This window comes from Manis javanica, chromosome 5 (assembly GCF_040802235.1).
Source record: "Manis javanica isolate MJ-LG chromosome 5, MJ_LKY, whole genome shotgun sequence".
Taxonomy (NCBI): domain Eukaryota; kingdom Metazoa; phylum Chordata; class Mammalia; order Pholidota; family Manidae; genus Manis; species Manis javanica.
In genome coordinates, this window is record NC_133160.1 from 90,391,682 (window position 1) to 90,680,039 (window position 288,358).

At 38.0% G+C, this 288,358-nt stretch overlaps 1 protein-coding gene, 2 long non-coding RNA genes, 1 other non-coding gene and 1 pseudogene across 8 annotated transcripts; 2 read left to right on the top strand and 3 right to left on the bottom strand.

The window, feature by feature from the left end:
- Positions 1-18,611: 18,611 nt before the first annotated feature.
- EMCN (endomucin) lies at positions 18,612-137,070 on the top strand. 5 transcript variants are annotated; one of them, XR_012131643.1, is made up of 13 exons: positions 18,615-18,840; positions 56,721-56,831; positions 68,183-68,257; positions 71,494-71,604; positions 80,216-80,254; positions 89,836-89,928; positions 90,483-90,536; positions 92,087-92,182; positions 98,352-98,376; positions 99,482-99,543; positions 104,422-104,495; positions 124,671-124,795; positions 134,354-137,070. XR_012131643.1 is itself a non-coding variant. In XM_073237248.1 (13 exons), the coding sequence occupies exons 3-12, from the start codon at positions 56,801-56,803 to the stop codon at positions 104,454-104,456; spliced, it is 621 nt and encodes a 206-aa protein (XP_073093349.1). In that variant the 5' UTR covers positions 18,616-18,840; positions 21,079-21,145; positions 56,721-56,800; the 3' UTR covers positions 104,457-104,495; positions 109,206-115,149. The 5 variants fall into 5 exon arrangements, 4 of the variants coding, with proteins under 4 accessions (XP_073093350.1, XP_073093348.1, XP_073093349.1 ...); XM_073237248.1 differs by lacking the exons at positions 124,671-124,795; positions 134,354-137,070 and adding exons at positions 21,079-21,145; positions 109,206-115,149 and having other exon boundaries at positions 18,616-18,840; XM_073237247.1 differs by having other exon boundaries at positions 124,671-137,070.
- On the top strand, positions 113,794-115,149 carry LOC140849585 (NADH dehydrogenase [ubiquinone] 1 beta subcomplex subunit 11, mitochondrial pseudogene; annotated as a pseudogene).
- On the bottom strand, positions 121,334-121,440 carry LOC140849814 (U6 spliceosomal RNA). Its single transcript, XR_012132003.1, has one exon. It is a non-coding gene; the product is annotated as a U6 spliceosomal RNA (small nuclear RNA).
- A 62,584-nt stretch (positions 137,071-199,654) lies between the features above and the next one.
- Positions 199,655-204,065, bottom strand: LOC118972711 (uncharacterized). Its single transcript, XR_005061785.2, has 3 exons — positions 203,946-204,065; positions 199,945-200,012; positions 199,655-199,817 (listed from the first exon to the last, which is right to left on the bottom strand). It is a non-coding gene; the product is annotated as an uncharacterized lncRNA (long non-coding RNA).
- Positions 204,066-258,086: 54,021 nt separating this feature from the next.
- LOC140849379 (uncharacterized) lies at positions 258,087-258,999 on the bottom strand. The gene is made up of 2 exons (XR_012131112.1): positions 258,807-258,999; positions 258,087-258,314 (listed from the first exon to the last, which is right to left on the bottom strand). It is a non-coding gene; the product is annotated as an uncharacterized lncRNA (long non-coding RNA).
- Positions 259,000-288,358: the final 29,359 nt, after the last annotated feature.

Genomic DNA, 288,358 nt, shown 5'->3' on the forward strand with positions numbered 1-288,358 from the left:
CAAAGGGAACCACATGCTCAGCATAAGACTTGATACATCTAATGAAAAAAATTATCCACAAACAAGTATCAGACTCCTTACATTTCAAACATCGTTTTGCTTCCACAATCCACAAAACTCCAGTACCAGGAGCCATAAACACCTGCAAATCATAATCAGATAATGGGCCTTGTCCATTCTTATACAATACAAGGACAATCAGTTCAGTGACCAGTAAAGACATTCCTGTTTAGTACCCTAAACAGTCATAATTTAGCAATATTTAAAAATAACTATAAATCACAAAATATATATACTACCACACTTAACAAATTTCCAACTCAATTTTCCCTTGAGCCGTATTCCCATAACATCCATTCCAGTGTTATCCAGCAGGAGAGGAAGGGAGGCATGGAAAAAGAAACAATAATCTCAACTGATTTCAGTTAATCTTCCTTTTGCAAATTTTATAGCAAAAAACATAACAATATGAAAACATTGCTAGTTCCCAACCAGGTGACCTTGAAATTAGCATATGCAGGTGAAGAACTGAATTGTAAATTTCATTAGCTTTGTGGTAAATCTGTCTCTGCCCCCAGATCTACAAATCTGACAGAATTCTCATCCACCAAACTATGGTTTTTCTTGCAGAATAAAGCCTGGGGGAGTAAGACTGTGGGTGGAGAGGAAGTCTCCCCCCTTGCACAGTAGAGGCTCTGCATGACTTCTTCAAGAGCCATTAGTCCTCAGCCTCATACTTTGTCTTCTAGATCTTTTGTCTCCTGGAACATCAAAATGAAAATGAATTTATATTGGTAAAGCAAGTGTTTCTATTTTTAATCATGTTCATCATGAAAAAAATAAACAGAACAACCTCTGCTATTCCCTTTTGGAGATTTAGTTTGTTTTCTGTGCACAAAGTGATAGCTACCATAGTAAGGCCATGACTGAAAAAATAGAATACAGGAAATTTCAGTATTCTGTGAGTTCTTCTCACATCTCCAATAATATCATCCTAATGCTAATGTTTCTGCTCTGTGTGAAGTCCATGTCTTCCAAAAGTGTCAGATTATTGTAATCATCAAGCAAATAACAAATTTTCCAAAACATGTGCTTTACTGTACTACAGGTATGCCTTAACAAAATGTCTGAGTATGTAGTTAATAAGGCTTTGTTTTCTCTATCAAATAAAATCATTAAATATCATTTAAGTAAACAGAGTGATGTAGGACAGGGACATGGGACAAACATCATGATTAACTTTTCATGCTTATGATGAAAAATACTGAGACATAAACAGTATAGTAAGAACAGGAGGGACCCCATCTTAAGGCTAAGATACCATTTTAAAAGCAGAGTTGAGAAGTTAGATTCCTAGCATATTCTTTGGTAATCTGCTAACAACCTATTTTAAAGCAGGGCAAGCAGTCTTAACTGATATGTTCCTAGTGCTTGAGAGAGCCAACTATCTTGGAGAGGACCTGACTCAAAAATTCTTTGTGTTAAGTTTATCTTATAGAGTATCTAGAGGACTGACTGTGGATAGTAATGTAATGTCTCTCACCAGAGAGAGACATCATGAGACCACATGTCAAGCCTATGCCCAACAACCCCCACTACCCTCCTTAGCCCCATTCTTGAAAGCCTTAAAAGACAGAATCCTAAGCCCTTATGTATGCCTCCTCTCTGAGGCTGCCTGCACTCCTGTTTCTTTGATTGTGTACTTTTGCCTTAAATAAAAATTTCTCAATGCTCAGCTTACTGTGTTTTGTCTCTATGCTCTTCCAGAGGTAAGCATCTTTGTTAACTTTGTTATTTCATTCTGTTTTTCTAGACGTTAGCACAAGTTCTCACTCTCCTACTTCAGCTTTCTTGCTCTCTGCTGCCTGCAAGGCAGCTGCCATTCCCTGCTATTCCTGTTTTAATGAGTTCCTTCCTTACTCACACTCTTCTGACCTGCTTGAGAATTCTTTCTTATTCAGAGTCAAGAACCCTCCCCGTCCTGGTTGAGGTTTCATATCAATGAATTCCTGATGCACAGGGAGAGACCTCCCCAGACACAGCTGCCTGGCAACAGAAGCATTCCCTTTCCTTCACTCTTCACTATCATTTCTACACTTACTAATGAGCTAGAATGGATGTGTGTGGGTAGGGAGTCCCAGGTATTGAAGGACCCTAATTTTGGACCTGATACAGAATGTCCAATATGGAAATATTTAGTAAACCCTATGGAAAACAAACAAAAATGAACATATACAAGAAAACTATAGTCATGCTCCCAAAACTTATGCTTGCATAAGAATTACCTAGGTAAGCCTTTCAATTATACATTTTTTTTTTAGTCCTGTCCTTAAAGACTTTGTGTATGTAGTCCAGACAAATGTATGCTTTTTATTTTTTAACAAGCACCTGGTGATTTTTCGCTTGCCACCATCACCTTAGAGAAGTATTGTGCTATGGTTTTTCCGACCTCAGGTTGACAAACCAGACCTCTTGATGGCTATTACTTGGGTCAAAATCACAATGGATTGGACCCAATAGATAATCCTAATGTATAACCATTAAGTATTTTCTCTTTTTTGTCTTTCTACATCTAAACATACTTTCTAGTTTTGGGAGGTTTTTTTTAAAATTTTTTGTTCTTATACTCCATTTAGGTATTTAAACATACCAAATTAAGATATTATTTTAGAAGTTGACATTGGGCATTGCAATAAGGAATTGTTGTGGAAAACTTATTATTTTTAATGACTGTCAGATATCCTTCAAATATCACTCACTTATGATTTTCCCATTTTCTTGGCTTCTTCTCAATATGCAACAACTGTTTTCCAAAAAATTACACTCAAAAGAAAGCAGTATGGATATCCAGTGAGACAAAGTAGCCACTAAGATCAATTGTGTCTTGCCTACTGTAGAAATTTGGCATAAGTTATAAAAAAGAAACATCAGATCAGTTTTGGAAATTCAAGTCTGCTCTGTTCAAGACCTGTAGTAGCTGTGGAGTTTCGAGGACCTTCTTGTTCTTAAAGTGCAGAAGGAAGAGGCTACAAAGAGAAACATCTGAATAAAGCACCAGATTGTAATGCAGGAAGTGCTCATCCACTGCAGAGGGCTGCTGGTCATGAGAATGGCATCCTTGCTATTTAGCTTTCTTCACAAAATGCAACAAGGTTCCACCAAATGTATTTGTAGATGTTAACAACAGCATAAAACAAAAACCATCTTTCTTTAGTGATGAATGATTTAACAAATCAGTTTTAATGAAATGGTTCTTAAGTAAACCAAATAAACTACCATCATAGTAGTACAAACAGGAAAGCAATTTCAAAGTAAACTGTGAACTTTTCATTAAATTCCAGAATTCCAGCTTACAGAGCTATCCTTGAAATTTAAAATAGTTACTTGGGAAAAATGAAGACAATAAAGCAATATGTTTATATAGTACAGTGGATTATGAAATTCAGGAATTCATTGATGTGACAGGAGCAACAACAATAATAAAAATACAGATGTCATATAGTAACCCTCAGGCGGGGCTTGCATAGAGTTGTGACATGGATGGATTGTAAATGAAACAGCACTTAGCTTGCAGTTCCGTAGACCTAAAAACTCTAATCTGTAGAAAACCAAACACAAATGCTAATTTACCAATTTAAACAGAAACAATTACTGCTAAGTCACTGAGATACTTGCCTAATGGGTCAGTGTTTTTTTCCAAGAGGAGAACTCTGCTTAAAATTACTCAGTTATTTTAACTTATAATTTTAACAATTTTGTTAAATTGGAAGCATTTCTACATCTAAACATTGGAAGATTATTGGAATCTTATTGGATTCCAATAATTAGAAGATTATTGGAATAGCAAGAAGATTGTTGGGGCAGAATGCCACTCTCATGGACTCACACCTTGGTCACCATCTCTCAAATCTGAATATTCACCAAAACACCTCAGCCAAATAGAAAGGGAAAAAAATATCCAAAGCCACCTAAAATATGATCATTACTTCAAGAGTTGGAGATATTTCTTTATTGTTCTATAAACCAAGATGCAAAAATAATGAGATTCAAAAGGAGATTCATAAATGATTATTCAAAGCAGTTTGGATTGTTTGGTATTAAGGACCCCAAATCATAAAACCAATTATGTTTGTCCATAAACTTGAGTTACTGCCACTTGAAAAGAGCAGGCCAGGTTCATTTAGCTGTAAGTCTGATAATATAAATTGAATTTATACTTTAATTTAAAGCAGTAAAAATTCTGTAATAGTGGTTTCTGAAATTTTGTCGCTCCTTTTAAGATTTCATTGTACTGATGTTGAAAAGGCTAGATAGGAGTCAATTAAAAACACTTATAGAATCCTAAAGTGAAGACTTTTGAAATGGATTCAGACTAAGGACCAAGAAATGCAGCTACTTCCTTTTAAATAGTAGCAAGCACACATTTTTTTAAAAAGTCTTTTTTATAATGATCTAAATCAGTAATTTTAACTGAGGGTGACCATCAGTATATATATTTTTTCTCAGGTATATGCCTGGTGCCCCATCCTGGCCTTCCTAAATAGAAATTTTATGGGAGAGGTCTAAACATGTTCCTGAAATACTCCATAGAGTGATTCTGATATTAAGATTTGTGGATAAAAATGGGCAAAACTGTGTCAGGCCAGCCCAGGTTACCAGAAACCCATACCTCCTGACACAGGAATTCTATGGTTGGAAATGTGCTCAGACGCAGCACTTTTCTGCTTGTGAAAACCATTACTATGTCATTTCTCTGACCGAACTCTGGATTTGGTAGGATGGATTGAATTTGGTCCCAGCTTTGTTGTTCATCCAAGATATTTTTATGTTTAGTATGCAGGATAGGAAAATACTGAGGCAGTGCTAGTTTAATGAAGTTGAAAACATTTATAGACAATTCTATTTGGTGATGAAATGGAAATGATTTATTTGGAGAAGATTGGTGCAAAAACCATTAGCATTTTGCTAAAACTGTTTACTTTGTGGGAAGGCAAGGCATTTAATAATGGCCATGTTCTTAATTATTAATACCCTATTCTTAAAATATTTGTATTATTTTATGAAACCTTTTCTTAATCTTCAGAAAACTTAAAAATCTTTTTTTATATAGAAACTAATTTAGAATGCTTTCATTAAATCATATTTAAGTTTTGAAACAGTATTATCAGCTAGATAGTTTCAGAACTCAGAGCTGTCATTGCCATTTTATAGGTGAATAAACTAAGACTCAAAGAAAAAGCTATTTCTATCCTAATGTCTTATAACTGGACTAGAATGTGAAGAGTACCAACTGCTGTAGGTAATTATGTACATGATTCTCATGCATTATTTCAACAGCCCCATGAGAAAGTTATTTTTTTCTCCATTTTGCAGATGAGAATTGAGGATTAGTAGACTTTATTAATTTGCCCATAGTCATATAGCAAAAATGACAGAGCTAAGACTTCTCCCAAAGTCCATACTCTCATGAGATACTAATAAACTAAGGAAACCTACATGATCTTGAGGAACCTATTTGGACATCCTCCCTCCCCCACCCATCCACCTCCTTGGGCCAGTCAATGAGCCTTCAATTGTATCAATAAGGCTTCCATTCCATTTTTATTGCTGAAGGAAAAATGGAGCAGGTTAATGTGGCGAGGAAATAGGACTCAGTATAAAACCTTCATAAGAGGTTAGGATCAGACTAGAGAGATCAATCTACCTGATATATAAATGTAATTATTTTGTGTCAGGCACTGAACAAAGCTGTACCATGGAGATAGATAGGGCCAAGAAAAACGCTTTGCCACTGAGGAGTTAACATATGCAGTGTGAAAGGCTGATGATGTATGAAAAGTGTGACCAATTTGGTCTTAATTCTAACAAATTAAGACATTCAAGAGAAGGTAATAAATAGGATCTTCTTCTAGTCAGGCTTCAGTAACAAAATAAACTTGAAATCTCAGTAGCTTAATACAATAAATGTTTATGTGTTGCTCATGCAGATTCAGAATAGATCTGTAGTGTTGAAGGTGGAAGATTCTGTTCCACAAAGTCACTCAGGAACCTAGGCTGCACCATCAGGAATATATGGTCTCAAGTTTGCCGTGGAAAGGAAATAGAACACATAGAGAACTCATACCTGCATCTATGTGTTGTCCTGAAAGTGACACATGGTACTTGCTTAAAGCCTCTGGCCAGAACCAGCCACATAAACCTACCTAATACATGGAGTTGAACTTTCAGTAAGCAGTAAAAGTTTTGGCTACAGATCTCATCTGGCTTCAACAAGATGCAGGGTGGAGGGTAGAGAACATCATCATCTAGGAAATCTCCACAGATTAGTAGAATGTTCATTTGACTTACAGCATCCAAGGGAAAGCCAAACTAATACATCAGTAGGTAGAGGCCATTCTGAGGGGATAGACTAGGCTGCAAGTCAGAATCCTGGGAGGGAATGGCCAGAGAAGATTGGGGGTGAAGTACAAAGAGCAAGCAGCAGTTTCTGGAATCCCTGGGGAATAGCCCAGGAGCCACTAACAAGGTAACTCTTGCACGGAGTTACATGTAGAGAGTGCCTTTTTAAGAGGAGCAATGCACCAGTACAGACACTCCATTTCAAACTTTAACTTTGTATGTTTCTATGAAGACTAGAAATCTGTGCCTGAAGTTCACTTTCTTTATTTCGAAAAAAAGGAGAAAAACAACACAGTTCTTAGAGAATTAAAGTCAACCTCAATTTGTCTGGGAATTTGGAAGGGAGAAGTAAATAAATCACTTCATCGTGCTTTTAAATTGGTTCAGGTCTGGTCCTATGAAAGATTCCTTTGAGTATTATGAAATGGCTACAGAGATGGACAATGCAAAAAGGGATTTGGGAAAGAAGAAGAAGTGAAATGGGTGAAAAGAAGGGAGTAAAATCTGAATAGGCAAATTAGTAAAGCTGAATGGAGACTATATAGAGTGCAAAGTGAAGGGGCTTAGTTACCATTCACTTTTTTTTTATTTTTAGAGATTTAATTTGTTTTTAAGCAGTTTTAGGTTTACAAGAGAATTGAGAAGAAGGTACAGAGATTTCCCATACAGCCCCTGCCCCACACATGCACAGCCTCCCCCAGTGTGAACATCTCACCAGACTTCTATGTTTTTACTGAAGATGAACCTACACTGACATCATAATCATCCAAAATCCATATTTTACTGTGCGGTTTGCTCTCAGTTTGCATTAGTCCATCTGATGAGTACTTTTTTAGTGTTTACTTTTTATTTATTTTTATATTTTTTTAATTTTGGTATCATTAATCTATAATTACATGAAGAACATTATGTTTGCTAGGCTTCCCCCTTCACCAAGTCCCCCCAACATACCCCTTCACAGTCACTGTCCATCTGCATAGTAAGATGCTGTAGAACCACTACATGTCTTCTCTGTGTTGCACAGCCCTCCCTGTGCCCCCCACACACTATACATGCTAATCGTAATGCCCTCTTTCTTTTTCCCCGCCCTCATCCCTCCCTTCCCACCCGTCCTCCCTAGTCCCTTTCCCTTTGGTAACTGTTAGTCCATTCTTGGCTTCTGTGATTCTGCTGCTGTTTTGTTCCTTCAGTTTTCCTTTGTTCTTATACACCACATATGAGTGAAATCATTTGGTACTTGTCTTTCTCCACCTGGCTTATTTCACTGAGCATAATACCCTCTAGCTCCATCCATGTTGTTGCAAATGGTAGGATCTGTTTTTTTCTTATGGCTGAGTAATATTCCATTGTGTTTATGTACCACATCTTCTTTATCCATTCATCTACTGATAGACATTTAGGTTGCTTCCATATCTTGACTATTGTAAATAGTGCAGCGATAAACATAGGGGTGCATCTGTCTTTTTCAAACTGGAGTGCTGCATTCTTAGGGTAAATTCCTAGAAATGGAATTCCTGGGTCAAATGGTATTTCTATTTTGAGCATTCTGAGGAACCTCCATACTGCTTTCCACAATGGTTAAACTAATTTACATTCCCACCAGCAGTGTAGGAGGGTTCCCCTTTGTCCACACTCTTGCCAACATTTGTTGTTGTTTGTCTTTTGGATGATGGCCATCCTTACTGGTGTGATGTGATATCTCATTGTGGTTTTAATTTGCATTCCTCTGATGATTAGTGATGGGGAGCATCTTTTCATGTGCCTGTTGGCCATCTGGATTTCTTCTTTAGAGAACTGTCTATTCAGCTGCTCTGCCCATTTTTTAATTGGATTATTTGCTTTTTGTTTGTTGAGGTGCGTGAGCTCTTTATATATTTTGGATGTCAATCCTTTATTGGATCTGTCATTTATGAATATGTTCTCCCATACTGTAGGATACCTTTTTGTTCTATTGCTGGTGTCCTTTGCTGTACAGAAGCATTTTAGCTTGATATAGTCCCACTTGTTCATTTTTGCCTTTGTTTCTCTTGCCCAGGGAGATATGTTCATGAAGAAGTCACTCATGTTTATGTCTAAGAGATTTTTGCCTATGTTTTTTCCCAAGAGTTTTATGTTTTCATGACTTACATTCAGGTCTTTGATCCATTTGGAGTTTACTTTTGTGTATGGGGTTAGACAGTGATCCAGTTTCATTCTCTTACATGTAGCTGTCCAGTTTTGCCAGCACCATCTGTTGAAGAGACTATCATTTCTCCATTGTATGTTCATGGCCCCTTTATTGTGTATTAATTGGCCATATATATTTGGGTTAATGTCTGGAGTCTCTATTCTGTTCCACTGGTCTGTGGCTCTGTTCTTGTGCCGGTACCAAATTGTCTTGATTAATGTGGCTTTGTAGTAGAGCTTGAAGTTGGGGAGTGAGATCCCCCCCACTTTATTCTTCCTTCTCAGGATTGCTTCAGCTATTCGGGGTCTTTGACGGTTCCATATGAATTTTTGAACTATCAGTTCCAGTTCTTTGAAGAATGCTGTTGGTAATTTGATAGGGATTGCATCGAATATATCTATTTCTTTGGGCAGGATGGCCATTTTGATGATATTTCTTCCTAGCCAGGAGCATGGGATGAGTTTCCATTTGTTAGTGACCTCTTTAATTTCTCTTAAGAGTGTCTTGTAGTTTTCAGGGTATAGGTCTTTCACTTCCTTGGTTAGGTTTATTCCTAAGTATTTTATTCTTTTGATGCTATTGTGAATGGAATTGATTTCCTGATTTCTCTTTCTATTAGTTCATTGTTAGTGTATAGAAAAGCTACAGATTTTGTGTGTTAGTTTTGTATCCTGCAACTTTGCTGAACTCTGATATCAGTTCTAGTAGTTTTACAGTGGAGTCTTTAGGGTTTTTTATGTACAATATCATGTCATCTGCAAATAGTGACAGTTTGACTTCTTCTTTACCAATCTGGATTCCTTGTATTTCTTTGCTTTGTTTGATTGCCGTGGCTAGGACCTCCAGTACCACGTTGAATAACACTGGGGAGAGTGGGCATCCCTGTCTTGTTTCCCATCTCAGAGGAAAAAGCTTTCAGCTTCTCACTGTTCAGTATGATGTTAGCTGTGGGTTTATCATATATGGCCTTTATTATGTTGAGGTACTTGCCCTCTATGCCCATTTTGTTGAGAGTTTTTATCATGAATGGATGTTGAATTTTGTCAAATGCTTTTTCAGCATCTATGGAGATGATCATGTGGTTTTTGTCCTTCTTTTTATTTATGTGGTGGATGATGTAGATGGATTTTCAAATGTTGTCCCAATCCTTGCATCGCTGGCATGAATCCCACTTGGTCATGGTGTATGATCCTCTTGATGTATTTTTGAATTCGGTTTGCTAATATTTTGTTGAGTATTTTTGCATCTATGTTCATCAGGGATATTGGTCTGTAGTTTTCTTTTTTGGTGGGGTCTTTGGCTGGTTTTGGTATTAGGGTGATATTGGCTTCATAGAATGAGTTTGGGAGTATTCCCTCCTCTTCTATTTTTGGAAAACTTTAAGGAGAATGGGTATTATGTCTTCTCTGTATGTTTGATAAAATTCCAAGATAAATCCTTCTGGCCTGGGAGTTTTGTTCTTGGGTAGTTTTTTGATTACTGCTTCAATTTCTTTGCTGGTAATTGGTCTGTTTAGATTTTCTGTTTCTTTCTGGGTCATTCTTGGAAGGTTGTTTTTTTCTAGGAAGTTGTCCATTTCTCCTAGGTTTTCCAGCTTCTTAGCATATAGGTTTTCATGGTATTCTCTAATAATTCTTGGTATTTCTGTGGGGTCAATTGTGATTTTTTCTTTCTCATTTCTGATTCTGTTGATGTGTGTTGACTCTCTTTTTCTCTTAATAAGTTTGGCTAGAGGCTTATCTATTTTGTTTATTGTCTCAAAGAACCAGCTCTTGCTTTCATCGATTTTTTCAATTATTTTATTCTTCTCAATTTTATTTATTTCTTTTCTGATCTTTATTATGTCCCTCCGTTTGCTGACCTTAGGCCTCATTTGTTCTTCTTTTTCCAATTTTGATAATTGTGACATTAGACTATTCATTTGGGATTGTTCTACGTTCTTTAAATATGCCTGGATTGCTATATACTTTCCTCTTAAGACTGCTTTTGCTGCATCCCACAGAAGTTGGGGCTTTGTGTTGTTGTCATTTGTATCCATATATTGCTTGATCTCCCTTTTAATTTGGTCATTGATCCATTGATTATTTAGGAGCATGTTGTTAAGCCTCTATGTGTTTGTGAGCCTTTCTGCTTTCTTTGTACAATTTATTTCTAGTTTTATACCATTGTGGTCTGAAAAGTTGGTTGGTAGGATTTCAATATTTTGGAATTTGCTGAGGCTCTTTTTGTGGCCTAGTATGTGGTCTATTCTGGAGAATGTTCCATGTGCACTTGAGAAGAATGTGTATCCTGTTGCTTTTGGATGTAGAGTTCTATAGATGTCTATTAGGTCCGTCTGTTCTAGTGTGTTGTTCAGTGCCTCTGTGTCCTTACTTATTTTCTGTCTGGTTGATCTGTCCTTTGGAGTGAGTGGTGTGTTAAAGTCTCCCAAAATGAATGCATTGCATTCTATTTCCTCCTTTAATTCTGTTAGTATTTGTTTCACATATATTGGTGCTCCTGTGTTGGGTGCATATATGTTTATAATGGTTATATCCTCTTGTTGGACTGAGCCCTTTATCATTATGTAATGTCCTTATTTATCTCTTGTTACTTTCTTTATTTTGAAGTCTATTTTGTGTGATACTAGTATTGCAACACCTGCTTTTTTCTCCCTGTTGTTTGCATGAAATATCTTTCTCCATCCCTTGACTTTTAATCTGTGCATGTCTTTGGGTTTGAGGTGAGTCTCTCGTAAGCAGCATATCAATAGGTCTTGCTTTTTTATCCATTCTATTACTCTGTGTCTTTTTGATTGGTGCATTCAGTCCATTTACATTAGGGTGATTATTGAAAGATATGTACTTATTGCCATTGCAGGCTTTAGATTTGTGGTTACCAAAGGTTCAAGGTTAGCTTGTTTACTACCTTACTGTCTGACTTAACTCACTTATTGAGCTGTTATAAACACAGTCTGATGATTATTTCTTTGCCTTCTTTTTCCTCCTCCTCCATTCTTTATATGTTGGGTGTTTTGTTCTGTGCTCTTTTTAGGAGTGCTCCCATCTAGAGCAGTCCCTGTAAGATGCCCCGTAGAGGTGGTCTGTGGGAAGCAAATTCCCTCAACTTTTGCTTGTCTTGGAGTTGGTTAATCCCTCCTTCATATTTAAATGATAATTGTGCTGGATACAGTTTACTTGGTTCAAGGCCCTTCTGTTTCATTGCATTAAATATATCATGCCATTCTCTTCTGCCCTGTAAGTTTTCTGTCAAGAAGTGTGATGATAGCCTGATGGATTTTCCTTTGTAGGTGACCTTTTTTTTCTCTCTGGTTGCCTTTAATACTCTGTCCTTGTCCTTGACCTTTGCCATTTTAATTATTATGTGTCTTGGGTCCCATCTCTCAAGAGTTCTGTGTGCCTCCATAGTCTGAGCAACCATTTCCTCCCCCAATTTGGGAATGTTCTCAGCAATTATTTCTTCAAAGACACTTTCTATCCCCTTTTCTCTCTCTTCTTCCTCTGGTACCCCTATAATGCAAATATTGTTCCTTTTGGATTGGTCACACAGTTCTCTTAATATTGTTTCATTCCTGGAGATCCTTTTATCTCTCTCTCCATCAGCTTCTATGCATTCCAGTTCTCTGGTTTCTATTCCATCAATGGCCTCTTACATCTTATCCAGTCTGCTTATAAATCCTTCCAGAGTTTGTTTCACTTCTGTAATCTCCCTCTTTAGGTCTGTAATCTCCCTCCAGACTTCATCCCTTAGCTCTTGCATTTTTCTCTGCAGCTCTGTCAGCATGTTTATGATTTTTATTTTGAATTCTTTTTCAGGGAGACTGATTAGGTCTGCCCCTGGAGATCCTTTCTCTGGTGTTGTTTGAACTATCTTGGACTGGACTAAATTTTTTTGCCTTTTCTTTGTGATAGTGGTGGCTGTAGGCAGGTTGCGGGTGTGTAAGCTGGGAGAAGAAAGTCCTTTCCTGCTTGCTAGATACATTGCACTTCTCCGCTGCCTGTCACTATTACCCACACTCCTGGAGCAGTCACCGGGTTATTCCCCTAAGCTGCTCTGGGCGGGGTCTCCATCAGAGCTGCACGGAGCCCTGCGGGGAGTGGCAGACATGCCAGGTGCTCTCCTCCATGCTAGTGACTCCCCTGCCAGGCAGCTCTGTGCCAGTAGTGGCCTTTGGGTCTCGCCCAGGCGGCTGCGCCTTGGGATTCTGGTTAGCTGCTTGGAGTGCGCCTGCTCCCTCTGGCTCCACTGCCGGTGCACGTGGGCCTCTACTGGGCTTCTCTGGCTCCACTGCCACCAGCCCACACAAGCCATGCCCAGGCTGTTTGGTTGTGCCGCTGCGGGCTCGCACAAGCCTCTCCTGGTCCCCTCTGCTCCCAGTCCCTTCTGGCGCCGCTGTCCCTGGCATGACCTGCCACTCTCCCGCTACTGGGCCAGTGTGTCGGGGTCCGTGCCAGTTGGAGGAATGACTGGCATTCTGCTTAGTGCCATGAGGGGCTTCAGAGCTGCACTGCCTCCCTGAGGTTTAGGGTACCTAAGTTTCCCTGGGATTCCCAGCTGCTGGCTAATTGTGCCAGGACAACTTTGTCCAGCTATGGGGTCCCTGTCTCTTTAAGACTTGCAGAAAGCACTCGATTTTCTTTTGTCTCAGGGGTGCCGGTTGCGGGGACCTGCCCACAGGTTTTGCTTTTCCGTTTCTCTAATATCCAGCACCCTGTGCACCTTGTGTCTGTCTCTAGGTGTGGGTTTCTAGAGCTGGTTGTTTAGCAGTCCTGGGCTTTCACTCCTTCCCCATCCTGACTCCTTTCTTCCCGCCGAACTTTTGGGTGGGGGAGCGTTCGGGTCCCGCCTGGATGCGGCTTGTATCTTACCCCCTTCATGTGATGTTGAGTTCTCACAGATGTAGATGTATCCTGGCTGTTGTACTGCATCCACTGGTGTCTCTTTTAGGAATAGTTGTATTTATTGTATTTTCATAAATATATATGTTTTGGGGAGGAGATTTCCTCTGAACTACTCATGCCGCCATCTTCCCATGATCTACAATTCACTTTTGTCACACTTTTGAACAGACATATCTTTTTAAAACCCTGGCATATGTTACACACTAATAATGTTTAATAGGTGTCATTTGACATGAGAAAAGAATATTTCCCTAAGATACTCTATGTCTGGCCCACTAAAACTGAGACATCTGAGCAGAAATCCTGGACATGGGGTATATGGCAACAGCCGAGCTGAATGAAAAGTTGTGTAAACTGTGGAAGAGCTTTATACTTGCCTGCTTATTTCTGAGTTCATTTACATATTTCAGAATCCCAAGGAAATAATCATCCCCTGCTTCATTAGATCTAATTCAATGAATTATATTCTATCCCATTCCCCAAAACTTACTGTAAATTTTTCATTCCTTTTTTATTAATATGATCTACATAGTTAATGGAAAAAATACTCTTCATCTCAGTTTTGCACATGAAAATTCAAATTATGACAGTGATTTCCAGAGATTTTTACGTCAGATAAGGATGAAGAAATGGTGATTGAACTTCTTAACAGAGTGGTGCAACCGGAGAATGGACTTCCCTCCAATCATGTCAACAGTGGCATGCAGGCTCATTCATCATTTGTCAACAGGATTCCTGACAAATGATGAAGCTAGAATTTATACTAAATTTAGTGTTACAATTTATACTAAATATAAGAATTTATTCTAAAGTACCTTCTGGTATATTTCATTTCTGAGCTATTATGCTTTTATGATTCTCCCATATTCATGCCCTTACATTTCAAGAGACTGGAGAGATTAATCCCCATCAAGTTAGGGAGGTGGTTGTGAGGTGAGAGGACCATATTCATGTGTTGAGGAGTTAAACTGCAATGGACCTTTGAGGCATCTGAAAGATAAGCTCTCTGGAAGCTTCAAGAATAACTTTGCCATGTCTTTTCATCTGAACAATAATGAAATGGCACTGGCCCTGGGCCTTTGGAAGTTGATTAATAGAAATACAGTGGGGGAGATATTTTACTGGCCTAAATTTGGCCAGTGGTTGGGCCCACCCACTACTGATGTTCATTATCCATTTTGGCTCTGCAGGAGGGGGACTTAATATCTATAGTACCACAGGCTCTAAAACAGATGTTTGTCTTCAGCTTTGCTCCTAATATTTTCAGAAGATTCCCAGATTTCTATTTCAGAGAGACAAGTAACAAAAATAAACTGTTAGGTTCTATCTCCACTGAAAAAATTACCTGATATTTAAAGTACCTCAAAGTGGAAGATGGAATAAACTCCTGAAAATAAGAGTTGGGGTCTGTTTACTCTGTTCTCAACAGTATTTTGGAACTCTTACCATCTGAAAATTTCTTAGGAAATTGGTTAATCACTCTGGAATCAGAAGGTTTATATAAAATCCTAACAAACAACCCAAAAATATACCACTGAACTAAGACAGTTTCTTTTGGCCTAAAGATTCTGAAAGTTTAGAATTAGTTATTGTTTGTTTTAATATACACTTTTAGAAGATTTTCTGGAATCTCATTTAATTCTTTAAACAGCAACTGAAGTTGCTATGGTGATTTTTCCCATTCTTCATGGGGAAACGAAGGCATAAAGAGGCCAGCTTACTCAGTCCAGTTACATAGAACTAAGGGAGGGAGTTAGGATCTGAACCCAGAACTCATGCTCTTTGCCAGTTATTGAGATCTCCTTTTTGGCATTCCATTCATTTTAGATGACTTTATTCAATGACAAGCTGGCAGAGAAGAAGGCAAGTGGAAAGAAAGTTTAATTTGGGGTCTTAATAATGGTGCCAGCCTAATAAATCTCAGCACCACATGAGTTAATATACTGATCAGTATTGGAGTCTTCACTATACAATTTCTTCAGTAACAAAGATGTTGATTACAAACTTTGGTATGTGCTTGGAAAGAATTCTGAGACTGCGTTTGCATGACCTCACAACAGTTTATCTTTCAGATTAGACTAGGAATACAGAAGATATTTTTGGAAAAACAAAAGCAAAACATCATTTCACCTCATATGTCAGAGTGGTTAGTTCTCTTCTCATGTTTTATTCCTTTAAAGTGCTCTTAAATCACACACTTCCTAATCATCAAACATTCCAGTAGGTTAGAATGCAAATTGTTTTTATAATCATTTCTTCAAAATATTAAATTAAATAAAAATATATCAGGTCAAATGTAAGCTTGGCTTCTTTTTAAGATAGAAATAGTACATGTTTACTCTGGAAATCTTCTTAATAAATATATACAAATACAATATTAAAACCATCCATAATTCACTGCCGAGAGAAAAGCGCTGTTAACCATCTCTATTTCTCTCTCTCTCCCCATATATATATATATGTACATGTACATACACATATATGTATATACTCACATATATATTATATGAATAGGTACACATGAAACATATGTACATGCAGCAAAATATCATGAATATATTTCCAAATCTATAAAAATTTCTCTAATGCTATTTTGAGGCAGAATAATATTCCATCTTATTCCTTAGTAATTAATGTTAAAAAAAAAGTTTGTAATAACATGAACTTTATTGAGTATCTTTAATTTTAAAATAAATACCTAAACATATAAGTACAAGTTCAAAGACTATGATTCTTTAAGAGCTTTGATGTAGATTGCCAAGTCACACTCCAGAAAGGTCATACCCAGCGAATAAGAGCAACTTTCCTTAAGCATTCATTAAAAGTGGGTATTATCAGAAAATATACTTAATTATATTTGAAAAGCAAAAAAATGTAATCTAAATTCTTGAATATTCATACCTTTGTTTTCTAGTGAAGTGAATATATTTTTCTATTTTGCTGGTTTTGTGTTTCTTCTTTGTGGCATTGTTTTGACCTTTTTCAGTTAGAGTCATTTAATGGTTGATTATTCAGCTTTTAGATATTAAGGATATTAAATCTTTATTATAGATTATTTTTTGCAAGTTTTTTGTCTTTTTTATCTTACAGGGTGTTGAGTCAAAAATCTTTTAATTTTTATGTAAGATATAGATCAAGAAAACAGATTTCTCTTATGTGCTTTGCTTTTCATGTCATGCATAGAATGTCCTCTCCACCTTAGTTATATGCAAATAGTTGACCCATATTCTCTCCTAGAATTTTGTGATTTTGCTTCCTATGTTTAAATCTTAAATACATAAGAAATTAATTTTGGTGTTTAAAGCAAAAGAAAGACTTCAATTTTTTCAAGATGGTTAACAACTTGTCAAAAATTATTTATTAAATAATATATCCTACTCATTATATTTACTATATGCTAAATGTGCCTATGTCTAATTTTTTTCTATACACATATGCACATGTACACATCTGCAAATATATCTGTGGATATATACATACAAAATATATATATCATATATTATATATGTTTTTTTGTACTTTCTTTTTTATGTCACTGATCTGTCTGTCTCTTCTGACAATCACCACTCTATTGATGAATTATTTTATCTTAAAAATACCTTCTGATCTATTAAGACAAAGTTGACCCACCATATTACTATTTTTCGATTTTTTTTTTGCATAGTCATAAATGCATTTTCTTAGTTTTACTTTTAGCTTACAGGTTCTGTTTTTTAAATAGAGATAGTATGTTATTGCAAACCATTCTTGGAATAGGTATCTAATCTTTTTCATGGAAATGTCTTTGCAGTCCAGATTAAGAAATCAAAACACAACTGAATCACTGTAGCTATGATTGTGACCAACAACAGTTGTGCACTTGTACTCTGGAAACTCCAGAGTCAGAACCGAGTATGGAGCAGGAAGTGAAGCAATGTGAGTGCTTGACTACGGCCACACCCAATTTATTTCAGGAAATTGCACATGACATCTATACACATACATTGCTATCTTTATACTCCCAGGATATGCTAAATAAAGTAACAACTCCAAAGGAGGTCTCTTTTAGAAAATTAATTAGAAGAGAGGATAAAGCTGTGATTTGGTTATGCACAAAATAGAAACTTGGAAGCTCTTCTGAGACTTGGTACAATTTAGGATGAAACAAGCTAGTGTTTGGGGGTGTTGTAATCAGGTGACTTTCTCTAACCACTCATGTAATGAGTTTTTCCCAGCACACTGTACCAGTGAGATGTGTTCTCCTTATAAAAAGGTAAAAGTGTAATTTCAGAATAGTTTTCTCAGTGGAGCAGATGAATCCATACTGATCCATAGACACTCTTTTGCATAAGAGGCTTCAAGCCTAAAAGTATACATAAAGACAATTCGGTGAGATTAGAGGTACAGCCTCTAGCTAAGGAAAAGCATGGAGTTACTTGGTACACACACGGACTGTAGCTCGGGCTATGGCTCTGTGTCACCATGTTTTGATCAATTGCTACTAAACTCAAAGAGACACTAATATACAGTCTTCCCTGGTTGGCATCTGGTATGAAGAATCCATCTTCTCCCAGCCTCACTGACTTGTTGCAAAACCATTGTGATTTTTTCCTTATTCACCATCAAATTCCACCAATGATAACCAGGAACAAACAGTGAACAATCACAGGCCTTTGTTTAAATCTACTAGAAATATCCTGAAAAACCTCCCTGGACATGTCTAAAAAGTCTCTCTGTTACCCAAGAGCAGAACATGACTTATTTAATAAGGTTTTGCACTTCTCTCCAGAAGATGGTCTTTGCTAATCTGGCTTTCAAGTCGGAAAGAGAGAAGGAAAGTTGATTTCTTGTGGATTTTGCTCTAAAAATTAACCTTCAGGCAGTTGAAACCTCTTTTTCCAAACTGAGTCGCTATTTAATGAGGCCGTTTATAACTACTCCAAAATGCACTTTCAAAACAAAAGTTAGAAAACTGTATGATCCTTCTCAAGAAAAATCTGTTTCTGTTCAAATCCCGCCCCGACCTTTTTGTTGAAGAGGAACAAAATAATGTAGTAACAAAAACATAAGTGGCTGCCAAAGGAAGAGAGAAAAAAAAAAGTTCCTGTAAGGGACTGAAACAATAAATCTCCTCTCTGCTGAACTCCCAAAGGGAGTGTGTGCATTTCCTCCTGTTCTTTATCAGAGCCCCCGAAATAAGTAGGAATGGGCAGTGGCTGTTCACGGTCAGCACACCTTTTTCATTTGCTAATAAGGCCCTGTCAGGCTGGGAGGGAGCTATCCCTGCCTGACTCTGGAGAAAGCAGCCACTGAGGCGACCCACAGCCACCATGAAATTGCTTCAAGTAACCATCCTTTGTCTTCTGTCCTGTCTTTATAGCAGTGACAACACAGGTACCATTTTCTCTTATTCCTCTGGTGGTGTGGATCAGAAATATCTAGTAGAGGGCTCTTAACATCAGTTTATCTTCAGAAAGCTTCCCCTGTAACTAAGATCCAGCAAATTAATTTGCTGAGTTGAGTGTGTGGAGTAGACTGGGAGTGCACGGAGAAGGCTCCATGAGAGGATATTTGCATTCACTGATGGGAAATGTCTTCTGGCAGAGCGGCCTTGAATCATCAGAGTACTGGGAATATACAATGCCTTTGTTGAGAGTAAAAATCTGGGAATAAAATGCTGCTTAAATTGTACTATTTCTCAAAATACGTGCTCTTTTCAGCTATATGTCTAGAAATAACAAGATTGTCATGTAGGGTGAAAGGCTATAATAAAAATACTGTGTTGTAGATGTTGCCCTGTATTTGTCCCATCTTTCTGCTCTGATAAATTGAGAGGTTGAATAAAGCTGCCTAGGGAAGTGAATCTTCATATCTTGAGGGCTAGGGTGGGTAAAGAGGAGAGACACTAGATTAAAGTTTATAGATTTTTGCTACAGAAATAAGCACATGTCTACACATACACACACTATATTTTGTATAACATGTTGGGGAACTTCTAGACATAAAAACCCTGCCAACTGCAGTTTCAGAAATTCAGATTAAGAATATATATGTACTTACCTAAGCCCTGACTATATTAATGACCAGTTGCAAAAAATGACTGTTTGATCTTTAACCCTTCCTGAGGGATTCACCATAAACAATTACATTCAATCAATATTTATTAGGCTTCTACCATGTACTCAGCAGTGCAAGAAACACAAAAGTAACTGAGACATTGTCCTTCCCCACCGTGGTAAATGTACTATTGGGAGAAATAAACATATAACTCTAATACAAGGCAGATTTAATAAGTGTGAAAACCAAAGTACAAACTAGCTTAAAAGAACATGGTTAGGAAACATTAATTCTGACTTGGGATCCCTAAAAAAAAATTCAGTTCTAATTTTATTTTGCATATACTTTTTTCAAAAGTTTGCTGCCTACAAAAGTTTGATATCACTACAATTTGCCATGATAATGTAGGAAAAAGCTCACTCCTTCTTGAACAATATCATTAATTTCTCAAAATATGTATATAAATTTAAACAAATTTCCAAACACTTTAAAACAACATATGATTACTTACCATGCATCTTGGAGTTTTCCAGAGCAAATTGCAATGGTTACTAAGGCCAGAAAAATTAACTTACAAGAGTTACTAAGAAACTGATTTTTTTTAAATAAAGAGGTGCCACAAAAATCAGTGCACTAGCTTGTAAGTGACTGTTCAATATGCTCGGGAAAGATTGATGGGACTCTTGATGCCATGAAAATCACTGCCGACAAACACACGTCAGGTCAATATAAATTTTTAGAGTCTGACTTGTGGGTCCACAAGCATCAGTGAGGGTACTATTTCCTAGGCATCATTAAACTCTGAATGGTTTATGTGTTCTCCTGAAAGCAAAATGGAATAGGATCAATAGAAGTAGCCTGCAAAACCTGGCTGGAAGAAAGATGGAGAGGTGAAGGACAACTCAGAGATGACCTGGCAGAGTTTTCAATTATGTCCATTTGAAAAAAATACTAAGCTCCTTTAGCTCACTGTTACCTAACCTCTCTGTCAACAGTGTCCTTTTTCTAATGAACTATTAAGCCATATAATATAATTTCTCATTTGAGCAGAGAGAACAGTTACATAATGACTATCTCCATCAACCTCTGCCAACAGCCTATCTGTTAACTTACAGCAAATTTCTGTAAAAACTACCCTATTGATCCTAGAAAAGGACACTTTAGCTCAGGAGCATAAATGGACCATCTGGGGGGTGCCTAGAAAGAACTGGAAGTGATTTTTTCCATGCAGGTGTATGATTTTGTTGCACCTGGCTCTGCCCATTTTATATTTTCCTTCCCAGATACAGTGCAGGGAAATGAAGCATTTCCTAAGCTGATTTATTAAGTTCTTTCCCTAACCCTCTGTACCGGAAACACGTGATTTCAAAGGTTTATGTGTTCCCCAAACTTAGAATGCTTAACATATTTCATCAGCAGAGTTGATTATTGGGGGCGAGGACATTTCATCTGTCTTAAATCACAAGTTGTCAAGAAGATCTGCGCTTTTTTGTGTAGTAATTTATTCCTAAATAATGATCTTTTAGAAAAATTGACTACTTTTCCTTTTCTTTCTGACGTTTTTGTCATTCTCAGATTTAAAGAAATACAATATAATCTTTTGTGCTGTTTGTGAAAATCAAGGGAATCTTTCTACATGGCAGTGAGTGACTTTCTATACTTGGTTGGTGGTATTATATTTTACAATCTCCAATTTGGAAAGCTGTTCAGTTCAATATATATGGGAGTTTCCTGAAAAGGAACTGCCATTCTTTCCCTAGGATTTTGTAAATTGTGTTTAAAACTGACAGACCCCTACAGTGGCTTTTAAGTCCCTTTAGCTTTTAAATCTAGATGGGTGAGCTTTTTAACTATCAAGACTGAGAGAAGGTAAATGAAGAGGGATTCCAAAAAAAAGGAGGCCCTAGAAACAATTTATTCATCGAATGTCATTAGCTTTTTGAACTTTACATTAATTTGGGAAAGATTAAAATGTTTTAGGTATTTACAAGCAGAAACAAGCATAACTTAGTTGGTATCTGAAGAATTTAGTTGCTTGGAGAAATCCACTTGTTAGTGATTAAACATTCAATTTCATGGGAAAAAAATGGACTGAACACACTATAAGACAGTCACTATGCTAAAAGCTGTAGGTTTATAGAGATCAGTAAGACTAAGCTCTTGCCCTAGAAGTGGAGGAGAGAGGAGGCTGAACCAAGTAATTATAAGTTTGATTGTATTGTAGGCCTTAAGTGGGAAATAAATAATAATATGGTGAATTCATAAGTTTAGTTTTGGGTGTAGGGACATCATAAAGCACTTCATATAAAAGTGGAAATTACGATGAACTTAGAAACTTGAAAAACAGTAGGTTACATGTTGCTGGAATTTCTTGAGTAAGAACATTAAATATATTCCTTGTCTAAAAATGTAAGGAGGTTAGTCACAGGTTGGACATAGATAAGTTTTGGGAAATGAGGTTGGAAATGTAGTCTTAGGATATGTTGAAAACCAAGATAAGAAATATTGACTCAAATACTTAATTAGTTCAGAGCCTCTAAATGTGTTTGAATATAGGAATTACATGACCAGGGTCATAAATTAGGAAGATCAATCCATCAACAGTATATAGATCAAACTATCACAGACTGGGGAGATAAAAGTTGAAGAAAATAGGTCAAATGTTATTGCAAATCAGAAAGTATGTCAAAAAAATGGAAAGAAGGGTCTGAGGAATTGCTTTAAGAAAGAAAGCTTGTGATTTGACATATTATTGACAAACAATGAGGGATAAAGTGACTAAGATGTACAGAGAGGGTTATTTAAATACCTGAAGTAGGGAAATAACTTGGGAACATGAGTAGGGAAAGACAGGTAAGGAAGAAAATGATATAGTTTGTTTTGGATATGGTAAGTCTGAAATTCTAATAAGATACTCAAATAGAAACACTAATAGTGAATTAAAATCTTCCAATGGTAAATTGAAAATTCCCCTGGCTGGTGAGGGGATAAATGTTCTTTATTCTTGAATCCTAGGAATTCTTAGTCCTGCCTATATTAAGATTAACAACATAGAGAAGCACCCTCAATGGGAAGGAAGATGGCAGAATAGAAGGGCAGGCAGAACCTCCTCCTGCATACACACCAAGTAGGCAACTATAGCAAATACAGCTCACCTTGAAAAGGACCTGAAGACTGCAGAACAGACCACCTGCACCTGGAAAAGAAGAGAAAACCACATTGAAAAGGGTAACGGGAAAGAGCCACAATCAATGGGGATCCAAGCCTTCCCCTATCCCAGCCCCCAAATAGGAGGGAAAGGAAAGGAACAGGGAGGGGATAAATGTTAAGGAATCCAGCACACCTAGCTCTGGAGAGTTGCTCTGGGAATAGGAGCCCACATTGCACTGGGCTTTGACGATTAATGGAGATGGACACCAGGAAGAGCTGGAACACTGTGGGAAGCTGAGACTCCTGCTGTCCGGAGGAACCAGCACACTTTGTTGGCTCAGCTAAGACCCAACACCAAAGTGGCAGGTTTAAAGATTTGTCATCAGCAATAAGTGGGCCAAAGTGGTAGGGGTTGGAAAGAACTCTCTCTGGAAAAGAATGGAAAAGCAAATGACACATTCCCAGCCCTCCCCCAATGGAACTGGTCAGATGTTTATGACAACCAGCTCTGAAACTCTCCACCTACACAGCCCCAATGCCCTCCTGTGCACCTGTCCCACCTGAAATGGTGTACCCAGTAGCAGTCCAACATTGCTGACTTGCCCCACCCACAATGAATCCTAGCAGAAGTACCTCACATCACAGAAAGGACATGCAGAGGCCAGCTGTGGGGATCAGCCACTGCTGGCAGACATGTAGAAAGTTAGGCCCTCCCCACATCCCAACAACAGCAACTGCAGCTCAGCTACAACAGAGAACCAGGCTTTGGTGATCAGAGGATTTGGGTCTTGAGCTTCTGGAGCTCAAAGAGAGTTTCAATGAAGAGATAGAAAATGTACAAAAGAGTCAATCATAGTTGAATAATAAAATAACTGAAATAAAAAAAAATATAATAGAGGTAATGAGTAGCAGAATACAGAAAGCAGAGGAATGAATCAGCATGATGGAAGATAAAGAACTGCAGAGTAACCAAGCTTAGGAACAGAGAGAAAAAAAAATTCTAAAAATGAAAGGCTACTAAGAGAGCTATGTAACAACTCCAAATGAAGCATCATTTGTATAATAGAACTCCCAGTGAAGAAGAGAGAGACAATGGGGTAGAAAGTCTATTTGAATAAATAATAGCTAAAAACTTCCCCAGTTTTGGGAAAGAAATAGAAGTTCAGATCCTGAAAGCACAAAAAGGCCTTAACAAGATGAACCCCAGGAAGAAAACACCAAGACAGATAATAATTAAAATGGCAAAGATTAAAGATAATGGGAGGATCTTAAAAACAGCAAAAGAAAGGCAGTTACCTATAAGGTAAACCCCGTAAGGCTGTCACCAGATTTCTTAGCAAAAACTTTACAGGTCAGAAGGGAGTGGCATGAAATACCCATAGTATTGAAAGGGGAAAAAACCTAACCAAGAATTCTTTACTCAACAAGGTTATCATTCAGAATTTAAGGAGAGATTAAAGGTTCCCACATAAACAAAGATTAAAAGAATTGATCACTACTAAACCAGTCTTAGAGGGTATGTTAAAAAACTTCTTTAAAAGGAAATGTTCTTAAGTCTAAATATTTTTCATAAGTGAATATAGGCCCACAATAAAGGTAGTAGGCCAATTACAAAGGAAGTAGGAAGTTCAAATAACAAAAGTAGTAATATCAACTATATGCAAAATTAGTCAAGGGATACAGAAAACATGTAAATTATGTCGTAAACATAAGTGTGGAGGAGGAAGAGAATAAAAAGTAGTACTTTTAGACTGTGTTTGAAATCAAGTGACCATCAACTCAGTATAGACTGTTATATTTAGAAAACTATCTTTGAACCTTATGGTAACCACAAAACTAAAGCCTATAATAGATGCACAAAAAATAAAAAGAAATGAATCCAAGCATCACACTAAGGAAAGCCACCAAATCACAAAAGTATAAGAGAGGAACTACAGAAACAATGATAAAACAGTTAATAAAATGGCAATAAGTGTATACCTATCAATAATCACCTTAAGTGTAAATGGACTGGATGCACCAATCAAAAGACATAGGGTGGTAGAATGGATGAAAAAACAATACCCGTCTATATGCTGCCTATAAGAGACTCGTTTCAGACCTAAAGACACACATAAACTGAAAGTGAAGGGATAGAAAAAGATATTTCACATAAATAAAAAGTAGAACAAAGCAGGAGTAGCAATATTTATATCAGACAAAATAGACTTCAAAACAAAGAAAGTAAACAGAGATAAAAAAGAACATTATATAATGATAAAGGGATAAGTCCAACAAGAGTATATAACAATTGTAAATATATATGCACCCAACATAGGAGCACCTAAATAAATAAATCGAACACTAATAGACCTAAAGAAAGAAACAGACAGAAACACAATAATATCAGGAGATTTTTAACACTCCATTTACATCAATGGATAGATCATCAAGACAGAAAATAAGGAAACAGTGGTATTAAGTGACACATTATTTCAGATGGACTTAACAGATAAATACAGAACATTCCACCCAAAAGCAGGAAAATACACATTCTTCTCAAGTGCACATGGAAATTTCTCCAGAATAGATTACATATTAGGGCACAAAAAAAAGTCTTAACAAATTCAAATACATTGAAATAGCATCAAGCATCTTTTCAGACCAAAATGGTATGAAATTAGAAATTAATTACATGAAGAAAACAAAACCCACAGACACATGGAGGCTAAACATGTTTCTAAATAATCAATTGATCAATGAACAAATCAAAGAGGAAATAAAAACATGGAGCCAAATGAAAACAGAAACACAATGGTTCCAAATATGTGGGATTCAGCAAAAGTGCTTCTAAGAGGGATGTACAAGCAGAAATAAAGAAGATGAAAACAATAGAAAAATATCAATGAAACCAAGAGCTGGTTTTTCAAGAGGATAAAAAAAATAGAAAAAGCACTAACCAGACTTACCAAGGAAAAAAAGGAAAGGACACAAATAAAATCAGAAACAAAAAATGAGAAATTACAAATGACCCTATACAAATTCAAAGAATATAAAAGAACTCTATGCCATGATATGCCAGTAAGTTATACAACCTAGAAGAAATGGACAAACTCCTAGAAACATACAGTCTTCCAAGACTCACCTAGGAAGAAAGAGAAAAATCTGAATAGACACCAATAGCAAAATTGAATTGGTAATCCCAAAACTCCTAACAAACAAAATTGCAGAACCAGATGGCTTCACAGGTCAATTCTACCAAACATTTAAAGAAGAACTAATACCCATCCTTCTTAGAGTATTCAAAAAGAGTAGAAAAGGAGGGAATATTTCCAAACTCATTCTATGGATATATTCCAAGGATACAAGGATGATCCAACATTCATAAATCAATAAATGTGGTACACCACATTAACAAAAATGAAGGATAAGAACAGTATGATCATCTCCATAGATGCTCAAAAGGCATTTGACAGAATTCAGTATCCAAAATTCAGATTACTGTCTAACACCATACAAAAAAGTAAACCCAAAATGTATTAAAAACCTAAATATAAGACATGAAACCATAAATCTCCTAGAAGAAAATATAGGCAAAAATCTCTTGAACATAAGTATGAGTGATTTTTTTCTGAATATATCTCTCAGGGAAGGGAAACAAAAACAAAAATAAACAAGTGGGACTAGATAAAATTAAAAAGCTTTTGTACAATAAAGAAAGCCATCAACAACACAAAAAGGCAACCCAAGGTATGGGTGAATATATTTGCAAATGATGTATCTTACAGGGGCTAACATCCAAAATACATAAAGAACTCATATGACTCAACACTAAAAAAAACATAGAACCCAATTAGAAAATGGGCAGAGGACCTGAATAAACATTTTTCCAAATAAGATATGCAAATGGTCAACAGGCAAATTAAAAGGTGCTCCAAATCACTAATCATTATGGAAATGAAAATCAAAACCACAGTGAGGTATCATTTCACAACAGATAGAATGGCCACTATCCAAAAGACAAGAAATAACAAATATTGGGGAGGATATGGAGAAAAGGAAACCCTCCTATACTGTTGGTGAGAATAAAAATTGGTATAGCCCCTATGGAAAACACTATGGAAAAATTAAAAAGTAGAAATACCATTCTACCCAGTAATTCCACTTCTAGGAATTTACGCAAAGTAAAAAAAAATCTTTGATTTGAAAAATATATGCTCTCCTGTTTATTGGGACATTATTTACAATAGTCAAGATATAGAAGCTACCAAAGTATTCATGATGGAAAAAGAAGATGTGGTACATATACATGGTGGAATATTATTCAGCCATAAAAAAGGAAAGACCTCTTGCCATTTGTGACAATATGGATGGACCTAGAGAATAATATGCTAAGTGAAATAAGCCAGGCAGAAAAAGACAAATACCATATGATTTCATTTATTTGTAGAATCTTAAAACAAAACAAAGCAACAAAATAACAATAGACTCATAGACACTGAGAAGTGACTGGTAGGTACCATGGAGGAGAGGTTAGGGTGGGTGAGTGGAGAGGAGTAGGCAGATAAAGGGCACAAAATTCTCATCAGAATACAAGTTGGTCCTGGGGATAGTAGTAGAGCATGGAGAATATAGCCAATGATTCTTTAACATCTCTCTCTGTTGACAGATAGTAACTGCACTAGTTGGGGTGAGGGTTTAATAATGTGCTTAACTGTTGAACCACTGTGCTGTATACTTGAAAGCGATATAATATTGTGTATCAGCTATACTTAAAAAAAAAACATAACATAGAGAGGCAATTTCTTTCTTTTCTGGATGCCCATATGTCTAACTTTCTTATGACACTTATTTTCCAGTTCTATCATAGTTACTTACGTGCATATCTTATCTCCTCTATCAGATCATAAACACCTTGAAAGTAAAGGCCATATGTATCACAATTTGTTTGTCCAATAACAGGTCAAAACATATGACATAATTAGCTAAATTAATGCATAAATGAATAACCCAGTTGCTTTCTTATTTTTTCCATTTTTCATTTCTTCCTATGACAATCACTTATCAGTTTACTACCTTGTCCTTGTGAAAAAGTTATGGTCTGGTATGAATCACAAAATATAATATAGAGACAAGTGGACTACTTTGATTTGTGGCTGTGGATAAGGGCACCAAATATGAAGAAAGGGCTTCTTATTAAATGTAAGACAATACCCAAACTCCAGCAACAGAGAAGATGATAGGGATAGATGGACAACCTAGTACCAAATCACAGCAATTTTCTACAAATGTGGAAGGAAAAACTGCTGTGACTATCATCATTGTGTGGAGGAACAGCTAAATAGAATGGACTCAACTCTTTTTTGGGTATCAAGTACTTTATGTAATACCTTCTTATAGTTAGAAATACTCAAGGAGAAACCTCATTCTCAACCAATTTCTCAAAAATACAAAACAGCTTTTTTAAAAAAAAGTCACAAAAAGAGAAGTTGGAAAAAGTTAAATAAATAACACACATCATTAATTCATATGAATATCATGTGAGTTGCTTCAGAACAAATTATTTTACTTTTTCCTTCTGTTTAACTTAATCACTATCAATAGACTTCCCTGAAATGGGTGATTTGTTATAGGAAGAGTACAGGAATGAATAGGAAAGCAAATCCAATAGGAAAAGTATTCAGTCTCCATTTGTTTAGCTGTCTTTCTTCAGTACTCATTTTTTTTAAATGGTCTCTGTGTAAAAGGAGAAGTAATCATTCCAGAATTCTTGTTTTCAACAGATTCCTAACAGTTGTCCCTAGCAACTTCTCTGACAATTTTTTCATGTTAATTGTATATACTTAGATAATTGAAGAAAAAAATGATGCACACTTGAGAGTTTCAGAAAGCTTTTATTTTACTGGGTAATTGCCCATCCTTTACTTTTCATAGATAAAATGACATTTCAGGTAAATATTTTAACACGTGAATAGTTATCTAACCCACGTAATATATTTATTTTTCTTAGTCATCCCTTTCCAACTTCCTCTTCATCTTTGACAACAATTTGAGATGCACATTTCTAAACATTGAATGTCAAAGCAGGAATTTACTCTTAAGTGACATTCAATTCCTGTTAGTAAGTGTCTGCTTTCCTGTTACTATATTCCTGTGGGTCATTATAGCTCTATCAGGTTAAAATAATGATGCCTTTTGGGTGTTAGAAGAACCTCTTTTAGTTAGCAAACATAATCTTTTTGTACTGTTGCACACAAGATGAGCATCAACATGGGAAACATTGGTGATGTCAATTACATCTAGCTAGGCCACTATAGGGTTCCCAAAATTTGGGCAACCATAAGAAAAATATTTTTCTAAACTTGAATAGAGGTTTTATGACTCATAGAAAAATGTATCAGTGGAAATAATCATAACTAGTTTCTAAATAAAAGCATTAGACTCTGAGTCTTTCCTACATCCTCTCTGTCCCCATTTAGTGCAGCCATTGCTATGGCAACATGTTTTGCATGTGGGTAACCTGACCGCACCCTGTGTCATGTGAATGTGTATCTTTTGCTTTCCTGTCTGCTCTTATTCTGACCCCAAATCACATTTGACAGCAGAACCCCATCTAGCACTGTTGTGTATCTGAACATGACATGCAGGATCATTTGCCCTCTGAGACAGTTCTTGCCCAATAGGGCAAAAGAGCCAGTGAATAAATGCTTTCCTTCCCCATATCTGCTCTGGTGTTGCTTTAGTCCTCTGCTCCTTCCCTGAGATGACTCTCCTTTACAGACTATCTGTCCACAAGCCCTCGTTTCAGGCTCTGCTTTCTGGAGAAACCCAGGATTTATTTTCTTTTTTGATGGGAACATTTTGGCTTGTATGACAGGGTATATTCTGGTATAGATTAGTTACAGTCTCTACTGCTCCAGTTATTATTCACTACCTTTCTTCCTCTTCACTTGTTGAAAAAGTTAAACAATATTCTAAGCAGGTTCTGTTCTAAAGCAATCATTTACCTGTTCATGTAGTCAGTAATGAATTATATTTTGAGGTTTAGTTATCCAAAATGTCAATGTCATTGATTTTATTCTTGGTGTACTGTCCATCTGAAATGTGAACTGTTTTTTGATCTGTTTAATTAGTCATATAAGGGCTTAAATCTAAATTAGTTGTGTCAAAAACCAGGGAATGGAGATCATAATTGGGCAGGTCCAAGTTAACCCTAGTAAGTATTGTCACATCTACTGACATCTACTGTGTGTTGTGGCTGGCACTTGACACACATTACTTCTGACATAACATTTCAAGGTCAGCTTTATCATTCCCATCTTACTGATCAGGAAACTGAGGCTTGGAGGTACTATAAATCTATACCAGGGTTATGTGGTTTAAAATCAAGCCAGAGAATGTGGTTCTTCAAAACCTTCCCTTATAGCTTGCTACCTTCCAGTGTAATGAAAATGTAAGTTGAGCTTTTCTGATCAAAAAGAGTAGGATAGAACCTTGACACTTGAGTAATTCAGAAATGCCTTATGCACCTCTACATTGAAAACTAAGACCATGGTGTCATGAATAAACTCCTGCTTAGGGATAATGATCCTCTTAATACCCTGGATTCAATTAATTATTAGAGGATGAGTTGAAAGGAGCTGTAGACATTAGCCTACCTACCCATTGTTATGTTGGTTGAATAGAAACATGCTTGGCTCTCGTACAAATGTCAGTGCAGCTACCGTGGGGCTTGAAAAAGAAGGAAAGAAGCTAAGAGGAAATAATTATTAGTGAACTAATCACTTAGTGTTCAATTTATAATTGCTCGGGAGCCAAGGCTGTCTGGGTTCACATTCCACCTCTGCCACTTGCTCTGTGTGAACTTGAGAAAGTCACTGAACCTTCACTTAATCAGCTGTAAAATGGGATGTGTAGTCCCTACCTCATAGGTTAGTGGTAAGATCACACAAATATACTTAAAGTTCCTAGAATACTTCCCTGCATGTAGTAACTCATAACTTTTGCAGAGTTTGGAACTCAGAGTCCTACAGTTTATTATATCCCCTGCCTTAGAAAAAACTACTTTATTTCCAAGTTGATTCCAATCCAGAATCAGCAAATATTTAAATAATTAAATGTTAGTTATTGTTAAAATTCTCACAAAATGAATTAACACTCTCAAAGTGAAAAACCAGCACAGGAAGATATTTTACAATAGGATTGACATAGACTACTAGAAATATAATTGCCAAGTTATATTTTTAATCACAATACATACAGGCACAATTTTGTAAACACAGGCTGATGTATTCTCTAGAATGCCTTGTGGATTTGTAAGTTATTTCACTCATTGGGTAAACTAATCACTAAATTAAAAATTATTCTCTTCTTAATGAGGATTCTAACTTTTTGTTCTGAGAATTTTCAACATCCTCAAATATTATTGCCTATCTCAAGGTATTAAACATTACTCAATCTGAGAGGTGAATGGATCAGTGGAAGGAACTTGTTCTTAATGTGAGGGTCGAGTTTGGGTGTAGATTCTTAGATGCTGAAATTGGTCAAGACACTAAATATTTCTCAGCCTCAGTTTATGTAAAAATGAGAAAAAATGATATTTGTTGACATAGTATAGATGCTACATGAAAGCCAAAAAAAGTATTTCAGATGCTCTCTAAGTTATAAATCACTCTTAAAATATTACTAATATGTAAACATTTAACTCGTAGATTCAGTGGATAAATAGGAAGACATTTCAAAAACTTGAGAATCCTTCCTTATTGGCTGGGCCTTTGCCCTCCCACCAGTACTTTTTTAGCCTCAGTCTATCTTTACTTATTTTTCATGGCTGCTACACATTCAAACAGCCATGTGTTGAAATAAGCTTTACCTCTAAAAAGCGCATACACACACAGAACACCATTTGTATCACACATTGAATTTATTTTAAGTCGAAGTGGGAGAAGAAATTATTTTTTAGTATAAACTGTGAAATGGTCCTCCTAGGGTGCTCAGCAAGCATGAGGACATACATGCTGAACTCTTGGACTGCCTCTTTTGACTACAGGGCCACCCCTGCATTTGTCACTTCAAGGCTGTTGTGACAACTCCAACAACGGAACATCCTCCAGTTATCTCTTTCCCTGAAAATGCAGTTATAAAAAGTGAGATTCTCCTTTCTAAATGCACAAAATTAACTAATTTAAAGATTATAATAGTAACTGCATTATTGGGATAAAAATCATTAAATCATGTGAGTCAATAAGCTTTTATTTTTTATTAACAGAACTGCTTTTTTAAACTGAAGTATAGTTGATATATAATATACTGGTTTCAGGTGTATGACAGTGATTCAACAAATTACATACATTACTAGATGATCACTAGGATAAACATAGTTACTATCTGTTATCATATGAAGATATTACAATATTATTGACTCCCTATGCTGTACTTTCATTCCTGGTACTGATAATAAAAAATAATTTTATAATTGGAATTTTGTACCTCTTTATCCAGTTTACCTGTTTTGCCCACTCCCCCAAGCCACTTCATAAGCTTTTTATTACTTTTCTTTCTTTCTTTCTTTCTTTCTTTCTTTTTTTCTTTCTTTCTTTCTTTCTTTCTTTCTTTCTTTCTTTCTTTCTTTCTTTCTTTCTTTCTTTCTTTCTTTCTTTCTTTCTTTCTTCCTTCCTTCCTTCCTTCCTTCCTTCCTTCCTTCCTTCCTTCCTTCCTTCCTTCCTTCCTTCCTTCCTTCCTTCCTTCCTTCCTTCCTTCCTTCCTTCCTTCCTTCCTTCCTTCCTTCCTTTCTTTCTTTCTTTCTTTTTCATTTTCTGACAATCTCATTTGGTGGGTACAAGTTTTATATTGTTAAGTTTAAAACTCTATAGATTTACAAGGTGGAAGAAAGAAAAATAACAGTGTTGTCAATGATTTAAAAAGCTGTTATTAGGGCCCATTACAACCTAACTGAATATGAACCTCTTGAGAGTAAGGACAATGTCTAATTGGTTCTCATTTTTCCCAGGACCTATCTTTGGACATTTAAGTGATGCTTGCTAACTAGCTCTTGCTTTAATTTGATGAACTACATTTCTTCAGAAGTCAGTGGAGTTGAAAATTCCCAAGGCATTCCTTGAATTGTTTTCAGTTACTTGAGGACAATATTTATTTTTATCCCTGGCCTGTGTAGTGGAGAAGCTGTGAGTATCATTTTGGGATACTCTCTTGGCTGGCTGAACTTATTTGATTTGCTTTATGAAGTTGACCTGCAGTCTTAGTGTTGTATAAATAGCAGAAAATGCTTGCCTTTCGTTTATACATATTGATTGTTCAAATTACACATAGATAAACCAAAGGCAGGCATTTTCTGCTATTTATACAACACTGGGACTGCAGCTCCATTTCATAAAGCAAATATGTATATATATTTGGTAATATAGAACAATGCTCTTACATGTTTTTCGCACTGGGCTGTGACTAGTGTCACCAGCCAGCACTGTGCAGAGTGGAGAGTGTACTGTCCTCAGTGACAAGAGTCCATGGCTTTAGTTATCAGAAGCCACAAGCTTGCTGACTAACTGAGCCAAGCACATTTTTTAACTTCTCAAGGTTTTGATTTCCCCAACTATAAAATGAGTGTCATTTGACTACACAATCTTGAAATTTTCTTCCAGATAAAATTACATGATCTTACTGTGACAAATAATCTCTGTATGTTTTGCCTCAAGTTATCCTGTATTGCTTCCCTCCTGTTATTCCTCAATAGGGTTATTCTAGAGCATGGTGTTCAAGTCTATTCCCTACTGCTTAGTTACTTTGGGAATTTTCAAATAGGGCTGTTGAAAAGTATCTGCTTCATATGTAACAGGCCAGTCCTCTGCCAGGAGAGACTTTTCTCAGAGTACACGCCAAAAACAGACATTTTTTTCCATTTTCCATGTGGTATTATTTGCATATAATTTGGAGAGATTGGTGGCAGGAGGGATAGCAAAAAAGGCTCTGAGAGAAACAGAGAGAGAGAGAGAGAGAGAGAGAGAGAGAAATTCACTGACATCCAGAAAAAGACTGAGAGGATAGATGAGGTTAAAAGTGTCTGAAAAAGTGACGGAGGCTGGGAGGAAGAGCAAGAGCCTCTGCAAGGATTGGAAAGGGGAAACATCAAGAAGAATGGGAGGGAGCCTGCCTGTTAGAGAGATGGGAGATGTAATAAATGCTCAAATAATTTGGAAAGAGCACTCCGTAGGCTCTTTCATCCGCTCTTAAGGTTCCAGTCCCCGTAGAGTTCTTTCTTCTTATCATTAAATCTCTGGCTAGGCCTTCATTCCCCCAGCCATTCCATTTGCAGAGGCTGAACATCTTTCAAAGCACTTTTGTTGATCAATGGCCTCACTTTATCCTTGCCACTGTCCACGGGATTGGACAGGCTGGTGTTATTTGTGCTCATTATCAGAGGAGGAAAACCCAAGAACATCCACTTTGACTCAGACCTGTAGCCCTCAATATTTATTGCTCATAAGAATCACCTAAGGTATCTGCTAAAAAAGGTATTTTTCTAGGGCTTACTGCTGGTGATCCCAGGAAGACTTTCAGTAAAACCCAGGAAACTTCCAGAAATTACTGCAGATAATTTTTAGGTACTAATACATCAGCATACTCCAAAAGATTCTGGACTAGACCCAAATTTCCTGACGAGTCATCTGAGTTTTTTTCACTGTCCTATACCTACAAGACAACCAGAGTATTTACCTTTCAGGAGAGAGAAAGGGTCTGAATAAACACTAACGTCTAGTGCTTTGAAGGGGAATTTGGTGTTAATTCAGCGTAATCTATTTCTTTTTTTTTGCTTGTACTACTTCAGTATAATAGGAAACTAGGTTTGGCCAAGACAAATAGTAGGTGAAGCACTGAAGTCTCCGTGGGCACATAGGCCTAAAGTTCCCGCCTTTTATTTTTTACCTTTTCATCAGGAGATGCCTTTCACTCTCTACTTATTATGAGATCTTACTGATTGCTTTCCATTCTGCTATTAATCTCCCTCCTGCTTTCATTAACACCCAAAGACCTTGGATCTCTGCCCTATAGGCTGGTCAACAAGATTAGCCACCTTGAATCATAGTTTAATGAGGGAAACAGCCTGCAGTGTTCCCATCGAATTTAGAGATGTGTTTGATAATGGGGTCAGGATGTATCTGATAATCCAAACACAAGTATTTCTGATTTCCAGAGAACAGTCAGGAGACAGGTGTTTTGAGAAAGAATGGAAGATTGAATGATCAGTGGTAACAAATGTCTTGCGAGCATGAAACAAAATGGAGAACCTGGGATGTTATGAATCTGGGCTAGACATGCAGGAAAACTTGCAGTATCAGGAAATGATAAAGTCATCAGCTGGTTCATTCTCCTGTCATTACTTAATAAACTGGGTAAGTAACATGAAGAATTAATAGCCTCTCTTCCAGAGTTCACAAACTAGTACCATCTCACAGGTAACCTGCCAGATGCGTGCTTTTGGCCACACAGTGTTTTATGACTACAGGCAAAAAGTTAAAAATAAGAAAATGTCACAAAACAACAGCAGCTAAGAAAGAAGGAGACAGTCTTATTTTCATCTCTTCTGGCAGCTCTGGGCTCATGTTCCCTCGTGGCAATGTTCTGGTGGACCTGAACAATGAGTACGCCTTTAAATGGGGGCATGTTCTCTCCTGCGAAGACAGGTGCACTTACACCCTATTGAGTCTCTCATTTACCTCTCTGGCCAACCCCTTTGGACACTGGGGTTAATCCCTTCACCTATTTCATAGACTCTGTAGGATTTCTTCTTAGAATTAGGTGGGCAATTTGCAAAGCTATCGCCCTATTTGTCGTGGTTCAATGGATTTTGAAAGGACAAGATTCTGAGGCAATTTCCTACAACTGAGTAGATTTGCCAGCTCAATCCCAGAATTTGAAGGACATATTTTAGTCACTAATTTTTCTCATTATTCATAAAGAATGCTCTTATTAAATTATTATTATAACTGATTAACTTAACACTGATTACTACTCTTGTTTCATAGTCTTAAGGAAACATAAAATTAGAAATTAAACTAAAAGAAGGTAGAAACCACAAACAAAATGTGATTAACATCGTACTATATTTTTGTTTTCTGCTATCTCTTTACAATTTATTTGGTGAACATAAACTTCCTGCCCTTGATGAAAATATTGAAGGCCCATGGTTTTTGGCTCACTCTTAAAGAGTGGACAGTTCTGTGGACAAATAAATGTGCAGGGTATATCAACTTATAATTAGTGTACAATCCAAAATAATAATTGACTTTTTCTTGGAGCTCATGCCAGTGTGGGATGGAATTTATAAAGTGGCTTCTTTACAGGTTCTGTTTTGCTTCCCTGTTTCATCTCCCACCCAGTCCTCACCACTCCATGTTGGGAGAAGGGTGAGGGAGGAAAGAGAAGGTTGAATGGAAGATATTACCAGACATGACACCATGCATAAGGTGTGCCAGAGCCTGGCAATGGTTAAAGCCAACTGCGCGATGGTGCATTTTCATGGTCCCTTGAAGGTGTGTTTCCGTCCTATCTCCCCTGCAGCTCCTTGGCTCATGAGGATGGAACCCTATTCTGGGAGTTGACTGGTTACTCTTCCTAGAGCACTGGAATCTGATCTTAACCGAGAGCTCCAGGGCGCTAAAGTGCCTCGCACTCTACATAGCCTTGGGAGCAAAACCCAGAACAGCTCAAGTCCACTCTCTCATTCTTTCTTCATTTGATCCACAGGGAAGAGTCATGTATTTCCTTGTCTAACAATCCCTGCCAGGGTGGACTTATTCTCAATATAGTAATAACTCTCCTGGTCCTACACCAGAGCAGGTGGTCTGCAACCATTCAGTCTCTTGATTTCCCACATGTAAGTCAGACCAAGGACACTGTGCTTTTCACATCTAAGGACCACAAATTAAGGTAGGTTTGACTTGCAGAGGCAACAAGCCTTGCTCCTTGGTGGTGGAGGAAATGGGAATGTGATTCAAACGAAGGAAAGGCACACCTCATTTTATTGTGCTTCACTTTCTTGTGCTTCACAGATATTGAATTTTTTACAAATTGAAGGTTTATGGCAACCCTATCAGCACCATTTTTCCAACAGCATTTCCTCACTTTGTATCTCTGTAACACATTTTGGTAATTCTCACAATATTTCAACCTTTTTCATTGTTATTACAGTGTTTTGTTGATCTGTGATTCGTGATTATGACTTACTGAAATCTCAGAGGATAATTAACATTATTTTTAGTAATAAAGTATTTTTTAATTAAGGTGTACACATTGTTTGTTTAGACATAATGCTAGCTACACTTAATAGACTATAGTATAGTGTAAACACAGCTTGTTATACTCACTGGGAAACCCAAAATCCATCTGACTCACTTTATTGAGATCTTTACCCTATTGTAGTTGTGTGGAATTGAACCTGGACTTTCTCCAAGTATGTCCATACTCTGTAAAGACAATGTCCCCTCAAATCTCATCTCTCTCCATATTTTGATTTGTTTTTATGTTATAGAGTGGGTATAGGAATTCAAGAGTACACAGAACAGGGTTTTTTTTTGGATTTTAGGTAAAAATCTGCATATGATTATTTGTCCCAACCCTTTATAATTTTACATACATTTAAAATGGTGCCCAATTAAAACTTTATTGTTCACATATTGTGCCAGATATCTTATGCCAACCTTTCCTTTGAAACAAGTAAAGACCTGAAGGTGTATTTTCCTCTCAGGAGATGTAATTATACAGTAAATTAACATTACAGTTAGAACAATAAAAATCTCTGAATGTTTAGAAAGTAAGACATTCTCTTAAAAATAAGCTATAAATATATTCCCTTCTAAATATACCATAAATGGATCATAGGAAGTTACAGATATGTTGAATATGAATAGAAATAAAATATTTTGTAACAAGATGTATATGATAACAGCTAAACCAGAGATTAGGGGGAACTTCATAGCCTTAAATGTACATACCAGAAAGGAAGAAATAAAAGAAGAACAAAATAAATCCAAACAATGTAGTGGGAGAAAATAATAAAAGAGCAAAAATTAATGAAATGGAAAATGTATATAAAATGCAAAGAATTTCTGTGTGTAATAAGATTGCTAAACCTCTGCTGATATTAAAGAAAAAGGGGAGAAGAAACAAAAAAATTTAAGATAAAAAGGGAGACATCACACTTTAGATGCTGCTAAAAATTTAAGTTTATTAAGTGTATATTATAAAAAGGTTTATGTCAATAATTTCAGAAAGTTATATGAAATGAATAAATTTCTAGAAAAATATGGCCTATCAAAACTAATTCAAGAAGAGATATAAACTTTGTTAGATCTTTAACTATTAAAGAAATTTAATACTCTTCCCACTGGAAAGTTCTCAGCCTAACTGATGTCACCAGAAAATTATATTACACATTCAAAAAATAAACAAATCCAGTTTTACAAAAACTCTTCCAGAGAAGATAGAGATTTTATTTCCCAGTTTATTTTGTGAGGCTAGCATATGGCTGAAATCAAAACCTGATAGAAATATACTGTAGGCCAATCTCAATATGAAAAAAAGATATAAAATCCAGCAAAATATTTTTAAAAAGTACTTTTCAGTGCCCAAATTGGGATTATAATAGCAAGGTGAAGTTGGTTTAGCACTAAGTCAGTCAACATAAGAATAAGGAGAAAAATATATGTTCACCTGAACAATCATAGATAAAGCTCCTTTAACAATTCAATATTGATTCTTGATAAAAAATATTTAGGGCACAAAACTATAGGGGATTTTCCTAATCTGACAGAAAGTTTCAAAAATTATCATCATATATACTGAAGAAATGTAAACTTTCCCTTAGAGAATGAGAACAAGGTAATCTTGCCCAGCAATGCTTTTATAAAATATTGTACTAATTATGCTAGCCAGTACCATAAAAGAAGAAAAATAAATGTTACAATAATTAGGAAGGAAAAAATAAGAGCTGTTATTCTTGTGGATGATGTGATATAACTGTATCAGTAGCCATAAGGATTTACTGAATAATTATTGGAATTAAAGAATTCATCAACTTTCTGGATATACAATTATAAATTAATTATATTTTTGTTGATAAAACAAATCTTTGAAAAAGAATATTTAGCAACATGCCATTACAGAAATATCAAAACTCAAGCACCTGTAAATAATTCTAATAAAAGATATGCATAATTTCAATAAGAATAATAAAATTTTATTGAATGACATTAAAGAAAACCTTAAAAATTGGAAAAAATATATCATGTTCATTGATTGGGCAACCTAATATTTTAATATTAACTTTCCTCAAATAGATCTATAGATTCGTATAATTCCAACTAACATCCTAATAGATTTGATTATGGAATATAAGCTTATTATAAATTCTATATGAAAATCCATAAAGTTAAAAAAATCTTAGTAACTTTTGAAGAAAAATAAGAAAGCAGAATTTTCTCTATCAGTTATCAAATCCCATAATAAAGACAAAGTAATTAAACTGTTAAATTGGTGCACAGTAGATATTCCAAGTAATGGTGATATTATCACACATAGATTAGTGGATAGAATGGAGAGCACTGAAGCAGACCTACAAATATATACATCTTTGTTGTAAAACAAATATGGTACAACTCAGCATTGGGAAAGAACTGGCCTTTTCAATACATGGTGCAAGGACAGTCAGGTAGCTTTCAGGAAAATATTAAATTGGATTCCTATGTGATATAACATACAAAGCCAATTTCAGATTAATTACTTGCTGACTTAAATGCATAATGTAAACTTTAAAACTTTAAGAAGAAAATATAGGAGAATGTTTTTGTCACTTTAGAAAAACTCACATAAAGAAAAAGACAAGCATTTTATTATATTAGAATTAATTATTCTATTTATCAAAAGACTATAGCAAAAGTAAGGACAGTCACAAAATGGGAGATGGTCTTTGACATGGATATAACTGACAAAAAAAATGACTCATTTAGAATACATAGAAAAAAACCACAAGTCAGTAAGAAAAATAAAAACCTAATCCCAAAAAAGGTAGACTTAAATGCTTCACATTTGTGCAAGAATAGAAATGCTAGTAATAGTATGGTAATAGCGCACATTTTTATAATATACAAAAATTAGTGATAGCTCAAATGTCAATAAATTGCAAAATTAATAAGTAAATAATGGTTATTCATTCAATGAACTATATACACCAATAATAATGAACATACTGTGATTTATAAACAATAAAATGAAAAAATATCTTAATATAAAATATTGAGCAAATCACAAAAAATACCTGCAATATGTTGTCATTTACATAAAGTTAAAAACAATCAAATTTAAATTCTATTATATTCAGATGTTCACAAAGGCTAGGAATGATTGCTGTCAAGCAGATTAGTTATGGGCTACCTACAGAGCAGTGGGAAAGGGAGGTGATTCATAGAGCATCCCCAAGGAGCTTCTCCACTGCTCATAATATTCTATTTCTAACCTGGGTCATAATTACACCAGGTTCTGGCTAATATTTATTCATTATATGTATATTTATATTTTTGTACCTCTCTGTGTTACCTTTATAACTATAACAAAGGTTGGGAGAAATGAATAAAATGCAGATCTAAGCTTAAGTAACTTAAAATTAGAGTTGAGATCTATTAAAAAGGAAATGATCCTAATTTTTTAAGATGTTACTACCCAGAATTATTTCAGAAGCCAGAATCATTAATCATCTTTAATCTGATATGTACTGGTTGACTTGTAAGTGTGTCCCACGGAGACTGAAGGTGGACCCCCAGGACCTATGGCCAGCAGCAAACCTTAAAGCGCTTATCTCCCCCAGGTCCTTGTTAGGGGGCTGCACCTGTCTTCCGAAATCCAAAATGAAGCTCGTTTGCAGTGCTTCTTGCTGTTTAAGACAGGTTGTCATAAGTTGGAACAATGTTTAGTCCAGAAAACTTCAATTTCACTTAAATTTCATTTTTTTCAATCTCCATCTAATTCAGGATTAAAAGAAGTACTTACTTAAAAAAATCTTAACCATTTTAGGAAATGATAGATCATTTATTAAAAGCACTTAAGTGCAAAACTATTTGCTTTGTTTCTATAGAATCATTTCAGCATGGCAACACATCTGATTTAATAATTTAATAACAATAGTGCCAAATCTATGTATTAATTAAGAGTTTATAAAATACTTTCAGGTATATTATCTCTACAAAACCTTAATAGGCAAACTGCTATATGTTAACTATTTTCATTTTATGAATAGAGTTTTAAATATTTAAGGGGGTTTAATTAACCAAACATAAATAGGATTAAAATGTACACTTGGAGATATTAAAGAAAACTTACACTTACCAACTTGAAGAATATACTTGCAAAACATATATTAAATTTTAGTATCATGAATATAAGATACATAACTGAATCATTTGAATTGATAAGGGAAATAAATAATTGTATGCTATCACCTAGCACCGCCCTAGTACATAGTAGGCATTCAGTTATTATCTGTGTTGAATGAGAATGAGACATTAAGTGTTCAATTATGTGGTTTAAGAATTGTATAAATGACAATTTGGAGGAAAGGACAGACACTGTAGATGAAACTAATAATTATAAGTGAGGCTTAATGCAGGAAGTACAACTTCAGTTGAGCTTTAAAGAAAGAAAAATTATCCATGTTCTCTAGGAGTTTTATTAAATAAAAATGGGAGGAAAAACATAAGCAAAACTACAGAGTAAAAATGCTATATTCAAGGGATAGCAAGGAAACCAGCTTATCTGTGGGGAGCAAAGGGAAATCTGAGTGAACAGATTCAGGTTATAAATAAAACTTTGAAGATATTTCTAGAACACAGAAATTCATTTTTTAAAATCTAGTAGTCTCCGTGCTTGAAAATAATCCAACAAATTCTGATGTGGCAAACAGTCTCCAAGATGGCCTCCAGTGATCTTTGCCTCTTAGAATTCAAGCACTGAATGTGAGAACCATTCTCACACTTATTTAGGGCTGAATTATGTGACTCAGAATACAGTGGAAGTGACGTGTGATTTCCAAGGTTAGGTAGTAAAAGACATTATGGTTTCTCTCCGATTTCATTCTCTGGGGAAGCAGCGATTGTGTTGTGGAAACAATCAGGCAGCTTTTGTGGAGAGACCCAGTGGCATAAAACTGATAACCAGCACAACTTGCCAGCAATGAGAGCGAGCCGCCTTGTAACTGAATCTTCCAGATTCATCAGACCTCGAGAGGACAGCAGCCCCAGCTGCAATCTCCAGAGACTGCTGTTTCCTGAGACTCCCAACCCAGAATTGCTCACAGCTACTTTCCAGTTATTGCTCCACAGAAACTGAGATGGATAAATAGCTCTAAGACACATGTTTAGGAATAATTCACTGGCAGCAATAGATACCTGGTACAAGTGTCATCAAATAAAAATTGTAATACATTCAAGTTTTTGACACAAATTTGATTGATGTCCAGACGAACAGAAAGGATATCTTGTATCAAGGGTATTTTTCTAGAAGGCAAGGTAAATTTCTTTCTCTCAAGCTACATTCATGGTTAAGTGTTTGATTAATACCATCCCAGTTTATTTAATTGATCCATTAGTAGTTGTTTGAGAGAGCCAAAAACATCTTTAGGATTATTATATGTCTTGCTTTTAAAATTTTTTCAAGTTCAGAGTTTTAGTTTACCATTGGAGAACTGTTGCAGATAGAATTCAAATGATGTTTTATTTCCTTTGTTATAATACCATGATAATACAACAGCAATACATTTTATAAGCAATAGTTTTTTCTATTCTTCCAACATAATTAAAAATTCACACTGTAACTTTGAAAGTTATCATGTTATTCTCATGGCAGATGTAATTTATTAATAAATTTGGCTTACAGTTACCATCTGTATTTCTTGATGTGTTTACATAAGAATTACTTTGTTAATGAACTATATTTCTCCATTTATTTTCTCTAAATATTAGTAAAATAATTGATTTTTCTCATCTGGCAAAACATTCAAAACATTAAGGTAAATTCTTTTAACTTTTATTCACATACTGGGAAATTAAATTATGGAGACATGATAACATAAAAACTTAAATTTGGAAATGATTAAATTTAATTTCAGATATTGTTTCCTCAGATTAAACAGTAAATCATTCTAACTCCTTTTTCGTCCTCCTGGAATCCAATTTACATCTTTGCTTGCATTAGTTCCTCTTCTTCAACAATTTTGCTGCTATTGGTTTAAAACACGGAGATCGGAATTGAATTCAGGTTGTAATGAGAATCCAACCACTACTGAAGAAAATAGCAATAGTTACTTCTTATTTGTATAGCATGATATCATCACAACAGTTCCATTGCCAGTAGGATTTTATGATAAAATACCATTAATTTTTATTTCTTGTTTAGAGTTTCCTTTGGCTTTTTATTTTTTCCTGATGTTTTTATTCTTATATTATTTTACTAAATTTGTATTTTTTTGTTTTTGTTATTCACTTTATTTTTATTCCTACTGAACTTTATCCTGTAAGTGCACAATAATTTACTTCATTATTTTTACATGGTAAATTTCCTTATTACCCAAGATATTTAAAATGTAGTTCAATGTATTTGTCCTTTAAAAGCTAGATTTGTATTATTTTTAAAAAGGTAAATGGCAGATTCATTTGAAATGCTGTGCTAAATTTTTCCCTAAATTGATGATATTATTTACTGATTTACAGTTCAGTCTAGTTTGTTGATGGCAATGTCATTTAAGACTAAAATCAAAAGCCTTACTCAAGCCTTACCAGACTATGGTAGTCCCTATGGTTCTTTTTTATATATATTTTCTCCACATATTTGCGACATTAAGTGATTATTAATTAACTTGCTTTCTAAGTATATTATCAGTCCCTGAAACTATGCTAAGTTCACTGGACTCCTTTGACCTTGGTTCTTAAAAGAAGGTGGGAAAAGTGCATGCTAATATGAGAAAAAAAAGGCAGGATAAAAAATAGAGTCAGGGCTCACTTTCTGTCATATGGAGAAGCTATCATTTAGTGCATTTCAAGGTATCTTATGATTGATAGCATGAGCTTAAAAGGTTTTCACCTACAACAGCATTTCCAAGGTTTGTAATGGGTCAGCTGATGGTACTCAATATTATTTTAGGCACAATGGTCATGGAATTAAATGACTCAAATTGCCTCAGCTCTCTATTATACTTCTGGTTAACTAAGTGTATGTTTAGTGTTCTCATGTCTTTAAGTGCCCTAACACTCAACTAATTTCTCTTTTCAGCATAGAGAACAGGACTCAAGGGTGGAGCCTCATAGTTAATAGTATCTAGATAGAATGTGACTTTTTCAGAGTATCTGTTTTTATGGTTACTTCAAGTAATGGCCAGTGATCTTAATCTCCTTTTGTAGTGATATAACAATATTTCTTTTTTTTAAACTGCTTTGATTTCTTAAGAAAAAGAGTAAGGAGCTAATAATAGAGTAATGGCTATGGAAAAACTCATAAAAGTGTACAGAACTAGATGAAATTCTGGACACACTTTCCTGGAGATTAAACCTCAGGAGGCTGGTACAGCCAAATGGGGCATTTCCTTTTACCAGCTCTTTTTCTCACTAGGAAATTGTTAAAATGAACAGAAGTTTTGAGGACACTTTGATAGTTGGTAAGTGACTCTAATGAACTTAGCAGATGCATTTTACTTCATCCTTTGTCACCCTGGAGAATATAAAGTGTAATACTTTCAAATGGTACACAAGTCTCACTAAAGATAAGAAAAATGCCAAAGAGCACAGGAAATGCCCCATAGATTATTTCCAGATTTTAAAGTGACTCTAGATCAGAAAAAAAATCATGAATCCAAATTTATCCAGTGTCCAACACCACTGAGGTCATAAAAGAGCATAGATATGTTTACAAATAGGGATAAAAATATAAGGAAAACGATTTACCAACAAATTTAAACTCAGAAATTTTATTTCAATATGAAGTTTCAATAGTAAACCATATGTTCAATATAAATTCAATCCAAGGTTTAACTTCCTATTTTTAGTCAGTAGTAATTCTACTTAAACGATAGCATAATTGCAATATTTTGAAGATTCTGGCTGATCAAGAAAAACTTAAGTTATACTTAGCTTTTAATAAACATTTAATTCGGGCCTACTGTCAAGTATTGCACTAGTACTTGAAGAGACAAATAAATGTCAATGCTATCAGAACTGCTTGAAAAATGATCACTCTTGTATGCCTTACATAATGATTCTAAACTAACAAAAATGTGTAATTATATAGAGTATAGGGCACCACAATTCTTAGGCATTCTGAATAAAATAAACTAATTATCTATTGATAATAATGTGAGACTACATCTACTGATATTCTCTTGTTAATATTTCTGTTACTTTGTCTGGGAAGTAAACTTAATTGCATTGGCATGAATTCCTCATCAAAACCAGAAAAAAATCAGTTTATAGATAAATGTCAACTGTGTTCTAATGGCAGATTTCCCACTCAAAAATATTTTATTGCTTAATACTGGTGATATCTCAGATTTAAATAATTATTGCTGCTGCACTGAAGTGCTTATTTTAAAGTTTCAGAGTCTATTTGTGGGACTATCTATCCTGTCACATTTGTGAGACAAACAATTTATAGACAACACTGTCTGGAATAATTTGCCATAGACCAAATTTAAGATTATTCTTTGCTCAGCAAATACAGTCACAATTGTGACTTAGCAAATTTGAATATGAGTTAGTAAACAGCATTTAATAAAATGTGAAAATCATTTCATGTAACTCGGTTGTCACCTGGATATCTCCACCCTTTAGTATAAAAACAGGTCAGAATGAAGACTTACTCTCTGCTCTGGGGGAAAGGTCAATGCCCCACATTTCTGCAAACCCTTTGTGGAGGAGGGAGGATTAAGTTCTCGTGCTCCCCTTTCTTTCCAGCATGCTGCATCCCTCAAATCTTGTCCTCCATTTAGTTTCTTGTGACATTTTAACTTCACTTTGGCAAAACCAAAATGTAATTCCCCTTTCCTTCATACACACCCAGAAAAATCCTCTTAACTAAAGCCTTGGGTATTTGCAGACCTTTGTGTGGTAGCTGACTTTACTGAAAGAAGAGACATGCAAAAGTAAGGGCGAGTTTAAATACCCTTGACCTGAAAAGTCCTTTAAAGGTTGTACCTTCTTTCTTGGCCTTTTCTTTTTCCTTCCCCGCCACATCCTTTATTGGTTCTCTCACCCTCAGGAGTAGAGAATTGTTTCTGTTTTCTTGGGAAGAGATATTCAGCTCTCTGTAGCTCTTTCTTACACATCTCTTATAATTCTGGACATCCTTTTGAATTTTCAAAATTACCTCTTGCAAGGGTACAGCTGACTCTCTGTTCTTTGATAAGAACAATTCACCATCCCAGTCTTTGTCCCAGCATTTAGGGAAGGGATCTTGGAGTGCTTCATTCTTCCATTTGAAATTGGACAGTATCATGCAATGTGGTACTTACTTCTAAATAATGAAGCAAGCTGGAGTTGGTTGAGAAGTGAAAGTACTCAGTTTGCTTCGCGTTCTCCTTCTCTTTAAATATGGATTTCTTGATTTCTTCCATTGTCAGCAGAGCAAACATTTCCACCCGGGTTTGAGAACACATTTTGGAAACATGTCTGTTGCCTACTATTAAACAAAAAACTGTTGAATGTTCAGTGTAGGCTCTTTCTTTTTCCAAAAGCTGCATCTGTCCCACAACATGAAGAGTTATTTTTAAATGTGTTAGGCTTAATTAACCCACCACAAATGACTCCTTTGATGACCTCTTAATGGAATGTTCCCAATATTTTTAATTTGGAAAGTATACCATATAAAATCCAGTCTATAAAATTGGAAAGTAGACACCAGGACTGCTTCCCTGTTCTTCTATAAATACATGATGGGCTTCTACTGAGTGTCCTGCTCAGAGAAGTTTTTCCATCCCTAATGTGGAGAAAGGGTGGAGAAACAGATTCAGAGAGAGCACTTAGAACTGGTATATAGTGGAAACAAAAGGGCTGTAAACTCCCTGCTCTGTAGGTTTTTGCTCTGTATTTTTAATTAGTAAGTATAAGTCACAGACGTTTGAAGAGTGCCCCTATTAGTAGGGAATGGATGGACAAGATTTCAAATTCTGTTTTGTGGTGCTACATGAAGCCTCCATTTAAATAAACAGAATTGTATTGTTATTGCTATATTAAGATCCCCAAGGAAGTGGTCCCTAACTTTCTGAAGAGAAATACCTCATTTACATAGAAAAAATTGTGAATTCCCCTCCCAGTAAGATAACAATTCCACCCATTAATTGAGGAAACAGATTGCTGCTAAAGATATAGAAATTATTTAAAATTTATATTTTATTAATCACAATAGAATCCCTATTTTAAAATAGCAGCATATATATGTGAATTATTCTTTTCAGTACACAGACAGTATTTAGTGTGAGTTCAGATTCAACGATCCCAACAGAACCATATCCACCACATGGCAGCAGCCACGGGCCCAGGGGGCAGCAATGTGTGAAAGCCCTTTCTTCTTCTACATGAAACCAACTTCCAAGTTTTCTGTTTTCTATTCTGAAATCCTTCTGTTTTGTTACTGTAATTGTAATTTCTTGAAAGAAATGGTGTAAGGATATTAGGCAAAAAGAATAATGAAAATTAATTATAAAATTCAGCAAACTGGTTGTCAAAGTTAGGACATAATTGAGAGAGTCAGGTTATGATTTAGGGAGGAGCTTAAGTATTTTTCAGAAAAACTTCACTAGCTTGAACCTACTGACTGCATTGGACATGGCCCTGTAAGTATTTAATCAAGTATTAAGGAGTAGTATAAGCAAGACACATAAATTTAGCTGACCTAATCTTAGAACTCTAGAATATACTTCATTTCATTGAGTTTTAAATCAGGATAAAATCAATTGTAACCCAGATGTTGGCTATACCTCTCACTCTTTTATATGCATTAATCTTTTGACCTGCACAAAAAACCTGTAGGGTAGGTTTCTATAATACTGCAAACTGAGGTCAAAAGGCTTAAACAATTTGCATAAGACCACATAGCTGGTAAGTGGTGGGCCCTGAATTCAACTGGACTCTGAGCCCCAGACCCTAGACTACACTGCCTTCTGCTCTATTCCTTGATAAGAGATTTTCACGTATTTACTGTCTTTTCTTACATTCAAAGGACACTGGATATATATGTTAAAAAATAATTTGGTGGAATGGAATTAAATAGGCAAAAATAGTTCTTTGGTATGGTCAAGGTAAAAGAATTGGTAATTTTACTGTGAAAGTAAGACCAAGCAATAATATATTTACCATACCACTGCTACTATATCCCAAAAAAAGAAAGAAAATGTTTTTGCAACATTACCCTAAATCTAGGACAAATAATAAATAAAATGTAAAGGACACTAAAAAACTGTGTCTTAGAAATGCCGTTTTGTAAATTTTCTCTGAGTCATTTGATATTATAATAATTGGCTTTCTCACTTTTAAATTTTTAGTAAAATTGTTTCACACTAATGTCCTAAAGATGGACAAAACAAGGTGAAACTTTGAGCTAAGAGATTTTTGATAGAAGAGGTGGTTGGTCAGTGAAAAACAAGAAAATTACCACTGATGATCAATGTTTTTTACTTCCAATACCTTACACACCACTTTACACCTTAATTAGTTACATGTATTTTCATAACAATTAGCCATAATGTAATAGAAAAAAATCATACTCAAGTCATTAGAATGCTAGAGTAGTAGTAGTACTAGCAATACTGCAACCATACACAGCACACAACATTATAGTTCTAAGATTCTAGTTAATGTAGTGGAAAGGAAACTGAAAGTTGGGGTTAAAGCATCCAAGTTTAAATAAGACTTTAATGCTTTCTAACTCTGCATCTTGAGGAGTCACAATCAGTTCCCATGGCCTTAGTTTCTTCATCTGTTAAATTGAGATACAGCAGTGTCTGTTCAACTGTTTCACAAAATTGTTCTTATAGTCAAATGATGTAAGTGAAAGTAACTATTGTTACAAATGTATGCATTCTTGGAATGCCTTTTATTCAAAGGTTTGCCCCTTCAAACAACTTTTTAGGGCAAAAGAAGATTTTCTTTGACTTTTCAGAAGATAGAACTTTTTTTGTCCTTTCATTTTATCCCTTTATAAATTACAGTCTTTATGGATACAAATTAAAAACATTTTAAATCAGCCAGAGTTTTTCTTTACGTTTAGAGAAGACAAAAATAATAGATGAAATGATAAATTTAAGATATCTCAAATTCACCCAAATATCATTTTCAAGCTTCAAATGCAATACTGTAGACTATTTGTAGAAGCTCATTTGTCACTAATTAAATGTAGGTATGAACACACACACACATGCACACAGACACACACACACACACATTGGTGAGAGGGAGTTGATTAACTTACTGGATAAGGGTTCTATTCATTCACACAGGAATTAATTTACCTGTATGAACTTGTTACACATGCTTGTCTATGTTGAAAAGAAAATTCCAAATCAAGGCATTCCAAATGTCTATTTCAAACTTTGTCTTTCACGTTTTCTCTTGTTCTAGTAGACCAACACTGTAAAGGGAAATACATTTAGTACAGTAACACTATCAGATTGCAAATGAATATAAATGTCCCTTGAAAAACAAAATTCCCTTTGGAGATCAGATTTTTCCCAGGTAACAAGTTAACAACTCCCTAGAGCAATTGTGTATTATCACTAAAGTAGAAGCCTTCTCTTGACATATACAAATATAATTTATGTTTTATTATTTGCCATAATGAATTTTTACACTGTAATTTAAGCTTAGAGGTAATATGATTTTTCACTTGAAGAGACATTCAACAGACACTTTTTATTGAGAGGGAACTCCGGCTCAGAGAGGTAGAGTGGCTCATACAAAGCCATATGGTTAGCTGCTGTTAGGACTGTTAGGGCTGTGACTTTCTCCCACCTCCCATCATGTCATTTCATCTGCACAAGTCACTATTCTAAACTAAAATGATCTGCCGGTTAAAGGTGCCTAGTGAGACCTTCCCTGCTTCTGAAGAAGTGCTCAGGAGAGCTGATAGTTACGACCCAAGCTCTCAAGTGGCTCTACTGTACATTCATAGGAAGGTGCCATTAAAAAGGGAACAGGACTGCACTCTCCTCTATTCCCACTGCCTCTGTGTGGAGCCAGTGGAGGGCACAGAGGTGCTGTTCCTCCCGTGACTTGGAGGACACCCACACTGACCCTCTTCTGAAAGTCATGATATGGGCCCAAGAGGCTTGCTTGTAAAGTTTGCTAGTGCCTACAAAAATGTACAAAGCTTAAACATGTTGTAACCTTGGAAAATACTTTTTCAGTGACAGAACCACAGTTCCTTTCTGAAATCAGGGCATAGTACAGCAGAAGAGACCATGAGATATTGTCTAAAGCCCAGGATATGCCCAGGTTGTTCCTTTTTCTCCTACTCCCAGCCCTATAAATATTAATATATACTTGTTTTTTTATACCTCAGTGATTTGGAAATTCTCAAACTTGGCAAAGTATATGAAAAATCCCCTTAAAATAGAGTCCACAGACTCAGATACCTCATTATTATGGAACACAATTTTTAAAGAGTCCCAGTTATCTTGTGGAGGAAGTGTAACTGCATAGCCCCGTGATTTCAAGCCTGACACCTGGGCGAGTGGAGGAGACGTGCCTTGCCCACCTCCATCCATTTGTCAGCCAAGGCACCTCAGGTTCTCAGGTCCATTTTGCAGTTATTGTTGTTTTCTGCTCAAGAAACTCACCAACATAATGCTGCCTTCCTGTTCTCCCCAGAGGGCCCAGGTGGCTGGGACACCTGTCCACGCTCAGAGGCTGCCAATGCTGGCGCTCCCTCCCCACCCCAGATGGCTGGCAACCTGGGGAGGTTCCTCTTTAGGCACAGCTTTCTCCACTTACCTGAATGTTTTCCTCACTGTGAGAGAGATTTCTTCTTACTTATCCCTCAAATTCATTCCACCTAGGAAATTTAAGCATTCTCAAAACTTTTATGTTTTCTCCAGTTTTTTGTTAGCCTTAATTGAAAATGTACTTTAAATTTAAAATCCTTTTCTCAGGAGTTGCCACTAGCTGATGTTTCCATTGAAAATGGAGTTTTCCTGTTTTCCCTCCCAAAAGATTCTGCTTTTATCTAATGTCATCAAAGTTCCCACTCAGGCTGTGTTCTTACATGGCTTGTTTTACTCAGCACTGTTGACTTTCCCTTTCTATCTGAATAACCTTTTATTTCCCCTGTGAATACATTTTTTTCTTTCCTTCTTGTGGTCAATTATCTGATTCCTCTTGAAATCTCTTCCTCTAAGAAAATGATTCTGATTATCCAAGACACAGAGACATCAACTTACTTTGATTTCACTTAACATTGTATATAATCAGCTATGCATATTCCTAATTATATAGCAGAATTTTTATATAGTGCCTGACTGTAATCTTATAGTTGTTTCATATATGTATATTTGAGTGTCAATATTAACTCTAAGTTTCTCTAGGAAAACACTTTAAATTTTTGCTTAGCTTCTACTGAGATAGATGCTTAATGAAAGTTTGCTGAAGTAATAACTCGTTGACTAATGAGTTACTTATACATTTTATGTAGGATACTGTCAAATTTTTGGATCAATGCAAATAGAAGAAATCATCAAGGATTCATCATCACATAATAACTGAGAAAAAATTAACTGTATTTAATTTGGTTGGCAATGAACTAAAGTGGCCTTTTCTTTGTCAAAGAGAAGGATCACCATTAGTATGAAAATGTGTTGAAATGTGAACATTTCATGCAGGGGCTTTTCTGATAGAAATATAGAAAATGGTGTTTTTATTATTATTTTATAATATTATTAATAAATATACTATTATTTAATTATAAAATTTATTATATATTTTACTTATGTATAAATTTATAATATGTTATGTTATATAGTTATGTAATTTAATATTTTTTAATGTACACTTTTAATGTATGAGGGAAAATTGAAATTTTCAATTTAAACTTCACTAATAATCATTTACCAACAAAGAAGATACAGGGTATTAATTGAACAATAATTATAATACTAACAATTACTCACAAAATACTATGAAAAAGACCCTTCAACCATCTATCATACCCTGATGTATGCATTTGCCATCATAGGCAAACTTGAGAAATGGACCTACCTTTATTATAAGTTGTACTAAATCAGGGATAAGCATCTACAAATGATAATTGAACAACTGAAAATTACTTTATTTCAAAGCAAAATCTCTATAAAATTTCTGAAAGCCTGAGTGGATAGGGATATATAGAAGGAAGCACTGCATGAAGACAATATGAATTAGTGTAAATAATACATTATAAGTCACTGACATATAAAATTATCTACTAGATCTTTGTTATTAAATTATTATCTAATAATGGTACTTTGAGCATTTATTAGTAATTAACATTTTATATATACTAGAGTTGTATATTTCTAAAGAAGTCACTCTTCTATTCCCTTAAAGAATTTAAAACTTTTTTCTGAAATCTCATTTAGGTTAAAAATAGCAAAGTAAATATTTTCCCAGAGATAGTTCATAGGAAAACTTCAGCACTGTCTCAGCCACAAGTCCATTCCTCATGCCCAAGTAGTAGAATTAGGGGGAAAAAGATTATTCTATATTACATAATAGAGAGCTGAATTGGGAATCAAAGGAACTTTGTTACTAATCGGTGCTATGATTTTTTCAATCTACCTTAAACTCATACATTTTCTTATTTATAAAATGTAGAGATTCTATTATACTAGGGTATTAAAAATTGTTATTTCTAGTTCTCAGGTTCTAGGATTCTAAGTTACTGTCATTCAGCATTTGTGTTGATCTAGAAGAAGCAAGATCTGCCCTCTGTGGTAGGATTTGCTGTGCATTTTAACATAGTTTGAGGAAAAGATAACTGCCGGACAGAGAGACTCACTACGAGGATGAGTGGAATTCCAATGTTTGGAGGCTATTTGTGAGTCACCTAGAGGTGTAATTACAGAACATGTCTAAGAAGATTGGAGTAGATGACTTGATGCTTTGAAAACTGTAGAAAATATGATACTTGGTTTCCAGCTGTATACTAAATTTTTAACATTCTCATGTTTTTTACAATTAAAATAGTGATTTTATTAAAATCCCAGTAATGCTTCATTCCTTCAGCATATAGGAAACTAGTGTCATGGTCTGGATGTATGGAAATAGAGTGGAATCGGGACAAAATGCCATCTCTTTCTCTTACAATATCCCAAGGGCAGCGCTGGTTTGGCACAGGCATAGTCGTGAAGCAAAGATATTCTTGTTAAATTTATCTTTAATCTCTGTGGAGATAAAGAGAGGAATACTGCTACCTTGCTATATCCTATAAAGAGAAAATACTTCAGAATAAACCATTTTCCTCAATAGTTTTTTATGAGGTTAGATCATACCTAGAAGAAATTAACAGATAGTATGGTAAAAGCATAACTGGTATTTACTTGAATCATGGCCAATAAAACCTTCAACAGTGGTAGTTAGAGGGAATAATTTTTTTCCACCCTATCTTAAGAGAAAGTTTCTATTTGCAGAATTTTTCCAACCTAATAAATCTCTATTTTTATTTTTCAACTATAAATAGTTTTAGGAGATTGGAAGTTTCTTTTAAAGCTTTAAGACTAATATGGAAACATTTCATATGTATGTGTATATATATGCATAGGACAGAAAGAATGCTACTTTTTAAGTAAAAAAACAGTGCAATAGTTTGTCTGTTTCCTCATCCTAGGTTCATAGGGTCAAACATCTGTGCCTTTGGTCACTTCCACTCTTTAACAGCCCACCCTGTCAAAGACATAGAGCAGGTAGAGGCGGGACTGTGTGTCTGTATGGAGCCACCTCCCCATGGCTGGATGTGTGATGGTTAAACATGTTTTCTCTAGAGTCAGAGGGTGTCTGGATGAAAATTCCAACTGTATTTCTTTCCAGTCTGTACTGTGGACAAGCTGCTTGCCTTTTTTGAACCTAAGTGTCCCCTCAACTAGAAAACGGTGATTGTAAGAGTATGGATATAGTGTCTTTGTTAGGACTGGATGAGACAATCCCCAGAAAGTGCCCATGTGGAACCTGGCCCACAGCGACACACAATACTTTGAGGGGTGTTCACCAGTCTTTACCAAAAGAGGGAATACTCTCTGGTGAACAACCTAAAGAACCAATAATGGAGACATGAGTGAGTGCTGATGAGTTATAAGGTTTTACTCAGGGGAAATCAGTGTGCAAGGATGTGCTGAAGGACGGTAAAGAGGAAGAGCCTTCCAGTACATCTCAATCTTACCACATCTGTGGTTAGAAATTTGCCTACTTGTAGTTTGCCTCAAGTCATTTTATGTGTGTGAACTCACTGATCTCACGTGATGGCTTCAAGAGGGCAGAGGACACTGTAAACATGAAAATGAGGGCTTTCAGTTTGGTTTAACTAGTTTCTTCTCATTCTCTACCCCACCCATCTCCCCATTGTTTTTCCTACAGAATTTCCATGGTCACTTTCCATAGCCCCCTACTGACTTGATAAAATCCCAAGTCTCTGGTTTGGTGTTCATAGTACTTTAAAATTTGGCCTCCAGAACTACACCAGCAACGTCTGCTATGTCCTTTCACAGCATACAGCAATACAGCCAAATAGAACTGTTTGCAGTCACCTCAATCTCACTTCATGCTCATCATGCCCTTTCCTCTTCATGTGTACGTACTACTTAACTCTTCAAGCTCTAGCTCCTATGTCAACCCTTTTATTAAGTAGTCCTTGCATGCCAGCAAGGTGGCCATCTTTTGTCTTACATACTTTTGTCCACTTTTTTTTTTTTTGGTCCAGTAGCTTTCAAACTTTTAGCTGCAGTCACAGTAAGAAATGTATTTTACATTGATACACATTTCATTCAAACACACACACACACACACACACACAAATAAGACCTTCATGAAACAATACCTATCCTCATTATTTGCAATATCACTCTAATATTGTCTCTTTTATTTTAGCAAAAGCTCTGACTGCAATCCACTAAATAAATTTTAATTACTCTTTAATTGTATCATAACCTGCAGTTTGAAAAACACTTGTCTACATACAGAATATCCTTTATCATTTTCTGTGTAGGCACCATGTTTCCTACCAGATTGAGAGCTACTCAAGGGGGACACTTTGTGGTACAGTATAAAGTCTTTTATTTTATCTAATCATGGCTTTCATATTAGTTACCCAGTAGATGGTGCGCTGTGGGGAGAGAATAAGAGAGGGAGGAAAGAAATAGCTAAAACATCTCTGGAGATGTTTACTATACTCAAAATTAAAGTAGTTCCTATTTAGCAAGTCAACAGATGGAGATACTTCATGTCACATACAGGTGAATTTTCCAGTCAGAGTGGTATGGGCTTTGAATAACTTCTTCAACTTTAGTTTAAACTTAGAAATTACTGCTGTATCACAGGCAATAGGACAGAAAAGAAAGGTAGCAAGAACAAAATGACTAATGGAGAAAAGATCACCTCATACATGCTGTTTTCCTTCTTCCTGCTCAGTATGGGCTGGGGTGGGGGTTGGAGTCAGGGGGAGACCAGGGTGCGAAGTTTATCTCCAGAGGTGAAAAAAGCTTTTAAGTTTATTTCTGTAAAGCCTGTGAAAAGGCAGGTCTGTGGTTCCTCTACGTGCTGAACACATCTATCCGTGCTGAATACATCAAGCAAGTTCTGCGTGTTGTCTATAAGCAAAGTCAGTGCTAAGTGAGAGCACTTCTGAGCACCTCAAGTCCATAAAATGAAACAGGAAGTGCACACTATCCCATGGCATCTGAAATATTTTTTTTACTAAAAACGTGGAAGATTATTGGTATTTTTCAGATTCAAAGAGAAAAATTTTGGATGAAATTTAAACTTGAGAAGTCATACTAATAACATGCATTGACTGGAATGACGCATCCAGTTTGGGATTTGAACATAAGTTATTGTTACTTAAAGACCATTCTCTTAACTAACACTGTCCTATACTCTATTTACTCTCTACAGATGAAGTACTCACAGAAAAATAATGCCTTTCATGGACATGAATACTTTTTCCAAGTTGTTTGTAGACATCAGCTTGCTGGGTTTTGATCCTCAACATAACAATGAGTGTACAGAGAAAAGACCAACAGATCAAAAAGATTAAAAAATTTTAAAGGATTAAAAAGATTGTATAAATGCTAATGAATTGCAATATTATGTATGATATCTTTCAATAGAGCACTGAGAATTAAGTCTTACATACTTCACTCTGAAAAATAATGTTTCAGTGAAAGCTTCAAGAATTTATTGGTAAATATTGACATTCTATTGCAAAAAATTATTAAAAATATATAATATACATGACAAAATATTGCCTTCATTTCTGTGCTTTTGATTTTTACAATTTATAGAACTTTTGAATTGTTGAATTCCTTTAAAATGCATTGTCTTTCTTTGAAAAAAAGTAAAGAGAATGCTTTGTATAAAGAAGAGGGCTTTCAATACTGACATTTTCTACTTCATAACATTAATGTACTATAAAAATATTTATAAAACATCCACTTCCCAGAGTGTTTATTTAATTATTTCATCTGACAGTGTTGGGTTAATTGGGTTAAAATTATTAAATTTCAAATTGACACATTTATTCCTGACTACTTTTGTTAGATATTCTGTTGTAGAACTGCAGACTATTCCTGCCAGCCATGTAGAAAATTCACCCCATTAGTGAGAAGCAGATGGAGTTAATGAATGAATACTGAATTCAAAGCTGAATTCATTACAATTAGAAAATCAATTCCAAATTCACATCCTATTGCCGGGGTTAACAGCAGTATATATACAATTTACGTTGTTTAAATATACTAGTCTGTTGTCTGGCAAAATAAATCTAAATTTTAATGCAACTATTTTAACACAATTTATTTTTTTCAGCAAACCTTTCTTCAGCAACAGTTAATGCAGCAAACACATCTGAATTGACACCAAAGACAACATCCTTCCCAAGTCCTGTTATGACACCAGTAGTTGGAATATCTCCTAAAGGTAGGATTAATTATTAGTGAAATATACTGTAACAAATAAAATTAATAACACCTATGTAATTTGATCACAGAAAAATGATTTGAGGTCTTTATCTACATTCTGAATTTGTTATTTCACCAGTTTGAAACTCATGTTTTATTTTGGATTGGATACAGAACCCTGAGATCACAGTGGACTTGTTTGACGATATCTGTTTGGACCGCTTCCTGTTTGAAAATGATTCTATCGTGCATGTTACATACACAAAGTTAACTTTTAGAGAAGAAAATAATTACCATTTCCTAAGTCATAAAAATCCTTCTAGATATTCCACTTCTCCACTTAAGTAGCATAACTAACAAGGTGAAGTTATATTAATAACAGACCAATTATGTTATTATGTTGGACTCCTAATAGATTTAATTTGTAGGTTTCATCAGCAGCATCACCATTATTGTTACTGGGCTGAATGACAACAGCATCATGGTTTATGGCTCTAGATATTAAAGGGGATTACCTTACTACCCATAAAAAGAAAAATGAGCCATATCATTCAATTAGAGCCCAAGAGGCTATCAAGCCAATGCATCTTGCAACACACATAAAATGTATCATATTATTCAAGTCCAGTAATCAATGGAGAGGAAAAATAGAATTGTTTCTTGATCACCTATGTGCAGAAACTCTGATTAGAATGTTAAGATCACGAAAGACCTGAAGATTGTATACCTAATGAACAAGGTATGAACTGAAGTCCCCACCGCTATCTTTCTTACCTCTCTATTTCTCATTTAACTTAAATTCTAAGACCAAGTTCAAATACATGCAGAAGACGAAGGAGGGCTAGCTAGTTAATTCACTGGACTTGAACATGGTGGTAATTCTCAGAGGAAAAAGGTATTATGAATATAGTTCATTATTTCTGATATTGTTTAATTCTAAGGCAAAACCGAACCAGTTCTAGAACTTTACCAAACAGGGGAAAGCATTATACAATGAGGGCAGCACAAGGGATTTTATTCCCAGAATGTGGTATGACCTTACTGCCAACCAACAGAAACTCTAGATGACACAATCAGGAAGCCAGGGACCATGAGGCCTCCAGCCAACTCTTGCACACTGTATTCTTTACTAAAAAAAAATTTTGTTTTCAGCCCTATGTTTCCAGTTTTAAGGAGAGGTATTCTAGCATTTTTACAAAATATAACAATTTGCTGCTTGCTCACTCTCTCTCTCTTTCTCTCGTACTCTGTTTTTGGTGGAGTTACCAGCTAAGTCCTTGGCATAGAATTGCACTAATTTGGTAAAAGCAAATTATTTTTGCAATCAATAATATGCCTTCCAAAGTACCAACATTGAGAAGGTAGAAGCATGCAGACGCAAAGGGTTAATTTTTATGCTAACTACTTAGGACTTAATGCTTTCTCAGTGGCAAGATTCTAACCCCTGCCTGTAATGTTGTATGGTGAATAACGCTGTCCAAATAATAACACGCAGACCCTAACCACTAGGTCAAGTGGGCATGAAAGGGCAGAGGTGAGGGTTCAGTGAAGGAATTCAGGCAGAATGGTTACTTGTGATACCAGAAATGCATTTGCTTTTCTATTTAGAAGGCAAACTCCATACCTACTCATAGATAGCATTAACTGGGGAGACTTTTCTAGTTCGACCATTGGTGGCTCCTGCAGTGCAGCTTTGAAGTACCCTTCTTTGAAGAATTGAACTTGATAGAACACTTGAAAACATGTGCACATACACACACACACATATGCAGCCCTCTTAATTCCTTCTCAGGGGCACTTTTACTGCTTTATATTACCCAATTAACAAAAACTAAATTCTAATCTATATTCTTCAAAAATTCTCCAGTTTAGTTTTAGATTATTCACATTCAATTGTACTATTTGTAACAGGCCAGAGCAATTTTTCATTTTATTATTTTTTTATTATAAGTGTTCAGATGTACCCACACATGGAGAGTACTGTAATTAGTCATCATATGCCCATCTCCCAGAATCAATAATTATCAAAGTTTTACCACATTTGCTTCATTTTCCCTTTTATTTCTCCTTCTTCCCTCCCTCCCTCCCTCCCTCCCTCCCTCCCTCCCTCCCTTCCTTCCTTCCTTCCTTCCTTCCTTCCTTCCTTCCTTCCTTCCTTCCTTCCTTCCTTCCTTCCTTCCTTCCTTCCTTCCTTCCTTTCTCTTTTCTTTTCCTTTCTCCTCTCTCTCTCTATTCAGTTGTCAATGCATTTAAAGGGAATCCAGATTTTATACCATTTTACATTTTACTAAATATTCATCTCAAAATCTATGGACAATTTATTACAAAACTGTAGTCATTATCAAATGCCCCACATTAATAATAATGCCTTAGTATTACTAGCATCCATTTAGAGGAGTTTATGGGTTAAAATCTAGTAACCATGACAATAGCAGTGGGAGAGGGATTAAGGGAAGGGAGTGAATCTATTCTGGAGTTTTTCAGAAAAACCAGCTGAGAGAGTCATGGGGGAGAAGAGACAAAGAAAGAAAGGCAGACTTTGAGGTCCACAACTGACTCTTACCCTTTCTGAGACACAGGGTCAGGTGTGGTGGTAGGGATGGGTGGAGCCATCACACAGCTGGGGGTCCGTTATGCTGGTGGGAAAATGAGAGCAGAACTGCAGAGAAGAAAGGCAGAGAAAAGAACCTCTTTTTGTCTGGCCTACCTGACCACCATTTGTGTATTAAAGGCATAGGTGAGTTGGATATATACATTTGATATTATGCTCCTAAAGGCAATAGAATTAATGCACAGATAAGGAAAATGATAGAAAATTTGTCTCAAATTCTCATTTCCTAAGCATTGTGTCAGTATATATGGCTTCCTGACTTCAGCCTTGTGAGTTATTTAAATTTAGGGGTGTTTTATACATTCTCCAAAATAACTACTCATATGTTACACAATAAAACCATAAAAAATATCTCTAATGAAATGACTCCTTCTTCCCCCTTCAAGGTCACCATGGTCATTTTGCACACCAAACACAGGTTTACAGAAAAATACACACACACACACAGTTTCTTTATTTTTATTTTAAGGCTTCCAAATCTGATTATTGTTTAAACAATAAAATCAGTCAAAAAATAGTTAATTTAATAGTGCTTGTCTGTCTAACGCACATAAATTTTCTTCTGTTGACAATGGCAGAAATTCTATCATCAGAAAAATGGAAAACTTTCAACTGAGACAGGAATTCTTTTGCAGAGACATAGTCACAGTGGCAGAGGTGATGGGTAGAGCTTTGCCCAGAGCAGGGCTTGCTTTCCGAGGTTTACCCAGTCAGAGAGGGGACTTGAGTTCCTCCTAGGTGCATATGAAGGGCACTGCCCATTCCGAGATCCAAGTGGCCAGAGTTAAAGTCAGTATTTGGCAAACAGTGAATGTCATCACCACAAAAGTAAACCTAAAAGTTCACTCTTAAAATGTCATTATTATTCAGCTTGATTTTTAAAACATTTAATTTTTTAATGAGCTGAATTATAATACAGGAATAAAAATTTCTCAGCACTGATACTTCATTTTGAATACTAAGTAGACATTCAATTTCAAGTAAGATCAGCAGAGGAGTCAAAAAATTTTGGCTATCTTTTCCTTTAAGAGTGCCAGGTATGATGACATTGAAAATGCACACTTTCTTTCCAGAAACAAGATAAAACTATAAAGAATAAACTTCTAAAAACATTCTTGTTAATTTTCTTATATGACTAGTGGGGAAAAAATAGGTTTGGGTTCCTTGTCTTCCTTTCTCCATTGTTTTTATATAACTTAAGTTTGAATTACAACTGAACTACCTGAGATATGTTTGTACATGATCTTTTGGTTTTTCCTTTGCATAGAATTTTTAAGTGATAAAGTTGACATTTTCCTTTTAGTTTATCCTCACAAGATATAAAATATTTACAAATTGGATAACTTTTTGAACCCCTTGGGTCCTAAGTGGAATTAAACACATTTCTAAAAGGTTATTTGGGAAAATCTTTTTTTATTTATTTTATTTTTCATTAAGATATCATTGATATATACTCTTATGAAGGTTTCACATGAAAAACATTGTGTTTACTACATTCACCCATATTATCAAGTCCCCTCTACAGCCCACTGAAGTCACTGCCAATCAGTGTAGTAAAAGGCCACAAAGCCATTACTTATTTTCTCTGTGCTACACTGTCTTCCCTGTGAACCCCCCTACACACTATGTGTACTAATCAAAACACTCCTCAATCCCCTTCTCCCTCCCTCCACACCCATCCTACCTCACCCTTCCCCTTTGGTAACCGCTAGTCCCTTCTTGGAGTGTGTGAGTCTGCTGCTGTTTTGTTCCTTCAGTTTTGCTTTGTTGTTATACTCCATAAATGAGGGTAATAATTTGATACTTGTCTTTCTCTGCCTGGCTTATTTCACTGAGCATAATACCCTCTAGTGCCATCCATGTTGTTGCAAATGGTATGGTTTGTTTTTTTTCCTTATGGCTGAATAGTATTCCATTGTGTATATGTATCACATCTTCTTTATCAATTCATCTACTGATGGACACTTAGGTTGCTTCCATATCTTGGCTATTGTAAATAGTGCTGTGATAAACATAGGGGTGCATATATCTTTTTGAAACTGAGAAGCTGTTTTCTTTGGGTAAACTCCTAGGAGTAGAATTCCTGGGTCAAATGGTATTTCTATTTTTAGTTTTTTGAGGAACCTTCCATATTGCTTTCTACAATGGTTGAACTAGTTTACATTCCCACCAGCAGTGTAGGAGGGTTCCCCTTTGTCTGCATCCTTGTCAGCATTTGTTCCTAGTCTTTTGAATGTTGGCCATCCTAACTGGTGTGAGGTGATGTATCATTTGATTTTAATTTGCATTTCTCTGATGATTATCAATGTGGAGCATCTTTTCATGTGCCTGTTGGCCATATAAATTTATTCTTTGGAGAACTGTCTATTCATATCCTCTGCCCATTTTAATAGGGTTATTTGCTTTTTGGGCATTGAGGCATCTGAGTTCTTTATATGTTTTCGATGTTAACCCATGTTAGATACATTGTTTACAAATATATTCTCCCATACTGTAGGATGCCTTTTTGTTCTACTGATGGTGTCTTTTGCTGTACAGAAAATTTTTAGTTTGATGTGATCCCATTTGTTGGTTTTTGCTTTTGTTCCCTTGCCTGAGGAGATGCATTCAGGAAAAAGTTGTTATGTTTATGTCCAAGAGAATTTTGCCTATGTTTTCTTCTAAGAGTTTTACGGTCTCATGACTTACATTCAGGTCTTTGATCCATTTACTTTTGTGTATGGAGTTAGACAATAATCTAGTTTAATTCTCTTACATGTAGCTGTTGAGTTTTGCCAACACTGGTTGTTGAAGAGGCTGTCATTTCCCCATTGTATGTGCATGGTTCCTTTATCATATATTAATTGACCATATGTGCCTGGGTTTGTATCTGGGCTCTCTATTCTGTTCCATTGATCTATGGGTCTGTTCTTGTGCCAGTACCAAATTATCTTGATTACTGTGGCTTTGTAGTAGATCTTGAAGTTGGGGGCATAATCCCCCCAGCTTTATTCTTCCTTCTCAGGACTGCCTTGGCTATTCGGTGTCATTTGTAGTTCCATACGAATTTTAGAACTCCTTGCTCCAGTTCATGAAAGAATGCCATTGGTGTTTTGATAGAGATTGCATTGAATCTGTAGATTGCTTTAGGCAGCATGGCCATTTTGACAATATTATTCCTCCTATCCATGAGCACAGGATGTATTTCCATTTATTGGTATCTTCTTTAATTTCTTTCATGATTGTCTTATTGTTTTCAGGGTATAGGTTTTTCATTTCCTTGGTTCAGTTTATTCCTAAGTATTTTATTCTTTTTGATGCTATTGTGAATGAAATTGTTTTCTTGATCTCATTCTGTTATTTCATCATTAGTATATAGGAATATCACAGATTTCTGTGCATTGATTATGTATCCTGCAATAACTTTGCTGAATTCAGTTATTAGTTTTAGTAGTTTTGGAGTGGATTCTTTAGGAATTTTATATACAATATCATGTCATCTGCAAACAGGGACACTTCCTTACCAATCTGGATGCCTTTTATTTCTTTGTGTTGTCTGATTGCTGTGGCAAAGACCTCCATAACTATGTTGAATAAAATTGGGGAGAGTGGGCATCCTTGTCTTGTTCCCGATCTTTAAGGAAAGGTTTTCAGCTTCTCACTGTTTAGTATGATGTTGGCTGTGGGTTTGCCATATATAGCCTTTATTACATTGAGGTACTTGCCCTCTATACCCATTTTGTTGAGAGATTTTATCATGAGTGGATGTTGAATTTTGTTGAATGCTTTTTCAGCAACTATGGAGATGATCATGTGGTTTTTGTCCTTTTCATTCATGGGATGTATGATGTTGATGGATTTTCAAATATTCTACCATTTTTGCATCCCTGAAATAAATCCTACTTGATCATGATGGATGATCTTTTTGATGTGTTTTTGAATTCTATTTGCTAATATTTTGTTGAGTAGTTTTGTATCCATATTCATCATCATCAGTGATGTTGGCCTGTAATTTTCTTTTTTGTGGTGTCTTTGCCTGGTTTTGGTAATAGAGTAATGCAGGCCTCGTAGAATGAGTTTGGATGTATTTCCTCCTCTTCTACTTTTTGGAAAACTTTAAGGAGGATAGGTATTAGTTCTTCACTAAATGTCTGATAAATTTCAGTGGTGAAGCCATCTGGTCCAGGAACTTTGTTCTTAGGTAGTTTTTGAGTGCCAGTTCAATTTCATTGCTGGTAATTGGTCTGTTCAGATTTTCTGTTTCTTCCTTGCTCAGCCTTGGAAGGTTGCATTTTTGTAGAAAGTTGTTCATTTCTTCTAGGTTATGCAGTTTGTTAGCATGTAATTTTTCATAGTATTCTCTAATAATTCTTTGTATTTCTTTGGTATCTGTAGTGATTTTTACTTTCACATTTCTGATACTGTTTATGTGTGTAGACTCTTTTTTTCTTGGTAAGTCTGGATAGGGGTTTATCTGTTTTGTTTATATTCTGAAAGAACCAGTTCCTGCTTTCATTGATTCTATTTTTTTAGTCTTGATTTTATTTATTTATTCTCTTATCTTTATTATGTCCCTCTTTCTACTTACTTTGAGCCTCATTTGTTCTTCTTTCTCTAGTTTCATTGATTGTGAGTTTGGACTGTTCATATGGTATTGTTCTTTCCTGAGGTAAGCCTGTAATGCAATATACTTTCCTCTCAGCATGGCCTTCACTGTGTCCCACAGATTTTGCACTTGGTTGTTCTCATTTTTTCTCCATATATTGCTCTATCTCTGTTTTTATTTGGTCATTGAACAATTGATTATGTAGGAATATATTGTTAAGCCTCCATGTGTTTGTGGGCTTTTTCGTTTTCTCTGCATAATTTATTTCTAGTTTCATTCCTCTGTGGTCTAAGAAGCTGGTTGGTACAATTTCAGTCTTTTTGAATTTGCTGAGGCTCTTTTGGTGGCCTAGTATATGATCTATTCTTGAAAATGTTCCAGGTACACTTGAGAAGAATGTGTATCCTATTTCTTTTGGGTATAGAGTTATGTAGATGTATGTTACCTCCATCTGTTCTAATGGTTGTTCAGTGCCTCTGTGTCCTTACTTATTTTCTGTCTGGTTGATCTGTCCTTCAGAATGAGTGGAATGTTGAAGTCTCCTAGAATGAATACATTGCATTCTATTTCCCCTTTTAATTCTGTTAGTATTTGTTTCACGTATGTAGGTGCTCCTGTGTTGGGTGCATAGATATTTATAATGGTTATATCCTCTTGTTTGATTGACTCCTTTATCATTATGTAATGTCCTCCTTTGTCTCTTGTGACTTTCTTTGTTTTGAAGTCTATTTTGACTGATACAAGTACTGCAACTGCTGCTTTTTTCTCCTTATTAGTTGCATGAAATATCTTTTCCCATCCCTTTACTTTCAATCTGTGTATGTTCTTGGGTTTGAAGTGAGTCTCTTGTAGGCAGCACATAGATGGGTCTTGTTTTTTTATCCATTCAGTAACTCTATATCTTTTGATTGGTGCATTCAGACCACTGACATTTATGGTGATTAATGGTACTTATTGCCATTGCAGGCCTTAGATTCGTGGTTACCAAAGGTTCAAGGGTAACTTTCTTACTATCTAACAGTCTAATTTAACTCAGTATGCTATTACAAACACAGTCTAAAGTTCTTTTTTTTCTTTTCCTCCTTTTTCTTCCTCCTCAATTCTTCATATATTAGGTATCATATTCTGTACTATTTGTCTATCCTTTGACTGACTTTGGTGGTAGTTGATTCCATTTTGTACCTGTTTAGAAATTAATTGTTTAGTGTGATTTTATTTCTTCTGGTGACAGCTATTTAGCCTTAGGAACCCTAAAATACACTGTAGAGATTATCTGTGGGAGATAAATTCTCTCAGCTTTTGCTTATCTGGAATTTGTTTAATCCCCCCTTCAAATTTAAATAATAATCTTGCCAGGTAGAGTATTCTTGTTTTGAGGCCCTTCTGCTTCATTACATTAAATATATCATGCCACTCCCTTCTGGCCTGTAAGGTTTCTGTTGAGTAAAATCTTGTGATAGCCTAATGGGTTTTCCTTTGTATGTGATCTTTTCTCTCTCTCTGGCTGCTTTTAATACTCTGTTTTTATGCTTGATGTTTGCCATTTTAATTATTATATGTCTTGGTGTTGTCTTCCTTGTGTCCCTTGTGCTGGAAGATTTGTGTACCTCCATGGCCTGAGTGACTATCTCCTTCCCAAGATTGGGGAAGTTTTCAGCAATTACCTCCTCAAAGGCACTTTCTATCCCTTTTTCTCTCTCTTAATCTGGTACCCCTATAATGTGAATATTGTTCTGTTTGGATTGGTCTCACAATTCTCTCAATATTCTTTCATTCCTAGATATCCTGTTTTCTCTCTGTGCCTCAGCTTCTTTGTTTTCTTCTTCTCTCATTTCTATTCCATTTACTGTCTCCTCTACTTCATCTAATCTGCTTTTAAATCCTACCATTGTATATTTCACTTCAGATACTGTATTTTTCAATATTTGTATCTCATTCCTGAATTCCTCCCTGAGTTCTTGAATGTTTTTCTGTAGCTTTGTATGCATGTTTATGATTTTTATTTTGAAATCTTTTGTAGGAAGATTGATGAGTTCAGTTTCACTTGGCCCTCTTTCTGGTGTTTGTGGGATTTTTGTTTGAACCAGGTTCCTTTGATGTTTTGTATTTGTAGGTGGCACTCTCTAGTGCCCAGAAGCTCTACTCTCTGGAGCTGCTCAGTCCCTGGAGCAATGGTGGGGGTTGCAGGCGAGCAGCCGTGGTGCCTGTCAGGAGGAAAGAACTGTTTTCTGGTTCCTGGCTGCAGTGCCTGTCACCACTGCTAGAACCAGTGGGCCAGGCATACAGGGAGAAGCCTCTATGATTTGCACTTCTAGCTGCCATAGACAGGCCACCCTTTGGCTGGCCTGAAGCAATGGCTGGGGCTGTTGGTTTGCGAGCTGGCACGGGCTGGGAGGAAGGCCCCATAGGCTGTGTATCCTGGTGGGGAACCTCATAGCTACATTGCCAGTCATGGGGATGGAGGACCTGAAGCTCTTGAAAGTTCCCAACCTGCTGGGCAGAGTGCACCCAGACAATTTTGTCCACCTGCCATTTCTCCTGAGCAGCAAGCTCTGTGCAGTCCTTGCCCCTTTAGCAGCTCTCTCAGTGTTAAGAAGTCTCTCAGACTGCCCACCTTTCTATTATTCCAGAAAACTGGATGTGGATCCCTGTTTTCCACAAGCAGCTGGAATCTCAGTCTGTCCAAGTATTCCAGTGTCTTAGCTTTACAACCCCTCTACTCTCCAGAGCACCATAAAATGTAGATTTATGCTCCCAGAGCAGATCTCCAGGGTGAGGTGTTCAACAGTCATAGGCCTCCATTCCCCCACTGCTCCATTTCTCTTCCTCCCTCTGGTGAGTTGTGGTAGGGGAAGAACTTGGGTCCCTCCATATCACAACTTTGGTACTTTACTCTTTTACTTGAGGTCTGTTGGTTTTACTATATGTGGACAGTCTGCCACAGCTTTCTTTCCTGTTGCTCTTTCAGGATTATTATAAGTTCTAGCTATATTTTCATATTATATGTGGTTTTGGGAAGAGGTTTCTGTCTCACCTCTCATGCTTCCTTCTTTAATCCTCTCTGTGATTGGAAAATCTTATGAATAACAGTTTACTAGAAAATTTTACAGAGAGTAGGATTATGGTAGTCTAATAATTTAGTCTTTTATAAATATTTTTTGACTCAAATGATATAATGTACCTAAAGATATATCATTATAATATTCTCTTAATGTTCATATTAAATTCAATCTATTGATTTTATTAACTACTATAAAGTATTAATCAATATTTTGTACATAAAATTAACAAATCATAATCCTCATTATAACAAATCACAATCCTCATTAGTTACTGCAATGTTTTATTTTGCAATAATAGGGATGCATTTTACTTCAGAATTTTAACATATTTAGCATTTAAGAATTTCACTGAAAGTTATATATAGAAGGCTTTTCCATACTTGAAACTGAATATTCGTACATTAATAATAATATAAAATAAATTGTGCTTTTAATGTCTTAGATATTGTTATATTGACTAGATATAATGATCACCAGTGTAATCACAAGATCACTGTTAAACATAAGTTCAAGAACATGAGAAATGTACAGCCACTTAGCTCTTCAGTTTTCCAAGACCAAGAGTGCAACTGAAGCCAAATTGGGCTAAATCCTCAGGCCAAAGCTCAACTTTGTTACGTCTCTTCCCTCTATCAAGCATGAAGTCAAGATAGGTATAAAAGAAAAGGGTCAAGGACCTCAGGAACTCATAAATTATTTGGCACTTTTTCTATTTATATTCATTATTACCACCATATGTGTCCTAATTCAAGGTCATTCATTTTTACAATAATTTTTTTGCATGTTTAAAGATCCTCAAGTAACAATCTGTAGTGAAAATTTTGTTTTGGGCTCTATCATGCAAAAATGTGTATGTGTGTGTGTGTGTGTGCGTGCGTGTGTGTGTGTGTGTGTGTGTGTGTTTTGGGCCATCCAAGTGTTCAATACATATATTCCACACTTTGGACAAAAGGAGATGGAATATGAAAAAAATCAAAAGATAGACAAAGGCTTCCCAGTATCTCTGTAGAGGAATCCCAGTTCATCTCTAGATTTGACTTGCTTTTATTTATTTCTCAACAGGTGAGATGAAATTGTGATTAATAATAATGTCATCTATCTTATCAAACTAGGAACAACCACCAAGGAATCCTTAAAAACACCTCCACTGTCAACAGTTCTTTCATTAACAACAGTTACAGGTGAAGGTGAGTGATGACTCATTTTGCTATCATTTTTCTTTTATATATATAATTATAATCGTCACCCTTTTAAGTGTACAAATCAATGGTTTTTAATAACATCACAAAATTGTGTACCCATTACCACTTTCTAATTCTGGAACATTTTTACCACCCCCAAAAGAAACTTGTATCTATTATAAAAAAGTCCCCATTGTCCTCTTTCCCAAGCCTCTGGAAATCATTAATCTACTTTCTGACCATATAAATACAAATGGAATGATATGATAAATGATTTTTTTGTGTCTGACTTCTTTCACTTAGCATAATGTTCTCCAGTTCATCCATGCTGCAGCACTTATCTGTAGCTCATTCTTTTTTATGTGTGAATAGTATTTCATTGTATGGATATACCTCATTCTGTTTTTTCTCAGTTGATAGACACTTGGGTTGTTTCTACTTTCTGGTTATTATAAATAATACTGCTATGAACATTCATGTACAAGTTTTTGTGTGACAATTTTTTTTCATTTCTCTCTGGGTATATATACATTGAGGAGCAAATGCTGAGTCCCATGGTAATTCTAAGTTTAACTTTTAAGGAACTTATTTCAAAGCACCTGCATACCCATCAGAAATATATGAGGGGCCCAATGCTCCATTTTTTAGTCAATACTTATTGTTATCTGTATTTTTCATCATAGTCATTCTGGTGGATATGATATGGTATTTCATTGTGGTTTTTATTTACATTTTCCTAATGACTAATGATATTGAGCATCTTTTCATGTACCTTTGGCCATTTTTAAATTTTCTTTGGAGAAATATCTATTCAAATCCTTGTCTATTTCTTAAAAATTGGGTTATTTGTCTTTTTATTGTTGAGTTGTAAGAGTTTCTTTGTATGTTTTGGAGATTAGACCCTTATCAGGTAGATAATTGAACATATTTTTCCCATTCTATAGGTTGTCTTCATTCCCTTGATGGTATCCTTTGAAGGACTAATGTCTATAATTTGATGAAGTAAAATTTATCTATATTATCTCCTGTCATGTAGAGGGGCAAAACTTTGCTTCTACTCATCTTAAGTTTTCAGGTGGATTCTACTAAAAAAACAGTCTAACAAGAGAAAAACAGTTTATTAATGTGGAATGTGCACATAACATGAGAAACCTAAAATGAAGAGTAACTTAAAGCAGTGGCTTAGAACTTTGGTTTATACAGCACCCTCAACAAAGAATAAATTTGTAGAGAAATGACAGGAAATAGGAAGGCAAAGTTTAGGTTTTCAATGGAATGAAACTAATGGAGTGAGTTGTCTGCAGATTCCTCTGATGCCTTCTATGGGCTGGTGAGAGTCTGTTTCCAATAAAAGAAGAATTTATAACCTGCTTTTAGGCAGAAGTGGGGATCTGCCAGATGAAACTTAATAAATATCAGTCACCCGTTTTCTTTTGTCTTGAAACTAGGTTTTGAAACATTTCATGATAGTAGTAAAATTTGAAAATTTATGGCTGTGGCAGCATTAGTCCCCACATTTTTCATTCTATGCCTTTTAGGTCCACCATATATATATATATATATATATTTTAAATATTTTGGTTACCTTCAAAGCATTCAAGATTCCTTCCATTGCTTAATTAATAATGTGTAATTGACAACCTGTACTGAATCAAGTGTAGGCTCTAATGCCACTTTCATTTGTATAGTATATTCCACATTAATAATAGGCAAGTCTCTTAGGAAAAACTTTGGCATTTTATCCCCAACTATTCTATTATTCTACTCCATATGTGTTTCATCTGGCAGATCCCCACTTCTTTCTTAGATATGTATTCCCTTTTCCACCACTAAGACTGCTGGGTCTGCTTTTTACTACAGAATTCTTTAAGCCATGAATATAGCTTTTTCATGGTTTCCCATTTCAGCTTAGCAGAAGAATTTTTGTCCAAAAATTTCTGAAAATGTACTCCTGTTCTGGTATTTTCCAATCATGTGTTCTTTGAGTGCCAGTGAGTGGAAATCTTTAAAGCAAAATCTTTACTCTAATATGTTCATCTAACATCAACTGTTGGGTGAACTTTCATATGTCCGTGCTATCACAACATTAATTTCTGCTTTCCTACAATATTTGTTTACTTCTTCAAATGTTTTCCTTTCAATTTAACACTTCCAGATTTTCTGAAGTTTGTGCCCATTTCCATTCTTTCTTTCTCACATGCAGTGTTAATGCTGTAGCTTATATTTGAGTGTATGTTATATTTTGTTTGTATACCAGTTCCTGAAAACTTTTGCTTAAAGACTTATTTACCCATTGTCTATGAGATCTTCTTACAACTATCAGTTTCTCCAGCATGCATCTCTCAGCTGCACTAAGACTCTGGATCATTATAGATGTTTGCTGTGATAAAATGGTAGCCAACTGGTACCTCATCAAGTCACCAGCAATTCAGGCTTTCAACCTACTTTATGGTAGGATCATATTACACTGACTTACCCTCATCTCTGCCAACATCATATCTAGTTAACACTATGCACGCACTACCTGGCATGCCTGTATTTTCCTTACTAACCCAGTGTTCCCCATACCAGACTTTAAAAAGACTGAAGGGCATTAATGATTCTGTTCTCATAATATTTGTGCAAATACAAATTGTTTCAAGTCATCTTATTCCCATGTCATTTTTCAAAGTTTTGCTTATTGCTATTTTGTTAATTTTCCTTCCCCCCCCCACAAAAAAATAAATGAACTAAGTATATTTGAAAGTTTATTCTAGTTACTTCTTATTATTCCTCTCCTGATGGCTGTTCCACATACCTGAAAATTCTCTCCCAAACAGCATGGGAACCATGGTACCATCTTCAACTACTACCACTTCTTTACCTCTTTCCAGGATAGCTGATGATTAACTTTTGCATCAGAAAGGCTTGGATTCAGATTCTGGCTCCCTCCTGTTACAAGTTATGTGACTATGGGGAAATTATTTAACTTTCTGATCGTTATATATAAAATTATCATAAATATTATTTAATTCATAGGATTACTGTTATGATCAAATAAGATAGCCTACAGGCATACAGGAAAATGTAATTAACTGGATCACCAAAAGGAAAACATCAAAAAACTGGATTTCTAAATCTTGATCAGAAGACTTTTAGTAACTCATCTTCAAGCTGTAACTTGATGTTAATATTAATACTAATCATGCTTTCTAGTGACTTATTACACTCCTGATGGCTGCTCATTCTTTGTATATAATTAGGAACCACAACCAATGGTGTTATGAAGGAGGAGTTCACCAACACAGGTGCAACAGTGACAAATATTTCACTTCCAAATGCTGTTTCAACATTTCAAAGTTCCCAACACAAGAGTAAGTATAAGGATTTGTGCTGAAACATTAAATTTTGTGCTGGATAGATCAGATTCAGAATGTTTTTTAGTACACAGTTAGCAAAGATTTGTGTGCCACCTATATTGTCTCCTAGTCTCTACCAAATGGGATGATCATGTGGTAACTTTGCTTTGTACAGGGATGATTTCTCCTTCTATAGCCCAAAAGGGTGGGTGCCAAGGAAGATTAATCCCAGGATGGGCAGTAACCTATGATATCACCTGGTACAAAATGAAATAAATTTAGAAAACAGGTTAGACAGCTTTGATGAAATAGGAAACTTCTTAGTAAGAAACAAATAGCAAAAACTGACCGTAGAAGATAGGAAGTCTGAGAAGAACTAAAACAATTAAAGATATGGCAGTAGAAATTATAAATGGTCCAATGAAGAAAGCACTAAGCTCAATTGGGATTTATATAAAATATTTTCAAAAAAAAGATGCCAATTTTTCTCAAGCCCTTTCAGGAAGTAGAGGATAAGGGGCTGCTGCACCAAAAATTATCTGAGACCAGTATTACCCTGATACCAATGCTAAAAATTATGAAAAGAAAAAGCAATTAAGGAAAATAGACACCAATATTTTTCATGGACATAGATGTAAATATCCTTAATAAAAAATATTAGCAAGCCAAATTCAGTAACATATAAAAAGGAATAGAAAACATGCACAAGTGAGATTATCCAAGAATGCAAGGTTGGCTTAAGATGAAAATCAAGTAGTAATATACCCAATGAATCACTAGATGCAGAAAAAGAATTTGACAAAAGTTAATGCCCATTTCATATTAAAACCCTCAATGAACTAGATATAAAATGTAACTTCTTCAAATTGATAAAGGGCATCTATGAAAAACATACATCAGACATACTTAGTAGTGAAAGACTTCATGCTTTCCTCTTAAGACTGGGAACACAGCAAAGTTGTCCATTCTTACGACTTCTATTCAAAATTATAACCAAAGATTCTAGATATACAATAAGATGATAGATATAGATAGATAGGTAGACAAACAGATCCATTTATCCAGATTAGAGAGGAAGAAATAGAAAAATTTCCTAGTAGGCTACGTGATTACCTATGTAGAAACTCCAAAGAATCCACAATAAAACTACTAGAACTAATAGAACATTTCATATCACAGGATATAAGACATACAAAAATAAATAATATTTCTGTATGTTAGCAATGACAATCCAACAATAAAATAGAGGAAATAATGCCATTCACAATACGTCAGAAAAATAAAACATTAAGGAATAAGTTTAGCAGTAGACTTGCAAGCTTTGTATTCTGAACTACAAAATATTCTTGTGAGAAATTAAATGTCTAAATAAATGGAGAGACATTATATATTAATGGATTGAAAGAGTCAATACTTACGATGTCAATTTCCCTCAAGTTGATAAATAACTGATTAATAGATTCACTGTAATCCCTGTCAGAATCACCCCCAAGTTTATTTTTTGTATTTTTTAGCAATTGGTAAGCTGATCCTAAAACATATAGAAATGGAAAGGACCTAGAATAGCCAAAATATTTTTGACAAATAATTTTAAAAGTTGGAGGACTTAGACAAGCTGATTTCAAAACTTACTCTAAAGCTAGAATAATCAAGACAGGGTGTATTGAGATAATGAATATTAATAGTAACATTCTTTAAAACAGTCACACTGGAAACATCCAAATGTTCGTGAAGTGGTGAACTGGAATATCCCATTGGATTTTCCATTTGGAATGGATATGGGATATTGCAAAACTTGGGATATCCATACAATGGAATACTATTCAGTAATTTAGAGGAATAAAATATTGATACATGCTATAACACTATCAACCTGAAAAACATTACACTCAATGAAAGAGGCCTTTGATAAAACACAACATGATGATTCCATTTATATGAAATATCCAGCATGAATGTTTTTATATGGACAGAAAGCAGGTAAGTATTTGCCTAGGGCTTGAGGTGGCACTGGGGATTGGCTGCAAAAAGGCTCAAGGGAGTTTTCTTGTTATTGATGATAATGTTCTAAAATTAGATCACAGTGATGGTTGCAGAACTCTATAAATTTACTGAAAATGTTAAGCTGTATACTTAAAATAAGTGAATTTTATTTGAATTTCTTTATGAAGCTTTGTTTAAAAATGGAAGGAAAAAAATATTGAGTTAGGCCAATCAAATTTCCTTCCTGGGTAGGTGGAACTAGGTAACCCAAACAAACAAAACAGTGACCAGCTGTGAGAACTGAAGCAGCAAGGTGGTAGTAGAGTAAGTCAGGGACAGCCATGATGTTTCCAATAGAAGGCATAGGAAGCAGGTTTTGTGATTAACAGAGCTAATAGGAAGAACAGCAAGAAAGTATGTAGGGAGATGAGAGACCATATGAGCAAGATGAAGTTATTCCTGAGAGAAAGAGTCGCAGGTCCTAGGCTCCCTGGTTTCTGACAACATCCCAGTTCCTGTTTACATATATCTTTACAACAAGCACTTCCCACATCCTGGCCTCCGTGATATGAAGCCATCAATACTTTTAGTCAAAATAGCCTGAGTAGAAAAAATTATAAACAACTAATGCAATCTTGGCCATATCCACTGTCCTTGTCCTTAAGAAGCAGTTCCAGATAACTCACAGTCTCTGTCTCTTCTTGGGAGACCTGAGGGGTGGATGGAGGTGGCAAGTGAGAACTGAGGATGTCCAGAGCCCACTCTTGCCTAGAAACAGATTAGGAACATCCACTTTGCCCTTTTTATTGTACCATTTTAAGCACAACATAAAGGCTATGTAGAAGGAGTCTAATCTCATACCATAACTGTAAACTAATAATTTTGTTTAATGAGATAATCACCAAATAGAGGCATTTGAAAAGCAGGGTCATTTCTCCTTCACATGAAGAACATTTCCTTGTAGTGGTGTTTTGGTTTCTATACTTAGAACTTATTTTGTAGATACATGTCTGAAAGTTACCTTTAGCACATCAAAACTCCCTCCATCTCATAATACAATTGCCCCAATTATAGAGAACAAAAGCATGCATCTGCAAAATGTGTAGCATGTGAGGATTAAGTTCAAATGATCTGTACTCTGCACTAGTACCCACCCATTCAGTGACTGATGAGAAAAAGGTCATTAAGGGACCATGGTTTATTAAAATCAGCACTTAATACCGAAGTGGGTGGTCAGCCCTATGAGTCACTTAAGACTACTGATTTTGCTTTGATTCATACAGTAAAATAGCCTCTGAATCTCAGTTCTAGGGACTATTATATTTATTTAGCTTCTAATCACAGTTTGAAGTGGCTTTCTTCCAAGTAGTTTTTAAAACATACACCCACAAAGCCATTTCTTGAAAAATGAAACACCCTGGAAAGCAAGAGAATGGAATGAGGGTATTTACTGCTCCCTTTGTAATTGCCTTTTGATTAACTAGTTCTGTACTAAGTCCTCTAGATAATTTTATTATAAAACTCATTCTTTGGGCAGCCATTTCTCCCTAGACCTCTCATTCCTCAAGGTGCTTCCTGCTTGGCATGGAGTCCTTTCCACAGGATGAGTGTGCACACATTCCCACTGGGCATGATGAAATCAAGAACCTGCCCAGACTACTGGGCAGCAGAGCAGTGCTCTCCCTTTCCATGTCCACCCCCACACACAGAAACATTCAGAATCAGCAGAGCTACGGCAGAGAGACAGAGAGCAAAACAAACTACTGACAGGGGAGGGTTGATCAGTCATTCATCTCCCTCTTAAATATGTGGGCCGTGGGTCCTTGTAAAGTGACTACCAAATGAAGGCATTGTGGGTACATCATCTCAAGAGCAGGTTTGATTTAGAGTAGAGAGGAGTTAGTGAGGTTTATTGCTTTACTCTTTAGAAAGATGAAACATAGATCAAAAGAGAAGCATGTCCTTAAAATATTTCTTTCTAATCATTTCTCATTCTCTTGAAGTTGTATGTATTTCTTCTATTTTTATTCTGCCTGTAGAAGACACATTCCTAGAATTCTAGAGTTTTTGAGATAGAAATCATCATTAACTCAGCATTCTGATTTTATAATTAAAGAAATGAGGGCACTTAGAATTAATTAAGTTACTTACTTATTCACCAAAAATGTTTTGGAGGGCATCTGTGTGCCTCCTAGATTCTGGGGCTGGCCAGCAATCCTAGCACTTCTTGCTCTGTAGATGCACCACTGTGATCCCTGCCTCCCTTTTCACAGCACCTTTTCCTGTGTGTCTCCTCTTATAAAAACACTTGAATTTAGGGTCCACCCTGATCTCGGATGATCTATTCTCAAGATCCTTAACTTAATTACATCTGCAAAGACCTTTTTTCTAATAAGGAATGAAAACACAACTAACTTTTAATTGGGTGTATCATATGCTTGACAAGTTAGTGTTCAGTAATTATAACACTAGAGACTGACTGACTGAATGTAAACCTGTGATTCTGTGTGGTTCTCTCGCTGTTGCCCACCATGCCAGATTTATTCTTGACTGTGTTTTTTTTTTCATCCTGCCTTTCTTATTTGTATACCCTTATTCCTTCTTCTCCTCTTCCTTCCTCTAATTGTTTATTCAAATTCTACACATCCATCAAGGGCCTTTTCAAGATTTTGCCTCAAGTATTTCCCCAATTTAATGACTGTTCCTGACATGTATATAATCTGCATTATTATTTATCTGGTACTTCCTTTAAATTGATGCACTTTTTATTCTCAATTTGTTTGAAAAGGAAACCATCATAAATGAAGAATCTGTTTCACTTGGCATAAATTAAGAGGAGCTATCAAATCACTATCATGCAAAAAGAATATAATTAAATTCTAGCTAGATTGTGTTGCTTGCCAAAGGCTCTAAGTTTCAGTCTTGCTCATTGTTTAAAAATAAATCAAGATAAGCACTTGCTAGGCATTAATAACATATTTGCATCAAATAGAAATTTTCAAAAACTTCCTAATTGAAATGGCCAAATAAACTGAAGAAAGCTGAAAAGAAAAAAACTTTCTCATGGAGAGTTTTAATCTTATTTAATGCCAATTTCTAGTATTGCCTTATAGACTCTTTCATACAATGCTATGAATCTCATCCTTTGGAAAACATTAGTTTACCCGATCACCCAACTTCATTATCTCTTTTGTGAATTGCACCATTTATCTATGACACTTGTTTGAGAACTTAATCATAATGTATCTTACATGATATTTAATTTCATAGGGGAAGATACAAGAAGAATCTCAGGATAACAAAGTCTTGGTCCTAAATCATGGTTTAGTCAAATCAAAAGTAATGTCATGTATAATGACTCAGTCAATGCTGTATATAGGATAATAATAAGGAAAACTTGAACTGGTCAGAGTAAATTGTTTTTAAGCAAATCTGTTAAGAGTCACTTATGGGAATGGATGCATATATTCCTTCTGCTAGAAATTATTAATGATATATCATGTTCTATGTGTAATTATATTTAGCTATATATGTGTATATATATATATATATACACATATATAGCTGGGAGCACAATATCTTTAATAAGAAGAATATTTAGCAAAGTTATTTGTTGTTTTGTTGTTAAGCTCTCTGTTTTAAAAGATAATTGAGTAAAACTTGGGTTTGGATTAATGTGGATTAAAGTTCAGCAATTTAGAATTTTGTATTTAATAAGACATCCTTTTCATAGAGAATTAAACTCAATAAACAAATTTTTAGTTGCCAATCATTCTGAGTAAGGTTTCGATCTTTACTTAACATCTAAGTTTGAGACTAGGTTAACAGAATGCTCTACACTCATTGGCTATTTGAATTTACTCACTCCATAGGTCAGAGCTTGGACTTTTCTCAAAATGCACATATAATATGAAAGTTATAAGTAAAATCAAGGAATAATTGCCAATTTCTTCACATTTCATTAATTCTCATAACTTTAACCATATCCTGTAGCAGTCATTTCTGTTAAGTTTTTATATCAACAGAACTAAGTCCAAATTTGAAAGTGGCATACCATATGAAAACATTACTACCTGCCAAATAGTATCTCCTTGATTTCAGGAAAAAAGGTATATATTTCAGTTTTGATTAAATATGTAAGACTTGCAGAATTTTGTCATCAGACTAACAATACATCCATTCATACATAAAAGTCAGGACTTCTCATGACACTGAATATAAGGGTTTTGAATTGTTGTATTTATATATTTTTAAAGATGCAGCCAAGTCTTAGGGTACAGTTATTTTTCTTTTATATATGTCCTCCTACAATTATTGTGCAATTTTGAACACTGAATAAAAGAAGTCAAATAAAAAATAATCAGATATTGTCTGGTACAGGTTTAAATTTTTTTCATTCTCATTGAAATCTATCAGCAACAATGGTTATGACCTAATATTAATAGCAAGAGGAACAAAAGGTTTTGATTTTCTTATTATTCTAATCCTCTAAAAGCTGATAAATATTTTAACTGTACTTTCCTAACACAGCATTATGAAATATTCACAGGTATTTGAACTAGTTATCAAAAATAGAAATTAACTACATAAACTTTCCATTCAGAAGGAAATCTGGAAAAGTGGGAGGAAGAACTATTTTATTAAAAAGGGTTGGTATTAGAACCAACAGACCTGAATGAGAATCCTGCCGCCCTTGAGAAGATAGCTTCATTTTTTTCATCTAATATTTGCAGATCAGCAGAATGGGAATAATAACATCCCCCTTGTAGACATCAACAAATAATAAGTGGAACTTATCATAAGAGTTACTTTAAAATGGTAACTATCATTATTATAACTTTCATAATACATGTGCATTTTGAGAAAAGTCCAAGCTCTGACTTATGGAGTGAGTAAATTCAAATAGCCAAAGAGTGTAGAGCATTCTGTTAACCTAGTCTCAAACTTAGATGTTTAGTAAAGACTGAAACCTTACTCAGGATGATTGACAACTAAAATTTAGCTAGCGATTTTAAGTGAAGTATTCATATTTTCCTGAAAAAATGAGTTCAGGTAGGTAGAATCAGTTTTACTTACTATTATTTTCTTTTTCATTAATTAATTTCATATACTTTTACTAGAGACCTGGTGGAGGCCCTGGAATTGTAGCTGAGTAAAACAAGAACTCTCTGTCCTCATGGACTTACATTTTAACTGACAAGAAACACATTTTCTTAAAAATAAAGTAAAAATCTCTGTAGTAATAATGGTACTGCTAGCAAATGAAACTGAGAGGTGGGCTGGTATGATGGGAAATGAGGAGGCAACTTTAGATCAGGTAGTTGGAAAAGACGTCTCTGTGTGGTGGCATCTGAGCAGAGCTGTGAGAGGTGGAAGGGAGCCAAACAGCCTGGGGAACAGCAGTGAGGCACAGGGAAGAGCACACAGAGACGCCTGAGGAGGGAAGAGCCCCACGACGTCTCTACCATGGGGAGGCCACGCCTGGCAAAAAGGGGCTGAACTGTTAGAGATGAATTGAGGAGCAAGGCTAAGGCCACATCCTCTAAAGATTTGCTAGCCATAGTAGGAAGAATAAGGAGCAATGCAAGCAGCCAAGCTTAAATTTTAAAAGATTTTTCTACGTGGCTATTGCTGGTACTGAGGGGAGAGATGTGGGTGCTGGACAAACAGTAGCCAAGAAAGTGGTGAGACATATTTGGAATATATTTTACATCTACAGCTTATAGCAGTAAAAGAAAGAGGAAAATCAAGAAGGCCACTTCTTGTTGGCTTGTGCAGTTGGGGAACAATGGTACCACGCATTGAGCCAAGAGGCAGATTAAAGGATACCAGTGAGTCAACAGTTCTGTTTTGAGCATATTAAATTTGAGATACTGATAGACAGTCAAATGAAGATTCAAAGGGAGCAAATGTATATTTTATCTTATCATTACTGGGCTTCTGTTTGTTTCAAAATTATTTTCTACACTGTTCACTTGACAAATCTTGTTCGTGGTGCATATACTTAGAGTTGTTGAACCAATCTTTGCCTGTAATTCTTTCTAGCAATTTGACTTGTAGAAAGGTCTTCTGGACTATATTTATTCTAAAGGAATTCCCTAAGATGCAAAAGTACCTGTCTGAACCATCCTGAATCTTCCTTATGTCAGAAGTTGCATCCTGTCTTAGTAGGAATACAACACAATATCAGCACCACTCATGAAACTCCTAATGCAGCATCTGTGGTTGTCTGTGTTACTTTGGCAAATTCAAGATGAAAAGTTGTACCCAGCAAACTGTGGCGCACAGGCCAAATCCAATCCCCTACAACTGTTTTTCTAAGTGAGGTTTCATTACATATACCTATTCTTTAGGTATTATGTATGGTTGTATGCACATTACAAGAACAAAGTTGAAGTGTTGCTACAGAGACTTAAGGTCCACACAACTGAAAATACTTACTATTTGGCTCTTAAAGAAAATGTTGGCTGCCCTCCTCTAAAGTTTCTTCTAATCATGAAGCCTCATGATTTTATGATTTGAGAAAAAGTGAATTAGAAATTATTTAAAAATCTGTATCCATTCACCACCTGTAATCATTGTGAGAGATCTGTTATTCAATGTTTAATTTTAGTTCTTTTCTTTTCTTTTCTTTCCTCTAAAGCTGAGAATCAGAGTTCAACCAAAACAACAGAAAGACCAGGTAAGTTGATTTTCTTTTCTCTGAAGTTATTCATGTGTAAAATCTAAAGAATGAGACAAATTAGATCATTTTGAGGAAAGGATGAAATAGTTCAGAGGAAAGAATTACATAACAACTAAAGTGTTAAGGAGAACTTTCATTAAAAAAAACAACATGTAGGAACAACAAATGCTGGTGAGGATGTGGAGAAAGAGGAACCTCCTCCTACACTCCTGGTGGGAATATAAACTAGTTCAACCCCTGTGGAAAACAGTATGGAGGTTCCTCAAAAAACTCAAAATAGAAATACCATTTGACCCGGGAATTCCACTCCTAGGAATTTACCCTAAAAATGCAGGATTACAGTTTCAAAAAGACATATGCACCCCTATGTTTATCACAGCACTATTTACAATAGCCAAGAAACAGAAGCAACCTCAGTGTCCATCAGTAGATGAATGGATAAAGAAGAGGTGGTACACATACACAATGGAATATTATTCAGCCATAAGAAGAAAACAAATCCTACCATTTGCAACAACATGGATGGAGCTAGAGGGTATTATCCTCAGTGAAATAAGCCAGGCAGAGAAAGACAAGTACCAAATGATTTCACTCAACTGTGGAGCATAAGAACAAAGCAAAAACTGAAGGAACAAAACAGCAGCAGACTCACAGAACCCAAGAATGGACTAACAATTGTCAAAGGAAAAGGGACTGGGAAGGGTGGGTGGGAAGGGAGAGAGAAGGGGAGTGGGGGGCATTACGATTGGGACATATAACATGGGGGGGCATGGGGAAGGCAGTATAGCACAGAGAAGACAAGTAGTGACTCTATAGCATCCTACTACACTGATGGACAGTGACTGTAATGGGATATGTGCTGGGGACTTAATAATGGGGGGAATCTGGTAACCACAATGTTGCTCATGTGATTGTATATCAGTGATACCAAAGAAAAACAAAACCCACCAAAGTGCATTTTGTAAATGGAATTTATGCTAGCCTTGTTACTAAAATATGCAGTCATTGTTAATAATCTGAAAATTAAACCAAACATATCACTAAAAAAAGAAAAAAAAACATGCAGACCAGGAGAATCAAAGTATGTGACTGCATGCACTGTGGCTGGAGTTAGTGGAACCAGCTGTGGTAAATGAATGAAGCCTGTGGAGTTGTGCTCTGCCCACAGTTGACTGTTACTGTATTGATATGCTTCTCCCTGAGGTACGGTGTGTCTGTGAGCTGTCTGCTCTGTACTTCCTAACAAACTCTGATCCCGGCATCCATAGAGATGACATTATAAATCATAGTTAAGAGCCTAAAATGTTATCACTACAAGTGCTCATGTTTTGCCATCTTTAGTTTTAAACTGAATAAATTTCAGATGGGCCAATAGGAATTGATAAAGATTAGTTGTGCAGGGAAGATGGTGATGTTGAATCTTCTTGTTGTTTTTAATCACAGTTATTTGGGGGATTTTTATTTTCCTGCATTCCACCTTATACTTTTATAAATGACATATCTCTTAGGTTTTCAATCTTAGCCACTTTTGGTAATATAAAATGAGAAATATGTGAAATAAACCTAGAATATTGGGTAACTTTTAAAAACTTAGGAAAATAAAACCGTGATAATTATGAGTGTCTCTAATGTCATTTTCACAGCAAATGTTCTAAACAATCATCATAGTATCTTCTACCTCTTGTTTGAGAAATTTGAAACAAATAATTATGCTTTTAACTTTTAATCATTTATCTTCTACATAATAAATCCCCTGAATAAAGAAGTTTATTTTATACTGTTCTCTTATTTCACCTCATCACCCTATTTTTTATTCTTATTTCCATCAGCATAGTCTAGAAATGCCCTAGAAAAAGTACTGGAAAAACAAAGCAAAGCAAAACACACAAATGGTGCAAACAGGCAGAGGGCAGAGGGCAGCTACGCACTTCAGGAGAAGCCCTTCCCCTCTTCTTCATGAATTGGCGTCTAGGAAAGGTTACAGGTGGCCGGAATAGTCAGTTCCTTTTAAGGAAGGACTGAAGCAAAGGCTGTATGCAGTGGACAGCTATGTTTCACCATGCTAAGCATTCTTTCATGAACCCTTTCCTCACCTTTCTTAACTTCTTTTCTTTTTCCTTTTGTTTAAAAGATCTATATTTACATAATGACAACTTTAACTGTAATTGATGTTTAAATAAATGAGGCCATTTAGACTCTTTTAAACATAGAAAAGATGTTAAGAAAGGTGAGGAAAGGGTTCATGAAAGAAGTGCCTTTCTGACCTCTGGACTACTCTGCCTACTCTTTTTTCTAATCCTGAGTTCAAAGGTAATGAGGAGACGGAAAGACCCACTAAAAAGCAATACAGGGCTGCTTATTCCCTAGAGATACATGCAGGTATCATGTGGCCATCACAATAATTTTTATCAATTATGAAATTCAATTTTCTTTATCTTGTCATTTTCCCACAGACAGGCACAGCTAATAACTTTTCCTTGAAAATGAACTCTGATTTCTTTGATAAGAGACCTCAGCTCTGAAGAAAAACAGATGGACATGTCTCAGTACACTAGGAAAGGAATAGCCATTTGCCTTTGATTTTCTGGAAAATACAACCATATTACTCAGGATTCTCCAAAGAAACTATATATATGTGTGTGTGTGTGTGTATATATATATATATATATACACACACACACACACATGAGATTTATAGACAAGGAATTAGCTTAAGTGTTATGGGGGCTGAGAAGTCCCAAGATTTGCCGTCAGCATGCTGGAAGCCTGGAGGCCCAGGAGAGTAGATGGGTGATTCCAGCCCAAAGCCTGAGAATTAGGAGTCAATGGTACAAGTTCCAGTCTGAACGCCAGCACATACAGGACGCAAGAAGAGGCAATATTTCAGCTTGAGTCCAGAGGAGGAGACAGACAGATGTCCCAGGCCAAGGCTGTTAGGCAGGAGGAGTTCCTTCTTACTCCTTACTTCTTACTGAAGAAGGGCAGCCTTTTTACTCTAGTCAAGGCTTCAATTGACTGGATGAGAGACACCCACATTGGAGAACAATATGCTTTACTCAGCGACTCATTCAAATGCTAATCTCATCCAAAACAGACTCACAGACAAGCCCAGAATAATGCTTGAGCAAATATTTAGATATCTCATGGTCAAATCATGTTGACGCATAAAATGAATCATTACAACAATATTCCCGTAGTGACCAGCACAACCTGTGAAAGCTCTCATTGTATACACCTCCCTCACTTCCCTTAACTGTGTTGCAAAACTTTAACTGCATTGTAGACATTAATTTTGATGTAGAATTAGGAGCCAGAAAAGACCTTACAAGTCCCACCAAACCAACCATGGGCCTTCGGAAAGGAGGATGCTCTGTCCTGGCATATTCACTGTGCTTGACATAATGTGTAACGCCTGGGAATTGGTTCTCTAGGAACTCATATAACGTGAAGCATGAATTATTCTGTACAGAGTGTTACTTCTCTGAGTATTCTAACTTTGACAGAATTTTGACAGTATTGTTCAGTTAGGATCCACTCAAGCTGGATTCTATATTCCATTTACAGCAAAGGAATATTCAGAGGTTTTTGTCCTGTTCTTTTTAACTTGGAAGTTTTATGATGTTTAAAGATTAGTGGAGAATAAAAGAATTCACTTACAGAAGGAGAAATATATCAATACTTACATGGTAGTGGTGAGAACATTCTAAACCTTCCAGAATGCTATGAACAAATTTCACTGATCTCACTGATAATGATGTCATTCCATAAATAAGATTAACTCAACTCACTTAAACTCTGTTGGTTACATGGCTTGATGGAAAGGAAAGAGAAAGGGTTTTGAGTCACACTCAATTTATGTCTTAATTATTCTACCTACTGTCAGATCTGTTACCTTCTCTCTCTGAGCCACAGTATCTCTCACCTTTAAAACACAGGATTAAAAGTTTTTAAGAATAAGGTGAATTAGCACTTATGAAGTAATTAGCACAGTGCCTCATTCATTCTTTGTGTACTGTATATAATTTTCTGAAAGTAATAACTACTTATATTCAAATGATTAAAGAAAAATACATCTTCTTTCTTCAAAACATATTTCTACAAAGTCACCAAATATAAATAAATTTCCACTCACAGTTACTGGGTTAGAAGATGCTATTACCTTAGGTCAGTCACAATGATGGCCTAAAGCAAAGTAAAAGAAACTTAAGATAAAACTTCTTTTTTTGTTTTGCATTGCTTTAAGAATATAACTAGATCAGAAAGGTAAGGTCTAATGAAAACAGAGATTAATTTTCATCATGTGAAAGCAGAAAACTTCCTCTTATAGGTGACAATTTATACTAGCTATCACAAAATGTGGATTGAAAGGAACCCTGACAACAATCTAAAAATCTTAGAGCTAGAAGAGACTTCAGGGATCCTATCAGCACATTACCCTTTAAAACACAGAATAGTACCAACCATCCTCATAGCATTCATTGTCTACACCACGTACATCTCCCTTGCATATACAATAGACCATTTTCTCCAGTAATGAAAGGATTGTGCTTCCTTTCCTTCAGTGAGGATGTTCAGAGTCAATTCTCATGGCAACACCAGAAACTGAATTGATGCTTGGTATTAACTCTTAGGAAGAGTCTGTTTCTTTCATTTACATTTGTTCTTATTTCCTGTTTCCATTTTATTCACTTTATGGTATATATCATTGCATATGCTCCTCTAATCCTTTATGTTGAGTCAATTTATAAGTAAAATTGAATGAACAATAACCTTGCCTTATTTTGATTCCTGACATACCATTTTGTCTTATTCTTTATCTCTTGTTTTACATCTATCACCTTGGGGCTGTGCTTCTCACGTCCTAACGTAAAATGCAAACTCCTTAAAGCAATAACTACCTCTTGTAATCTGCTGCACTTCTTTCTATGTCTACTGTTGGACGCAGAGTAGGTGTCTATTTTTTCGGTTATTGCAGAATGAATGAAAAAATTTAGCTACAATGATTTTAAATATGTACCAGTTCTAATATTACAATAAAAGAGGTAAGCTCATTCACTGACTTTATCCTTAACAGTAGTCACTTCTGTTGTCAACAAATTTGTTTATCCATAAAGACTTAGGGACCCTAAGTCTAGACACTGTTCTAGGATTTGGGAAACATTGGTGAGCAACACAGATCTTTTCCCTTGAGGATCTTAGAATGCAGTGAGAGCCAGGAGAAAGAGAAAGCACAGAGCCATGTAGGAGTGGGGGATCAGGAGCACTCTAGAGTTTGGGACCGGTGTGCAGTATTGAAAAAGTGGTTGAAGTATACCTCCCTGAAATAATTTTAGGAAGACAAGAAGGAAGTGAGCCACCAATACATGGGGGAAGAGCATGCAGGAAGAACTAGAATTTGAGGAGAGGCCCAGTGCAAGAAACTGCATCATGTAAGTGGGTGGGGAATGCAGGGACTTGCAGGCAAATTACCTAGGGTGGGTGAGCTACTGCAAGGACTTTGGCTTCTTCTATAAGAGGAGTGGGGAAACACTTGGTGTTTTGAGCAAAGGAGTAGCATGATCTGATGCTATTCTTTAAAACTCTTTAAAAGTTTTGTAAGTATAACTGAGAGCCAAGGAAAGACTGTCAGATGAAGTGAGGATACCTTTGGAACTTTTCTAGGAGAGGGATGATGGTAGCTTGAGCCAGGATAGTCACAGGCAAGTGCATGAAATCTTCAATTTCTGGATATATTTTGGAGGTGGAGCCAATAGATAATCCTCATGATTGCATGTAGGGTAGGATTGAAAAACAAAAGTCAAGAATACCTCTTCCAATTGGCCTGAGCAATTGGAAGGAATAATTGCCATCAACTAGGAAGGTTGCAGATAAAGTTCAAGTTTGGACATGTTGAATTTAAGATGTTTGTTGTGTGCTGAGTAGGCATCTGGCTTTATGAATCTGGAGTTTAGGAGAAAGGTCTGGGCTGGACATGTAAATTCAGGGGTCATTGGCATTGACATATTTAAACCTTGAAATTACCAAATTGAATGAGATCACCACTGGTATAACCAGAGATAAGGGCCAACAACTAAGCCCTGCAGCCTCCAAGACTGTGAATCAGAGACAAGAGGAAGAAACAGCCAGAGACCAAGAATAACCCTTTAGGCAGGAGTAGAGCTACTAGAGTGTGCTCTACTGGTCAGGAAGAAAATGTGTTAAGGAGGAATGAATGATTTCTTGGGTTAAATGCTAGTAAGTTCTCTTTAAAAAATGGGACATGAATCCATAAAACAGCAATTAAAGACCAGTTCTAACTATTTGCTTAATAATCATTCAATTCAATTGAATTTAGCCTCTCAGGCACATATTAAGTGACCACATATCACAAAAAAGTATAGGCAACAGAAGAGAAATAAAAATGGAGCATATCTTTATAGTTTCTTTCTTATACCAAAACCTTGTATCCTCTGCTGCCACTTATGCTCATCTTCCATTAATATATATGTATCTTAGACGCCTTTCTCTAAGGAAGGTTCAAGAAGGTCATCAGAGACCCTTCCAGCCCACATCCTTCCTCAGGGGAGCTCATGGCTCCCAGGAACAGGTCTGCTGCCATATGCTTGCCAGGTTCAGTCATTGGCTGGGAGCAGCCTGGAGGAGGCATGGCATCCTCCAAACAAGTCGTCATATGTCAGAGAGCAAGGGGGCGCACCTTGGTCATTTATGTCATCTGTAGTTGGAGTTTGAGAGGTGCTTTCTCCTCGCCTCAAAGGTGCCCTGGAACATCAACAAGATCTGTCCCAAAACTCCCAGGGACTTTCAAGTCATTGGTTCACAGCAAGGGCCAAATATGTACCACTGTCAGATGCCAACGGGGTAAATTTGGGTACACGTCATTACAACAGACGTGGCTCTGAGTGTCTTTACCTCAATCAACCTGCTCCAAGGTTTGTCTTAAGTTTGAAAACTGGATTTAAACCATGACACAACATATCTGCAATTAAATAATCACTACACTCACCAGAAGTCAGTGTCCAAGAGCAAACCTATGTCACCGAAGAACATCAGGTATACTCCAGTTTTTCCAGTTCCTGACTAGAAAAGAAGGATTTGAAAACATGGAGGTGTCTGATCAATCTGTTACATATATTTTTACACTTGTAATTTTTGTGAAAATTAGATAAATTAGCTTTGATTGAAAGATACGACTCTCTAGGAGGCCTAAACACAATATAATAATAGAATATTATAAAATAATATAATGAAATCACATTATATTTTAATAATAGTATATAAAATATAAATATATTAGCATTAAATACTCCTCTAAACAATTTAAACTTTACTCATTTAACTTTCATAACAGCACTATGATGTACAACTATTATTATAATCACTATCAGTAGATGTGAAAATTCAAGCACAAAAAGATTAAGTGACTTGTCTGAGATTCTGCAGCAAATAAGTGCTAGAATCAGATTTGAACCCAGGTACTCTGACTTCCGAATCATGCTTTTAAACTACTCCACTAAGCCTCTCCTGTACCTCCTCAGCCAATGCTATTTGAATAGTAATATAGGATAATAGAGTCTCAACAAAATCCATAGAGACCATCAGTTCTGAACACATCTTGGATCACTCTATCTTAGGGGAAGAATCATATTAGGCCCACAATTTATTAATTCAGCTAAGAGCCATCATTTCTTCAATAAAATCATGCTAATGGACAGGATTCCTCAAACTGTAAGTTCATCCAATGGGTCATGACCAGTATTTTTAGAAATGAAAGAAAAGAGAATACAAAAGAAAACACCAGAAGGCATTACACATAATAAATGTAAACTCTGTGTGTGTGGATGGGGAAAGGGGTGTGTGTACTGGTTTCAGAAATTTTAATAACTGAAAGTTGGGGTTAAAAGAAAACATACACAAAAATTGTAAAGTCTTTGTTCAAGGAGCCAATAAGTCCTTTTTAAAGAAGGATTAGTTTTATTGCCTACCTATGAACCATTAGCACTATAACAGTTAGCACTGGGCAATCATTGTTTTAAGTTAGTTTTATTTGAACTTGAAAGATTATACTCCGAACTGTAGCTGCCAGTGAGCCTATGATGAGAAAGTGATAAGGTAGTATGTGGAGTCTTGAAATTAACCCTTGGGAAATCCCAGGTAGATGAATGCCATTGATTATTTAATCATCCATCTTGTTCTCTACCAACACAACGAAGAGAGTAAAACATTTTTCACTGAAAAGTGCAAAGAAAGGTACCAGGGTTTCAGCTGGTTCCCACTCTTTCATTTCATGTTCCTTTTTCTGCCTGCTTTGTGCACTAGCCTGACATTTGTCTTTGTTCTTACGGGCATGTATCTAGCTTCCTCCCACAGATCTCTTGCATGGCAAGAACAGTACAGACTCCAAACATTATTCTTCCCCCACAGATGTCAAAAATTCATAAGCATGCAGTGTGTGCTGGGCTGTGGGTGGCAAAGAGGGAAAGATCCAAGGCAGTCTTAGGCAATACCAATTTTCTGATGCAATGACACATGGCCTCAATACTCCTAAGGGGACTATAATTATAAGAGATGCCTTTTAGTTCATCCAAGCAGTCAGCTGCATTTTATGGTGCACCCACTGCAGCCAGCGCTCCATGTGGAGCACAGTGGGAGTTAAGGCCTTCACACTCCAGGAACCTGAAACTCAGTGGAGTGACAAGACAAATAGGTATGATTCAAAGAGATCACTTTATATTACAAGAGGAACAGAATAATTTTTTTAAAGAATTTTCTTAAAACCAATTATATTTTGTCCCAAATGCACAAGAATAAATCCTATAAATGTTGTAAAATGTTTACTTACGTACACTTTTTGCAGCTTACTGAGACCTGTGGATTTTGAATAATACATTTTTATTTATAATTTTTGTTTCAGTCCTTCAGTTTGCATGTAGCAAATGTTGACCTAAACAAATAATAATAGTACATTTTAAATTAACATTTTTCTTGGAAGACAAGAACATGGACAGGGATGGAAATGCAATCAGGCAGCAGGGACTCTAGATAAGTATAAACAACTACTGAGGTTTAAAGATGAAAATGAAGGAATCTTTGATTTTACTCTAATCCTTTTAACCAAAGCTTGAATTACAATATTTTTCTTCAGCCACAAAGAAACATTATACAATCAGAAGTCCTGTGCATTTATGTCCATTTTAGGTATGTGGGATGGTGAAAAAAAGTCAGTATCACCCAAAGTGATAATGTGAATTCTGCTTTTGCATAGATTTGCAACCCACAAGAAGCTCATACAGTAGGTGATACGGGTTATAGCCTAGAATAAGAGGCTGTGTAAAATAATTTAAGTTCTTTTGGCCAGTTTTTGAAGATATGATACTGATACCCAGGTTTTGTGATTCCAAATTTAATCATTTTTACAGGAGTAATAGATGTATTTATGATTTAGTGTATGATTGTATGTGTCCTATTATTCAATGAAGCAGTTTTCATAGATCTTCAGAGGTAGTATTTGATTCCACAAAGGAGTCTAGTAAGAAGACTTAATACTGTGCTATGACTTTGGATTTGTGATTTTCTTGCAGTTAACACTCTGCCACCAAATGCATCACCTTCTAACACCAGCATATTACCCTCAAAAACAATATCAATTCCAGAAAACATCTCACAGTCTCAAGGTATGACTTTCATGTGCATGAGTCTGCTTTGCATGACCTCTTCTTCACCAAGAAAACCCTACCAATCTTTTTTTTAGTAGCTTTATTGAGTAATTGTATAATTGATATACAAAAATACCCTGCATATCCACAATAAAAGGGGATATTTCTATATATCTTATATGCCTTCATAAAGGCTGGTTCAAAAAGGCTGTCAGGGACTCCTTCAGCCCAACTCCCTCTGCAGAGGAGTTCATGGCTCCCAGGAACAGGCCAATTTCCATATCCTTGCCAGGCTCTGTAGAGGTGATGAATGTGTCTATTACATTGACTGTGGTGATGGCTTGACAGATATATGAATATGTCCAAACTCATCAAAATATATACATTAACTCTCACTAGTCTTGTTTCATAAAACAGAGTTCTTTCAGAATGAGGTAATTTTTTTCACTAGAAGCATCATACCTATAGATCACAGTGATGTTTTATATAACAAAGGGGGGTGGTGAAGGGAACACTGAGGACTGGCACACATTAACCAAAGGTGACTTAAATTTTTCTTTTTTAAAAAATAGGCACTGAGAATGCAAAAAATGCAAGCTCTTCTTCAGCCAGCCCCTCTTATTCCAGTGAGTAACAGACATCTTTATTCATGGCAATAGATACTCAGGATGTTTGAATGTGACTGATAAGAGAGGGATTTGATAACAGATGGACTTGATCAACTTAACTAAACCTGCAGTTCCACTGTAATCCTAATTGCCTTGATTTGAGAATTTCCTAATGTGTCTGATTTTTATGAGCACACCTTTGGGATTTCTTTCTGACCTTAGTGCTAAGCAATTATGAACCAAGGGTCAAGGCAAATTGATGGGCCTAGTCTCAGAGAGGCTGACATGAACAGGCAGAGATGTCCATAAAAATGAATTGCTCACCCTTACAGAATTTTCTCTTAATATTAAAAATGGCCTTTTACAAAATGTACCATCTTAGCAAAAATACAAATATGTCATATAATATATATGTATAGAAGGACTGAAGAGAGGAAATTTCCCTAGAAATTAAGAATAAAATGAATATATGTGAAGCTGGGATGATAAAAGATAATCTTTGATTTGGGTAAAGCCATTACATTCAGTAAGTCAGCTTTGTATTTATTGACCTGCTAATTCATGTCATTTTCACCTGGGGAGGCCCTTCACTTAAGGTCTAACATGAAACAAATATTTAACCATAAAACTGGAAGTGTAAACCACTCTAGAAATGAACTCGATAACTACTCCCACCCCCTAATAAATATGAGGAGCACATATGCAAGCATACCAGAACACTAACTAAAGAGTAACTATAACTTCTATATTTCCAGTTATATCCCTGTAACAGCTTTTTCCTTTCATCACTATTGTTTTAACCTGGGAAATAACTGTCACAAAAGAAGGCAGATGCTAAAAAATTGCAAAAACCGTCCTTGTAATAAAAACAGGAAAAACTCAACCTAATTTTTGCAGCAACACCATGCACCCAAACACATGCATGCGTGCGCACACACATAGGCACATACACACACACACACACACACGCACACACACACACACGTGCATATTTTTTTCAACCAAGTTGTTCATTTTTAGAAATCATATACATCATGATATCCATTTATATGCAGTTATGCCATTTTATGCTTTTTCTGGTTTTAAGGTATTATTATGGAAAGATATTTGTGAGATTTTAGGAAGCCCGTATTATGACTGGAACAGTCTCATTATATATATATATTTTTTTTTTTCTTTTCTTTTTTTTTTTCCTAGTAACTTCATTAAAAAACAGTAAACAATATAATGTGTGAATGCGGGTTTGACTATAGGTCTAGAGGACAACTTCTGCCCCTCCAGTCTTCCAGGCTCCAGGCTCCAGGCTCCAGGAAAGCGAGGAAATGTCTTCCTTAAATTTGGAGTTCTTTTTCAGAAAGGCTGCAAGACTGACATCAAGTGGATACACCAGAAATGACAACTAGAGCAAAACCTTTATCAGATAAAATCTTCTTTGCAAAGCTGAAATATGTTTAACAGAATGCTGTCTAAAGAAGAAAGGAAGCATGTATGCTTTTGCTCAGTTAGTAGGCTATTTATTGTGAAATTCAATATCCAATCTAACTGACTATGTCTCTGATACTTTTTAGGTATTATTTTGCCAGTGGTTATTGTTCTGATTGTGATAACACTTTCAGTGTTTGTTCTTGTGGGTTTGTATCGAATGTGCTGGAAAACAGACCCAGGTAGGTAACAGTAACAGTGTTTTGTTTCATTTTGTTTTTCCGAAAGGTGAATATGTGTTCAATCTAAAGTTGAATTTAAAGTCCTATGGGGAAAGAAGGATTGCAGAAAGAAATAGGGGGAATGGGGCAGAGAAATCCACAAAAATGGCCACGAATGTAAAGAGTAGGGATTAACAACTAGCCACAGATAATATCAAATATGGACAAATAGGGATCAACTACTAGCCACAGATACTATCAAATATGGGCAAATTATTTTTAATGAAATAACCCCAGCTTTGTGGTTCATCAGGGTAATATGGTAGTAAAGGTGGCATAAAGTGACATACTTTGTCTTTAAGGAAGATTTGTACCATGCCCATGTAACAGAGAATCAAGGTAAGTTTTGCTAAATATTAAGTTTAGGGTCCATCCTCTCAAAAAGAGTGTTCTGTGACTCAGTTCTCCCCCCACCTATCCAGGTACACCCTGCTTCAGTGAAGGTGTCTTCCATGGCTGTGTGTTCTGCTAATTGAATCCGTTTCTCAGGATTGAACACGATTGTAATTTTTAGTAGGATTTTAGTCTGACAATTCTTTATTATCCTCCTTAATCTCTCCAATAGCATTAAAAGTCTTTAAAATGCCACTGCTATCTTTTACATCCCCATTCTTTGTTTCTTTTCTTTTTGCTATTTCTTCTTCTATCTGCCTCTTAAATATATCACATAGTTGCAGTATAGTGTTTATTCTTTTTTTAAATAATCTTTTTATTTTAAAATAGTTTTAGATTTATGGAAAACTTGCAAAAATAGAGTTCACATATGTCTCACACCTTGTCTCCCTTATTATTAATATCCTACTTAGATATAGTATATTTGTCACAATTAATTAAATAATACTAATACATTGTTATTAGCTACAATCCCTATCTTGCTCAGATTCTTTCAGTCTTCATTCAGTCTTCTTTTCTGCTCCAGGAACTTGAGCTCTCTTTTTATTCAATGCCTCAGCTGCCCATTTCAGGACCCATGGCTCATCACTGCCCTCTGTTATGCTGAACAACCTCTTTCCATCCCAGACCCCTGCCCTGGTTGTGTAATGGAGTATCATGATCCTTGCCTTTATCTATGCTATTCCTTCTCCTAGAATGTCCAGCCCATCAGTTAACCTGTATAACCTAAATTCCAATTTATCCATTCAGATCTAGCTCAAATATCAATTGAATGATCTTTTTTATAACACCATCTCTTTAAGCAGAATAGAATGTTATTTTCTAATTCAACAGAATTTTGTGATACTATTCATCACACTACAGTATAGTTACTTCTCTATGTGCCTGCTTCCCCTGTGAGTCTTATGTCTCCTAGTGTATTCAGGCTAGTATAACCCAAATACTATAACCTGAGGGGCTTAAACAACAAACATTTATTTATCACTGGTCTGGAGGCTGAGAAGACCAATCAAGGCACCATCAGATTCAGTGTCTGATGAGGGCATCTTCCTGGCTTGTAGACAGCTGCCTTCTCACTGCATCTTCATGTGATGGATGGAACAAGAGAGCTCTGTGGGATCTCTTTTATAAAGTCACTAACATCATAAGACTCCGCTTTCACAACCTGATCACCTTCCAAAGGCCCAACACGCAAATACCACCACAATGGGCATTAAAATCTAACATATGAATTTTAGGGAGCAGAAACATTCAGTTGCTCACACTAGGCAACCTCTCCAAGCCACAAACCACATATTGTTTACATTGCATCATGCATAACATATTAGCAGAGCCTTAATATTTACTGTATGCTTGTTGAGTTGAATTTTCAGTAAAATAGAACCTACCTTTTCATCATTTTAATTCTAAATATTTTATTCACAGAACTCTACCTAAGTCTTATATGATGTTAAAAGTAAAAATCAATTAATTTTTTGTTTTGTTTTTGTTTTTAAATCTGCTTCATTTAAGTATAATTTACATATAACAAAATACATGTATTTGAAGTATACAGTTCAATAAATTAGTTCTGTCAACTGCATAGAATTGTATAATCGCCTCCACAGTCAAAGAGAACATATGTGTCACTCCGAAACATTTCTTCCCGTCCCTTTGCAGTCAGTCCCCGCACTCCCTTCCAGGGCCCAGGCAAGTGCTCATCTACTTTGTGTCACTAGTTTTGCCTTTTCTAGAATTTTATAAGAATTTGGCCATACAGTATATAGTTTTTTGTATGTGGCATTCCCATAACAACTTTGAAATAAATCTATAATAGTTACATATATCAGTAGTTCTAATACATTTTTTTTTTTTGCTGAGAAGAATTCGATTGTATGTCTATACCATTAATTGTTTATCCATTCACTGTTGGATGGATATTTGGATGGCTTTTAGCTATTGTGAGTAAAGCTTCTAGAAATATTTATATACAAGTCTTTATATAGACATATCTTTTCATTTCTCTTGAATAAATATCTAAGAGTGGTTTTCCCAGGTCATTAAAAAATTACCAAACTGGTTTTCAAAGGGGCAGTACATTTTTCCATTACACCAGCACATGTATGAGGGTTCCAGTCACTCTTTACTTAAAAAAATTGGTATTGTCAGTCTTTCAAATTTAAGTTATATTAGTGGGTATATAGTATTTATTAGCTCATGGTGGCTTTAATTTTCATTTCCTTGATGATTACTGATACTGAGCATGTATCACTGATGCAAGATCTATTAAATATTTATTGGTCATGTTTTTTTGAGATATTTGTCTTACTGAGTTGTAAGAGTTCTTTATATATATATATATATTTTTTTTTTACCACTAAATTCTTTTTTTAATTTAAGTATCATTGATAGACAACCTTATACTGGTTTCAAATACACAACACAGTGGTTCAGTTACCCACATAATTAAATCCTCACTCCCCTCTAACGCAGTTACTATCTGTCAACACAGGAGGATGTTACAGGATCATTGGCTATGTTCTCTGTGCAGCACTATCATTCTTTTTTTTTTTTTTTTTGCTTTGGTGGGATCACTTTTTTTGTTGTTCTTGTTATCTTTAATCTACAATTACATGAATAACATTATGTTTACTAGGCTCTCCCTCACCCCAAGTCCTCCCCCCCACAAACCCCATTACAGTCACTGTCCATCAGCATAGTAAGATGTAGAATCACTACTTGTCTTCTCTGTGTTGCACAGCCCTCCCCTTTCCCCCACTCCCTACATGCTAATCATAATACTCCCTTTCTTCTTCCCCACCCTTATCCCTGCCTATCCTCCCATTCTCCCCAGTCTCTTTTCCTTTGGTAACTGTTAGTCCATTCTTGGGTTCTGTGATTCTGCTGCTGTTTTGTTCCAAATCAATTACTTTTTAAGCTATATAAGCTGCATTGTTCTCTACCCCACAGACAACGTGTCCCCAGGATACGAATGCCTGTTGTTCCTGAGGCAGGTCTCTGATCATGCGCAGCATGGATGGTTTGGCACACAAGCCTGACAGTGAAGGGAAACAGCGTTCATTTTAGCTCTTAGCGGAAAATAGAAAACAAATCAGTGCTTTTCCCTTTATGAGTTAGTGAATAAACTTCTTAATAATGTCTGAAATGTGTTTCTTTCCTCAGTTTCCATAGGGCAAATAGCATTTTTATAAATCAGTTTAATTTCTCTAAGTTTCTGAACCACTAATCTCATCCTTTATGGGAAATCAATTGTCCAAGTTGAAGCCCATGTGTGGTGAGTATACACAATAGGTACAGAAATTAGTGAGCTAAATCCATTTATAAAAATGCCCTGCACTGGAAAACTGCTGTGCACAGGAATATTTCTAAGTAAGTTATTTGAAAAGTTGACATTTTATATTAAAAAGGACTATATGGATGAACTGGATCATTCAGAAAAAAAAAAACTGCATAGAATTCCTACCAGTATATAGAGTTATTCTGAAGACATGGGAATTTATAACCAAGTTTTACAATTGTACAATTAACCAAATCCATCTGTTTATTGTTAACCTTGTTTTCCAAACAGAATTGACAACATTGTTATCATTAAATCAGCACCATTAAACACATTAATTGCTCCTCAAGTATGTGGGTGAGACTTCATTAAGAAAATTCATAAACCCATACAGCCCTCTGGAAAGCAACATAAATCAGAGGTTTGGGTATGAAATTAAGCTTATCTGGATAATGTTGACAGTAGTCTGAGCTTTAGCTTGAATAAGAACAACATACATGTAGAGAGTATTCTGATATGCATCTATCTGCTAATAAACCCATATTACAGTATTCTAAGGAAGAATAATAAAATGCGCTGTCTTGCCTGAGGGTTTCAGCAAGTTCACTATGGATTCAGTGAGACCAAACAATGACAACAGAACATTCTTGGGTTAAAAGGGTTTATACCTGGCTTTATTTTCCCAGCAGTAGGTCAAGCACTAGAATCACATCTATATCCAACAGTCTTCAGGTCTGTAATCCTCCTTTGTCTCTGCCTTCTCCCCAAGCACTGGACAGAGATCTTTACACAGTGCCTCAGTCAATAATAGCTTATTGCCTACAGGTGTAGAAGCAGTAGCCTAGCAGTAGGCAAATTACATCATCAAGTACTTTAGGGTCAGGTGAGGATCCTGGCCATAGGAACTTCCACTTTTCCCACATGGGCATATAGAATAGCAACTGGTTTTGAAACAGGGCTATGAGCATCCCTAGTCATAGACACAACATTTACAAATAGGGATTTTTAAATGCTGTTCAAACCCTATTGATGATAGGGAAAATACAGTTAGATTTAGTTGGCGAACAGCATATGGTGCCATGAATTAAATCCTAGGGATTAAGAATTATGATGGGGTGTTTTAGCCCAAGTGACAGAAATAAAGCAGACAGTCTATTAGTGAAAAATCAGGTCTTTATAAAAAATGATGGTCAAAGCCAGAAGAGTTATACTCAAAGGGCATGCCTCAATAACAAGTGCTAGATTAGAGATGAAAAGATCCAAGAAACAGGAGCTGAGTAGCAATGGAATAAAACCACAGCACAATGCCAAACAAGGGGGACCTGAAGTGGTTATATTAGTTTGCCTAATAGGCCACAGATTAATGCAAGGTTTGACCACAACATCTGCTCCCTAGGCTATGCTCTTGTGCAGAGTGAATCATTCTGAGTTCTCATTCTAAGCCCATGTTGTTTTGTACCAGGCCCTTGTGGAGCAGCATGGCAAAGTGTACAAAAGATCAGGTGCAGTTAGTAGCCACAGTGACATTTCACAGGGCACTTTGAGAGGCTGCATCAGAAGGCTTCAGATGCAATTAGAGGTAATACCTTGTCTTGCCAATGGGTTTCAGTCCCGGGCAAGTTCACTCTTGATTTGGTGAGACTGAAAAATGACAATGGAACATTCTTGAAGTGAAAGGGTTTATACCCAACTTTATTCACACGGTGGCAGGTCAAGTGCTAGAATCCTGTCCTCTCAGAGCGAGTCTGCATGCAGCAAGCCGGTCTCTGCCTCTGGGCCTCTTTGTTCCCACAGCTGTCTCAGTCTCTGTCCTCCGTGCTGCCACCACTCCGGCCTCTGCTCTCCTGCAGCCTTGCAGCCCAGAGCACTGGGCAGGGCTCTTTATAGAGTCAGTAGTAACATACTGCCCACACATGTGCAGTGGGCAAGCCGACCAGGGCCAGGTGAGAATCCCGGCCACAGGAACTCTCATTTTCTCTATAATCTACATTGCAGTTCACCACAAATATGATAATTTGTGTCCCCAGAAAAAGCAATGTATAAAGGAAAGTCAAAAATTCAATTCCCTAGCATAAAAATGTAATTCAATACTTTGGGAATTTTTTTCAGACATGCTGAAGTAACCTGACACATTTGCTGGTGTCTGTGGGATGCACAATAATGGGTAGTAGTTTCACATAGTAATCTGAAAATATAAGATTAAAATTAGCCCAGAACTAAGTTCAGTGGAGTTGGCCTAGTTAGGACTATCCCATGAATTTATTATCCATACCTGAGGCATCAGTAGTAACCATATCTGAGAAAATGGCCAGTGGGCTGCAGGGGAGATTAAAAAAGTTAAAAACTGGCTTTAGAAAGATCTCTGCACAGAAGGTAGCAGGGGTCTTAGCTATGTGTTTTTGGGGTTTTTTTTGTATCCAAGCTTCTTGCAACACTAATAACAATTCTCTTCCTTCCTAGGCACTCCAGAAAATGGAAATGACCAGTAAGTAATGCCACACTTTTTTCTAGAAGCTCTAACCCTACCTACCAAAAGTACTGATGCTTTACTTAAAAAAAAAAAGCATTATAAATCGAGTTTGACTAAATATTTGTCATAACTCTCTCAACAGAGAAATTCCAACAACTAAAGAAGATTACTCTTAAGCTTGGATAAAGTAATAAAATGTGAAATTAAAAGATGAAATGCAAAAATAGACTGAATATAACTACAAGGAAAAATGACAGAGATACATAGAGTTCTAAAATAGTTTTCCCAGTGAAATTGTCAGTATGTTTATCTCAATTAAGAAACAGTCATGCCTGCACCTTGAGACAGCTCTGAGTGCCTTTACCTCAACAGTAGATGGTTATTCTGCTTTGACTTTATTAAAAACAAACAAAGCAGGTGTTACCAATCCAGCCAACTGCTGGAATTAAGGGGCTGCAAAAAGACTGATTGTTTTAATGTCAAAAACAAATCAGTGGTTAAGTTTTCTTTGTTGACCTGAATTTGCAGCCTGCCGTTGTGTTGATGTTTTTCTATGTTCATCAGGCTATGAACTTTAGAAATAATAGGCTGAGATCATCTACCCTTCTTACTTAGAAATAGAGGCTCTTGAGATGTCCGAGGAAAGAATTGGGGCTTAAAACTGTTCAGAATCTGAGAAAGGCTTGGTGGGGACTCAGTTAAAATAGACAGGACAGGCACTGGACTGCAATATCCAGGACCTCATGAAAGGACCATTAACAGAACCTTAGCATCAGCCCAAAAGGTTTGGAAACATTTCTACAATTTCCTCTTCATGGTTCAGGACTGCAAACCTGTGCAATATGGACCTTGTGACAAATGCTTCTTATGATACATCTTGATGTTTATCTGATGATCATTACTATAACAGAATGACAGAGATTGATGGGCTTGATTCCAGAAGATAGTGCTGTAAAAGTGTATGTGTTTCTGTAAAGAAACATGGGTTTTTCCATAGAAACACACAAAAATATATATGCTGTGTATCTTCTTCCTTCTGTTTATATCATGTTCACTTTTTTTTCACAGACATACAATACTAATTACTGTGGTGCTAATTCATGTTTTCTGTTCCAAATAGACCTCAATCTGATAAAGAGAGTGTGAAGCTTCTCACTGTTAAGACAATTTCTCATGAGCCCGGTAAGCTCCTAGATTGCTGATTAGATGAAACATGGTTATTTCAAAATCTAATGTGGATTTTGTTCTGTGACACATACTGAAAACTAACATCTTTAGAAAAAGTCAATTAGTAACTCCCCATAAACACAAAATTCCTATAAAGGAAAGATAAACCCTAGAAATACTATTTTTGGTAAGATTGTTAGACTATCTGGCTTTTAGAAGTCACTTTTTATAATGTGTAGATACATTCTAAAAAATAGGTGGTGGCTAGAGGAATTTTCTATTCTGCAGTAGTAGCAGAAAGAACATTAAGCATACTATGGTTTTATTATTATTATTATTATTACTGTGATTTTGTTTCCTTTTCAGTAATGGCTATGTATAATGGACTGGAAACAGGATTCATCAGTTAAGATGTACATCATATTTTGTATCATTTCATATAGTTTTTATTGAGCCTCCCAACAAGGACAAAACACAATTTCCTGTTTATAAAATTTACATTTCTTTTTCCAATTTCTTAGGTTTTTATTTTGATTTGATATTTAAAAACTTTCCAAAATATAGATACGATGTGTAGAAGTTATATTTGTATCAAGAGCAATGAAAAACGAGATGTGATGTAGTTTTTAAAAATAAGAAAGCACAGATTATCTTCTTGCTTTGAATAGACCAAATATTTAGCACATCAATATCACAAGACAGATAAATAAAAAGAAATTCTTAACTTTACAAATCAACCCCTGTGGCCTAATTTAAATATCAAGTAACATTAATACATTTATACTCTTGAGTCTTCTCAATTCTACCTATAGATCCAGAACACAGATGTTATGGAAAGTAAGAGCTATAGAATTATAAACTATGTCATAAATATGTAGCAAAGAGACTACTTTGTAAAACAAAAGCTATAAATATCATCCCAGTTTAAGAGCCAGAGACTGTAGACTGAATGTGGTCCTGATTTCAGGTAGGAGATTCTAACCAAAACCAACTAAAATGGGGAAGCATAGGACTTGGGGGCACCCATAATTGGCAGAGACATGTCCAAACCCCTCTTGAGTCATTTTATTTTTAGAGAGACCTCCTTCATCCTTGTATCTCTACTATTCTTGGATATACATGTTTCCTGTATTCCCACACCTTTCCCTCAGAGGTAGTAGCCATGTGAATGGGAAAAGGAGTAAATTTCATTCCTCGGATAACTGGAAACCACTCAGACGTCTCCCCTGGCTATACACTAGTCTTGACTAAGTAGCCAAGTCTATTCTGTTGGGTCAAGGGGAAAGCAACCTAAATGAGGTGTGATCTTGAATGAGCTCATCGAGAATCCTGAGCATGACTACACATTTCTCAAGAAAAGTTCTCAGAATCTGCCTTGGCTTGTACGCAAGCACCACAATAGTTTCATGTACTCACCCTTCCTCCCTGGGAATGTCATAAAACGCTCCGCAGCCTCAGGCAGTTGAGGCCGTGCGTTGGTGCACTAAACAGCCTTGGAAGGAGCCTCCAGGTGGGAGTCCCTGGCTCTTCCTGTGGAAGGGGGCTGGGATCAGGACCACCTGCTCTAACCCACAGTTCTACCAGGGAAATGACAATTGACACCAGAATTGAGGTTTCCAGAGGGGAACAGAACCTTGTGTCTCTTGGTTGCTAATTTAGTATCTGATGCTTCTTTTCAGCCCAAGGAAATTCTGCATTAACTGGTTACCTCCTACTCTCTTAGAACTGCAATATTAAGTGGAATAGACTATGGCGGGGTAGTTAAGAAGACCCTTAACTCTGAGCTTCTTTCTTTTTCCTAGGAGGAAAATTATCATGGAAATAACAAGATCTATCTTGTAGTACTTTTATTTATGCCAACCTCATTTTAGGAATAACACCTCTTCTAATAAAATGACCTCTCAATAGTCAACCCAGCTGATTACCATGGAAAATATTTGGTGATAAGGCAAGACTGAAATTGGGGATTCAGAGTAGATTTCAATAACATAGAATTAATCATCTAAAACATAACAATCTCTGAATGCTCTCTGTGCTACCACAATTTTTATTAGTCTGGATCCTGAAACACTCACAAAGAAATCTCTTTCCATTTCCTTTTGAACTTATTCAAATGTGCTTTCTTTATAAAACTATGTTCACTGTACTCAACAGATATTACATTATTATATTTACTAAAATATCTTTTGCCCAATAGTGACATCTTCCCTACAACTAGAATAAAACCTGAAATGATTAGGTTTGATATAAGTTCACGGGTTTAGTCCAATTTTCTATTATCATCTATATAAAAGTTTTTAGAAATTTTTTAAATACAGAAAAGAATTTGATAGAACAAATAACTGACTACTCACTGCTCAGAATTGATGATTGTTACATTTTATATTATTTGCTTCAGGCCTAAGAGCTACAGTGTTAATTAATGTGACTAAGTGGAACCAAAATGAAACTTGAGTTTTAGTGGACATAAGAATTCATTGGATTGGTCAGTACTTCAAGTTATAAACTCTGGTCTTATATCTCAAAAAAAACTGCACCGTTCTAGAGGTCAGTAAATCGTGTTTCCAAGGAAACGGTTTGGCAGCAACTTGCCTTCAAGGGAAATGCCAGTGGATGCTGCCTTGTCTGGGCTTCTAGAAGCCTCTGTGAGCCATGGTTAGTGTACTGGTCATTTTCTCCCTATATATAAGGCAGTTCCTTGCCCCAAAGCCTCCTCTCGTTACTACATAGTGTTCATACAACCACACTCCCTACTCCTTTTAAATACGTCCTCTCTCAAGCAGGATTCTTCTGCTGAAAACGTAGCTCATAAATGTACAAAATTAAATTAAAGTAGGGATTTCCTTTAATGTAATAGAGGAAGCCTACTAAAATACAACAATATGCTTTCAAAAAAAAAATTGAGCGTCAAACACAGCAGATCAAGGAGTCTTTGCTGAGAACATATAAGATACCACTCCTCTTTAGCAAGAGATCTTGACAAGTTAAACATCATCATGACTGACTGCAAATATACATGTGACGTGATGCATTTTAAATGTGATTCCCATCACATCTCAGAAAGTTAGTATACAGTATCTCATTTTATTACTGAAGACTTTCAGAGTTATGAAGAAAACTACTTAGTGAAAGAATACATAAATCCACACACTATCTCTGAATTTAGTTTCAAAGCATTTCTTAATTTTGAACCATTTGGAGGAAGAAAAATCATATCTGAATTTATTATATTCCTCTGCTTAGAAAACCCATTCACTGTGTTGGTTACACATTAGCAGCATATGAATGCTATTTGTATTATGGTAATTGCTCATTAATGTACAGTCACCTTTTTTTTCTAATTTGTATAAATAGAAGTTCATTAACAGCAAGAAATGACTAAAAGTGTAAAGAGCAATATGATCATGAATTTATAAAGCCATACTCAGCCCTTCAATATTTGGCTCATTTCCTGCATTTCCTTGACTGGCCCAGCAACACATGGTTTTTCCCTCCTCTTAATTGGCAAATCAATACGTATTACTGTACTGTAGTATCTCTTTACAGCTTAAACTGCCATTTTAATATTTGACCACATTATGCATAATGGAGAATGGAGAAAAAGACAGAATAGAAAAGAGTTACAAATTACTCATGAAGTGCAACCTCGATACAAACCACAATTAGCATTTCGTCTATTTCCTTCCAGTTGTTTTTATCTATGTCTGTTGGTGTCTCATTGGCTTTTACCATAGATATCATTATTATAACTGTTATTGAAGTCATATTGTTGTTGAATCTTTCTCACATTTTCTATTCCCAATTAGACCTTGGAGGGAGATACTAATAATTGTACTGATTTTATGATTTGATTTACATGACTTCTGGAAGACAGCAGTGGTTCAGTAAATGTTTATTTTATTCACTTTTCATTCCTGTACTGCATAACCATGCACTTCAGGTTCTCCTTCTGCAAAATAAACAGTAGTCAGCAAAACGTTGTGGTGGGACAGGGTAGTGAGGGCTGTTGCACTATGCCTGATATTTCTAAGAGCTCAGTCCTAAGGCATTCTTGAAGGAGAGCCCCATGTTTGTTCTATTCATAGGTCTTTGGGAGTATTTCCTTTCACCATAACCATGCAGGTAACAGAGGCCATCAGCAGAGTCCTCAGAAGACAGGTTTCGTAACTGGCAGATAAAAGTCATAGCAAAACAATAACATTTATTTTCAAAGCTGGAGACTTTGACCCAATTGCTTTTATATATTTTGACTACTGTTGATACTTGAATCTCTCTGAAAGACACAGGTAATGGGAAATGTGTGACCACAAATCCAGGGGCAGGTAAAAATGCTTGGGGTCTCTCAGCTTCCACTCATCCTAGGTTAAGTTTATCTTTAGATTAGATGATAATGCAACACTGTTATTTGAGTAACGTTCCCTTGTGCTGTTCTATAAGCCACCTAAGTATTCATGTTGGCCTATAAATTCATTTTCACAAAACGTTCACAGAATTATTTAAATAGAGGACCCAGAATGTTTTCTTGATAAAATGGCCCTTTAAGTATATGACATAGTTTTGCTTTGGCAGATCCAGCTCGTGGAACAAGCAAAAATAGTGACTCATTCCATAGGGTGCCTCTCTTGTTATCACCTCCCAGCTGACCCCCACTCCCTACTCCCAGGGAGTTAGTTAGCATTATTCCTTCAGGGCAAACACAGAAGGTGGCCCAACAGAGCTCATAAATCTTGGTGCAAATTTTCCAGACAATACGAAGAGGCAAATTGTAGCTCTAATGACATTCTTGCAGAGAAATAGGACTTTCCTTAAAAAACAAAACATAAGCTAAGAAACTTTATTTTCATTCATATTCACTCTCTGAGCTATGGATCAAAGCATTTCTTCTGTCTTTAGGTGAGCACTCTGCACAAGGGAAAACCAAGAACTGACAGACTGATGAATCCTCCCCACACCTGAGCAATAAATATGTGAGTCTCCTAATTTCATTCACTGAGATACTCATTAATATCTGCTTTGTTAGCCAGCTGCAGCTTAGATTATTTTTAAGGACTTTTGTAAGCTGAAAAGTTAATGGTTTGTGTCAGGGAAGGCATCATTGCCTATTTGTCTAAAAATCAACAAATTTGCCAGAAAAATTAGTGTTTCAGGGGCTGTGGAAGATTCTTCCAGTTGCCCTGCCTATCCAGGAATGACACAATCCACTCTTTCTGCCTGTTGAGAATGTTTTCTTATACGTGTGACTTGCCTGTGCCTGGGTCAGTATACACACACTAGCAGCAGTGGTTAGACATGGTTCTGTTACTAACAAAGACCCAAGTAACAATGCTTACAAATTTGAATTCATTGCAGCAAAAGTATATGACACAGCAGGTGCACTAATGCCAGGATGTGCATCAAAGCCAAAGGCTGGCTCGGGGAAGGGGGCCAAAGAGGCCCAGAGGTCAATTGTCCTCCCACTGTAAGGATGTTACCAGGCCAGGTCATACTTTTTCCTCTGGGTACAGCAAGTATGGATGTGTGCACAAAGCACCTCAAACAAAGTAATTCAAATGCCGTCTCAGCTGAGGTTTCTATACTTAGCTGGTCATGCAGGCATATACAACTACAAGTTGCTATACAAATATATGCATGTAAGTATATTGCATATATAATTTGCTTATAACTAGCTGAGTGACAGAGCTCTCCAGGTATCTCAATGAGACAAGATATAAATGATCAATCTCATTACAGTAATTGTTAATTAATAAATGAAACCTCTCAAACTATGGCTACAAGGAACATTGCTATTTTGCACGTTCTGTGCTTTGACCAGGTGTCCGTGCAATTCAGGTACTTTCTTATTTCAGTAAAATAGCTTAGGCCAATTTCAGGCCTGCTGGAATTAATCCTCCAAGCTTAGCATGGGATTGTCTTTTCTTTCCTAGAATTGGGTAAGGAGATTTTCTTCTGACTTTAGTTTTCACAGAAGCATTAAATTAAGCATCATCACAACTACTGTTTGATTCTTTTAAGAATCTGCAGAATAATTTACCCTTTGGCAACAAATAGTAAAAAAGCCAAAGAAAACATAAATATATATATTCCTGATTGCATTGGTAGTCACCCTGGGTAGTGTCCAGGGAGAGAAAATTATTGTTGTGTCCACTATCCACATCTACTGCCCAGCCACTAGAGTGGTGCTGTTACAGACCCTCAGCAAGTGCTTGTTGAATAAATGTCTGTCATGCTTCTCTGGACAGAAGGAGACAGAGACAGAGGAGTGCCACCAAGACGTATCTGGTTGGTATCAGAATTCCATCCCTCTCTAGCCAGCAGGGTGTGCATCAAGATGAGAGGAATCTGGGGTTTGCCTATCCTTTGGCAGTGGGCAGTTTCAGATGCAAAGTTTCAAAAGCAGACAGGTTTGAGAAGGTCACGGAGACATGTAGTCTGATCCTAGCTAGTGCATGGAAAACCCCCTTCCATACCAGCTGTGGTTTCTTTACAACCATGTGGAGAGCGAAAGGATGCATTCTAGATTACCAAAGGGCTTCAATCTTAGTGACTAATTGTCCAATTTGGGTGAAGACAAAATCGTCTGTTCAGCTGGAAAGAAAAAGTAAAGGTATATAGGAGACAAGGCATAGTGCCGACCCAAACAAGCTCAACAAAATAAATGACTGTCCACCTGTGAGTCCTTTCAATTTTTGTACTTTAAAAATATTCCTAGCCTTGATTTCATGTCTTCAGATCTACAGAAATAGCTTCTGTTGCTCTTCTGTGTAATTTTGGAATGATGTAATAGTGTTCTGAAAAATAACGATCAGAAAGTAATGGGAAGAAACAAGTTGATATCTGTCCATTCTACTGTCCATTTGTCTTACCTTTTTTCAATGTATTTCTCTGCACTACCATTGTACTTTGGATGTAATAAACAATGAGTAATTACTGTCCAGGTTATGAACTAGAAATCAGATATCAACTCAGAGATTCAGAATAAATAGGAATACTTTAATGAGAACTTGAAGATTCAGGAAAAGAAGTCTTTGGATCTGTATGCAACTGCAAACACTAATATAGAAGCATTCACCATGCAAAAAATGTTTGTCTCAAATTAAAAACCTAGATATATTTAATGCTTGCTACTTACAGCATGTGGGTCATCTATTTTGTGCAGAGTATTGTATTGTATGTGATTTGGTGGACAGGAATTCCAAAATACTTACAATCTATGATTCTTGTCTCTGCAAAGCTCTGTCCAGTGGGAACATGAAATTATCCACAATAAATAATAATTAGAGGCAAAAAGTAAAAGCTATATGGACATGATTGGTACCAATTCATCAATTTAAACTAGTTGTAAAATCTCTGAGACTCACATCAATAAGATGGAGATTGATAGGGGTTTCAAAAACATTATCCTTTCACTGCAGATTTATTGCTATGTTTAGGGACCATAATTTCTTGAGAATAAGAAAAGGATTATGTTGGTTTAAATTTTCCCTATATAAATTCACTTTGGCCCAAGCTATTAGCTGGTACCACCCTAGAAATTACTACTGGTGCAAAAATAGCTTGTGTTGTCCTGAAGGCCACTGGAATCAAAGATTAATGATATATTAGGTACATGAATTCCCATGCATATTTGTGCCAATTTACAATGCAAATGTCTGCTGTTATCTTCTTCTCAGATTAATTCTCTGATGACAAGGACTGGTAAGGATAACATAGCTAAAGGAATTGATCTGCTGTTACATAGAACTTCTGCTAAGGCCAGAATCTCTACATAAAAATGTGGAGTAAGCAAAGCACATTTCTGAGAGAAGGTGGTATTTCAGCTGAGACTTACAGGATCAGAAAAAAGTGGTCTTAGGTTTTTCTAGGCACAGGGAACAGCATATACAAATGCAAAGTATTGTGAAGCTGTATGGTATAAAAGAAATTATAAATAATTCTTTAGCTGAGAGCTCTACTATGCATGTCTCTGGCTAGGTCAGTGAGCCACTGATACTTTTTCACAGTGAGATTAAGTACAGAACAGAATGTAAGCGTCTACAAATTGTTACAACAGTCTGATGTTGTTACAGCATCTATTAATGTTATTATGTTTTTTAAGATATTAAAATGAATCTGATTAGAAATTTTTAAACAACCAACCTGGTCCTTCATTATAGATAGTTGAAAGCACTAGCTGAGAGGATATAGTTCAATGCCAGAAGGGCTGGGAAATGAGTCTGAAGCAGTAGAAGACACGAGATCATGGAGGTCTTGTCTCCCGTGGCTAATCACAAAGGACTTCAGATGGCAAGGATGACATTCTATTTCTAAGCAGAATAAAATCAGATTCTCTCCTCTTTCATTAATGCCACCAAGAAGTCACTTTTTCATCTGGGAAGACCTTCTGACCTCAGATGTAACACATCCAAAAAACTTAATTCAAAATTTGAGAGTGGGGCCTGTTCTGAAGTCCTCTCTGTAATCATTATGCTCCTTCTAGAGCTACGTCATGCTCTGGAGTGTGGCTAGACCATCTGTCAGCCGCAGACGCTCTGGGAGGACATCTGAAACACCCCATTCCACAGTCCTTTCCACAGACTAAGATGACGTGGATCCTATGGCCATTCTCATGCAATTCAAACTGCTGTGCAAGCCTGGCAGCCATTGTCCAGCCCTGCCCCAGGCAAGGCAGCAGTGCAGCCATCCTTACCAAAGGCCCTGCCCCCACCAGGCATACCATAAAGGAACAGAGTGCGGCTTTCCACAGGGTACTCCTGCCCACCCCTCTCCCACCATGCCATCCTGTTCCCAGACTCTAGCAAACTGCCAGCACTGCCATCAGCCGAATGTATCTAAGCCCTGCCAGGCAGGCCACCACCCCGTCCCACTTGACGCACAGAAGCTTCCATCTCCTGCTCTTTCTTGGACCAACACAGAAAGTTGTTTCTGCACCTCAAATAAAACAACCCTAAAGAAATAAAGCAAAGCCCTGGCTCTCCTTCCTATGACGAAGTAGAGAGTGGCTGTTCATTCTTCTCCCTGATAAGTGCAAAACAGCAAAGCATGAAAGTTACCGATAAACTTCTTAATTACTCATGTTGTCACAATAAGCAACAGACCTCGAATGGTGCCTCCTTAGTGACAGAGAATAGTAAAGTAAAGGGCTTTAACTTGAAGGGGAATGTGATGAGATTCATGCTTGAGACACACCCACAGAGAGTCTAATGTGGGAGATGAATCCCAGAAGAGTAAGACAGTTGCAATATTCCCTAGGAAAAGGACAAGGGTTTTACCAGGTCAGCAGGTATAGCAGAGATGGAGCAGAAGAGGCGAATGGGGTAAGGAAATGCCTGAAAGATAAAATTCTCCATAGGTAGTGACTGAATATAAGCAGTGGGAAGGAGGAGGATTAGGAATCTAGAAGATGTCCATACTACAGTGTGGGTGCCTGGATGAATCATGGGGGCATGAGCAAGATTGGAATGATGGAGTGAGAGGGAACAGGGTTGGGGTGGGAGGGTGAGACAGAGGTTTTCCTGTCAGATAGGTTAAGTTTGAAGTGCTTTTGAGACATTCAAGTACCTACTGGGTGGGAAAAATGAAGCTAGTTAATAATATTTCTTACCAAGAAGTGGTCCCCCCAAGCATCTCTGCTTCTTTTTCACTTTCTTGGAATTTGAACTTTTTTTTCCTGTCCACAGGCTTAATCTTCAGCTTCTATGCTCCAGGGATAGAAAGAGAGAAAGCCCTGTGGGATATATCCTGACTTCCAATCCTGTTCGCCGGTCTGCACCAGTCACCTGTCCCAGTAAAGTGATGTCCAGATAACATGCAATAATTTGATAGAATCAAAAAGAATCCTGGACCTCTCCTGTCCTTTGAAACATGAAAAACCACATTAGTACAGGTTATAGGAACATTCCCAGGATAGCAAATTTTAGAATGGGCATTTTTAAGCAGGTAACCTGATGGCCCAGGCAGGTGGGTTCACTGATGACATGACTTTCCCTTGAGTTTGAAGTTTCCAGAGCTGATGGTTTTTATCCACGGGGATTTTTCTATTTTCTTGGTGTTCTTTTATTACCTAATGTTTGTATTTATTATTTTCCACTATGTTAATGCAGGGAAATTTTGCAAGTGTATTATTAAATATTAGGTAGCAGTCATGCCATGCCACTTTATACATAAAGATATTTTATTCATATTTTCAAGTGTTACTTTTAATAAATAATTACTGTACTCAACACACTAAAAATATCACAATGTGACTGTGAAAATGGCAATGGTTTTGTCTTCCCATAATCATGAATATTTTTGGGGTGGTTTTTAGAATATGAGAACTCCCTAATGAAAGGCATCTATAGTAACTGAGAAAGAGACAAAGGATTCACAAATCAGACCCTTTTAAAGGGAAGTCAATTTATGAGTTCTTTGGTCTTTCTGTTTGTAATTCACACTATGTGACAAGGATGTAAGGACATTTATGACATGCTGTACTGCTTTCATAAAGATAAAGGAATTGAGATTATTTTCATAATCCATTTGGTTGATGGAATCTCTGCATTTTTTATTTCTTTTAGAAATGTAATGATCTGTTCTAGCAATCATTGTTAAGTCTCCAGCTTGTAGAAACCAACGCTTCAAAAATACATAATTGTGATACTGTTTTTCAGTGTATCACTTTGCTAAAAATACCATATGATTGTAACTGCCACTCCATCAGAAGCAAATTCTTCTGTGGAAAGCTGACTGATCAACCCTGACCACTCTGTGGATACATGTGATTAAAAGGTCATGTTGGTTAAAGTTCTGTGGAAAATTCTCAAACTAGTAAGCTGCCAATGGCAGCTTTTTAACTTTTATCATTACCTAAGCTGATTTTAATGCTAAATTATCTTAGTGTGGATAATGCAGTGGTGATGAAACAGTATATTTAAAATTGACTTTTTAATGTCTTTGTTGTAATGTATTTGAAAGCATTCAGCTTTGAGGATTATATATATAATCATCTTGGATTTAGCTCCCCGATATCTGGATCGTTTATAAGCAAGGACACCAAGCAGGCATGTCCGTATTTCTGACTGGAATCTCTTTATGTTTCTTTGAGATGAAAGATGGGAAATAGGGAAGAGAGTAAAGCAGTAGGGCAGAGAAAGGGCACAGCTCTCCAATACATACACTTGCCATTGAAGGGTGCTTTGCCCATGCTTACCTCTAATTTAGCAGTCTTTAAATGCTGTAACAGTGGCTGGAGCATGCCAACTACGGAGCATGTGTCTTCTGAAGGAAAATATTCCAACACCCCTAGAATGTCTTACTGAACTCCTCCTCAGAAGCCTTGTTACACAGAATGTACTGCAAAGATGCAAACCCTCCTGCAAGGTCAATTACTACATGTGCTATGTTATATGTTATCGGGTTCAAAAGAGACCATGTTCTTCAGTTTTTGTAAATATTGTTGGAAGGGAGTTTACATGGATCAGGAAGAAGGAAATCTTTTTAATGGTTGTGAAAAAACTAAATTCATTCTAGTTCAAGAACTATACATAAAAATATATGTTGTACTAACAACTATAGCATTCCATCTTTAAAAAGTCAAAATGATAAAAACATTGAGGAATCTGCAGAGATATTCCTGGCATTTTCAATATCAGTCTCATAGGTAATGTCTGCATTTTTATAAATCAACTTAAAACTTCTGTTGATATAAGGTATTTTGTTTTCAAGCCAAAAATATCACTAATCAGATTTTCTTAATTATCTGATTTTGATGAGCTACTTTTTATGCCTGACTTCTTGTAAGCTTTTCATTCTGATATACAGTTCAAATATCACTGCAGCAAAGGAAAAACTGCATTTAGATTAAAGGCAAACCTTTCTGTGTGTTTGTTCTGCATGACAATATGAATATAATTTGTCTATCAATAGTCATAACATAAACAAGAGCTAATTAACTGGCACCATTGTCATCTGAGAATAAGTGGATATTGTTGGCTAACACACTCGCTGTGATCAGCCAGCAGAGAAAGACTTCTAAATTCCCCTTGCTGAGCTGAAATATTCCATTACATATTTGGCAAATCTGTCTTATTTCTTGTCTATCTGCCTTGCTTACATTCATGAGTATCAAATTTGGACATCGATGAACCTTCAACAATGAACATTCTCGCTTTCCCTCATTTTTCTCTATTGAGCCTTACTTGTGATTATCAAGATATTTTATGGGCTTCTAAAAAGAAAACTGGATATGTCCTCTAAAAATTGTGTCTTGAGTGATGATACTCTCAAGATTATGAAACTGTTAATTATTGCCTAATATTAAAGACATCCATCATTGAGATTAACTAAATAACAGGTTCCATGAACAGAATTTGTGATGGATTATCCACAGGTCTTCCCTTAAAAATTTTCTCACAAATAAGACTTCTCACATTCCATTACATTAAATGAGTATACTTTGTCCTTGCTTCAAAGGAATTTGTCCTCTGGGACTGAATATACCTGTGTCCTGTTCTGAATACTTATTAAATGAAAAACAGTTTTGATAAGTAATGGAAAAACATCTATCTTACCCATCAGTATTCAGTTCCTGAACTTGAAGTCAGAATTCTACCAAAGTGATCATGGGCAATGTCATTAGTCAGATGACACCATACCCAAGACTCACTGTGTGCCAGGCACTGTGATAAAAAATTTCATATTCATCATCTCAGTTATCATCACAATAATGGTAAGAGATAATTTCTAATACTATTATTTTTATTATTTTTGCTATCATCATCATTATAAGCATATTCATTTTAAAGACATGGAAACCAAGACATAAAGTTAAGTAACTTACTCAAGATTGTACAAATAGCAGAAAACTGGATTCCAACCTAAATCTCAAGTCCCTGTTCTTCATCACTATAGTACTTGGTCTTTCTAGTCTCAGTTTACTTACCTATAAAAAAGGGTAAAAAGCATTATGCTCCTGGCCACAGTTAAGAGGGACCATATTTATCATCCCACTGTAAACAATTTAGAAACTGAATAACTGTTTCAGACAGCGGACAAAAGGCAGAGCTGGACTGTGAACCATGAAAAGAAAAAAACAAAATTGTGAGCCCTATGAAAGTCTCCAGTTTGACACATTTCAGACCAGCTGCATAGAGGAAGAGGACCCCTAAATAGAACCTGATAGTCATACTGAGTTGAGGAGACATAAATTGCAAGGTGATAAGGGACTTGGGAGTTGTGGGGCAGAGTACCAGAGAAAAGGGAGCTACATAAAGACCTCAAAAAATCTGCTTGTAAGTGACTCTGTATCTTTTGATAATGGAATATTAATCTGTGCAAACACGTGAGGCGAAAACTCACTGAAATCAAGCAAAGAATTCCTGAGCAGCTATATGCTGAAAATTACTGGATGTCGTACAGGGCAGAAAGACACTCGAGGTCTGACCAACCATGTTGGAAAATTCTCACTGGTCACCTTGATTAATGTCCTCAGGAGAGTCACACCTTAATAGTTGTGCTGAAATACCCTCTAGAGTAAAGATGACTCTAGATACACCCTATTACAGCCTAAAAGTAAGCCCTAAAACAATGAAGCCACTAATCCACAACATACTCAAAGGCCTCCCAGAACAAAGTCTGAAAAATCTTTTTATAAAGACAACAAAATACAGCAAAACAACAAATCAGCAAGACAAGTTCCAAATATTCCTCCTCCAATCTAAAATGGCATAGATGCCCCCAGAGAAGTAAATTGTGAATCATAATCATGAGATAAATTAGTTCAAAAAAATGGACTCACAAATTCCAGAGGATGAATACCTCACAAGTAATTCCATAAGGCTCGTATTATCCTGGCAGCAAGACCAGCCAAAGACATTACAAGAAAGAAAAAGAAAAAAACAAAAAAGAAACAATCATATAGTCTAATAGCCCTCATGCACCTATCAACACCATTAATTATGGCAAATAAAATTCAACAATGTAAGTGAAATTAATCCCAAGAATCCAAGTTGTCTAACATTTGAAAATCAGTCATTGTAATTCAACATATTAAAAGAATAAAGGAGAGTCAGAAATTCCATAGCCTGATCCAGATGCCAAGAAAATGTTTGCTTTCATGAATGCCATGGAGGGCTATGCAGCGCCTCACTTAATCCGGAAACAAAGTCCAGACTCGGGACCTATTTAGTGCAGCGAGGAAAAAGTGACAAAGATCGCACCCGGGCCAACTGCAGCTGCGCACAGTCGCATTTCCGCCCCCGCCCCCGAAATTCTGCAGAACAAACTGTCATGGCGGCCGCGATGTTAGGTTTGTGCACTCACTGTCTTTTGGCAGCAGCAGCGACGCGAAGGCTCCTGGCTGCCTATGTTCACTGGGAATCCAGCTCCTCCAGGGCTGTGATCACCTGTCTGCTGTGGCGGGAAAGCGGACACGGGGACCGACTATATGCTGGCAGGAAGACCCAGATCTGGAGGATGAGAACCTGTAGGAGAAGAATCCAGACTCCCACGGTTATGACAAAGACCCTGTTGTGGACCTCTGAAACACGCGGGGTGTCTTCTTCTTTGGTTTCTCCATCGTCTTGGTCCTTGGCAGCACCTTTGTGGCTTATCTGCCTGATGTACGAGTGGGCCCGCAGGGAAGCTGAGAGGCTTGTGAAATACCGAGAGACCAGTGGTCTCTCCATCATGGAATCCAACTGCTTTGACTCTAGCAGGATGAATGAAGCTACCAGGGGATGAAGACTGACCGGTTTCTAAGTGGAGCTCAAGAAGCACCATCTTCTCCACACCCTGCCCACTGTTCTGTCCTCTCCTCAAAGCACCTAATTAAAAGGACTGAAAGTCAAAAAAAATAAATGAATAAAAGAATAAAGGAGAAAACCCATAGGCTTATCTCAATAAATACAAAAAAGCATCTGACAAAATTCAATATGTATTAGTAATAAAATCTTTCATCAAACTAGGATTAAAAGGGAAGTTCCTCAATGTGATAAGCTACAGTTATGAAAAACTTACAGCTAACTCTTACATATATGGTGAAAAATTCAGTGTTCTTCTCTAAAACTAGAAACAAAGTAAACATAGTCATTCGTACAACTTCTATCAATGTTGTCACATTTGGAGTCCTGTGTGTTTGGAGCGGGGGAGTTCTAGCCAATGTAAAAGTGTAAGAAAAACATAAATGGCATATAAATTGGAAAGGAAGATGACAGAATCATGCATAAATCTTATGAAACCTACCAAAAAAAAATCCTACTAGAATTAATATGTGAACTTGTTATGGTTGCAGACTATAAGGTCATATAAAGTCCATATATAAAATAATATAATATCCATAATCAACTGATTTCTTTTGTTTAGTAACAAAAATAATGGAAATTGAAAAACTGTACCATTTACAACAATGCCAACAAGCATAATTCCTAGGGATAAATGTTACAAAATGTGTGTGCCCTCCTTGTACACTTTAAAACTGTCAAACTTCTGAGAGAAAGAACTATCAGATCATGGATTTAAAAACTTAGTATTATAAGTTCTACTTATGCTGATCTAAATATTTATTGCAATTCTAGTCCAAATACAGTTTTTCCCTTTGTAGAAACTGATAAAGTGATTAAAATGTTTATATGGAAATAAAATGGACTTGAAAGAGTTAAAACATTTTTTAAAGCATAAAGCTGGAGGGCTCACACTGCTTAATTTGGAAGACTTACTATAAAGCTGTAGTAATCAAAAAGTGTATATTGACTTCAGAATAGAATTTAATCAGTGGGACAAAATAAAGATATCAGAAATCAATAAATGTATGCTTTTTCCCTATATACACATGCATATAGCCAACTTATTTTTGACAAGGGTGCTATTCAACTGGGAGTGGACAGTTCAACGGGGAGTGGACAGTTATCAACAAATGGCTCTGAACAATAAGATACTCATGTGCAGAAAAAACTAACCTCCACACTTACACCACACACAAAACAAATCAAAATGTGTCACAGACTTAAATATTAAATCCAGATCTATAACATTCGCCTTTTTTAGAGAGGGTTAAGATTTCCTAAATAGAACACAAAAGGCCATGACTAAAGACAAAATAAGTTGAAACTTATTAAAACTAAAATTTCTGCTCTTCAAATGAATATTAAGAAACTAAAAATACAAGCCAAAGAATAAAAGAAAATATTTACACTAAATATGTCTGACAAATGGCTTGTATCTAGGACATGTAAGGAACTAAAATAAAAAATAAAACTGAAAATAAAGTCAGTCCACTAAAAACCAGGAAAAATATTGAAAAGTCAATTCACAAAAGAAAACATTATTTTCTAATGCACATGAAAAGATACTCAATATGATCTAGTCATCAGGCAATTACCACCACATATCAACAGGAATAGTTAAAAGTCATAAGGCTAATAATTCCAAGTGTTGATAGGAACATGGAAAAACTAGAATTCTCATACATTGCTAGTGGGAATGTAAAATGATACAAGCATTTGGAAAACAATTCAGCAGCTTCTTCTTGAAAAAAAAATGTTTAAAAAGGTAAATGCATATTTCTCATATGACACAGCATTTCTACTTATGTATTTACCCAAAAGAAGTGAAAACACATGTCCTGGCTATAGAAAGACCTACAACCAAATGTTTTTATTAACTGTATTCATGATAGTAAAATTCTGTAAACAATAACCAAAGTGTGGTACAGTCATATAATGCAAGACCATTAAGCAATGAAATGGAACAAGCCACTGATACACCCAACAAATGGATGAATTTCAAAAATATCATGCATTATGCCACACAAAAGAAGCCAGCCATAATGGAGTGTGCACTATGACTCCATTTACATGAAACAGTAGAAAAGAAATGAGACCAGTGGCTGTCTTGAGCCAGGGATGAAAGGGGAATGCCAAAAAGGAAGTGCAAGAGAATTTGGGAGGTGATAGAAAGTTCTGAAATTTGATTATGGTGTTGGTTATGTGGGTGTACATATTTGCCTAATCTCAAGCTGTACACTTAAAGTAGATTTTTTATATGTGAAATATACATTAATAAAACTAACTCGTAATTATTTTATAAACCTTTGCAGATAAAATGAAAGTTCCTGTGGCCAGGATTCTCACCTGGCCCTGGTTGGCTAGCTCACTACACATGTGTGGGCAATACTTTGCTATTGACTCTATATAAAGAGCTCACCCGAGTGGTCTGGGTGACACGGTGGCACAGCTGCAAGGCTGCAGGACAGCAGAGCAGAGGCTGGAGTGGTGGCAGTGCTGAGGACAGGGGCCCAGAGGACAGCTGTGCGGGACAGCTGTGCAGGCAGAAAGGCCCAGAGGACACCTGTGCACACAGAGAGGCCCAGAGAAAGGCTGTGTGGGATGGCTGTGTGGGCAGAGAGGCCCAGAGGCAGAGATTAGCTTGCTGCAGACTCACTCTAAGTAAATGGAATTTCAGTGACTGACATGCCACTGTGGAAATAAAGTTGGTTATAACCCTTTCACCCCAAGAATGTTTTACTGTCATTTCCTTTGGTCACACTGAATCCATGGTGAACTTGCCTGGGGCTGAAACCCATTGGCAAGACAACCTTTTAAAAGGCAGAGTTATGTAACTAACTTTCTTTATAAGCTCAATTGTGTCCCCACCAAAACTCATATACTGAATTTCCAACCCCTAGTTCCTCAGAATGTGACAGTATTTGGGAAGAGGGTCTTTAAAGTGACAATTAAGGTTAGATGAGAGGTCACTAAGGCAGACCTTAATCCAATATGACTGGTGTTCTTTTTTTTCTTTAATTTTTTATTAAGGTATTATTGATATATACTCTAATGAAGGATTCACATGAAAAACAATGTGTATACTACATTTACCCATATTATCAAGTACCCCAATGCAGTCACTGTCCATCAGTGTAGTAAGATGCCACAGATTCACTATTTGCCTTCTCTGTGCTACACTGTTTTCCCCGTGATCCCCCACACTATGTGTACTAAACATAATACCCCTCAATCCCCTTCTCCCTCTCTCCCCACCCGCCCTCCCACACCCCTCCCCTTTGGTAACCACTAGTTCCTTCTTGGAGTCTCTGAGTCTGCTGCTATTTTGTTACTTCAGTTTTGCTTCATTGTTATTCTCCACAAATGAGTGAAAACATTTGGCACTTGTCTTTCTCCACCTGGCTTATTTCACAAAGCATAATATCCTCCAGCTCCATCCATTTTGTTGCAAATGGTAGGATTTCTTTCTTTCTTATGGCTGAATAATATTCCATTGTGCATATGTACCAACTCTTCTTTATCCATTCATCTACTGATGGACACTTAGGTTGCTTCCATATCTTGGCTATTGTAAATAATGCTGTGATAAACATAGGGGTGCATATGTCTTTTTTAATCTGAGAAGTTGTATTCTTTGACTAAATTCCAAGGAGTGGGATTCCCAGGTCAAATGGTATTTCTCTTTTCAGTTTTTGAGGAACCTCCATATTGCTTTCCACAGCAGTTGAACTAGCTTATGTTCCCACCACCAGTGTAGGAGGATTCCCCTTTCTCCATATCCTCCCCAGCATTTGTTGTTCCTAGTCTTTTCCATGCTGGCCATCCTTACTGGTGTGAGGTGATATTTCATTGTGGTTTTAATTTGCATTTCCCTGATGATTAGTGATGTGGAGCATCTTTTCATGTGTCTGTTGGCCATCTGAATTTCTTCTTTTGGGAACTGTCTCTTCATATCCTCTGCCCATACTTTAATCAGGCTATCTGCTTTTTGGGTGTTGAGGTGTGAGTTCTTTATGTATTTTGGATGTTAACCCTTGTTGGATATGTCATTTACAAATATATTCTCCCATACTGTAGGATACCTTTTTGCTCTCCTGATTGTGTCCTTTGCTGTACAGAAGCTTTTTAGTTTGATGTAGTCCCATTTGTTCATTTTTTATTTTGTTTCCCTTGCCTGAGGAGATGGGTTCAGGAAAAAGTTGCCCATGTTTATATTTAAGAGATTTTTGCACATGTTGTCTTCCAATGGTTTCATGACTTACATTCAGGTCTTTGATCCATTTCAAGTTTACTTTTGTGTATGGGGTTAAACAATAATCCAGTTTCATTCTCTTGCATGTAGCTCTCCAGTTTTGCCAACACCAGCTGTTGAAGAGGCTGTCATTTCCCCATTGTATGTCCATGGCTCCTTTATCATATATTAATTGACCATATATGGTTGGGTTTATATCAGGACACTCTAGTCTGTTCCATTGTTCTATGGGTCTGTTCTTGTGCCAGTACCAAATTGTCTTGATTACTGTGGCTTTGTAGTAGAGCTTGAAGTTGGGGAGAATAATCCCCCCAGCTTTATTCTTCCTTCTCAGGATTGCTTTGGCTATTCAAGGTCTTGTGTGGTTCCATGTGAATTTTAGAATGATTTTCTCTAGTTTGTTGTAGAATGCTGTTGGTATTTTGATAGAAATTGCATTGAATCCATAGATCACTTTAGGCAGGATGGCCATTTTGACAATATTAATTCTTCCTATCCATGAGCATGGGATGTGTTTCCATTTATTGGTATCTTCTTAATTTCTCTCATGAGTGTCTTGTAGTTGTCAGAGTATAGGTCTTTCACTTCCTTGGTCAGGCTTATTTCTAGGTTTTTTATTCTTTTTGATGCAACTGTGAATGGAATTGTTTTCCTGATTTCTCTTTCTGCTAGTTCATTGGCAGTGTATAGGAATGCCATAGATTTCTGCATACTAATTTTATATCCCTCAAAAGCGGAGTGTTGATGTCTCCTAGAATTAATTCATTTGCTGAATTCAGATATTAGATCTAGTAGTTTGGGAGTGGATTCTTTAGGGTTTTTTATGTGCAATATTACATCATCTGGAAAAAGGGACAGTTTAACTTCTTCCTTGCCAATCTGGATGCCTTTTATTTCTTTGTGTTGTCTGGATGCCTTGGCTAGGACCTCCAGTACTATGCTGAATAGAAGTGCGGAGAGTGGGCATCCTTGTCTTGTTCCTGATCTTAAAGGAAAAGCTTTCAACTTCTCTCTGTTAAGTATAATGTTGGCTGTGGGTTTGTCATATATGGCCTTTATTATGTTGAGGTACTTGCCCTCTATACCCATTTTGTTGCAAGTTTTAATCATGAATGGATGTTGAATTTTGTCAAATGCTTTTTCAGCATCTATGGAAATGATTATGTGGTTTTTGTCCTTCTTTTTGTTGATGTGGTGGATGATATTGATGGATTTTCAAATGTTGTATCATCCTTGCTTCCCTGGCATAAATCTTACTTGATCATGATGGATGAGCTTTTTGATGTATTTTTTAATTTGGTTTGCTAATATTTTGTTGAGTATTTTTGCATCTGTGTTCATCAGGTATATGGGTCTGTAATTTTCTTTTTTTGTGGTGTCTTTGCCTGGTTTTGGTATTAAGGTGATGCTGGTCTCATAGAATGAGTTTGGAAATATTCCCTCTTCTTCTACTCTTTGGAAAACTTTAAAGAGGGCGGGTATTACACCTTCACTAAATGTTTGATAAAATTCAGCGGTTAAGCCATCTGGTCCAGGGGTTTGTTCTTAGGTACATTTTTGATTACCAGTTCAATTTTGTTGCTAGTAATTGGTCTGTTTAGATTTTCTGTTTCTTTCTGGGTCAGCCCTAGAAGGTTCTATTTTTCTAGAAAGTCGTCCATTTCTTCAAGGTTATCCAGTTTGTTTGCATATAATTTTTCATAGTATTCTCTAATAATTCTTTGGTTTTTCTGTGGTGTCCATAGTGATTTTTCCTTTCTCATTTCTGATTCTGTTTATGTGAGTAGACTCTCTTTTTTTCTTGATAACTCTGGCTAAGGGTTTATCTCTTTTGTTTACTTTATTGAAAACCAGCTCTTGCTTTCCTTGATTCTTTCTATTGTTTTATTCTTCTCTTCTCGAATTTATTTATTTCTGCTCTAATCTTTATTATGTCCCTCCCTCTACTGACTTTGGGTCTCATTTGTTCTTCTTTTTCTAGTTTCGTTAATTGTGAGTTTAGACTGCTCATATGTGATTTTTCTTCTTTCCTGAGGTAGGCCTGTATTGAAATATTCTTTCCACCTTGCACAGCCTTCACTGTGTCCCACAGATTTTGCAGTGCTGAATTATTGTTTTCATTTGTCTCCATATATTGCTTGATCTCTATTTTTATTTGGTCATTGATCCATTGGCCATTTAGGAGCATGTTCTTAAGCCTCAATGTGTTTGTGAGATTTTTCATTTTCTTTGCTTAATTTATATCTAGTTTCATACCTTTGTGGTCTGAGAAGTTGGTTGGTACAATTTCAATCTTTTAGAATTTACTGAGGCTCTTTTTGTGGCCTAGTATATGATCTATTCTTGAAAATGTTCCATGTGCACTTGAGACGAATGTGTATTCTGCTGCTTTTGGTTGTAGAGTTCTGTATATGTCTGTTAGGTCCATCTGTTCTACTGTGTTGTTCAGTGCCTCTGTCTCCTTACTTATTTTCTGTCTGGTTGATCTGTCCTTCAGAGTGAGTAGAGTGTTGAAGTCTCCCAGAATGAATTCATTGCATTCTATTTCCCCTTTTAATTCTATTAGTATTTGTTTCACATATATATATATGCTCCTGTTTTGGGAGCATACATGTTTATAATGGTTATATCTTCTTGTTGGATTGACCCTTTTATCATTATGTAATGTCCTTCTTTGTCGATTGTGACTTTCTTTGTTTTGAAGTCTATTTTGTCTGATACAAGTACAGCAACTCCTGCTTTTTTTCTCCTTTTTAGTTGCATGAAATATCTTTATCCATCCCTTCACTTTTTTTTTAATATGTAATGCTTCACCAATTTGCATGTCACCCTTGTGCAGGGGCCATGCTAATCTTCTCTGTATCCTTCCAATTTTAGTATATGTGCTGCCAAATTGAGCACCATCCTTTCACTTTTAGTCTCTGTATGTCCTTCGGTTTAAAGTGAGTCTCTTGTAGGCAGCACAAAGATGGGTCTTGTTTTTTTATCCATTCACTGACTCTATGTCTTTTGATTGGTGCATTCATATCATTTACATTTAGGGTGATTATCAATAGGTATGTACTTATTGCCATTGCAGGCTTTAGATTTGTGGTTACCAAAGGTTCAAGGTTAACTCCCTTACTATCTAAGAGTCTAATTTAACTCACTTAATATTCTACTAAAACACAATCAAAAGGTTGTTTTTTTCTCCTCCTTTTACTTCCTCCTCCATTCTTTATTTATCAGGTATCATATACCATATTCTTTATCTGTCCCTTGATTGACTTTGTGGATAGTTAGTTTAATTTTGCATTTGCTTAGTAATTAGCTGTTCTACTTTCTTTACTGTGGTTTTATTACCTCTGGTGACAGCTATTAAACCTTAGGAACACTTCCATCTATAGCAGTCCCTCCAAAATATACTGTAGAGACAGTTTGTGGGAGGTAAATTCTCTCAGCTTTTGCTTATCTGAAAATTGTTTAATCCCTCCTTCAAATTTAAATTATAATCTTGCCGGATAAAGTAATCTTGGTTTGAGGCTCTTCTGCTTCAATGCATTAAATACATCATGCCACTCCCTTCTGGCCTGTAAGATTTCTGCTGAGAAGTCTGATGATAACCTGATGGGATTTTTGTTTGTTTGTTTTTTGTTCTTTGTTTTTTGTTTTGAGAGGGCATCTCTCATATTTATTGATCAAATGGTTGTTAACAACAATAAAATTCTGTATAGGGGACTCAATGCTCAATGCACAATCATTAATTGATGGTATTTCTTTTATATGTGATCTTATTTCTCTCTCTGGCTGCTTTTAATAGTCTGTCCTTATCCTTGATCTTTACCATTTTAACTACTATATGTCTTGGTGTTGTCTTTCTTGGGTCTCTTGTGTTGGGAGATCTGTGGATCTCCATGGCCTCAGAGACTATCTCCTTCCCCAGATTGAGGAAGTTTTCAGCAATTACCTCCTCAAAGACACTTTCTATCCCTTTTTTCTCTCTCTTCTTCTTCTGGTACCCCTATAATATGAATATTGTTCTGTTCAGATTGGTCACACAATTCTCTCAATATTCTTTCATTCTTAGAGACCCTTTTTTCTCTCTGTGGCTGGGCTTCTTCGTAGTCCTCTTCTCTAATTTCTATTTCACTTATCATCTCCTCCACCGTATCTAATCTGCTTTTAATACCCTCCATTGTGCTCTTCAAGGATTGGATCTCTGACCAGAATTCATTCATGAGTTCTTGAATATTTTTCTGTAACTCCATGAGTGTGTTAATGATTTTATTTTGAAATCCCTTTCAGGAAGATTCATGCGGTCAATGTCATTTAAATCTTTCTCAGGAGTTGTATTCATAATTTTACTTTGAACCAGGTTCCTTTGGCATTTCGTATATGTATATGGCACCCTCTTGTGTCCAAAAGCTCTACTCTCTGGAGCTACTCAGTCCCTGAAGCAATGTCAAGGGTTGCAGGAGAGTGGTATTGTTGCCTGGGGGAAGGAAAGAGCTATTTCCTGCTTCCTGGATGCTATGCCTATCTCCACTGCCTGGGCCAGTGGGCTGAGTACACATGTATAAGCCTGTATGCTTTGCATTTGTAGTTGCTGTAGACAGGTCTTCCCTCTGGCTCACCTAACACCAGGGTAGGGTTTGCCAGTTTGTGAGTCCGGTGGGGGTAGGTGAGAGAAAGGCCCAGTAGGCTGCCTATCATGGAGGGGGTCCTTGGAGTTGTGTAGCCAGCCAGAGTGCTGGAGCACCTGGAAATCATGAAAGCTCCCAACCTTTTGGGCAGAGTGCACCTGGCAATTTTGTCTACTTGTCCTTCCTCCTGAGCAGTAAGCTCTGTGCAATCCTTGATCCTTTAGCAGCCCTCTTGCTGTTAGAAAGTCTTTCAGACTTCCCACCTTTATTTTGTTCCAGAGCAGCTGAATATGGATCCCTGCTTTCCACAAGAGGCTGGAATCTCAGTCTCTCCAAGAATTCTGCCTGTCTTAGCTTTCCAACCCCCTAATCATGAGAGTACCATGCAAGCACCAAGAAATGTAGGTTTGTACTCCCAGAACAGATCTCCAGAGTTGGGTGTTCAGCAGTCGCAGGCCTCTTCTCTTCTTCCCACCAGTGAACTGGGGTGGGGGAAGGGCTTGGGTCCCACCAGGCTATGGCTTTGGTACATTACCCTGTTCTGTGAGGTTTATTCTTTTCTCCAGGTGTACACAGTTTGGTGCAGTCCTCTCTCCTGTTGCTCTTTTAGGATTAGTTGTATTAATTATATTTTTGTATTATATGCGATTTTAGGAGGAAGCCTCTGTCTCACCTCTCATGCTGCCATCTTTAATCCTCTCCCCGCCTCCTTCTTCTTCTTTTCCTCATGACTGGCTTTCTTATAAGAAGAGTTTAGGACACATACACATACACAAACAGAGGTAAGTCCATGTGAAAACACAAGGAGAAGACCACCATCTACAAGCCAAGGAGAGAGGCCTCAGAATGAAACCAGCCCAGCTGACACCTTGACCTTGTGTTTCCTGCCTTCAGATTGTGAGAAAATAAATTTCTGTTATTTAAACCACTCAGCCTGTGATACTCTGTTATATAACACTAAGTAACTGATACATTTTCCTACAGGGTTATGGACATCATTAAATGCAATTATAATGTACTGGGATACAAGAAATATTAACTTTTCCCTTCTGGATTTTCCCAGTGACAGCCAGGGTTAGAACTACTCATATTTACATTCAAGATTAATTGGCAAACCTGAGTTCCCTTCCCAACAGCTGGAAGAATGTCTAAGCACTATGATTCTAGTACCACCAATATGTTTTAAGCAAGTTTAACACTTGTCTGATAAGCTGTTAAAATATTGAAATGTTTCAATATACCATTGATTAATAGCTGCTATGCTGAGCCCACTCCTTCCCCATGTGTCCCTCAACCTCAGCCATCCTTGTCCCTCCACTGGACCTTAGATAGCCCTGGGATCCCACACCTACAGGATTAATGCCTGGCAAAAGTGAGTCCATCTGTTCTTACAAATCAATGCTTCACTGTGGGGAAAATGGAAGTTCCTATGGCCAGGATCCTCACCTGAACCTAAACTACTTGATGATGTAATTGGCCTACTGCTAAGCTACTGCTTTCACCCCATAGGCAATGAGCTATTACTGACTGAGTGCTCTTGGAAGAGACAGAGATGAACGAGGATCATAGACCTGCAGACTGTTGGATGCAGATGTGATTCTAGTGCTCAACCGATGCTGGGAAAGTAAAGCCAGGTATAAACCCTTTTACCCCAAGAACGTTCCATTGTCATTTCTCGGTCTCCCCAAATCCATAGTGAACTTGCCCAGGGCTGAAACCCTCAGGCAAGACACTCACATACACCTCTGACTAGATATTTTGAATATCATTGGTTTTAGGGATGTGTTTTGATAATGAGGAGGAAGACAGTAAGGATGAGTAATTTGAAAGAATTTTTTTTTAACATGGATTTGATTTCTGGGAAATGTTTAATTTCTTGACCAAATGTAAGCTTGGATCACCTGAATTTCAGCACACTTTAAACAAGATAATGTTTGCAGTGTTTTGAGGTATAAAACCTTACCTGTGCACTTACATTTTGGGCCTGTTCTTCATTGGTCTTCTCTACTATCAGGTGTGTCTGATATTTGTGCACCTCCTTACTCACAAATATAAACCAAGCCTCATGTGTTTGTGTGTGCACATGAGTGGCTCTGATAAAATACAAAACTTCGTTGGGGTACTGGCTATATTAGCAGAGAGAGGACTTCATCTGCTGGTGTCACAGTACAGTGTAATAATGCTGTGTGCATTTGAGTTATAAATGGAAGCACCATGCAGGATTAACAGCATTTTGCTTGGAACTAAAACTAAAGCAAATGGTAGCATTTAATACAAAAACTGCCAGCCACTACATTGCTGTTTCCATTGCAATGTTGTTTAATTATCTCAAAGAGCTTAGATGAGTTGATAGATTGGAAGAGGCACAGATGAGCATTGCTCTGGCTTTGCAGTAAAGCCCACTTAGCTGCTGAGTGCAGTCCCACTTACAGCGTGTGTGTGTGCTACGAGAGACAGGTTTTAAATAATTCATGTGCTATCCAAGAATTATGGCTCAGGAAAGTATTGAAATTTGGCATCCTAGAAAGACGGGCTCAGTCTCAGCTCCATTCTACTACTGGGATATGACCCATTCCCTAGGATTGGCATGAATTTTTATTTCAAAAGAAGAACAATGACTGTGAAGTTCTGACAGCTGAGCTTCCTACTCTGTGGAGGTTCAGAGTGTAAAGTATGAAACTGAAGTCAAACTGCCTGTATAGAAAAGTGTGGGAAGCTTTCAAAGGTTGAAGTTTTAAGAAATGTGTGTAGGAAGGGAGCAGAAATTGAAATCACCTGTTAATACCAAATGGTAATAGCTATCATCATCATCATCATCAATTTCAAGAAATTATTTTGGGCACAGGACTTACAAAAAAGACATCATAAGTGATAATTCCCTGAGAGAGCTTATGGTCTGGTATGGAGGATAAGACAAACAGCTTCAAAGGGAGTGCTTAACCTACTGCTAACATGGGCAGGTGAACTGAAGTATTTCAATGGAAAGCTAGATGTTACGGGACATCGCTTGCTCTCCAAGCTGCATGCAGTGGTACAGTGAGCTCCGAGTCAACATGAGCTCGAGTCCAGGTTCCATCAGTTACCCCCTCAATTCTAAAATGGCAATAGTAAGTTTCTGAAAGGAATAAGTAAAATAATGCATGCAAATCATTTAGCATGTTGCCTAGCATATAAACCAGGCATGAGAAACAGTAACTTCAAGACAGCAAAAAATTAAACATAGCAGAGAGCTGACAAGTAATTACATATACAAGGTTGGAGCATAAAGAGAAGCCACATCCTGGAAGAGCTGCCTCTTTTTCTATAGGCATTGAAGAAACTCTAAAGGTATTTTGGCCAAGTAGTATCTTTTGGCGGCAAGACAAGGTTAAAGGAAGATACAACAGAAGATTTTTTTATTTTGCTTTTGAAATTATTTCTTAATGCAGGAAGGAGGGAAAAACACATAGTCAAGAATATTTCCAAGAGAATATATCATTTTGATGCTTAGGGTAGTGTCTTTCAAGTGGCACCCGTTAATGACCTACGTATGCCTTTTTAAGTCCACCAGAGGACCTCATGATTATATTTTCTTCTCTAAACCTAGTTTAGGTGGTAGTTTTGACCAAAGATCAAGAAAGATTCCTTCTTGCTGAGCCCAATTAATAAGGCATTTTACCAAAGCAATCAAATAGTCACACCTTTAAGATACAAACATTAATCTAAAGATTTCCAGAAAAATTCTTGTATTTTCTACTCAACTTAATTAATAATCTACTATGACACACATTGGATTTGCAAACTTCAGCCACCTGAGTCTCTCTCCTCTATTGTTTCAAAGGCTTGAGGCTTTCCGTAATTTTTCTGTAACTTACCACTCTAACTGCATTTTAAAAGGGGTAGATTTTTAAAATATTGATACATCCAGGTCCAGTTCTACATATTACTGGACCTGTCCCTTGAAGTAATCTGCTTTCATCTTTTCACCCAAGGTGATGGGCAGCAATAATAACCAACTGCAATCTGTACTTTCCTATCACAGGCCTTGGGAGGCAGGTTTCCACTACTCTCTAAAAGACACTATGAAGTTTCACATAGGCAAAAATAATCAGGAAGGTGCAAGCTATAATGACTCAAGTGCACCTTGTACTGTAATTATCATCTTATACATAAAACTGTCTATTGGAATGGAATAAGTAAGCCTTTTGTCATACTTATGTATGCCTTTTTAAGTCCACCAGAAGGACCTCAGCAGAATTCTCCAAAGACCCTTTGGGGGAAAGCAAACCTCAGTGCTGAATTCTCCTGTGAATACACTTTACATAATCATGATAATGTGAGATGTGCTTCTAGCTTCTTGATTTTGGAGTCATTCAGAAGACAAAATTTAAGGATGAACTGGAACTTTGAAGATATGAAATAATGGCATAGTTATGAGATAGCGGGAAAGAGGAGAGGTAAAAGATGCAGTAGGCTGCCTAATGCTTTTATTTTATACAAGGAGAAACCAAAAGACACTACCTAAGCTAGTGAAAAAGAGTGAGAGGTGCAATTAATTATATTATTTAACTTTAAGCAGAGAAGCAATAAAAGCATGAAATAGTGACATAGGTTACATAGCTTACATAACTTGGGAAGTAGGATGAAAGTGTGCAGTTGTTAGCAAGCTGATTCTTTTCTATTCATACCATGAGGTTATCAGCCAGTGTCTAAAGTTATTACAGAAAAAGACCTAAGTTTGTTATTTACAAGTGTAGCAATGAGCCCCAGTAGAACTGAACCCAGAAACAGTTGAGGTTGGATCTCTGCATAGATTCAAAGAACAGAGAGTGAAAGTAAGTATCAGTTTAGGCTCTGCAAGACCTCTATTAAATAAATACATATATGTATTTTTCCTCTCAAAAAATACAATAAAACAAATATATATACAATTTCACTGTATATTGAAAAGGAATAATATCACAATACTTTATATATGTAATAAGGCTTTATGATTACAGAACACTCCAACAATTACAAATTCATTTACTGCAATAATTTTGTGGATAAATCACACTGCTATTAATTTTCCCTTTCTTAGAGATATGGAAACATATTGTTGGGTCCCAGCAAGATTATTTATTACTGGAGAACATACACTTTATAAGTGGCCGAGAAAGCTTTGGCTTTAACCCAGGTCTTCTGACTTCTAGTTCAAAGCCATTTCCATCAGAGAAGCTGAAATTTTTGCTTTCCCAAACCTTGAAAGATCAGATAGCCTACCAACCTTGCCTAGAATGTAATTGTGACTTCTGGATTACCCCAAATTGTCATTATGTCAACAATAAGTCAGTCAGTTACCAAAGACTTAAGAGCAAATTCTTTTATCAACACTTTAGCATCAAGAGAAGAAAAAAAAAGAATATAATAGGTATATATTTGGAGACCCTTATTACCAGAATGTTTTGAGCTGATAGAATTATTAAAGCTCACGTTTCCACTGACATCTAAGCAGATTATACCACTAGACTCATAATCTCATGACCGTTTCTTTGTGGTCTAAAGCAATGCTATTCAAAGAGAAATATGTGAGCCACATACGTAATTTAAAGTTTTCTAATAGCCACATCAAAAACTAGAAAGAAATAGGTGAAATTATTTCCATCATGTATATAAAAAGTAAAATATTTTAATAACTATTAAATAAATACATTCCTTTTTTTTTCAAATTAAGTCTTTGAAATCAGGTGTGCATTTTACACTTAGGGCCCATCTCAATTCAGTCTCACCACATTTCAAATGTTTGAATTAACGGTACCTGAACATATTGGCTGAATATTTAATGGCTACCACATTGGACAGCACAGGTCTATGATCTAGGGACCCCAATCCTGGGGTTCAGTAACTCCAATATCCAAATTAAGAAGGAGGAGCAGGAAGGCAGCGCTATACTGGAAAATATCAAGTCGTTCACAACTAGTCTGTAGTGATGGAATCATACGTTTGCCAGACTATCCAATTAATTCTTCAAAATAAAGTGTTCCCTGTATCATCTTGGTAAAGGAAAACCATGGGTAATGATAAGTCAGTTGCCCTACTAGACATTCCTACTCCATTTTTCTCCTCAAAAAAGATGACAACTGGGTTTCTAAATCTAATATCCTTCACATGGACTCAGCAGATATTTCTGCTTGAAATCAATAGTGAGACAATTATTAAGAATATAAAGATAAGTCAAGATTATTTTCAGTTTTATCAACCACTCATCATATTGCAGATTCATAAAGAGGGACCACCTGTGAACCAAACTGAATCATTATTCTCTCACTCTTACAATATTAATGCTTCCTTGAGGCTGCTTTCTAATAAAATTGCTCACATCACAGTGAACAGAAATAAACTTATGACAAAAAAAAATCCATTAGTAATGACGTGAAAGTCAAGGCTTATGTCCTGAAGGCCCCAATCTATGATGTATATCTAAATAGTTACCAGGTGATTAGCTGCATCTGCTAGAGCAATCATTCTTTGCCAAGTTACTAACAGTGTACCATCATAACTAGGAGGTGAAATAAAGGTACTTGAACATATTGGCTGAATATTATCCATAACAAAATGTATACATACTCACAAAGCTCCATGTCAAATATATTAAAATTGAAATTATTATATTGACAAAGTTATAATTTAACTGGAAAATGGTAAGTAACCTTATCAAACAGATCAATTTATTCAGTGTTTTGACAGGCTTTCACATATAAATTTATTTCAATAGGCTCATTAGAATACAGATCTATTAAAGCAATTTACTGTTATGAAATAATTATCACCTGATTCTAAAAATTTTTTTAATTAAATTGCCTCTTCTAAATTAAATGCCACAGAATTCTCTAGTTATAGCCCATTACCTGTGGACAACCTGCAGTAATTTTTACCTGGATATGAAATGCCCTCCTTCCAGTTGACAATGGTGGTCAGGCTCTTCTTACCCATTCATTCCTTTATTTGCTTATTTATAATATTCTGTATTCAATTATTTTTATATGCAGTGAATCTGTGACTCTTGTCAGGGCCTATGCACAATTAGGCAACCACAAAGTAATTTCAAATTCTATCCTGCATATCTCTTTTCCTCTATTTCCATTTCGGAACACTTGAGTGGGATTTCTTGACAAACTAGAACATGCTCTGAAATCGCTTTTCTGTCACATCCATTTTGTTCATGTACTACACTTACTTTCTCAAATCTCCTCCAAAGGTTCTCTGAGTAATTCCTCCTCAAACCCTATCTCAAGATTTCTCTTCCCTCTCTCCTTCTTCTTAATTTTTTGTTACAAAACCCCAAAGAACCTTCCAGACTAGCCAGGCAGCAACCACCAAAGCAGCTGAGGGAAGGGAAAGCAATGAAATGAAAAAAACTCTAACTTCTTTTTAAAAATAGGAAAATTAGGAACATTCGTAATTCGATTACTTTTTTTTTTTTTGGTCTCATTACACATCTATTCAATAGACATTTAGCATCTACAAATAAGTGCCAAGAAGCAAAGATGATATAAAATTCCATTCTAATAAGGGGCTCCAATCCAGTACTGTATTGTATGGGGGAACAGGGGAGGCTTTTATTAAAATAGTTCAATTTATATTTTATGTATGTGACATAAAATTCTATTAGTATAATGTACTAATTGGACTAACAAGAGTATCATATACTCCTGGACTCCCATGAAGGAAGAAGAATGGGAATTGACAGAATTCTGTAGTGTGAGATATGAAAGACAAGCAGAGGGGGTACAGCTTAGATGATTCCCAGACGGATGGCCCCACTGAGGGACTAGTTTAATAGTGGCATCAATTTAATAAACATAGAGTGAGAGTGAATCTGTTAAGTTTGATTTTGAAGACACAGCTTGCAATACCTATTCCTACAAATACATGTTTTTCCAGGAAGAGATGTGGTAGAAATTAGAAGCCTGGCTCTCAGGAGAGATACCCTAACTGGAAATATAGATTGAAATGTCATCGCCATATGCATGGTGGTTGAAGAGAGTGAATATTGTGTCTCAGGAAGCGCTCACACAGTGAGAATACAACAGTGAAAGGCACGAACACTGAAGATGGGCAGAGGGAACATCTAGACTGAATAGTAAAGGGGCACTGACAAACCAAAAGAGAGAAATGTCACAGGAGCAGATGGAGGTATCAACAGAATGCTCAACTCCTGAGAGTTGAACATGGGAGTCCCATTTCAACCAATAAATCATATATGACAATAGCTCTACTCCAGGCTGTCATCAGATAAACAACAAAAGTTGACTCAGATCATTTGGGAGATCATTTTAAGCAGCTCACAAGTCAGAGAATAATATAATGGGCATTTTAACTAGGCATTCTCCTAGATTCTCTGAACTTAATCCCTGCATTAAGACCATTAGAAAATAATATTTCTGAGTCTATCTCATTTTCCTGCCGAAATGCCTTCCCTGAGTGATGCCTTAATGTTATTTCCTCACCTGTTATAGATAATAGATATATGAAACTCCATTATGCAAAATCCTAATTGAAAACATTGCTGGATATGTTACCCCAAAGCCCTTACAGAAAGATTCATGCAATGGATGCCTCTTTGAATTTGTGCCACTGAAGTTCATCTCTGTGGATGAATTGGTATTATTTTTCTTATTAGACAGTATAAAGGCAACATGTCTCTCATTTTGCCAAATTTATTAGGAAACTCAGAATTAAACCAGTGTATTCATTCATTAATTTGAATGCCTGGTAACAACAACAAAAAAAGGATGGCATTTGCCTCATTGTTATTTGTGTTTTTTTTTACTTGGGTTTAATTTTTAAGGCATTATTTAAACTTCTTAGATAAAAAAGCAGCTCCAACTTCTTCTTGACCCTCCCCCACAGGACTAGGGTGCCTTTCAGCAGTGCCCCCTCATGGTTATTATGCTGTGTGTTTCTTTCTCAAAAGAAGTCCAGAGATGAAATTACCTTAAGGAAAAAAGCCTGAGTATTATCATACCCATGGTACCTTTCATTACATCCAGTGGCAGATGGCAACTAGGTAGGGTCATGATGAATTCTTATCTTAACAGTGTTACCTCAGCACTATAAATACTCACACTGGGCTGCACAGTCATTTGAGTAACTAAAAGATACAGCAAAATAGTGAAATTTTTTATATGTCCACCTGCAAGACGCTTAGACACCTGTATAAATAAAAACTCAAAAACATTCTTGGGTATACTGTAGTCTCTTGATTTAAATACAAAAGTTATTTTTAAATTACCTCTGTGTGTTTGTGTGTGTGTGCATATGTGTGTGTGTGTGTGTGTGTGTGTGACCATCATTTAAATTGTAGAGATCATGGCAATGGGTGCCACTTCTAAATACAATATAAAAAAAATAAAAGTTCAGAAGTTAGATTATGCCAAAAGGCACATGTAAGGGACGTAAGAAGTGAGGCCAACATTGGTAGGAGGGGACTTTGGTTAGAAATAAAGTGGTAGAGGTTTGATACAGTCATAATAGGGTTTTTGTAAGAGTTTCTGGAGATAAAACCTACATTTTGAATAAAACTCAGGGTCCATTCTTTATGATTTTAATATAATCATCAGACTCTGCTTGTCTGGGCCCACTCTTCCTTTTAATCTATTACTTAATAATAGACTTCCAACTTTATATGTACAAATTAAGGTTATACATTCCCTTAGTACATTATTCCTCTAACAGTCTTCTGACAAGGGCTCAGGGCCCTTGAAAATCTGTGACGGTGTTTCCCCAGAAATTTCACTGGTAGTTCATTGTGTTCTGGTCTCTGAGCATTCGTAGTTTATCTGTACTTCTCCTTTCCTGGATTTGAGCCAGTGTTTTAAGCCATGACTCCAAGGGATACCAAACAACTGCTGGCAGATGGAAGCAGAAACACAGCTCAGACTGTTATGAGCACACACATTTCTTTTGATGGCACATAATAATTCTCACAGCACTTTCCCTTCTAACCTATATAAAGCTATTTAAATCCACCTTCTCAAGGGAAGCTTTATCCAATTATATAACCCTTCCCCACACATACTTCTCATAGCCCCACATTCACATGTCTTCCCCAGGCATTGTAGTGGGGCTTACAGTCCACCATCATTCTGAATTTAGTACAATCCACGCATTGTAGGTAAAAGTTCTCTGCAGTGACCCACAGGAACTGCATTTTCAAAACCCTTCCAGTTATCTTTCACCCCTTTTTTTTCAATGGCAAATAACTACATGCAATTCCCTGACCATTCCAAACTCTGGGTATTGCTACCTTCTCCAGAAATATTCCCCCCTTGAATCTCCATCCTTTATAACTCTTAGCTTTCGTGGTTCTCTCTAAAGACCCCAAAACATAACTTAAACGTCACTCCTTCTGTATCTCATTGCACATTTTATGTAACTCTATTACATGCCACAATACATTGTAATTATTTTTAAAATAAAACATATTTACATATTTAGCCTGTGTCCTTCATATTTATATTGCCACCCTGAAACCCCTATTCCCCAAGGGGTTGGAAAGAATTCTACCATGGCAGAATGCCAGCCTAAATAGGCATTCACACATTTGTGGAAGGAATGATTGATCTTGATATAATTTCTTAAGTATCAAAGTTTTCAAATCAAGCATCAGGTTTTGTTATAGCCATATTACTAGGTAGAAGGGAAATAAAATTGGCACTAAAATTTAACAAAATCAACTTTAACAGGGAAGCCTAGTTTAGATGTTTTTGTAGCTAAGTGTCCTAATAATCTAGTAATACAATGGAGATGTTCGCCCATTTATTAAATTAATTAATTATTGAGTACTTAGGATATTTCAGACACTCTGAATATATCAGAAGTAAAATATTAAAACAGATGGCCACTTAGAGAGAAAAAGATGAAAACTCACAATTGCCTAAAACTAGAATTAAGATGATGAAATGGAACTGGGAAACACAAATATTGTCCCACATGTATTTTGATTCTGAAAAGAGAGCAAATCTATTGTTCTGTAAAAGCAAGATAATGGAAAGGAAAACATATTTTATTTCCTCACTGTTGGCCCCATTCAAAAAGAGGATGTGAACCAACTTAAAACACTGAGCATGAATCCTGTTGCTGCATGGATTCTAGTGTTTGAAGCAAGCAAGATGATATTTTCACACTTTGCCTTCCCTCAGAATATCTTATCTCTTTCTATGTCCATGCAGAGACTGCAACACTCAGAAAACAACTGGCCAGACATAGGAACAGGTCTCAAGCATGTGCATGAAGAACCCAGGGAGCAGAATACTCTGAATATTATTCTTTATCACCTAGGGCACTAATTCAAAATATTACAAAAGCAACTTGGGTTGGGGGTGGGGGGAGCTTGAGAAGTGGTGTCACGTGATTGAACCTCAATAGGGTTATGTGAGGTAAAAAGCCGTCAAACTCCAGAAATGGAAATGGAAACTGCAATCATTTGCTCTCTTGTCATGCATATGAAAAGACTGAACAACCAGAACAAATACCTAAGTGACTGGTAAATGAGATCAGTGCGAATCCATATACTGTATTTGTTTTAAGTACCATGTTTGGGTCTATTTCCTTCGAAGAAGAGTAAACAAGCCAGTTAAATACAGCATAAGCAGGACAGGAGAGTAGAGAACGATAATGAACACTCAGAAGAGCATAGGTCTAAAACAGATCTATCACAAGAATTAGGGAATAAGCCTGAGAAAGAACACAACTCTAAGACACAAAGAAACCCACATGAAGAGCAGAGGTGAAGAGACAATTGCAGCATGTGAGGGCAAATGTTTTGGAGGTTCTAAGAGAAATAAATACAATAGAGGATTTAAATTCTCTTTTGAGGCAGTTAAGAATAGGGGAGAAAAAGAGAGAGAAAACAAAACGAAATGAGAAAATGTCTATAATAACTACAAAATATGTGTTTTTTTTAGTTAGGAAAAATTGTACAATTAGGTACCAATAAATTTTAAAATCTTGATGAAATGGTTACTTTATGGGGTCATATAAAAAGCTCAGATTTACTCAAGAAGAAATAAAAAACCAAGAATGGCATTTTCTTTTTTCCTGCATACTATTTTCTTGCATAACTAACTTGGGACTAAAATGGGTGTGAATTCAGGGCAAGGAATGAAGCCCTTGTCCTGATCCCCCCAAGAAAACCAGCATTCTCTGTGGGATTCCACACCACCCACTCTAGAAACAAGCGCTGTGGTCTTGCCTCGGGCACGTACCTCCCTACAGCGCCTGGGAAGATGAGTGCTGAGGTTGCAGGGGGATTTAGTTTCCCGGAGACTCCTTGAACAATAGCATCTAATAGCCCAATGTTGCTGCAAGTTTTCAAGAAGATGTTTCTCCACACATTTGTAAACGTGAACCCCCTCTTCTCATCCCTCATTCAGATGTTGTATGAGTTGGCTAGCATTGACATAATAAAACACCAACAGCGGGGCTCAAACAACAGAAATTCTCTTCTCTCAGTTCTGGAGGCTGGAAGTTCGAGCTGAAGGCCTGGCGGGGCTGGCTTCCTCTGAGGCCTCTCTTCTTGGCCTGCAGGTGGCCATCTTCGCGCGGCATCCCCGAGGTCTCTCTCTGTATGTCCTAATCTCTTCTTATAAGAACACCAGTCAGATTGGACTAGGTTCAGCCTCATTTTTACCATAATTATGAAGACCTCATCTTCATATATAGGTACATTCTGAGGTACTAGGTGTTAGGACTTCAACATACGAAGTTTGAGTGGACAGGATTCAGCCCATCATTGATGCTTTCAAGCCATGTGTTCTCTAGATGTATGTAGCATGTACTCAGGCTTCCCAGGCGCTTAACCTGAGACCTTTCACTGGAGGATCTACTTGATTTACTCTGCTTTATAGTCATTCACTTGTGACTATGACCAAGTTTTCCCTTAGCTCTATGGATATCAAATTTCCTCCTTCATAAAATAAAAGGATTTGACTAGATAAAATTTATGGTGGCCTGAAGACTTAACAGAATCAAGACTCAGTCATTGTGTCCAAATTCAGTTCAGTCAGCTGTTACAGTCAGAGGACAAAAGGCTGAAGAGAAAGTGTCAGAGCTCAAAAGAAATAGGGCCAAGTTTCTTCCATGTAAGCAAAAGCATCATCTGCCGTCAGCCCTCAGAGGCAGGAAGCAGGAGAGGGGGGCGCAATGCTCTTGTCGTGAGCTCTACAGCTCTCCGGTGGGCCTGTCTATGACCCATCAGGTATCAACTTTCCATTTTTCACAAACACATTGAGCACAAAATGTTATTGCCACTTACCTACCTACCTACCTACATAAGTGCATATAACTCGTTACATGTATTTACATAGTTTACACGTCATTGGCAAATGCTATGTTTGTTGTTTCTTTCTTTCTTTTTTTTTTTTTTTTTACTTTTAGCAACTCTGGAAATGAGATGCATCTTAAAATCACTTTGGTTCAGCAGCAGTCACAAGGGAGTTGTCATCGCCTGAGCATGTGTATATAAATATTTAAGAAATGGGTGTGAAGTTTGTAAGAAATTCTCAGAAACAATAGTAGATCATCTTTTTCAGATGTGTTATCTGCAATGCTCTTGATGGCACAGAGGATAACATTTTGTGGGAAGAAAAAAATACCCTAACTAAGTGTTAAAGCATAAATCTCATAACATTGTGAATATACACATTGTCACTGAACTGTACATTATAAAAATGGTTAAAATACTATATTTTGTTATGTATAGTTTACTGTAATAAAAAATAAAATAAATCAGATGATTCAGATTCTGAATATGAAGACATTTAGGAGATGTACTGACCAATTTATCTCAGTTTTTCCATTTCATGTATGTATAAGAGTGATATATGATAAAAATGTACATCTAAATATGACTAAAAAAGATCTAATAAAAGTGCTAAATTATAAGAAAGCATCATGTCATAGTTTGGTAGTTTTTTTCTGCATGGGATTTATGAAATACTGATGTGTTTTACAATCAGTGCATCTTAGATTCAATTAACTATGTTATTTAATGAGTTCCTACTATGTGTCAGGCACTTGTGGTAAGAATTGAAAAATAGAGAGTGAACATGGGCCCTGCCCCTCATGAGTTTATATGATCTTAGTACATATAGTTACTAAAAAATATAGTAATAAAAATAATTAAATGAGAAATGATACTATCAGAGGGGAAAATATATGCTCTTGAATCATATCCCAGATAGGTCTAATCTTGAAGAAGCCCTCTGTGAAGAAATGATGCCTAAGTCAGGATAAAAGGATAAGGAAGAGTTAACCAGGAGTGAGGAGAGAACATCCCCTCAGAGAAAGAAAGGAGAGAAAAGAGGAGACTGAGATAAAGCTGGAGAGGCAGGCAGGAGGATGATGGCACAGACCCACGTCCTCCCAGGCTCTAAAGGCTGCGGGTTGATGAAATCACAGTGGCAGCTTGAAGGGAGCTGTGTTCAACACTTGCAGCTTTGTTGTAGACAGTAGGAATTTCCTCTAGGTCTTTTTTAGTAAACCATCTGTGATGTTTTGCACGTTCCTCTCATATCCAAAGGTGTTTTGTGTTGCAATAACTTTGCCTTAATTTAGCAGTTTAAAAAGCCTACTGTCCAACTGATGCATTAAAATCCCAACACTTGAGGGTCCTAATATTTGTATACATTGGTCTATTTTGATTCTACTGTCTTTTCAGTCAACAGAAGAATCATCTATTCCTCAGTTGTCTAATGCCTGAATAAGTGCCCCTATGAGAAGACATGTCCTTAAAGTGAGGTTGAAATTACTTTTTCAGACAAGGAGATTAATCTTTGAATAACATGTGTGTTCTCCTAAGAAATTTAAAATATTATGCACATTATCTATATTAGCCATTTACACTTATCTATTACACTGTTTATCTGACTGGTCTACTTGTATAAATTTCAGCTCCACATAAAAAGATAATACAATAATGACAAAAACAACCATAATTGCTTGGATGCTTCACTTATTTTACAGCTTGACTGGACCACAGGGTGCCTGAATATTTAGTTGAATGTTATCCTAGTCCATTCAGGCCACTATAACAAAAATAGCATAAACTGAGTGGCTTATAAACAACAAAACTTATTTCTCACAGTTGTGGAGGCTGAAAGTCCAAGATCAGGGTGCCAGAAGATTCAGTGTCTGAAGACCTACTTCTGAGACAGCTTTCTGTTTGCTGTGACCTCACATGGTTGAAAGGCAAAGGGAGCTCTCTGGGATCTCTTTTGTAAGGGCCTACTCCCATCCAAAAAAGCTCTACCTTCATGACCTAATCATCTCCCAAAGACCCCACGTCCCCTAAAACCATCACCTTGGGAGTTAGAAATTCAACATATGAATTTTGAAGGCCATAAACATCCAGCCCATTAAAAACATTATTTCTGAGTGTGTTTGTGAGGGTGTTTCTGGATGAGGTTATTTGACTTGACAGAGTGAGTAAAGCAGATCACCTTCCCCAATGTGTGTGTTGCTCACTGAAGCCTAAATAGGATAAAAGTCTGAATAAGAATGCTTTCTGCTGAACCATCTACAACCTGGGACAAAGATCTTCTGCATTTGGACTCAGACTCAAATTGGATCTTACACCATTGACTCTCCTGGGTCTCCAACTTGCTGACCACAGATCTCAGACTTACTTCTCCACCTCCAGAGTTACATAAGGCAACTCCTTACAGTAAATACATATATGTAAATACATAGGCATATATATTCACACACACCCATTGTTGAGGACAATGTAGACATATGTGTCCTCAACAAGGACGAAGAGGGAGGGAGGGACAAAGGGACTGGGAAGAAGGGCCAAGAGACAAAGGGATGGCTTGGAAATCCCTCTGAGTCTCAGATATTCCTCAAGAGGTTGGGTCAGGTTTATGTTGCCACCACCACACATCACTGCCCACGAATTGAGGCCATTTTCCTCTCTTCTGTCTTGGAGTTTGGGACAACAAGTACCAAAGGTAATCCAAACAGACCCAGTACCCTTTCCAGAATCCGTTCTTCAAGAATAGTACAATCCAAGCAAACTCATAAATGAAGCAATAGTAAGTATTTAATCACTAATCACAAAATACCCATGTTCCCACCACCAGTTAAGTATAATCAGAGAAGTGAAGCCTCCTGCCTCACTTGGAGCAGCAGAATACTTGGCCACTTGACTGGCCTCCTGCCTGGGTTGTTCTCGGACGTGGGACCTTTATCGGCTCTGCTTCCTTTGCCCCAACTCCTACGCCTCTGGGAAAACTTCAGGGTAATTGTCTAGCTAAAGTCAAAACCTCAGGGCTGCATGCAACATTTTTTTCTCTCTCATCAGCTCCCACTCTAAAATGCTCTAATCCAGAAAAATGGGAGTTGCCATGGTGACTTCTATTGTAATTGCTAGAAGCCTTTGTAAGATGTAGTCATCCTCTTGTTATATTTCAGTTTTTTAAATTTCCAGCAACAAGAAAAATGAAGCTTCCTTTGTTAAAATAGGAAGTGGAGTGTTTAGCAATTTGTAAGAAAAATGAGAGCTGGGGAGTGGGCACCACGGGACACTCACAAGATCCCCAGAGAAGAAGGTCTTAAATGCTAGCTGCAGGGTGAGGCATATCCAAAGCAGCAGATGCCAATGCAGAACACAGATTCTCCTGTTCTTTTTAGCTAAGAAGATCTCAGTTTCCAAGGACCTAAATAAATGACTAGTAACTCAGTCAAAGAAAATATCTAATATGAACTTGAAAGACAAGGGGTGTTGGAGGGATTCCACAAGTCAAATATGCTGTGTTGCCTCCATTTTAAATAAAGTTTTATTGGGACACAGCCATGTCCATTCCTTTATGTATTGTCTATGGGGGCTTTTACACTGCAATGGCAGAATTGAATTGCTGCAGCAGGGACCATATCACCTATAAGCATAAAACATTTATTATCTTGCCCTTTTCAGAAAAGTAGGCTGACTCCTGCTAAAGGGCTGGGAAGAGGAAAAAAAGGTGAAGAGTGAGGGTGGTTGAGCACAGTTTGAAATTCTCCTGAATGTCTGCCTTCTATCCTTTCTTTCCCTAATACATTATTTACATTCAGATTTATAGCCTTAAGCCCTGGGAAAAAGTCTGTTTCCCTCCTGTCAGCTCAGGTTCTCAGAGTTGCAGGTGCCAAGACAGTGTTATACCTGCCAGAGTCACTGGAGCAGCCCCTGTAATGGGCACAGGGGAGTAAGCTGGTGGAGGCAGCTTGTTATATTTCAGTTTTTGAAATTTCCAGCAACAAGAAAAATGAAGCTTCATTTGTTAAAATAGGAAGTGGAGTGCTTAGCAATTTGTAAGAAAAATGAAAGAGAGCTGGGGAGTGGGCACCATGGGACACTCACAAGATCCCCAGAGAGCAGGCGGTGAGTGTGCCTGCCGGGGCTGAGCCCTGTGGAAAATGAGAGAGAGGGACGAGGGCTGGTAGGAAGGGTCTTACACCGCAGTACAGCTCTTAAAGGTTTCAGCCAGGCCTAGACAGTCGGCAAACCAATGTCGGCAGTGACAGGAGTGCTGCCCGCTGCAGGAATGGGCTTGCCTTTTAGCAGAAGGGGGTGTTCAGAAGGCTGCAGTGTGACCACCCCCACAGCAGACCTGAGTAGTGCGTTTTCATGACTCTCATCCTGCCTCCATCCAACTATTTCAATGTATCATATTCCCTACTTGCCCACATTTGTTGAGTGGCTGATGTGTATACAGAGCACTAGGCTAAGGATTGTGATGGGGGAGGAAGGATACAAAAGAATTCAGCAAGAAGTTCAAAGCAGGGTGAAGATAACTTTGGAATTGCCCAGCCAGGGCAATAGTGTCTTATTTGCCCCTGAAATCACCTGTTGGGTTTTCAGGGCCCGGGTAAGCCTGGAGAACTCTCCCTGACTCCGTTCGGAGCCCTCTTGGTAGCCAGCCCACAGAATCCAAGGTCTTTGTGCTTGTTCTCGAGTCCCCGCTCTCTGGGCTTCCTCTCTCCTGGCAGAAGGACTGTGCATTGGTTCAGTAGAGATACTGCTCATTTGAGGGGAACAGGTGTCATGCTGCTTCCATGTTTCTGATTATTTTTCCTGTTTTGCAATGGAAACAGGCAGAGATAAGGAAAGATTCATCAAAATGATGAATCCATGTTATTCCACAGTACAAATGCTTGGCATCCTTCATTTCTTTTCTTTCCTTCTCTGTCCAATCTCCTTTAGTTAAACCTGACTGAGGAGTCACTGTAACCACTGGAGAGTGAAAATAATATAACCCACATCATTACAAGAGTGCCAAAAGATGTTAAATAAATATGTGAATGACCTAGGTTTGAAATAGATCATGTATACTTGCTCTCTGTACAAGCAACATAAAAGGATGACCTGGAATCTCAAGAACTTGCTGGCTGGTGTTTTAAAAAGCCAAATTCCTCTAGAATGCACTTAGGTTTCAGAATTAAAAGATATCTTACTCCCATGAAGGACAAGCAGTGGGTGAGCCTTTTTATTGTTTTCTTACTGATACCCTCGAGATCAAACCAGCAGACCCAGACCGTGGCTCATCTAGAGCCTGCGTCACCCTGCTCGTGCTGAGTTCCTTGCTGCCACTTAACAAAGCACTGCCATCCCTTGTCCTTCTCTCCTCCAATTCTGATTGGAATTAGGAAAAAAAAAATAGGGAGAAGGAATAATAGCTTTCTGCTACCGGAAAGTTGAATGCTGGTAGCTTTCAAGGCCTCCTACCTCTGCTCTGTGATTGTCTTGCTTGAGTAACAACTTTCCTAATAACAGTTTGATGGTAGAAAGTATTGCTGATTCTATGATATAAAGAAAGACACCCAAATGTCCAGACTTGATTTTATCATCCATTGTGCAAAAAACTGTCAGAACTATGTCAATGAACGTATTTGCAGATATTTTAAGGTCAATCATTCCTACCTTATGTAGGACCCAGAGCTCACTGATGATAGTAATTTTGTAAGAACACGTTCTGCAGTTGAGCTTGAACAAGCTCACCACCCACAGAACTCATTCCAGGAAGAGCAAGGGTGCGGAATTCAAATTCACTCAAGATAAATAAAGCATGAATAATTTTAAAAGATCATAATTTAAATTAACAAATGATGACAGCTGTCAATATAGACAGAAATCTATCCTGAATGGATTTGTTGTTTTCTTTAGTCCTATCTATGTTAGAACAATGTACATGTCTGTGCTTTTATATACATATGGATGTTACTATGAATTTAAAAAGTCATTGATTAAATAGAAATTGACATCTATTTCTCCTGTGCTGAGTCCTACATCGTTTGGGGTTAGTGATTTCCAAATTTTTAAGCTGCCACATGCCCTTCTGATTATTTTCTTCTATATGTACCATGTTTTGAAAGAGTCTGTCTATCAAATGACCAGACTGAATCAAACTAATTCATTTTTTTCCATTTCTATCCATCAAGGAACATGTAAGTGCTCATCAGAGCTTCCAATGGCTTGTGATTATTAGTTTATCACCGTGAGTTGATATAATTTTAGCTTGAAGACAAGAGACAAGGTTTTAACCAGCAGCTAGAGCAGCTATATTTTCAGTAGATACACAGGTTCCATAAGGTTGTTTTACCAACTCCATGAATACCGAAGAGCTAAGGGCACTGCTCCAAGACAGTGGCTGCTTCTCAACTCTTTTCCCACTTCACCATCCAGGAGATAAAAGCCACTCTTATAACTATTGATCACAGTGGCAGATTCTCTCCATGCTGCCCCATGGGCAGGAATGTGCCATGATCCTGGGGAGGAAATGGGGTCTGTTGAGAGGAGAGAATGTGTGAGTTGACTCATACAACCTTCACTTCACCTTCTCAGTTGAGAATGACAGCTGAAAGTTATGCAATTCCTGAACAGAAAGGGAGTTTATTCAGTATGAAAATTAAACCCTTTTCTATGAGTCACAGATGTAGCTGGATTACAAGAGAAATTCTCATGATCTGAAATACTTTTATTAATTTCTCTGAATTTTGAAGAGCAAAGTAATATTTTAAGTCACTTTTGAAGTCCAGTCACTCTGAGAACACAGTGCTCCTCTGGAATTCCTAAAGGCCAAGTTTGGTGGGTAGAACATCTATCCCGCTGTGAGCACTCAAATGTTACTTAACATTCTTAAAAAGTACAGGAAAGGGGGCTTTCAGGGACTGTGGCCAAATTTCACCACAAGTTCCACCACATGCTCCTTTCTTTCCAGCTCCTGGGTGGCCTTTTGCTTTGGAGGAAGCTACTCTGAATTCAGATGCTCAGATGAAACAGCATGAGGACACACACTGAATGTGGGAGGCGAAGCTTATTGTCCCCTTTTCTGGGATTATGAAAATGTGTCCCACACTCCCAAAATTAACATTCCAAATGAAATCATAAACCTAAAATTCACCAATCTATATTGGAAATGGGAGTCTTGGATGCCCATGAAGTTGATTTTGTACAACTTTGATAATCTGCCAGTATCTTTATCATATTTTCCAGGGAGCTTGTTATTAACTGTACTCAAAGTACATGGACACCTTGTATACATTACAGTAATCCCCATAGCTTTATCTTTCAACAAATTTTGAGCTAGGGCTTTGGTTAATTTTATTTTCCACTGGGAGACCAACACTGCCAAGGATTCAAAATTGGAAGAATTCCCAAAACCAAGCCTATTTATTTTCAATACATTATCTTCCTCAGTACTGAGTTTTGCCAAACGTAAGAATTGTGCAGATTTTTAAGTTGGTAGCTTATGGAATAGGTTTCAGGTAGTCAATAATTCACATTTATGGGGATAAGAAAGATTAAGCATAGAAGAAGCTAAGCATATAAACAAAAGATAGCATAAACAAATTGATTTCCAAATTCAACAAGTATGTAAGTTTACATCTAAATAAACAAAGGGCTACTATTGAGATAGTCTACAACTTTTTTTTACATTGGACTGTTTTATTTAGGAATTCCCTGCATAGACAACATAATTATACAGAAATGGATTAAAATAATAGATTCACAGAACAGGACACATAGTGCATTGAATCTTCATTCATCTGAAACTGATTTCACACATGAGGAAAATAAAACACTGAATGGTTAAATGTATATTTCAGCTCACACAAAAGCAGACCCAGGCCCTTGTAGTTTAGGTTCTATTACAATACCTAGTTTCATATGAAGATCCAAATTATTTATCAAAATGTATGAGGATGGAATTAGGAATAGTAAATCTGGGCTATAGTAAATCTGGAGGACACTGAATATAGAAAGTGATGAGGTAGGCAAGATGAGCTTTGTATCATGTGTGCTGTGGCTGCATCCAACCCCTCGATGCTGGGGAAAAGTCCTGCACTAAAGCTCATTTAAACAAAATACCAATTATTGGTTGCCAGTAAAAGACTGTAGGAGTTTTGTTATGGAATAAAAATAACACTGGTTAGTCTGAGTCAGTCTGACTATTCCTCCACTTTGGAAAAACAGAACTGAGAAGAGTTTTCTTTAATATCAGACATTTTTGATGCAAAGTGAAGTTCTTTACACAGTTACAGTTTAGTGATTTACTGAAATCTTATAAAGTTTGTTTAATTTATTGACACATGACATAAATAAACTTAATTCAAATGTCAGTGCAATTATATGCATTTGTGACAATCCTCTGATGAATGCTGCTCATTAAAAGGGAGGAAGAGTTAGCCTCTAGCACTTTCAAGAGACTAGCACTTATTACACTGTACTGAAGTTGAGTTTTATTAGAACATATTTTTCATGAGCTCCCTGAGGACCCTAACAATATCTTATTCACCGCCAATATTCATAGGATCTAACAGTGCACCACAACAATATTAGATTCCTGTAATAGCTAATGCAGCAATTTTTATTAAATTGAAATGAATATAATCCTTTTTATTTCTAAATACACAGGATTGAATATAGATTAGATGCATTCAAATGCAGAAATTACCAGAAAAGTAAATATCTTCTTGCTATTTTCTGAGGACAGTGATGGCTCAGGTAGAAAAGAGTTAAATACCCACCAGAATTGCCAAAGTACAGGGAAGACATTGAGAAGTGGTTTCGCATGCACGGAATGCATTTCCCAGCCTCCATTGCAGGTAGGTGGGAACATATGACTAATCCTCATCGGATTACTACAGCTGTGAGAAATAACTTCTCCTGTGCTGAGCTAGTAAATTTGGTGCTTTTAATTATGGCAGCAGCTACTCTGAAAACCTAATAAAGACCACAAAAAAATCACTGTGCCTACCAATTCTTTCTATGAAACTCCATGCGCAAACATTGTTTTCTCCTGCATATGCTGAAGTGGTAAGGTTAACAGTATGTCACTCCGAGGTGGCAATACTGCTTTTGAAGTATTGTATTATGCAACATAATTTGCTACTTTCTGCTGAATTCATTATCAAAGTGACTGCTGACTTTTCTGCTTTGGCAGATCTTTGAAGTAGTTGCTCAAATCTTTAGAAAAACATCACTATATTTCTCTTCAGTCAAACACAGGTGGACAGCCCTTCACTTTTCTTTCTTCCTCCCCTTTCATTCTCCTTCTGTCACCTACTCCTACTTAGATTCTCTAGATACTTATAGAGGTTTCTTTCTAATTGAAATGCTTAATTTTAACTGCATTTTTATAATTACAAAATCAGTATTTTTCCATATCTGATGAATTACTGACAACAAGAAGTAGGTATTCTGTGCTTATCAGTAATTTTTCTATGCTTATGTTACATTCTCCACTACATTTAAAGCATAGGAAACTCAGACCTCTCAGTGATATTCCCTAATAGAAAATATTGCTCTGGTGCTAATCCTTTAATGAGACAGTAAATAGGCTGCCTTTGGAAACTGGAGTAACTCTTTGATGTTATAAAGATGTATAAATCAAATTTCCTTTGTATGTATTCAGCACAGGTTGAGATTTATGCCTTTAATAAAGCACAGCAGTGAACTAGTTGCATACCTGAAAACAGACGATGTGCAGTAGGATTTTCCCCATGGGTGCCATTTGCCTGCAAGCCATAAGAGCAGAGGGCTACATGGTCCCAACAGAGCAAAAACATTTTCCAAAATCCTGCTGGGTAAGTCAACAGTGAAATGGACTTCTAATGAGGAACTGGGTAGTTAAAAACTCTGCAATCACTTAGTGATCATTTCTATCTGCAAACACTTGTTGTTGGCTAATGCTATCACATTTCAAGAAATGATAATATCTTTATTGTTGGAGGAAACCTGTCTACAGATTTCTTCAATTCTTGAATTCGATCTGGCAAAGAGTTCCCACTAGCTCTTCTAATCAATGAACAGTGCCTAGCCTCTACAATTTTGTTCTACCAGTGAGACTAAGACCCAGAACTTCAAGGTAGATTATAAGATCCTTTGTGATTTAGGTAAAGCTTACTTTTCTAGCTCTGTCTCTTATAATGTATGCTCCTTACCATCCCTCTGCTCAGCACCCACCTGCTCTCTAACCACATGAGCTGCCAATACTTACTGTACATATTCATATATAGACTTACTTTAGTTCTCAAGTTAGACAACATTTCTTCCAGAAGGTCTTCTCTGGTAGGTTTTTTATTTCATTTCATGAGAAGAAAAATGACATAGATTTACTCTGCTAAGGGATTTTTAGAGAGTATCACTCTTAGGATCAATATCTATGGGAAGATAAAGAAGAAAACAAATTGGGCAGAAATATAGCTGTGGTGGAATTTCAACACAAACCTGAGCAACTTAAGGCAGAATTTTGAAGCTGACCCTTAAGTGCTGTCCCAGGTTGGGGAGAGAGGGTCAGGAATGTATATCCCATGTCAATCAAGCACTGGATGCAGAGTGACCCAGGGAGGAAGTGTAAACTTCAGTGAGGCAGTGCCCAAGGCCGTCCATGGAAGGAGGCCTACAGCTGAAGGCTTTCTGCAGGGAGGACTCTCAGCAACTGGGGGACTCAACTGTTCCTTCTTGAGGGGTGATAAGGTAACACAACACAACATCTACCACAGTCCACTTCTTGTTCCACTCAGATCCACTTCTTTCTATAAGCTGAAACCACTTCATATCAATGTCCATAGTATGTGACTAGGTCACTATATAGGGCAGATTGTATAGCCTTAAATAAATAAGCTAGGGATTCATAACAAGAAATGGAAAGATAAAAAATTTTAAAGAACTAGAGGAAAAGACATTAACAAAATAGAAAATATACAATAGGGAAGTCAACAAAGTTGAAAGTAATTGAAAAGACTATTAAAATTAATAGAGTGATGGAGAGAGAGAGGTAACCAATTTTAGTCATGAAAAATGGAACATCACTGAGACTGTACAGACACACTTCTTAAAATGTTTCATGAGATAAATAAATTCTTAAAACATTTTTATATTAAGTAAATCTGGTCAGCAATTTAGAATTTTCTACTATGAAAATCCAGGTCCAGATAGTTTCACTCCTGAATTCTCCTAAACATTTAAGGAAGGATAATTCTAATTATACAGCAACTCTTCCAATGAATTGAAAAAGTGCTTTTACTCTCAACTGATTTGGCTGATTTTAAGAATTAGCATTGCCTCTATAGACAATCCCAACAATGTCAGTAAAAATGAAGAAAGTTACAGGCCAATCTCACCCATAAATATATATGCAAAATATCCTAAAATATTAGCAACTCAGAAATACAATATATGAAAGAATACTATTTCATGACAAAGTTGGATTTATGTATGAATTACAAATTTGGTTTGACATTTGAAAAATCAATGGATATAAGGTTGTTAACTCAAGTAACCAGCAAATATATAATTCATACCTTATTAACTAGTTGAAGCAAATAAAACAATTTCAAAAATCTTGAAAAATCCAAGAAAATAGAAAAATATGGAGGGAGGGGAAAGCATTGGAAAAAATTAAAACAAAATAAGATTATTGAAAGATCACCATGACCCAGACAGAACAAAAGATAGGAGTGTGAGAGGAGAGACAGAGGCTTCCTCTTAAAACCTGTAATGATTTTCCTTAAAAATGTAATATGAAAATATAATTAATACAACTAATCCTGAAAGAGCAACAGGAAAGAGGACTGTGCCAAACTGCATACACCTGGAGAAAAGAATAAACCTCACAGACCAGGGTAATGTACCAAAGCCATGGCCCAGTGGCACCCAAGCCTTTCCCCCACACCAGCTCACTGGTGGGAGGAAGAGAAACAGAGCAGTGAGGGAGTGGAGGCTTGAGACTGCTGAATACCTAACTCTGGAGATCTACTCTGGGAGTACAAACCTACATTTCATGTTCTTACATTGTACTCTCATGATTAGGGGTTTGGAAAGCTAAGACAGGCAGAATTCCTGGAGAGACTGAGATTCCAGCCTCTTGTGGAAAAGAGGGAACAATATCCAGCTGCTCTAGGACAAAAGAAAGGCAGGCAGTCTGAGAGACTTCCTAACAGCAAGAGGGCAGCTAAAGGGGCAAGGATTGCACAGAGCTTACTGCTCAGGAGAAAGGACAGGTAGACAAAATTGTCCAGGTGCACTCTGTCCAGCTGGTTGGAAGCTTTCACGATCATCAGGCACTCAAGCTCTCTGGCTGGCTACACAGCTCCAAGGACCCCCTTCATAATATGAAGCCTACTGTGCCTTTCTCCTGGTCAGCCACACCTGGCTCACAAACCAACAAACCCTACCCTGGCATAAGGCCAGCCAGAGGAAGACCTATCTACAGCAAGTACAAATGCAAAGCATAGAGGTTTTGTACTTGTGTGTTCAGCCCACTGGTTCAGGCAGTGGAGACAGGAATAGCAGCCAGAAAGCAGGAAACAGCTCTTTCCACCCCCCAGACAACAATACCACTCCCCTGTGACCCCTGACATTGCTTCAGGGGCTGAGCAGCTCCAGTGAGTAGAACTTCTGGGCACTAGAATACACCATATACAAATATGTAATGCCAAAGGAACCTGGTTCAAAGTAAAATTATGAATACAACTCCTGAGAAAGATTTAAATTATATCAATGTCATGAATCTTCCTGAAAGGGATTTCAAATGAAAATCATTAACATGCTCATGAAGGTACAGAAAAATATTCAAAAACTCAGGAATGAATTCCCGTCAGTGATCCAATCCTTGAAGAGCACAAGGACGGTATTAAAAGCAGATTAGGAACAATGGAGGAGATGACAAATGAAATAGAAACTAGACAATAGGAATACAAAGAAACTGAGGCACAGAGAGAAAAAAAGATCTCTAAGAATGAAAGAATATTGAGAGAACTGTCTGACCAATCCAAATGGACATTCACATTATAGGGTTACCAGAAGAAGAGAGAGAAAAAGGGGTTGAAAGTGTCTTTGAGGAGGTCACTGATGGAAACTTCCCCAATCTGGGGAAGGAGATAGCCACTCAGGACATGGAGGTACACAGATCTCCCAACACGAGGGACCCAAGGAAGACAACACCAAGACAAATAGTAATTAAAATGGCAAAGACCAAGGATAAGAACAGACTATTATATGCAGCCAGAGAGAGAAAATAAGATCATATACAAAGGAAACCCCATCAGGCTATCATCAAACTTCTCAGCAGAAACCTTACAGGCCAGAAGGAAGTGGCATGATTTATTTAATGCAATGAGGCAAAAGGGCCTTGAACCAAGAATACTCTACCTGGCAAGATTATCATTTAAATTTCAAGGAGGGATTAAACAATTTCCAGATAAGCAAAAACTGAGAGAATTTACCTCCAACAAACCATCTCTACAGTATATTTTGGAGGAACTGCTATATATGTAAGTGTTCCTAAGGTTTAATAGCTGTTACCAGAGGTAATAAAACCACACTAAAGAAAGTAGAATAGCTAATTACTAAGCAAATGTGAAATAAGTTAACTATCCCCAAAGTCAATCAAGGGATATACAAAGATTACAGAGTATGATACCTAATATATAAATAATGGAGGAGGGAGTAAAAAGAGGGGAAAAAAGGAACCTTTAGATTGTGACTGTAACAGCACATTGAGTTAAGTTAGACTCTTAGATAGTTGAACCTTTGGTAACCATGAATCTAAAGCCTGCAATGGCAATAAGTACATACCTATTGATAATCACCCTAAATGTAAATGGTCTGAATGCGCCAATCAAAAGACATAGAGTCACTGAATGGATAAAAAAATCAACACCCATCTATATGCTGCCTACAAGAGACTCACTTTACACCCAAAGACATACACAGACTAAAAGTGAAAGGATGGAAAATGTCTCATGCAACTAATAGGGAGAATAAAAGCAGGAGTTGCAGTACTTGTATCAGACAAAATAGACTTCAAAACAAAGAAAGTCACAAGAGACAAAGAAAAACATAACATAATGATAAAGGGGTCAATCAAACAAGAAGATATAACCATTATAGATATCTATGTCTCCAACAAAGGAGCACTTATATATGTAAAACAAATACTAATAGAATTAAAAGGGGAAATATAATGTAATGAATACATTCTAGGAGACTTCAACACTCCACTCACTCTGAAGGACAGATCAACCAGACAGAAAATAAGTAAGGAGGCAGAGGCACTGAATAACACATTAGAGCAGATGGACCTAGCAAACATATACAGAACTCTACAACCAAAAGTAGCAGAATACACATTCTCCTCAAGTGCACATGACATTTTCAAGAATAGATCATATACTAGGCCACAAAAAGAGCCTCAGTAAATTCTAAAAGACTGAAATTGTACCAACCAGCTTCTCAGACCACAAAGGTATGAAACTAGAAATAAATTAAGCAAAGAAAGTGAAAAATCCCACAAACACATGGAGGCTTCACAACATGCTCCTAAATAACCAATGGGTCAATGACCAAATAAAAACAGAGATCAAGCAATATATCGAGATAAATGACAACAATAATTCAACACTGCAAAATTTGTGGGATGCAGCAAAGGCCGTGCTAAGAGGAAAGTATATTGCAATACAGGCCTATCTCAGGAAAGAAGAACAATCCCATAAGGGCAGTCTAAACTCACAATAAATGAAACAAGAAAAAGAAAAACAAATGAAGCCCAAAGTCAGCAGAAGGAGGGACATAATAAAGATTAAAGCAGAAATAAATGAAATTGAGAAGAATAAAACAATTGAAAGAATCAAGAATAGCAAGAGCTGGTTCTTCAAAAAATTAACAAAATAGATAAACCTCTAGCCAAACATATCAAGAAAAAAAGAGAGTCTACTCACATAAACAGAATCAGAAATGAGAAAGGAAAAATCACTATGGGCACCACAGAAAACCAAAGAATTATTAGACAATACTATGAAAAATCATAATCTAACAAACTGGATAACCTTGAAGAAATGGATGACTTTCTGGAAAAATACAACCTTTGAAGGCTGACCCAGAAAAAAACAGAAAATCTGAACAGACCAATTACCAGCAATGAAATTGAAGTGGTAATCAAAAAACTACTTAAGAAAAAAAATCCTGGACCAGATAGTTTCACCACTGAATTTTATCAAACACTGAGGGAAGATCTAATACCCATCCTCCTAAAAGTTTTCCAAAGAGTAGAAGAAAAGATAATACTTCCAAATTCATCTATGAGGCCAGCATCCCTCTAATACCCAAACCAGCAAAGATACCACAAAAAGAAAATTACATACCAATATCCCTGATGAACATAGATGCAAAAATACTCAACAAAATATTAGCAAACAAAATTTTAAAATACATCAAAAAGATCATCATGACCAAGTAGGATTTATTCCAGGGATGCAAGGATGGTACAACATTCGAAAACCCATCAACGTCATCCACCACATCAACAAAAAGAAAGATAAAAAAACACATAATCGTCTCCATAGATGCTGAAAATCCATTTGACAAAATTCAACATCCGTTCATGATAAAAACTCTCAACAAAATGGGTATAGAGGGCAATACCTCAACAAATAAAGGCCATATGTGACAAACCCATAGCCAACATTATACTTAACAGAGAGAAGCTGAAAGCTTTTCCTTTAAGACTGGGAACAAGATAAGGATGCCCACTCTCCTCACTGCTATTCAATATAGTACTGGAGGTCCTAGACAAGGCAACCAGACAACACAAAGAAATAAAAGGCATCCAGATTGGCAAGGAAGAAGTAAAACTGTCCCTGTTTGCAGATGACATAATACTGAACATAAAAAAGCCTAAAGAATCCACTCCTAAACTGCTAGATCTAATATCTGAATTCAGCAAAGTTGCAGGATACAAAATTAATATGCAGAAATCCATGGCATTCCTATACACTAACAATGAACTAGCAGAAAGAGAAATCAGGAAAAGAATTCCATTCACAGTTGCATCAAAATGAAAAAAATACCTAGAAATAAACCTAACCAAGGAAGTGAAAGACCTATGAAAACTACAAGACACTCATGAGAGAAATTAAAGAAGATACCTATAAATGGAAACATATCCGATGCTCATGGATAGGAAGAATTAATATTGCCAAAATGGTTATTCTGCCTAAAGCAATCTACAAATTCAATGCAATTCCTACCAAATTAACAACAGCATTCTTCAACTAGAGAAAACCATTCTAAAATCCATATGGCACCACAAAAGACAACGAATAGCCAAAGTAATCCTGAGAAGGAACAATAAAACTGGGGGGATTATTCTCCCCAACTTCAAGATCTACTACAAAGCCACAGTAATCAAGATAATTTGCTACTGGCACAAGAATAGACCCATAGACCAATGGAATAGACTAGAGAGCCCTGCTATAAACCCAACCATATATGGTCAATTAATATATGATAAAGGAACCATGGACATACAATGGGGAAATGACAGCCTCTTCAATAGCTGGTGTTGGCAAAACTGAACAGCTACATATAAGAGAATGAAATTGGATTATTGTTTAATTCTATACACAAAGGTAAACTCGAAATGGATTGAAGACCTAAATGTAAGTCATGGAAACATAAAACTCTTAGAAGACAACATAGGCAAAAATCTCCTGAATATAAGCATGAGCAACTTCTTCCTGAATGCATCTCCTCGAGCAAGGGAAACAAAAGCAAAAATGAACAAATTTGACTACATCGAACTAAAAAGTTTCTGTACAGCAAAGGACACCATGAACAGAACAAAAAGGCATCCTACAGTATGGGAGAATATATTTGTAAATGACATATCTGACAAGGGGTTAACATCCAAAATATATAAAGAACTTATATGCCTTAACACCCAAAAAGCAAATAATCCAATAAAAAAATGGGCAGAGGAGCTGAACAGACAGTTCACCAAAGAAGAAATTCAGATGGCCAACAGACACATGGAAAGATGCTCCACATCACTAATTATCAGGGAAATACAAATTAAACCCACAATGCAATATCACCTCACACTAGTAAGGATGGCCAGCATCGAGAAAACTAAGAAAAACAAATGCTGGTGAGGATGCAGAGAAAGGGGAACCCTCCTAGCACTGCTGGTGGGAATGTAAGCTAGTGCAACCATTGTAGAAAGCAATATGGAGGTTCCTCAAAAAACTAAGAATAGAAATACCATTTGACCCAGGAACCCCACTCCTTGGAATTTATCCAAAGAACACAAGTTCTCAGATTCAAAAAGACATATGCACCCCTATGTTATGTTTATCGCAGCACTATTTACAATAGCCAGGATATGGAAGCAACCTAAGTGTCCTTCAAGTAGATGAATGGATAAAGAAGTGATACATATACACAATGGAATACTATTCAGCCATAAGAAAGAAACAAATCCTACCATTTGCAACAACATGGATGGAGCTGGAGGATAGTATGCTCAGTGAAATAAGTCAGGCAGAGAAAGACAAGTGCCAAATGATTTCCCTCATTTGTGGAGTATAACAATGAAGCATAACTGAAGGAACAAAATAGCAGCAGACTCAGAGACTCCAAGAAGAGACTAGTGGTTAGCAAAGGGGAGGGTGTGCGAGGGCGGGTGGGGAGGGAGGGAGAAGGAGATTGAGGGGTATTATGTTTAGTATACATGGTGTGGGGGATCACGGGGAGAAGAGTGTAGCACAGAGAAGGCAAATAATGGATCTGTGGCATCTTGCTGCACTGATGGACAGTGACTGCAATGGGGTATAGGTGGGACTTGATAATATGAGCAAATGTAGTAACCACATTGTTTTTTCCTGTGAAACCTTCATAAGAGTGTATATCAATAATACCTTAACAAAAATTTTTATTAAAAGATTATTGAAAGTATTTCAAATGTATCAGTACTAATTACACATACAAATGCACTAACTTTCCAGGTAAAACAGAGTGTCAGATTAGAAAAAGATGGATAAATCTATAGTAGTACAAGCACATTATTTAAATATATAGAAGTAATAAGAATAAGAACTGAAAAGAAAAGCAAAAAAAGTTGTTGCTTCCAAGGAAATATAGTAGGACTAAGAGCAAAGTTAGGATTTCCTGCCAACTTAAAATGTTTAAATGTTTAGAAATATCTACATATTACTGCTAAAATTTATCAACACTTAGGTCTCATTCTGCTTCTATACTTTCCAACTATTTTCTCATTTTAAAAGTTTGCTTTTAAGTTTTTGTTTGATTTTTAATGAGTTTGTGATTTGGTCCTTTTGCATTGCCTCATAACCAGGGAGACAGATTCTTTGCCAGGGAGTTTTAGAAGAAGTAAATTTAGATTCTGGCTTCCATAATTTTTTTAAATAAAATTACCTATAATGGATTGTTGGTTAAAAAAATGTTTTCTGTATTTGCTGACCAGAATCATAGTATATTAAAGACAACCGAAGAACTCTGGTGATTTCAGAGACTCAAGCAAAAACTAAAGTTAGGTGTCTCATTTTCAGTGACCCCAGTGATAATCATTGAAGCCTCATATTTATGTGAGCACCTGTAAATTGACTGGTTTACCTAAGCACACTGTAAAAATATTCCCTAGAAAAAAGACGTAAATTGTAGAACATGAGCTGAAATTGTGTACAAGCTTAGAAGTAATTTTTCCTGAATTGTGGGGCATTGATTTATATATGTTAGAGGGACAAGGTGATCTGAGGAAGGAACTTTTATATTCTCTTTATTTAAGAAAAAGACATTCTCTTCACCAATAGGAAAGACATTATAAATGAAACAAGATAAATTATTTGGAACAATAATAAATAGCAAATATTTCTGATCTAAGTGCTTTTTATACATAAATTCATTGAATCTCTACAAACTCTGAGAGTGTTACTAACATTATACCCATTTAATAAATGAAGAAACTGAGAGGAGGAGCTAATGATTTTTTACACATTCACCCAGGCAGCAAAAGGTGGAGTAAGGTTTGAACACAGGCATATGTTTGTGAAGTTTGAGCTATTCATCACTATGATATAAAGGTAACACAAACATAACAGAAAGCTAGGAAATTAGAAGAAAAAGTAGCTGATAATTTGTTCATTTTTACATAACTATTGCCTATTATAGTTTCTGTCTTTTCTGTATTTATGATGTATCATGATTTTTATAGTACATATTTGGTACTTGGTGTCTTGCCAATGGATTCCGGCCCCAGGCAAGTTTACTATGGATTCAGTGAGACCGAAAAAAATGACAATGGAACCTTCTTGGGGTGAAAGGGTTTCTACCCAACTTTATTCCCACAGTGGCAGGTCAATCACTAGAATTCCATCCACTCAGAGTGAGTCTGCATGCAGCAAGCCAGTCTCTGCCTCTGTGCCTCTCTACCCCCGCAGCCATCTCAGAATCTGTCCTTGGTGCTGCCACCGCTCCAGTCTCTGCTCTCCTGTAGCCATGTCACCCAGAGCACTGAGTGGAGAGTCAATAACAAGGTATTGCCCACATGTGTGTAGTGAGCAAGCTGACCAGGGCCAGGTGAGAATCCGGGCCATAGGAACCTTCACTTTCTCCATATTTGGGTTTCATTAGTTAACATATAACTTTTTAAACACGTTTTTGTATAATCATTATCATTCAGTTTATTCAATATTATTCAATCCTGTGGATGGAGTAATTCACTTAACTGGTCTACTACTGGACATTAGGATGCATCTAATATATTCCTGTTGTATGTGTATATATACCTAATTTCAGCATCTTCATGGTAAACACCATTTACCATGTTTCTAATGATTTCTTTGGAAATATACCCAGAAGTGGAATTTTTGAGAAATTAAGAGTGAATTTTGTAATTCATTTCTTTCTTTAAAACACTTACAGTATTTCTAATTTTCTCTAACTATTGCATGTTACTAGATCCTTAGTCCTTAAAATCAATCATAAACTAAATCCCACTTTTTAAAATTCTCCCTTACAGTAAGTCACTATTATTCAACAGCTCTACATGGAGCTAATAGACTAGAGGCCCCAGTCTGTAACCTTACTAAAAATCACTTACCTTCCTTTTTTAAATCTGGCAATAATATTATCTGGTTTCTTTGTCTGGCACATGCACTTTTTTAAGAGAAGAATATAATTTCTGCCAGCATAATGGAGTCCTTTTGTTTTGACAAAGAAAGATTGAAACTGATGATTTTTATGGTTTCAAGTAGATTCTGTGGAGAGGATTCCTACCCACAGCTGGATCAAGCAAAGCCACCACAGAACTATACTCATTTTAGTTGTATTTTCTCTGCCCTAAAAGCTGGAAATACAAAGCTCTAGAAAGACAGTGATGTGAACTTTTTTTTCCCTAATGCACTTAATTACTGAATGTCTTGGTTGGTTGAGAGTTTCAGCCCCAGGCAAGTTCATTATGGATTTGGTGAGACCAAGAAATGACAACAGAAAGTTCTTGGGATGAAAGGGTTTATACCTGGTTTCATTTTCCCAGTAGTACGTCACATGCTAGAATCACATCTGCATCCAACAGTCTGCAGGTCCATAATCCACCTCCATCTCTGCCTCCCCCCAGAGCACTGGGCAGAGCTCTTTCTATAGCAACTCAGTCAATAATAGCTCATTGCACACAGGTGTGGAAGCAGTGACCTAGCAGTAGGCCAATTATATCATCAAGTAGTTTAGAGTTAGGTGAGGATCCTGGCCATGGGAACTTCCATATGACCCATACTGAACCAATGCAAACTCTCATACTAAACAACTTTTTGCTCTGGGTCTAGTATTTTGTGAAATTACAGAGAAAGCAGTTTTAGAACTGGGAAAGAACTTAAAAATACTCATCTTGAGAGGAGTAAAGATGGCGGTGTGAGAGGAGAGACAGAATCTTCCTCCTAAGACTAGATACAATTAGAAAATATAGTTGGTGCAACTAATCCTGAGAGAGCAACAGAAAAGATGACAGTGCCAGACTGCATACACCTGGAGAAAAGAGCAGACCTCACTGAACAGGGTAACATACCAGAGTTGTGGCTCTGTGGGACCCGAGCCCTTTCCCCACCCCAGCTCACCAGCGGGAGGAAAAGAAACTGAGAAGACAGGGAGTGGAAGGCTTGGGACTGCTGAATACCTAGCTCCGGAGATCTGCGCTGGGAGTACAAAGCTATATTTCATGGTGCTTTAATCATACTCTTCTGATTACTGGGTTGGAAAGCTGGGAGAGTTGGAGTTGCTGGGGAGACTGGGATTCCAGCCGCTTGTGGAAAACAGGGATCCATATCCAGCTACTCTGGGACAAAAGCTTATACCTGTGTGACCGGCCCACTGGCTCAGGCAGTGAAGACAGGCACAGCAGCCAGGAAGCAGGGACCCACTCTTTCCTCCCCCCAGGCACCAATACTGCTCCCCTGTGACCCCCAACATTGCTTCAGGGGCTGAGAAGCTCCAGAATAGAGCTTCTGGACACTAGAGGGTGCCATATACAAATATGAAATGCCAAAGAAACCTGGTCCAGAATAAAATTATTAATACAACTCCCAAGAAAGATTTAAATGATATGGACCTCATGACTCTTCCTGAAAGGGAGTTCAAAATAAAAATCATCAACATGCTAATGGAGGTAACGAAAGATATCTAAGAACTCAGGAATGATTTCAGATCAGAGATCCAATCATTGATGAGCATGATGGAGGGTATTAAAAGCAGGTTGGATACAGTGGAGGAGACAATAAATGAAATAGAATCTAGAGAAGAGGAATACAAAGAAGCTGAGGCACAGAGAGAAAAAAGTGTCTCTAAAAATGAAAGAATATTGAGAGAACTGTGTGACCAATTCAAATGGAACAATATTTACATTATAGGGATACCACAAGAAGAAGAAGAGAGAGAGAAAGGTATAGAAAGTGTCTTTGACGAGGTAGTTCCTGAAAACTTCCCCAATCTGGGTAGGAAATAGTCTCTCAGGCCATGGAGATCCACAGATCTCCCAACACAAGGGAACCAAGGAAGAGAATACCAACACACATAGTAATTAAAATGGAAAAGATCAAGGTTAAGGACAGACTGTTAAAAGCAACCAGAGACAGAAATAAGATCACATACAAAGGAAAGCCCATCAGGCTAAAATCAGACTTCTCAGCAGAAACCTTACAAGCCAGAAGGGGGTGGGATGATGTATTTAATGCCATGAAGCAGAAGGGCCTGGAACCAAGATTACTTTATCTGGCAAGATTATCATTTAAATTTGAAGGAGGGATTAAGCAATTTCCAGATAAGCAAAGGCTGAGAGAATTTACCTCCCACAAACCATCTCTACAGTCTATTTTGAATGGACTGCTCTAGATGGAAGTGTTCCTAAGGTTTAATAGCTGTCACCAGAGGCAATAAAACCACAGGAAAGAAACTAGAAAAGCTAATTACTAAGAAAAGCAAAATTAAATTAACTATCCCCACAGTCAATCAAGGGATAGACAAAAAGTACAGAATATGATACCTAATATATAAAGAATGGAGGAGGAAGAAAAAGGAGAAACAGAAAAGAACCTTTAGATTGTGTTTGTAACAGCATACTAAGTGAGTTAACTTAGACTCTAAGATAGTAAGGAAATTAACCTTGAACCTTTGGTAACCACGAATCTAAAGCCTGCAATGACAATAAGTATATACCTATCGATAATCACCCTAAATGTAAATGGACTGAATGCACCAATCAAAAGACATAGAGTCACTGAATGGATAAAAAAACAAGACCCATCTATATGCTACTTATACAAGAGACTCACCTCAAACCCAAAGACATGCACAGACTAAAAGTCAAGGGATGGAAAAAGATATTTCATGCAAACAAGAGGGAGAAAAAAGCAGGTGTTGCAGTACTTGTATCAGACAAAATGGACTTCAAAACAAAGAAAGTAACAAGAGATAAAGAAGGACATTACATAATGATAAAGGGGTCAGTCCAACAAGAAGATATAATCATTATAAATATATATGTACCCAACACAGGAGCACCAGCATATGTGAAACAAATACTAACAGAACTAAAGGAGGAAATAGAATGCAATGCAGTCATTTTAGGAGACTTCAACACACCATTCACTCCAAAGGACAGATCCACCAGACAGAAAATAAGTAAGGACACAGAGGCACTGAACAACACACTAGAACAGATGGACCTAATAGACATCTACAGAACTCTACATCCAAAAGCAACAGGATACACATTCTTCTCAAGTGCACATGGAACATTCTCCAGAATAGACCACATACTAGGCCACAAAAAGAGCCTCTGTAAATTCAAAAAGACTGAAATTCTACCAACCAACTTCTCAGACCACAAAGGTATAAAGCTAGGACTAAATTGTACAAAGAAAGCAAAATGGCCCACAAACACATGGAGGCTTAACAACACGCTCCTAAATAATCAATGGATCAATGACCAAATTAAAATAGAGATCAAGGAATATATGGAAATAAATGACAACCACAACATAAAGCCCCAACTTCAGTGGGGCGCAGCAAATGCAGTCTTAAGAGGAAAATATATTGCAAAATAGGCATACTTAAAGAAGGAAGAACAAACCCAAATGAATAATCTAATGTCACAATTATCAAAATTGGAAAAAGAAGAACAAATGAGGCCTAAAGTCAGCAGAAGGAGGGACATATTAAAGATCATAGAAGAAATAGATAAAATTGAGAAGAATAAAACAATAGAAAAAATCAATGAAACCAAGAACTGGTTCTTTGAGAAAATAAACAAAATAGATAATCCTGTAGTCAGACTTATTAAGAGAAAAAGAGGATCAACACACATCAACAGAATTAGAAATGAGAAAGGAAACATCATGATGGACCCCACAGAAATACAAAGAATTATTAGAGGATACTATGAAAACCTATATGCTAACAAGCTGGAAAACCTAGAAGAAATGGACAACTTTCTAGAAAAATACAACCTTCCAAGACTGACCAAGGAAGAAACACAAAATCTAAACAAACCAATTACCAGCAAAAAATTGAAGCAGTAATAAAAAAACTACCCAAGAACAAAATTGCGGGGCCAGATGGATTTGCCTTGGAATTTTATCAGACATACAGAGAAGAAATAATATCCATTCTCTTTAAAGTTTTCCAAAAAATAGAAGAGAAGGGAATACTCCCAAACTCAACCTATGAAGCCAACATCACTCTAATACCAAAACCAGGAAAGACCCCACCAAAAATGAAAATTATAGACCAATATCCCTGATAAATGTAGATGCAAAAATACTCAACAAAAGATTAGCAAACCGAACTCAAAAATACATCAAAAGGATCATACACCATAACCAAGTGGGATTCATCCCAGGGATGCAAGGATGGTACAACATCCGAAAATCCATCAACATCATCCACCACATCAACATAAAGAAGGACAAAAACCACATGATCATCTCCATAGATGCTGAAAAAACATTCGACAAAATTCAACATCCATTCATGGTAAAAACTCTCAACAAAATGAGTATAGAGGGCAGGTACCTCAACATAATAAAGGCCATATATGATAAACCCACAGCCAACATCATACTGAACAGTGAAAAGCTGAAAGCTTTTCCTCTGAGATCGGGAACAAGACAGGGATGCCCACTATCCCCACTGTTATTCAACATAGTACTGGAGGTCCTAGCCATGGCAATTAGACAAAACAAAGAAATACAAGGAATTCAGATTGGTAAAGAAGAAGTTAAACTGTCACTATTTGCAGATGACATGATATTGTACATAAAAAACCCTAAAGACTCCACTCTAAAACTACTAGAACTGATATCAGAATGCAGCAAAGCTGCAGGATACAAAATTAACACACAGAAATCTGTGGCTTTCCTATACACTAACAATAAACTAATAGAAAGAGAAATCAGGAAAACAATTCCATTCACAATTGCATCAAAAAGAATAAAATACTTAGGAATAAACCTAACCAAGGAAGTGAAAGACCTATACCCTGAAAACTATAAGACACTTTTAAGAGAAATTAAAGAGGACACCAACAAATGGAAACTCATCCCATGTTCTTGGCTAGGAAGAATTAATATCGTCAAAATGACCATCCTGCCCAAAGCAATATACAGAGTTGATGGAATCCCTATCAAATTACCAACAGCATTCTTCAATGAACTGGAACAAATAGTTCTAAAATTCATATGGAAACACCAAAGACCCTGAAGAAACAAAGCAATCCTGAGAAGGAAGAATAAAGTGGGTGGGGTGGGGGATCTCGTTAACCAACTTCAAGCTCTACTATAAAGCCACAGTAATCAAAACAATTGGGTACTGGCACAAGAACAGAGCCACAGACCAGGGGAACAGAATAGAGACTCCAGACATTAACCCAAACATATATGGTCAATTAATATATGGTAAAGGAGCCATGGACATACAATGGGGAAATGACAGTCTCTTCAACAGATGGTGCTGGCAAAACTGGACAGCTACATGTAAGAAAATGAAAATGGATCACTGTCTAGCCCCATACACAAAAGTAAGTTTGAAAGGGATCAAAGACCTGAATGTAAGTCATGAAACCATAAAACTCTTAGAAAAAAACATAGGCAAAAATCTCTTAGTCATAAACATGAGCAACTTCTTCATGAACATATCTCCCCGGGCAAGGGAAACAAAAACAAAAATGAGCAAGTGGGACTATATCAAGCTGAAGATCTTCTGTACAGCAAAGGACACCATCAATAGAACAAAAAGGTATCCTACAGTATGGGAGAATATATTCATAAATGACAGATCCGATAAAGGGTTGATATCCAAAATATATAAAGAGCTCACACACCTCAACAAACAAAAAGCAAATAATCCAATAAAAAAATGGGCAGAGGAGCTCAACAGACAGTTCTCCAAAGAAGAAATTCAAATGGCCAACAGACACATGAAAAGATGCTCCACATCGCTAATCATCAGAAAAATGCAAATTAAAACCACAATGAGATATCACCTCACACCAGTAAGGATCACCACCATCCAAAAGACAAACAACAACAAATGTTCGCGAGGTTGTGGAGAAAGGGGAACCCTCCTACACTGCTGGTGGGAATGTAAATTAGATCAACCATTGTAGAAAGCAGTATGGAGGTTCCTCAAAATACTCAAAATAGAAATACCATTTGACCCAGGAATTCCACTTCTAGGAATTTACCCTAAGAATGCAGCAGCCCAGTTTGAAAAAGACAGATGCATCCCTATGTTTATAGCAGCACTATTTAAAATAACCAAGAAATGAAAGCAACCTAAGTGTCCATCAGTAGATGAATGGATAAAGAAGATGTGGTACATATACATAATGGAATATTATTCACCCATAAGAAGAAAACAAATCCTACCATTCACAACAACATGGATGGAGCTAGAGGGTATTATGTTCAGTGAAATAAGCCAGGTGGAGAAAGACAAGTACCAAATGATTTCACTCATATGTGGTGTATAAGAACAAAGGAAAACTGAAGGAACAAAACAGCAGCAGAATCACAGAACCCAAGAATGGACTAACAGTTACCAAAGGGAAAGGGACTGGGGATGATGGGTGAGAAGGGAGGGATAAGGGTGGGGAAAAAGAAAGGGGGCCTTAAAATTAGCATGTATAATGTGGGGGAGGGGCATAGGGAGGGCTGTGCAACACAGAGAAGACAAGTAGTGATTCTATAGCATCTTACTATGCTGATGGACAGTGACTGTAATGGGGTTTGTGGGGGGGGACTTGGTGAAGGGGGAAAGTCTAGAAAACATAATGTTCTTCATGTAATTGTAGATTAATGATAACAAAATGAATAGAAATAAATAAATTAATAATAATAAATAATAAAAATAGAAGATGTAGAAAAAATAAATACTCATCTCATCCAACTCCTTATTTCTTAAATGAAGAAAAGGAGGCCCAGAAAATCTGAAATGCCTTTTTTAGACTTAACACAGAGAATTGCAAAGTCAGATTAGAACTGAGTCTCCTCACTCCTCTTTCCTGTTTCTAATTTTGAGGTTTGACAACTGATACTAAAGAAGTCTGGAGACACCTAAGTCTGAATAAAGAAAGGACTTTCAATTCGCAAGAATCAGGGTCCATCTTGTATCTAGATTATACGATATTAAACAAAAATTTCACTAAGGAGAAAAAGTAGATTAATAAACTTGTCGAGTGTCTTGGTCATCATATGGCCATGATGATACAGCCATGGTGCTAATTTAGGTCACAGAATTTATGGCCATTATGTCCCAGTACACAGCAAGTGCTAACTGGTATTTATTGAATATGTAAGATAGAACCTATGATTAAACTGTTTTTAAGTAATTATTTTTTTCTCAAGGGAATAATTCATTAGTAGGCATAGGCTGAAGCTGAGTTTTTAGTTACTAAAAGTTGGATGATACTATCAGAGGTAAAGACCTGTCTGATAGTTTAGAGGCATACCTGTCATGCAGTGCCATCCACAGACCATCACATCAGCTTCACCTGGGAGCTTGTTAGACACACAATCCATCCCCACCTAGACCATCTGGAATAGAAGACAGGAAGCCATGGCTTAATGAGCTCTCCAGGTGATTTCCATGCATGCTAAAGTTTAAGAGACTTTGTTCTAATAGCAACATTTTCAATCGTCTTTGCACCCTGGGATCACATGGAGACATTTTTAAAATAGTTATGCCTGAGTCCCATCCAGGATTCATATTTAATCAGTCTGGGGTGCAGTCTGGGCCTTATTTTGGGTGAGAATCAATACTCCAACAATTCTTTTGGAGCATTTCTGTCGGCTCTTTTTAAGAGAATTATTGAAAACAGACCTCAGCCTATTCAGGTCCCTCAAGGTTTAAAATGGGTCTGTGAAGTGAGTGGATGCAACACAACCACTGGAATACAGGTATAAAATATTTTGACTTCCATTCTTATTTATTTTAAAAACCAGTGTTGTAACATTTATTGCTGCCTATTTTTATGATGTCTACAACATATTAGTATAACTCATGTGTAAAATTTATAAATATTATTATAAATACAGCAGATGCATACTAAATTTAATTATCAGAGTTAATGACATAAAATGTGGTTTTCAAAGTTTAGTATGAATGAAATTACCTGGAAAGCTTGTTAAACTACAGATTCCTGGGGTCTACCTGCCAGAGATAAATCCAATTAGCCTAAATTTGGGCACAGAAATCTACACTACAAGACAAACCCTAGATGGTTCTTATGTAAATACTCCATAGACCATTCTTTAAGAAAAACAAGGCCCTGTTTCAGTTAGAGCAAAAACAGAGCTATCTGGGAAGGAAGAACACCCATTCAGAGCCTCAAAGAGTGCTAGTACCTCGATGGAGAAACCATGTTCAAAGGCACCTCAGCATTGAAGAATGTCAGTACACTTGAGGGATTATTTTCCTAATGCCACCCTGGTTTCAAAGACAGCTATGTAACCACGAATGGCAATGGATAGCTTTACAATGAGTAATACAACTTTTAGGCAGACTATAGTAATCTTCTTGGTTGCCAGTGCATTATGGTCCTGCAAAAAACCAGAGGAACACAAAACTGTAATTATAATTTCATTTCTTTAGCTCAGGATAAGAATAAGGAGAAATAATTATAATGTGAAATTGTAATAGCTGCTGCCTTCAAAATATGACAAGTGATACACTGCCAAGTAAAGGGGAAGAATTAGACTAAATATAAATATAATTAATATAAACATACCAATTAAAAGATAAAGATTATCAAATTGTATGTAAACAAAACCAACTATATGCTTCCTACAAGAAACCCACATACAATTATGTTAAAAGTAAAAAGATGTAATAAAATGTACATGTTAACACAAGTCAAAAGAAAGCTGGAGTGGCTCTATTAATATCCAATAAAGTAAATTTCAGAGAAAAGAGTATCATTAAGAATAAAGAGGATTATTTCTTGATGATAAAGGAACTGATTGTGCAAGAGGACATAAGCAATCCTAAATGTTTATGTAGCTAACTGTAGAACTGGAATTAAAATGAAGCAAAAACTGGTGGCACTGCAAGGAAAAACAGGTAAATCAGAGATAGATAATGCAGGATTTTCATCCATGAGAGGAGAGAAATTGATATACTCAACAGTGTGGATGGATCTCAAAGGCATTACACTGAGTGGAATTAAAAAAAAAAAAACCCCAAACAGAAAAGAATAGTATTTACATAACATTTTAGAAAATGGAAACATCTACAGTGGCAGAAAGCAGATCAACTGCCTTGGGCTGGGCACAGGGAAGGGTAGGAGGAAACACTTGGAGGGGAGGTGGATTGTGCTCATTATCTTGACTGTGGTTATGATTTCATGGGTATATTCAGATGTCAAAATGTGTCAAATGCTATACTTCAAACACATTCAGCTGACTGTATATCAAGTATACCTCAATAATTCTATTAAAGAAAAAAAGTCACTCTTGATCCAGCGGACAACCCCCTGTAGCCAGTAACAATCCAAGAATTAAAGGGATCGGTACATTGTAGGTATTTCTACAGTGACGATATCTTTTATAAAGGATATAAACTCTTCTGATCTTAAATCAATATAGTCTAATTTATTAATTTTAAGCTGCAGTGTAAAGGAATTTTCTTTTAAATGGAAAACAATTTTAAAATAGTGAATACTATTAAACAGTTTTTTTTTCTGGACTTCCCTCCACTTTTGGAATCCCTTGACCCACACTTCCATAGCTACTCTCTTTTCTCTTTCTCTCTCTCTGATATCAAAAAATGGCTTTTACCTAATAACTTTTTTTGCCCTGGATAATTTGTGAAACAAATCACTAGTTTAGGATAATTTTCTATTGATAAATAAAGAATTAAGATTTAATCCAAAGGAAATAACTTTTTCTTGTGACATTTCGGGCATCACAAATAAAGTAAGAGAAGTAACTGGGGGTTGGCCCAAGTTCTAATTCCATAATGCTACCACCAGGAACAGCGTTGTTCTTTCGCCTATCCAACATTCATAGTCCCTATTTTAGTATCTCAAAAAAAACAACAACAATTTGATTTTCTTTTAAGGTTCATCTTTTCTCACTCATAATCCTTGTGGTTGGATCAACTCAGACTCCAGCATTAAGGCCAAGGGCTTCTGTGTCTGCTCTTAAAGAATTAGCTAGCACAGGAATTTCTATAGCATCACAATCAATTATAAATCCATATAAACCATAGGAAATAACTTCCTTCAGATATTAGATGATAATCTGTGGAGGACTTTCATCCCTGCAAGGAGAGAAATGTATAAACTTGAGTGCTATAACTGTTCCAGTTTACTTCTTGGAGTCAGTTTGCAGGCCAGAGTGTAGGCAGGGCAAGCCCAAACTGCCCAGCAATGTGGCCAGGTTGAGAAGGTGGAGCCTGGAGATGAGGAAAGCAGAGACAGCTAGAATGTTAAAGGGTAGATGATCAAAGAAGAGAGAACTACACAGAGATGTGCACAGGACCATCTGTAAGTCTTCGGCTGATTACAAATCTGTGCTCAGTAAGAAGTCATGACTTGAAGCAGAGGAAGGAAGCACCAGACATCAGTAGGTCAAACAGTTCCCAGAATTCAGACCTAGATGGCAATAGTTTTCATTCTCAACAGCCATATTGGATAACCTGATAATATAGGGGACATTGGCTGGGATCTTTAAGAGCATTACAATGGTAGCAGAGATACATAAACTCCAGATAAAAGGCTATTGTAGATCCACATAAATAAAATCAAAGAGCAAACTTAAAAAAACACACCTGCTATAACAAATTGCAAGCTATACAAAGTCTCATAAGCCTTAAAAAAATAACAAAATCCAGTACTCAAAAACATGATAGATTTTAGCATCAGTCAAAAATTACAAGGCAAGCAAAGAAGCAGGAAATATAAACTGTAACCAAGAAAAAAAATTCAGTCCATAAAAACAAAGCCAGAAATGATAGATGGTAGAACCAGCAGATAAAAATGTTAATAAAGCCATTCTATACTATCCTAATGTTCAAGAAGGTGAAAATGTGGGCATAATGATTTGAGAAATACAAGATATCTTTAAATATCTGAATGGAATTTATAGAGATACTAAATAAGTGGAAAATGCACTGTGTAACACTAACCCCAAATGAGATACTACAGAAAAGATTAATGAACTTGAAGGCATAGTAAAAAATGATCAGTAGATTAGTAAATATATGTAAAATTGATTCCCGGGAGGATAGGAGACAGGAGGGTCTGAAAAACATTTGGCCCAATAATGGACAAATTTTTCTAAGTCTGATGGAAAATGTAATCCCTCAGACCCAAGAAGCTTTATGAACTTGAAGCAGAATGAACATGAAAGAAACCATACATCAAGGCACATTGTAATCAAATTTGTCCAAATTTGATTGTAATCAAATTAATAAAAATCATAAAAAAGACTAAATCTTAAAAACAGAGAGAGAAAAATACATCTACATAAGATTTCTACATCATCACTCTTGTTAAATATTGTACTAGATACCCTAAGAGCTTTACATCAAGAAAAACAAATAAAAGGCATACAGATGGGAAAGGAGGATATATGATTGTCCTTGAGGAAAGTTCTAAGTAATCTATAAAAAGATTTCAGTTTACTATCTTAGTTAGTAAGATCACAAGATACCTAGTTAATATACAAAAATTAATTAGAAATTAAGATTTTTCTAATAAAAATTGAACAATTAGAAATTAAAATTAAAAAATATATCATTTATAATATCAACAATCTGAAATATTAGAGATACAGCTAACAAAATATGTGTAAGATCTGTACCCTGAAAAATTCTAAAACATCACTAAGAGAAATTTGGAACAACGAAACAAGTGGGAGCAATAAACCATATTCATAAATCAGAAGATTCTATTTTTAAGATGTCAGCTCTCCTGCAAATCCATCTCAGATTCACTGCAACCTTTATGTAAATCCCAACAGACTTCAGCAGAAAATGTCAAGCTGATTCTAAAACTTACAGGAAAATGCAAAGGACCAAAAATAGCCAAAACAATAGTAAAAAGAATAAAGTTAGAGGCCTTTCACCACCTGAGTGTAAGACTTAATATAAACCTAGAGTAATCCAGGGAGTGTGGTGTGGACACAAATGTAGTTATATAAATGAATGAATTTAACATGATAGGGAATCAACAAATACACACACACATATCATATATTGATTTTCAATGCAGAGGCTGAGGTAATTCAGTAGGGAAAAATAATATTTTGATAAGTGGTATAGAAATGCTGGGTTGCTATACACAAAAAAATGAACCTGTATCTTTATCTCAAACCATATATATGTAACTCAGATGGATTACAGATGTCAACATAATGGATATAACTTTTAACTTCCAAAATAAATGTAGGAAAAAATTTTTGTGACCTTGAAGTAGGAAAATACTTATTTGACTGAAGTATAAAATATTTTTTAAATATCCTTAAATTGAACATTTTTACTCTTCAAGAAATACTATTAAGAAAACAAAAAAGACAAATCACAGAGTAGGAGAAAACATTTACAAAACCTATAGCTGATAAAGAGCTTGTACTCCAAATAGATAAAGAATACTTAAAAATCGATAATAGAAAGACTTACAACCCACTTTTAAAAGAGCAAGATTTAAACAGAAACTTCACCAGAGAGGCACATTATGAGATGCTTTGCATCATTAGTCGTTTGGGAAATGCAAATGAAAACCTCAACTGGGTATCACTACACACCTATTACAACAGTCAAAAGTTAAAAGACTGACAGTACCAACTGTGCACAAGGGTGTGTAACCAAAGCTGTCGTGTATCTCTGATTAAAATTAAGTCTGGTAGAGCTGCTTTGGTAAAGTCCAACAGTTTCATATAAAATTAAATACATACTTACCATATGACCTGAAAATCCCACTACTAGGTATTTAACTGCCCCCCCCCACCAAAAAAACATACATATATAACAAAACTTGTAACAGATATTCAAACCAGCTTTATTCATAACAACCAAACCCTGGCAGCAACCCAAACTTACCAAGTGGTGAGTGTTGTATGCACACAGTGGGTCACTCACTACTCAGAAATAGAACAAAAAGGATTATTTATATAGACAGCAGCATGGATTAACCTGCAAATCATGTAGCATGCTTAATAAAAGAATGAAGACAGAAAAGACTGATCCAATTCATAGGAAATTCTAGAAACTGACAAAACTATACTGATAGCAATTATATCATGGGTTTCCAGGGGCTGGAGCTGGGGAAGAGCTTGATTGCGAGAACATCTGTTGAGGGGATAGAACTGTTTTATGCCTAGAAGTACAATAGTATAGGTTTATCAAAATTCATCAAATGACACACATAAAATGGGGGAATTTATTCTCATGTAGATTATACTTCAGGGAAGCTTTTTTGCTTTTTTATTGTAGTTTCTTTGCTAAACAATCTTATATTGGTGTCAAGTATACAACATGATGGTTCAACAGTTACCCCTATCATTAAATCCTCACCCCCATTAGAGTAGTTAATATCTGTCAACACAGAAAGATGTTACAGAATCATTGACTATATTCTCCATGTTCTACTACTATTCTCTGATAAAATGAATCATAAGAAATACATATTTGGTCATTCATATGACCAAATATGTATTTTCCAGGTATATTTGGTCTTCATCCACAGTTGCTGAAAACACTTCAGTCTTAAAGATGAAACGGGTGTTTTGTCATGTTAACGAAAGACTTTTGGACCCCCACCTAAGGGTAGGGGCTGGAGGTTGGATCAGCCAAAGGCCAATATTTTAGTCAATCATGGCTATGCAGTGAAGGCCTCACAAAAACCTCTGAGAAGAGCTGTTGGCTCTCTGCACTCTGCTCTGCCTGCTCTGCTTGGCTGAATCCTGTTTCTTGGTTGAAGAGAGCTTCTGTGCTTGGGGAACCAGAATGCCTCCATGTGCCACCAATCTCCATGAGGACAGAAGCTCCTTTTTTTGGAACCTTGCCCTGTGTCTCTCTTCATCTGGCTGTTAACTTGTATCCTTTACTGTATCCTTTATTAAACAGGTAAATGTAAGTGTTTTCCTGAGTTCTGTGAGCCACTCTAGCAAATTAATCAAACCTAAGGGGGAGATGCTGGGAACCTCCAATCTGTAGCCAGTAGGTCCAAATCACAGGTAACTGTCGGGGGTTTGGAGCTAGCGTCTGGAGTGGGGGATGGAGGACAGTCTTGTACCACAAAGCCCTTAACCTGGGGAATCTGGTCCTGTCTCTGGGCAAATAGCATCAGAATTGAGTTGAGTTCTCCAACACCCTGCTGGTCTTTGAGAATTGCTTGGTGTAAGTATGTGTGGGAAGACTCCCTACCACATATTTATACACATTGGACTCGGGTCCAAGTACACAAATGAAGTTATACTACTATTACTGCTGTGTATAATATTGTTACTGTTACACATATACGGAGGAAAAAAATACACCATTGGATTTGGTGTTGGAAGAGTCGGAATTACATGTCCCTGTGACCAACTTATATTATGATTGAGCATTTTGTGCCCCTTTATCCCCCTCACATTCCATGGTATTTGTCTTTCTCCACCTGGCTTATTTCACTGAGCATAATACTCTCTAGATTCATTCATGTTGTTGCAAATGGCAGGATTTCTTTTTTATGACTCAATAATATTCCACTGTATATATGTACCACTTCTTCTTTATTCATTCATCTATTGATGGACACTTAGGTTGCTTCCATATCTTGGCCATTGCAAATAATGCAACAATAAACATAGGGGTGCATACTTCTTTTTGAATCAGGGATTTTGTTTTCTTCAGGTAAATTCCTAGAAGAGGAATTACTGGGTTGAATGGTATTTCTATTTTTAGTGTTTTGAGGGATCTCCATACTGCTTTCCACAATGGCTGCACCAATTGACATTTCCACCAACAGTGTGGGAGGGTTCCCATTTCTCTACTTCCTCACCAACACTTGTTATTTCTTGTCTTTTGTACAGTGGCCATTCTAACTGGTGTGAGGTGATATCTCACTGTAATTTTGATTTGCATTTCCCTGATGATTAGCTATGTAGAGTATCTTTTCATATGCCTGTTAGCCATCTATATTTCTTCTTTGGAGAAACATCTGTTCAGGTCCTCTGCCCATCTTTTAATCAGGTTATTTTTGGGGGGGGTGTTGAAGCATATGAGTTCTTTACATATTTTCTATGTTAATCCCTTACCGATGAATTATTTACAAATATATTCTCCCATACTGTAGGTTACCTTTTTGTTCTGCTGATGGTGTCCTTTGTTGTACAGAAGCTGTTTAACTTCATGTAGTCCCACTTGTTCATTTTTTATTTTTTTTCCCTTGCCTGAGGAGATGTGTCTGTGAAAGAATTGCTCATACTTATGTCAAGATATTTTTGCCTCTGCTTTCTTCTAAGAGGTCTATGTTTTCATGTCATACATTCAAACCTTTGATCCATTTCAAATTTATTTTTGTATATGGAGTTAGGCAGTAATCCAGGTTTATTCTCTTGCATATAACTGTCCAGATTTTCCAACACCAGTATTGAAGAGGCTGTCTTTTCCCCAGTGTATATTCATGCCTCCTTTATCATATATTAATTGACCATATATGTGTGGGTTTATATCCCGACTCGCTATTATGTTCCATTGATCTATTAGTCTGTTCTTGTGCCTGTACCATACTGTTTTGATTACTGTAGCTTTGTAGTATAGCTTGAAGTCAGAAAGTGTAATATCCCAGCTTTGTTCTTTCTCAGGATTGCTTTGGCTATTTGGGGTCTTTTGTGGTTCCCTGTGAATTTTAGAACCATTTGTCCTAGTTAATTGAAAAATGCTGTTGGCATTTTGATAGGGATTGCATTGAATCTGTAAATTGCAGGATGACCATTTTGACAATATTAATTCTTCTATCCATGAGCATGGGCTAGATTTCCATTTATTTGTGTTTTCTTTTCTTTTTTTTTTTATTTGTGTTTTCTTTAGTGCTTTTTTAAGGAAAGAAAAAAATTTTTAAATAGTAGGCATAAGACCCTGTCCATTTCATGCATTCCTTCCTCTGGCTATAGGAATTGTTTCTGTCTGTACATTTGATCTGAGACAATCAAATGAATATTAGCCCTTTGCCTTTTCAGCTTGCTTTCTTACAGTTATTTAAGCATTCAGGTACACATCTGAAAATCCTTGTAATTAATGACTATTTTATATGTACTCAAATAGTAATTAAATTCAACTATTTTATATGTACTCAAAAAGTAATTAAATTGAATCATTGGAAGCACCCTAAGAGGTAAGTTACCCCACTTCATAGGTAAGAAAACTGAGGGTTAGAGAGATTTGTTTTCCCAAAATCACACAACTAATACATGGCAACACAGCAGCCTGGATCTATTTGATGCCAAATTTCATGTTCATAACTATCAAAAGGAAAAAAGAACAAATAGAGATCTACAATGGTAGATTTTTCTATATGCCATTGAAAAACATGGCATTATGGCAGCCAGGACAATTCCCATATTCTCAACATATTTAATTAAAAAGAATATTTGGAAATCACATGATATTTATTGTAAAACCATAGTATACATTTATATAGATTGCTATTGTTACTGATTATATATGCAAGTTTACTAAGCTTTTAAAAATTATTTAAATTGTATCAGCAAGGACATAGATTGAGAAAATAATTTCAATAGGAGTAAAAACAAGTCAAGAAAACAGATGCTTTTGTTTTAAACAAGAACCTCATATATAGAAACAACCTTACACACACATAATCATTTGAGATACCCTGTATGGACTGTGGCATGAAAAATACTGGATAAACAGAAGCATTATTAGGTATGTTCAGGGAGGAAGGACTAAAGGTACATTATATTAAGCTAGGACACCTGACTGGGTGAGTTTATTGCTATATTCTGAGCAACATAATAGCTTCAATGTCATTGTTATGCAAAGAAACATGCTGTAAGTTTAGCTGTACTGTAGGCATTATGCAAATATGATCCTTCTGTGTCTAGCCTAGTCTGATTTGCAAAATTAGATATGCCCAGCCATGTTTCAGAAACTCACTAAATCATTCTAAAATAAATACAAACTTGAAATAACTAAGAAATGAAAGCAAAGTATCTAATGGCCGAGACTGAGAAAGCAAAATATCCAATGACAAAATATGTTTTTTTTAAGTGAATGGTGAAATGGAAAATAAATACAAACAAAAGTTACTTATTGGACTACAATACATGGGTTAAAGTGTGGCTGTCCTTGATCTTAAGAAATGAACCCATTATGTTCCCAAATCAAGGAGCTTTTGTTATTTCACATTTAGGATATTAGGACCTTCTATTAGAAATTCCTTATATCAGATAGTAAAGGAAGGTGCACTTCCCAAATCACTAATCTTTAATATTCTCAATTCATCTGGATTAAAATATCACATTCATGCAGGGTTTGAACAAGAACAGCTACCATTGCTTGAGGACTTAATATGCCCCAGACATTATTCTAAATACTATATAACTCATGTAATCCTGACAACAACTTTATGAGGTAAGGAGTATTATCATCTCCTTTTTATAGATGAGGAAACTGAAGCTCAAAGAGGTTAAATTGTTTAGAGTCATACAGATGTCAAGATGCTAGAGGCAGCATAAGAGCCCAGGCAGCCTGGTTACAGAGACTGTACACTACAATTACACCATGCTAAGTCTTCCATAGGTGTGGTATTCTGTGTGTGTGTGTGTGTGTGCGTGTCGTGTTATGTGTATGGGGAGTCTTTTCCCATTTAAAATATTTTTACATAAAATGTACCATCTTAATCATTTTTAAGTGTAAGTTCAGTGTCATTAATTACATTCACATTGTTATACAACTATGACCACCATCCATCTCCAAAATTCTTTCCATCTTTTAAAACGGAAACTCTCTCCATTAAGCAATAATGTTGCATTGTCATCCCTTCCCCTGTGTCCTGGCAAATGCCATTCCACCTTCTCTCTCTCTATCAATTTTGATTACTGTAGGTACCCCATAAAAGTGGAATTGTACAGTATTTCTCCTTTTGTGACTGGCTTATTTCACTTAGGATAAATAACATCCTCAAGTTTCATCCATGTTGTAGCGTGTGTAGAATTTCCTTTCTTTTCAAGACTGGATCATATTCCATCTATGTATGTATCACATTTTGTTTATTCCATTCATCCATCATTGATCACTTGGGTGGGGTCCACCTTTTGGCTGTTATGAATAATGCTATAAACATGGGATATAATTAAATATCTTTGAGATCCTTATTTCAATTCTTTTGGTTAAATACCCAGAAAAGGGACTGGTAGGTCATATGGAAATTCTATCTTTAATTTTTTTTGAAGAACCACCAGACTTTTCCACAGCAGCCTCACCTTGCATCTTACATTCCCACCAACAGAGCACAAGGATTTCAACTTCTCCACATCTTTACTAACACTTGTTATGTTCTATCTTTTTAATTGTCATCTTAACGGCTATGAAGAAGGGTATTAGTTTTAAGTTTTTGGAAGTTTCTGGATTCTGTATTTTGAATTATGACATATAGAGGACTTCATATTGCTTTGAATGTTTGCCATGTAAGAGGGATAAGACACCATAATTTGCACCAGATGGCCTCTCAGGTCTGTGATCTCATGATTTACATATGGATGTGTGACCCTGCTCTTCTGGACACAGCTGACTGGACAAAAGAAAGGCACTGAAAGCACAGGTGGACCAGGTGTTTTTATGCAGTAGAGGTGTTTACAAAGGGCATCAAACCGTATCTCATTTCTCAGTTTCTGTCCCACAGTGTGTCTGTTTCCTTTTACAGGGTTAAACTCCCAGAGTTTTGACTTTCATAAGGCCACTTGGTTCTTAACGGTGCAAGAAGTAGAAGCAATAGGAACAGATATACAATGTTGGAGACACCACAGTGATGGAATATTTACAGGCACCAGCTCTTGAAATCTGATCAATAAGCAGGTGTTCAGAGCTACTCTGCTTTCCCTAATGATACACTAGAGATTTTGTGCACTCTCCAACATATACTCCCCAGAATTACTTGACCTCTGATCCCTGAGCATGCTCCTGTTCTTTGCAACCTGAAAGTGTTTGTCATGGAACTTTTTTTTTTTGGATCATTAATCTACAATTACATGAAGGACATTATGTTTACTAGGCTCCCCATTCACCAAGACCCCCCCACATCCCCTTCACAGTCACTGTCCATCAACATAGTAAGATGCTGTAAAATCACTACTTGTCACCAAGTTCACAGTCACTGTCCTTCAACATAATAAGATGCTGTAACATCACTACTTGTCTTCTCTGTGTTGCACAGCCCTCCCCATGCCCCCCCAACACTATACATGCTAATCGTAAGGCCCCCTTTCTTTTCTTCCTGCCCTTATCCCTCCCTGCCCACCTGTCCTCCCCAGTCCCTTTCCCTTTGGTAACTATTAGTCCATTCTTGGGTTCTGTGATTCTGCTGCTGTTTTGTTCCTTCAGTTTTCTTATGTTCTTATACTCCACATATGAGTGAAATCATATGGTACTTGTCTTTCTCCTCCTGGCTTATTTCACTGAGCATAATACCCTCTAGCTCCATCCATGTTGTTGCGAATGGTAGGATTTGTTTTTTTCTTATGGCTGAGTAATATTCCATTGTGTATAAGTACCACATCTTTATGCATTCATCTACTGATGGACATTTAGGTTGCTTCCATATCTTGGCTATTGTAAATAGTGAAGTGATAAACATAGGAGTGCATCTGTCTTTTTAAAAGTGGAGTGCTGCATTCTTGGGGTAAATTCCTAGAAGTGGAATTCCTGGGTCAAATGGTATTTCTATTTTGAGCATTTTGAGGAACCTCCATACTGCTTTCCACAGTGGTTGAACTAATTTACATTCCCACCAGCAGTATAGGAGGGTTCCCCTTTCTCCACAACCTCGCCAACATTTGTTGCTGTTTGTCTTTTGGATGGTAGCCATCCTTACTGGTGTGAGATGATATCTCATTGTGGTTTTAATTTGCATTTATCTGATGACTAGCAATGTGGAGCATCTTTTCATGTGTCTGTTGGCCATCTGAATTTCTTCTTTAGAGAACTGCCTATTCAGCTCCTCTGCCCATTTTTTAATTGGATTATTTGCTTTTTGTTTGTTGAGGTGCGTGAGCTCTCTATATATTTTGGATGTCAACCCTTTATCGGATCTGTCATTTATGAATATATTCTCCCATACTGTAAGATACCTTTTTGTTCTGTTGATGGTGTCCTTTGCTGTACAGAAGATCTTCAGCTGGATATAGTCCCATTTGTTCATTTTTGCGTTAGTTTCCCTTGCCCGGGGAGATATGTTCAAGAAGAGGTCACTCATGTTTATGTCTAAGAGATTTTTGCCTATGTTTTTTCTAAGAGTTTTATGGTTTCATGACTTACATTCAGGTCTTTGATCCCTTTCAAATTTACTTTTGTGTATGGGGTTAGACAGTGATCCATTTTCATTCTCTTACATGTAGCTGTCCAGTTTTGCCAGCACCATCTGTTGAAGAGACTGTCATTTCCCCATTGTATGTCCATGGCTCCTTTACCATATATTAATTGACCATATATGTTTGGGTTAATGTCTGGAGTCTCTATTCTGTTCCCCCTGGTCTGTGGCTCTGTTCTTGTGCCAGTACCCAATTGTTTTGATTACTGTGGCTTTATAGTAGAGCTTGAAGTTGGTTAACGAGATCTCCCCCCCACCACATTATTCTTCCTTCTCAGGATTGCTTTGTTTCTTCAGGGTCTTTGGTGTTTCCATATGAATTTTAGAACTATTTGTTCTAGTTCATTGAAGAATGCTGTTGGTAATTTGATAGGGATTCCATCAAATCTGTATATTGCTTTGGGCAGGATGGCCATTTTGACGATATTAATTCTTCCTAGCCAAGAACATGGGATGAGTTTCCATTTGTTGGTGTCCTCTTTAATTTCTCTTAAAAGTGTCTTATAGTTTTCAGGGTATAGGTCTTTCACTTCCTTGGTTAGGTTTATTCCTAAGTATTTTATTCTTTTTGATGCAATTGTGAATGGAATTGTTTTCCTGATTTCTCTTTCTATTAGTTTATTGTTAGTGTATAGGAAAGCCACAGATTTCTGTGTGTTAATTTTGTATCCTACAACTTTGCTGAATTCCAATATTAGCTCTAGTAGTTTCAGAGTGGAGTCTTAAGGGTTTTTTATGTACAGTATCATGTCATCTGCAAATAGTGGCAGTTTAACTTCTTCTTTACCAATCTGGATTCCTTGTATTTCTTTGTTTTGTCTAATTGCCGTGGCTAGAACCTCCAGTACTATGTGAAATAACAGTGGGGAGAGTGGGCATCCCTGTCTTGTTCCCGATCGCAGAGGAAAAGCTTTCAGCTTCTCGCTGTTCAGTATGATGTTGGCTGTGGGTTTATCATATATGGCCTTTATTATGTTGAGGTACTTGCCCTCTATACCCATTTTGTTGAGAGTTTTTGTCATGAATGGATGTTAAATTTTATCGAATGCTTTTTCAGCATCTATGAAGATGATCATGTAGTTTTTGTCTTTCTTTTTGTTGATGTGGTGGATGATGTTGATGGATTTTCGAATGTTGTACCATCCTTGCATCCCTGGGATGAATCCCACTTGGTCATGGTGTACGATCCTTTTGATGTATTTTTGAGTTTGGTTTGCTAATATTTTGTTGAGTATTTTTGTATCTACGTTCATCAGGGATATTGGTCTGTAGTTTTCTTTTTTGGTGGGGTCTTTGCCTGGTTTTGGTATTAGGGTGATGTTGGCTTCATAGAATGAGTTTGAGAGTATTCCCTCCTCTTCTATTTTTTGGAAAACTTTAAGGAGAATGGTTATTATGTCTTCTCTATATGTCTGATAAAATTCTGAGGTAAATCCATCTGGCCCGAGGGTTTTGTTCTTTGGTAGTTTCTTGATTACCGCTTCAATTTCGTTGTTGGTAATTGGTCTGGATTAGATTTTCTGTTTCTTTCTGGGTCAGTCTTGGAAGGTTGTGTTTTTCTAGGAAGTTGTCCATTTCTCCTAGGTTTCACAGCTTGTTAGCATATAGGTTTTCATAGTACTCTCTAATAATTCTTTGTATTTCTGTGGGGTCTGTCATGAGTTTTCCTTTCTCGTTTCTGATTCTTTTGATTTGTGTTGACTCTCTTTTCCCCTTAATAAGTCTGGTTAGAGGCTTATCTATTTTATTTATTTTCTCAAAGACCCAGCTCTTGGTTTCATTGATTTTTGCTATTGTTTTATTCTTCTCAATTTTATTTATTTCTTCTCTGATCTTTATTATGTCCCTCATTCTGCTGACCTTAGGCCTAATTTGTTCTTCTTTTTCCAATTTTGACAATTGTGGCATTAGACTATTCATTTGGGATTGTTCTTCCTTCTTTAAATATGCCTGGATTGCTATATACTTTCCTCTTAAGACTGTTTTTGCTGTATCCCACAGTAGTTGGGGCTTTGTGTTTTTGTTGTCATTTGTTTGCATATATTGCTGGATCTCCATTTTAATTTGGTTATTGATCCATTGATTATTTAGGAGCGTGTTGTTAAGCCTCCATGTGTTTGTGAGCCTTTTTGCTTTCTTTGTACAGTTTATTTCTAGTTTTATGCCTTTATGGTCTGAAAAGTTGGTTGGTAGGATTTCAATCTTTTGGAATTTACTGAGGCTCTTTTTGTGGCCTAGTATGTGGTCTATTCTGGAGAATGTTCCATGTGCACTTGAGAAGAATGTGTATCCTGTTGCTTTTGGATGTAGGGTTCTGTAGATGTCTATTAGGTCCATCTGTTCTAGTGTGTTGTTCAGTGCCTCTGTGTCCTTACTTATTTTCTGTCTGGTGGATCTGTCCTTTGGAGTGAGTGGTGTGTTGAAGTCTCCCAGAATGAATGCATTGCATTCTATTTCCTCCTTTAATTTTGTTAGTATTTGTTTCACATATGTTGGTGCTCCTATATTGGGTGCATATATATTTATAATGGTTATATGCTCTTGTTGGACTGAGCCCTTTATCATTATGTAATGTCCTTTATCTTTTGTTATTTTCTTTATTTTGAAGTCTATTTTGTCTGATACTAGTATTGTAACACCTGCTTTTTTCTCTCTGTTTTTGCATGAAATATCTTTTTCCATCCCTTGACTTTAAGTCTGTGCATGTCTTTGGGTTTGAGGTGAGTCTCTTTGAAGCAGCATATGGATGGGTCTTGCTTTTTTATCCATTCTATTACTCTGTGTCTTTTGATTGGTGAATTCAGTCCATTTACATTTAGGGTTATTATTGAAAGGTATGTACTTATTGCCATTGCAGGCTTTAAGTTTGTGGTTACCAAAGGTTCAAGGTTAGCTTCTTTACTATCTTACTGTCTAACTTAACTCGCTTATTGAGATATTATAAACACGGTCTGATGATTCTTTATTTCTCTCCCTTCTTATTCCTCCTCCTCCCTTCTTCATATGTTGGGTGTTTTATTCTGTGCTCTTTTTAAGAGTGCTCCCATCTAGAGCAGTCCCTCTAAGATGCCCTGTAGAGATGGTTTGTGGGATGCAAATTCCCTCAACTTTTGCTTGTCTGGGAATTGTTTAATCCCTCCTTCATATTTAAATGATAATTGTGCTGGATACAGTAATCTTGGTTCGAGGCACTTCTGTTTCATTGCATTATGTATATCATGCCATTCTCTTCTGGCCAGTAGAGTTTCTGTTGAGAAGTCTGATGATAGCCTGATGGGTTTTCCTTTGTAGGGGACCTTTTTTTCTCTCTGGCTGCCTTTAATACTTTGTCCTTGTCTTCTTTCTTTGCCAGTTTAATTATTATGTGTCTTGGTGATGCCCTCCTTGGATCCCTTTTCATGGGAGTTCTGTGTACCTCTGTGGTCTGAAAGGCCATTTCCTCCCCTAGTTTGGGGAAGTTTTCAGCAATTATTTCTTCAAAGACACTTTCTATCCCTTTTTCTCTCTTCTTCTTCTTCTGGTACCCCTATATTGCAGATATTGTTCCATTTCAATTGGTCACTCAGCTCTCTTTTCCTGGAGATCCTTTTATCTGTCCCTGCATCAGCTTCTCTGCGTTCCTGTTCTCTGTTTTATAGTCCATTAATGGTCTCTTGCATCTCGTCCATTCTGTTTTGAAGTCCTTCCAGAGCTTGTTTTATTTCTGTATTCTCCCTCCTTAGTTCTTGCATATTTCTCTGGAAGTCCATCAGCATGGTTATGACTTTTGTTTTGAATTCTTTTTCAGGAAGACTGTTTAAATCTATCTCCCCAGGTTCCTTCTCAGGGGAAGATGTAGCAGATGCTGAAGCTGTCTGGATTAGTCTTTCATGGATCAAATTTTTTTGCCTTTTCATGTTGATAGGTGCAATGATGAGCATTTGACTTTCTGTCAGCTGGTAGAGCCAAGGCTTTCCACTTGGTCCTGGCCTTTCTTTACTGGGACAACTGTGACCCCTAGTGGCTTGTGTTGGGCAATTGCATTTAGACTGGGTTTCTGTATCTTGCCCGGCGGGTATGGAGGAAGCTCCCTTGCTGTGGGTGTGGCCAGCCTCAAGCTGTTGCTCTGCTATGTCAGGGCCCAGGAGGGGTAATGGACATGGGGCTGTTTAGCTGTTTACCTCCGTGAGGGGTCTCAGAGCTGTTGCCCAGGGGGTTAGTGTGCCCAGAGTTCCCTGGAATTTCCAGCTCCTGGACTGTGACCCAGGATGCTTCCATCCAGCTGTGGCATCCCTGTCCCTTTAAGACTTTCAAAAAGCACTTGTTTTTCTTTGTCACAGGGGTACCATCTTTGGGACCTGCTCAAAGGTCTTGCTGCCCTGTTTCCCTTGCTGCACTGTGTGTCTGCGCTCTGGTGTGGATGGCTAGGGCTGGGTGTTTAGCAGTCCTGGGCTCCCTCTCCCTCCCTGCTCCGACTCCTCTCCTCCTGCCAGGAGCTGGGGTGAGGGGCGTTCGGGTCCCGCCAGGCCACAGCTTGTATCTTACCCCCTTTGTGAGGCGCTGGGTTCTCGCAGGTGTGGATGTAGTCTGGCTGTTGTCCTGTGTCTTCTGGTCTCCCTTTTAGGATTAGTTGTATTTGTTGTATTTTCACAAATATATATGTTTTTGAGAGGAGATTCCCACTGTCCTACTCATGCCGCCATCTTGGCTCTGCCCCACTGGCATGGAACTTTGAAGCAAAGAAATAGTTTCCAATTAAAATTTTTTAAAAATTTTGAGTTTTATAACGTCATTCCCAATTTTTTTAGAGTGACTTTAAAAATCATATAACTTTAATGAGGGATTTCTGCTTTGCATAACTGTGTTGCTGGTTGCTTTTGTTTTGATGAACATCTTAATATTGCTTTTACATAACTAAAAAAATCAGAAAGAAGTTATAAGTACAAAGTAAGAGAAGAAACTGAAAACAAGATACTTATCTCTGAATTACAATTAGCAAAAGACACACAAAAAATTTCCAAAATGAATATATCCACAAACACCAGCCACTATATACATTCTCTGATTTTGAAAAAATCAAGAAAAGCATTTCCTTATATTGAATTATAAGTTCCACCCTTCAAAATATTATTTCAATAAGCCAAATTTTAAACTAAGGAACAATTCAGAGGCATCTAATAGCAAAGGGGAAAACATAATTAGCTTGTAATCATTTTGAAAATAGTATACATAAAAGTTTAAAGAGACACTTTTCCTTAATTTATACCTTTTGCCCTGCTGGCAGGCTCATGTAACTGGTTGTTATAGCATCAACTTCCTATGTCACTAACTCCATTAAAGCAGAGGAAAAAAATGTCATTTCCTTGTGCCTCTCTCACTTGCAAACATAAAAAAAACTAGTTTTGCACCAGTAGCTTTTCCTGGTGGTAAAATGATGGGAGTTTGAGAGGTCAAGCTACAGTGACATTGAAATACAGAATGAAAATATTGGCCTATTGAATTGTACAGGAATGAGACCATGGTGGAGACCAGAAATTTCAAACTACAGCTAGATTTCTAAATCTCAGCAGAGGTCATCTATGTCCCCTTGCATGCAGTCTGCAAACCAGGCTGACACACAGAGTATATATACACCACCACTGGATCCCATTGGAAGATCCCAACTATGATAAACATAAAAGGTAGTAGATATTAACATGCTCAGTTTGTTCAAATAACTTAAAGTGTATGTTGGGGGAGAGTAGGAGCAAATATTGATATGATGTCAACTGTAAGTGTGCCATCCTGGTTTTAACAGATGCTTTCTAATTAAAGAATCAGTAGTAAATCAGCAACCGTTTGTTGAATGGTTATTGGGCCAGCAACTTTATATATCATCTAATTTGATATCTACAGCAATCCCACAAGGTAGGAATTGTTTTCTGCATTTTACAGGTTAAGTTCAGATATTTGGCCAAGAGCAGAAAGCTGGTAAGTGACAGAATAAGTATTTAAGACCCATCTTGACAGACACCAAAACCCGTATTTTTCCATTATATATAACAGAAACAAAATATATAGCAATAAATAAAGAATTTAACAAACATCTGTTGTGTAAAACATGCCAAGAGCTCCAGTTACAAAATGTTATATGTTCTGTGAAAGATGCAATGTGTATTTCTATAGTACTTTGATTACTGCCTTGATGTGTGCAAACAAGAATTTAAGAAGCAAATGAATTCTGTCTACTATTTCCTAGCACATACCATTCTGTTTTCAGTATAGAGTAGTTTCTTTACCTCTTTGCCTCACTTTCTCTCCAGTAAACTGTTAATTCCCTTGTTTAGACCCCAGGCACTTCTTTCTTAGACAGCTATAACCTCTTTCCTGCCAGTCTACTAATACCACAGTCAAAGCTATTTTCCATGCCTGCCACTCACGTTGTGCTTTAAAAGGAAATCCCAAAGGTTTCCACAGCTCTACAAAGTATATAAATGGGGCTATTGCCTTCAGGAGCTCACTGCACCCTACCTGTCTGTCCCCTCTACTACTGTCATCAGCTGTGTTATGTGTTATGGACGGTAGAACACACACCCCACCACCAATCCTAGAAGAGCTTGCTCCCTTACATTTCTCTTCATCCCAAAGAAGCACGCAAACTGCCCCCAGTCATATTTGCAACGTGGGTTGCCAAAGAAGAAATGCAAGGTTGGCAAAAGGTTTTCTTGCCTTTTATGAAGTCCTTTGAACAGATCTATTTTGCTCCTCACCCCATGGAATTTCCCTCTTCATAATTTTATTGAATTTGGGGATCAGACTGAGGCTGAGAGGCCACTCCAAATGGATCTGTTAGATCAGCTTTTATTCTGGAGTAGACGAGTGGCATTGTATCCTACAGGAGGGCATTCCAGTTAAAACAGAGCTGGCCTTTGCTTTGGGTTGCTCCCTCTATTATCAACATTCTTCCTTATTTTCAAATCTGTACTTCAAAGAGAATGAGCTCCAACTAAGGACTGGGAAATGGTGCTCCTCTGAGCCAGGGAATGTTCCTTTTCACAGTTACTCCTCAAACAAACCAGAGTGAGTTTGTGAGTTTATTCTGCATGACTGCCATTGTGACAGCCTGGAAAGCAACTTCAACTACACCCAGCATTTCACCATTGGAACCACAGCACAGTGTGTTTAGGACACTTGCAATACCTCTTATGCTCTTTTTCTGGGATTGCAATCTATAGAGCCATTATAAACCAGAATAGCCAGTGTCCATATTTGTCACTTTGTGGAGAGGTCTGTCCTAAAAAAGAAGGTGACACAAAGTAGTGCCAAGAGAAGGAGAGAGCCCTGCCAACGTCATGTGAGCTCTTGGATCCAACCATGCCTGAAGACTGGCAAGCTAGTAAGCCCCTGTGCTTTTTCAGCTTAAGGAAGATTAGTTGGAATATTTTTGTCACTTGCAAATGCATGAGCTCTAAATAATAAACAGTGTGTAGTTGAGAGGAAAGATGACTGTGTGATGTGTTTTTCCCAAAAGGAAACAGATGGCAAGCTCAAACTGGAAAATTTTAGAGGACATTTTTAATTAAGGCTCTATTTACAAAGGTGTAGGTGGGGGTGGGGGAATTTAGAACCACAGGGGCTGTGTATTAACTTGGTGTGGGTTATAGTGGTACTGTATTCACACATAGGTCTAAAAAGGCAAGGGGAGGGACCAGCTACCAGAACATAAAAAGGAGAGACTCATATCAAAAAAGTTACCTTGAAATAAGTAGTGATGTTGAGTCAAGGGACACAACTAGTTTAAAGTGAACTCACAAGAAAAGAGCCATAGGGATAAACACATTGACCGCACTTTAGTTCTGATCTTCTGCCTGGGGTCCCTACTGGCCACGCTCAGCTGCAAGCCAGAGAAGCCTATGATGTAGCCCACACAAATCAGCTTTCCAGGGCAGAGATCAAAATTTATAAGGATGAAAGTTGATCTGTAATTTCAAATGAAAGATATTCGGGACAGCCTTCATGCTTTGTTCCTCAACACTCATTCTTGTCCTTCAGCCAGTTGAAAAATATATGTTGTCATCTCAGACACAGAATGTCCCATTAGCTGTTGTATTATCATGGAGTGAGAACAATTCCATCCTACTGCCAACCTGTCTCTCAGGGTCACACCTGAGGGTGATTGTTGTGCAGTGGCTGTCCTTCTTCAGCGGGTGCTGGCAAAGCATGGAGATCTCTCTGCAAATCAGGTCCATGTTTTTACCCCCACAGTTAACTAGTCATTTTGAAATCTACATGAACTCATAGGTATGGATGAGGAAAAGCTGGCAAAGCAGTGGAAGCAGGAAAAATACGAGTCTGACCCACCTGCTCCTGCAGTTGATGAATATACTCAGGACTTGACTTGTATATTTTATTGTGATTTTATAGTATAATTTTATTGTTTGTGTTCAACTTTCCAGTCTGTGGATCAAATAATACTTCAAATGTGATGGGAAGTTGCATAGTCATTTTACACCCCATGGTCAAGTGTTTAGTGTTTACCAGAGCCTGGTGGCAAGCCAGGAGCTGCTTTTCAAATGGTAAATAGTTGTCAGTGAAAAAGGAGATGGCCTTATTCCAGAACCCTGGGTACCTGTCCTGTTGATTTTCCTTCTGAATTTGCCAGAGTCTCCAAAAAGCATCTCTATTTGCCATAGATGCTTACTTTATTTATAGTGTCCTATATTAAGAGGCCCGGAGAGCAGAGCAGCCTGCATTGCAACCAGACCTGCTACAGAACCTATTCTTCCTGTAGGTCCCACTCCAAATTTGTGACCTTATGGATTCCCAATAAATGGATGAGAGTATCATACTCACATATATCCATTTCCTGCATAATCCTAACTGGTCCCAGGAGTATACCTTTTTCTAAGTGGTGAGTGTTATATAAGGTATAGCAACTTGCCTCTCACTTCGGAAAGGAGGTAACAGTATGCCTTCCAGACCACTCATATTTCAGAACCTCAAATTGTTTAGCTTTTATTCCTACCCCCTGCACACATCTTAAGATATTAGACTGTTAGTTACTTTCTGCTTACCAGAATCAGTTAACAATGTCATCAGTACATAGTAAACAAGTGAAATGTTCAATGAAATAGCAAGATGATCAAGATCCACATAATAACAATATTGTAGCAAAGAGTAAGAGAGTTGACATAGCTCTCGGGCATAATAATAACAGTATACTGTAGTGCCTGCCATGTAAATCCAAACTGCTTCTGATTGTCCTCACTGACAGATAGTGATAGCAAAGCTGCAAATATAATCATCACATGAATAAGTTTGCATAGTCTGGGATGATACATCTGGCTTTTATACCAGCTAAATAGGCATGTTAAATAATATATGGTAAGCATAACCACCATTTCATTTCTTAAAATTTTGATAATGACAGTAATCCCTACAATACTGCCAAGAATGAGACATTGCTTTGGTTCATCATTTTATGGGAAGGGAGGAAGGGTTGGAGACAGTCTCAGGAGTTTCTACTTGATCTTTCTACCATAACATCCCCCAATTCATAGGTCAGGGTGCCAATATGGGAATTTTGTCTCTTTCTAAACATATGAACTCCCATAAACTTTCTGGATAAAAAATTAACTTTAGTTTTTATCCTCAGTCCTCCTAGAACTATGATTAGATTAGAGCTAACATTTAATTTATTACCTAGCTTCATTAGGTAGGTAATAAATGAGCCCTGCTCATTAGGAGACAGAGCTATTTTGGGTACTGTGGGATTCACTTCAGTTCATAGACAATGTCTAATACCCCCAGAAAGTCAGGACATTTACCTTTTGCTCAATGTAGTCACCATAATAATTGGCTTAAGATCTCCAGGGAAGTATTGGGGAATGATTTACAGAGCTTATAGGTCCATATTACAATGTATTTCCTCAAAAAGACCTGGACTATGTCTCAGTTGGGAGACTTCAGGTATTTCAACCAATTTAGATTGAGGAATTGGATAGCAGGCAAGAAGTCCACTTTAAAGATTCGAGTTAGATTTTTGCACTGCAGACCAAACATTTTTCCACTTGATGTGTCAAACAGCCCATTAACAGGCTGCCATCTATTTTATTACTAGGGACTCCCTCATCAATTAAGCATGTCACAGATCCCTAATATCCAAATTCTATGATCACTATTCCTATCCTATGGTTTACGGTAATAACAGCACCCACCTCTTCTCTGACAGTTCATTGCTACTAAACATCATATACAAACTGAGATTCCCCCCATCACATTGAGATTGGAGAACCCAGTTACATCCCTCTGCATCATCTCTGACTTAAAAGGAACCATCATAGAATTTTTTCAAGAGTATTGCTGTCTCTCATACCAATGCATTTCTTAATACTTTGGTGAACAGTGGGTCCTTTGGGTTCTCCAAAAGGTTATGATTAAAGAGTGACTAAGTAATTTTGTTTATAATAGTTATTCCAATATTTCCTTGGTCCCACGCTTTCAGACTCTATTCTGCAATATGCCAGATAAGTTCCACATACAGGTCTAGAATTCAATTAACAAAATTAGTAGGCTATTAGTGTCATCCCAGATCCTGAATATAACATTTTAAATCTAGACTGCCAGGTGAGTGGACTCATATAAATGACTTTGGTCTGATCCATCCTTATAGCTCTGTCCCTTGCTCTAAAAACTTCAGAATTCATTCCCATGCAACCTTTGTAGACATCTGATGATACAAATTGTTCAACTCTCCTGTCTTTTTCTATTTCCTCATGGAGGCCTTCTCAAACTTCTATGATGGAAAACAATTTCCACTTTAGGTCTAGAAGGAATGAGAGGTGGTGAGGTTGGTTCCTCAGGAAAATCAACACCAGGTTATGAGACAACTGCCTTAGGATCCATCACTGAAAAGCTTTTATCCAGAAGAAAACTCTCCAGATGGAGGGGATGGTGCAGAGACTATCTCCCCAAGCAAGACAATTTCAGGAGAATTTGGAGGGCCAAAGTTCTTAGCCCAATGTCTGATCAATTGTTGCAGTCCCCTGCCTCAGTGCATTGCTCCTGTTTTGCCAGTTTCCTTGGATTAGAAACCTAACAGATTTGAGCACCTGGTTGACGTTGCAATCCCACACCCCGCACAGTCAATCCTGAGCTTGTGCTTTCACAAAATATGTCCTGCAAGAGGAGGAGACAAGGAATTCCTTCAGCGCTTCCTTGGAGGCCTTCTTGGTCACCACATGTCATACACAAGTTTGTATCTCTTAATTTCTTTTTTCCATAAGTAAGCTCTTTAGGGGAAGAAGCCAGCTTCCTCCACAGTCTTTATAATCCCTACTATTGCCACAGTGATCTCTCACTGCTGTGTCCTCCATTTGCAAACCATTCTATACCATCACCAGTGAAAATCTGGGTAACAGTAATGCCTCTACATTCCATGGACTACTCAAGTCCCATCTTCCCCTGGCAAAATGATTTTCCCTGTGCTCCATGAATTTAGGAGAAACTCAACATCAGAACCCCATTTGGAAGTCCTTTTCTTATAGCTACTTCCAGTACCAATAAATACTAAATATAATACAAATTATTGTATCACTCAGGATCATAGCAGGAAAGAAACAGCATATTCAAATAAGAATAATTCAAGGAAAGCTTATTACAAAAGGACGATTTACAAAGACGAGCTATAAGGAGAACCATGAGTGTCAGTGCATTATCCCAGGTTCTTTGTTACAACCCATAGTCCAAGGATGGCGATGAGGGGAGGAAGCAGTTATTAAAATCCAGAAGTTAACAGATGAGGGAGTAGAGAATCCCACTGCGAGAGGATCTGGTGAAAGAGCATTCCAGGAAAAGGTAACAAAAGTGCAGTGTGCCTGGCATTATAGAAGAAGAACAAGTGCCTAGGACATGGTACAAGAAAAACTGTTAGGAAATGAGGACAGAGAAGTTGGAGATACTGTAGAGTTTGTAAATCATTTCAGGGCTTTTGTTTTACTATCCACATGTTGGGAATATTCCAGAAAGTTTGAGCAGAAGGGTAGCAAAACCTGATTATCATTTTAAAAGGATCACAAACTGTATGATGACAAAAGATACAGAAATAAGTCAAAATATTATCACGATAATGAAAAGTGGTGGCAGCTTGGACCAGTTTTTCAGTGGTGGGGTGACAAAAGGTGGTCAGGTTCTGGATACATTTTGAAAAGTAAATCTGCTTGGAATTGCTGAAGAGCTGAATATGGGCTGTAAAATAGGGAAGAATAACAAATAAACTAGAGTGTTCAGACAGAGCAACTTAAGAATGAAGTTACCATTCAGAGAGTTGGAGAAGACTTTGAAAGCAGGTTCGGTGGAGAAAAAAAGGAATTCTGTTTTGGAGATGTTAGGCTCGAGATGCTTGAAGACACCCAGTGAAGGTGTGAAGTAGACGACTGGATGTATAATCTGGTGTTCCAAGGAAAAGCCTAGGCCAGAAATATGAATGGGAGAGAGTAAGCACACAGACTATACTTAAAGCCACGATACTAGATGAGATCATCTAGGGGGTGAAAATCAATAAAGAGCACCAAAAATTTGAAATATGTATCAGTCCCTGAGCAAATTTTATCCTAAAATGATTATGCTGAGGATCTTTAAACTTGTGGAAGAGACTATGCTATTTTTCAATGGAATTACATAAAATGCTTAATGAAAGGTGGTAAATATCATGGCCAGGTTGATGAAGAAGAACATGGGTATGAGGGAAATACAATCTCCTTAGACTTACACTTCTTTATTCCCTCAGATTTCATACATTTAAAGTATGGCAGAAACACCTTCATAAAGGCCTCATCAGGGCTTCTAGATGACAAACAAGGCACAGCCAGGGCTCAGCGATAGGCCTTTTTTGGAAAAGCTTTTGTCTGAGTTGAATCCAAAGTAACTTCTCGAGATTGTCCTCAGCAATACTTTGGAAGCCACAGGAGGATATCAATAGGCCTGTACCAGAGGCACTAGCTAGGCTCAGAGTGTGTCCCTAGGAAAGTCCTAAGGCCCAAAATCAGCAATGAATAAGCATTTGGGGTCAATGACCAATATCAGTGCCTAAGAGGCTCTGCACTGTGAGTGCTTAAATCTATCCAACATTCTGCTATGTATATGGAAAAAGTGCTCCTGCACAAATTATTTCAACATATGCTTTGACAGCTGGCAATCACAATGCCCCATGCCACTCCTGTCCTGGTGTTTGCCCTAGTTTGTATTTGGAAGATAACAAGGCATGGATATTAAATGACTTCTCAGAATGTATACTGTATACATAATACAAATTAAATGTAGCCAATTTTTTTAATGCTTTTATTCACATTCTAAAAAAGGTGAGAAAAATGGCAAGGCAGAAATTAGCTGTCCTGATTCCACTTCTGGATTTCCTGACTTGTCTTTTCAGTTCAACAGAGGGACACACACAGTCACCACTAAATGTCAGTTTTATACACACTAATAAAACTGGGAGCAGTTTTGAAGCCAGTTTTATTTTGAACCCCTGTTCCCAGTGGCCCTTCAACCTTAAAATTATGAGTATTTCCCGATTTTGAAAGAAAATGGAGGAAGAATGCAAAAATAAACCCTGGCTAAAACAAAAAAAAATATTAAAGTCTATCAAGCAACATACAGCTATGAAATTGCTTACTAGAGAGTTTCCAGGATACACCATATATTATTTCATGATCATTTTGCAGTGAGGTAGAAATAACCATATTTCTTTGGCTGGTCTAATTGATTGTAGGCCACAAGAAGACAGATAGCAATGAACTAGGGGAATGAGTGATTTCTGGAGTTGTGTTCCTCCCTGGGTGCCTTAGCATAACCTTCGGGAAAACTCAGTATCCTCATTAGTACAGCTCTAGTTAGGATTATAACAACGGCTCTAACTTACAAGCATTTGTGAAGGTCAGGTAAGGTACTGAATGTTAAGGTGTAATCAGTAAATAAATAAAAATAAAAGTAATAATAGATAATAGATAATATCACACAGCACTTTGTGCAAGTTACTGTTTGTCTCTCAATCCTCATAGCTGCCTCTCGGTACAGATAAGTATTATTTTATCTGCATTAATATCTTTTGCATCTAATATATTAGAGTGTTGGGAATGAATGACTCCTGATGCTGCTGTAACTTGAATATTTGAACTGCATCATGATCACATTCTCAACCACTGACCATCTGGACCCTGTCCATTGATGAGCCAGTTCTAAAGAAGCCAGAAAATGCATCAGTAGCATCCAGTCTACAAGCTGGTTGTGGCTGGAACTATGGAAGATCCGAAGTTCCACAAAGGAACTGAGGCTCATGATAACAATGTGGTTAAGTCTGAAGCAGGTGGTGCACTGGGCTAGTTAGGAAATTCATTTTGAAGCAGTGTTTGCATAGCAATTACACTGCATTTGTGTCTAATGAAGAAAGCTTGTACAATATATGTAATAGATACATAATGAACAAAATGTATACTGTATACATAGTACAAATTGAATGTAAGCAATTTTTTAATGCTTTTATTCACACTCTAAAAAAGGTGAGAAAAATGGCAACTGTCCATGTTGAAATCTGCATTTGGGAGGTGAAAGTTGATAGCGAGTCTAGAGAGATACGATGCAACTGGACCTGCCCCCTTAGCATGGCCACTGGCTGGGCTTTGTTTGAGCAGGCAGGTGGTGAGCAGGAATGAGTCTTCTGATTTCCTCCTCCTCTCTACTTTCTCCTCTCTTTGCTTTCTCCTTTCTAATCTCTTTCCTCTTCTACCTTCTCTCCTCTCTTTCACTTCAGTTTATCTTCTCGTCCCTTTCTCTTCTCTCCTTTTCACCCCCTTCCTCTCCTCTCTTCTCTCTCACTGCCATCTTCTCTCCAATCTCCTTCTTTTCCTTTCCTGCCTCTGCTCATTCCTCGCTCTCTCTTTCACCCCCTCCTCCTACCCTTTCCTTACCCCCATCCCAACCTCATTTCCTACTGATTTGGGAGCCTTTCTTCTAGATTTTGCCAGAGCCTTCCCTGCTTCCACAGGTTGACTGGCTTCCTATTCAGAGAGCATTGTTGTACTGGAACCACAATACAATCCTGCTGCCCAGATTCCCCCAGCTTTGCCCCACTTCATTCAGCAGATCAGGCTTCTTAATCCCAACACAGGCATCCTCTCTGACCTATCCATATCTCTTGGACATACAGCATTGGCCAGCCACAGTATCCCGAGAGTCCAACTGCTCTAATAGGTCAGTTTCTCTCATCCATCTCTGACCTGGTCCACCATCCTTACTCCCACCCTCCAATGGTCTGTGTCACTGAGGTCCCCACCTGCTCTGAACCTTGGCATCCCCATGTTAAAATGTCCGCCCTTGAGAAGCATTACCTTGTTGGGAAGACAACATAAGTATGAAGAAAGAAACTGACAACACAAGGAAAGATAAGGGCTAATTTGGAAGTCCAGAAACTAAAAGGAATGCAAAGGAAAAAGAATTAATATGAGCTTAAGAGATAGGCAAACTTCACAAAGGAGATAGAACTTGAAATCAGAATTGAATGGGTAAGGTTTAATTAAGCAGAGAAGACATATTGTATGGAAATACAATATGAAAGTGGGTATAAAGATAGAAACATAAAGGATGTTGATTTGGAGGGAATGGTTTGTCTCATAATTTGAAGTCTATGGCTTCAGGGTCTGCTGGGCACTCAACAATGGGATCATGGAATGTGAGGGGAGTTATCCAGAAATAAATGGATCGAGACCACAGAGACAAGCCAAGTGAGAGTCTCTCACAGTTATAACTGCCCTCATCCCCAAAGGGTCTGACATACCAAATATCCATGAGGAAATGGTATAACTGGAATCTCTCTGTTCTGGGACCATTCTTCATAGTCTGATTTGGGGTGTGAGGGCATGATGAGGACTCATGGCCAATGAGTAAGAGTCATGGTTCCAGAAAAGGTTTTCCAGGCTGATAAAGACCCCAGCTAGTGGCCAGGGATCCAGGGAGCATTCAGTCATCCAGGGAACATTTATTGAAAATCTAACATCTTAGAATGTTAGGCACTCAAAGATGAATGCTTTGGTCTTTAACCTCAGGAACTTTGCAGGGTAGTAGGGTAAGGATGAAATAGGGAAGATGTAGGATCTTATTAGAAGTATATTTACAAACAGAAATTTACAGTTCAGAAGAATATTCAGAAGAACAAAGGTAGAAAATTTACACAGCGTGAACTGAGAAAGTGTTTCTGAAAGAACTGACGTCAGACTGGGGTCTTCAAAGATGTGGAATTTTGATTGGCTAAGACATTCCAGGCAGAAGCACAATATGAGCAAGTTCTAGATACAAGGCAAATGTATAAATAAGAAGCTGTATATTGCTAAGGGATGAATTTTGAGGCAGAAAATTGAGATAAATTATCAGGGCAATGCACAGACAGCTTTGTGTGCTTACAAGGAGCAAAATCCATAGATAAGGAGGAAGATGTTGGCTGGAAAAGGGCAGGTTCTGAGTTGGCTTCAGTCCAATGGGAACCGCAGGGCAGATTCTCCAGGGCATGAAGAGACAGAAGCTTGGGAACACATGGGATGGGCAACCAGGGGTCCACCTCTGGCACTCAGGCTCAGAGGAGCAGAATAATTCCTGCTCCAGGAAAACAATGTTCCTTATACACCTGCCAAGCCTCATGCTTATTGGTGCAGGGCAAAAGGATGCTGAGTCCACAGTTTTTAGTACTGCCTGCCAATCTGCTGAGCCAGGGCCTGCACAACTAACAATGAATATAATTTATTGTCTAAAGAAAAATAGTGAATAACAGAAGAATAAGATTGGAGGTGTGAGTGATTCTGAAAAGTCTTGTTGATCAGACTTAGAGGTTTATATTTTTTTAAATAGCAAGTAGAATTTTATTTGCACTGATATCTCAACAAAATCCTGACCAAGAGCCCTGGACTGAAGCTTTTACTAACAATTCTAGTCCAAGAAATGTAGTTTAGGTATATCTTATTTCCTTAGGCCAAACATAAAAAGCTGAATTTTTAATAAAAAAATAATAAATTAAGGGAGAGTATGTTTCATAAGCATTTCAGTATAGGCTTTTTTACCTTGCAAACTTTATTACCACTTCACCTGTTTGATTTACAAGCATCCAACTTAGGCACCACCATTTTTCACAAATAGAGCTGTAACGTGTAGTAAGGTAGTCTGTGCTCAGGCTGCTTCCTCTAGTAAGCAAGATCACTACCACTTCCATCTTAATTTTCAGGGTTGTCTTAAAGGTGATAAAAGATCTAGAGTGCCTTGAATTCCTCAAAAGAAATGTTCTACATGAGCATGAAGTCTGTACATGTTGGGAGTGTCTCCTTTCCTGCAGCCTAACAGCTGGTGCAGAACAGAAAAAGACAGCTTTTATTACCCAAGTTAGGGTCACTATGGACAGCAGTGTGGTCATCTGAGTGGAGGTTTCAGAGACTCTTTAAAGAGTAAGAATGCAGAACTGACACTGCTAATGCAGATATCAGTATAACAACAGAAAACAATAGCCATGCAAGTGTTGCTGGACTCCTACAGGGATGCTGACAAAAGAAGATGATGTGACCAAAGCTTTATAACCAAGTGGTGGAGAGGGGCATCCTGTGTGTTGGAATCTGGACTGTGACCAGTAACTAGATTACAAGATTATTATAACATATGCAAAAACAACATAAATACTTTTATTATTTACTTATACAAATCATTTAGAAGCTTACTCCTTACCTCTATGCAAGATTGTAATCTACATGAGAGCAGGAAGCAAGTTCAGCAGCATCAGCACTATGTTCTGCTTTCCAGTATGATACCTGATATGCAATAGGCTCTCAATGAATATTGGTGGAGAATGCTCCAGTGTTCTGTAACATCATCAGATCCTCTTTCAAGAAAAGAAAATCATTGATCAAATACTTGTATTAAAATCTTATTATTAGAATCTATCCTGGGCTCTAGTAATGCTGGGAATGTAACAGGCACTGATACAGGTTCAATGGCTTATTCTCTCCACTGGACTATAAACAACATGAGATCAAGGCTCATTGTTTGCTTACAATATCCTGCATGGCTCCCAGAATATAGTCAATGCTCTCTACTTCTCGTATCAACTCTGTCAAGCTTGGGGCACCTCTGAAGGTTCAGACATAGTGTAGTTTGTTAGAAATAACACCAATATAGGAATCATGAGCCCTGGTTTAAATTTCAACCCTGGCTCCATGAGTCAAGGTATGTAGTTAGACTTTCTGGGCTCAGCTTTCCTCATCAGCTCAGAGTATAATCTTTAAATTCCCTTTCTCTATATGGCCTCTCGAAATGCCTCTATTAGTCAAGGAAGGAAGGAAGGAAGAAAGAAAGGAAGAAAGAAAGAAAGAAAGGAAGAAAGAGGAAGAAAGAGACAGGTTATAAATATGGATGAATGTATATTCTTTGCTTCATATTACAAAATTGCTTTGTGTTTCAGAAATATTACTACCTTCAGTAGATATTTATGTCCTTTAATCAAAATGAATTCTCCTCTCCTGACATCCCTATGCCAATCCTGGCAAAAGATATTCATTGACTTTCCTTGAGTTATGCCTCCACTCCTCAGAGGCCTCATGTGACGTAGGATGTAAGGTACCAGAATGGTCCAAACCTGGACCAAATTCCCAACACTGTGGCAGGAAGGAAGATGGCAATACATATACATACATGTACAAGAGAGAAAGAGAGAGACATGTATTATAAGGATCTGACTTGCACATCTACAGAGGCTGAAAAGTCCTGTGATCTGTAATCTGTAAGCTGAAGACCCAGGAAAGCTGCTGGTATAGTTTTGGTCCAAGTCCAAAGGCTTGAGAGCAGGAGAACCAGGGGTGTAAGTTCTGGTGTGAGGGCAGGGGAAGATGGATATTCCAGCGCAAGCAGTCTCAAGGGAGAGTGAATTCTCCCTTTCCCTACCTTTTTGTTCTGTTTGGACGCTCAGCGGATTGGATGCCCACTCACATTAAGAATGGCAATCTGCTTTCTCAGTCTATTGATTCAAATGCTAATCTCATCCAGAAACATTCTCATAGGCACATCCAGAAACAATCTTTAACTAGCTACTGGCCACCCTGCGGCCCAATCAAGTTGCTACATAAAGTTAACTATCACATCTGCCCACTAATGGCTTCTCAGTCTATGTTCAAAAATACAAGTGGCAGGCTTAAAGGAAAAATTGGTTAAAACCACCCATAGCATATATGGCCTCCCAACCATTTTTGAGAGGAAATCAAATGAAATTCATGATGAAGATAAGACAAAGCCAGGTGGCCATCTATGTCTGTAAGATATAGTCTCAAAGAGGGAGATATGGCTCAAGGGCCAGGAATATTTCAGAACCCTCTGGGGCTCTTTGCTCTCTGGGTAAAGGTAAAAGAAGTATAAACAAATGTTTTCTCATTTGCATTGAAAGATTTCTCAATCTGCGTGTTACCTTCTCAGAGAGGCCTTCTCTGACCATCTCATTTAAAGGAGGCCTTCCTATTTGCTCACTGCTCTATCCTAAGACCCAGAGCAAAGTACCCGACCCTCAATAAATACATGTTGTCTGAGAGAAAGAAAGAAAGAAAGAAAGGCACAGAGGAGGGAGAGAGAGAGAGGGATAAGGAGAGAGAGAAATGTTCTTGATTTGAGTCAGAAAACCAACAGAGGAGCAAAACAGAGTATATAATGGGAACTTCACCTATAAACTGGAAGAACTCTTTGGCTAAAGAAAAGCATCTGATAAATCATTGACTTGCTTTGCTGACAATTAACCTTTAAGAAGGCTGAGGATGTGATAAAAAGGCTGGTTTCCTGGATGAAGGAAATCATTGGTAGATATCGTTTAAAGACAAATTTATTAAAGTGACAGTTAAATTACACAACTGTACCTAGTGAATTCTTACTTCAAGTCTAAAAGAAAAAAAGATATGATGCCCTAAGGCTAGGGAACTGAAATCTCTCTCATCTCTTAATAGAAAATCATCCCAATGCCACTTGTTGAGTGCCTCCTGTGGGTTAGATGGTGTTTAGCTCTAGTCTTGGGAAGTAATTATGGTTGCCCTCACCTTACAGGTGATAAGCTGAGGCTCAAAGAGGCAAAATGCCTTGCGTAATATCACTCAGCTAAGAGGCAGCATAAAATTAAAGTCCAAAACTGCGTGATTTAAGGCCTAAACATGTTCCTTTATGAAATACAGAGGTATACCATCTCTGTGGAATATAATGTTCTCTCAAACCTATAATCTACCTTATTAAATATTAAAAGCCTAAAAACTTTACCAAGGCCTTACACGTAGTATTATTGAAAAGTTGCTTTCAAAATGAAATGCTTTCATTTTAACCTGGTTTTCCAATAGTCTTCTATTATAAAACTGAAAACACATTTCCACAGAAAAATGAGGCCTAGGGCATAATAGAAATGTTCTTACTCAAACAGAACTCTTTAAAAAATCATGTTCCAAATAAAGTTAATGTATAATGATAAAATATTCATGTAAACCAAGTCACCCAATTCAAACAAAACGCAGGAATCACATTTACATCTGACAACTATTCAGTAATCTAAGAAAGAAAACAAAGAACAGGAGCTCGCAGCCTCAAAAGTTACTCTTCTTTGAAATACCCCTACTGAAATTGTGCTCTCAGGGGCTGATGCAGCTTTACCTCAAAGCACATATAGAAGCTGATGCTATCCAGAAATAAACAAGTTTAACTGGGCTGCAGGGGAAGGAGACAGAAAAATCCAGAGGCTGAATTTCAAAATAAGTTGGAAGAAGACTAATGAGGAAACTGATTTCTAGAAACACACAGCCAAAAGCATCTAAAATGTAACTCCTAGGGGTCCTCAGGCAACATGCCAAGTTTGCCTTTTCATTTTACAAATTCATAGACTCGTTACATTTAATGCCCAGAGGCAGGGGAAGCTTCCACTCCCTATTTCTGATGCAGAATAGAGGCGTGGAAAGGCTTGGTAACTCATCCAGTGTAGCACAGTTGGTAAGACAGAGTCTTCTGAGCCATTCCACTAGGGTATCTCTGGGTAAGATATACTTTATCAAACTAGAAAGTGTATTTCAACAAGCTTAAGCACAACAGGCAGCATTAACATATTAGCAAACCATTATAAATTCTTTAACAAGCTCTTTTTGTCAAATTGTTAAAATGAAATGTTATCTAATAAAAACAACTTTTTGAAAAATATCTGAGCTCTTTGGAACAAAGAATTTTGGTGAATCTATAGATAAGAAGAGCTAAGTAGTCAAGCTTGTACTAGCAAGATTCAACAGTGGTATTCAGAACAACCAACATTATACCAGATAGGACAAAAGAGACTGTGGAGGAGAAGTCAGAACAGCCAGGATATTATTAGCAAATGTTTCTTTAATAGAAGTGTGCCAACTGGCACAGGATACACAGAGACCAATTTGGAGTGGAAAACGAGAAAGGATCAAAGTGCCATGGAAAATAGGAATGAATGAGAAGGAGTTGAGAGATGAATCCATGCAACATAACACATTTCCCTGCCTTGGCAGCGCTGCAGGGCCAGCAGAAGAGAGTTCTGTCAATGTACATGGCCAGCAAGAGGTGAAGAAATAAGACACTTCCACAGCTCTGCCAAGCGATGTTAAAAAAAATAAATAAAAACCACTCTGACATTACTCATGGGGATGTGAGGCTCCAAGAATCAGGAAAGTACAGAGCTGAGGTTTCTGCTTCATAGTCCTTCCCTTTGCTGTGTTTCCTGCATAGACCGGACACAGAGATACAGTGGAGAGGTCACCAAGTAAACCAATATGTTCTAAACTATGTTCCTTAAATTTTTAAAGGTTTTATTTAATACCATTGGCAGCTTTTTTATTATTATTTTAATCGCTTGCAATTTCACGTTAGACTTTAACATAGGCCATTTTCCATTTTTGTTGCCAGCAACAGAACTTGGTCAGCTGCCATTCTGAACTAGTTCCACACACTCTCCCCCTATCTGTAATGTGACCCAGTTTTGGTGAGAGAAAGAAATTCTTGGTACTCAATTACAGCAGCTTGGGGGAAACTCTTTGCCAGACATGGGAAGTTTCTGACCCTCAGAATGTATAGGTCAAGTGTCTGGTCTTTAGAATGAGGAGCTGAGTGCTGGATGTAAGGAAAGTTCTCTCGGAAGGTCAAATTAAAAGCAGGTAAGCACTGCCTTGCCAGATGAGTGCAGCAGATTAGGACTCCACACAGCCTGCACAGGACTTCCTGGGCCACTGGGGGGTGATTTGGACATGGAGGGGTGGGGTGCCACCACAGGGGGACTGCTCTCAGGGCCCAGCAACACCACTCACTTGCCTTGCTTGAATGTGAGGGAGTTAATCTCACTGAGCCTGAATCAAAACATCTAAACATGGGAATAAACAATAACCTTTCCAAGGCTGCTGCTTCATGGGAAAGTATCTGTGAAAAAATCCTTTGTAAACTATAATATGACTTATGAAGATTAGTCATTAACATTATTGAGCAAAATCATTTCCTGTATGAGTATACACACACACACACACACACACACACACACACACACACTCAGACACATCCACACACACACATGCACACACACAAGATGCAGAGGGAATAAATTCAGTGAATTCTTTTTTCAATATAATTTTATTTCTTTATTCTATTTTTTCATGGCCAATTCTGGGTTGGCATAAAACCAAAGCAAATTTTTAAAGGAGAGAGAGTGAGATTAACACTGGTCAAATTGTCCATATTTTCCTAAGACAAGGCATTGCAAAATCCAAGTACTCTTTGTTCCCTGAAAAAGAATGGGGATAATTTTATCAGCTATAACTGAGTTCTAAATATTGTAGAACTCATAGAGAAAAACATTATGAGTAGGATAAATAAAATAATACCTGACCCAGAGTTTAAAAAATACTTACATCACACTGCTTTTATCCAAGATAAGTATATGCACAAGAAACACCAGGCTGAATCCATTGTGAAAAATCTTGATATTCACAGTAAAGAAAAAAGCAAAGGAAATTTTTAGGTAGATATAAGGACAGTAAGCATGAAGCAAATCTCAAAACTAAATGCACCTAATCATTAGCTTTGTATTATCATCACTAGTATTAGAAAATAGATTAAACATAATAGACATCTTTCTACTATTTGAAGAGCTATGGCAATTGAACTGAATTAATACCATCAATTTCAAAACAGAATATTGGTGAAATCAGGGTTGTGATACTCTAACTGGAAGGGGAAAAAAAGACAAAACTAATTCAGATAAGTCAATTCCTTGCAAAAGGAATCACTTAGTATGCCCATACAAGCTCATTCCCAATCTGACAGCTATCACAGTAGATTTGTGAAATACTGGAAATTTCCAATGCCCTCATTAAATAAATGGAAGAGTCAGATTGTTTCCTTTTACAAAACAGGCACTCTGGCATAATTTTTATATAAGCATGTTGTTTATTTCAGTGGCAATCACTGCCCTAAAGTATTTTATTTTTAATAAATAATACTTCAAATATCCATTTTTATCTGCAAACTGAGCAACAAGTTATAAAGTGTTTCATCTAAGTGCCTAAGACACTTTGCTAAATTCTGACAGAGTGTGGAAACACACAAAAAAAAACATATTGTATCTTTGAGCCCTAAAGTGCCTTGGAGCACCAAGAGTAGCTGAGACCCACCATGCCCACAGGACACGAGTGCTCCCGGGACAGTCTCCTGGGGAGCAGGTGCATTTCCTTAAATTCTCAACAACATACACCTTCCTGCCATCTAACTTTTGTTCTTCTTGTTTCCTTTCACCTTGTTCTATGAACATGGTAGCTTGGTCTCTAAGAAGAAACATTTTCTTTCCTAATCTTTTTCTCTCTGTTTACACATTTTCCTTTTTTGTTACTAAGATAGCTCTGCCAGTTCTAGCTCTTTGGTTGTTTTCTTGTTTGTTACCTTACATTGGGAATTGGATTTATTGATCCAATGACTACCCACAAGCCAGAACAACAACAAAAAGTTCCATTTGTTTTCTATTTTCTTCTAACATAACTAAAGATTGCTTTTTCCTCCATTAAGAGTGTAAAATTCAAAAATCAATTCATCTTATTTATTATCATCCATAATAATAGTAAGTTTGAAATACTTTATATTTAATCCTTTTAGTTTTCGCAGTTCCTGATTACTTCAGTTGGTCAAAATTAGATGCATATTTTTAAGTCCTATCTGAAAATACACACACCTTGATGGGCCCAGACACACACATGTCCATGTGTATACACACTACACATACATCTTGGTTTCATTCCTTAACATGCTCTCAGTAAGTCCTAACAACACTTTCCCTTTAATACAACTCCAGTAACTTATGCCTACCGAAAGACAATGTGTTGATGTAAATACACATCTACCAAGTGTTATGAACTCACTTATGGGGCATTCTTAGTCATAAACAACCATATTCTGTGTTAGCATTTGTTGCTGAAATGTACAGTAGTAGTAGATACAACACACCAAGCCTAAAGAAATGAGAACATTTGGTTCATGTAAAAGAGTAAACAGATTTTTCAAATATATTACTTCTCAAAGAAATAACCTGGAATTTGAGAAATGAATGGAAAGAAGCATGGTTATTAGTGTATTTTCTTTTTCAAAATCCTGAAGCCCAGCCATATGTTCTACATTATGAATATGCAGATGGTCTCAATGCAGTTATTTTTTCTCTAATTAAAACCATCAGAGTAATATAATGCAGTAGTTTAGGAAGCTGATTCAACTGGGTCTCTTTCCTCCCTTCTCCAGAAGTGCACTATATAGTTTATACAATTTGGGGATTCTTGCTAGTAAATGAAAAAGAGAGACAAGTGAAGCAGCAGGAAGGGTAGCTTTATTCTTAGGTGCTCTGCGGTAAATTGTGCACTTTATGGAGAAAATGCACTCAACAGATGGAATGCTCTTAGATATTTTTGTACAGAACCCACCTTTGGCATTTTGAAAACAGTAACTTCTCAGAATTCCACACCCGTGCTGTGTCTGTCCTTGATCCAACAGTGATGTTGAAATCAAGTGTATCAAGTTAACCTGTCAGGCTGCCTGTATGTCCCCTTAATGACAGCTCTAAGCTGAGCGTGTCAGCTGGGCCTGGTGGGGTTGCTTAAGGCAGAGGTTTGACATTTTATTGTAAGGTGCCTTACACTTCTGTTGGAGGAAGATCAGGGTGGATGATGGAAACAAGCACATGAACTATTACTACACATGTTTTTCATCTGCAAACAACTCTAACAAAATAATTTTGTGACGGGCTTTTGCTGTTTTCCCCACACAGTCTCTGTAACTTTTCATGTGACCTTTTCATGACCATAGGCTATCGGTTTTTAATGGTGTTGGGAAAGCAGCCCAAGAGGTGGAGCAATTAGCCTTACAAAAGTGAACTTAAGTTTAAATTTATGGAGTCACTTTCTGGACATCATCATGCCAACAAAACCCTTTCCCCTTAACACATACGTATGTCAGAAAAACTGATAATCTTCCTCAAAGGACTGGTTAAAAAAAAAAAGTGTAGGAAAAGGAATGTGTGGTGAGAATGCCGCACTTATAAAGTACTAGCACAGAACCTAATTTTCTTTGACTCACCAAAACTGTATAGCTGAACTCATTGCTACATCTGTGGCTGCCAGAGCAAGACGGGAGCCACACAATAGCCCAGTGAGGTAGGGCGAGATGGAAAAACACAGACCCATTTGTCTGGAGGGTGGCCTTCTCTATATAATATAACTGCATTATATTACAGCTTAGAGTCCTTAAATGCAAAGAATTTCACTTAAAAGGAAATAATAATCCTTTAACTGAACAAAATGAAAATAACAACAACATAAAATTTATTCTACTAGATATAAACTTCAGGCTATCAACCCAAGCACTGGCACAAGCATAACTCTAAACTTGAGAAAAGACAAGTCTAAAGTCTTATGCTTACTTAAAATGTTTCCTTCCAGGAAGCATTCAAAGAAAAAGGCAATATTCTGCACAGTGAAATAATGCCTCGCCTTTTCTAACACTTGCGCATCTGAATACTTCACCTGTCGGAATCAGAATTAGGTATCGCATAATTTATAAAGTTCTAAAGGTGGTAGGTGCTTCCTCCAGGTGGGTCCAACTAGATAATTTGCCAGTGAAGTTATGAAAATGTGGACCCCTTGTTTAAAAATTACCAAGAATTTCAGTATGAGGACAGCAGAGTGTTCAGCCAAGCATGGGACCCTTCTAAATGTGAGACCCTGTGTGGATGCAGGAGTCACACATATGAAGCCAGCCCTGTCGACAGGGACTACCTCCGGAACACACTAATGTTCATTTCAGCATCTTTGGTTCGTTAATGCCACATTGATAATTCTTCACATTAAATCATCTCTGCTAAAATCACAGGTGTAGTTTCTGTCCTGAGCACAATCCTAGCTAGGACCCCATTCTTCTGTGCTTCAGGAAGGAGTGAGGAGAGAGTCTCCAGAGTGACAGCAGGTTTTCTTAATACCCTCTACTAAAAGGAAAGAGAACTCAGAATTCAAGTGTCAATGCTCATCCTGGGTTTCTCAGGATGGATGTTCAGACGTCCACAGTTCGAACCATCTTGACACATTTCATCCATGTGTGTTTCCCAGCAGTACAGCCATCAATATTCTCAACACCGAGTCCCTGAAACATAGGTGTGCATTGTCCTGAGTTTATACAGGCACAGGTAATCTATCTATATGTGGATTTATTCCCCCAATAATTAATTTAAATACAAAAATATCTAATAGGTGGGAATTATTTAGAAATTTAAATTCCTCAAAGTCCTTAGCAAGTTGAACATCAGATCACGTAGCAGTAAGCGTTACCTTCGATAATCACTTCCCAACCTGACAAAACATTGCATCTATCTCTCTCTTACCTGTTTTAGGAGCAGAGACATAAATTCCTTTGGGCAGCAGAGACTAATAGAAGGGCTATCAACCATTAACTTGGGCTCCCTCAAGGAGAGAGCCCTTTAGTCAAGCATTCTCAACTGAAGGCTGTGCACAATGGAGCATCCTCAAGTTCCAGTTATTAAAAATAAAACTTATTTTACTCAGCAGTAATAGGAGCTGAAAGTAACATTCATCCCTCAGCTATTGTATGATTATAGAGTTATATTACACTATCCCAAAGCTTTGTCAATAAGGCTGAGTATTTGATACCACCTAAAAGCTATCACTTGCTGAACACGAATGTGTCAGGTTCTGGACTAGACATATTAACAAATATTTTTTTATTTAACTTCATAAAAACTACAAAATCAGTATAGTTATGCCCACATTATTTAAGTAGGAATTAAGGATAAGTTTGGTTAAGAAACATTCACATGGTCATGCTTAATAGTAATTCTATGTAACACAACAAAAAGTTTTCCTTCATTTCTTCTGGAAATAAACCCAAATTTCCTGAGATGCTTTTATATATTTCCACAGCCATTTTTATCAAATTATTATCTGGGAGCAATTGTTTATCTTTTGAGGTGAATTACCTTAATATATCGCTAAGATCCATTCTTCAAGGTGGCATCATGCCAAGATAAGTAGAAAAGGAGATAGCACCTAGTGTATAATGCTGTCAAGTCAGCCTCTAACCCTCCAATATCTTCTTGGATCACACACTCAGATGACAGCCCTAGAGACCTTCAAGAGTGAATTTGATCATGTAGAGTCAGGTCTAGCTCTAAATGACATCAAACATCAAAAAAATATATAAAAACTCAGCCCATTATCCAGATATTTTCATGCATCTGGTTATCTGATACTGTGCAGGATGTCTGAATATTTATGTGATGTCTTTGGTTTTTATCTAAATATTTGGCATTAGCCTGTGCTTTTCCATATAACTACTTGCCAGGCTCCTTAGTCATGCCATGACTTTTATGGCCGAAAAAAAAATTAAATATAGAAATCCCATTTTCTCTTACATTTTTCTTGCCTTCTACTGTTTCCATGAATGAAAGATTCATAATTTTGTTTCTGTATATAATAATATTAAAAATAAAGGTAAACACACAGCTTGTGATTTGCATCTTTGAATAGGCACAGAGAACATAACTGGCAAGTGGGTGCTGAATGATTTGACTGAAGGAGGTGGTAGGTAATCCACTCAGGAAGGCATAGAGCTGCTTTAACTCGCAGATGCCTAAATCTGCAAATCTATTTAAAACTCAAAGTGGAAAATCAAGCATCCAGTCAAGCACCCTGAGCACAATTTGGAACCTTTCTCTACTAAACACAGATGCTTTCGAGATGTAGAGGATAAGGAAAAAAACTTGCAGAGTTTCAAAACTCAGGAAAAATGCCAGGAAGGTTAATCTTTTTAAGCAGACTTAATGGCCAGCAGTAGGATCATTAACACTATCTCAGCGCATGCAGGAGCCTTTTTTCCCAAAGACCTGTAAATAATATCAGTCAGACAGAACTTAATATGGGGCTGAGTCAGCAAACACATATCCCCATGATTTACCTGTTAATTATTTATATTTGCACTTCTTTAACATCAGCAAACCCCTCCGTCTAGAATGGCTTTTTAAAGATATGCAATTCTGCTCATCCTTTAATGACACACAAAAGTTGTCTATAGTAAGGCCCACGCTATATTACCTGAACGTGTGTTTCATGCAGTGACTGCATGTCTAATCACTCCAGATAGTCTACTCGCAGTTATGAGCAGGGCCATTAACTTTTTTATAATACCCTTGATACAAGAACTTGTATGGGCATCAACATCTACCCTACAGAAGTGTATATGCAGTGTTCTCAGAGGTGTATATGCCTGCATTTACTCATGCTCATCTCACCCATATAACTAATGCTCCAGAAGGTACCTAAGAGCATGTGGGAAGAGGAAACAGGAGAAGGAAAGAAAAGGATTCTAGGATAACAATGACTGCTTATGCAAGATCTCGTACTTAGATCTAGTGCCAGGCATTGTTCTAAGCACTTTAAATGTTACCTCATTTAATCTTTACACCACTCCCTAGTAGGTAAGTATTTCATTATCCACATTTTACAGTCAAGGAAATGAAAGAAAGTTAAAATGACTTGTTCACACAATTGAGAACTAGTAAAACTGTGATTCAAACAGAGGTAGCTTAACGTCAGAGTTCATGCTTTTAGTTATGTAACATAGCCTCTTGTTACAAATAAAAATGTTTTGAAAGATTATTTCAGAAGGCCCAACAACATGGATGGCTATCTTTCTACTAAAATCTGTAATAAAATAGGACCCCAAATGGCAAGATTTCTAAACCTGTGATATCTTATAATGATAGATAGGTAAGATACATAGATGACAGATGGGTAGGTAGGTAGGTAGATAGATAGAGCATATATATATGTATATATATACACATATCCAGATAGATACATATATAATGTATACATTTATATACATAAATTAAACTGAACTGTGATACCTTCATAATTTCTAGGAAAACTAAGAAGAGTAGTATATTTGAGATAATTTTTTAATAAAAAAGACTTTTTTGAATGAAAAAACTACCCAAGAACAAAACCCCTGGGCCAGATGGATTCACCGCTGAATTTTATCAGACATATAGAGAAGACATAATACCCATTCTCCTTCAAGTTTTCCAAAAAATAGAAGAGGAGGGAATACTTCCAAACTCATTCTATGAAGCCAGCATCACTCTAATACAAAAACCAGGCAAATACACCACAGAAAAGTAGATTACAGACCTACATCACTGATGAACATAGATGCAAAAATACTCAACAAAATATTAGCAAACCGAATTCAAAAACACATTAAGATCATACACCATGATCAAGTGGGATTCATTTCAGGGATGAAAGGATGGTACAACATTGGAAAATCTATCAAAATCATCCACCACATCAACAAAAAGAAGGACAAAAAGCACATGATCATCTCCATAGACACTGAAAAAGCATTCGACAAAGTTCAACATCCATTCATGATAAACAGTCTCAACCAATGGGTATAGAGGGCAAGTACCTCAACATAATAAAGGCCATATATGACAAACCCACAGTCAACATCATACTTAACAGTGAGAAGCTAACAGCTTTTCCTCTAAGATCGGGAACAAGACAGGGATGCCCACTCTCCCCACTGTTATTCAACATAGTGCTGGAGGTCCTGGCCACAGCAGTCAGACAAAACAAAGAAATACAAGGAATTCAGATTGGTAAAGAAGAAGTCAAACTGTCACTATTTGCAGATGACATGATATTGTACATAAAAAACCCTAAAGACTCCACTCCTAAACTACTACAACTAATATCTGAATTCAGCAAAGTTGCAGGATATAAAATTAATACACAGAAATCTGTTGCTTTCCTATACACTAACAATGAACCAATAGAAATAGAAATCAGGGAAACAACTCCATTCACAATTGCATCAAAAAAATAAAATACCTAGGAATAAACCTAACCAAGGAAGTGAAAGACCTATACCCTGAAAACTACAAGACACTCTTAAGAGAAATTAAAGAGGACACTAACAAATGGAAACTCATCCCATGCTCTTGGGTAGGGAGAATTAATATTGTCAAAATGGCCATCCTGCCTACAGCAATCTACAGATTCAATGTAATCCCTATCAAAATACCAACAACATTCTTCAACGAACTGAAACAAATAGTTTTAAAATTCATATGGAACCACAAAAGATCCCAAATAGCCAAAGTAATTCTGAGAAGGAAGAATAAAGCAGGGGGGATCTCACTACCCAACTTCAAGCTCTACTACAAAGCCACAGTAATCAAGACAATTTGGTACTGGCACAAGAACAGAGCCACAGATCAGTGGAACAGAATAGAGAGTCCAGATATTAACCCAAATATTTATGATCAATTAATATATGATAAAGGAACCATGGACATACAATGGGGAAATGACAGCCTCTTCAACAGCTGGTGTTGGCAAAACTGGACAGCTACATGTAAGAGAATGAAACTGGATCATTGTTTAACACCATACACAAAACTAAATTCAAAATGGATCAAAGATCTGAATATAAGTCATGAAACCGTAAAACTCTTAGAAAAAAACATAGGCAAAAATCTCTTAGACATAAACATGAGTGACTTCTTCATGAACATATCTCCCTGGGCAAGGGAAATAAAGGCAAAAATGAACAAGTGGGACTACATCAAACTGAAAAGCTTCTGTACAGCAAAGGACCCCACCAATAGAACAAAAAGGCATCCTACAATATGGGAGAATATATTCATAAATGACAGATCTGATAAAGGGTTGACATCCAAAATATATAGAGAGCTCACGCACCTCAACAAACAAAAAGCAAATAATCAAATCAAAAAATGGTCAGAGGAGCTGAACAGACATTTCTCCAAAGAAGAAATTCAGATGGCAAACAGACACATGAAAAGATGCTCCACATCACTAGTCATCAGAGAAACGCAAATTAAAACCACAATGAGATATCACCTCACACCAGTAAGGACTACCACCATCCAAAAGACAACCAACAACAAATGTTCGCAAGGGTGTGGAGAAAGGGGAACTCTCCTACACTGCTGGTAGGAGTGTAAACTAGTTCAACCATTGTGTAAAGCAGTATGGACGTTCCTCAAAAAACTCAAAATAGAAATACCATTTGACCCAGGAATTCCACTGCTAGGAATTTACCCTAAGAATGCAGCACTCCAGTTTGAAAAAGACTTATGCACCCCTATGTTTATTGCAGCACTATTCACAATAGCCAAGAAATTGAAGCAACCTAAGTGTCCATCAGTAGATGAATGGATAAAGAAGAGGTGGTACATATACACAATGGAATATTATTCAGCCATAAGAAGTAAACAAATCCTACCATTTGCAACAACATGGATAGAGCTAGAGGGTATTATGCTCAGTGAAATAAGCCAGGTGGAGAAAGACAAGTGTCAAATGATTTCCCTCATATGTGGAGTATAAGAACAAAGAAAAAACTGAAGGAGCAAAACAGCAGAAGACTCACAGAATCCAAGAATGGACTAACAGTTACCAAAGAGAAAGGGACTGGGGAGGATGGGTGGGAAGGGAGGGATAAGGGGCAGGGGGCAGGGGGGAGAAAAGGTGCATTATGATTAGCATGTATAATGTGGGGGGGGGACACATGGAGGGCTGTGCAACACAGAGAAGACAAGTAGTGATTCTACAACATCTTACTATGCTGATGGACAGTGACTATAATGGGGTATGTGAGGGAACTTGATGATGGGGAGAGTCTAGTAAACATAATGTTCCTCATGTAATTATAGAATAATGATATAAAAAAAATGCTGAACATTTGCTCACCTCAATAATTACTTCCTTGGTGCAAACCCCAAGCAGTAGAATTGTGTCATGGAGTATGTGAAATACACAACTTTTGGTACTTACTGTGAATAGAAGCAAAGAAAATGTATGTAGCAATTTATCTTTTCATCAAGTATGATAATGCCTACATCCTCAATAAAATTGGGTATTATAGGTAAAAAAAAAAAGGACTTTTTTCTAATCTTTAAATTATATATCCACTGAGATGCATTACTGCAAAAAGAATGAAAGACTGGGAGGAATTTAATGGAGAACTGCAGAACAAGCTGAACAACTTGAGTCCTACATACTCAAAACTTCAGGCAATTTATTTTTATAGCATCTAATTCCTTGAATATTGAATATCCCAGTATAACCTGTAAATATACAATTCCAAAGCCTCATTTTTAATAACACTCCCTAATTGGGGTTATCTCCACTAATATCCATCTTGTACCTCCATTGTCACATGTAATCAAACTTAGAAATAAGGCTATTTCAATATATTCTGTGTAATTCCATTGGACTAACAGTTTCAGGGCCTCAGGTGTGGGTGCGCATTTTGCCTGATGCTATGGATTTGACATGTGACCAGCCCTCTCCTAGCAATTCACAACTGAGAAGGGAGGAGATAGACACACACTAGACAACATGAAAAGCAGGCAATCTCAGAGAAGCAGCAGGAGAAAGATAAGAGCTAAGAAGGGATTCTATACCAGTCAGATGCATGGGGTCTAGGGGTGGGAAGAGGTCAGCATAGGACCCTGAAAAGCTGGCATATAGGTGGATTGTGGAGCTGTCAATAGCTCTGAAGAGACAGCTGAGGACCAGACTGAAGGAACTCATGTGCTTAGCTAAGGAAGCTGGTCTTTTCTCAAAGACCAGATAAAAAAGGCCAAGTTATAAAACTTGTGGTTCCTTCTGACCTTCTAACTCCTTTATGAAAGTGAAGAAGATCTAAACCAATTAAGCAACACAATCAAAAAATGGTCAGAGAGCTGAACAGACACTTCTCCAAAGAAATTCAGATGGCCAACAGACACATGAAAAGATGCTCCACATCGCTAATCATCAGAGAAATGCAAATTAAAACCACAATGAGATATCACCTCACAGCAGTAAGGACTACCACCATCCAAAAGTCCTCTCTTCATTGAGTCCACGTACTTTTTGACTGGGAAAAACTGACCCCCAGTGTGTGATGCAATGGACCTGGAGTCAGCAGAACCAAGGTCTAGTTGTAATTACTGAAATTATTTACAATATAACCATTGAGCCAATCACTCCAGTCTCCTCTAGGCCAGAGTTTCCTTTAGCAATAAACTAGGAAGCTAGATTTGCAGAAGGATCATCCTCAGTCTCTTCAGTTCTATGGAGGGAGAGGTTAAGAAGGAAAGAGCAGAGCCCTCACCTCACCTTCTGATAGAGGAAAGCTTTACTCTACATATTGGGCTTCTGAATAAACTTTCAGTTGAAGAAAATGTTGTAAGGTTTAAAGACCATTTGAGAAACACCTAAATGAATGATCTCTATGGTTCATTCAGTTTTACATGCTATCAATCCATGGTATCTCTTTGAAAAATTGAAGGGTGTGTTTCTCATTAATATCCAAATGTGCCCCATATATATGCCCACATGCTTTTGTGAGAGCATTTGATAAGGCCTGAAATGGGTTCCAGTTTTGTTTCTTTGTCAAACAAGCCTTCTGATACATTTTCCTGTATTTGTTCATGGGCATATGGTAGGCAAGTAAACACTCTGTAAATGCAGAACATGATTAGTGATTTAAAATAACAGAAACAAAGCGGGACTCATCTAGAACAGATGAGCTCCTGGTTTAGTCAATGGTCCCAGCAATTCTCAATACCCTAAAAACACAGAATAACATCCAGGCCACTGGGCACCAAATTTGCCAAATCCTCTGTCTTGCTCCATTAATTCTCATCATCTCAGGGAGCATGGCTCACAGCAAGTTGCCTAGTCAGTAAAACAGCCAGCATACTGTGTGTGAGCTATAAACATTAACTGACAAGGGTGAATAATTCTGCTTGACTTCCTGAGCATTTTAGTGACTTGGGCAAGGTCTAAAAAGGGAATGGTTTATTATTCCAATTATGGAGGATAGATTGGTTCAAGCTGAGAAGTAGAGGTGGAGAGCTATCTCCTCTCCCAGCCGCTAAGACAGCCCACCAGGACCTAGTTTTCTTTACAAGTGCTTATTGCTCCACACCTTTGCACATCTCCTCTTCCCAGTTCAAAATCCACTTAAGCTAGGTGCCACTTTTTTAGGACTGCTCTCTGCAGACTTGCAGACAGGAAATATGACAAGCTTATCTGTGTTCATGTTTTAAGGTGATAATTGAAACTTGTAAGCATAACACGGAACGACTTAACCTTGCTAAGACAACATCAAGTGAGAAGTTCTGCCAGTTGGTTCTGCCTGCACTGAAGACACCAGAATCATAACTGTACCAGTCAGCAAAGTGCTAATAAACCCTGGTGGTTCTCTGTATCTTGGACTTAGTAAGAAAATCAAAATGGGTTAGTCTAAACACATTGAACTGAAACTAGAATTAGATATATATTCATTTTACTGTAAAGTTAACTTTGAATAAATAACTAAATGTATTCAAAAAATTATAAATGATGTACAGTAGGGATTCTGATATAAATTTCTAGTTCCTCATCACCACAAGTTGGCAAAAATCATCTGTTAGACATGGCTGAGAGAACGATTTTTGTTCTAATTTGGTCTGACTTTGTCTTCACCCTGTATTGTCACATCCTGTGTGACTCTTCTGTGAAATGTCATCTATTCCTGGTCCATACCACTCTACTATGGAATGGGGTGCATTCTTGTATTCGATTCACTAGGCATAATCTCTGTATTTGCTCAAAGTTCAGATATTAATAGCAATATCTTAAGCAGTCTCATGGTTAAGAGGCTTTGTTGACTTCCAATATACAATCCTTGCTATTATATACTTTTCCCAGAAATGGTGTGATTGTCTTTATGGCACACGCACACATGTCTGCAGGATTTATCTCCAAACTATGCATGGCTTGCTTCCTCTGTGTCCCTCTAGATTAAATTACACTACCCTGAGGTGATGGTAGGAAACATAGTCTACTTATTTTGGTAAGAATAGAAACTTTCAAGGTCAAGGCATAAATTTTGGAGAAGTGGATCTTACACTGGAGCAGAAATGTTGAAACCACCAAAGTCCTATTACGATGTTATCAAATCTCGGTCTAGAAGCTTCTGTTTAACACACATGATTCCTGAGCTCTTGCCTCCAAACACAACTGCCTCCTTAATACTCCAGATGGATATTCAAAAGGACCTCAAAGTCACATTTCAAAGAAAAATTCTTTGTATTGCATCTCCTTTATCAAGACTGGTTCATCTCAGTCCTTCCCTATCTCAGTAAAATGATACAAACATTCAAACAATGACTATGGTAAAAAAACATGTCAGGTCATGCTAGTTCCCTTCCTTTTTATCATTTTTCACATCCTATTCATCAGTAAGAATTGAAGGCTCAAACTCCAGAATAACCCCACATACTCCCTTCTCTCCATGTGTGTGGCAGAGCTTCTGGTCTCCCAGCTACTTCCCGCTCCCGGAGCTACTCAGCTACAGGTCATGCTCACCAAAGCAGAGTGATGCTTACGAATCAGATCACTTGACTCCCCGTGCATAAAACTCTTCCCACTGCATTTAAAGTATAGGCGTACCTCATTTCCTTGTACTTCACTTTATTGTGCTTCACAGGTATTTTTCTTTTCACAGATTGAACATTTGTGGCAACCTTGTTTGAGTAAGTCCGTTGACACCAACAGCATTTGCTCACTTTATATCTCTGTGTCATATTTTGGGAACTCTCACAATAGTTCAAGCTTTTTCAGTATTATTATTGTATTTGTTATGGTGATCTGTGATCAGTGGTCTTTGATGTTACTGTTGTAATTGTTTTGGGGTGCCATGAACTATGCCCACAAAAGACAGCAAACTTAATAAATGTGTGTACTGACTGCATTGACCAACCACTCTCCTGTCTCTCTCCCACTCCTCAGGTCTCCCTATTCCCTGACACACAGCAATAATGAAATTAGGCCAATTAACCTTACAATGGCCTCTTAAGCATTCAAATGAAGAGCTGCACACCTCTCACTTTAAATCAAAAGCTAGAAATGATTAAGCTTACTGAGGAAGGGATGTTGAAAGACGAGACAGACTCAGAGCTAGGCTCCTTGTGCCAAACAGTTAGCCAAGTTGTAAATGCAAAGAAAAAGTTCTCAAAGGAAATTAAAAGGCTACTCCAGGGAACAAAAGGATAAGAAAGGATAAGAAAGTGCAACATTCCCTTAAGCCAAAGCCTAATCTGGAGCAAGCCACTAACTTTCTTCAGTTCTGTGAAGGCTGAAAGAGGTGATGAAGCTTCAGAAGAAATGTTTGAAGCTAGCAGAGGTTGGTTCATGAGGTTTAAGGAAAGAAGCCATCTCCATTAACAAAAGTGTGCAAGGTGAAACAGCAAATGCTGATGTAGAAGCTATAGCAAGGTGTCCAACTATGACTACACTAAAAAACAGATTTACAATGTAGAGTAAACGGCCTTCAATGGGAAGAAGACCCCATCTAGGACATTTATAGCTAGAGAGCAGAAGTCAATGCCTGACTTCAAATCTTCAAAGGACAGGCTGACTCTTGTTAGGGACTAACACAGCTGGTGACTTTAAGTTGAAGCCAATGCGCATTTACCATTCTGAAAATCCTAGGGCCTTTAAGAGTTATGCTAAATCTACTCTGTCTGTACTCTACAAATAGAACAATAAAGTCAGATGACAGCACGTTTACAACATGGTTTACTGAATATTTTAAGTCCATTGTTGAAACCTAATATTCAGAAAAAAAAGATTTCTTTAAAAATATTGCTGCTCATTAACAATGCAACTGGACACTCTGATGGATATGGACAATGAGATTAATGTTGTTTTCATGACTACTAACACAACATCCATTCTGCAGGCCATGGATCAAGGACTCACGTTGACTCTCAATTATTATTAAAGAAGTACATTTCCTAATGCTATAGCTTCCATAAATAGTGATTCTTCTGATAGAAATAGGCAAAGCAAATTGTAAACCTTCTGGAAAGGACTGACACTCTAGATGCTATTAAGAACATTTGTGATTCATGGGAAGAGATCAAAATTATCAACATGAACAGGAGTTTTGAAGAAGTTGATTCCAACCCTTATGCATGACTTTGAGGGTTTCAAGACTTAAGGGGAAGAAGTAGCTGCAGATGTGGTAGAAATAGCAAGAGAACTAGAATTAGAAATGGAGTTGAAGATATGACCAAATTGCTGTAATCTCACAATAAAACTTGAATGAATGAGGAGTTGCTTCTTATGGATGAGCAAAGAAATTGGTTGCTTGAGACAGAATCTACTGCTGGTGAAGATGCTGTGGAGATTGTTGAAATGATAACAAAGGATTTAGAATATGACATAAACTTAGTTGATAAAGCAGAGGCAGGGTTTGAGAGGATTAATTCCAATTTTGAAAGAAGCTCTGCTGGGGGTAAAATGTTATCAAATAGCATCACCTAATACAGAGAAATTGGTAATGAAAGGAACAGTCCACTGATGTAGCAAACTTCACTGTTGCCTTATTTTGAGAAATTGCCACAGGCTCCCCAACCTTCAGCACCCACCACCCTGATCAGTCAACAGCCATCAACATGGAAGCAAGACCCATTTCCACAGTGAAAAAATTACAACTTTCTAAAAGGTCAGATGATGCTTAGAATTTTTTTAGCAATAAAGCATTTTTAATTAAAATATGTACATTGATTTCTAGACATAATGATGTATACTTAATAGACTACTGTACAGCACACACATAACCTTTATATGCACTGGGAAAGCAAAAAATTCATTTGAGTACCTTTGACAATACTTGCTTTATTGCAGCGGTCTGTGACCAAATGCACAATATCTCCAAGGTATGTCTGTAAATTCAGACCCTTACCATTACATACAATGTGTGTGGCCTTGGCCCTTTCTCTTTCCTTTGCTCAACTGTTCCCCAAGCTCCAGCCACAAGTACAGTCTTCCTCATTTCAAAAGAACTTTTGATGGTGCTTTCTCACTCTTCAAATCCTGCTCCACCTGGCACCTCCTTCACTGACACATTATCCAAGTAACCATATTTTTCCCTTAACCTGGTCAGCTGTTATTTCATTATACTAGCTATTTGCCTCACTAATTCTATTACTGTCTGATTTTATTACATATTTTTTACAGCCTGTCACCCATTTCTAGAATAAAAGCACCTTGAAGACAGAAACCCATCTTCTTCATGGATCATTCTGTCTCGCAACATATGGTGATACAAGGCAGACCCTTAGTAAATACTTGATGACATTGAGTGATTATTGGATTGGGATACTGGCTCTGCCTCTTACTAACTGTGTCATCTTTGTGAAATTACTTAATGTACATTTGCCACAGTTATCTCAACTAAAAAATGAGGATAACAATAGTATCTGTCCTGTTAGATTATTGCAAGGACAAATTAAAATAAAATATATAAAGCACTTATAAAAGTACTTATTATTATTGTAAAAACACCATATCAGGTTAGGACTATAATCAAGTAATTACTATCAGAAAACATGAAATTTAAAAGGGATCTTCTGAAGATCATGCTTTCACCAAAAATGAAATTCTAAAGAAGAGCATTTCTGAATTCACGGCAAATGCTGGGTGAAATAAGTGTAATTAGGAATTTTATGGATCCTATCAAACATTTCTTCAGAACTTGTTCCCTTTTTCTAAGCACAGGTCTGACATTAACTCGCCAAGGCAGAGCACAATATTTGCAGGCAAAAAAGAAAATGGAATACAGTTCCATAAGTATGCACCTATTAACTATTCAATGTTGCTCATTTCATCTCTCAGCCACCATTCTTTCATCTGTCAAATAGTAATATAAGAATATCTAACTCAGAACTTGATGAGATTTATAACATGGTACATAAAAGTTCATTGTCTCCAAGTTGCAGGATACAAAATTAACACACAAAAATCTGTTGTGTTCCTACCTATGAACAACAAATTAGCAGAAAGAGAAGTCAGGAAAACAATTCCATTTACAATTGCATCAAAAAGAACGAAATACTTGAGAAAAAACCTAATCAAGGAAGTGAAAGACCTGTACTCTGAAACTGTAAGATAGTTATTACAGAAATAAAAGAAAACACAAATAAATGGGAATCTAGCCCATGCTCATGGAAAGGAAGAATTAATATTGTCAAAATGGCCATCCTGCCCAAAGCAATTTACAGATTCAATGCAATCCCTATCAAAATACCAACAGCATTCTTCAACAAACTAGAAAAAATGGTTCTAAATTTCATATGGAACCACAAAAGACCCTGAATAGCCAAAGCAATCCTGAGAAAGAAGAACAAAGCTGGGGATACTACACTCCCTGACTTCAAGCTATATTACAAAGCTACAGTAATCAAAACAGTATGGTACAGGCACAAGAACAGACCAACAGATCAATGGAACAGAATAGAGAGCCTGGATATAAACCCACATATATATGGTTAACTAATACATGCGAAAGGAGGCATGAATATACACGGGGAAAAAGACAGCCTCTTCAATAACTGGTGTTGGGAAAACTGGTCAGCTACATGCAAGAGAACAAAACCTGGATTACTGCCTAACTTAATACCCCAAAATAAATTTGAAATGGATCAAAGAGCTGAATGTAAGACCTCTTAGAAGAAAGCATAGGCAAAAATGTCTTGACATAAGTATGAGCAATTCTTTCCCAGACACTCTTCATGCAAGGGAAATAAAATAAAAAATGAACAAATGGGACTACATCAAACTAAGCAGCTTCTGTATAACAAAGGACACCGTCAACAGAACAAAAAGGTAACATACAGTATGGGAGAATATATTCATAAAGATTCATCCAATAAGGGATTAACATCCAAAAAAAACTCATATGCTTCAACTCAGAAAACAAATAACCCAATTAAAAAATGTGTGGAGGACCTGAACAGACATTTCTCTCAAGAAAAAATACAGATGGCCAACAGGCATATGAAAAGATGCTCCACATCACTAATTATCAGGGAAATGCAAATCAAAACCACAATGAGATATCACCTCATACCAGTTAGAATGGCCACTATCCAAAAGAGAAGAAATAACAAATGTTGGCAAGAATGTGGAGAAATCAGAACCCTCCTATACTGTTGGTGGGAATGTAAATTGGTACAACTGCCATGGAAAGCAGTATGGAGGCTCCTCAAAAAAACTAAACATAGAAATCCAACCATTCAACCCAGTAATTCCACTTCTAGGAATTTACCCAAAGAAAACAAATTCCCTGATTCAAAAAGATATATGCACACCTACATTTATCACTACATTATTTACAATAGCCAAGATATGGAAGCAACTCAAGTGTCCATCAAAAGATGAATGGATAAAGAAGTGGTACATATACACAATGGAATTTATTGCCATAAAAAAAGAAATCCTCCTACCATTTGCAACAACATGGATGGATCTAGAGGGCATTATGCTCAGTGGAATAAGCCAGGTGAAGAAAGACAAATACTATATGATTTCACTTATTTGCGGAATATAAAAACAAAGCAAAACAGAAGGAATAAAAGAGCAGTAGACTCATAGACACTGATAAGTAACTGGTGGTCACCATGAAGGAGGGACTGGGATGGGTGGGTGGGAAAGGTGAGTGGGATAACGGGGCACAAAAATTCTCAATCATAATGTAAGTTGGTCCTGGGGATATAGTAGAGCATGGAGAATGTAGTTAATGATTCCGTAACATCTTCCTATGTTGACAAATAGTAATCCTGCACTAGTTGGGGTGAGGATTTAATAATACAGATAATCATTAAACCACTGTGTTGTATATTTAAAACAAGTACATATTGTATATCAATGATATTTCAATAAAAAAATAATAATTGCTTCTATAAAGACTAGCAGGGAGTTGGGGTTGGCAATGGGGCCTCCTCACTTCTGCTCAATTGAGTCCCTCCTAGGCTAGGTGCTAGTAAAATATTAGATGCTGAAGACATCTGAGGACAACACATAATAAAACAGAGCTCTTCTCTCAAGGAGTCCAGAGCCTGAAGGAAAAACAGCACTATAAACAACGTGAGCGGCATGATGACTGCAAGGAGGGGAGCATGCGAGGGTTGCAGAGGTTGCTGGGACCAAGGCAATTACCAACTCCATCTGGATGAGGTGGGAGGCACTGGGAGGGGGGCTCCCTGATCTCATCTGCTCTGACCCAGAGACTGGTCTTGTGGTCAGGAGCCCTTCCAGGAGATCAGGAGAGTTCTGAAACTTATATAGAGTTTGGCTCTGTTTGAGGTACACCTAAGCTGGCCTTGACACGCTCAAACCTCAAAGAAACTCAAACCCTATGTGTTACATTCCAACTTGTAAGCTGACCCTAGGGCTGCCTGTGTTTCTCGGAAGTCCTCTTACTTGGAAATCTAGCCAAATCAAACCACCAGGTTTTCTTGGAATGCCCCTTAACCCTGCGGTCGCTTCTTATCTGCCTGCAGAAATTGTATGCTTTATTCAAAGCCCGGCCCAAATTTCCCTTCCCACAAGAATCCTTCCAGTCCCATCCACTAATCTCCCTCAGCTGATCCCACCCTGCCTCTGATGGATTTTTTTTGTTTAGGTCATAAAATTCATTACACTTTTCTCATACTAATTATTTATGTTGTCACATGTTTCTTACATTTGACAATATAAGCCACTACAGCAGAAATATGTCCAATTGTGGTGGAAGAGGGGTTTTACTGGTTTATTTTTAGTGTTTTGCATAGAGGAGATAATTTACCCCCAATCTCAGAATCATATTCTGAAAACAAGTCTCTAAAAATGGAATGAATGCAGTATTTTAAATGGAACAGGCTTAGCATTAAGGAGAAAGGAAGAAAGTGGGCAAAACACAGGTACATCTCTATAGTGTGATTCAATAACCTAATGAAAGACTTCCAGTCAGCTCTGGCACTGAAATTTGCCTGAAATTTTTCTACCAAGTACTCACCTGATTACAGACTCATTCTACTCAAAACAGCAAACTTCATTTAGTAAGATACCAGTTATTATTCACAGAAGTTATGAAGTTATTTTCAAAGACAAGCTGGATGCTAGAGAAACATATATTAAGTAGGAAATCAATGAAACCTTTGCCTTTTATTAACTGAATAAACTTGGAAATAACCTCCCCTCCTTTTGGACCCTCAGAATTCTTACTACAAAATAGGGGTAATAAAGCTATCTTTCAGAGGACTTACGTGAAGATACAGGTACAGTTTATGTGAAAGCAAAGTTATGTGGAGGTGCCATGAGTAATAGGAACTCAGATTTGGGCCTCTATTCCTCTCCCCTCAACATCTAGCTAGTTTACCCTTCATCATTCATTATCTAATAAATATTTATTACATACTTTCCATATGCCAAGTGTTACAGTGATGAACAAGAAGGAATGGTTCCTACCTTCATAGTGGGCAAGATGAATATTTAGCAAATAATACCACAATAAGACAATTGGTACTGGGACATATACTGTGAAAGAACTGTAGGCTCAGAAAGAATGAATAACAGAAAGTGCCTACTCTAGTATTTGGGGTGATGGTTCAGAAGGACTTCAGGAATGGGGATGCATGCATGTGGGTAGAGCAAATTTTAGAGCATGAGGATTTTTCGATAATGGTTGTAAAGCCAAACAATTACTCCAGATCAGTAGAGTGTTAAGATGGGGAAGATATGTTCAGATGCAAGGCAAAGAGAACAGATAAGAAAAGTCTCTAAATTACAAGGTGGAAATGAGATAAGATTTCCAAGCATTATCCCAGGGCACTGTCCTATGAGCCCTGAGATTACAACAGGAAGCTAGTAAGGTACAATCAGATCTTTGAAATCTTAATCAATACAATTTTTCCCTAAAAATTTCCCCATTGTCCGTCCTCTGCTCCTCACCTCCCTCACTTTCACTCAAGTTCTCACAAAACCTGTATTCCTTGCCTTAGGGGAAGGATATACCATAACAAAATAAGCAAAGAACAAAGAATCGCTTCCTAGATATTGTTTCCAAAGGCAAGGTCTTTAGGTGCAGAAAGGACTCTCGACGTAGACCAATGTTTGAGAGCAAGATTTGAGGAATGTTTATGGCGCTGTCCCAGGAGATTGAGGGAGGTAGAGTTCCTCACAACACCCTCACCTCTACCTCAAACATAGAAAATATTCCCCTGGCTGGGGGCAGAGAAAGAGAGTTGGTGACAAAATGATGATGGCATAAACATTGGTGAGTCTACAGGGGGCACTTGCTCTGTCCCTGAAATGGGGCCAAACCCAAGAGAGGCATGAAAGCAGAAAAACCAGTGTTCTCCTTGTAGACACTCAAGGAAGTCAAAAGACCCTGGGGAGGTACTGGGGGCATGGCTGGACCACACCTATGGTGAATCTCATATGCGTGTTTCACATGGCCTATTGATTTGTGTGCTCTGGACTCTACATGGAAGTAGCAGACAGCTGCTGGAGCCATTGGTTAGGTGTAGGCACACAGGGCACCCAATGGTGAGTCCTATAGACAAATGACCAAGTCCCAACAGCATAGCAGAAACTTCCAAACTTCCTAATTGAGTGAACTATAAAGATGACCTCGAGAAACCACAGGACACTGAAGACTCTGAATAGACAGGGATCAAGTTACACCACCTTCATGGCATCGGATCTAGAGATTAAAAACTGGTCATTACATAAAAATACAGTTATACCTTTGTCAACCCTACTTTGTGAACTGATACTCACACCTACTATATTTGTTTCACTATGAGTTCTTAGATGCTAGAATTGTTTTTCCATCATCTGAGCTGTTCCAGAACTCCTTTATTCTAATTTAAATTCCTACACTTATGTTAAGTCCCATATTCACTGCACAGACTTTTTTTTTTGTAGATAATTATTTTTTATTGAAGGGTAGTTGACACAGTATTACATTAGTTTCAGGTGTACAACACAGTGATTCAACATTTATATACATGATAATTCTAGGTACCAGCTATCACCATACCAAGTTGTTACAATATTTTGACTATATTTCTTATGCTATACATTACATCCCAGTTACTTACTTATTTTACATTTGGAAGTGTGTACTTTTTTTTTTTGTGAGGGCATCTCTCCTATTTATTGATCAAATGGTTGTTAACAACAATAAAATTATGTATAGGGGAGTCAATACTCAATGCACAATCATTAATCCACCCCAAACCTAATTTTCATCGGTCTCCAATCTTCTGAAGCATAATGAACAAGTTCTTACATGGAGAACAAATTCTTACATAGTGAATAAGTTACATGGTGAACAGTACAAGGGCAGTCATCACAGAAACTTTCGGTTTTGATCATGCATTACGAACTATAAACAATCAGTCCAAATATGAATATTCGTTTGATTTTTATACTTGATTTATATGTGGATACCACATTTCTCTCTTTATTATTATTATTTTTAATAAAATGCTGAAGTGGTAGGTAGATGCAAGATAAAGGTAGAAAACATAATTTAGTGTTGTAAGAGAGCAAATGTAGATGATCAGGTGTGTGCCTGTAGACTATGTGTTAATCCAAGCTAGACAAGGGCAATAAAACATCCACGGATGCAGCAGATTTCTCTCAGAACAGCGGGGGAGAGGTTCTAAGCCTCACCTCTGTTGATCCCCAATTTCTCACCTGATGGCCCCCCCTGTGACTGTGCCTGTCTTAGGTTGTTCCTCCCTTGAGGAATCTTACCCGTCTCTGGCTAACCAGTCATCTTCCGGGCCATACAGGGAAATGTAAAGTTGGTAAGTGAGAGAGAAGCCTTATTGTTTGAAAAGGTTAGTTTTTTACTTCTTTGCATATTTATGCCCTGTGGCTTCTATGCCCAGCATTTGTCTTGAAGTATCTTTACCACTTGGAAGAATTATGATACACGGTAAATTCGATATGAGGCACGAATTCTATTTAAGGGTTGTAATTAGGAAGGAAGAAGAAAAGCTATAGAAGTAGCTGGTGGAAGAAAACATGGGAAGATTGATTATTTCTTTGACATATCTTCTTGTAGAGTAACTTAAGCATGTATAGGTTTTAAACAACTAATTAAATTGCGCACACACATTAACATAATAGGAGTACAGTTACATAACCAAAGCATAACACAGACTTTTTTTAAGGGAAATCAAATCACTACAAATTTTGCTCTTATTACGTGAACCTCTGTGTCCTATGATGAAGTGGCCTCCATTTGATAGACTACAAAGAAGATTAAAAAGACAGCAATTATGGTGCTCCTCAGATGCAGGAACTGAGCTCAGGCCCCAGTGTCTGGAAATCTGTATGTCCTGGTGCTGGCAGAGCTATTAGAAGTTTTGACTGGTATCCCTCTTTGAAGTGTGTCCAAATGGGACTTGAAATCGCAAACCCAAGCCGCTGCATACTCCTCAACTACAGGACTGAGAAACACACTTTTGTTTGAAAGCATTTCATCTGAAGAGGTTTTAGCTTTTAAAAGATATTACTCAAGCCTCAAAGCTAGCTGTTCCTTGGCAAGGGTAACACAAATTCTTGGGGAGAACAGAAAAAGAATGAAAATTCAGAGACTTTCTGGTCCCCTTCTGGGGTGGCCTTTTTAGGTCACTTTCACCAAGTAACTCTGAAGATCCTTGCTGACAGCAATTTATAGATGAAAATCCAAACCAAATGAGCCCCAGCTGTGGGGCCAAGGCTTCCGTGGTGAAGCAGGGAACAGATTAGAGACTGGCTCCATAAAATACACTAAATGTGGGAATTTAGCTAAGGAACCTCAAGAAGATGTGGGCTCCAGGGAATAAATTCTGAGTCACTCTAGCTATTTCCTGTCTCTTTTCTTTTATTTGTTATTTTTTTTTAATACCGCATGGCCTGATCCTGCACCCTGGCTTCATCTCTCTGCATGCTATATTGAGTCACTTTGGCCTTGAAGACTGAACAAGAGTTGAGGCTCATTCTAGGGTCTATTTCTACCAACCTCCCACTTTTGTGTGGGTACCACTATTTGGTCCTTATAAAAAGGAGGATGTCACAAGCAGAACTTGGAAAGACAGTTAAAGGAAATAGAACAATAAACCCCATAATAAGTAAAAAGTGTCATTTCAGAATGTGTCCCAGGCAAGGTTATGCATTGTTTTGGAAGATCTTGAATAGACAGAATGCTGCACTCTACATTTTTTTCAAAACAACTGGTTAGCCCCACAATGACCAGCATTTTGGTTAGAAGAGAACTGTGCTCTCCATGTGAATTTTCCAGTAATTAATATTCATAGAATTACTACCATGCTCAGGGCAGCTACCTTTGGAAATATGTAACATGCTCACTAGGTGTTAACATGGAGCACATGGGGCAAGAGTGAATGGACCAGGGTAGTGGAGGAAGAGAAATAAAAAGAGAAGAGAGCTGAGCAAAATAGGAAGAGAAAGATGACAATATCATCTGCATATAAGATTTCATATGTGTAATTATGTGAAATAATATATCAAAATTTTTCATATTTTTTAAATGGCAAGGACCACCATTCAGAGGTAGTCTATGAGTGGTTCCTTCCAAATACAAGTCACAAAATAAACAGAAGTAGTATGTCACTGTGATGGAGGTAAACAAATCTTCAAATTGCAAAGAGCAATTCTGACCTCAAGACAGAATTGGTAAAAGATGGTTTGTGAATGCATATACAAAGGGCCCACCAAGAACCAGCAGGCCTATTGAAAGAAACTATGCCAAACTGACCTTGTTCCTTCTTTTAGTCAAAGTCTTAGGCTGGAAAATCAGCAGAGTCTTGTGAGCACAGTACATTTGGATTTCAGCAAAGATTTGAAAAAGTATCCAGTAACATTTTTGTGGACAAGATTAAGAAATAGCTGGCCTAAACATATGTATCCTGAGTATCAAATAGATCCTGTTATGGAAATATAGGTTTGTAATTGTTTGGCACAGGGTTTTGTCAGGGACCCTGGCCAGAACAACATTTTATCAATACTTTAATGATCTTTTTTTTTATTGTCAGATTTCCAGAAAATGAAAAGTTGTGAGGATTTACTGAAATGCTGGGTTGAGATCTTGACAAGTCAGAGTAATGAATCTGCACTGAAAAAAAATAAATTTAACAGAAAAAATACATAAAAATCATACACATAGGGTAAAAGAAAAGAACTGAGCAGATTTTGTTTAAGTGTGGTGTGTGTGAAAAAATAAACAAAAGCAACTTGTGGTTTTGGCTGACAGCAGGCCCAATGTGAGTCATGTGTCATTTAACTCTGGGAAGTTAATGATCTCTTTCTCTAATTTCTGGGCATGGAGATTCAGACAAAGGAAGATGATGGCCCACTGCACTAATAGGATGTTGGTCTGAGTGTATCTGGAATATTGTGTCTAGTTTTGAGCACATATTTTTTAAAGGGATTTCAACAAACTAAAATGTATGCAAAGGGGAAAATCAAGATAGTAGATATTCTAGAAGCCATATTATATGCAGAATTGTGAAGAAACTAGGACTTCAGTACTTTCTGGTGACTTACTTCTATCAAACCTTCCTCTACAACATAAAGCAAAGCTCTGCTAAGCTCATCCATGGGTCTCATCCTGGACCATTTGCTCCACTTTCCCTCTTGCCTTCCTGACTTTCTCAGCTTCTGACCTTGTGAAAGCTCCTCTCCCTAGTAAAGGAAGTTACTTACTCACTCGTTCATTTAACAGTTATTGATCATCGTCTATATACCAGGAAACTTATCTAGGCACTTTAAGCATCAGTGAACAAAATGGACAAAATCCACACCTTTGTGGAGCTAATATTCTAGAAAGTGACAGACAATAAGTAATAAATATTGTAAATGGATCAGTTATATGGTATGTTGGAAGTTGATAAATACTTTGGAGGAAAAAAGGAATGAATCAAACAGTATAAACGGACTAAGGGGCATTGAGAATGAGGGGGAAGTGGCTGTACTTTTATGTGCTGTTGTCAGGGCAAGTCTCATTGAAAAGGAGACATCTGAACACATCTTGATGGGGTGAAGGGGGTAGTCACATGGCTATGTGGGAGAAAAGGGTTCTAGTGCAAAAGCCCTAGGATTATGTGCCTGGAGGGGAGTAAGGGAAGGAAGGAGAGTAGGAAATGAGCTCTGAGGTAATGGTGCCAGGTAAGGACAGCGGCTTTTACTCCAGTTAAGATGGGAAACGTTTGGGGGGTTTTGAGCAGAGAAGCAGCATGATTGGACTTACATTTGTCAAGGATTTCTCTTGCTGCTGTGTGAAGGAGTAACTCTACAGCAGCAAGATGGGAACTGAGATACCAGTTAGAAGGCTACTGCAGTAATCCAGGTAAACAATAATTATGTTCACACCAGTGTGGTGGCAGTGTCAATAATGAGAAGGGAGAGCAAACAAGGCTTCTTGAATATTTAAATACAAGATGTGAAGAGAGGAGTTGAGACTAAGGTTTTCAGCCTGAACAGCTTGAAAAATGGGGCAGGGTACAGGTAGAACAGCTTTCTGGAGGAAGATCAAAAGTGCAGTTTGGGATAAAGGTGGAGATGTCTAGTGATCTCTAGGGAGATTTCAAGTAGACAGTTTAATATAGAAGATCTGGATTATGGCCATAAATGTGGAAGTCTTTGGAATTTAGGTAACATTTAAGCCATAAGACCGAATCATAGCATCAAGGCAGTGAGTGTAGACAGAGAAGAGGGGAGAACCAAGGCTGGACTCTGGGGCTCTCTGACTGTAGGAAGTCAAGGAAAAGAAAACAAAGCAACACCGCAGAAAAGGACAGTGTAGCATGTTAGAAAAGCCACTAGGAGGGTGCAGTGCCTTTGCAGCCAGCTGAACAAAGGGTTTCAGAGAAAAAGGGTGATCAACTGTATCAACTGCTTCTCACAGGTAAGATGAGAACTGACAGCTGACCATTGGTTTTAGCTCCTTGAAGGCCACTAGTGCCCTTAGCAAGAGCTTCAGTAGTGTGGGCAGGGACACAGTCAAATTGCAGGGGGTTGAAAAAGAAATAAGAAGAAAGAAATTTAAATGTTTGCTCCAAAGGGGGTAGTAGCTAAAAGAAGTAAAGTCAAGAGGAGATTTTTTTAAGCAATCACAATAACAGAATGTGTGATAGTGGCTAGGAACCAGTGCAGAGTAAAAACTTGATTGGAGAGAGAAGATATACTTGCTGGAGTGCTGTCCTTGGGTGGACAGCTGGTGGGGTCTAGTATACAAGTGGAGAAACTGGTTGTCATTGAGGTCACAGAAGTTTATGGCAGAAGGTAATAAGGTCAGCTATGACTGTACAGGTGTTTCCATTTAGATGGTGGGGTGGAGGGAGTCTGAGAAAGTTCTCTTCCGATTATTTCAATTTTTCTTAGACAGCTCTGCTTTACTCTAGACGGTGATGTGAATTTTCTCAACTTGAAGGCTGTTACCATAAAAACACCTCACTTAGGCAGCTAGCCTGAGGGCCAACCACCTCCATGCAGTCCCTTGGGGGCTGCAACCTTGCCTGGTCCACCCCAGTCACCCCAAGAAGGACCCAGAATACATGCACAACTGAGAAAACAGAGGATACATGAGGAGAGCCATTGGCTGTATTTTAGTATTTGCAGTATTGGTATTTTGTGCAATTCTAACAAAATAGAGTGATTGTGAAAAGCCGAAGCTAAACAGCTGAAAAATAAATCACTCAGATATTGCCTTTTCTTGCTTTCTCTGAGAACGAACCCCATTTCTTCATCTGAAAATAATAGAAGTATACACTTCCCTCTGTCCCCTCAGACCTCCAAAATGTGGAGATTTGGGCCCCTCTTCAGGCCCACTAGATGCCCACAGATACCTAGGCCTGGGTATTGCGGGGGTGCATGCTCATGTGGGAGCTTCTGAGCACAGGCAAAGAGCAGATCTCTCCCCACAGTAAGGCAGCCAGCAGCCCCAGGCTGTCTCTGAGGGCTCCTGACTCTAGGCCCCGCTCCTGGCATTTGTTGGATGGCCTCACCAGAGCCCCTTCCCCAGCCACTGGCTCCAGCTACTTCCTAGCCCATGGCCAATTCTTGAACAGTTTTGAGAGGGGACATCTTTCTGATGTCCAACTCACAGCCACTTCATTTGTGCCTTCCTCATCTCCCACTCTGATTTTGCCTAGTTTCATTCTAAGCATAAGAGAGGTGAATGTCTCCACCACCACCCACAGAGGGTCTTGCCATGTCATCCCTAGTTTGCTATCAGTGTAGGGAAGCACTGATGATTCCTAAGAAAATCACTGGATTAGAGTCTACCCTACTCGCCAGGTCTCCCTGGATGCTTTGCCTTGTCTTAATTGAGTCATGTGAATCATTCAGTTTCTTCAGAAGGCTTTTGTAATGTCAGTTATGAGACAAAAGTCTGAATCTAGAAAACTGCTTTGAAATCTAAATCATCTGATTACCCCTAATCATGAATTAAAAATGCAACAGTATCAATAATGGGCCATAGCTTTATCTCTGCTCTCTGCTCACCCCACATCAAATAGCATTGTTACTATTCTTACACATACCGAATGGAGAGGCAGTGTTGATCATTAAAATGGTATAATTAAAAGGAGGTCTAAAGGCTTCTCAAAAATATCTCCCCCACCTTCCTGAGTATTATTCTGTTAATGAGTTTTTTAGGTTAAAGCTTTGAGCCTCCAGAAGGCCTGCCTTAACAGGAAAATGCCCAACCCTGGAAAAAAGCCATTAGGATGGCTACTCCCAGAAAGATATCTCGAAATTAGCTGATCAAATTAGGAGTCTGCCACTAATGCCAATGGGATGCTATGTACCAGACAATGTGTACAAAACTTCCAAAGAGATGGAAAGGAAAAGTCTGGAACCTGAAGCCCAGTGTGGGAGCTGCAGTGAGCACGTGAGGATGCTAGGCTTCTGATAAAGGAAGGGAGTTAGAATCTTGTGAATCCAGGACCTGGAAACATAAGGCCCCATAACTTAACTCCATAATTCCGATTTAGTGTTCATTCAGGCAAGATGTTCTACTGAGGGTGATAAGATGGCTTAAGCATAGAAAATAAAGGTTGAACAGCCTTCTCTGGTGTAAACCGTAAGACCTCCAAAGAATTGGCCTTATTTAATGACTTGATAAACGCCTGAAGAAGACTGTGTCCTAAGCTTTCCAAATCTGAGGAAGGCCTTAAGCTCTAAACACAAACTGACAAACTGGTTAAACTGAGAAATGAAAGGAAATTATTATTCCAGATGAAATCACTCAGGTTAGTGCTGTTTCAGAAGAGGGGCAAGTTCTGTCTTCACAGAGATAAGTGGTATTTAACACCAGGGTATTTACTGCTGTCCATGCCTGTGACCTCTCCCCAGCACTCTGTCTGTAATTCCGGCAGCCACCAGAAGGCTGGTGGACCCTAGGATCCTGACATACTGAAGTGTGAAGACAAAGGAAGGAAAATAGATGGCACTCTGACTCATTCTCAGGGAATGTAGCATATCTCAACCTATCCTGGCTATAGAGCTGCCATGGTAAAACTTCAAAATTAATGGTCTTATTGCCTATGAATCCTGGAACTGGTGGAAAAGCACATAAACAAAGTCCAACCTTCAGTTATGGTTGTGCTAGTTATTTTTCCATGAGGAAAGAAGATTGATAGATCACAAGCACATATTTACTTAAAAAAATATAACCAATAAATAAACAAAGAAAATAGTAAACTCATTTCTAACTGGTAGTCATAGCAAAGACATGAAGTTTAAAACTATAAATTTCAAATAAGTTAATTTTTTCAAGTAAGTTCTACTGTTATTCTGATTTTCATTTTAACACTGAGGAAAACTTCAAATTTTACACTTCTTTTTTGAGTGTTTATAATTTTCTGACTTCATAACTGTGTAATGAGCATCTTTTTTAACCAAAGCTTAACTGCTTCAGAAAAATAGCAAAGGCATATAAGCACCTATTTGCAGTTAACCAAGGAGTAGGCTTTAATTTGCTTCCTTGCACTTTGAATTACCTCTGCAAGATCTGAACTTAGCTCCTCACCAGCCAACATGGCAGCACGTTCCACTTAAATGCCTGACATTCCTCCCACCAGGTTCATTCTTTGCCCAAATTCCAACATCCTTTTCCTGAAACTTCCCTTTTATTTCCAGCCACTATCCCTAGATAATGTCCAAATTGCACCCTTATGCATATCATGGCCAAATATGTAAACCACACCAGGATTCCCACTGTCCAGACCTGCACAGCCAACTGCCTCCAAAAACCTCCCACCAGCCAGGCCATCTTTATCCCAAGCTCAATAAGCTATGGAAGGTATGTATATTCATTCCAAAATATGTTTGGAAGTGATACCATTTTCCAAGGTAATCACTCTCAAAACTTTGATATCATCTTTGCATCATCTTCCTATTGTCCATACCAAGTAAATTTTCAAAGCAAAAAAGTTTTTCCTTTCGCAGTTGCTCTTATGTAAACTTTCAACCTTTCACTTCTATGGACCCCGCCCATGCTCAGACTCGCTTCTCGCATTGGGGCTATTATTACCACAGCCTAAATGACTTCCTGCATCTTGTATTTGTCCCGTTCTGAATTTTTGCTCTCAGAATGAATTTTCTTTCTCACTCCTATTATGTGCCCAACACATAAAATTAAAACCCACCTGTTGCCATCTAGCACACACTGATTCCAGCCTTTTCCCCCAGGTCTTCCTCCTACCACAATTCAGCTTCATCCTCCCCTGATGAAATAATAACTGCATCCAGATTAGCCATCAAGGACTAAATTATGCTGCATAATCTCATTGGCTTTCCACAAAGGTTTATTTCTTCCTTATGACACCAGCTCTTTGGAGCAGGCTGCATGTCTACTCCATTTTGTCTTCATTTGCAGTCCCAGGTGAAGGAGCCCCTTCCTGAAAACTGATGGTCTTGCAACAGAGGGAAAAGAATGACAGCAAAACTACACAAAGCTATTGCAAGTTTCTACCCATATTTCATCTGTCAAAGCAAGTCAAATAGCCATACCTGGTATTATAGGGAAGGAGATACAATTCTCCCACAGGAAGGTCCCAGTAGGAAATGTCAGCAAAGATTCTGACCAAATGAAACCTACCACACCACCATTCGAGATGAGCATAAATCCCACCATGTTTTCAGTGTCCTGCTTCTCCTAGATCACAGTACCTCAGCCTCACCAGTACTCACTCTTGGGGCCAGGTAATTCATCGTTGCTGGGTCTGCCTTGAATTGTACGATGCTTGTCAGCAACCCTGGCCTCAATCCAACAGATACTCCATGCATACTTACCCACTATGCCAATCAATACTGGCTCCAGACCTTGGGAAATGTTCCCTGGAGGGGTAAAATCACTCCCAGTGCTCTAGCCTGTGAGTCCTTAAAGAACAGGAACTACATCTTAGCCATTACTGCATCCTTATGGCACCAACTACTATACGCAGTATACGTTTAATAATTGTTTTAAAATACAGTGAAGACCACAGAACAAAATTTCCTTTGTGAAAAAATCTAAGGTAGTATTTGTCAGATTTCTTTGGGTTGAAAACATAAATAGACAGACTAAACTTGAAATCCTGGCTTCACCACTCCATAAGACTGAGAAATTTTCTTACCCTCAACATCTTCATCTTCAAAATAGGTGCGATAACATTTCCCATGCAACTCCTTGGTGATGAGTTGATGCAAATTGCTTGGTATACAATACACATTCAATAGCTGGTGCTCTTGCCACCATCAGCAGCCACACCAGCATCACTTCCTCCATCACAACCATGAAATAGGAGATGTTGAGAAAGCGATTTGCCCTTTTGCATAGAAATGCCAAATACTCCCACAAAAAGAACAGCTCAGTCCCACAAAATATTGCCTACGTTTGTTTCTCCATAAATAAGACTTGTCAAGAAACTTGAGCTCCGTGCCAGTGATTTGCCATGAAACACACAAGCTTGGATATGAGCAACAGGTTTCTGCTTCCTGGATGTCAGTGGGATCTCAGTAAACAGGCAAGGAGTGTCCAAAGCATATGCCCTCATCAACCCGCCAAAACCCAATAAAAAGAACTGTTAGTAGAGCCAAAATCAAGGACGCAGGCAGGAGAAGTGTGGAGCTGTGAACCCCAATAAACACACAGAAATACATTTCATTCCAGTAAGAGCCGGACAAAACAAAACATTTTAAATGATGAAAAGAACCTTCATACAACCATACAGTCCGGAACATCAAAATGACAAATCTCTCCCAGATTTCTTTAATCCAGTTATTTGGAACAAGATGTGCTGACAATGTGGTGATTTTGTGCATAGGAAGTGTGACTCAACATTGCAGAACTGCTTTATGTGAGCTAACAGCCAACTGCAACGTTATCAAGACCTGGGGCATTTTACACCCAGGTGCAAAACACCTCTTTTGGGCTTTTGTTGAGAAATTCATGGCAGGGCAGTCATGACAAGTTAAAAACGGAACAAAATTCAGTTTCTAAACATAGGCCGTGCGTTCTACTTTCAAATTAGCATGATTCCTGTCCAGCAAAACTCAATGTGAAGGGCTTGTGGCTTTATAGGTTCGATTTTTTTCTTTTAACAGCTCCGTGAGATTTTCAAACTGTTGGATATATCTAGCCCTAAGGCCCGGAGACGAAAACACGTAAATCTCCGGCATTAGGCATAGCAGCCGGACGGTCCTGCTGCGCCGGAACCAAAACTACAATCCGAAGGCCGCTCTGATGGAGGCTGTTTCTTCGGGGAGGCTGGGATCAGCCAGCCCAAAAGATTTATCTCGTCTGACCTGCGCACTGGCACTCCGAAACCCGTCGCTGGTGCCACCGGGCGCTGCATACCCGCCAGGGGCAAGCGGGCCCCTAGTCTGCGGCGCCGCCGCGCTTCCCCCGCGCAGGACCCCAGCCCGCCGCCGGCCTCCCGCCTGCGCGGCGCTGCAACCAAAGGCTCTGGGCCGCGGCAGGCCCGCTGGAAAGTGTGTTTCTGCGCTCGCAGCACTCTGAACCCTGCTGGCTTCTTGAACCCCCAAGGACGGCCTCCACGGAACTTACTGAGTTCTCACTACATAATTAAACCAAGAAGCAAAAATCTTCATTTTTTGTAGCTACAAAATGTAGGCTGATATTATATGACGTGTGACCAAAATTCCACGTTTCCCGAACGTGGGAAACTAAGCTAAGAGTTCCCGAACACTTTTCAAAATAAATGGAAGTTTAGTTCCAAACGCAGAAATTAATACTTGCTTGGTCAAGGTTCTGGGATTGTCGTGTGCTACTTTTTCAAGGATTGAGAGAGAATAAATACAGAGATCTTCATTCATGCATGTGTTTAGTAAGTAAATATTTGTTCAGCACCCACTTTGTACCAGCCACTGTTCTGGGCACCCAAGAGTAATAAGGTTCTAAGGTCGGCTTGAGGTTGTGATTTAAGTATTTGAGATAAATGACAGCAACAACATGCTAAAAAAAATAGAGACCTTTATTTTGAGTGTTGAAGTGCCCTGACCTCTCCCTCCCACCGTGGGTAACAGCCAGACACATGTGCTTCCTGGTCCTTGTGTACTTTCTGTTTTATGTACTTTATGACTCTTTCAACTTTGGGCAGATTTGCAAAGCAGAATAAGAATCATTTTTCAGAAAGCTGTTCTGACATATAAGCAAAAGCAAAGGCCTATCAAATATAGCTGTTTCTTCAGTCCTAATGCACTTATATAAGGAAAGCATATTTTAAGTGAAGGCAAAAAAAAAAATCATTGACAGGAATTCATTGCATTGCTATTCCAGAAGGCTTTTAGGGAAAATGGAATGATTTTCAGTAGTCAAAGAATCTGGGGAGGGACAAAAAGAGTTAAAGAAAACATTCTAAAAGGGGGGAAAGTGGTTTATTCTTTTTTCTTTTTTCTTCCACGTATCCTAAACAAGGCATAACTTTCTTATTCGGTTTTCTCATTACTTTTGGACAAGTGTTTAAAAGATTGTTTGAATTATCTGATATGTTGTCAATTTTCTTTTATTTTCTTAGTTGCCAAATCCATGTCACTTGTTCTCTTTGGGAACAGGATTGACAATATTTGAGATTAAAAAGTCAGTCCAGATTAGTTATTATCCTTCCCTCTTCTGTTCTTTCTTCATTCCTAATTTTCTTCAGGGAATGAATGAATCCTATTGACATTCCCAAAGCAAAATGTTGGCAAGTGAGTGCCAACCAAAAGGATCACACAGAGAATGCTAGACTGTTCTGCACCATGACAAACACCAGATGGAAAAGTGAAACATTCAAATATCATGAAATTTCCCAAATAATTGTTTCACCTGACTAAATTATATGAATTATTAAAAATGAAGTTTTTGTTTTTCACCTGAATGTGCATTTTTATATAAGAGCTGTAGGGCTAGAAACAAAATCTTGATGATCCTATAACAACTTCTTCAGTTTAGCTTTTTCCAAAAGAAGAACATAAATTAATTAAGGTTGCTTGGCACAATAACCTTAGGATGTTGCCTATTTTGATGTCTTCCATTGCAGGAGGCTGGAAAGAGAACTGGCCTACACGGATGGGTGTCACAAAAGCCCCTCCCTGGGCCATTCTTCCATGTATCCTCTTCCCTAAATATCATCAGCAATTTTAGAGTAACACAACCACACACACACTCCTCAGAGATGTGCTAAAGTTAAATGTCAAGAATAGAACATTACCTTATTACGTTTAGTGATGATTTCCACTATGGAATTTACCAAAGTATCTTTTGAACCATATGTCAGTCTAAATGGGAAACATTCTGCTTGAGAATATAAACATTAAGTATATTTGTGGCTTAATTTTACTGACATCAAAACTCACCCTAATGGTGGTGAGAATCCACATCAGGAAGGGAGACCCTGCAACAAGCGCTCAGAGTCCCAAGGGCAGAGGGAGCACAGCCCGGTCCTGAGGCAGGCAAAGGCTGAAATCTGAGCTGACTACAGATCTGCATGTGGACTGGGCACCATGCAAGTGATATAGGAAGCCAGGGGCAGTCCCCAGGGAAGGGCTAATAGAAACAGGGGGAAGGAAAGCAAATTGCAAATTAGAGCTAAGGATTTAAGGCGCAACCCCAATAAGAATGAAACACCCAGGCAAAGGCAAGGGAGGCGGACGACTGTGGACACTGAATAAGGAGATGGCAACATGATGCGACTGTCGCATGGACAGTGGGAGCTGCACCCAGACCATACGCCAGAAAGCTGTTTCAAGCTGTTTCCAGACCCCACTCACTGTTGAGGACTCAGCCCCTCAAGGCCCTGCCTGTTCAGCTCCTCAGCTGTTCAAAGAGCAGGTGGGGCTCCATCTGCAGTGGCAGACTTTCACTGCAGCTCACAGTCTCTTACCAAAAGCTCTGGACTAAAATGCATTTTAGAGCTCAGAATTTTCAGATATTAAAAGGCATGCAACAACTTGTACGAACTTATGCTGAGTGAATAAGTAAATAAATCCAAAGGAATTATGCTGAATGAATAAGCCAGTCACAAAAGTTAACGTAATAAATGACTCCATTTATCAAGCATTGTTGAAACAACACAATTAGAGAGATGGAGAACAGAGTACTGGTTGCTGGGGTGGTGACAAAGGGTCTGTGACTGTCACAGGGTAGCAGGAGGGAGCCTTGTGATGAACTGTTTTGCATCCAACTGTAGTGATGGTCATACAAATCTACATGTGACAAAATCGCAAAGAACCAAATACACACACACACATACACATAAGTCAGTGTATATAAAACTGATGAAATCCAAATAAGATCAATGGATTGTATCAATGCCATTTTTCTGGTTGTAATATTGTACTATAGTTATGCAAAATGTTACCATTGGGGGAAATTAATCAAAGTGTATACTACATCAATTATTTCTTACAACTGGGTGCAAATCTGTAAGTCTCAAAATTTTTTTAAAGAACACATTTTAAAAAGGCAATAAAGTGTATTTTCAGCGTATTATGTAACACTTCAATCAGTGTCCAACGTATTAGTACTTCTTCAGCAAAGCAAGTGACTATTCACACTAACTGAAATGCACATTATAAATAGCCTTCACCGGTGTGGATCAGGTTTTATAGTCACATGATTTCAGATTTAGTTGAGTATTACTGCCAAATCAACCATGAAAACCCATTCACTTTTCAAGTTTTTGTATTTGAAGCTACAGATAAAAGATTAAAACCCAAGTCCTGCTCTGGCCACATAGAGGAAGGCATGGACAGATACCACTGACTGATCTGTCTGATATCTCCTGGTACACTTCCTCATTTCATATTCTGCAGAGAAAAACTGGGGGGATTGCAGTTTTTTAATATAATACTTCCATCACAGAAGGTTTGAGAAAAAGCTATTTTTTTTTTTTGCATCCTTTTGGAAGTTAGCCAGCAATTCCCAGGATGGAATATATTGGAGGGAAGCTATGGACAGAAAGGCAAGATCAGCATGGAACAATAGGACACTCCCTGAGCCTCTTCCAGGACTTTTCCATAGTACCTCTTTGTCATTTGGGAATAAATTTTCAAGACATTAGAAGTTCCTAAATTCCAAAAATAGTAAAAACAACTTGGAATTAACTGTTGGACATTACCTATCATTTTATAGTATGCGCTTCACTGTTTCTTCTCCCTACAGTGGAAAATAGAGATTCAACCCTATCTGAAATATTTGATCATACTGCAGATACTTCTTGGGTATACAACTCCCAGCATTAAATGAGGCTAGGTGTTCAACATTTTCAGTGGGCCTCACTCCAATTCAGTTTGAATCCAAACAATGCAGAGGAACCTGATTCATTCACCTTTACCAGGGTTTTCAGGTGTTACTCTTCCTGATGCTATTCACAGTGCGGTCAGAATTATTCCACTGAAATATGATGGTAAGTACAGCAATCTCTTTTTGTCTCCTTGGTCCTGAGAGAATACTGTCCAAGCTCTCTAGGATAAAAGAGGCAGCCCTCAACGATCTGGCCGCATCTGATCACAGTCGAGAATCACGTCTCTCTGGATTGTGGTTCTCCACCACGGCTCAAGACCTAAGGGCCAGACTATTTACTGGCACTCAAATCAGTCATGGTCCTGTCAGTACAAATTAGATGGAGGCAAAGTATGTCTCTCAAAGAGAAAGAAGGAGGTAAAAAAGGAAGAGGAATCATAGTGTTGGGGAGGCTAGAGGAACAAAATTGGGGGATTTTAATGAGGAAAGTGCTATTGATTTCTGCCCAATGGCAAAAAGAAATTCAGTATTAGACCCGTTTCCAGGGTCAGGAAGTCAAAATGGTGGGCAAACGGCATGTGACTGAAGGATGAGCTTTGAGCTATGGAAAAAATAAAATAAGCAAGCTTACAAAATTGTATGAGCCCTTCGTGTGTAGCAAAGGGCTAGCAAAGTTGTTGACTCTCTGCTCCCGCGCCCCTAGCCAACCCTGCTAATTGTACAGCACGTACTCAATAAGTATGTGTTGAATGAATTAGTCATGGCGTACTTTCCCCTGAGACTGGCCGTGTCCTCAGAATCCCTCTCACACGTGTCTCCAAGCAGCCACTACTAACAGATCAGAGAGGAGATGAAAAGGAACACAAATCTGCCATCCTCACGCCGGAGTGAGCCTATCTCAGCAAACTGTTCCTTGGAAACTTCAATGTTTACCTCAGTCCTTCCTTATTACTTAGAAAATTCTTTTTAGGGGGAAAATATCAACAACGCTAAAAGAAATGAAGAAAGGGGATTTTCCCCTCTTAGTACACAATATAAAGAGGGATAGTAGTAGTTAATATGGCAGAACCGGATATAATAGAGGAAATCCTCCTATGAGAAAATTCCAAATGAAATTAAAATTTGAGAAACTATGAACTCATGTGCCTTCCCCTCATGCACCTTCCTTCTTGTAGACTATGTGTGTCTCTGTGTGTTACATATTTTAAGGGAGATCAAAGTATCTGCACAATCAGAAAACCCCATTTGCGATCTACTCTAGATAAACGATCTGTTGAAGATGATTCTCTGAAGAGAGAATAAAGCCACAGAAAACCTCAGAAATAAAGAAGAGATATTTCATTCATTAAGTGCCTACTACATGCACAATACTGGTATGGGGTTGCTATAATAAGCAAAACTGTCTTTGCTTTTGCCTAACAGGGAAACAAAGAAGTTAGCCATCAATCAAATTACCATATTTATGATTAGCTATTTACAAACCGAATGAAGTACTCTGAAGGAAAGGGACACAGTTTTGTGAGACCCCAAAACAGCAATAGCAATAAAACATACACAAGGCTTTCATTTGAATGTATAGGTGCACTAGGCAGGGAGGAGGGGAGAAGAGACAGTGAATGCAGTAGTAGCATGTCCCAGGGGCCCTAGGCAGGAAGCAGCAGAGCAGGTCTCACAAACTAAAGGAGGCCTGTGTGGCTGCAGTGAGGACAAGGTGAAGAGTGTTCTAAATGGGGCTACAAAGGGGGGCCCCCGTCTGGGGCTTGAAGGCCATGAATCACATAATGTGTGTCCCAGAGTAAGCACAGCAACTGATGATCTTAATGGTTACTATGTGCATAAAATGAAGTGATAAAGTGAAAAAGAATATGATCTTTTGGTAATAGCAGTGATGAAAGACAAAGATCATAGAAACAGAAAATTATACATATACTAGAAAAGTTAAGCAATTTGTCCATCATACCCTCAGAAGAAAGGAAATCAGGTAAATAGCAATTTGACAAATGCTTCCAATAACTACAGACCTTCTGTAAAATCAAGTACTGGTATCACCATTGCTGTGAGAACTAAGTAATTGTGCCAGAGGGCAGTGCCCGACACATAGTAAGTGCCATTAATGGCATTGTTGCGCTTCGTTTTGATTGGCGTTGTACAGCTAGTGCTTCACAGTACCTTTGTGCTATGTTTAAGTCAAGGCGGTCCTGTCTATCCCCACACCTTCAATATTACCTTCACACTAGATAAATCCCAAATCGATGTGAGAGCCCTGACTGCTGTCTTAATTTGTCTTTCCACACCACAACTTCCTGATACCTCACTAAGATCTCAAACCTAAATAATCTGAAATCAAAATCCCATATTTTTTACTACATTCCTCAGATATCTATTTGGTTAATGATAGCAATCATTGGGGCATACACAGGAGTCGGAGGAGAGAAAAAAGTGAAAAAGTAGAAAGGGAAAAATTTGAGAAAAGAAATAAGAAAAAGAAAGACAAGTGTGAACTGGGGTGAGAGAAAATTTCGACAGTATCTAAAATCTGTGAATCAAACCAATGTTCTAACCCATAATATTTAATGTCTTTTGCTACTTTCTACCGTGAATAGTCAAACTCTAGCAATTGACTGATTGATACATTCATTCATCTATTCAGCAAATATTTATTGACCAGCCATTGTGAAAATAACCCTTGTAAGAACTGTCAGAAAGCAGGAAAAATAAGCCACATGCTTTTTGCTCAAGCTGCTATTAGATTCTCTAAGAAAAAGACATATTATGAAAATAATCACCAAAGTGCAAACTACAAAGATCAAATTCCCAGATTTCCTCATGGTGTAAAAGTAAGCAGAGATACCATTCAGCAACTTACATTGGGAATTTCTCCTTGGAGAGCTCTAAGCAGATTGGCACCCCATAAATATTTATTGAATGGAGCAATGAAGTATGGTGGTTCCATCTTTCTACAAAACACTACTTTGTCCACTTCTTTTTATTCACTGTGTTGAACTTCTTGGCCTTCTTAAAACACCTGGAGTTCTGCAAAATAAATTACATCTATTAGGAAAATAAACTTAAATATCTTCATTTTACATTCCCTTTCACTCTAACATCAAGGCAATCTTGTTTGAAATTTGAGATCATCACAACAGCTTAGAGCTTACATTCTTTGATGCATCTAATTACAGGGGAATTCACGCTTTTCCTGAATTGGCAAAAAATGTAATCTAAAGAATAAGACAACAACCTTTTTTTAAAATAAGTTCTTTAAAAAAAATACAAAAGAAAATTCAGTAAAGCCAGGAAGCATTTTATAGAAACAATTTATTAGACTTTAAAAGAACTTGACCACTAACAATTCACGTAACTGAACTATCTCATTGTGTTAGGTCAGGGTAGCATAGTATACTAGATCACTTAAGGGCAAATGTTTGGGAATCAGCCTGCCTACTGTCAAATCCAGCTCTACCTCTTTCTTGCCATGTGACCTTGACAGTACTTAAATTTCCTTGCTTTGGCTTTGTCATCCTTAAAATGGGAATGAAAATATCTTGTACTATCAATTAGAAAATTAAATACATGCAAAGTGGTTTGCAAAACGCCTATCACATAAGAAATTCTCAGTGAATATTAGTTATATGGACAGAGTTTGCCTTCTTCCCACAAAGCTCACAGTCTACTAGGTGGCACTTGATTTTTCTACTCAGTCTGTGTCTATTATTCATATGTAATTATTCACACATGTAATTCTATATGAATAATATTTATTTAATGTTTGTATAATTTACTGAAATATTTAATTAATGTCTACTTATAAACATATGGTCAATGCAATCAAAATGGCTAAAACTTCTGATCTGAAGACTGAAATCTAGTGAGCCTTCTACTTTCCTCTTCCCTCTGATGGGTCTTATCCCTTCCTGCACTCTCTTGCTTCTTCTCTCCACTCCCCCTTCCCTTTTTGACTCCCCACCTACCCTTTGTCCTCCTCCATAGAGCCCTTTGCAACTCAGATTCTTTAGCTTGGCTCCAGGATTTTTATTCACAATGTGTGTCCCACAGAGACAATAGTAACAAGCTCCTGGAGCAGAGAGCTGCTGCTGCTTCTTTGGCTTCCAGGTTTCATCCCTGGAAGATGAAAAGATAAAATGGGATGAAAGTGAAACATTTTCAATGCGTCAAGTTTTAATGAAATTCTCCTCTATCACAAAGTCGATCAAATCTGGCTTTTCTCATCACTTGAGAATTGTAGCATGTGGTAGGCTAAACGTCCCTCCCAAAAAAATATCCATGTCCTAATTTTGAATCTCTGGAACATGTACATTTTACCTAACACAGTTTTAAAGGGGGGAGGTGTCCTTGCAGATATGATTAAGTTAGGCATCTTGAGATGGGGAGATTAATATGGAGTATTTAGGTGGACACTAAATGTAGTCACATGTATCCTTACAAGAGGGAAACAGAAGGAGATTTTACACACACAGAGGAAGCAGCAGTGCGACACAAAGCCAGAGACAAGACAGGAGTGATGTAGCCACAAGCCCAGGAACCCCGGCAACCACCAGACGGCAACCCTGAGCCTCCAAGGGACCACACGGCCCCACTGACAACGAGATTTCAGTCCAGACAAACTGATTCCAGACCTCTGGCATTCAGAAATGTGAGAGAATAATTTTCTCTTGTTTACAGTCACCAGATTTATGTTAATTTGTTATAGCAGCACAGAAAACTTATATATACGGTTTGCAAGTGACCTTGCTTTGTCCTATAAAATGTTTTTAAACTTCCAAGCTCTCACCTTTGGAGGTTCACAATACTTATAAAAATTGGTTAGGCACAAATGTTTTTGCTTAATGTTAGTCCTGAATCACTTGACATTACCTACTTTATACACTGTGCATTCAGATAGTCCAACTTCTGATGTTTTACTCCTTTTCCTATTTGTTGCACTCCATCCATACAGCTGTATTTTCCCCATTAGCTGTGATTTGTATACCCTCTTGCCTAAATCATGGCTTTGGCCTTAGTATGTTTTAGTTATCTCAGCCCCTCATGTGCAATATATCTGGAGTTCACTTGGTCTCAGAGCATGGCCAGGCTTCTTGGATACTTATAAATGATTTCATATGACTTGGTTCTTCTGATCCTGTTTAAAATCAAAACATGATTAGATGTCAGTATCTCTGTCTTAATTTCTGAGTCATTTTCATTTCTTCTAAAAATTTTCTGGGCTTGAGAATAAAATCATGGCTAGTGCATTTCCAAATCAATTAGACCTATGGTGGGTTGAAGTTTGAACCAAAGTGAATGAAAAACTGAAGCTGCTTTCTGAATCTGGTAAACACCTATGGTGAGTCATCCAGAATAATACTCATCAAAGATCCCAGCTGTAAGAATTATGTGGAATTGCCTTGAGAACTAGGTGGGCTCAGAGTAAATACTTCATAAACTTGTGGGATAAATTAATGAATCAAAGAATAACTAAATTTTAACAAATAATCTGCCTTGCTGGATTAATTATGTATTATCCAGATTGTATTTTTACCATGATTTACCTCGAAAAATGACCCTTGGTTTTTTGATGAAGTGATGAATATCAGGAATGACAGAAGATACTTTAGTTCCTAATATAATTCTAAAAGCAGATCTTAAAACAGACGGAAAAAAGTTCTGCAAGAAAAGGTGAGACTGCTTTTAAAATTCAAATTGTCTAATTCCATTCCTATTCTTCCCTTAAACCCCCATCCATGTACACAGTGTAGCAAATAGTGTCATTTCCTTTTAATAGTCTGAATCTCAATAATGGGCACACTGGATAAATGGCCATATTGTCTTCCCTATTCAGTTAATTAAGAGTAACTCTTCTGGTTTGGGATTTTTTTTTTTTTTTTTTTTTTTTTTTTTTTTGAGAGGGCATCTCTCATATTTATTGATCAAATGGTTGTTAACAACAATAAAATTCAGTATAGGGGGGTCAATGCTCAATGTACAATCATTAATCCATCTCAAGCCTAATTCTCGTCAGTCTCCAATCTTCTGAAGCATAACGAACAAGTTCTTACATGGTGAACGAATTCTTACATGGTGAATAAATTCTTACATGGTGAACAGTACAAGGGCATTCATCACAGAAACTTTCAGTTTTTATCATGCATTATGAACTATAAACAATCAGGTCAAATATGAATATTCATTTGATTTTTGTACTTGATTTATATGTTGATCCCACATTTCTCCTATTATTATTATTATTTTTATTTTTAATAAAATGCTGAAGTGGTAGGTAGATGCAAGATAAAGGTAGAAAACATAGTTTAGTGCTGTAAGAAGGCAAATGTAGATGATCAGATGATCAGGTGTGTGCCTATGGACTAAGTATTAATCCAGGCTAGACAAGGGCAGCAAGACATCCACGGATGCAGAAGATTTCTCTCAAAGCAGGGGGGGTGAGGTTCTGAGCCTCACCTCTGTTGATCCCCAAATTCTCACCTGATGGCCCCCCTGCGACTGTGCCTGTCTTAGGTTGTTCCTCCCTTGAGGAATCTTACCCGTCTCTGGCTAACCAGTCATCTTCCGGGGCCATACAGGGAAATGTAAAGTTGGTAAGTGAGAGAGAAGCCATATTGTTTGCAAAGGTTAGCTTTTTACTTCTTTGCAGATTTATGCCCTCTGGCTTCTATGCCCAGCACTTGTCTCGAGGTATCTTTACCACCTGGAGGAATTATGATACTCGGTAAATTCGATATGAGGCACGAATTCTATTTAAGGTTTGTAATTAGGAAGGAAGAAGAAAAGCTATAGATGTAGCATATGAAGGAAACTTGGGAGGATTGATTATTTCTTTGACATATCTTCTTGTATAGTACCTTAAGTATGTATAGGTTTTAAACTACTAACTAATTTGCACACACATATTAACATAATAGGAATACGGTGACATAAACAAAGCAAATCTATAATTACCAGCCATCTCCAGTGAAGCCAAGAAAACCATTTAGGCACCCTAGGCATTTGTGAAAATTTATCTATAATATGATGGATATTTTCCAACTGTACTTGAACCATCAGACAAATTAAAGCAGCCCATTTCTGGGATCTGTTCACATCCCATATGTTCTTTTAACCATAGATAGTCTATAGTCATGAGATTTTGGGGTGCTACAACTTGCACCCCTCCCAACTCCTGGTTGAGTTCCAACAGTACAGATCCAGTCAAATTCGTTGTCTCACTATATGCACATGCCAGCCTAGACATCTCCCTCCTCCTTCTTATGGCAAGTCCAGGAGACGGTGGGCTGGATGCAGCCACAACCACAGCATCGTCCGGATCCCTGGGGAGGCTTTTTGATGATCATCCCCCGGCACGAGTCCTCCAGAGAGTGCTGATGCCGGAAGCTCCTCCTCATATCGTATCTTAGTTCATTTTCTGGGTATCCAAGCTAGGCCTTGATCTTCTGCGTAGAAACAAACAGACCCTTTGCCCACACTTTGACATGCCCTCTATACCACTGTGCAGAACTCATTGGAGGTCAGCACACAGTAACTGCTTTTTTTTTTTTTTTTTTAATTAAGAGAAAGGAATATTATCAGAAAAGAGTACCTCCATAGCTGATCATCTGACACCCTTTAAGTGATCAACATTAAGGATATTTAAAGCATGCGTTGATCTTTGATTTACCAATAGTTTTATCCTGTTAACGAGTAATCCCCTTTTCTTTCTTTCTTTCTTTCTTTCTTTTTTTTTTTTTTTAAATTTTTAATCTACCCTTACATGAAGAATACTATGTTTACTATGCTCTCCCCTATATCAGGTCCCCCCTAACAACCCCATTACGGTTACTGTCCATCAGCTTAGCAAAATGTGGTAGAGTCACTACTTGTCCTCTCTGTGTTGTGCAGCCCACCCTCCCCTTTCTCCCTCCCCCCCATGCATGCTAATCTTAATACCCCCCTTCTTCTTCCCCCCCCTTATCCCTCCCTGCCCACCCATCCTCCCCAGTTTGGTTTGGGATTTTGCAAAACAAACAACCAGATTTTTTACTGCATTTTTCATTAACAAACAGTGATTGTAGAGTTGTAGAAAAACACCTTGAAGCCACATTCAATAAAGTAATTACATAAGGCAAGATAGCTATTTAGAGATGAAAACAGCAACAAGCCAGTTTTATGATTTTGGTTTAACTCCTTAATTAACTTTTAATTGGAATTTAATAATTCCATACTGATGCAAAAATGCCCAAGACAAAAATTTTCTAAATACTAAAATTACTTGGGAACATAAAGATGAGAAACTGAATAGGAAAGAAGAAAATTCCTTGCTTAGTGGAAACCTACCCCACATTTCTCTGTAAATCCTGACTGAAAAGCATAGTATATAACCTACACCAATAAATGCTAACTGACTGCTCCTAAGGCTAAATTTCCCCCAACAGTAAGGTCCTCTTAGTAAATACTAAATGTCCAAAGCTGATTTTTTGAAACTAGCTTTTATCTTTCTACAAACAGCAAACTACAAAAAAAAACCAGAGTTCACTGGCTCAGTGCAACTTCTTATAGAGAGGTCCTTATATGTTTCCCGCACCTGAATTAAGAAGCTGTGACAGTAGAGGCTGGTAGCACTCAAAAGTGCAGAATCCCATACTTCCTGTGATTCTAACTTCTAAGAAAAAGGGGTCACCTACTTCTTATCTCCCTTGCATTACAAGTGCAGATTCTGTCCTTCCCTAAAGTGAGTATTCAAAAGTGACCGGTGGAGTTGGGAAGATGGAAAGTCAGGCCACAGACATCCTGTCAAAGGAGGGTCTGACAGAGCAGGAGTGCAGGGTAAAGAGGAAGGCTTCTGTCTGCATTTTCCCTTCCACTCTAAAATCTGAATATCTGAGGATCGAATGTGCATATTTCGCCTTTGACTATTTTCTGCCAAAGTCCCTAATTTTTCTTTCAACTAATATCAGTTCTGTCATCCATTAATTAGAATTAATATTAACAACTTTGCCTGAGGTCTTCAGCAATCATTCGACTGGACTCCCTGCTTTCAGAGATGAAGTACTGGTCCTCAGTCATATGCTGCATGTGTTGGCGGCAGACTCATCACCAGAGCTAAGGCCACCAAGTCAACCTGATCTTCCCTCCAAGGTCTTTCAAAAAACATCATTTGTCCTTGCCAATGTGCCAGAAGCACCAGAACCACTGAAGGAATTAGCACTCCATCTCCAGAACCCTCCCTGAGCAACTCAGCTAATTGGCTCCCTCAGCCTCCGTAACATGGCTTTTCTCATCCCCTCACCGCCCCCCCGCCATTTCCTCAGAGTTCTCTTTCAGTGGTTCCTTTTCATCCCTTCCAGGGTGTGATTTTTCTCCCTCTGGCCCACCACACATGCTGGATCCCTGTATCGGAGCCATTCCCCCACCTGGCACCTGTTGGGTTCAGTTTCAGAAGAGGGAACCTCCGACCTGGAAACCTTCCACTATGACCCCTACTTTGTTTCTTGCCTCCTCTGGGCTTTTTGTTTTACCACACAGTTTCAGCAAAAATATTGGAAACGCTTGATACTTTCATGCCAGAAAATTCAAAGCATTGGCCATAGTGCTCAATGCTCTAGACTTTGCAGACTTTTTGCCTATAAAACAAGAATTTTCTTCTCTTTTGGTTTCTTGTGTTTGGGTTAAATGCCAGTGAGGTCATGATATAAGCCAGAAAGGGCTTTTAGAAAACAACCCCACTGCATCAATAAGACCACTCTTCAAGCGAGTAGGGGAAATTACACAAATCAATAAAAAATAACTCAGATGGGCTGCCATGCCTCTAAAGAAATCCTCAAGGGAAAAATAACATGCACACATTCACACAAACAATCCAGGCTTAATTAAAGTTCATTCTTTATTAGCATTGTCTCTGAAAAGTTTTCACTTCAAATATAGCAGAATGACCTAAAGTGTCTTTTCTCATTTTCATGTAATTTCTCTCAGCTATTCAGTCAATAAGCAAACTGAGTTTTCAATCTGTTTACCCTTCCACAGCCTGGCCAACTGAAGTCTAAAAAAAAAATGTGTGTTATTACCACTCCCACCCCTACCATTTTACTCTGTGCAATGAACCTCACATTGGTTTTCGTGTTGATAAATGTCCCTTTACATCCTACGCATCAACCTTTAAAACAATTTAGTCATTCCATCCTTTAGGCATCCCAAGTTACCCAGACTCTGGTCATTTCTAAGTTAATCTCAAGTATATATTTGCTCTCTTCTCTCTCCTTCCCCAAACTATAACTCAATCTATTTTGCCTACAAAAATATGCTAACTGTTCTACCATATGTGAATGACCCTGAAGGAACAGCCATGTTCATCTATAAATATAAAATGCAAAATCATAATGTATCAGTTAAATAGCCTTTATTTAATGACTAGGGTAAATAATAATAACAATGCTTTCAGAATAATTGAAATGGCTCTAAGAATTTGTTTTTATCTCTGAAAGCTCCTATAAACTGCAATATGGTTTTTGCTTTATTTAGCTTAAACAGTATCTGTGACAGAGAATTCCCTAAATTATTGAAGTTTTACAAAACAATGTGGTAAAGAAATAGCTACCATTTATTTACCTCTGCTATATATAAAAATCAAAAGTTGTGTCAGTTTTTTCATTACATTCATACTATAAAACAGCCATTATCGCTGCATTTTGTAAGACTCAGGTAGATTAAGAGACAGCTGAAGGCCACAAGGCTGGTTAGTAACAGAATGATGTTGAATCTGCTTCTCTCAGAAGCTAGAGCTCGAGCACTTTCAACAAGTCCACTAGTTTCCAAAGGTGCCTGCCATTTTTGAACAAAAGAGGGAGAAATTTTGGAGGAGAAATGACATTAGGATTTCTACCTCTTCATTACAAACAGCATGACAGCCTATGTCAAATTTCTGCAAACTTAAAATCTCATGTTTTACAAATTCAAATATGATCTAACCTACGTGTTCAATCCCACTTTAGTAATTAAAAGATTTCTAAAGACTTAGCATATATCTCTGCCAAACCCCAAAATATGTGTGGTGCATGACTTAAAAATAAAAGTCATCATACTTCAACTACAGAAGCTGCAAACGACAGATAACAGATCTCAAGCTATTCAGTCTGATAAAGGAAATCAATGTGTTGTTAAAGCCCAAGATGTTGCAATTCTGCAGAATCCATTTTCTTGACTATATGTAGACATTTTTGGCTAAGTAGGATGTACACATTTATCAAGTCCTGGAGAAAAAAGCATACTTGCTCTAGAAAATGTATATTGAGGCATTTGGGATGGGCTGGAAGAAGGGAAAGAGAAGTCTAGGCATCACAGTGTGAAGCAAGCCAGTGGCATGGAGTTAACATTTAATGTATAATAGCAATTTCTACGAGGTAGACCAAAGAAAGTCTTGTCTAGCAAAAATATCTGGCCTAATAGACCATGAGGAAGAACTGAATTGTTTTTCTTGGGAGCTCTGTGTTTTTTGTTGACTGATCTTGTGCTCTCAGGAGTGAGACTACTGAATTTTAAAGACTAATTTTGTCTTCAGTCTCAAAGAGATCACTATAGTCACTTCTTTTCCTCCCCAAATTCTGATTTTACGTTTAGAAGTTTAAATGTTACCACAGCCTTACAAAAATGCCTCACCCAAAGAGAACAAAAATGTTATGCAGCAAGTTCCTCTGCATCTTAAAAGTAAAAGATAATTTGATACAAAAGGGACCCTGAACATCTTTAGTAAGAATTAAAATTTCTCTCATGAAATTACTTACCATTTTAATTGGTTGTATTTGCCTTAGTATGTCAAGTCCTGTGTACATCAAGTCATGGTTTCCTGTGACTATTCAGAGAGACAGTCTAATAACAAGATCCTATGTGTATCACTTTATATTTGGTGAGAGAATTGTTCTTGCTCTAATTCTATTATAAAGGGGACAGCTTCATTAACTCAAGTGGTAGAAATAACAAAAGTATCTAATATTTATTCCACCTGGACATTTCACAAAGCTGAATAACTCTTTCCTATTCAAAAATGCCTCTCCAGTGCACTTACTAAAATGAACTTTCAACAAAACCATTGACTAGAGAGAGAAGATAGCCTCAGCTGTGTTAAAACCTGATTTCCTCTGAGTACTAAATAGCTTCATAAATATTTCAGTACAGAGAGAGGAAAACCATTGAGATATTAGGAAGTATGGCAGTGTCTGCAGATGTAGGAACAGCCACAACTGATTCACTTCAACTGAGACTTACCAACTGTATATGAGGCTGTTGTCAATGCTAGTGATGCAAAAACTAGTAAAACAGTTTAAACCTTCCAAGATTGTGCTGGGCTTGTGGGTGAGATAAACACATGAAGAAAAATGTAAAGATAAGCTGGTAAGTGCTCTGGTAGAGGTGTGGAAAGTTTAAATAGATGTGACAGCTGCCACAACATCCCTGTTTTGAGCCTCTGCCATTTGTCCCTGTGGTAAGTGCTGGTGCCTATGTTAACTCATTTCATCCTCACAGCTAATGATGTGAATCAGGTGTTATGAAGTGCTATGAGTTCATTCAGCCAACAAGGATTTATTGAGTACATCTATGTGCTGAGCACTATTCTACACACTGAAAAAGACAATGGATAAGACAAAAATTTCTACTTTCATGGAATTTCTGTTGCCTTGGGAAGAAATAGAAAATAAAAAATGACTAAATCATGTAGCATATTAAAAGGTGGTAAGTTTGGAGAAAAATTGAAATACAATGTGAAGGAGAGTGATTGAATGCAGTTACAAATAGAGGGGGTATCAGGAGGCTTCCATGAGAAAATGACATTTGGGCAAAACCCTGACAGGAATAAAGCAGCCAGCCACAGCCCCACTGAGGGGTAGGGAGTTGGCCACACTGATGAAGGAAGGGAGATTCCGTACTATGGAAGTGAGGGCGCTGTTCACACTGATGATTAGCAAGAGTTAGCCGTACTGAGGAACAGCGAGAAGGCTGGGCACGTTGGCAAGGCCAGGAGCTGGCTGTCCACCTGAAGAAGGAAGCTAGCCACACTCAAAAAATAAAGAACTAGCTACACTGAGAAAGAGAGGGAGATGGTCACACTAACACCTGGAAAAAAGGCATTACAGACAAAGACATATAAGTGCAAATACCCTAAGGCAAATCATGCCACCCAGCAGATTTAGAGAAAGTAAGGAATGTGTGAAATGATGCCATTCCTGTAAAATTATATAGTGTACATGCAAGGGCATACATGAAAAAGTACTCACCAAGATAATAATGGAAATTTAATTCTGTATTGTAGAATTTCAGCTACTTGTCTTCAAGTTCTCTGATTTATTTGAATTATTTCCAATGGAAATATATTATTTTGTAACCAGAAAAAAATATTTCTTTATGGAAAAAAACTGGATTAGCGCATTTGTACTTAGTGACTGAAGTCCCTCTATACCCATTTTTTCTAGGTAACAACACCACAGTTTTAGCAATCACATTGCTCACTAACTACTTTAACTACTAACAAACTACTTTACCCAGGCTCTTTTTTCAGCTAGGCATAGCCATGTGAGTAGGTTTACCCAGTGATCTGTGATGATTGGCGAATGATTCTAAAGAAGTATCCTTAAAGGAAGGGGTATCATGGGCTTCTTTAGCTGTTCTTCCTGCTGCTAACCTGGAATCAGACATAATTGCACAAATACTTTCTTGGAACAAAAGGACAAAGGTCTTGTCCTAGATACGTCAGAGACAACTTTGTAAACCACCCTGCCAGCCCTTGATTCCTACCTTTGGACTTCTTACAAAGCAAGAATAAAATCTTGTGTGTTTAAACAATTCTTATTTTCATGGTTTTTTGACACATGCAGCTGAACCCAATCCTAGCTAATCTAGTATATAAAGCAGTGCTCCACCCATGTGTTCTTAATGCATGTTTACAATCCATTATGCCACAGATACCCCTGCACAAGGGAGGCAGATCTTGGAGAAGGAGACACTTGAGCTAAGTCACTGCATCTGAACTTGAGACAACCTTATACAGTCCTGCACTAGAGGAAATATTCAAAAGGTTATGGACCAACTAGAAGCAGTCAGAAAGAAGAGTGCTTACTAACAAGCCAAAATAATATTTCCAACAAACCAAAGCTTTCCCAGTAATAAGAGCAAAAAAATTTATAAAATAACTACATAAGAATAAATAAAAAAAAGTGTACAAGTTTATAAGAAGAAAACTATAAAACTTTAACAAAAAAGATGGCCTAAATAGATTTTCTAAATAAATAATTCTCACTTGAAAATTCATCACAATAGAAAAGCCTTGAATGTTATAAAAAAAAAACAAGAATGATAAAAAGGTCCCTCCCTACAATAACAAAAGACACTTAAAGGCTACAGTACTTCTGGATGCACAGTCCTGATGCAGAAATCAGCAAGTAGATTCAAGGAAGAAAATGCAATCTGAAAACTGATCCATATATACATGGATATTTACTTTATGATAAAGGAGAATTTCAAATTAGTGGAAAAATAAATAGTGGACTATTTAGTTATGTTTAATGATATTGGGAAAATATGTCCAAATTGAAGGAAATACAACTAGGTCTTCACCTCACTCCAAATAATAAAATAAACATCATAGTGCTTCAAGTTCTTTTTTTAATTAAGGTATTATTGATATACACTCTTATGAAGGTTTCACATGAAAAAACAATGTGGTTACTACGTTTATTCATATTATCAAGTCCCCATCCATACCCCAATGTAGTCACTGTCCATCAGTGTAGTAAGATGCCACAGATCCTCTATTTGCCTTCTCTGTGCTACACTGTTTTCCCTGTGATACCCCACACCATGTGTACTAAACATAATACCCCTCAATCCCCTTCTCCCTCCCTCCCCACTTGCCCTCCCACACCCCTCCCCTTTGGTAACCACTAGTTCATTCTTGGAGTCTCTGAGTCTGCTGCTATTTTGTTCCTTCAGTTTTGCTTCATTGTTGTACTCCACAAATGAGGGAAATCATTTGGCACTTATCTTTCTCTGCCTGGCTTATTTCACAAAGCATAATGTCCTCCAGCTCCATCCATGTTGTAGCAAATGGTAGGATTTGTTTCTTTCTTATGGCTGAATAGTATTCCATTGTGTACATGTACCTCCATTCATCTGTTGATGGACACTTAGATTGATTCCATACCTTGGCTATTGTAAAAAGTGCTGCAATAAACATAGGAGTGCATATGTCTTTTTGAATCTGAGAAGTTGTATTCTTTGGGTAAATTCCAAGGAGTGGGATTCCTGGGTCAAATGGTATTTCTATTTTTAGTTTTTTGAGAAGGCTCCATATAGCTTTCCGCAATGGTTGAACTAGCTTACATTCCCACCAGCACTGTAGGAGGGTTCCCCTTTCTCCACATCCTCGCCAGCATTTATTTTTCTTAGTCTTTTCAATGCTGGCCATCCTTACTGGTGTGAGGTGATATCTCATTGTGGTTTTAATTTGCATTTCCCTGATGATTAGTGATGTGAAGCATCTTTTCATGTGTCTGTTGGCCATCTGAATTTCTTCTTTGGAGAACTGTCTCTTCATATCCCCTGCCCATTTTTTAATTGGGTTATTTGCTTTTTGGGTGTTGAGGTGTGTAAGTTCTTTATATATTTGGGATGTTAACCCCTTGTCAGATATGTCATTTACAAATATATTCTCCCATATGGTAGGATGACTTTTTGCCCTTCACTTTTAGTCTGTGTATGTCTTTGGATTTAAATTGAGTCTCTTGTAGGCAGCATATAGATGAGTCTTGTTTTTTTATCTATTCAGTGACTCTATGTCTTTTGATTGGTACATTCAGTCAATTTACATTAGGGTGATTATCAATAGATATGTACTTACTGCCATTGCAGGCTTTAGATTCTTGGTTACCAAAGGTTCAAGGCTAACTTCCTTACTATCTAAGAGTCTACTTTAACTCACTTAATATGCTATTACAACCACAATCTAAAGCTTCTTTTCTTTTTCTCCTCCTTTTTTTCCCTTCTCCATTCTTTATATATTAGATATCATATTCTGTACTCTTTGTCTATCCCTTGATTGACTTTGGGGATAGTTAATTTAATTTTGCATTTGCTTAGTAATTAGCTGTTCTACTTTCTTTACTGTGGTTTTATTACCTCTGGTGACAGCTATTAAACCTTAGGAACATTTCCTTCTATAGCAGTTACTCCAAAATATACTGTAGAGATGGTTTGTGGGAGGTAAATTCTCTCAGCTTTTGCTTATCTGGAAATTGTTTAATCCCTCCTTCAAATTTAAATGATAATCTTGCTGGATAAAGTAATCTTGGTTCTAGGCCCTTCTGCTTCATGGCATTAAATACATCATGCCACTCCCTCCTGGCCTGTAAGATTTCTGCTGAGAAGTCTGATGTTAGCCTGATGGGCTTTCCTTTGTATGTGATTTTATTTCTCTCTCTGTCTGCTTCTAACAGTCTTTCCTTATCCTTGATCTTTACCATTTTAATTACTATATGTCTTGGTGTTGTCTTCCTTGGGTCACTTGTCATGGCCTGAGAGACTATCTCCTTCCCCAGATTGGCGAAGTTTTCAGCAACTACCTCCTCAAAGACACTTTCTATCCCTTTCTCTCTCTTCTTCTTTTTCTGGTATCCCTATAATGTGAATATTGTTCCATTTGGATTGGTCACACAGTTCTCTCAATATTCTTTCATTCTTAGAGATACTTTTTTCTCTCTGTGCCTGAGCTTCTTTGTATTCCTCTTCTCTAGTTTCTATTTCATTTATCATCTCCTCTACCATATCCAATCTGCTTTTAATACCCTCCATTATGCTCTTCAATGATTGGATCTCTGACCAGAATTCATTCCTGATTCTTGAATATCTTTCCATACCTCCACGAGCATGTTAATGATTTTTATTTTGATATCCCTTTCAGGAAGATTCATGAGGTCCATGTCATTTAAATCTTTTTCAGGGGTTGTATTAATAATTCTACTCTGAATCAGGTTCCTTTCACATTTCATGACTGTATGACCAGGAGCTCTGGTCCCTGGAGATCCTCAGCCCCTGAAGCAATGTCAGGGGTTGCCGTGTAATGGTATTGGTGCCTGGGGGGAGGAAAGAGCTGTTTCCTGCTTCCCAGCTACTGCGACTGTCTCCACTGCCTGAGCCAGTGGGCTGAGCACACAGGTATAAACCTCTATGCTTTGCATTTGCAGTTGCTGTAGAGAGATCTTCCCTCTGACTGGCCTAATGCCAGGGTAGGGTTTGCTGGTTTGCGATCCAGGTGGGGCTGGTCAGCAGAAAGGCACAGTAGGCTGTGTATCTATCACCCAGGGGGTCCTTGGAGCTGTGTAGTCAGCCAGGGAGCTGGGCACCTGAAGATTGTCTAAGGAGGAAGATTTCTTTTTCCTCCTTAAATATGAGAGTCTATATGGCAAAGCTCCCAACCTGCTAGGTAGAGTGCACCTGGACAATTTTGTCTACCTGTCCTCTCTCCTGAGCAGTAAGCTCTGTGCAATTCTTGCCCTGTAGCAGCCCTCTTGCTAGGGGCTTCCTTGTTAGGAAGTCTCTCAGACTACCCACCTTTCTTTTGTCCCAGAGCAGCTGGATATGGATCCCTGTTTTCCAGAAACAGCTGGAATCTCAGTCTCTCCAGAAATTCTGCCTGGCTTAGCTTTCCAACCCCATAATTATGATAGTATCATGCAAGCACCATGAAATGTAGGTTTGTGCTCCCAGAGCAGATCTCTGGAGAAAGGTATTCAGCAGTCCCAGGTCTCCACTCCCTCCCTGTTCCGTTTCTCTTCCTCCCACCGGTGAGCTGGGGTCGGGGAGGGGCTCAGGTCTCACAGAGCCACAGCTCTGGAGTGTTACCCCGTTCGTAAGGTCTGCTCTTTTCTCCAGGTGCATGCGGTCTGGTGCAGTCCTCTTTCCTGTTGCTCTTTCAGGATTAGTTATATTAATTATATTTTCATATTATATGCAGTTTTAGGAGGAAGCCTCTGTCTCACCTCTCACACTGCCATCTTTAATCCTCTCAATCCCCTGCTATCTTGAAGTTCTAAATGTAAAAGAACACTAGAAGAAAATTAAGGGAAAAAATATTATAACTAGAGGGCATAAAATACCTTTATAAGCAAGACAAGAAAGCCAAAATCCATTAAAGAAACAAATGTCAAATTAAATTATATAACATGTAGGGGCTTATTTCTGTACTCACTGTGCTCTTTCACAGATTTGTATCTGTTTTTGGAACACTATTATACTGTTTGATTACCATAGCTTTGTAATATAGTCTAAAATCAGGAAGTGTGATATCTCCAGCTTTCTTCTTTCTAAAATTGTGTGGCTCTTTCAGGTTTTCTGTGGTCCCATATGAATTTTTGATTTTCTTTTCTACTTCTGTAAAAATGCCATTTGAGTTTTATAGGGATTGCATTGAATCTGTAGATGTCTGTTGGTAGTATGAACACTTTAACACTATTAGTTCTTCCAAACCATGACGCAGAATATTTTTCCATATTTACTTCCTCAACTTATTTCATTAACCCTTTATAGTTTTCAATGTACAGTTCTGTCACTTCCTTGGTTAACTTTATTTTGAAGTATTTTTTTCTTTTTCATGCTACCAAAAATGGAATTGTTTTCTTAGTTTCTCTTTTCAATAGTTCATTGTTAGTATATACAAACACAGGTTTTTGCATATTGATTTTGCATCCTATGATGTTACTGAATTTCTCAGTTGCCTGATGCATAAAGTCACTTAGGATTTTTCTCAGATGGAATTGCTTCATGTGTAGCTGTATATTCAGCAAATCAGTAGGGGGAGGGAAATTCAGAGGTCTCCTTGGTCCTATGAGTATCTAATGTGGTTACTATTATTATCCCCATTTTAGAGAGGAGAAAACTAAGGCACATAAAACTTAAATAAGTTGGCCATGGCCACTCATACAGTAAGTTAATGAGCCAGAATTTGAATCCAAGCATTCTAATCCAGAGCCCTTAGTAATAACCTTTACACCAGGGTTTTTCAACTAAGGGGTGACTTTATCCCAGGCAATATTTGGCTATGTCCGAAGATAATTTTGATTGTCCCAACTGGAAGGAGAGAATAGTACAATAGAAGTCAACAGAAGCCAGAAATTGCTAAATATCCTATAATACATAAAACATTGCCCAACAAGGAATTATCCAGCCCAAACTTTCAACTCAATCATTCTTTGATAGATCTCAAATAAGACAAACCCTGCATACCAGTCTAGTTTCATACACAGGCACAGAGAATGAGTGTTAGGAGGATAGTGCTGGGGTTATGGAGAGGAAGGTGGACAGATCCAGCAGGGATGTAATATTAGGGACTGAAATTTTTTCTTCAGCAGATGGTTCTTAATAGATGACTTCCTCATAATGATGAGAGATTGCAAACAATTGTGCTAGCATTTAAAAGTCAGATGGGCCAGAAAAAAAAATGCATAGCATATGGACTATTTTTCTTTCATCTGATCAAACATAACAGAATGCATCCACATAAAACATCCTATTAAGAGAATTCATCAAAGCGGCTAACTTGGCACTGTGATGATAAAAATAAAAAGAAAATATACTGAATTTGGGTTTGATTTTTTTAAACTTTTTAATTGCTAATGGGGGTTCATGTAAACTTAGTTTCAAAGCCAATATAATTCTCACTGTCACTTCTGAGCATATAACATTTATTGATTTGTCCTCCAAACACAGAGGATCCCATGCAATTGGCATTCTTATGACAATATATAAAAACCTGGTCTGACTGAAGCAATAGTAGTGCAGCTCCATCTACCAGACACTCTCAAATTCAGATTCCTAGGTGTGCATGCAGGTTGAACCATTCCTTAGAAAATATTTCCTTTAATTTGTAAAAGGGATTTATTTAATATTTACCTTGTATTTCTATATTATTATTTTATTATTCATTCTCTTGTTTTAAGCAACTTCAAATCCTCATGGAATTATTGGAGGATAAATGCATAAGAAGAGAGGCAGAGATAAAAGTGATAAATTGGGAGTGGGGGACAAAAAAAGGAAATGAATATTTATTTGAATTTTATGGGTTTCTTTTAAAACTCTGACCAAAAGAATTGAAAATTAAATGATAAACATAATTTTGTTACCAGCTTTTATGAACTCTCCCAAAAAGGCAATATCTGAAGCAAGAACACATCCACATTTAAGGCTTGCAGATAACCCCAAATAACACGGTATGAAGATAAAAGATGGAAAGCCACCTATGCTTTCTGTACAAACTATATTAAATTAGTACTTCTGACTTTAAACTTCTCCTGTAAAACTATTTTAGCAAAATAAATATATATATTCCCTTTTTCCAGTGCTTACAAGACCCTCGTCTATTATAGGCATCAAAAACAAGAAAATGTATATACATATATGCACACACATACACACTTACAGTGAATTATACTGCAGAACATGCATCAGTAACTAAAACATCAAAGAACCCAGCTTCTTTACCCATTCTGAAAATATGTAACCAAACTGTAGTTTTGATTGAAACCATCCATTCAATGATTGTGTGTTACCCAGGGTCCATCTGAGTCCATCTCACAATCTTCCCTCTTAGCCTATCCAACACCTTTGGCTAAAAAACTGCCTGCCCTACTATTGTCCATTCAATTGGTAAGTATGTGCTTCTGTTGTGCACTGCTGGAAGCTTTGCTTCAGGAAGAAAGCCCTTTGAGTTCTTCTTTTATCGAATTGATCCTGGGAATAATGCCCCTGAAGGCACCTGGATAGCTTGATTGGGTTATAGGAAAGTAAAATCGTACAGTTTTAACTGAGCATAACTTTGACCCTATTTTTTGGAAGTCACAACAATACTTACTTGACATTTGATATTAATCACAGACATTGGAGACACAGCTCTGGAAGTGGGAATTGTCTCACTAAACACAACCCACCACTCATATTGTGTTGAGATGTCACACCTGTCAGCCAGCTCACACATCTTTCCAAGGACTTGCTAGGTTTAGTTTTCTCCCTGTCTATAAATGCAACATATGTTAGCAACATTCATTGACAGATTTCAGCAGTATTTTTCCCCTAGTCGAGCTGTTAGTTCAGTTGACAACTACAGGAATTTCTCTTTCGTCTTCAAAGAATTTAGAGCCACTATCAGAACTAGGGAAAAAGATCAAGGCAGATTGACAGCATGCCCATCAAGATTTTCTAGCTGCTGCTAGCCATTTATACAGATTGCCTGCCCTCCCCCAATCTCTCCAGCAAGTGGAATACTGAGGAAATATACCTGGATTTCATAGATGTAGATAACTAGAGGACACCAATATAAATAAAGTAGTGGTTGAATGAAAGTTAATTTTAAGTTGTCCAGTTAATTGGCGCAGGTAAATTTGTTATGGTTCATACACAGCCTCTTCAGTGACTCTCCCCATTATGTCTGGGCTGTGCTCAAGAAGCCCAAAATGTTGGGTGGTGAGCGGTGGCAGCAAAAAGCTAAGGACTAGATAGAGCTAGGAAGTATCCCCAAGATGCTTTCTTTAAATTATTAAAGCCACATAGGGAAATATAAGCAATGGTGAATAAAAACTGTGCTTACAGTAGATATAAAAGAAAAAAGTTTGAGAGGTTGGTATTGAAGAAAATTGTGAAAATGGAGTGAGGCAAATTTTGGGTTGAGTAGAACAAGGCTGTCAAGTATTTAAAGCCATAAATGCTAGACATGAAGCTGAGTATTCTTCTCAAATGAATCTTTGAAAGAGATTCCTCAAACAATCTAGGTATATATGGTGTTCAAAACCATTACAGTCACATAAAAGACAAGGATATAAATTATTCAAGACTTCCTGGATATGGTCTAAGAATAATTTTTATTTTACATAGATTATAAGCTCTCTGCTAAAGGGGCATTTCTCTATGAGAAAATGAGACCATGTTCAAGTCTGGTGAAGCTGAGGTCTGTAATGCATCCATCACAGTCGTGAGTTCTGTAGTCCTGCCCATGACCAAATAGGAGAGTCAAACCCTTTAGCCATCAGGATTTGCTCAGGCTTCACACTGCAGCTGCAGAAATTCACAACTGAAAAAAAAAAACACTCATCATGAACAGGGTCTTATGAGATCTAACCTGTGTTAAATCAAGAACAGAGGAAAGATTTAAAATTGTTTTCTTCATTGGAATTAACCAGAAATGCTCATTTCATCATAATATCACTTCATATCCTGGCACATCTCATTTATTCACAAAGTAAAAAGTTGAGGGATTTTTTTCCTTTTCATAAAAATTTAAATTAAAAAGACAAGGAGAATGAAAAGCAATTGTTTACATAAGCTACATTTTTATGTGACTTACCTCTCAGCTAAAACCATCGGATGAAACATTGACTCATCATCATTTTAAGGAAAACCGTTATTGATCTATACAGTTGACATAAATATAGCTGACATGAATTGGACATGAATTACATTATGCCGGGTCCTTCGAGGAGTATAGTAACTTAATAAATCTTCACTGGCACACTAGCCTCCTGTTCTTCACATACTTGTACCCTCATCTAATGTTAACACCTACCTGAAATAGAAGGAGTAAAGTTGATCTCCTAGTGAATGATGGTGTTGGCCCAAACTCCTAGGATCCTGTATCCGGCCAGTCCCTGAGACCACATGCCCTCGGCCTGGTCATACCTGGCAGGCTAATAGAGCAATGTTTCCTTCACACAGGGCAGGACTGCAAACTCTCAAGGACAGCATGGCCCACTCCAGTTTCACCCTTACCTCTGAAATGTATCCATCATTGGAGCATGAGAGGCAGCATGACTCGTGGTGATTAGGAGGCACATGGTATGATGGAAAAAGAACAGATCTGGAATCAGAAGGCAAGTGATCTCACTCCAGTCCTAACCCTTATTAGCTACATGACTCAGGCAAGGCCCCTCAAGCCCCTGTCCTTGCTTTCTCATTTGTAAATATGATAAGGATAATTTACCATACCAGGTTGCTTTTAAATGAAATAATATGTGAAAACATTTTATAAACAATGAGTCAATATACACATGTAAGAAATTAAATGTAATTAGCTATCAGAATTTAATATTTTCTGATCAAAGGATGTCAACTAATTTGCCTACTCCTACACAGTTACATTAACCAATTTTTGCAAAAGAGGTCAGTTAAACAAAGACCTTGGTCTCCTTGGTCAAAAATGCTTTAGCAGAATATTCTTCCCACGTGGTTGTAACTGTCTTGAGACTCCAGCGTACATTTGAGCCATGTAACACTGTCAAGATTTTGCATCTGCATTGATTTGTCCATGTTCACATGTTTCTCATGCTGGGTAGGAAGAATGAGGAATGACAAAAATAAATGCTGTTTCTTGACAGTTTCTGGTTTTAGAGGCCTCTTTCAGCCATATTTAACTATAGGCAATAAATCTCAGGAAAAGAACCTTCATTTCATTTTCACTTAGAAAATTGGTAAGCAATACTGATAAATACAGCTCAAATACAACCCCTGCTGATGTGGGAAGACTCCTGGCCAAGGAGTCAGAAAACCAGTGTTTGGACTCAGTTGTGCTAAAACTTAGTACATCAAGATGACACTTAAGCTCTATGGAATCTGCTTCTCCATCTGTTAAATGGAGGAAAGAAGGGGAATAGAGTTCAATTGTTCTTAACTTTTTTGTGTGTCATGGGTCTTTTTAAATATTAAAAATCACAGCCACCTCATAAGGAGGTAATGATATTGTCATTACCTTATTATTAAATCACTGAAGTGAAGTTTAAAGTACCTAAGTAACCCAAAATAAAAGTTGCACCTAAGCTCAGGGAATTCAAGGGTCCACAAAGGTGATCTATAGAAAACTTTAGGTTGACAATCTTGGAATTAGAGCATATAATCATTCTACTTACTCATTTCTTTTTAAAAATGGAGGGCACATATTTTATTTGGGTCACATATAAAACCATGGCCCAATGTGGCCCATTTTCTTGTATTAATAGATGAATAATTACCTACTGATGGATATACAGCACCACCTCCAGTGAGATAACAGCATTTCAGCATCTTTTTCAAATAATGCCAATGTTTCTAAGTAGAGAAAATGAATTCACTTTGGTGATATACAGAGAAGCTATTTCAGACATCCACATTCTCCAAAATGTTGCCCCCATGCATGATTTTTTAGGAAATAACTGGAGGTTGTACTCCATCAAAATAAAGAATTAAACCAAAAAGATCAAGACATGAAATACAAGAAGTAGGACCTGTACCACAAGTGGCAATCTCTTTGAAGGACTATAAAGTCCTTGGACTATGGCTAAGCAGGAAGGAAGACATGTGGAAACAGACTTGAAATTTACCTTATAGAGCTATTAGAGGACATAGGAAATCTTGAACAAAAACTTGAAGAAAGCCAAGAAAAAGAAAAAGAAAAAAAGAGGCAATAGATTTTCACTGCAAAAATGAAAGTTTTCACAGGAAATGCACTTAGCAGTGAATATTTACAAATACAAAATAATGAAAACCCTGAATATGAACTTAACCACAAAACATGCAGGTTGTGGGGAAGAACAAATATGTGTGTGTATGAAGAAGGGTATAAGAAAGCAAAATCCTCATCTTCTACTATCAATATATAATATCTATAACATAAAATATGATGAAATAGTAGTATAAGCATGCTATTAAAAATGTATAGGTCATTACTGGTAGCAATAGCTAAAGCGTGGAAGATGATTACAACTGAGAGTGGAAAATGAGATGGTGGGAGGGTAAGGCAGACCTTAAAATATTATGTGACTTCTAGAATTGTGTTCAATAAATACTTTGATAAAAATTCAACATTTACAATATAATAAAGGAGACTATAAAACACACAACAGTCCTGTCTGCCTCTCTCTGGGAGAAGTTAAATGTTGCTGAGATTCTGATTATCTTCAGTCTGAGGAAACCCCACCCCCTACCCAAGGTCATCTTTGCATAAACTTTTCCTCCACCCATTGGTACATTCCAAACAGCACTGGAACTAAAACTGCTTCAGGGTCTTTCATTATGTGTCTTTAGTCATGATTAAGAAGTAACAGGAGCTTCTGGGGGAACAGATATCATCATTCCATTGCAGGTAATCATTTTGACTAAAGAATTTAGTGCACTGTTACGGCAACATTGTTGAATCAAGATGAGTTGTGGGAAGCCCTACTTTTGTCTTCTCAAGTTCAGTATGGTTTGTGCTTCAAAAGCCATAACTCATTACACTCATTATGTTGCCGGTAGGCAATCCACACAACTTCTGAATTTATGTTCTCTAAACTAAAAGCAAAACCACATACCAATCAGGAAAACCTGACTAGAGATATATTGAAAATATGAAGTATCCCTAAGGCAGTTGGTTGCTAAAAGGAAACCTTCTAAGTTACTACCAACTACTCAAGGTTCAACTGTATTGCTGTAACAGAGTGCAGAGAGCATCAAGAGTCAGGAAAAAGAACTAATGACACTTAACCTGACTACCTAGAGCAAGAGCCACCAGTTTTTTTTCTTGTGTAAATTACCCGAGGCTTTTGAGAAATGCGCCTACCCTAAGTTAGATAACTAGAAGTGGGCAACAGCCTGGGAATGCCTGGGGATGTAACCCATGATAAGTCACGTAGACATGCTTGGGTAAGCAAGAGATAACAATTGAAGCGGGCAGGCAACTGGCGCGTTCCCTAAAAAGGTTACAATGTTTCCCATTGGTTACAATATAGAGTGTGTTTTAAACTATTAGTTGTAGAACTGCACGGGCTTTGCTGTAACGGCTGTGAAGATCCTATATAATCAGTACCCAAAGTTGCTTCGGGGTCGGCAGCTTGGACTCGGCCTGCGTGTCAGGGGAGGTGCTGTCGACCCCAGCTTGCTGGCTGAATAAAGACTTTGCTTGGATTTTCATCTCTGTGTCTGTGTGTCTTTTCTCTGGGAAACCCCGGAGTCCTGGACCCTAACATTTGGGGGCTCGTCCAGGATCCATGCGGCTTCCCTGAGAACAAAGGACGGCTGGAGGTCCGGATGGGGCAGTGTAATTCGAGGGTCGCCCCCTCGTGTCTGCATAAATCCATTATAAAGTGGGAGTCGCCATCCCGTGTATGGTCTCGGGTTAGTGACCCCGAGTGAGAGAGTCCGGGTTGGTTGTCCCAGCCCCCAGGTTAATGACCCTGGGTGAAGTCCAGGTGACTAATCCTGGCCCTAGGGTCTGAGTGACTCGGCCTTAGGAAAGCAAGTCCGATCGGTAGGAACCTGGCGCCCGAGGAGGAAAGGATCGAGCTCGTCACCCTGCGGCAGTCCGAGTGGATGCCTTTCAGGAGAATCACGAGAGTTTTTGAGGATCCTGAAAGTGGTGAGGGTGGTGCGCACCAGAGTGAAAGAAGGACCGGTCCGAACGAGTGCGATCAGATGTGGTGTGTGTGCTTGGTGTTATCATTGATTGTTTTATTGTGTTTTGGTTTCGGTTTATATTTTTTTTTTGCGCTTCTCATTTTAAGTTTCCTTGTTCTAAGGTTCTCCTGCTCTCTCCGTTCCTCCTTTCTGCCACTACATCATTCCCCATGGGCACGGGTCGGGCAGTTAAGAGCCATTAGGGTGCCCGCCACTAGAAGACTCCCGTGACAGGATAAGGGGGTCACAGCCGCGAATCCCAGATAAATTCACGTCCCCCACAGAAGAAAAACTGTGCAATGACAGGCACCCGTTCACAAGCACATACAACAGTCATCTTGTTTGAAGTGGCATCTTCATCCTTCGCCTTGTCTCCCTCATATTCTTTTTCTTCTTCTTTCTCACTATGGGTCAGACTCCGGCTACTCCTAAGAGTCTGATCCTTTCCCATTTCCCGAAGGTCAAGGAACAGGCCTTAAATATGAGCCTTGGCATCAAGAAGGGTAAGCTCGAGACCTTTTGCTCGGTCGAGTGGCCTTCCTTTGGAGTAGGCTGGCCGACCCAGGGATCTCTTTCCCTGGACCTTATCAACAAAGTCAAAACCATTATCTCCCAACCAGACCCTGAGGGCCACCCTGACCAACTCCCCTATATCTTGGTCTGGGAAAATCTAGCCGAGAATCCTCCATCCTGGCTGAGGCCCTTTTTGGTGGGGAAACCTCATACTGACCCACTAATGACCTCCATCCTAGTTGCTCAGGAAAAGTTAAAGCCCTCTGATCACAGGGCCAGAAAACCTGTGCGCCCAAGTGTGCTGTCTGTCCTCCCCGACAGTTCTCCTCTCTACCCCCTTCTGCCAATTGAGCAGCCACCCCCATATGCGGAGGAGAGGGGTGAAGCTGCCGGGAGGATAGAAAACGAGGCTGGGGAACCCAGCACGGACCAGGCGGCCACAGCTTACCCAGACTCTTCAGCAGAGGGAGACAGGAGGCCGGAAAGAGCTTCCCCACACTCCCCCGCCCTGGCCCCACACTGGGCACCAGGTAGAACAGGAGGAATGCAGTTAAGGCTTCAGGGGGCCAGGGAACAAGAAGGGGAGGCTCCCTCCTCCACCTCAGAAGGAGCAGTGCAGGTTCTGCCTGTGTGTGCCATTGGTACAGGCATCACTCAACAATATCAATACTGGGCCTTTTCATCTCGTGACCTCTATAATTGGAGGACTCAGAACTCTCCCTTCTCAGAGGACCCCAAGTGTCTTATAGGTCTAGTGGAGTCCATTATGTTTACCCATCATCCCACATGGGACGACTGCCAGCAATTGCTCCGCACTCTCTTCACGACGGAAGAGCGAGAGTGTATCCTCAATGAGGCCAGGAGAAATGTCCTCGGAGAGAATGGAAGACCCACTACCCTCCAGCCCATCATTGACGAGGCATTCCCACTTACGCGCCCAGATTGGGACTTCGCGACTGCAGAAAGTAGGGAGCGTCTCCGGGTCTACCGCCAGACTCTGATGACCGTTCTCTGGGCGGCCGCCAGATGGCTCACTAACCTGGCTAAGGTAAAAACTATTGTTCAGGGGGAAATGGAAAGCCCAGCCACGTATCTGGAAAGGCTGTTTGACGCTTACAGGTAGTATACCCCCATAAACCCAGAAGCAGAGGAACATAGATCAGCTGTAGTCTTCTCATTCAACAACCAGGCAGCCCCCGATATCCAGAGAAAACTCCACAAGTGGGAGGACCTGGGGGAGATCTCTATTAGGGAACTGCTGCAACATGCAGAAAAGGTCTTCAATGCTAGGGAAACTCCGGAAGATAGAGAGGAAAGGCTGAGGAAAGAGAAATGGGTAATGTAGGAGAAAAATAGGAAAGAAGACAGAGAATTCCAGAAGAGGGAGAACAAGAAGCAGAGAGAAGAGATGGCCAGGATATTCCTGGCCGGGGTGAAGGAGAGCCCTAGGCCACCTCGTGGAACAGGACCCCGCTAACCCTGACTAGGATGAGATCAATGCACCCTGTGTAAGAGATATGGACATTGGAAGAGGGAGTGCCCCAAAAGGAGAGAACAAGGAGGAGGGAACCCCGTTAAGACCCTGCACCTAGGAGAGGAGGATTGACGGGGATGGGGCTCGGCACCCCTCCCCAAGTCCTGGGTAACCCTGTGCATGGAGGGGACTCTCATTGGCTTCATGGTAGATACTGAGGCACAGTATTCAGTTCTCAACCGAGCCCATGGTCCCCTAAATCCAGGATGCACAAGTATAGTCCAGGGAGCGACAGGGTCCAAGAAATGTGCCTGGACTACTAGCAGAAAAGTGAACCTAGGAAGGCATCAGGTCCCTCACTCATTCCTGGTCGTACCCGAAAGCCCTGCACCGCTGTTGGGCAAAGACTTATTAACCAAGGTCGGGGCACGCATCCATTTTGAACCCGTAGGAATAAAGATCATGGACAAAGGGGGGCAGCCCCTACAAGCAGTGCATGTGTTAACTCTGTCCCTGGCCGATGAACACTGTCTGTTTCAGGCGGATCAAGAAAAGGGGGGCCAGGGAGAAATGGACTCTTGGTTACAGAGGTTCCCTTCCGCATGGGCCGAGACTGGAGGAATTGGTCTCGCTAAACACCTAGCCCCAGTCATTGTTCAACTCAAAGCCGCGGCTCTACCCATCCGGGTCCAGCAATATCCAATGCTGGAAGAGGCTAGGAAAGGGGTAGCACCCCATATCCATAGACTGTTGGAGACAGGAATCCTTAAAACCTGCCAATCTGCATGGAATATGCCCCTGCTTCCAGTGAGGAAGCCTGGCAGTAGAGATTATAGACCAGTTCAGGACTTGCGAAAAGTCAATGAGAGAATAGAAGACATCCATCCTACAGTGCCCAACCCTTACACCCTACTCAGCCACCTGCCACCCACGCATGTGTGGTATACTACTCTGGACCTGAAAGATGCCTTCTTTAGTATCCCACTCTCTGAAGTTAGTCAGCCTTTGTTTGCCTTTCAGTGGCAATACCCAGTGGGGGGAAGAAAAGGGCAGCTTACCTGGACTAGACTACCACAGGGCTTCAAGAACTCTCCCACCTTATTCAATGAAGCCCTAAGCCAGGACCTGGAGCCCTTTCGCAGGAGCCACCCCTGTGTGACACTACACTGCTGCAGTATGTGGATGACCTGCTGCTGGCCACGGAAACCTGTGAAGAGTGCGAAGAAGCCATGGGGAACTTGCTGGCTGAACTGGGCGAACTGAGATATCGAGCCAGCGCCAAGAAAGCCCACATCTCTCAGAGGTCAGTAGTCTACTTGGGGTACAAAATATCTAATGGGGCCAGGTGGCTAACGCAGGCCATGAAACAAACTGTCCTGACTATCCCCGTCCCTTCCTCACCCCGGGGAGTGAGAGAATTTCTTGGCTCAGCCAGGTTTTGCAGGCTCTGGATTCCAGGGTACGCAGAAATAGCCTGACCGCTATATGAAGCGACCAAAGAAGGGCCGGGCTGGCAATGGACTCAGGAACAACAAGAGGCTTTTGACAGACTAAAAGAAGCTCTCCTCTGGGCCCTGGCCCTATCTCTGCCAGACCCAGAAAAACCCTTTATCCTGTTTATAGATGAAAAGAAGGGAGTGGCTAAAGGAGTCCTGGCTCAGCAGCTGGGCCTGTGGAAAAGACCTGTGGCCTATTTGTCCAAGCGGCTAGACCCAGTGGACTCCGGGTGGCCACCTTGTCTGTGTAGCCAAGCAGCTATCGCTCTACTGGTAAAGGAGGCCGACAAGCTGACTTTTGGCCAGAACCTGAGAGTAACAGCCCCACATACCGTAGAGGGGATCCTCAAGCATCCTCCAGGAAAATGGATGACGAACGCAAGACTCACCCACTACCAAGGGCTCCTACTAGATGCTCCACGAATTGCCTTCTCTGACCCGGTAACCCTAAATCCTGCCACCCTTCTGCCGGACCCATATCTGACGAACCCCATCCATGACTGTAGAGACATCCTTTCTGAAATTATCCAGGTGCGAGCAGACCTGAAAGACACACCGTTACCAAACTGTGAGCTAAATTGGTATACGGATGGGAGCAGCTTTGTGCAGGAGGGGGTCAGGAGAGCAGGGGCAGCAGTGCTAACCCACGAAGGGGAAGTTGTCTGGAGCGCAGCTCTGCCCCCTGGCACCTCAGCACAGAAGGCGGAACTTTTGCTCTCGCTGAGGCCCTGGAAAGAGCAGAAGGCAAGCGGGCCAACATTTACACAGATAGCAGATATGCCTTTGGCACTGTCCATGTCCATGGTGCCATCTACCGAGAAAGAGGATTCCATTCCGCGGAAGGAAAGGGACTGAGGAATCTGCAAGAAGTCCAAAGACTACTAGCTGCTGTCAAAAAACCCAAAGCGGTAGCAGTTATACATGTACCGGGCCACCAATCAAAGAAGACACCTGAGGCCATCGGCAACAGCCATGCTGATGCAGAAGCTAAAAGGGCAGTCCTCTCGGACTCCCTTGTACTTGCAGCCCTCGAAATATCCATACCTGAACTGCCAGCCTTGCCACCCAAACCTGAGTATTCCCCCCAGGATCTTGAGTGCATTAAGCAACAAGTCTCAGGGAAAGTATTTGGGGAGGGAAATTGGAGTAGGGACCAAGAAGGTAGGTTGATCCTGCCAGAATCACTGGGGCAGTACATGCTTGCTAATCTGCATAAGTCCACCCATCTAGGCTGGAAAAAGCTGCTCAGCCTTTTCCAGTCTGTGCAGTTGGTGTTTCCCCACCAGAATGAGGCAGCTCGTCAGATCACGAAAGAATGCAGTAGCTGTGCAATGCTAAGATCAGCCCCAAGAGGGCTGCACCCGGGAGGTACCCGGGAAAGGGGGAGGGCTCCAGGGAGGAATTGGGAAATAGACTTCACCGAAATAAAACCAGGGAAGTATGGATACAAGTATTTGCTGGTTATGGTAGATACTTTCTCTGGGTGGGTGGAGGCCTTTCCAACCAAGCATGAGACTAGCCAGGTAGTAGCAAAAGATTAATTGAGGAAATCATCCCCAGATATGGAGTCCCTGAAGCTATAGGTTCCAATAACGGCCCGGCTTTCATTAGCAAAATCCTGCAAGGACTAGCCCTAGCTTTGCGAGTAGACTGGAAGTTACATTGTGCTTATAACCCACAAAGCTCTGGGCAGGTAGAAAGAATGAATCAGACCCTGAAGGAGACCCTTTCTAAATTGGTATTGGAGACTGGCGGGGACTGGGTGACCCTCCTTCCCTTAGCCATCTTCCGCACTTGGAACTCCCCCTATGTACATAGTTTAACTCCATTTGAGATAATGTATGGGGCCCCTCCACCCATAACCCGGCAAGTGCAGCTTCCCATTTCAGAGGACCTGTCCCCTGACTATCTGAATGTGTTGCAAGCTCTTGCTAAAGTGCAGCTGGAAATCTGGCCCCTGATCAGAGCATATTATGAGGGCAGGAAAATTCCGAGCCCGGAACATGGCATAATCCCAGGGGATATGGTGTGGGTCAAAAGACACCAAGTGAGGACTCTTGAGCCCAGGTGGAAAGGACCTTACGTTGTATTGTTTACCACCCCCACTGCTCTCAAGGTTGATGGTTTCGCTCCATGGGTGCACCACACCCACGTTCGGATCCTACCTCATAACGATCCAAGGAACCAAAAAGAAGAGTGGAAGGTGCAGCAGCATTCTGCCAATCCCTTAAAACTACACTTAAGCCAAAGATGAAAGAGATCCTGCTCATAAGCTCCTTAGTATGGATCTTCATGGGAGCCACATCTGTGGGGATCAGAGGCATCAACCCCCATCAACCAAGGAACCTGACCTGGATGCTGATTGATAGCGACAACGGGGAAGTCATCAACTCCACACAACACAGTGCGCCAATCGGAACCTGGTGTCCTGACCTGTATTTCTGCTTTCAGCAGATCAACCCCATTTACCGATCTGTCCCTCCAAATTTGGCTCGCTCCCATGGGTTTTATGCTTGCCCAGGAACAGGTAAAGGAAGGCACTGTTGGGGGGGCATGACTTCTTTTGTGCTAGCTGGGACTGTGTAACCTCGAACGATGGGGATTGGAGATGGACAGTTACAACAGTCGATTCTGTCAAATTTACTTATGTCAACAAGGGCATCCCTCGTCACCAGCCTATGACCCTTTACAAAACCAAGGCTTGTGACAAAACGGACCAGGATTGGGTAAGAGTTCAATTCACCGAGACGGGCAAAAACACTGAGGTATCGCGCTGGATAAACGGACTAACGTGGGAAATGGTGTATTATAAATATGGGGGCATGCCGGCTCGACCCTCATCATTAAATTAACCGTGTCAACTCCCACCGCCGCCATAGGTCCCAACCCGGTTATAAATCCCCAGAAACCTTCAATCCAGGACAAGGGCCTGAGCAAAAAGGATGAGAAAATGCTGACCAGAAAGCTTGCTCCAGAGCCCACGAGAGGACCGGGTCCATCGACCTCTGGGTTATGGGCCCAGCACACTCCCTCCAGGTTAGATAATCCCATGTGGGAAATGGTGCAGGCAGTAGTAGAGACTCTTAACCACACCACTTCCTCCCTCGCCGATCCCTGTTGGCTATGCTACCCAGGTTCACCCCCCTTCTATGAGGCAAATGGGATAAATGGCTCCTACACTATCAACAACTCCCATCCCACTTACTGGGACGGGAGACCGTGGGGACTTACAATCGCTCAAGTCTCAGTCGTTGGTACGTGTGTAGGCACAGTCCCAACGACCCAGAGCCAGTTATGCTCCTCCTATAATAACACTACATGGGAGCAGGGAAAGTGGATTATACCCTCCTCAGGCTGGTGGCTCTGCTCAAAGACAGGCCTCACTCCGGCCCTATCCACCTCTGTGTTCAATGCTAACAGTGAGTTTTGTGTGCTGGTGGCCATTCTACCTCGCCTAATGTATCATTCTCATGAATCTCTCCTTTCTTATTGGGAAGAAAGGTCGAGCCCCCACCGGAGCAAGAGGGAGGTTGTTACCGCCCTGACCATTGGGACCCTCTTCTCCCTAGGGATAGCAGGGGCAGGCACTGGGGTCGCAGCCCTTGTGACGTGGGAAAAAGGGCTCACAGCCCTGAGGCTGGCAGTCGACAGGGACCTAGAACAACTCCGACAGTCAATATCAGACCTGGAGCAATCCCTCACCTCCTTGTCAGAGTTGGTCCTACAGAACCGAAGAGGCCTGGACCTCTTGTTCTTAAAAGAAAGTGGGCTATGCGCAGCCCTAAAAGAAGAATGCTGTTTCTATGTAGATAAGACAGGTGCAGTCAGAGATTCCTTAGCTGAACTAAAAAAAAGATCTTGACAGGCGGTGTAAAGAATATGAAAGCAGCAGCAGCGAAGGCTGGTTTGAGTCTTGGTTCAAGCACAAGCCATGGTTTGCTACCCTCCTCTCGGCCGTTGCAGGGCCACTGGTCATCCTGCTGTTTTTGCTTACCATCGGCCCATGTATAATAAACAGGCTGCTTAAGTTTGTGCAGGAGAAGTTTGACACCATCCAACTCCTGGTCCTTTGCCAAAAATATCAGGCCCTAGACACCGCTGCAGAAGATTCCTTAGTCTGATCAAGAAAAGGGGGGAAATGTAATAGAGTGCAGAGAGCATCAAGAGTCAGGAAAAAGAACTAATGACACTTAACCTGACTGCCTAGAGTGAGAGCCACCCAGTTTTTTTTCTTGTGTAAATTACCCGAGGCTTCTGAGAAATGCGCCTACCCTAAGTTAGATAACTAGAAGTGGGCAACAGCCTGGGAATGCCTGGGGATGTAACCCGTGATAAGTCACGTAGACATGCTTGGGTAAGCAAGAGATAACAATTGAAGCGGGCAGGCAACTGGCGCGTTCCCTAAAAAGGTTACAATGTTTCCCATTGGTTACAATATAGAGTGTGTTTTAAACCTATTAGTTGTAGAACTGCGCGGGCTTTGGTGTAACGGCTGTGAAGATCCTATATAATCAGTACCCAAAGTTGCTTTGGGGTCGGCAGCTCGGACTCAGCCTGCGTGTCAGGGGAGGTGCTGTCGACCCCAGCTTGCTGGCTGAATAAAGACTTTGCTTGGATTTTCATCTCCGTGTCCATGTGTCTTGTTCTCTGGGAAACCCCGGAGTCCTGGACCCTAACACTGCAGATGTGCCGACACTTTCTCCTTTCACCTTTGCCAGGATGATGAGCTATTTCTACCTCAGAAAGAATGATGAAGGATAAGTGTTCAGAGTGGGCCTCTTAGTATGAACACTGTTTTTGTCCACTCTGTTCATCCAGTCACTACAATAGATACTGGACTTGGAGATGTAACATGTGAAACCAGAGTAACACACTTATTTTAGGAGGAATCGTTTAGGTTTCCCCAGCTGAAGACCCTAACCACCATGGCAGACATCTCAGAAGGCACACCCCTGAGCGCTGGGAACGGAAGAGGACAGTGCATGTGATTTACTCTCACTGTTACCAGGAAAACAGCTCTAAGTATAAATCCTATTAAAATATATGTGCTTCCAGATTAATTTCCTCTAGTCTATAAAGTAAGTTTATAAATATATTTCAGTGTGGAAAGGAATTTTTAAAGATAGCCCACCACCCACATAATGCCTATTTGCCACCCTATCTCCATGAACCATGAAACACCCCTAGAGATAGGGATCTTCTTCCAAAAGCAACCTATTTTGCACACCACCCAGAGTTAGGAAGATCTTCCTCTGATCTATAGCCCAGTGACTTCCATCCAATAATCCTTTTATTTCTTTTGGAGTCATAAAAACAAAAAATAGACCTAACGTCTCTTCCACATTAGAGCCCTTAAAATACTTGATGGCAGCTTGCACTCCTCCCACCACGAGCTTTCTTCTCCCCTCCGCTTCATGTTCTTTTGAAGCCTTTCCCCAACAGCTTTCACAGCCTTTTCTCATACACCAGAGCCCTACTTCCTTTCATTTGTCAGGGTACTGTGAAGAGTAGTGTCCCCTGGGCCTTTGAGCAGGGAGATCAATGACAGAAAAGCCAGGGTTTTAAACTTACACCTACCCTATATGTATATGACTTTGATGAAGCAAAGTCTCCTCATCTATAAAAAGTGGCAATAACACTTACCTCCTAATATTATGATAAGAGTCAAGGCTGACTGAGGTGCCTGAAACAGTAGATACCAAGAAAATGCTACATTGGTGCTGTGGTGGTCCAGCATGAATGTGTTATGGTTTGTCTATTCCCTGTAAAGCGATATATCCAAGTCTCAGTATACTATTCCAAGCAGGATCGACTAGCACTGAGCAATACTGTCATCTTGGACCACTGGATAAGCTTTTGTGATTGGCAGATCTCTGTCATTTACTCACCCCTCCATCTTATAAAAGTCATTAGTTTCAACTAAGACCATGGAACCATGTCATCCTCTGCAGCTGTCCGGTTTGACATAAAGCAAGAATGCATATAAAGGAAACACTGGGAATCCCAAAGGAGCTCTCCTTACCACCCAAAGGGGAAAGTGGCAGTGTACGCTCCCTGTCATAAAGGTAGAAGGGAAAGGAATAACAAAAACTTACAGACTCTCCTTTCTGGTCCATTTCTAGCAATTTTGGATGCATCCAGATGCCAAAACAACCCTTAAAATAAGACTTGGGATATCCAAGGTAATAAGGGTCACCAATTAGACAGCGATATCAATGACACCTGGACCCTCCACTTACTCAGATACTGGTGTTTGGGTGTCAGAGGAAATATGCTTCAGGCAGAACTCCTGGCAATTTTTGGAAATATAATGAATTGTAATTGAATTCAGTTCAATTTTTAAAATATGCCAATAACAACAGGTAACCAAACAACAAAATGAATGAACACATTCATGGATTCTTTTTGCATTCCATGGGTATGGCCTCTCAGGGAAGAGAAATTCATGAGGTCTCTGAATTTTGGGAATAAGAAACCACAGTAAAAGAAAGCAAGATTTAAAGTATGTCTGTTTGATTAGGATTAATATCAATAAAGTATGTATTGGGTGAAATGAATGGATTGGTTTTTTGTATAATTGAGACTATTCAATTTTTAAACATGATGGTTTTTTGTTTTTCTGCTGAAAAATTAGAAAACACAGAAAGGCAAAAAAGAACATGAAAAATCTCCCATGTACCACCAGAGATAATTACTATTTAAAAACTGTTATAGTATATATGGAGACATTTTAACACCATTTTAAAAAGGAGTATTTTGAAAAATCAGATTATACAAGGCTACCTTCTTTGCAAACATCATTGAAAAAATATAGAAAAAGAACAATAGTATCTCTGGAACCTAGTAGCTGGGGCAATAAACATGGATTCCTGTACCTTTTGCTTTAATTTCACCTAATAATTGCATTGTGCCAATGATATAGAAGACAAAAACAAATTTTTTCCACATGTTTTCAGACACAACTATAATAAGTATAGCTTTGTAGAAATCAGGCAAACCATTTTTGCTTGATCTTTGTGTTTAACAGAAGAGTCATGATGTCAACCAGAGAATAAAACTCTAATTATTGAATGAATAGTAGATGAGTTCTGGAGAAAGGAAAAAGAAGTGTCCAATGAAACTGATCTGTTGCAAAGGATTTCTGGTAAAATCAAACTTTTAAAATGATGAAAAGAGGGATGGATACCTTATGAAAAATGCAGTTAAAAACATAATGGAACTAAATATCAGAGAAGCTAAAAGTATAAAGTCAAAAGAGCTACATATAATAAAAGGGGACTTTAAGTTAGATTTAAAGCAGATAGACTCAGGAAGATAAAATATTCCTTGTCGTAGAAGTTGGTGTTATACTAACAGATATTTGAATGAAGACAGAAGTCTTTGGCACATATCCTCCCCCAGGAGGAGGAGAATGGTCTTCACAGAAAAAGAATAATTGATCATTCAAACCCCTTCCTGTCCGAAGAGAAGGGACCTTGCGATGTTCCTATTCTCAGCAGGTTACTGGAGTTTTGCGTAAATGACGCCAGAAGTAATAATTTAAAATATCATAGGAAGTTTTGTAACTAAGAGGCAACTTTTCACAGAATAATGTATCTGATATCAAAAGACTGAAAACAGCATATTAGTGTTAACTTTAAACAGAGCAAAGAGCAATTTTATTTTAATAAGAAAATTAGTTGATTCCAAAATACCAGAGGACTTGTGGTTGGGACAAGCAAACTATGAAGAACCAGAGGGAAGAGATAAAGGAAAGGTGGGCTTTTATTAAGTTTTAGGAGGAAATTGGGAAGGTTTATTTTGAACAAACGTTTATTATAGAACAAGAGATGTGATGGTGGCCTTTTCTCACTGGCTGCCATCACTGTGGTTAGCGCTGTGTCACTCGGGCAGGGAGGGATCTTCCCTTATTTTCTTAAAAGCAGGAAATACCATTCCTATGTGATAAATGTTCTCTTTGTCAAAACAATCATCTTCCATCTTCCTCCTAGTTATGCAGGCTGCACAGAGAGGTACATACCTGGGAATCCCCCTTCAGGGCTTTTCAACTCTATTTTACATGAAGTTTCCTTATTTATTTTCACATTATAGAATTTGGATATGCATGCCCAGAGTATGACACACACGTGCAAAGAATGACATTGGTACCTGCAACTGAAAATAAAAACCTTAAATTCAGAAAGCCAATGTTAGAGAGTATCACCTTTAGCATTTCAACAAGTCATTTTTGTTTCTGAAATACCTAAAATCAAAATTTGCTCAAACACATATCGTCAGTTTCATTTTTCACAATGTTTGCTTAAAAGTAAAGAAATTCAGATCATGTTCTGAGTTGCATCCAGGACAAGCCAAGCTTCTTTTCACTCAACAAAATAACAAAGAAAAAAAATGATTCTCCATATTAGCCAATGTTCTGCGGTCACTCCCCTACTGTTCCCTTAGAATTAATTAAATGACAAGAAAGCATTACATTTGTGAACGATACCAGGCTAAGTGTTAAGATCATTCAATTAACCTTATGGAGAAACAATTTACAATGTTTAAACAAGTAAGTTAATATGTTATATTTGTCACATTATGAAATTGTTTTTAAATTATTTCTTACACAGGTCTAAGATCTGTATATGAAATATGGTATCCACATTCCTTTTTCATCAAGTAAAACACCTTAAAAAACTTAAAATAAACAAGAAAAAATTAAGTATATGTGTGTGAATATGTATATACACAGTCACAGAGTTTTTTGCTGTTTTGTTTGTTTTTTGGTAGAGGATGTTAGGCCTCTTTTTTTCTCCAAGAAATGTGCTTTTAACCTGAAATGATTATCTGCCTCTAAGAACCATCAGATCTTCCTTGGTAGTACCTCAGTGCTGCTGTATTTTTAACCTGTGGCACACTTTCAGACTGAAACAAATTTATGGAAGAAACTTTATATGGGACTTGAGCATAGGAATGAAGTACTGTGTAATAAATGTAGTATTTAAAAAATTAGTATGCTTTCTACTTGTCTTTCTAAGTACATTTTTTAAACCATTTGGTTTTTTGTTGTTGGGTGGGAGAGAAGGTGTGGCTAGTGATTAGAAATGCAGAGAAAGGCAAATTCTAATGTTCAGACTAGGATTAGGCAGCAAGGTCTAGCTATTGTCTTGAGAGATGATTTTCCAAATAATGTAATTCCAACCTCCTTTGACAAGTCAGTCACCAAGCCAAGAGGTGTCAGTCCTCACAGTCCTTCTAAAGTATAGAGAAGATAACCTTGCCCTCCAGTAAACCTTGGTTAGAATCAAGAGGAAAATCAGATCTATAGGAAGCAAAGAAAAAATATTTCCCTTCCAGGCCCAGTATTGGTGGAAAGAAGAGAGTAAAGGGAATGTGAGATAGTAAAGTGGCCTAATGTGGATCCTAGTACCACTCTTTAGGGATGTGTCCCAGACAGGGAGAATGGCATCATATCACTGAGGGTAAACTGAGGTCAGAAACAGGCTACTGTCCCCACTCCCTGTTAGGATTCAGTGAAAGATGAGCTGCTCCAGTATCTTTCTGGTATGTGGCCATTTCAATTTGCTGGGAAAGTGTAAGCAAGTAGGGATGGAGGGGCTGAAAATTAGCCCTTTCTAAGTCATCCTCGCTGCTAGATGGCTCATGGAGAAGTAGTTGAGGGCCAGTGGGGAGGAAAATGGGAAGTGCTTGTCAGTGGACTCATTACTAAGGACTCTGTGGAAAGAGCTGCAGAGCAGACCCCCAGGGTCAAGGCCAAAGGCAATTTCTCACCAGACCTGAGAGAGGACTCTAGCTCTAGAGAGTTGCTAGGTGATGCTAATAGGCTGCAGGAGCTCAGCCCACAGGAAGAATTACACTGGCCACAAAAATGTTCCGTTCTGTATGACAGCAGGCAAGCAACATCAGGTCAACAAGGAACTTCTGGTTGAGGACCCTGAATCTCCCCGATCTCCCATCTCCACACACGACATAATCACACCCTTTCGCTATACACCTTGGGGAACAAAAAGCAGGGAGAGAGGGGAGCTACTGAACAACAGGGCATTTTTATCCAAAAAAGACAGACCATTTAGAAAATGGACTATTTAACTTACCAGATCCAGTTAAGCTTGAAACCACATAGAATGTTTACATTTTTCTTGCTAATTAATAAACAAATATTTTGGAGGAAAGCCAATTTGTTGTGGATGTGATAAAGAAATAGCATTTTTATCATGCATTCTAATAGTGAGATGAATTCTAGTTTTGAATTTGCTGCCACTGGTTCTGCCCACTCACAAAAATATTAATTCAATTTGTCAGAAAGTTCCATCCCTGTAGCGGTTCTTTATACTGAGATTTTGCATGTACAGCCTAAGAACTTGTGATGAAAAGTGTAATCAAAAGGAGTTATAGAGTTAAGCTCGGTAGACATCCATGCAAACATCTACAAAGACGCAGATTCAGTCCCACGCTTCATTTTCCTTCCAAAAGAGGTAAACATTAGTTCCAGCTCTTGGACTTGCCTCTGTTCCATCCTAGCCCTGCTTCTTCCTCATGTTGTCTGTTTCTCTTCTGCATGAGCCAGGGGTTCTTGTCTCCTGTCCTCTATGTTGTTTACTTTTATCAGGGACCTTTGTAATTGTCTCTGGTAGGCTCCTTGCTCCGCGTGCTCCTGGGAGCACTCGATTTAATGACCTTCTACAAACGATGACTGCCTCAAACTTGTGCTAAAGTGCTTTACCTTCCTGCTCTATAATCCTGGGCTGGACTTGTGTCACTGGCTAAACCCCCAAATTCTCTTTCTAGCAAGAATGCTCTCTTTCCTACCCTCTGCACAAATGGATTGGTCATGAGAAACATCTTCAGGAGTTCCTCAAAGGGCCCTCCCCAGAGCTCAGCACAAGGGCCCTATGAGGATTCCTGGGCAACATCATTAAATACCCCAAACCCTATGGTGTGGGGGCCTTACCAGTACAAGATATCTTACATTGCAATCTTCCCTGCACATTTTACCCTGTATTTATGCTTACAATTACATTTTTGACAGCAGTAGTTTGTGCTATTATTATTTGCTACTTTGAATGAATTACTTGGGCTTTTACTATTTTTTATTACTCTTCTTCTGAATGCCCTAAACTTTCGTGGTGACATGAATACATTACTTTTGGTTAGTCAAATTAGAATTTAGAGATTAAAGAAGTTATACTTAATGAGATTGTAGGAAAATTTTGCATGGGGACATTTCACAGTCTAATAATAAAGATTTTTATTCTTCTATGACATGAAATAATAATCTCTCTCTAATGCAGTCAAATTTTCATTAAAAAATCAAAGAAGCAGTGTCTTTTCTGCTCTGTTCTTATATAAACACATTTTTTAAATACCAAGAATTAACTGGAGAATAGGAAAATCAATACTTCATGTCCATGAGATGGGCACTGAAACCAATACACAGCACATTGTGGAGATCAAAACTCACTGTGTTTTCTTGTCTCATGCCCTGGATGTGGCTTCCTTTCATCGGAGCCCTCGCTGGCTAGACTCTGGCTGAACAAACCTAGACAAAGGACAGAAAAAGCCCAGAACTTCCACTTCTATTTACATGCCCCCCATGTCAGCTAGCTCTGGAATCTGAGATGAAAGAAAGAGAATTTAGCCTGAGGGTATGCAGTTTGCTAATGTGTTGGCAGCCGCGCTCAGAAAATAGCGCCCAATGCAGGGCAGCCGGAAGGCCCCGAACTTCCTAATGACAAATCATCCCACACCACTAAACTACATGCTAATTGCGCCTTGGCATAAGGACCAATGAGACCCACCAAATGGTTATGCTAATAAGGCATATGGAGCCGCACCAACCAGGTCAGAGCATGAGAACTATATAAGCAAGCCTCTCCTTCCCCTCTGGGTCCTGCCCAACTCATTTGTTTCACAAAGAGCTGAAGAATAAAGCTTTCTGCAGAAGAATCCTGCTGTTGTTGCATGCTGTTCTTGCCGGCGAGGACAGGGCACGCGACAAGTGGTGCCGAAACCCGGGAACCAGAACATCACCGGCACAGGGAGGACCCTTCAGACATCTGGAGAGGATTCAGAACTGCAGGTCAGAAGAAAGCCCGGAGGGGTAAGTTCCGAGAGGCCCCTGCTTTTTAGGATGATGGTTGATGGTTCTCTGTAAATAAGGAGGCACCATGGGGAATGCACCGTCATTAGTCATGGCGCTGCAGACAGCTCTCAAAGAGCGAAACTTGAAGGTCTCCAGCAAAATCTTAGGATCTTTTGTGAAGGAGATAGACCGTGTGGCCCCCTGGTTCATTTGTTCAGGGTCCCTCTCAATCCCGAGCTGGGACAAACTGGGGAAAGATCTTGATAGAGAGGAGGAGGAGGGCAGCCTGAGGGGAGGCACCAGGCCCCTCTGGAAACTGATTAGAGCTTGTCTGCAAGATGAGAGATGTGAAAGGGTAATAAAAGAAGGTCAGAGAGCATTGACAGATATCCAAGAGAGCATGTCAGAAACGGAACGGGAAACAGAGAGCGCGCGCGGCCGAAAAAAGGCCACAAAAACGAAAGTAAAGAAACTCCAGAGTGAGAGAGAAAGCCCGCCTAGGGCAAAAGCGAAAGAGCCCCGAGAAGCGAGTGACGATCGCCTCGGAGAAAATAGTAAATACCCCTGGAAAGAGTTGAGGGACCTCCAACTCTCCAATAGGGAATCTGAGGAGGAATTAACGTCCGCAGAGGAAGGGGAAGAAAATAAAACCGCAGAGTGTAGAAGTAAGGGAACCAGCAAAGTTGAAAAGCGGACCAAGGAAAAAATGAAAGCAGGGTGTCCCCCGACACCCGTTGCCCCGCCACCTTACGTGAGTGGCGCACTCTCCTTTTGCCACCCAGATACTCTTCAGGCAATTAGACAAATGTTTCCTGTATTTGAGGATAACGGTGTACGCTCTCACCAGCCCCTGAGCCATAAACAAGTTAAAGACTTAGCGGAATCCGTCCGAGCGTATGGGGTCAGTGCTAACTATACCATAGCACAAGTTGAGAGATTAACAGAGACAGCCATGACACCCGCAGACTGGCAATATGTAACTAAGGCATGCCTTTCTAGTATGGGGCAATACATAGAATGGAAGGCATTGTGGCATGATATCAGTATGACCCAGGCACGCGCAAACGCGGCCGAAGGACAGCCTGCGTGGTCATATGATATGCTGACGGGCCAAGGACAGTGGGTAGCCAACCAGACCGCCTTCCCCTTACAGGTATACGCACAAATAAACACGTGTGCCACCAAGGCATGGAAAGCCCTCACCAACAAAGGAGAAGTGTCCGGCAATTTGACAAAAATTATTCAGGGGCCGAGCGAGCCATTTTCTGACTTTGTCGCTCGTATGATGGAGGCCGCAGGCAGAATATTTGGAGATCAGGAACAAGCAATGCCCCTAGTGGAGCAATTAGTATTTGAACAATGTACCAAGGAATGCAGACAGGTGATAACACCCTGGAAACAAAAAGGGATACACGCCTGGTTGAAAGCCTGTAGAGAAATAGGAGGGCCACTCACCAACGCGGGCCTAGCTGCAGCCATATTACAGAGCCACAAACAAGCCAGGATCACTAACAGAAGTATTAAATGCTTTCACTAATCTGTCACGAGGCCTGTCCCAGTATCTTTCAGGAAACTGGTCCCAGGACTTTGATGGAGCACTAGAAGAACTGCGGCGAGAAATAATCCACATCAACTCCACCTGTCTAGATATCTCCGTAGCGGAAGGACTCTCTTCCTGGTTCCTCAGAGCTCTCTCCCACGTCAAGGAGTGGGCGGGCATGGCTGGGATGGGCGTGTTCCTGCTTGGAGGTCTCATGCTCTTACTCTGGTTGTTATGCAGACTCCGCAACCAACATAAGCAGGACAAGGTGATCCTTGCTCAAGCCCTAATGGCGATAGACGTTGGCGCCTCTCCCCAAGTGTGGCTCAATATGCTTAAGAAGGAAGCTCGGCTTTAGCTTGAGGTAGCTCTTGCACCCTGAGCCCATGTGGCACTGCACCAGGCCCGAGTACCTCAATGCTTAATCACAGCTTTCTCTAAGAAGCTCATGGTGCAAGAGGGTTGAGAAAAAGGGTCCAAACCCTTTGTACCAAGCGGTCCCAACGCCAGCCAGAGGATGCGAGGCAAAGCACTGCAAGAGGCCTTGGACCCCTCTGAGAGGCATGCCTGACTGCATAGGGGTAGATGCCCAGAACCCCTCTCCAAAAAGGGGGCATCAGGAAGTGCGATGGAGGTCAGGCCTCTGTCTCCGCCTCTGCTGGCAAGTTCCGCCTTGAGCTTCTGTTAGACAAAAAAGGGGGAGATGTTGGCAGCCGCGCTCAGAAAATAGCGCCCAATGCAGGGCAGCCGGAAGGCCCCGAACTTCCTAATGACAAATCATCCCACACCACTAAACTACATGCTAATTGCGCCTTGGCATAAGGACCAATGAGACCCACCAAATGGTTATGCTAATAAGGCATATGGAGCCGCACCAACCAGGTCAGAGCATGAGAACTATATAAGCAAGCCTCTCCTTCCCCTCTGGGTCCTGCCCAACTCATTTGTTTCACAAAGAGCTGAAGAATAAAGCTTTCTGCAGAAGAATCCTGCTGTTGTTGCATGCTGTTCTTGCCGGCGAGGACAGGGCACGCGACACTAATGTGACCACATATTCCCTAAGATAATCTGTTCCTGCTCTCAACAAAAAGTTATCTCTAGTTTGCATCAAGTACTGAATGGTAAACTCTAGAGTAAGCTAGGACATGGTTTCCACCTTCCAGTGACTCACAAGGTTAGTAGGGGAGATAAGAATGCTGTTAGAAACACAACCAATAGTAATGCTAGAGAAGCCCAGAGGAATAGAGACTTCCAGCTAGGTGTTTAGGAAGGGGCTCAAGTAGAAGATGGCTTTGAGTTGAGCCTTGAAGGGTGGGCAGGATTTCCCAAAGGAGACATGAGGACTGTGGCTTTTACAGAAAGTGAAATAAAAACAGGTAAACCAGTAAGTCTGTTCACAGCATAGAGGTTACCAAAATATCAGAAATAGGGATCAGATAGCAGTGAGCAGTGCACGAAGGAGAGAAGGAAGACAAAGAGCTGTGGAAGAGGAGGGAAGGCAGGAGAGCCCTGTCTTATGCTGCAGCCCGGCTCTGAGCTCCCAAGGTGCTGTCAGAAATCAGAGCCATTTTCAAAAACTGCACAACTAAAGAAGATAGGTTTATTCAAAGAACAAAAAGCAGGCTATTTAAGAACATAATCCTACAGACCAGGAAAAGCTGACTGTTGGGCTGCACCGCCTTTCTGCTGTCTTAGTTCGACTTGGCTGATTTAAGAATCTGTGCTTCATTAGAGGTAAAAATGTAAACAAGATCAAATAAAATTTACATAAATGTTTTATTCATTTGAGTTGTCCTGAAATTCAAACTGGCTGGATAAAAACAAAAACCGTAGAAGACTGTCAACAAAGCCAAATTTTTGTATATCCCAGCCATAATTTTACAATAAAGCTGTCGGCTGGAATAGGGGCCATTTGATTATATTCATCAAAATGATCCCATCATCTAGATCAGAGATATTCTGTAAGCAACAAGACTTTCCAAAGAATTATTCCAAGAAATTTTCTTTTGCTTTCATAGAAATCACAAGCTTATTTCTGAATAATTATGCAAGCAATTCTTCAAATTTCTACCCTGGTTGATACTGCTCACTGTCTGCTCCAGCCTTAACTGTCTTACCTTTTCCTTTTTTTCTTTTTTACAAAGGACTTAAAATTTACTAACATATTACATCCGTTACCTATTATGTATATTGTCTGTTTTTCCTTCCTACGTATAAGCTAGAATTCTTTGTTTTCTTCACCGATGCACTGATATACCCGAAAAATCTACAATGTCTTGTACACAGTGGGCCTTCAATGAATGTGCTGAAGAAATGAAGAAGTCCGCCATTCGAGGAGCGCTCTCTCATTGACTATTTCTGTCAGAGAAATAGGGCCAGACTAGAACTGCTGAAGATAGAACAAAGGAAGACAAAAGTGATTTATCATGCCAAGAAAATATGTATACATATTTAGGTTTACATAAGGTTCTCATATAGGTAAGGAACGGGGGATGGGGAAACTGGTGGGCGACTTCAGCCATGCCCACATGTCCGGGAGGGCTTGTACATCGCCCTCCCAACAAAACAATTGTGCAATTGGCTCATCTGCGCAGAGGGTGCTTCTAAAGGTCACCACCTGCTTCCCGTCCCGGGTCTGCAGCCCGTTTCTCAGCCCCATACAGCACTGCCAACATTTCCGGTGTGACGAATCTCTGTTCTGGGGGTGCCTTGTACATCGTGGGGGTATGGTTGGGCTGGTTTTCTCCTACACACCAAAATCACCTAACCCCAAGTTGTAGCAACAAACTATGCTCCAGAAATGGCCGAATGTCACCCATTGCCAAAAGAAGGTGGGGCAGAATTGGCCCTGTTGAAAAGTACTAGTTTATGGTCTGGGATGAGCGTCTTGCAGTCTTTGCCTCTCTGGGCTCCTTCCCTCTTCCTTCCTCCCTCCTCACTCCGCATCATTTTCAACGCCTTTCACACCTCTCCACAATGTCCTGGCTTCATCCTGCAGTGGCCACTATTCCTGGCTTTAATTTAACAGTTATATATTCCAGGTCCTAAAAACCTAGTGCCTTATCTTCATAGCCATTGCCAGAGTAAGTTTTGATTAATGAGATTCTTTATAGCAAAGTATCTACAAAAATAATAATGATAATAATGGAAGAAAAAGGAAACAAGTTCATCTACTAATACTGATCAGCTTTCATAGCAGAATTTCTGAGCACTATTAGACTAAGTTTCTGCCCTTATACCAGCATCCCAGAGAACAGCAGGAAAGAGGGGAGAAAAGAACAGAGAATCTCCTTTGCTGGACAACATGTCTTGCACCCTACTTATCTCAGAAGTGGAGAGACAGGGTTCCTCAATGATAAGCACCAAAACACTGTACAATCCTTTCAGTAGATTTAAATCAGACCAAATTTCACTTCTGATATCTCTGAGAAAGAGACTAAAATCCATACCCTCAGTTAGTAAAAGGTGAGCAAGATGCTGCATCTTAGTTGTCTTTGATGGATTTTCTATTAATCTTAAACATCAAAATCCTTGTCAGGATCTAGGAGAGATAAGGAGGGGTAGAGGGAAACACTAAGAAATAGTGCAGCCTTTAATCTTGATTATTGCCTGAATGAATTTTTTTTTTTAAGGCTGCTTTAGACTTTAAATAGTTTGCAAGTCACATTTCATGACAACAGTGTCTAGAAAAAAGCACTGTGAGCCCAAGGCACCAGCTAGGAATCAAAACATCAACTATAAATATCATCATGAATCAGATTGCACCAGGGAGAAATAAATTCCCACGCAGCAAGTTTGAGATTTTCCAGGAAGCCTTAATTCTTTCAGGGCATTAGAAGGATCATTTGATGTGCAAAAATTTAGGAGATCTCTGAACACACAGCTACATAGGTGCACACCCACAGAACAATTAAATTGGGAGCTCATTTTCCTGAATTCACAGCAAGGATATAAAAAGCAGAGAGAGGAGGCAGAGCTAAATTGAATACCGTTTCCCTTATGTTTATAAAAATCTTGAACTTTCTTTTTTCTTAAAGAAGCTTTCCACAACCCCAGACTCTTTATTTACAAGTTTGTTGGCTTTGAATGTAAGTGAAAAGTTGCCCATCTACCATAGGCCCCACCTTCTGGGTGATCAGACGGAAGTTGCTCTCCATTACAATCAGCCTTGAGTCTGCTGGGCTTCATCTCCACTACAACTTCCGCTTGCAGACCAGGGTGGCCCAGAAGAAAGAGGGTAGAGGAAACAGTGGGGAAAAAGGCAAGAAATCAAAAGTATTATGGCATCAGCACTTCGAAGCATCTATTGGGTGCTATGGAGTGAAAAAGGAGAATGCTTATGTATGAGGAGAATAAGACAAACATTTTTTTCAAAATAGACAGAGTAACTTTTCTTTTTAAATGAACAAGTGCATGTTAACCATAAACATACTGAAAATATTTCCCTAAAGGCTGATGGGGTGTCAAGCTGATGAAAGTAAGTTTGGAGTAAGGTAGTCACACACATTTTCTCACAGGAAGGTGAATTCGAGTTAGATTTAAAAGAAAATTAGAAATGTAGTTTATGAAGAGGAATGGTAAACAATGGTGTTAAAAGACTTATCTTTATAAGACATTTAAAGCCCCAATGTTTAAAACCAATATTTAAAGCTAGTGTTCTTTATCGAAATAAAATGTATCATATCAATTATATTAAAACTATTCTGGGTCTCATTCTGCCACTAACTAATCTCTGTGACTTTATACTTCTCTTCCCTGGGTCTCTGTTTCCTAGATTTTTCATTTAGATAATTAGGCTACATTGTAAAGTCTACTAAAATGAAAAGATAAAATCTATGTATCCTCTGAGAGTCTTCCGGTCCTAACAACTTATCTGGATTACATGTAAAGGTAATATTTTTTTCTTTATTCTTTATTTGAAAATTCCTAAACTGCTTAAATTATAGTTGCTTAACAAGGTCTTGATGAAAAAAACATCAACATATCCACAAAATGACTTCTAGGTATTTGTGGAGTAGGCAATTATTGAAAGAATGTGAAACAAATGGGCTGTAAAGGCCCTCCCCACTTGTTTGTTGAAACGTTTTAATTTTCTACCTTTTTAACTAGATTGACATTATATTACTAAGAGAGATAAAAATAGAAGCAATCTAATGTATTAACACGAATTATAGAATATCCTATGTGTAGTAGCCAGCCATGATTGCCTAGAAATAAGAGCACTTAGGTATTGGATCTAAGCCAGGTAGTTTTTAGAGAGGGATTGAAGCAAGAGGGAAAGGCCTAGAGCACTGCAGAGGGTGGGGGAAACTTGTTCTACAATAAGGAAGCCAGGTTTGCTGGCTAAGTAGCTCAAAAACCACAAGACGCTGCAGTAGCCAGGGTAGGAATGAGTAACAGGTGCTCATTTGCAAAGAGAAGGGTAGTGAAGATAAAATTCACCTAGATGATGGTCTTACCAAGGGCTCCCTTGTTCAAATACAAAACATTTGTTTAAGAATGTTGCTGTATGTCCAGCAACATTCTTCAATGAATTGGAACAAATAATTCAAAAATTCATATGGAAACACCAAAGACCCCGAATAGCCAAAGCAATCCTGAAAAAGAAGAATAAAGTAGGGGGGATCTCACTCCCCAACTTCAAGCTCTACTACAAAGCCATAGTAATCAAGACAATTTGGTACTGGCACAAGAACAGAGCCACAGACCAGTGGAACAGATTAGAGACCCCAGAAATTAACCCAAACATATATGGTCAATTAATATTTGATAAAGGAGCCATGGACATACAATGGCAAAATGACAGTCTCTTCAACAGATGGTGCTGGCAAAACTGGACAGCTACATGTAGGAGAATGAAACTGGACCATTGTCTAACCCCATATACAAAGGTAAACTCAAAATGGATCAAAGACCTGAATGTAAGTCACGAAACCATTAAACTCTTGGAAAAAAACATAGGCAAAAACCTCTTAGACATAAACATGAGTGATCTCTTCTTGAACATATCTCCCCGGGCAAGGAAAACAACAGCAAAAATGAGCAAGTGGGACTACATTAAGCTGAAAAGCTTCTGTACAGCGAAAGACACCATCAATAGAACAAAAAGGAACCCTACAGTATGGGAGAATATATTTGAAAATGACAGATCTGATAAAGGCTTGACGTCCAGAATATATAAAGAGCTCACACGCCTCAACAAACAAAAAACAAATAACCCAATTAAAAAATGGGCAGAGGAACTGAACAGACAGTTCTCCAAAAAAGAAATACAGATGGCCAAGAGACACATGAAAAGATGCTCCACATCGCTAATTATCAGAGAAATGCAAATTAAAACTACAATGAGGTATCACCTCACACCAGTAAGGATAGCTGCCATCCAAAAGACAAACAACAACAAATGTTGGCGAGGCTGTGGAGAAAGGGGAACCCTCCTACACTGCTGGTGGGAATGTAAATTAGTTCAACCATTGTGGAAAGCAGTATGGAGGTGCATCAAAATGCTCAAAACAGACCTACCATTTGACCCAGGAATTCCACTCCTAGGAATTTACCCTAAGAACGCAGCAATCAAGTTTAAGAAAGACAGATGCACTCCTATGTTTATCGCAGCACTATTTACAATAGCCAAGAACTGGAAGCAACCTAAATGTCCATCTGTAGATGAATGGATAAAGAAGATGTGGTACATATACACAATGGAATACTACTCAGCCATAAGAAGTGGAAAAATCCAACCATTTGCAGCAACATGGATGGAGCTGGAGAGTATTATGCTCAGTGAAATAAGCCAAGCGGAGAAAGAGAAATACCAAATGATTTCACTCATCTGAGGAGTATAGGAACAAAGGAAAAACTGAAGGAACAAAACAGCAGCAGAATTACAGAACCCAAAAATGGACTAACAGGTACCAAAGGGAAAGGAACTGGGGAGGATGGGTGGGCAGGGAGGGATAAGGGGGGGGAAGAAGAAGGGGAGTATTAAGATTAGCATGCATGGGGGGGAGGGAGAAAGGGGAGGGTGGGCTGCACAACATAGAGAGGACAAGTCGTGACTCTACAACATTTTGCTAAGCTGATGGACAGTAACCGTAATGTGGTTGTTAGGGGGGACCTGATATAGGGGAGAGCATAGTAAACATAGTATTCTTCAGGTAAGTGTAGATTAAAAATTTAAAAAAAAAAAAAAAAGAAAGAAAGAAAAGGGGGATTACTCCTTAACAGGATAAAACTATTGGTAAATCAAAGATCAACGCATGCTTTAAATATCCTTAATGTTGATCACTTAAAGGGTGTCAGATGATCAGCTATGGAGGTACTCTTTTCTGATAATATTCCTTTCTCTTAATTAAAAAAAAAAAAAAAAAAAGCAGTTACTGTGTGCTGACCTCCTATGAGTTCTGCACAGTGGTATAGAGGGCATGTCAAAGTGTGGGCAAAGGGTCTGTTTGTTTCTACGCAGAAGATCAAGGCCTAGCTTGGATACCCAGAAAATGAACTAAGATACGATATGAGGAGGAGCTTCCGGCATCAGCACTCTCTGGAGGACTCGTGCCGGGGGATGATCATCAAAAAGCCTCCACAGGGATCCGGACGATGCTGCGGTTGTGGCTGCATCCAGCCCACCATCTCCTGGACTTGCCATGAGAAGGAGGAGGGAGATGTCTAGGCTGGCATGTGCATACAGTGAGACAACGAATTTGACTGGATCTGTACTGTTGGAACTCAACCAGGAGTTGGGAGGGGTGCAAGTTGTAGCACCCCAAAATCTCATGACTATAGACTATCTATGGTTAAAAGAACATATGGGATGTGAACAGATCCCAGAAATGGGCTGCTTTAATTTGTCTGATGGTTCAAGTACAGTTGGAAAATATCCATCATATCATAGATAAATTTTCACAAATGCCTAGGGTGCCTAAATGGTTTTCTTGGCTTCACTGGAGATGGCTGGTGATTATAGATTTGCTTTGTTTATGTCACCGTATTCCTATTATGTCAATATGTGTGTGCAAATTAGTTAGTAGTTTAAAACCTATACATACTTAAGGTACTATACAAGAAGATATGTCAAAGAAATAATCAATCCTCCCAAGTTTCCTTCATATGCTACATCTATAGCTTTTCTTCTTCCTTCCTAATTACAAACTTTAAATAGAATTCGTGCCTCATATCGAATTTACCGAGTATCATAATTCCTCCAGGTGGTAAAGATACCTCGAGACAAGTGCTGGGCATAGAAGCCACAGGGCATAAATCTGCAAAGAAGTAAAAAGCTAACCTTTGCAAACAATATGGCTTCTCTCTCACTTACCAACTTTACATTTCCCTGTATGGCCCCGGAAGATGACTGGTTAGCCAGAGACGGGTAAGATTCCTCAAGGGAGGAACAACCTAAGACAGGCACAGTCGCAGGGGGGCCATCAGGTGAGAATTTGGGGATCAACAGAGGTGAGGCTCAGAACCTCACCCCCCCTGCTTTGAGAGAAATCTTCTGCATCCGTGGATGTCTTGCTGCCCTTGTCTAGCCTGGATTAATACTTAGTCCATAGGCACACACCTGATCATCTGATCATCTACATTTGCCTTCTTACAGCACTAAACTATG

What these genes read in the sequence shown, in the direction of transcription:
- EMCN (XM_073237247.1), top strand. Translation starts at nt 18,777, where the DNA reads ATGAAATTGCTTCAAGTAACCATCCTTTGTCTTCTGTCCTGTCTTTAT. An exon ending in TCAAAGTTCCCAACACAAGA is followed by an intron (nt 71,605 to 80,215) that starts GTAAGTATAAGG and finishes TTTCCTCTAAAG; the next exon opens with CTGAGAATCAGAGTTCAACC. An exon ending in CAAAACAACAGAAAGACCAG is followed by an intron (nt 80,255 to 89,835) that starts GTAAGTTGATTT and finishes ATTTTCTTGCAG; the next exon opens with TTAACACTCTGCCACCAAAT.